Source organism: Microtus pennsylvanicus, chromosome 3 (assembly GCF_037038515.1).
Source record: "Microtus pennsylvanicus isolate mMicPen1 chromosome 3, mMicPen1.hap1, whole genome shotgun sequence".
Taxonomy (NCBI): Eukaryota; Metazoa; Chordata; class Mammalia; order Rodentia; family Cricetidae; genus Microtus; species Microtus pennsylvanicus.
The window spans coordinates 54,231,545-54,463,203 of NC_134581.1; the positions used below are offsets into that span (position 1 = coordinate 54,231,545).

The window sequence follows — 231,659 nt, forward strand, 5'->3', positions numbered from 1 at the left end:
ACATATGTATGTGCAGGCTAAAAGCTCAACAAGTAAGCTAGGCTGGCAGGCCAGCTAGCTCTAGGGGTCCCTGTCTCCACCACTTAGCCCTGGGGTTTGTATGTGTGCTACCCTACCTGGATTTTTTTCTTTACTTGAGTTCTGGGAATTGGACTCAGATCCCCAGCAAGCACTTTACCAACTCAGCTATGCCGCCAGCTCCAGATATTTAAAAATCTTGTCATTATCCTCTAAACAGAATGCCATAACAACTGCTTGCATAGCATTTGCATCTACATCGTATTAGGCATTGTAAGCGATCTAGAGCTGATGGAAGAATCCAGAAGGAGGCACAGAGGTTATATACAGATGTTGCACCGTTTTTAAAATAAGAGCCTTGCATATTGGAGAAGCTTGGAAAGTCCTTTCTGTGTCTTATATCCCTTCCCAGCTCCCTTACCTCTGGGTGCTTCATGGGTGTCTGTTCATTCCCTTGTGCCTCAGAGATTGTTCTTGGGAATGAACCCTCCTAAATGTTCTCCCATCTTACTCCCTGTAATGGAGACAACTTGTTTTAATGTTTAAGCTTTTAAGTCTTACATAATTTCCTGGCTCTGCCGTGCTATGGGATAATGCTCTCATACACTGTAAAGATTTGTCACTCATATTAGTTTAATAAAACACTGATTGGCCAGTAGCCAAGCAGGAAGTATAGGTGGGACAACCAGACTAGGAGAATTCTGGGAAGAGAAAAGGCAGAGAGGCAGTCACCTGCCAGATGCAGAAGAAGCAAGATGGGAATGACTTACTGAGAAAAGGTACAAAGTCACATGGCTAAACATAGATAAGAATTAAGGATTAATTTAAATTGCAAGAGCTAGTTAGTAATAAGCGTGGGCAATCAGTCAACCAGTTTATAATTAACATAAGCCTCTGTGTATTTACTTGGGACTGAATGGCTGTGAGACTGGGTGGGACAGAAACTTCCATTTACAAAACATCAAAGAGAATAATTTCTAACTCAGAATACAGATGTTACCAAACAGATGCAGGGCCGTTTAGGACAGACAGCATGTCTCTGAAACATTGAAGATTTCCCCACAGTATCTAGCCCTGTGTCAAAGAAAGAGTCCGTGAGCAGAAGAGTAAGTCATGTACTGAGAGATTCCTTAAGGAAAGGACCAGGTATGTGGGCATAAATAGACTGGCCTCACACCAGCTGGGCACAACCTTGGATCTAGGATCAAGTGGGATTGCCCCAGCTTGATCTTCAGCTAAATCACTCCTCTCTATGGCTACTTTCTGCATTTCTTCCAGAGCAGGGAAAGCAGTAGTGTTCAGAGCCCCTTGGCCTTCAGAAGGTAGTCAGGCATGCAAAGAATTCTCCCTTCAAAACAGGCAGGGTTGGTAGGGCCATCAAGATAACTGCTGCCCTCAACTGAGCATGTGCATATGCCAGGATTGCTCAGCATCTTCTTAGCTACTGGCCTGTTACATAATTGAGTTTAGGCAGTCTAGGCGGCATGAGACTCTGTCTCAAAAACAACACACACACACACACACACACAAGTAATTTGACTTTGAACAAACAATGCAAACATGCCAGCTATAGACCAGGCTGTTCAAGTGTGAAGCCTAGAAAAACTTTGGCCACCACTCTAGAGACAAACAACCCACAGCAACGACAAGATCAGCTTGCCGTCCTGAACCAGCACTTCAGCCTGTGCCTCCCACTCACATTGTACTTTCTCCCCGGGGACCCAGGTGCTATGATCTCAGGGAGTCTAGCGGTAGTTAAGGGGCCTGCGTGACTCTGTCCCCTCTTCACAGTTTGCAGGCCACCCAACTATATTCTCTACTCAGAAAAAATCATCTCATCCTGGCAGAACAGACATCCGTTGTCCTTGGGTTTCTTTAATTAATTAATTATGCTGTTGTTGTCATTGTTGAGACGGGGTCTCACAGAGCCTAGGCTGGCTTTAAACTTTTTAGCTGAGAACAGCGTGCCGAGGATAGAGGGATTGCGGGCATGGATCACCATGCCTGATTTATGTGGTGCTGAGGATGAAACCCGGGGCTTTGTGCTTGCTAAGCAAACATCCTACTCACTGAGCTACATCCCCAGCCTTCCTCCTTCCGTCTCCCCTTGCCCCTGCTCCCTGCTGTACTGAGTTTGAACCTAGACTTCACGCATAAGTATGTGTTCTATGCCCAGTTGCAGTTTTCTTTGTTTTCAATAAGACTTTTTCCTTTTAAAATAGAAATGAAAATCTTCATTGAAAAAAATAGTCACTTCTCTATGAGTTTGTAACTCCTGGACAATTTCATGTAGTTGGTTAATGCCATGCCTGACTCTCCCTCATCTGCTGGAGTAGAAACCTCTCAAGGGCCAGGAGTAGGGCCAGCTTGGCACTGAGTTTTCCCAGTGCTTGCTCCCAGCAGCTGCCCTGTAATGTTTATTGAATTGAATGGAAGTAGAAATGAAATTCCAGATGACGGCTCTGGGACCCCATTATATGGTAGAAAAGAAAAGTATTTTAAGTATGTAAGTATATAAATAATAGATGCACCAGTTTATTTGAGAGTGTCATGGCATACTCAATTTGTAAAGCTGGTTGAGAGAACAATTATGAATACCTAGTAAGTTGAAGATGTTCATACTTAGGAGCCTACAAACTCTGCTTCTTCTCTACCTCTAGAGGAATGTCCACGCTTGGGTGGGGTGGTGATGTTTATAACAAAAAAAAAATGTTCATCGATAGGGAAGAAGTCAAACTATAGTTCAGTTAACAGAATACTACACAGCCTAATAATAATAATAATAATAATAATATAAACAAAATAGAACCACATGTATCAATAGTTTTTGACTCAAAACTATACTGTTAAGTGAAAAATTATGTACCATGAAGCACAAGTAAAGCTTAGAAACTTGCAAAATGATACCGTCTAATCTTTATGGATGTAGAAGTACGTAAGCAAAGGTGCAAAACTATATATAATAAACATTGATGTCTGTAGATGGGTTTTCTGTGGGCCACCAGCTCACAAAAAATGACATGGAGACTTATTAGTAATTATGAAAGCTTGGCGTATAGCTTAGGCTTGTTCCTAACTTGTTCTTATAACTTAAATTCGCCCACATCTTTTAGTCTATGTTCTTTTACATGGCTTGGCTACCTTTACTCTGCACTGCCCATCCCACTTCCTCTCCATCTGGCTTGCGACTCTGCCTATCTTCTTCTGAGATCTCTCTGTTCCCAGAAGTCCCACCTAGTCCCACCGCCTAGCTAATGGCCATTCAGCTCTTTATAAAACTGATCACAGAGATCTTCACACAGTGTGAAGGAATATTCCACAACAAAAGTCATAGTACTGGTTCCTTTAAGAGGGTGGGAGAATGAGGAATGGGCTGTTGTTGAATCCACAAGAGGCCTAAACTGCATCTGTGCATTTCCTTTTGTTGTTTGTTTATTAAGATTAAATTTTAATTATATATATATATATCTTACATGTATGTCTGTGCACCATGTACGTGCATGTTACCCTGAGGAGGCCAAAAGAGGGCATCAGATGCCCTGGAGCTGGAGTTACAGGTAGCCTTGAGTTGCCATATGGGTGTGGGGAAGTCTTCTAGAGGAGCAGCAAGTACTCTGAACCACTAAGCTATTTATCTCCTCAGCTCCCAATCTTTAAAAAAATTAACTACGTATAAGCATGCATATGACTGTACACCTAAGCACGCGACTGCAGGTGCCTGCTGAGGTCAGAGGCATTGGCTTCCCTGGAGCTGAAGTTACAGGCGGTTGTGAGCCACTCAACATGGGTTCTGGGCACTGAACTAGGGTCTTCTACAAGAGTAGTACTCATCCCCTTTGATCTTTATTTAAGTAGAGAAGAATCTGAAGACAGTTTGGTATCCAGGGCTAGGGAGACAGCTCCGTCTCTGAAGTGGTTGCCATGTGAGAATGACGACTGGAGCTTAGGTCCCCAGCACTGACTTGAAAGACCCAACATGGTGCTTAGAGCTTGTACTCTTAAACTCCTGGGGCAGGGAATCTGTGAGAGGAGAACTTTGGGGCCTGCTAGGCATGATCAACCAGCTTCAGATTCAGGGAGTTACCTTGTCTCAAAACAATATAATGAAGCACTTGACACCGACCTCTGGCTTGCCTACGTGCATACATGCACGCACCACACACAGTTAGGTGTGGTTGTCACACACCTGTAATTCTTGAACTTCAGAGGTTAAGGCAAGAGGACTGTGAGTCCCAGGCCAACCGAGGGAAGACCTTGTCTCAAAAACAAAACAAAAAAACAAAATAAACCTTTTTATAAGAAAGAATGAGGTTGACATCATGGGTCGTGGAGAAGAACCTTTACTAAACCAGCATACTCTGAATATTTTCCCTATACTCACAGTGTTGCTCTCAGCCCTCATTAAGGCAACGTCCATTGCAGAAAACCACAACCAAGCACAATGCAGAGTTACGGTGCCCAGTCCCAACTGATACATCTACAGACAACTCCTGCACCTAAGGCTCAGGGATTATTGTGGAAGAGGGGCCGGAAAGACCATAAGAAGCAGAGGAACAGAGAGCTTGCTGTGTGATTGTGTCTCCTAGAAATGTCAGAAACTGCTGGGTGGTGGTGGCACACGCCTTTAATCCCAGCACTTTGGAGGCAGAGACAGGAGGATCTCTGTGAGTTCGAGGCCAGCCTGGTCTACAAAAGCTAGTTCCAGGACAGGCTCCAAAGCTACAGAGAAACCATGTCTCGAAGAAGAAGAAGAAGAAGAAGAAGAAGAAGAAGAAGAAGGAGGAGGAGGAGGAGGAGGAGGAGGAGGAGGAGGAGGAGGAGGACGACGACGACGACGACGACGACGAGGAGGAGGAGGACGAGGAGGAGGAGGACGAGGAGAAGGAGAAGAAGAAGAAGAAGAAGAAGAAGAAGAAGAAGAAGAAGAAGAAGAAGAAGAAGAAGAAGAAGGCATTTCAGAAACTATACCAATGATGTCTCCTCAACACGGCTGCCTCGATGTGACCTGAACAAGGACAGCTCCAAGAATCATGCTAAGGTGGGTGGGGAAAGCTTGTGAGGCCTCAACCCCAGACAAGGAACTACAGGCAACTAGGAGTGCTGTAAGAAATGCTGAGAGCGGGAGAAATAAACTACTTCCTTGAAATAAAACTACTTCTCCAGGGAGGAGCACAGCAATTGGTTATCCAATACCAAATGGTCAGCCTTGAAACTACACACACACACACACACACACACACACACACACACACACACATATACTTATGTGAACTGTGGAGGTTGTCTTTATGTATTTAGGAATATTTACACACATACGTACACACACATGCACACACACTACTGATGTGTGTGTACATGTGTGTATTAGAGGAAAAAAAATAAAAATAAAGAGGGGAATATTACAATTGTATTATAATCCCCCCAAAAGAATGAGGAGCTTTTCATAAACTGAGAAAATCTCTATTGTTCAGTGAAAAAAGCGAGGTTTGAGCCCGTGTATCCACTGTGTAGCACCGTATGTAAGAGGGGCAAACGGGCCTCTGAGATCTGGAGTTAAATCCTGCACGTCACTGTGGCTGGGACAGTAGCTGTCATGCCTGCACCCCAAGGGGATTAAAAAATGTGTAGCCATGATTTGGCCTCATCAAATAACAGGAGGTTATGGGTTCCGTTCCCAAAGTTCACCAAAGGCCAAAGTGCTGAGCAACATCTGGACAGAATCCACAACAATTATCACAAACATTGTGCAATTGTGGTTTCCGGAAAGTCACATGAGCAGCGCCACTTGAGAGTTGAGTGGGGACAGCACAATGACTGAAGGTTTTGGGTATCCCGTGCAAACGAGAATCAAGGATGCTATCCGAGGGCTCAGAGACTCAGTGACAGAGACTGTAAAACATTTCTAAAGCCACCATCTGAGATCAACCAATCAAAAAAAATCAAGCAAGGGCTGGCAAGACAGCAAAGCCTGAGTTCAGTTTCTATAACTGACTCCCGGAAGACGCCCTCTGGCCTTACCCATGCCCCACCCCACATTCCATGCCACACACAACAAGAAATACAATTTACAAATTTTAAATCTGGCAAGGTGGAATTAAAGCTCCGTTTGTAGAATGCATGGCCAGCTTGCACAGGCCCTGGATTGAGCCCCAGTACCTCATAAACTGGATGCAACAGCACACACCTTTAATCTCAGCTCTTAAACACTGGAGGCAGGAAGATCACAAGATCAGCCTTGGCTACGTACCATGTTCAAAGCCAGCCTAGGCTCCATGAGACCCTGTCTCAAAAATGAAAAATCAATTGAGTCTTAAAACAATGCAGTTCTATATAAAATCAACACCTATTGCTGGGTAATATTTTTACTTATTTTACCTTTGTTTTTGTTGGAAATTGTATATATTGTTCCTATTTTGTTATTTTGAAAGATGTTCATTTTGCTTCTTTTTTATTTTCTTTTGAGACAGTGTTTTTCTGTGAAACAGTCCTGGCTGTCCTGGAACTCACTCCGTAGACCAGGATGGCCTCGAACTCAGAGATCCACCTGCCTAAGTGTTGGGATCAAAGGCGTGCGCCACCACTGTCCCGCATTTTGCTTCTTTTTTTTTAATATTACTTTTCACATCTTATTTGTAAATTACCAAATAAAGTAAGGCTAAGATCACTTGCTTTCCTTCTTTAAATGGCAGGGGTCTTATTGTATGGATGACTATTAAGAATCTTTTCCTCCCTAGAAGGAAGGAAACATGCGTGTACACACATGTGCCTTGCAGCATGTGTGGAGATCAGAAGCCAGTTGTCTCCTTTCACCATTGTGGGTTGCTGTTTTTGAGACAGGTGGTCTTACTATGGAGGCTTGATTGACAGTAACTCACTCTCCCGAGTGTTAGAATAAAGGCATATTCTACCATGCCTCACTTCCTCGTATCACGTGTATCCTGAAGATAGAACTCAGGTCATCGGACTTGGAAGCAAGCAAGTAAGTGTCTTTTCCATATGAGCCATTTTAATGGTCCCCCAAAGCAGGTTTTTTTTTTTAAGCAACCATCTGTTTAAAAAGAAGGAAGGAAAAAAGTAATATATTCATACACACACACACACACACATATATATATACATCCCTGTGTAAAATATGTATTCATATATAATCTTATACAGAGATGATTTTATTATATATATAATATCTAGACTTATTCACAAATAACTAATAGCAGTATAGTTACAGGTGTAGACTTTTTCTATATACTTTTTATATGGTGTGTATGTGTGTGTGTGTGTGTGTGTGTGCATGTGTGTGTGTGTGTGCATGTGTGTACTGGAGACTAAATCCAGAGTCATGTGCATGCAACAGCAGACGCAGCAGTTATTCTAGCACTGAACTGCACCCCCAGGTCTCTTTTTATCCTTGAAAATAATTGAATCACATAGATGAAATGTTTCTGTTCCTGAAAATTAAAACATTAAAAAAGTGGCAGATTCCCACAAAGCCTATGGAGTACTAACCCAGACTCTCGGGGGTGTGGCCTGGGTTATTTATTTTTAATTTTTCCTGGAGCCTGTTTTAGGAGGAACCTAATGTATTCTCGCTGTCAAGGAAGAACTTGGTGGATTTTAGCTGTAGACGTAAATGTCTCAGCTCTTGCAATGCCACCTGGTGGCCATGTCTGGTAAGGATCCAGGCTTTCCTCTGAATAATCTTTGAGAGTGCCCATGACCTTGACCGTGCCCATAAACTGGCTGAGGTTGGTCCAGCTGACACATGATGGACATCCGGGACTTCCTTGTGTGGGTAGGATGTCATACAACCACTCAAGTTTCATGACCTCCATCCCAAGGAGCCCCTCAAAGGCAGCCTATAGTAACAGCTCACGGACTTCAAAATCCAGAGCAAAACCCTGGCTCCACTTCACTAGTGTAAGTCTGTGGTTTGTTTGGCTTTTTTACTCGGAGACAGGATTTCTCTTTGTAGCATGGCTGTCCTGGAACTCACTCTGCAGACCAGGCTGGCCTCCAACTGAGAGATCTGCCTGCCTCTAAGGTGTGTGACCCCAGCTGGCTTTCATCTTATGCAATACAATTTCTAGGGTCCTCCACTTCCTCATCTGTAACGGTGGTAGACAGAAGTCAGGAAAGCTACACACACGAGGTCAGAACAATGCCTACGCATAGCCGGGTCTTGATAAACACAAATTATCTTCTTTGTATTACTTAGTGACAACTTAGTTCTTTATCAATAAGCTTCCCCTGGCAACTTGAGAAGGAATCTTGCTTCCTAGGTAGACTCAAGCCTCGGAAGTGTTGAGGAAGAAGAATTCTGTATGCTTCTGATGTTTCTAAATCCTTCCTACCTTCTGCCTTCTTGGATTTGTAAAAATTACATTATTTATATTTGATTTAGTGGTGGGAACAGGGGGTCATATGGCAATTTGCGAAAGCTAGTTTCTCCTTCCACCATTTGGATCTTGGGGATGAAACTAAGGACCTTTAGCTGCCGAATTCAAGCCATGGAGGTGGGAAGAGGGAGCTCAAAGAGCAGCTGCCGCTCCACAAGGAGGGTCGAACAGGCCCTCGTGCTGCAGCTGCAGGTCCAGGTGTTCCGTCAGGCAAGCCTTCCAGCTGGGAAGCAAAGCCACTGCCGGGAGGAGAGTCAAATAGATAAGAAAGCACAAGGATTAGGCCAGAAGTTGGGGGGACTCAGAAAAACAAGTGAGCTTGGCCATCTGTTCTTGAAAAAGCATAGCTGTGAGCCTATTCTCTTACCCACAGCATCTGAGTACCCTCTTAACTTCCCTCTTAAATCTTCTCCAAGAACCCAGGTTAGAAAGATGGCTCAGTGGTTAAGAGAACTGACAGGTTTTCCAAAGGACAAGGGTTCAATTTCCAGCATCCTCACAACTGTCTGTAACTTCAGTTCTAGGTTATCTGGCTCCCTCTTCTGGACTTTTTGGGAACTGCATACACATGACAGACATAATACAGGCAAAGTACTCATAAACATTTTGAAAAACAAAACAACAACAAAATGATGCAGAACTCTAGGGAGATGTGTTAGTTTGTTCTGTTTTAAGACAGGACGTAATGTAGCTCAGGCTGGCCTTAAACTCACTATGTAGCAAAAGATAACCTTGAATTCCTGGCCCTCTTGCTTCTGCCTCCAGAGTGCCTGGACTGCAGGGCGTGCACCAACATATATGGTTGATGCAGTGCTGGGACCTAAGCCCTCAGACTGCTAGGCAGCTTTCCATTTCTGGGATAGAGTAGTTAAGACAATCAACACAATAGGAAGGCAGGCTTACTTGGGCTCCTGGTTTGGGAAGTTTGGGTCCATGGTTGTTTGTTTGCCTCTGATGCTTTGGGGTCTGCGGTGAGACCTCATGGCAGAAGCTGCTCACCACATGACATCTGAGAAGCAAAAAGACTGTAAGAGCTGGGCATGGTACACACTCAGGATCCCAGCATGGAAGGCTGAGGCTTGCAAGCCTGGGCTACGTAGCCTTGTCTCAGAAAAGCAAACAAAACAAAACAAACGCCATTCCCTTCCACACCTCAGACTCCTGGCCTGTAAGACAGAGAACAGCTCTGAGAGTTAAAGGCAATAAAGACCTGGTGTGTGACAAACCACAGGGGCCACGGGTAGGTGGGCAGGACAGCAGCTGCTGCCCTCAAGCCTGCTCCTTTGCATTGGGCGGTGGGCAGCTGAAGGGGCCAGACAGGTGCTAAGCGAAGACACTTTGTAGCTGGGCAGTGAGGTTTCTGAACCAACCACAGCTCACAGAGTCTGCAGGATGTGGGGCCGCTTCCAGCACGCGGTGCGGAAAGGCAGAAAGAGGCATGTCACGTCAAGGGCCTTGCTCATACATTTTGCAGTCACCAGAGTGGCTGGCAGAGGCAGAAGCACGGGAGAATTCCATCTCTTCTCCCATGTGCTCCAGCTGACTCACTCACACATGTATGATTTACTGTCGCCCATAATGCACCGCTGTTAGGGCAGAAGCCACTTTCTGAATGCAACATACCAAGCCTTGGGATGCATTAGCTAACTTAGTTGAATAGTCATAGGAGTCCTGCAGGGAAGATGCCCATTTTACAAGTGGGAACACTGAGGTCCAATGCCCTGTTAAAAATCACCCAGCCAAGGAGATTCCAGAACTGTCATTCACTTTGAGACCTAGCTGAACTCCCAACCAGTGTTTCCAGATCAGTACCTCAAGTTCAGGCTGGAAGACATTTTCTGATTTTCTCTTATTTATTTATTTATTTATTTATTTATTTATTTATTTATCTCTATCTTTCTTTCTTTTCTGGTCTAAACCAATCTCTCTTATCTATGCCCTGGTCCCTCCACTCTTGGTCTAGGGTTGAACATGTAGACCATGAAGGGCTTTGCTATGGTTTCATAATATCTATGCTCACTTCCTGCAAGGGCATGTAAGTTACTATTCTTATTGCTGTGACCCAACACCTGACCAGATGCAACCAGAAGCTGGGCAGTGGTGGTGCACGCCTTTAATCCCAGCACTCAGGAGGCAGAAGCAGGCAGAGCTCTGTGACTTCCAGGCCAGCCTGGTCTACAGAGTACATTCTGAGCCTGCCTGCCAGGGCTGCCGATCGAGACTGTTTCTTACGACTTACAGTTTGAGGGGATACAGTCCAGCATGGCAAAGGCAGGAGAGTGAAGTGACTGGTCCCATTGTGTCTGCTGGAGGCAGAGACAGACAAATACTGGGGGTCCAGCTAGATTTCTCTTTGTTATGGAGTCCAGAACCCCATCCCCCAGAGTAGGATCGTCCACAGCTATGGTGGGATTTTCCATCTCAGAAACCTAATCTAGAATCTCCCTGACAGACCAGAGCTTTGTCTGTTAAGTGACTGTGGATCCTGTCAACTTGGCGATTATAACTATTGCAGTACCCATAACCTTTCTGTTCAGTAAACATGGTAAACTCACTCTGCCTCCCCCTGGCATGTATTGGAATAAAGGAAAAAAAATCTGGTCTGTTTAAAATACTCAACCTGTTGGAAAGGTGAGAGGTGTAGACCCTGTCATCCCCTACCCCCACCTTCCAAAGGCCTGGGCTGGTATCAAAAGCCCTATGGAGATGTCACAGCTACTCTGTGATTCCTGGCCCAGAGGAGCCACCCAGGCGTCAGGCCAGGGCCCTGGGTATTTTCAGCTTCCAACAGCATCAGCAAGGTCTGAGAGACATGAACCTTATTGTATTTCAGGTGACCCAGGCACCGGGCCAGTAGCACAACCGGAGGTGCTGTCTTTATGCCCTTGTCTAGGTCTTGACACTTTCGCTGGTCTGCAGGGCCAGGTAACAAGGAAAGACATGGGAGGAGCATCCCCTGAGCTCAACAGGCACCAGAAATGGGTGGCGAGAGAGACAGGCAAGTTCAGATGCCACTAAAATGCTTGAAAATCAACTTGGGAGCACCCTTCACCAGGTCCCTCCCTACATACCCTAACCAATGCTTCTTTCTGAACATCATGTCACAGAGTAAGGCAGCCAAATGTCCAGCTGTACACTGGACATCCCTAGATTGGCCACTGTTGAGAGAATTTCTTCTCTGGGGACATACAGACATCTGTTCCCTCTTCATAAGGTTCCAATGACAAACCAAAGCATATTTCCATCCTTGCTCACTCAGGGAAGCAGAGCATATGGGCTTCTTACAGAGCATGGCTGAGGGTTGCTGGCAGAATCGTGGGAGATCCCGAAGCAGGTAGAGTGGAAAGCTCCACCAAGCTTAGATGCTGGCTTCCCATAGTTATAAATATGAAAACTCTTCCGGTCAACCCTCCTTAGCCTACATGCTCCAATGCTTACGGAGAGCCCCAGCCCTCGTGTAATTAGAGTAGAATTGCGTACAGCTAGCTTGGAGTGTGGCTGGAGTCTCAGGTGATAGTCCAATGAGCCAGCCAGTCTACCCCTGCCTCTATGAGAAAACATCAACAGTCAACAAACCTGATCTTGGGGGAGGGGAGCATGTCTTCCCACAGGTACGGCTGACCTGATGAAGATAACCATGGTTTCGCTTGGAGGACTGTCTTCTACTCCAGCTCTGTCCCGTGCAATCTCTCAGGCTCAGGCAAACTTGGAGAGTTGGGTGCTCTACTTGAGAGCACCGCTGGTGTCATCTCCTGCCCGTTCTTATATCCGACCTCCGGGCCTGATTTCCTCTTTGAAGGCTGTCAACTCAGGCTCATCTGCCTTGCCTAAGCCTGTAGTTAATAGGCAGAGAGACTGATGCAGGAACCCAAATCTACCTGGCTCTCCTGCACCCTCAGACCTAAACGGAACTGCTGAACTGTCCCCTCCAGAGGTCAGCCTTGGGTGTCATTCTTCAGGAGCCTTTTTTTAGAGTTAGGGTCTCTCACTGGTACCTGGTGCTCACTAATTGGACTACGCTGGCTGGCCAGCGAGCCTCAGAGATCCTCGTGTCTCTGCCTCCCCAGTGCTGGGGTAAATAAATACACACGTGTTACCTCACCTGTGTTTTTCTGTGGACTCTAGAAACTGAACTTGGGTTCTTGTGTTTGTGTGGTGAGAACTTTACAAACAGCTATGACCCCAGTCATAGCTTCCTGAGGCTGTAGCCCTTCAATAAAATTCCTCATGCTGTGGTGACCCCAACCATAAAACTCTCTTCATTGCTACTCATACTCCATAACTAATTTTACACCTGTTATGAATCATAACGTAAACATCTGACAAGCAGGAAATCTGATATGAAATTCCTGTGAAAGGGTCATTCAACACTCCTCCCCGCCGGGTGGTGACCCATGCGTCAAGAGAATGACCCGTCTGGCCTCGCAGGGCGGCTTTTCTAAAGCATCACAGTGGAATCTAAACAGTTTGTTGAGCACCGCCCCCCCCCCCCCCCCAGCACAACTAGTATAGGAAAGGTGGGCAGGGATAGAAAATAGCACCTCTAGCGAGTTTCCAGTCGCTGGCCAGGGACCACACTAAGAAATGCTGATCGAAACCACAGCCCTGAAGAAGAGCCACCTCACATCGTCCAGGAGGCTCAAACCTGTATTCCAAGTCTTTTCCTTGCCCGGCCCATCAGCTCCACTGTGCTCCCTACCTGAGTCTTACCTTCTCAGTCCTCCCCACATCCTTGGGAGATATAAGCTCTTCCCAGCTCAGGGTCTCTGCCCAGGCTGGTCCTGGCTTACTATCTGTTGACCCTCTTATCTTTTAGGCTCATCTCAAAAGCTCCCCAGGACCTTATCTGTCCAAACAAACCCCAGATCCTCCTGGCTTAGTTCCTATTTCATCTTGAAGCCACTAAGCTGTGGCTTCCTGGAGGACTGTCATGGTCCCATTGTTGCCTGCATTTGTTAAGTGCATGTGCCTGCAGAAGACAGATCAGGGGTGATAGATGGATCTTCGGGGAGATGGATTTGGGCCCAGCCAGAGAAAAACCCTATCAAATGTGAATAATTTGATGCCAGTTCCTTAGGGTCCTGTCACTCCCAGCACCTTCAGTGACACTGCATAAGCCCCCTACCAATTCTGCAAAGCCCTTGGGCACAGTGCCCATCTCATCCTCCCTGTCAGGTCCCAATGTCCACTGGAGAACTTGACCCCTGACTAAGCTCATTGCCCTGCGTTTCAGAACCACAAGGCTGGATTTTACTAGGCAAGCATGGTGCTTTGGCAGCAGCGCTCACTGAACACAGGGAACGTCACCTTCCTATTCAAGGCAGTCTCCTTCCCCTCCTCTCTGCTCACCAGGTCCCCAGAAGGCCAAGTTCCACCTTTACACACTCACAGCACTCTCCCACACTTGCCTTATGAGATTGGAGCGAGTAGTTTATTTACCATGAAGCCAGAGATCTACAGCTATCTCCAGCCCAGGCTCCTGGGAAAGCAGACTATTATTTCCAGCAGGGTGTCCAATATTTTGACATGATGACATGACATTGTGATCTCCACGTGTGTTGGGCCACATGCATAGCTATCCTGGGACATGTGTAGTCCATCTGCTACAGTTCAGACATGTTACAACAGTATATATACAAAATGTGCTATGGATGTTTTACTGCTTATTTATTTATTCCATTGTGTGTGTGTGCGTGCGTGTGCATGTGTGTGTGTGCGCGTGTATGTGCCATTATGCATGCACAGAGGTCACAAGTTGCTTCCTTCCTTCTACCATGAGGGTCCCAGGGATCAAACTCAGGTTATCAGCCTTGATGATGAGCACGCTCATCTGCTGAGCCATCTCAGTGGCCCTGGGGATGTGTTTAACCTCCTACAAGCTGCTCGAAGCTTGTCTTATCTATGTACCTTCCCAGGTGCACAGAAGCACGTAAAAGCTTTGTCCTTTCCCATCTGCAGTGGGAAGGAACCAGTAAAATCCATCCCAACCTTGAAGTCTATGACCCAGGCTTTCTGCCCATCCTCCCTGAGTTAATCTCACTATTTAAGGCAAGTTTGCAAGCTGCGGTTGGTTACACTGTGGCTGTAAGAGAAGGGAGAAATTTCCAGAATATGATCTCTTACAGCTTGGTGGGGCTTTCCAGCGTCAGGCTGAGCGAGCGTGTGGTGAGGTCTGCAGGTTATACCATTCAGGAAGGACTGCCCTGCTTCCTCCCCCACCAGGAAATGCACCCTGAGTTTCAAAGCCCGCAGTTTTTATTGCGAAGGTCTGAGAAAGCCATGACCCAGGATCCAGCTGAGGAACACTGACTTCTGTCAGCCTGTAGGTCTCAGGAGCTTTCCTGTTTCCACTCCTTCCCGGGCTAGCTAAGGTCACAACCTTCTGGAAGAACGCAGGGTCAGCCAGCTCGTCTGCAATTTCCTCTCCCTGTGTGTGAAAGGAGATATGTCCAACTGTGACTACACAGAGCGCACATCCTTGTGACTCAGCAGATGCCAGTGTCCTCCGTCTCCTCCCGGAACATCAAGCCGACAGCTGAGGTTTAATGCCGTAGCTACCCAAGCTGTGAGCCTGGACTCAGGTATTTCTCCCTGGCTCTTCCAGGCTAGTACTCAAGTCAGCAGTACCTATACCTATCTGTCCCAGTCCTGGGAGGTTGAACATGCTGGAAGAGCAGTCTGCCATTGAACTATGTCCCCAGCCCATGTCTAAGGTATTTTTTATGAACTGAACTATGTTAACTTCCTCCAAACTCATATCTAGAACTCTTAGTCATCTGTACTTCAGAAAGTGACTATATTTAAAGGTAGGGCCTTATCGGGATAAACAGACAAGCTGAAGATATATCATGGGCGCTAATCCAGCATGACCTTGTTTTAAAAAAAAAAAAAGAAAAGAAAAGCAGACATCTACAGAAAGAAGACTGGGAAACAGTGACAAATTAAACAGAGATGCCTCCGATGAAGCCAACGCTCGAAAGCTGAGGAAATAAATGTCGACTTGCACCTCACCCAGACTGAGGTATTTTGTTATGACACTTCTTACTAATGCAACAGCAGCAGCAAAACAAGGAAATAGAGAGGGGGAATTGAAGGAGCCCTGACAACAGGGGTTCAGTGGCTGGGTGCTTGTCTAGCACATTCAAGGACCTACCTGGGCTTAATCCTCAGTTCTGCAAAACCAAACCCCAAAAAAGCAGAACACAGAACCACAGCGGGCGTCCACTTTGCCCTCCCCCACCAAAGCTGCTGTGAAGTAGTTTCACCTTGGATTTTTACTGAGGTCGTCTGATTCCAAAACACAATGTTCTTATGTATAGATTTGCCCTTTAAAACAAACAGTACCATACTGTATGTGGGTCTCCAGGATTTTTTTTTTTCATTTACCACTTTTTTTTTTCCAGGAAAAGTATTAAAGAATGTGAAAGCAGGGTAGGCAAATCTGGGCTGGAATCCAGATCCCAAGTGCTCCAGCTGGGAGAAGGAGGCACCGTTCTCGACTCGGAAGAGGCTTGCTTCACCATCCTTATAAGCGGAGCTCATTTCCCTTACAAGGTTGTGAACAGGATTGCAGAAGAAGCCTCTGCTGAAGCCCAGGTCCCTCGGAATCATTGCCAGATTTTTTGTTGTTGTTGTTGTTGTTTGTTTTTTCTTTAACCGAGGATCGAATAAAAGATCTCACAATATCACTTTGTCCCTAGATAACATAATCAACTATTTTCTGGATGAAGAGACATCAAACTGGGGGTGGAGAGGCCTGGGCAGATGGAAAGAAAATTCTCCAAGCCTGAGATAGATGGTGTCCCTTCCAACAGTCCAGGTTTCACGTGTACTTACTTTGATGGCCCATGGAGCACGGGGCTTGGATTTCCTTTCTAGGGAGGGGCCTCATGGTTCACTTGTTTATTGAGATGTGACCTTCTTTTGCTTCCAGAATATGCTGGGTGATGTTTGGTTTGTTTTGTTGGCAAATAAAATGAGTGGGAAAGGGAAGTGGACTCAATCCGGAGTCAGGGGAGATAGTGAGGCTGACATTAAAACACAGTGCATGCTAAAATATTTATATTGTGTTTGTGGGATGTTAATGTGGCATCTAGCAAGCACACAGGCAGCCACTGTAGGGCAGGCACCTCAGCTTTTCAAAGAACTTCTCTCATTGAATGTGGTTTTCACCTGGTTGTCTTCCACTTTCTTCAGGGCACACTGTGGCCTTTCTCACCTTGAGGTGTTGATTCTCCTCTCAGAGCCAACACACCTGGTTCTGCTGGGCTTGTTCCATTCATGCTGCCCTCTGCTCGCAGGAAGAGGCCACAGGGACTCGGCAGTGTGTGGCTTCCATTTGCTGCGAGCTTCTCTGGAACTAGAGTCTTTCTGTTCTTGGTGCAGGGGTCGGGGAGGGGCATTTTGCTCTGGGTTCATCTGTAGCATGAAGGAAGCTTGGGTGATTCTCACAAAGTATGACTGAAATACTCACATACTCACTGTTGCCCTCGAGCATATTACTGGTGCACGCCTGTAAGGCCCTTCAGGAGATGGAGGTAGGAGGATCAAGAGTTCAAGGGCAGCCTGGGCCGTGGCTGGTTGGAGCGCTGAGCGGATAATGGCGCTTGCTGACAAAGCCCCACAGGTTGAGATCACCTGAAACCAAACTCAAGACTCACGGGACTCAGAAGAGAACTGATTCTTCCAAGTTGTCCTCTGAGCTCCACATGTGTTCTGTGGCATGTACACACCTCCAGACACACGATCATCAGTCAATCAGTAAATAAATGTAAAAAAATTATACAAACAACAAACCCCTCACTGCTAACAAAGGGAATTAATGATACACCTGGGCTCTTTCTATCCTACACACACACACACACACACACACACACACACACACACACACACACACCACACACTTCCTGACTCATTTCCTGAGCTCCACTTTGTCTCTCACTTCCTTCCAGACTTCCTTCCCCTTGGGCTTCCACGAGTCTTCCTTGACTCTGGTAAACAAAGCCATTCTTATGGCCAGGAAAACACAGCCTGGGTTTGGATGCAGTAGAAATCTCCTTACTTTTTCATCTTTCTCCTTTTCCCCTGGGGGTCCTTCTCTGCCCTTCTCTGTCTAGAATGTTAACATCCCCCGTCTCTCTCGTCTGTGACTGACAGGTAAGTAGTTTGCTATCACCGTCACAACACAGTACCAGACTAGATAAACAACCGAAATTCATTTTCTCACCAGAGAAGCCGGATATCTGAGATTCAGGATGGGCTGGTTTCAGTCCCCTCTCCCCTCAAGCCTCCACCGTTTGACTTCTTGAGACAGAGTCTTGCTTTGTCACCCTGCTATCCTGGAACTCAATGTGTAGACCAGGGTGGCTGCAAATCTGTAGCATGATCCGCCTGTGTTGGGATGACAGGCATACAGCACCACATCTACCAGCTAGCTTCCTTTGAGGCCTCTTTCCTTAGCTTGGAGATGCCATTTCCCCGTGTTCTTTGGGCCTTAATTTCCTCCTCTTTCTCCTGTTCTTCCTTGTTGCCCAGGCTGTCTCTAACTCCTGGGCTCAAGTTATCCTGCCTCAATGTCCCAAGTAGTTAGGACTTAAAGGTATACAGCACCACATATGGTAAATTGCTACCATATCCCAGTCTGGATTTGAACTCATGGCAATCCTCCTGCCTTAGCCTTCCGAGCACTAGGATTACAGACCTGAGCTACCATGCCCAAAGGAAATTTCTTATTATATTTTATGCGCATGTATGAGTGCCTGCGTCTACATACAGGTACCATGTCCCTTGTGCCTGTGGAGACCAGAACGCATCAGATGCCCTGGAATTGGAGTCACTGGTAAGCTGCCTCTTGTGGGTGCTGGGACTGGAGCCTGGGTCCTCTGCAGAAGCAGAAATTGCTCTTAATCAGTGAGCCTTCTCTCCAGCCCCAATCCTCCCCTTCTTATAAGGTTTTAGTCATATCATATCAGGGTTTACTTTGATGACCTCGTTTTATTTTCATGAGCTGTTTTATCACTCTTATCTCCAGGGACAGTGACAGTCTGTGACACTGAGGGCCAGGACTTCAACTTATGACTTAGAAGAGCTGCAAGTCATCCCCTAAGAGGAGGGCTGCCAGCAGTGGTGGTGGAAGGGTCATGGCCTTCTGTGAGGAGGAAAGGGCTGGACACTTTCAAGAGAGGATGAAAGGGCCCGCATCTTGTCAGCAAAAGATTGCTCAGAAGCTCCTGAGCTGCAGTCAACCCTAGTGTTCCCTAAGTACAGGGTTTTGGGCTAAAGGGAACCAGATGGAGATAGCTCCTAAAACAGCCAAACATTAGATAAACAAGAAGTTTAATAATAAAAATGAGGAAAAAATCACAACACAGTAGGCTGACAAGAGGCTGCTGTACAGTCTGACGTTGGACATCCTGACTCCTGTGAATTCTGGGAGGTCACAAGATTGGTCCCTCACTCTCTAGAAATTCTCTTCACGCATGTGTCCTGATAGAGTCGGCTTCTGTCTTTCTGCTATGATGGCTGCCGAGGCTGGTTCCGAACGATGTCACCGAGTAAGGAAAGCTGCCTAAACCTGACTTTAACCTGTGGTGAAGATGAAACTCCTTTATAGCCATTTCCTCAGTCCACACCCCATCCCAGCTTTCAAAGTTAGCAGACAGATGACTGCCAGTTTTCTGGAGAATGCTGGAGACTCCTCAGCAGGAGACAGCCACGGCTCCCAGGGTCTCCTGAAAGTTCTGAGTCCTGCAGACTCCTCTCTCTTGTGCTCAGGAACAGAGAAGGTCTGGGTACCGGTGACAAGCAGGGCCCAAGAACTTGCATAGAAGGAACATAAGGAACGTGGACTTCCCTGGCAGCCACTGAAAACCAGGCAAGTTAGGAGGTACTGCTCCTCCTCCGGGGGTGAAGGGCTTTCCTCCTGGCGATGTCCTCCTCTGTGTCACTCTCGCAGTTCCTCTGGGGAGGAGAAGAAGAGACCCAGGGTGGGCGTCACAGGATGCTGTGAACAGAGCAACACCCAGCAGCCCAAGTCCATATACTCTATAAGCTGGGGGAAGTGGAGGTGATGTCAAAGGGAAGCCCTTAGCGCCACCCAGAGACCTCTGGCAGACAGCAATATGAAATGAGGCCAAACTAATTGTATTGAGGCCTCCTTCTCAGGGGGCAGGGAAGCAGGTAGGGCATCCATGGGAAAACAGGTGCCAGGAGGAGCCCAATTACAGCAGTGAAAATGTCATTTAACGCCATTTGTGCCTGTCACTAATCAAGGCCACTTGGAAAGGTGGTTTGTGGGGCACTGGGTCTCCTGAGCTCAGTCTGTGGGGAAGAAGTTGATTTTTCTGTAAGATCTTCCGGCCATCGCTCCAGACCCTCGGCCTCACCTGGCTTCCACCATGCCTTCGGCAAGCTTTACTGCAAAGCCTTTCAAAGGGAATGACTTCTGAGTTCCACTTTCACAAAAGTACAACCTGGCAGTTGAAGCAGAGCTAGAACAACCACCTGGAGGTTACAATGTCTTTCCTGTCGGGTCCCACCAATCTAAGTGTTAAAATCGTGATTATTATTGTAAGGGGTTTTGTTTGCTCAGACTACAAGGTTTTACTTTGTCTTGGTACCTGAGTAAATGTATGTGGACCATATACATGCAGATGCCCATGGAGGCCAGAAGAGGGAGTTAGAGCCCTTGGAATTGGAGCTAGGGGTGGTTATGAGTCACCAAATAGGCACTAGGAACCAGACCTGGGTTTCTGGAAGAGGAAAAAGTATTCATAATAGCTGAGTCATCTTTCCAGCTCCAGTTAATTCCAATTATTAAAAGAATAATTCAGATTTAAATGAGGCCCCAAAGTGTTTAATTTCTATGCTTCCTAAACAAAAGTCCCTGTTATTATCTTTCTAAAGAAATGTTTAAGGAAAGTCCAATAGGAAAAACCATACAACATGTATATAGGACCCAGCCTTTTCTTCCGGTAGAAAAGTCATTGAGCAAGTGACCCAAATATCTGAGTTAAGAAAAAAAAAATAGACTACATTTTGCACTAGGAAAAAGAAAGAAATTTAAATTCTTTACAGCCCACCCTGCAGCTATATCATGACAAGAAGTCCAGGGCTTAGTGGGAAAGGCATGACTGATGTCCCATCATACACCCCTCCAGGCAAGCTCAGCCAGCTGGAAAGCTGAAGTCAAGAAAGCTGAGGCTAAACACCCCGTGGACCACGTCTGAGTAGGACAACAAAAAGAACCAAGCTTTGCTGAATGACAACTTTTTAGTATGAGCCAGAGTCAAACAATACAAAAGTAAGCTGGGCAAAATTGCCCCTGACGAGCAGGGATTCTCAGAGGGAGCAAAGTTGGCTCCTCTACTGTCAATGAGGCTGGTGGCCAGAAGAGGGGCTCAGTGTCGGAGAGCCACACAGGCCCCTGGAGCTACCAATTCTCAAGTCCTGGCAAGAGTAGGAACAAGCAGGAGCTCATCCTAAAGAAAGAGGACCCCTCACGGCATGTTGGGGTCATGGGGAGTCCAGGAATGAGCTGGCAGCTGGGGTGCAGGCCTCATGCTAAGTGTCTTCAGTTCACACAGGATGACTGCCAGGCAGTCCCTTGCTAAGGGTCACCTTTTATCATAAGGTCCAGACACTCCTGGCTCTCTCTACTCGACAAGGAGGGAGGGGTGATCCCAGGGAGCCCCTCCCAACTGAAACACGAACACTGAGGCCCATTTCAAGAACTAGAGAAGGCTTGAAGCAGCGCTAATAATTGCTAACACACACTGAGCACTTACCCACCTGGCCTTAAGGAAAGGGCATCAAGCGAGCCCACTCACTGTCCAACAATGTAGCAACTGTCATTATCCCCATTTTACAAATGATGACATTTTGGAACTGAGAAATGAAGTAACCTCTTGGAGGCCACACAGCAGGTAAGTGGCAGATCTGGAAGACTAGCTCTAGAAATCACCCCCCGCCCCATGAGTATATTCCATTATAAGCCTCTTGTTTAAACATACACTAAAGGGCCAAGGATGTAGCTCAATGGTATAGCATTTACCTAGCATATCAAAAGGTCTGGGTATTCAAGTCTTAGTACTACAAAAAAGGAAATAAATAAACAAAAATATATAACAAGAAGACATATTATCAAATGTTATTGATACAGGCAGTCTGAAAAGCAAGTGTAGAAGGCATCTAGCACCCATGCTAAAGAAGAACTGGGGTTGTCAGAAATGAATTTCTTAAGGTGGGGTGGTTTGAAATAGAGTCTCATGTCACCTAAGCTGGCCTGGACCCTCTTGCCTCCACCTCTCAAGTGCCTGGATTATAGATGTGCACCATCATACTTGGCCAGAATAAATTTCGGATGGTCTAATGGGACTCACTTCCATAGTTCCCAGAGGGCGGGGGGGTGGGGGTGGGTGGGGGTGGAATGACAGCAGCCGTCCCTTAGACAGCCCCTAGAAAAGGATGCCTGGCGTTCCCTCAAACACATCCCTCTGCTGGTCACACTGCAGCCTCCAGGGCAGAAGTGGCTGAAAATAGTTAATACCCTCCTCCATCCACTCCCAGAGTCTAGGAGCTGTGCCCAGCAAAGGGCTCTGCACGGACTCACCAGGTCCTCGCTTGTCCTCAAGTGTACCTTCTTCATCAGGGAGCGGGTGAGGTGGTTACACAAGGAGACGATGCTGAAGGAGAGCTGAGGGAAGGGAGAAGAGAGACGCCAGGTAAAAAGTGCACAGAGATCCGGAGAGACGCGGGGAGCCCCACTAGGCTCCTGCCCTTCACCCCAAGCCCTGCCGTACCTTCCACCGCCTGCGGACATACTGCTTCTTAAAGTTCTCCAGGTTGACCACGGACTCCCTGCGCACCATGGCTTGCTGGTTGTCCACCGGCTGAGAGATAAAACAGCGTGACGGTGTCAACTGAGTTTCAGATGGCAGCTACACACATCCCCAAAGATCCTGGACTCCACACTGCCCTCAGCCTGCCTCTGGAACCTCCTTCCCCAGCAAGGTATGCAGGGGGAATGTCAAATGCCGCAGGAAGGGTGATATTACAAATGTCTCACTGCCCAGAAGATCTCCTGGGTGCCCCTGAGCTATTATTACCACAGTGTAGTGCATGCATATACGGGAGGAGGGGGGAGAAACTGAGACAGAGACATAGAGACAGATACACAGAGAGAAACAGACAGACACACACATACACACACAAACACACACACACACAGACCGACAGAAGACATGATTGCCATTTCTAAGTGAGAAAAGCTGGAAGCAGGAGCCAGCAATATCACTTAGAGAGGATCATTCTATGGCAAGGAGCACTGGACTGACTGGTTTTGGCGAAATGCGTGCCTATTGGTAGGTACGGCACTCCTCTAGTACTAAGAAATGGAAGGAAATAGGGCTTTCGTGGGGTGTGGTGGGGGGTGGGGGTCAAATGAGGACAGATGCACAGTTGTCATTCACCAGCTGGCAGTTACAACACGGATTAAGTCCTTCACTGCAAAGCATCCACCACGACTTCTCTGGGCCTCAGTCACCTCACCTGTAATACTGAGATCCATTTGCCAGGGCTAGTGAGACTGAATGAGCCCATGGATCGGACATTCTTAATCCAGGACCACCCAGCAAGCAGCAATAAACCGGCTGCTGCTATTCTCCATTTCCTTTTAAATCCCCCCCCCCCCTTGTAAAATGGTAAATAAGGTTTTCCTAGCCAAAGAGATAGGTTTTGGGGAGTCTGTGAATATCCTAAAATGGTCTGTCGGTTTTAAGAGTATAATTTGTATATAACTGGTCAAAGTAGCCCCATTCTTTTGTTTAATGACAGTTACTTATTTACCAGCTGGGGGTGGGGCAGGTGTGTATGGAGGTCAGAGGGCAACTTGCAGGAGCCGGTCCTCTGCTTCTACCACGTGGGTCTCAGGAAGTGAACTCAGGTCGTCAGGCTTGGCATTGAGGGCCTTTGACCTGCTGAGCCATCTCTCTGGCTCCAGCACCATTCTTGAGAGTTTGTTTGGAGGTTCTAGCAGTAGAACAGAGATACTCATGTACCCTTGACAGGAGAACAGTCCTCTCTACAGGGAGAGCCATCTTTGGCCAAGTACCAAGCTTTGGCAGACATACACATGAAATACCGAGGGAGGAAAGAAACAGCCACCCAGTCAGCCAGATCAACTACAATGGAGGGGCAGACGCTGCAACCAGATCACCCTTATGTAGTATTCTTAAGATCCAAGGAAGTGGAAACAACCAAAAGCATATCAGCCGACGTATGGATAAACAAAACGTGGCCGAGCCATTCAATGGGATACTAATTAGGAGTGTTAATTATGAAAACTAGTGAACTTCTGAGACACGATAACCATGAATGAACTTGAAAAGAGGAAAAAGCCAGGCACAGAAGACCAACTATGTGTGATTGCATTTTATGAAATGGCCGGAAGAGGTAAATAATGAGGTTACTAGCTGGGGCCAGGAGAGATTGTGGACCGGCTATGAAAGAATGATCTTGGGCCTGGAGAGAAGGCTTAGCGGGTAAGAGTTCATTCTGTTCTTGCAAAGGACCTGACTTTGGTTCTCAGCACCCATGTCCAGCAGCACACAGCCACCTGTAGCTCCAGATACCAGGGATCCAATGCCTCAGGTCACCTCAGACACCTGACTCACGTGTACCTCCCCCATACACATAATTAGAATAAAACGAAGGTAACGCTGCTCTTCCAGAGGACCTGAGTTTCGTTCCCAGCACCCATGTTGAGCAGCTCACAACTGCCTGCAACTCTAGCTTCATGGGGAGCCAATGCCCTCTGTGGGTTCTGGGAATACAACGCAGGTCCTCAGGAAAAGTAGCAAGTACTCTCACCTCCTGAGTCACCTCTCCAGCCCTAAGAGCATGTTTGCCTTCTGGGTTAATAAAAATGTGGCAGTGGCTGTACAAGCTTGTAAAAATATTAAGAACCACTGAATCACACAGTTTATGATATATTATTTGTGGGAGTAAAGGTGTGTGTGTGTCTGTGTGTGTGTGTGTGTGTGTGTGCGCGCGCCTGTGTGTGTGTCCAGGCAAGCAATGGTTCCCAGGACAGTTGATAGCTTCTGTGGATTCTCAGAGGACCCTGCAGCCCCAGGACAACTGCCCAGGGTGATCCCCGAGGCCGACGCAGCTGTTTCTGTTCTGACAGCCTGTGATGCTGTCATACTGAGAGCTGCCGAAGGCAACCCGTAGGCTCTTCAGAGCTGGTCCTACCTAACCACATTCAGAGCCCAGCTCCACCCTCATCTACCCTCATGGCACCAGACACCATCTACACAGCTTTGGGCTGGCATCTGGCATGAGGTCCATGCCAAGACTACCTCACCCCATGCTCCCAAATATGTCACATGTAACTCAAACGTCTTCTAACAGATACTGTCAACTCTGACATCACTAGAGCCTTGCGTGATCTTATGTATGGAGCTCAATGATGCCAGGTTGGCAGTGGGGGAAGCAACCTGAAGACACTGGGATTTGCTAGTGTCCTTGTCTATACTTCCAGGCCATTCCTCCTTCCTCCCCAAGTCAATAATGCTCCCTCTTACTAGCTGCGCTGTTGCACTGATTCCCTGAGCTCCTGACAAACAGACTGGAATGAAACCCCAGATCCAGGCCAACAAGATGACTCAGTGGGTAAGGGTGCTTGCTGCCAAGCCTGATGACCTGAGTTCAATCCCAGATTTCATGTGACAAAAACACTGTCCTCTGATCTCCACACATGGGCCATGGGGCACTTGTATGCACACACACATCACACACACACACACACCACATAAATATAATAAAGAAATCCTAAATCTGAACCTGCTCACACCACCAATAAAGCACCCAGGGCACTTTAATCAGCATCATAATACCATTGAGAGGTGCAATTCACTCAGCCATGAATGACCTTTGAGCCTAATCCTGGTAGGGTGTATTTGTTTTTCATAAGGAAATTTGACCCCGTAGATCAGTAGACTCAGGAAAAGAAAAGAGTTCTTATGCACTTACTGATGGGTTTCCTCACCTAGAAGAGAAATGTCTCATTGCCACCCCCTACTCCATCCCCATAGCTGGAGAGACAAGATGCAGGCCAGGGGAATTATACTAAAGACAGCTCCACTTCCTACTAGCTCAACAGTGTCACTCACTGAACAGATGAAATGTCATAGGGACCTACTCCCAGGTTATTAACAGGAGGTGACAATTCCTCCTAGGTCCATTCTATATGCTACACACAACCACATGAGTTCCAAGGAAGAGGCCATCTAAGCTATAAATCTGTCAGGCTGGCCTTTCCTCGTTAATGGCTCCTTGGTTGCTAAGAGTCTCTCAAAAGGCTGATGCTGTCATCTCTGCCTGGAAAGTCAGAGACATAAATTCTGCAGTGAGACCTGTCCCCAGAAATAATGTGGCATTATTCCTCTTGAACAGAGGCTGTGTCTGCCTCCCTTCCAACAGACAGTGAGTGCTCATCTTCCAATTATGGCCTATCACTGATACCAGGGAGCCTGGGCATTTCTGACCAACCTCCCAGGAACGTTCAGTGTCCGAGAAAAAAAGGTAAGAAAACAGAAGCTGTGGCTGGAGTCAGGTTTTGTTGACACAGACGCAAATGTCTTTGAAACAGCCCAGGGGTGTGTCCTAGGGTCTAAAACTACAGCCACAGAGCAGGGAGAGGAAGCACAGCAGCAGGAGCCACCCTCAAGAATGTGAGAAAGGAACTGTGGCGTCCCCTCCAGTGATTTTTCTCTAAATACCAGGCTTTCCACAGGGGCTGCAAATAGACTGTAGCTCTTCAAGTCTCCATCTGTGCCATCCTGGCGGTCCCACACGCCGCCACAGAAAGGCAGGGACAGCCACTTCTCTCTCCTGCCGTGGACTACCACTTTGGGTCTGGTAGACCTCCCTTCTCTCTGTTAAGTTTCTCTCCTGAAGACACCTCTTCCCCTCCCTTCGTAAATGAAAAATCTGTGGGTGTCTCTGCCTCCTCCTGCCTGGGTAGGGTGAGCAGAAAGGCTAGGTACCCCAGAGCTGGCCCTGCAGTGGTCAACCAATGGGAGGAGGTGAAAATGTTCCTTTCCGTGCTTGGTCTAGCCTCATTTTCCTGTGAGGTTTTAGCACAGATACACGGACATCTTTTTAATCCTCTTTACCAGACTTTCTGTTTGTTGAGCAACTTCCGTCTCTAAGAAAAAACTTTTCAAAACTTTCCCTCCTGTGCCCACAAGAGAATTTAAAGGTATCGCCTAAATGGCATGTGTGAGCTCTGCTTGCATCCTGATACGAACAAACCAACTGAATGCAGCAGATACCCTGGTCGTGTGAGGATGGTTTAAGTTTATGGAGAGATAGAGCCATGATGAAAACATGAGAATTTTACAAAAAAGACAACTCAGTCAGTAAAGATTTGCCTTGCAAGCATGAGGATTTGAGTTCACCCCCACCTCCGCCAGAACCCACATAATTCTGGGTACAGTGGCATGTGTTTGTAACTCTAGTAACAGAGAGACAGGAGGAGGAGACAGGTGGATTCCCGGAAGCCCAGAGGCCAGTTACCCCAGCCTTCTTGGTGAGGTTCCAGGAGAATGAGAGACTTTGTCTCAAACAAAAATTTGGAAGGCACCTGAGGAAGGTCCTGCCAGGCCTGGTGGCACACACCCATAACCACAGCGCTTGGTAGGCTGAGGCAGGAGGATTGTGAATTTGAGATCAGGCTGGATTATACAGCAAGATATCTCTAAAGGGGGAAGAAGGGCTTATGAGTTGAATACATTTAAAGTTCGCTTTAAAGTACTTGAAACACTTCAAAAGAAGCTAGAAAAGGAGAATTAAAGAAGTTGGAGTAGGGAATTAAAATGAAGCGGCTGCCCTCGGCTTGATCCCTGCAGAAGCAGGGTGTGACATATAGAGGTCCTCATTCTGTTCCTCCAGACTTCTGTGTCAGTTTTGAGAGTGTTCCCTTCATAAAGTTACAGACAAAAACCCCTGAACCTCTGTAACCTCCCCTTTCCAACTTTGACTCAACAATTCCAAGCTCCTGATCCAGTCTGCACTCAGTCCTCCAGATTCTGCCCAGAACCTTCTTCCTACCGACACAGGAGGAGGCAGGTATCTCCGTGATGGGGCAGCTGCTCAAGACCTCCGCAGCCTTCTGCTGTCCTTCCTGCCCTCTGCCTGAGCCAGAACTCATCTCTGCTATGTCTGATACCTCTACCTCAGCGGTTCTCATCCTATGAATTGTGACCTCTATGGGGGTCAAACGAACCCTTCATAGGGGTTGCCTAAGACCATCAGAAAACACAAATATTGACATTATGATTGATAACAGTAGCAAAATTACAGTTATGAAGTAGCAATGAAAATAATTTTATGGTTGGAGATCACCACAGCATGAGGAACTGTATGAAAGGGTCACAGTGTTAGGAAGGTTGAGAGCCTCTGCTCTAAAGGATTGCTTACCAAGTCTTTTCCACCTCCCAGTTGACTGAGCCCCATTGGCTTGATACTATATATTTTTTCCACTTTGAGTAACTTCTTAATGTTTTTATTAGCATATATTAATTATATTTAATATATGGTTTCATTATGACATTTTCATACATGTACATAATGTGTTTCAATCATATTCTCACACACATACACATATACACATGCATACCCCATTAATCCTTCCCATTTCTCCTCTACTCTTTTACTACTTCTCTTCCTAACTAGTGCCTCTTCTACTTTCAAGTCATGTGGGGGGGGGTGTCTGTGCGTGTCTATGTGTATCTGTGTTGTGGCTGTGCATGTCTGTGTGTGTGTCTGTCTCTGTGTGTCTGTGTATGTCTCTGTGTATCTGTGTGTTTCTCTGTGTGTCTATGTGTATCTGTGTGTGTGGCTGTGCATGTCTGTGTGTGTGTCTGTCTCTGTGTGTCTGTGTATGTCTCTGTGTGTTGTGTGTTTCTCTGTGTGTCTGTGTGTTTCTCTGTGTGTCTGTGTGTATCTGTATATGTCTGTGTGTATCTGTGTGTCTGTGTATGTCTCTGTGTGTCTGTGTGTTTCTCTGTGTGTCTATGTGTATCTGTGTGTCTGTGTCTGTCTCTGTGTGTCTGTGTATGTCTCTGTGTGTCTGTGTGTTTCTCTGTGTGTCTATGTGTATCTGTGTGTATCTGTGTGTGTCTGTGTCTGTGTCTGTGTATGTCTCTGTGTGTCTGTGTGTTTCTCTGTGTGTCTATGTGTATCTGTGTGTGTCTGTGTGTGTATCTGTGTGTCTGTGTGTCTATTTGTGTCTGCGTGTGTCTGTGTGTATCTGTGTGTGTCTGAGTATGTCTCTGTGTGTCTGTGCGTGTCTATGTGTGTCTGTGTGTATCTGTGTGTGTCTGTGTGTCTGTGTGTTTCTGTGTGTGTCTGTGTGTATCTGTATATGTCTGTGTGTATCTGTGTGTCTCTGTGTGTCTATGTGTGTCTGTGTGTATCTGTGTGTGACTGTGTGTGTTTATGTGTGTCTGATGAGATACATGACAGTTGTTTACAGGAGCCTGGGTGAGTTTACCAGTGACTACATCACTAAAGAACCTCTCCCTACCAACCATGAACTCAGTACACTGCACCTCTTATCCAAGGATTGCCCTGTCCTTATCTGTCACCTCCTCCAGAAACAGAATACAATAAGCATTTGTTCAACTGAACTGGCCCCTCTGCAACTCTAATACGCCCACTGCCATGCTCTCGGCCACCATGCTCCCCATGATGATAAGGAACTAAACCTCTGAAACTGTATACTGCCACCTCAATTAAATGTTTTTCTTTGTAAGAGTTGCTTTGGTCATGGCATCTCTTCACAGCAACAGAAACCCTAAGACTAAAACCAAGGAAGATCTCTCCAGAGGAATAACAAGGTTGACCACTGGGTTCCACGTGCACACACATATGTATAAACTGTACTGCACACATATATGCCTCCCCATATATAAATATATCCTCCCTAAATGCGAAAGCTTCCATGGTGGCGGTGGTTCATAGAGAAGTGTGCTGCTCCTGGGCTGCCTTCCTCTGGGTCCCAATGAAACATTTCACTCCCCACATCCCTTTCTGCCGCGATAGTCCTGTGCTCCAGGTGGCTATTAAAATACCAGCTGTGGGAAGTAGAAAAAGACAAGATCTCCTGAGTAAATTGGGAGCTTGGGAGAGGATTGAAGGGGAAAGGAGAGGCAGGGAAGGGAGCAGAGAAACATGTAGAGCTCAATAAAAATCAATAAAATAAAATAAAAATCCCTCAAGTCTTCAAAAGAAAAAAAAATACCAGCTGTGAGCCTGTAAGGGGCAAACAGGGCCACTGGCTGCATTTATTTCCTGGGCCTCCTCAGATACCCCTTTATCAGGTTCTGATACCTTAGGAGAAAGGAGTTTGTCTGGCAGGTGACATCGGAAGATCAGGTTGTGAAACATCTAGAGGAGACACTGTTACCAATGACCGGCCATGAACACAGAGGACAGTTTCACTGTGGCTTATGGCTTGTGGCTCTGAGTCAGCTCAAAGGCTGACAGCTATGTGACCTTGGAGAAGGATTGCCCCATAAGCTGCTATACGGAGAGAGTATTGGGTAATTTACCTCGGGGGACCCTCTCAGCATGAACAGAGTAGCCGATTCCGCCAACCCAAGTAAACCAGCTCTCCTCCCTTTCCCATCCTCCCTAAGTAAGTCAGCACCAACACTCAAATCTTCTTGCATTTACTTCAGCCTTCAAAGAAGGTTCATGAGCATCTTCCCATCCATGGCTTTCTTCTTCAAGGCAAACCAGAAGATCTAAAGATCAAGGTCTGTTGATGCAACCAAAAGGACCTTTAACATTTGTAGCGTCTTGTATCAAACAAGTATGCAACATGCCTTGACAGCTCATACAGGACTTTGGAGCAACTGTGGAGTCATCTGTCTTTAGGGTAAGGCACAGGGTTCTCAATCTTTCCTTGATTCCAGGATGTGCAATGTCAGACGTCAGACATCAGCAGCACCTCCCAAACAATGCGGCGTCTTATACTGTGGGCCTGGACTGAAGCAGGCCATCTGGAGAAAACACTGCACAGCTCTGGTGATCCAGGTCACCCTGCCTTCGACTCCGGGGCAGAGCAGTCCCTGATCGGGGTTCTTCTGATACACAATGACGTGGTCCAGTCCCAAAGAGTAATGCTGCAAAGGTAGCCAGGCCTCCCGCTCTGAGGTTCTCATCTCTACCCAGGGTCCGCGTTCAGCCAGGCGTGTTTTCTCTGCACGGTGGCGCTGTCTCTCGGTCGCCCTCACATTGTATAGTATTTCCTAGAAGACTGCCCATGATGGGATTTTTTTTTCTTTCTTAATTGTCTACAAAATAATCCTACATCTTAAAATTGTGGGGTTTTTATATTTGATTAAAATAGTTTCTGTTAGTGATTATATGTGATACTTTAAATGATCCAGCTTGCTAATTTTTTTTTTAAAAAAGATAGGATTCTAAAGAATTGCTTCATTAAATCAAAGTCTAGTCTGCGCTGCCCACTGAGAAATCCTCCTTCAGCATTGGCCAGGACCAGTGATCCTGGTGACCCTGGGAACAAAGGCGGACCTCCTCAACACGCCAAAGCCCCGCTGGACCTGCTCTTCCTCAGCCACCTCTACACAATACACGCTCCCATCTTCTCTCCTTTAGCTTTCCTCCCGTTCCTCTCTCGTCACAGAACACTGACATGATGACCTCTCTCCTTGGCTTGCTTAGCTGACCACAGTCCCAGGGTCTTCCATACATGGTTGCCTCCCCTGAGCAGATCCACCTCTCTCTCTCTCTCTCTCTCTCTCTCTCTCTCTCTCTCTCTCTCTCTCTCTCTCTCTAGGCCTTGCAGTGCTGCCTACCTCTCTTTCATAGCATAGGAACAAGCTGAGTTTTGCAGTTATATAATTCTTGATTAATGATAGAATCTATCACTTAATTGAGAACTCCGAGGAAGTAGAAAACCAATTTGATATTACTTAACACCACGTCCCCAGACTCAAGTCAATTATTTGGGAACTGGCAGATGCCTGCTAACTATGTCTGAATGGATGGATAAACTTGGGTAACACCCACTTCTCAAGCACGACATAAGTTCCTGGAATCCAAGCAGTTAAGAGAATCAGAAAGAGCTACAGACTCATCAGAAGGCTCCCACTTTTATCACTAACGTGGTGACCCGGGACAAGTCACATCCTTTCTTTGTCTTCTCACTAACCTGAGAATAATATTTAATACAATTGTGATGGATGTTCTGCGAGGCTGTGGAGGTACTTGAAACAATACAATTTGCCCCCAATCCCAAGCTCCTAGCACCACGTGGGTCCAGGGGCCGAATTCTATGTGCTGTCTGCATGAAAGTATTGATGGCCTTCCTCCTAGGAAAGGGAGGTGACATCACACAACCCTCATGATGCTCAAAGTTTTGGAGCTAGAAGAGCCCAGTGAGCACTATGCTTCCCAAAGCTCTCTGGGTTTCCAGACTTCAGGGCCTACTGGCCTAGAACATGAGTTAACACTTCCTAGTGAGCCTCCTGTCTTCATTCTTGATGCAAAATTGAACCTTAGCCTCTGAGATCAGAACTTTAGTAGTATGGTGGACATTACAGCTTAGCTTCGCTAGACTTCCTCCATACCTCACCTCAAACACGGGCACCCTGGGTTTCCAACAGACTATGAATGATCCTAACTCATTCCCCTCCTCTGAGTCAATTTCCTCATTGGTGACAGAAATGAATAGTAATAACACTGCCATTTGCCTTCTCAGCTCACAGAGCCCCTCCCCACCTTGAGACAGGGGCCTAAATAGCCCAGGCTGACCTTTAACTCAAAAGCACTGCATAGCCAGAGATGATTCTGAACTCCCAATCCGTTTGGCTCCTCCTCCTAAATACCAGATAGAGGTATGTACTACCAAGCTCAGTATATGCTGTGCTGGGGATTGAACCCAGAGCTCTGTGGCTGCTAGGCGAACCCTCTAAAAGCTGAGCTATATCCCAGCCTCTTATCTCAGAGAGTTCTTTAAGGATCCAATAAGGTCACAGACATCAAAACTTGATGAGTGAGAAGACAATTTAAAAGAAAGTTAGTATTTTCTCTGTATATTTTAGAACCCCAACTCTGTAACCAGAAAGCACCCTGCCAGCTAAGTTATTCCTAGTTATGTCAATCATTACCAAGATCTCCACAAAGGCACGCAGACGGAACATGAGAGGTGTGTCAATCAATCCTCATTACTCAGTTATCAAGAATCCCCTGGGGCCGGCAGATATCCCCCCCCCCGAGAAGAGCATGCTGAGGGGATACATTTTCTAATTATTTCCATGGCTCAGCTGCTTTGTCAGAACCCTCTCAGAAAGTCAGGCTGGTGAGGGGGGTGCAGAGTAAGCCACTAACTAGCACCCCAGTGGCTGAGGAGCTCTAGAGGGAGTAGAAGGGCTGAACACACACACTCTGCGGAATAAATCCGGTGGGATACCCCAGTAGAGTGGAAGACAGCGTGCTTCTGCAAAGCACTGGGAATGCACTATGATTAGACTCATGCTCAGAGCTTCAAGCCGGCCAGGATGTCCTCCACGTGTGATCTGTTGAGCAGCTCCGATAGGGACTCACTGGTGTTCTGGTGGAACATGGAGCCCACACTGTAGCCATCGGTGTTCCCGCTCTCCAGCTGAACACTGCCCAGCAGCTCCTGCATCCACTGGATGTCTGCTGAGAGCTGCTGCCTCAAAGCCTCAAACTGCCCCTGCAGATGGTCTAGCTTCCTGGCCACACCTCCAAGGCCGGCCCCTGTGCTCCGGATGTCCTCTCTCAGGAGCTTCTTCAGGGACTTCACCTTGCGGAACTCATACTTGAGCTGGGACAGGTTATGGCGGGCCTTCTCATTCTCTTCTCGGTACCAGGCATCCTTTTCGTTGTAGATAGCCAGCAAGGCCTCCACATCATCCTGCAGGGTGTCATGGGCTCCTGCTAGGGCCAGGCATCCCTTATCCACCTGAGCCACATCCTCTACCACACGGGCAAAGCGCTCGAAGTTGACATAAGTGTTGTTGGGGGGCATGCTTGAGTGGCATTTGAGGGTGTACTCTCTCAGGCGTTTGGTCTTCAGCTGGGCAGGTTGTGTCTTCCACTGTTCAGGGGCTCTGGCTTCTCCTTTTGACTAGTAAGTGTTCAGACAGAAGAACCAGAATATTAACATGATATGTGCTCCACAGGGCAGTCCAAGCTGCAGGCGGAAGGCACACGCATGGCTTCTTTGGCATTCACTGCTTATGTCAAGACACAGGAGAAAGGGCCAGGGTGAGGCTAGCACTGCCGCCCCCAACAAGGCCATAAGAAACGTTAAAGGAATGTGGGGGTGCTGCCTGCATGCTCACTGCAGGGCAAAGGGCTCCATGGCCATTAGAGAGGGTTACCACACACGTAGAATTTAATAGTAGCTCACACAGACAAGTAGGCTGCAACTAGGGCTCTGCGAACATCCATTCAAGGGCCGAAACATGCAGGCTATGGCAGGCAGAGGAAGGCTGCGGGTATCTGCCTTTCAGGACACGGCAGCCTTGGCAAAAGCCAGCATGCTCAGCAGCAAGGAGCCCAAGAGGCTCTCTAGCTTTGGACTCTGGGAACGTCCCAACTTGGAAGATTATTGGCCTTCTCCATCCTTTAGGGAGTAAAGGAATTTATTGTCTATAGGTCTCTATCCTTCTTCTACATCCACACTTAGCTCATTCCTATGGGCGTTCTCCGTGAACAGGGAAGGCAGTCTGCAGAGTGTTCAGCCCATAGAACCAGGGCTGGAGCCTTGCTCTGAGTGCCCCTATTACTCCCAATGTGCTTTTCATGCCAAACTGTGAAAACCAGTCAGCCCTCCACTGCAGGTGGATTGTGGGGATTTGTTTTCTGCCTTGACCCTCTACCAGGGAACAGAGCTGTCCTAATAGATCTGGCTTTTCTTCACCACCAGGTCTCTGTCTCAGGACTCAATCCCTGAGGCCACACAGAACCTAAAGAAGCTACATGACAGACTTGCATTAATCCCTTAATGAGAGCCCAGAAGGCAGAGAAGGAAAGGGACCTGATTACAGTCAAGGTTTTAGTGGCCATAGATCTGTTTGCAACATGATTTACAATAAAGAACATTTTGTGAGCTGGCCTCTGAAGGAAAAGTATCTTAGCTGAGGTCTATGATGGTTTCATTGGCTCTCTGAACCCATGAAATACAAACTTATGGTAGCATAACCCTATTTTATTTATTTATTTTTTTGTTTGGTTTTGCAATGCTTTGGATAGAACTCACAGCCTCATGCAAACGAGGCAAGTACTCTAGTACTGAGCCAGTATAACCCCATTTGAACAAGCATAGGCCTTTTGAGGACCCTTGACCAGCGCCCAAGATCAAGCAAAGGCCTCTTAACAGCCATTTGTATTTGACTGCCACAGCCAGCTCTGGTGGCAGAAGAGGAACCTCCTGCTCACTGGCATTCATTACCGTGCCCTTACCATGATCCAGGGATGTCTGAGAGCCTCTTGGATGGTAAGCCGTTTCCTGCAATGAGGATGAGGAGACAAAAGTTCCATGAGAACAAGTGATAGGAGCAGCGGCCTGCGTCTCACCTGTCTGACACTGGCTGGCTGTACCATCGCAGAGATGGCTGAAAACCACCTGCATTTCCTGTACTCCAGGAAAAGTGGTCCAGGCCCTAAGCAGAGGTAGGATTGGCATGTCTCATCTCTACTGCTATCCTGACCTCTCTGGGCCTGCCTGCCTCCGCTTTCAACTTGAACAGGCCTCAAAACGCTCACTGTCTACCTTTCAAACCAGAGTCCTGCATTCACCTATGGAAGACTGCACACAATCACCCCTGATTTTCAAATACACATGCGTGCAGGCACACAAATGTGTATGCTCCTGTAGGCAGAGTCATTTGTGTTTGGGCAGGAGGAGATGAGGGTAAAAATCAAAACAACAAGATGAATGGCAAGGCACGGCCAGCGACACTTCTCAGCACCTGGCCAGACTGGGCTACATGGCTTGGCGGCAAAGTGAGGGCAGACTGGCATGTCTGGGAACAGCGACGGGAAAGAGTGACTACCGGAGAAGCCACAGACTCTATCCATCTTACCGCGTCTCCTTCACAAGAAGCTTCCGAATGAAGTCCTTGGCCAGTTCACTTGTCTGGCTGAAGAATTCCTCATCAAAGTCATAACTCACAGCTGTGATGTTTGCCAGTGTTTCTTGCTTCGTGTCTCCCAGGAAGGGGGATGCTCCACTTAGTCTGAGCACAACAGAGAAAGACCCATGTAACGGAGGGAAGGAAGACAGACATAGGAGTAATGGACTCAGGGAAGCCTAGTCTCTTCTCTCCAGGCAACCAAACAATAGACTTTTCAGTGCGGCTCAATTCAAATCACTTTCTGAACCTCCAACTAAATCCCTAATCCAGGAAGACTGTGTTTAATAGACTCAGAAGCTAAAAGAAGAGACACGGTTCCTGGCAGAACAAAGTAAAATACAATAAGGGGCCAGACAAAGAAATGGGGGGCACAGGGTAGTGGGGGGCGGTACAGCATCATAGGGTGGTTGATCCTTGCACTGACTCTATCTAATGAATGATCAGACTCTCAACAGTCAGAGAAGCTCTAGAAAGAACTTCCTAACGGAGGAACAACTGGAACAAAGCTTGAGAGGCACAGAAGGTGTACAAGATTTCGTCCCCACCGGGCATGGCAAGGTTGTATCATACAGTGACCCCTGAAGCACCCAGGCATGCTCTTGCTATGCACAGACCCATCCTTGCACTGCCTATCTCGATTAACCACGCCATCTCACCACTTAGCCATGCTAGAGAGGGCAGTCACTTTGGTCCTCCTTTCTACCCCGTTGCCACATCTCACTTGGCTGACACTCTTGCTGTTTCTACTCACCAAATACCTCTTGGCAGTCATGCCCATTCCTATTGCTGCTTTCTTAGCGTGGGGAATAGCAAGACCAGCCTGAGCTATACAGAGAAAGACTGTCTACAAAGAGCAAAGGAAGGCTAATCCCTTTAACCCCAGCACTTGGAAGGCAGAGGCAGAGGAAGGATTTCTCTGTGGTCTACATAGAGAGTGCTAGGCCAGCCAGAGTTACATAGTGAGACTCCCCAATCTCAAAAACATTAATAAATGTGAATGGATCACTTACCCAGCATATACAAGGTCTTTAGGGTCAAACTGAAGCACCACAAGAAATAGATAAAATGCCTTGTGTAGCCCTGATCCATACTAGTGGCTCTAGAATTATTGGTCATTATTCCTGTCATTGATAAAACACAAATAACCCTGTTTAAGTCCTAGGTCCTCGGTTTCCATAAGGCCAGAAATGGGTCTGTGTCCTTACCCACCTCTTTACTATCTGGGGAGTTGATTTGATTCTATATCTCCTAGTTCAAATCTATCTATCCATCATCTAACTAACTGTCTGTCTGTCTGTCTGTCTATCTATCTATCTATCTATCTATCTATCTATCTATCTACCTACCTATCTTTCAAAATTCCAGCCTCCCCCCCTGGATTTCACAGATGTAACCATGCTCCCACAGGGTGACACCAGCTGCATGATTTATCTCCACAGACACAGAGCCCAGGACAAGCAAATCTGACTCTCCCCCATGTCAGGATCCTAAGTTCCTGACACAGGTCTTCTGATAAAACAGGGTTTAAATGAAGCAGTGTCAGCCAGGCCGGGTCACACTGAGCCTATAATCCCAGCTCCTGGGGGAGCTGATGCAGGAATTACACAGTTCAAGGCCTGTCTGGTCAATTTGGTGAGTCTCTATCTCAAAACAAGAAAAAAAAATCTAAAAAGTTCCAGGATCTAATTCAGTGGTAGCACATTTGCCTAGCTACGTTCAGTTACTCTAGGTTCAGTTCCTAGTATCACAAAACTAAGTAAAGTCAGAGCTCCACGGTAAAACAAAACTAAGAAAAAGCTGTGGAACACTGGCCCTCGCTATGGGCTTTTACTCTGAAAATGCCATGAAGTAGTGTTTTCCATGGGTGCTATACGAGGGTGACCACTGGGAACCACTGGGGCTGAGTGTCTACTAGCCTGCCCTGTGTGCCAAAGCAAGGCCTATGAAACTTGTACAAGATAGCTTATTTCCACCCGCGCCACTTCCTGTGGCGGGAAGTCTGTGATTCCTATTTCTCTGATAAGAAAAACAGGTCCAAAGGTTAAGTACCTGTCCATGGCCACACAAACTGAAAGAGACAGTGTTAGTATCCTGTCCCAGATGAGGCCTAGTCTGCAAAAACTAAACAAAACAAAACAAAAAAAATCACCTATGCGGGAAATCTTGATTTAAGCCACTAGACTCAAGGGAACAATAAAGAGAGAAAGGAAGGAGAAGGAAGGAGAGTGTGAAAGGGAGGAAAAGGGGACCTGGGGATGAGAAGAGAGAAAAGAGGAGGCAGATGGGGCAGGTGCAGATGGGGCAGGTGCAGATGGGGCAGGTGCAGATGGGGCAGGTGCAGATGGGGCAGGTGCAGATGGGGCAGGTGCAGGCGCCGTCAGGGCTGTCACCAGTGGAGCTCAGAACTTGGCCTCTGGTGCTGTGTGGACCTCTCATACCTCCTGAGGTAAGCAGGCATGCACCCAAGGCTGGAGATACTCACAGGATGTAGGTGATGACGCCGATGCTCCTGCAAAGGACAGTCATGTCAGAGCTGTGTGGTTCCACCCTCAAACCACACAGGGACAAGAAGTCACTTCCCTGAATGACATATGAAGCCCCACTCCTCCCTACCCCACTCTGATACAGACCCAGATGTATTTAGAATCTTTGCTTTCTGCACACTGAATCAAGGACCCAAATTCAAAGTCCGACTTCTGTTTGCTAACTCTGTCTTCAGAGCACGTCCCTTTCTCTCTGAGGCCACATCACTTATCAAATGAGGACAATAAATAATAAGAACAGCCTCACAGGTGGCAGGGTCTTAGAAAGACAAGTCACGAGCTGGGCCAACTGTAAAGCAGTGTTCAAATAAAATGTGTAAAGAATTGATCACAGGATCATTGTTAGGAAAACACGGGATACTTTGGTGGAACACTTGACGGACTGACCAATGAAGCTCACTGTTCTCTAGACCCCAGATGAGACTGGCCCAGAATGGGTCTGCACTTGCTTAGCCTCTTGCCTGATGACCATGGATCCAAGCCTCATTGCCTCCTGACTGCATGTCTACTGCTCCTGGAGCCTTGCAGACTAGGAGCGTAAGGAAGGGGTCTGAACACTCGGGGACCTGTCAGCTATACCAGGGGCTGAGGCCTCTGAACCCGGAAGGATCCCAGGCCACCACTTACCACATGTCAGCCTCCAGTCCCAGGGGCTCATAGTTCACGATTTCTGGAGCTGAAAGAAGTCATGTCAAGGAGTCAAGAGGGGGTGGAGATAAGAGGAGATGGTTCTAGGAAACTCTAGAGTGTTTGGTGTCCAGTGTCTCCATCTTGAATCTCCGATAGGGAGGAGAGAATATTCAAACGGTAGGTGGAAATAACCAGAATGTAAGAGTGTTGAAGAAATGAGTTACTATGGACTGTGTGTGTTTCTACAGAATCTATGTGGACATCTAATTCTCAGGCAACAGTAGAAGATGATAGAGCCTTATAGATGCTTGGGTCATGAGAGAACCTTCAGGAATAAAGTTAGGCTCTTATAAAAGGCCCCAGGGAGATCGTTTCCTCCTTCCATGTGGGAATAGAGAAGGTCACTAGTATCCATGTGAAAAGCCCCTCACCGGACACCAGGCTCACTGGCACCATCTAGGACGCCCATCCACCAGAGCTGTGTTCAGCATGTTTCTGTTGCTTATAATCTATCCAGTCTAAGGCGTTTGGTTGCAGCAGACAGCCAAAGTGAGACAGACATGATTTCCTGTTAGATATGGAGAAATCAAACAGCCTTGATGAGGAGGGAAAGGAAGGCACAAAGGAAGATGAAGATGGGAAGAAGAAGGGTCAGGAAGAAGACTTGGAAGCTTGGTGATGAGGCCTGCTGTGGGGAAGGAACCCTGCTGGGCAGAGACTCCAAACAGGTCCACACTGGTTGGGTGATGGGGAAGAAGGCAGAGAGGGCCTTCGTCTTCCTCTGAGTCCTGCCCGACAGGTGACTTCATCCGAGGACATCTTTAGGGGGCACTGAGCTAAGGTGACAAGCCTGAGGAGACACCAAACATGCCAGGGGGCAGCTGACGGCAGGGGAGGAGCTTGGGCCAAGCATCAGATTTGAAGTCATTAATACGCTAGTGAAAGTAGGATCTGGGCCAAAGATATGGTGGGTGACCAAGAGAGGGTAGAGTGCAGGGGGAAGACTCTGCTAAAGACACAAGAGGATCACGTGTTGCCCAGAGAGCACTGAGGCCCCAGAAAGCCAGTGCTGAATGTCACACCCACTTTCTCCACGACTTTAAGAATATAGTATGAAGTAGATGGCAATAACGGGAGTACTTGATGAGGGAAGGGAGGTCCAGCTAACTGCTAAGGCAAGAGAGCATGGGAAAGATGAGATTATTTATCCAGAACACTATCTAAACCACTGCCTCTGTAGGGTATGTCAGCTGTCCTCTCCCCTCCATCTCCTCCTTCAACAGACAGGCACCCCTACACTGGCTTTGTTTCTCTAGCTTTATAAAAATAGTTCCAGGATGCATTCGAAATTCTTTGATTGTTTTCACATGTTTCATCCATGAACTGTTATTTTCAGAGCTGTGTAATATAGTTCATCTGCTTCCTGTCTCTCTGCGTCCCAGCATTCTCCGCTCAGAATCACTTGGATGGTTTTTGCTTCTCATTATTGATACTTTTTATTATTATTATTTCTGCTGATGGACACATGAAAGTATGTTATTCTTTAAAATGATATTCAAATTATGTGTGGACCTCAAGTAATCTATCAACTGGTCAACCAGTAAGATAGGTGCATAATTTGAGAGTCTATATTTAGAGATTTTTTTTTTTAAGTTTGAGAGCCGAGGTCTCACTGGACAGCCCATGCTGGACTCCATCTCATAATCCTCCTGTCTTACATTTCTGAGTTAGAGACATTTATTTTATTCCTCCCGCATCCCTCAGTGCTAGGATCAAAGGTGTGCGCCACCACCGCCCAGCCAGACAGGATCTTATACAGCACAGGCTAGTCTCAAACTCCCTGTGTAGCTTCCCATGGCCTTGAACTCCAAACCCTCTTGTCTCCACCTCCCAGTCACTAAGATTATAGGTGTGTACCAGCATGCCCAACTCCAGGTTACATAATCTCACACAGCAACTTGACATCACTTTGGTGATGATCATTTCTCTAGGAAACTGTTTTCATGTCTGTGTGTGTTGTGTGTTTATCCTGTGTATTCCAGCCTTGGCCCATCAGCTCCTGGGGACTCTTCTGTCTGCTTGTCATCTTGCGGTAGGAACTCAGAGAGTACAGACACGCATGACCTCACCTGGCTTTCAGAGGGTTCTCAGGATTCAAACTCAGGCCACGCAGTCACGGCAAGTGCTTTACTCAGCAATATCTCCTCCTCCCTGCATCTTACTAAGAGTGGTCTGTACCACATGACTACATACTGAATATTTTTTATGATTTGTCTTTAGCTCTAATTCTGTGCAGATGTGTGATTCTGAGTGTAGGTGTGTACATGTGAGTGCAGGTGCCAGAGAGACCAGAAGAAGGTTTTGGGTCCTCCGGAGCTGGAGTTAGAGATGATTGTGAGCTTTCCCATAGGACCTGAATTTGGGTCCTCAGCAAAGGTGGTCTGCACTTCTAACCACTGAGCCACCTCTCCAGCCCTAAAGTTCTATCTAGTGTTCTCAAATCGTGCCTGGTCTTTTCTTGTTTGTTTTGTTTTGTTTTGTTTGAGACCGGATCTGGCTTGGAACAAGGCACCTGATGGAGAAAATAAGCCAAGCTGCTTTTTGAGGAGGTCACTCCCTCCATCTCTGAAATACTTCAATTCCCCAAGAAGATAGATAAATGATGGTTTGGTTCTCAACTCTCATCCCTTTCCTCTCTGCAGAAGGATTTCCTTGTGATCCTCCAACCTCTGGACCAGGGCCCAGAGGGGAATTTTTAGGGTGTAGAACAGAACAGGCTGGAGTACAGGGTGAAACAGACAGAGGGGAAACAGTAAGGCCAGGGCCTCATGGGAGCTGGCCACTCCGATGTCTGAGTGAGGTTCTTGGGAGAGGCAGGTGGTGGATCTGGCACTTGGCAGATCCTTTACAGGGAATCAAAAGCTACTTTAGAGAGAGGAATTCCTGTGGGAACCAAGGCAGGGGAGTGATTTTAAATCTGCACAATAAACTCCTTCAAGAGTAAACGGTGGGGCCAACTCTAGGAAGTTTAACTCTACAAAGGCCTCTAAGCCCACCTGGCTACTCTCTGTCCCAGTGGGCACTTGAAGCCTATGTTTGTCTCCTCACCTAGGGCCTAGTAAGACAATCCCTTCTCAACCTCTTTGGTTTCCAGCAGGTTTCCCAAGGCATCATTCTCAGCCCAGACATGAGGATTGTTCCTGGGATTCCCTTCCCTTCTCTCTCTCTCTCTCTCTCTCTCTCTCTCTCTCTCTCTCTCTCTCTCTCTCTGAATGCAAGCCAGAAGACAAACAACCCTGGCTATTACTCTTTCAGTATAACCCACTTTAATTTTTGAGGCAGGATCTTTCACTGGCCTGGAACCTGTCAAGTAGTTAGGCCAACTAGCCAGTGAGCTCTAGCTCTGGTATTACAAGTGTAAACAACTAGCCTTGGCTTTCTTAAATGGATTCTGGGGCTTGAACTCAGGTTTGAACGCTCTCCAGAACTTACCAACAAATTCCGGTGTTCCGAAAATGTTTTTAAATTCAACTCCATCTTCTATTTCATGAGCCAGGCCAAAGTCAATCAGTTTGATGTGTGGAATGGGGATTGTCTTGTCTAACAACATAATGTTTTCTGGCTGGAGGACAAAAAAGAAAGAAGGGAAGATAGTAATTAGAGTGTTGTTTTGTGTTTTCCTTTTGGGTTAGGGTGGGGTTTTGTGTTCTTTTGGGTGGAGGGATAAAACAGCAGAGTTCTTGCTTTTTTTGTCCTAGGTCTTCTGTGAGCTCAAATCCAGCACCAAGGGTCAAAGGTCAGTTTTTACTAACCCTGTACTGACCACAAAACTAGAGAACTGGGCTCTAATGTCCTATCTATCTCTGACTGGAAGATCCCTTCAATGTGGTTCCCTGCTTCCTCATCTGCCAGACGGGACCGATCAGATACCTGTAGCCTCACCTATAAGCAAAGCCACCTCTCTACGCAAGACACACAAGCTTCCCCAGGTCTACACACAGCGTGCCGGCCTTGACTGACTGTATAACCTCCCTCTTTCCTCTGGTCAGTCAGCTTCCTGTTGACTTTCTTTCAGACGAACTAACTTCTCTCTGTGTGTTTAACTAACTTTGGCTTTTGGCAGGACACAGAAACAAAATGCACCTGATCCCCAGGGAAAATACCAGCTGCCCAAACTATTTCCGGTCCTGAAACAGCTGCTGGCCCTGACACAACAATGCAGGCCCAGCGGTAAGAGAGGAGATGCTGACTAGACCCTCACAGTCCTTCCCACCATCCACTTCTCAGCTCTCAGGGAAGCTGGGACAGGGTCCTGAGGTCTGGCCTCTTCATTGTCATCTAAGCCCTCAGACTAGACAGGAAATGGGCAGGTCCACCTGCTTAGCCACTTTCCTCTACTCCTCCAACGACGGATTGTTCACAGCAGCATCGCCACAAGAGCCCTAAGGTAGAAAATGCCCATCAGCTGATGAACAGACAAAGGTGACAGACCCATACCACATATAATAGCTACACAGGAAGGCTTACTGTTTTTTTTTCAGGCTGAGGCAGAATCCAGGATCTTACTTATTGAGAAAAGTAATCTTACCAGGCCTAAGAATACTATTTGATGATAAAAAGGAATAAAATAAAATAAAAAGTAAAAGGGAATTAAGTACTGATCTATGTTACAATGTAGAGAAGACTTGAAAGTGTTACACTAACCAGGTGTCAGGTTGCATGTCTGAACCCCTAGCACCTAAGATACTAAGGAGGAAAACTGAAGTGAATTTGAGGTCAGCCTGGGCTACATCTTAAGTCTCCTCCAAAAGAAGGAGGAGGAGGAAAGGGAGGAGAAAGAGAAAGAAAACATGCTAAAAGAGAGAAACATACACAAAAGGGCACACAACACAAAACTCTGCTTATGAAAATGCACACAGGGTAGGTAAACACATATGGACAGAAAGTATACTAGCAATTGAGTAAGACCTGGGGAATAGGGTCAGTGAGGTGGCTCACCATGCAACCTTCATAATGCTGCGACCCTTTAGCACAGTTCTGTTGGGGACTGTGGACTCCCAGACCCTGAATTTCCTGTAAACAACTCGTTTTCCTGTGTTTGCAGCTGCTCTGAGCACGAAACAGGGGAGTGGTTTCTGGTGGGCTTGCAGCTGAGCGCTAGGGCATGGCCATTGGTCAAGGAGACACTATATAAGCTGCCCTGGAACACAATAAAGCTGACATTCTTGATTCAAGGGGGCATTCTTGGTGTTCTTGTTTCAAGGATGGCCCGTGTCTCTCTCTCTCTCTCTCTCTCTCTCTCTCTCTCTCTCTCTCTCTCTCTCTCTCTCTCTGTGTGTGTGTGTGTGTGTGTGTTTCAATCTCTAGCCCCTTGCTGGACTGACTTGTGAACTGTACTGTAGCATGTAGTACATACAGAAGGTGTGGCGCTATACAGTTCCTCATGTTCCAACCATAAAATTATTTTCATTGCTACTTCATAACTATAATTTTACTACTGTTAGAAATTATAATATAAATATCTAATATTCAGGATATTTGATGTCACCCCCCCCCCAAAGGGATCGTGACCCCACGTGGTGAGAACCACTGATGTGAAGGAATTTGCTGTAAGTCTGATGGTGTAAGTTCCATCCTTGGGACCCATGTGGTAGAAAGGAGAGACTCGACAACTCCAAGTTGACCTCTGACCTCCATATGTGCACTGTTGCACATGCATGTGCACAAATACACACATAAAAATATAATAAAAATCATTTTTAAAAGACTGGGGAATAGGTAGAGACTGCTAATAAGTGTATGGTTTCTTTGAGGGTGATAAATATATTCTGAAATCAATTCTAAGACTACATTGCAAGTGATTGTGCTTTGGATTATAAAATCTGTAATTTACACACAGCCTGTGAGGGACTGTCATATGTGAACTACAGCTCAGAAAAGCTACTGACCAAATAAACAGACGTTAGACAGGCTTGGAAGTCACCATTCTCAAAAGAGCCAAGGATTCCCACCCTGTGCCTTTGCTTACAGCACTGGTTCTGCCTGGGGGCGTCTCTGGTCCTCCAGCTTCCAGTATAATCCTGGCAGGACTTGCTCAAACCCTCTCTCCCCAGAAGACATTCCTTATGGCTCCAGGCCCTAGCTGACTGTGAGCAGACCTTGGTCACCCCTAGGCCTCTGCTTGTTCAGACTTTTTTCTTAGGCCATCTGGCTGCTGTCTCTAATCCAGCAGGCCCTCCTTCCTGACTCTTGCAGAGCTATCCCCAACTTGGGGGAGAACTCAGACCTTGCAATGCCCTCCCATCCCAAATGCTGTGTGGACCCCTCATGGTGACACACAGAGCATGATCCTAATTCTTAGCTAAATTTACACTTAATCTGGGTTGGTCACCTCCTCCCCAACAGATGCACCATGTGTCTCCGGTTCCCTGAGGTCTCTGTAACCTCCTGCCACCGCAGCTGGAGACTCCAGGGAGTTGAGGTCCTCCCTCATAATTTTTCCACTTTCTTTCTTTTTTTGGTTTGTTTAAATAACACATTTCCTTTTGCATTTTTAAAGCTTGTTTATTTATTCTTCTTCCTCTCTGGACAGTACTCCCAACTTTATTTTGAAAATGTGTCCAAGTCCTTTCCCAAGGCAGATCAGATTTTTAGCCCCTGCTGAAGGAGTGTGAGGGCAGGAGAGGTCAGGAGACAAGACCTATGCAGGTAGCCCATTCGGTGTCCCTGGCCCGGCACTCTGGTGTTTGCCACAGGAATACTATGCTACTCTCTGCACCGAGATACATCCTCCATACTAGCCACTACCTCCCTACCAGGCAGCTTCTCTTCTACCTACATCATTGGCCATGTTGTTAGGAACTTCTCCAGCGCCTGAGCCACTCTTGGGCTGAGAGGCCATGCCCCAACAGAACCCAGTAAGGGACCACAATGAACGCAATGGGCCACAGAGATGGACACCCCAGACCTGGAGATCTTCAGGACTATAGAGCAGCAGAGATGAGGCAGAAAAGAATTGAGGCTGAACTCTCTAGGGCAGTGCCACCCTGAGAGAAAAGGCAGCCACGGGTCTTGTTATCTACTCACGGCTGTAGCTCACAGTGCAAAGGAAATGGTCTGTCCCCTGGCTTGGAAGAATTGCAGAAGCCTACATTTTCTTACCCATCGGTTTCCAGCCCTGCCTGGAGAAGGGCTGCTTAGAGCACTTCCCCTGCCCTGCCCCCTCCCCAAAGCTGGTGCTGCCCATTCACATTTCAGTTAAGACAGCCAGTCTCCTGATGGCCTCTCCCTCCCCAGATCCCCAACACCCGCACTTCCCCGTTACAGCACTTCCTTCACTCCTTCATTCCAAACCGGAGCTCCTCTGTTGCTTATCTGCTGCCCTCCAACGGGCTTCAAGCTTCTAGCATCTCTCCCGAGCTTAAGATAGAGCCTGGCAGCCACCGAGTGCTCAGTAAGTGTTCCCTGAGAGAAGACAAGTGCCATTTAGTAAGCCCATGCCATATGCAGGACCAAGTGCTAACCAAACACACGGTATAGTTTACACCTCACTCAACTGCCTCAAGCAGTGGATGTCATCCTTCCTTTCTTGCTGAAAAAGAAGCCACGCCGTCAGCCAAGGGACAGGAGGATTTAAGCACTTATCTGTCAGACCTAAAGCTCTTGTTCCCACCCTCTAGACTAAATATCCCTCTCACTGCTTGAGCTGGGGAATCCAGGCGGCTTAGTGTCTGGAGCAGGCACCTGCCTTCCACCAAAGGATGCCAGTTCTTCTGTGAATGCTTTGATGTGGATGAGCATCATCCAAACTGTGTCCCCAGCCTGGCTGTGCCCTCATCTCAGACCAGAAAACAAAACAGAGGGAGGAGTGCTTGGAGAGAGGGCTCAGCACTGGAATTCTTTTTTGTTTGCTTGTTGTCCTGGAACTCCCTCTGTAGACCAGGCTGGGCTCAAACTCACAGAGATCCACCTGCCTCTGCCTTCCAAGAGCTGGGGTTAAAGGTGTGCACCACTACTGCCTGGCTAGGACTGGGATTCTTGTTCCCAGCTCACCAGCTATTCAATGAGCTACGTGAATTACATGGCCCTACATACCCGGACCTGCCCTGACTGGGTGCAGACAGGCCATTGGCTCCCTGCCACCAAATGATATTGCTGCTTCCAGGCCACCAAGGGAGTCTAGGCTGGCCAGGGAACACAGGCCCTCTTATCTGGAGTTTTTACAGGGCTTCCTTCTGCTGCTCCAGCCTCCAGTAACAACTTGACCATTTCCAGGAGCCAGAGACTCGTCTTGGTGAGAATAAGATCTTTGTACTCGGTGAGTATCCTCAGAAGTAGGTGCCACTAGCAGCCTCATTTCACAGATGCAGGAAGCCGAGGCCCAGAGAACTAAAGGACTTGTCTAAGGCCTGTGGGCTCATAATGGCGAGAACTTCCCTGGCAGTCCAGCTTCTGATCATATCTTCACTGGTCCCAGTGACTATAAAAAGCTCATTCTGACGACTGAGACACTCGCATCCCTGCACCAGACCTCACCCCAGTTACCTTTCCAAACTTGCATCCCACGCCTGGACCTGTTATCATTCCCCACGGGGTGGGTACCACCATCTCAGGGACCTTAGTTCACCTCTGGTCCATTTTCAGATGCAGCTCTATTCTTTTTCAATATTTTATTTAATATGAATACATGTATACAATGTTTTGGTCAAATCCACCCCACCCTCATCTTCACTGAGTCCATTTATTGCTGCTGTGCTGTGTGTGCATAGGTGTGAAACCAGTTACTGGAGCCCGAGCAGCCTCCCCGGAGAGCATCCCTGAATAAAACACTCCTGAGCTGTAAGCGCTACTTCTGCCTGAAAGCCTCTGCTATTCTTCTCCATGCCCCATGACCCTGTTCCTTTCACTCCCTTCAAGGCTCTAACCTTCCAGAGCCAACCAAGCTTACCAGCAGGCTCCACTGTAGGCTGTCCCTCATTGGTAATGACACTTCCCTAGGTAGGTGGCCTTTTCCCTAGGGAAAGCCGATTAATCCAAGGTTCCTGGCATGGCCTCTGCTCCCTTGCCTGCTGTACATTCCATTAATATCCACACAAATGCAGTGAAAGAATTCCAGCCAGGGTTTCCAGCCTTCTCTGCCTACTGTTAGCCCTTCTGCCACCTCTAGGAGTGCCAGAGAGCCCTCCTGCCCAGAGAGCTGTTAACAGGGTTAAGGTAAGGTCTGACAGGTAGCCCAGGATCTGGCAAACCTGCAAACCCGGCAGTTCTCCAGGTTGAGATCCCTGATTTCACCTCCCTGAACAGAACTCAGTGGTAGAAGAGAGCCCAGGCCTGGGGCTGGGAAATAGTTTCAGGTTCACAAGCCAAGGTGTTGAGCTTAATAAACAGGCCACTTCCCGACTCTAAGTGAGGCATCGATGTCATCCAGAGGCCCTTGGAGACACAGGTTTAGCAGTTCTGATGTGACACAAATGTCCAAGCTAGCCGGGCAAATTTCTGCTGCTCTGAGCCCCAGGGCTGGACATGAAAAGGATCCTGTCTCTCTGCCTCAGGTCAGGAAGGAAGAACAGTCGGCAGTAGACTCAGCAGGTTGGGCCCCAGCCAGACTACCCTGTGGGCAGCACAATCTTACCTATCCTCCTGACCCCGTCACCCTCCTCCAACGGTATTCACCTTAGCCAGGCACTTAACCCACGCACCTGACATCACCTCCCAAGTACGGCTGGGGGAAGGCTCCACATTCTTTAGGTGCTGCTGCCCAGCCCGGAATCCAGAGAGCTGCTGCTGGGGGGTGGGGTGGGGTGGAATTGCCCCCACCTGTCAAAACAAACATGCCCAACTTGGCCTGCCACACAGGCAGGTATCCCAGAAAAGCCAACAAGTCCCTTTATGTCCTAGTAGATCCTGCTGCATGGTACCTATTGTGGAACCGACTGGAAGCTAGCTGGTCCTCCAAGGAGGACCCATGTTTCATGGGACCAGCACACCATGCCCAGTGGTTGAGACAGGATGAATGTAACCTCGGGAACTATGTGGTAAAGAGCAAAACACAAGGGCATGGTGCCAGGCAGGTCTGGGTTCACCTCTGCCGATGAAAATATGAGACATGGGCACAGCACTGGTCCTTCTGGGTGCCTCTCTTTCTTATCTATAAAGTGGGTACATGCGTAGCAGGTCATAGCATTGTTCTGTGAATTGAGAGGGGCAGTCCATGCATGGGGGTACAGGGCCCCGAGAGGCTGCCACATGTTGGCTCTTCTCACTCTGTTCTTAGATGGTAGCTCTAAGCCCTCTCTGGGCGTTCAGCCTGACTCTCTCTCCCTCTCTCTCTGTTCAGTCACCTGAGTTCACGAAGAGCACACACTACACAAACCATCACCCCCATCTCTCATCTCCTTTCCCTACCCTGTTTTATCTCCCGGCCTCACAATGTTGGAGTCACAAGGGATCTCAGAGGTCATTTAGCCAATCATGTTGCAGGGAAGCCCAGAGAGGTCAAGAAGCTGCCAGAGTCACAGAACAAGGGGCAGAGCTCAAGTATAGTGACACACAGCTTGGTGTCCTCCCCAGGTGCCTCATGTGGCCTGCCTGCTGCTGGGTCAGGCTGAGGCCCAGCTGGGTTTGTGCTATGTGGACAAGAAAACTTTACAGGCAATCCAAGCCCAAGCCCAGACTGATCAGGGACCTCTGGGCAACCTGAGAAAGTAAGACTAATCATAGGCAACCCTGACCCACAGGCCTCCAGTGCGGCCAATGCCCGATGTCCCATTCTGTCTGCCATTCAAAGACCCCCCGACCCCACCGCCAGCTCAGCATCTACTTCACCCCACTACGTCCTCCGCCCCAAGCGGCAGTCTATTCTGCCAGACACCCCCATCCTAATAGCTCCTCTTTTGCCTCACTGCCCAAACTCAACACCCACACAGGAATGTCTGGGACCCATCCCTTCAACACACCACCAGTTCCCACCCAAGGGCCTGTGTGATCCCTACACAGGCCTCTGGCAGAGCATCTCCGGGGCAATGATAATTACTTCCTTCCTTCCATGTGCTGCCCACGCTGCCCCGGGAGGGAAGGCAGGGGCTTTGCCTCTTACAGCCATCTCTAGCATCCGAGAGAGGCCGGCCTCGTCATGGCTGTTTAGTTACTGGTTACAAGTAAGTGAACGAATAAACCCACAGTCACATAGCACGTCTCACACTCCCCGTTTCAGAGAGTCAGCGCAGATAACAGCAAACAGCACAGGCCTTGGAGTCTGGGCTCACACGCCATCCTGTCACCAATAGCTGCCTGACACCGGGCAAGCGACCTAACTTATCTCACCTACCAGTTGGGGATAATAACGAAAGCTACCTCTACAGCAGTGTTTGGTCAGCCTTCCTAATGCTGCAACCCTCTAAGACAGTTTCTCATGCCGTGGTGACCCCAACCATAAAAATTATTTTTGTTGCTACTTGGAAACTGTAATTTCGCTACCATTATGAATCATAATATAGGTATTTTTTTTCCGGGTGGTCTTAGGAGACCCCTGTGGAAGGACTGTTCCACCCCCAAAGGAGTCGTGACCCACAAAGTGAGAACAGCTGCTCTAGAGGTTTACTAGGAGGGTCAGCACAAAGTGACCCACGGACATTCTCCTCAGTGCTGTGACCATCTGGTTGATTCTTTCCCTCTCAGAATAAGGACATGCTCATCAACCAAGCTTCCCAGCACCACCCAAAGCCTGTGTCTCCCAGGAGGCATCACCTGAATCTGCAGGCCAGGTTCTTCCTTCCCCTGACAACCATCTCCACCCAAAGTGCCACTGTGCCTGAGCATTCTGGGAGTAAGTCTTTGTTATTGTTATTGTTGTTGTTATTGTTGGGTCTTGCTTTCTGAGACAGGATCTCACTCCATAGTCCAGGCTAGCCTGGAATATACGGTGATCCTGCCTCAGCCTGCTGGGCACTAGAAGTGACAGTGATGAGCCACCATGCAAGGCTTCCCAGAAACGAGTCTTGCTTCCCCCACTGCATTAATAAGGAAATAGCATACCTTCCCAATGTTCCTCACGGCATCTTGCGAGCAAGCCAAGTAGTATGTGGAGGAAAACTCAGAGCACTTAACAGTTTACAAAGCCATCACACTCCTCTCACTTGGTCTCCAGAGTTTGAGGCTGGTCCTGTCAGGATTCCAGCCAGAGAGACGAGGAAACCAAGGCAAGGGATCAAGGGTTCGCCCAAGGAGTCTCAGCCAACAGTGGGGCCTGCAGCTGAGCCTTCATCCTATACCCCCAAGGTGCCTCTCTTCCTCTATCTGATGCAATCGTGTCCTTGGGATTGCCCGGCCTGTTGGCACCGTGGGCATTTCACATCGGCTCTGGGGTCTCAGTGTGCCACCTCAGCTCCCTACTTCTCCAGAAGAGCCACAGCTATGACTTAGGGAAGGGCTTACCTAACTCAGCTTAGATTTGCCAGGCCACAGCCCCCAGGCACTAGCCAGCAGAGGGGCCACTGTGTGGCCCTGACCTCTTGCCCTCTGTTGAGAAAGACAGGCAAGAAGATCACTGACTATTCTGTCTCTGCTCAGTGAGGAGGAAGAGAAGTAAAGATGCGCTTTGTTTAGTTTTTGTTCTGAGAAAGGGCCATTCCCTTATGTGAGTTTTAGCTGGTTTATCTGCCAAATGGGAAAATGAATACGGTTAGGTTAGGTTGGGTCTTTTTGTTTTTTGTTTTGTTTTGTTTTAAAAAAAAATCCAGACAGGGTTCCTCTCTGTAGCCCTAGCTATCCTGGAACTCTCTCTGTAGACCAGACTGGCCTCAAACTCAGAGATCTGCCTACCTCTGCCTTCTGAGTGCTGGGATTAAAGGTGTACACACCCCTATGGTATTTAAGGAGGCACAATGAAGTTCTGGGAGCTTCCTAGTGACCTTTCTCCCCTATGGTACAGCCTTAGAGTTTCCTCTCAGCGCTGCTGCAGGGATGACATGAGTTAACACATGTAGAGCACCAGCAAACCTCATATGGTACCAACTGTACCTGGTGTCAAGCCTGGGAACGCATACATGCCCAGCAAGTGTCCCCCAGTGAACCCCACATCTCCAGTCCTATTACTATAGGCATGGCACTGTCCTTTTTATTTTTGGCCATCACATAGTAAGTGCTCGGTGAACATCAGCTGCCATTATGATTCCATCACTGCTACCACCATATCACTGAAGTCAACACTATCTTGCTTATGAGAACCTTTGTTTACCGGGTCTCAGAGAACCAGGGAGCAACTGGTTCATGGGAGTGGGTCATCAAGTTGATAGGAATTTTGTGATTGTTAAACAGGGCTATTTATCAAAAATTAAAACTTAAATAGATTGAGCTTAAAACTAGAAATACTTAAGACTCATAATTTATCTTTTATAGAACTCTATTTGAGTATTTTTTTTAGTCTATTTTGGCTACCCCCCTTTTGTATCTGTCTGCCCATGGCAGTAAGAGACAAGGGTATGCTGCCGAAATCGGCCACAGTGCACATATTGACCACAAAACTGAAACTACAAGTCAGCACTCAAGTTAGCTGCTGCTGCTTCTCCTTCTCCTTCTATGCTTGTCTTTGTACCATGGGCTTGCAGTGCCCAATGTGGCCAGAAGAGGGCAGTGGATTCCCTGGGACTGGAGTTAAAGATGGTTATGAATCACTATGTGGGTGCTGGGAAGCAAAACCAGGTCCTCTAGAAGAGTAATCCATGTTCTCAGCTGCTAAGCCGTTTCTCCATCCCAATCTGTTGTCTTTTCTATTGGAGGCATTAAAAGTTCTGAAAATTGCTTGATAATGCAAATTAAACATAAGAGGGTACCATTTCTATAGGAATTGCTTTGTGAACAGTACAAAAATGTAACTATGCTTCTGATAGCCAAAAATCAGTGTCCAAATCCAGTAGAAAAATTTCTCATGTCATTTCCTAAATAAGTAAATTTCTCTATGATTTGTCTCATTTTCATATCATTTAATATAGATAGTATCAACTTATACTCCTAACAAACTATATCCATTTGTTGGCTCCAGCCATGTACAAGAGTCTAGCAAGAACCAAGGGAAATGCCTTTCATATATTATATGAAGATCGATCTGCTATATAGGATTTACAGTAAAAATTGTATATTACTTCACTTATTAAACTATGTGTCATAAACCTTCATATCAATAAAATTTATAGTAAACATGTAAATTGTAATATGTGTATATGTATGGTAATTGTGTAAATACACGCATTTTCCCAGAGAATTCAATGTTATAAAAATACCCTTGCGGCCTGGAGGGATGGCTCAGCCGTTAAAGGCTAGGCTCACAACCAAAAATATAAAAATAAAAATACCCTTGCACAGGGTCTAGTGTTGGTGGCTCATCTGTATAATCCTAGCCCTAGAAGCAGAGGCAGAAAAATTGCTGTAAGTTTAAGGCCATCTAATATGATACCCTGTCCTAGAGAGAGAGAGACAGACAGACGGGGGGGGGGGGGGGAGAGGAAGAAGAAGGAAGATGAGGAGGAGGAAAAGAAGGGAAGGGAATGAAGGAAAGAAAGAAAACACCTAAAACCAAACCAAAACACACGAAAGCAACACTGCAAAATCTCAGAACAGCCTACTGTTGGAGCTTTCCAGACAAGGCAACGGAGGTATAATTAAGTTATTCAAGGCCACAAGACTGATAAGCAGAGCAGCCAGGCTTAGTCTGGGTCTCCCCGCTTCTTCTACTCTCCTTAGCTGCTTCCAGAACTAAGAGTCTCCATTCCTACTGAGATCTGCTGCAGTACCAGCATTCCTGGTGGGCTGTGCTGGGACTTCACAGAAGCCATGTGAGGTCGCGTTCAGGTAGAGGGCAGCATACAGTTGTGGGCAGCCAGACACCCCTGAGGCCCCCAACACGACAGGAAAGGAAATGGGCACAGGAAAGGAGACAACATTTTTTGTTTAGTTTGTTCAACAGAAAAATGGGAATGTTGGCCCTAACAGACTGAAGAGTACAGTTCTTTTCTCTCTCTACATTCCTGTCCCCACCCACGACAAGTGACTCACTCTCCAGTGCATGCACGCTCTATACTAAGTAGTAATGTACAGTTTTAAAGGAGACTAAACTCTTAAGAAAACCATGTAACCAGGTGGGAAATCAATGTTGTAAAGAATAAAATTAGAAGCCAGGTATGGTGGCACACGCTTGTCACCTGGGAGGAATAAGCAGGAGGTTATACGGCAAGTTTAAAACCAGCCTGGCCTACATGAGACCCTGTCTCAGAAAAACAAAACAAAATGTATAGCCCAGCCCAGAACTTGGATTAAGGGCATGAATAGCAAGTGCCACTCTGTCACCTGATACTTGTGTGATCTTGGGCATGTTACTTAATCTCTCTGAATCTCAACTGTTTGGTGTGAAAATATGACATCACCCTCTGCTGCCATGAGGGTCAAATGAGGGAAAAGGTGCAAGCATGCTGCATTCCGGAAAGTACTATGTCTTTAAAGGGTTACCACTGTCACCCTAGCGAAAGCTTGACCAGAAGTCTATGGCACCATGATCATAAAAACAGCACTAAGGGTGATTCTGGGAGCTTGGGCTTTGGGTGAGTCCCTGCCTGCTCCGGAATTTACCCTCTTTTTTTTTTTTTTTTTTTTTTTGGTTTTTGAGACAGCCATAGCTGTCCTGGAACTAGCTCTTGTAGATCAGGCTGGACTCGAACTCACAGAGATCCGCCTGCCTCTGCCTCCCGAGTGCTGGGATTACAGGTGTGCGCCACCACTGACTGGTGGGATTTACCCTCTTATTAGTGTTTATAATAATTAAAAACCTCCTCAGAGTTTTGAGCTTCTGGATTACATACAATTTTAGTCATTTCTCATGATTTATTATTTCTGCTTAATATACCATTAGTCCCAAGGCCCACCTTCTATTTCAGGGTTCTCAGGATGAATTTGGTTGGTGAAGAGAGAAAAGAATACACCCAGGCTCAGAGGAGAAGCCGCACCAAAACCTCATACAGACACCCTCTCCAGGGCTGTTATTTGTACAAAGGTGAGGTTTCTGAGGCCTATTTCCTGGTGAACTGCCCTATGGACAGCCTGGCTGACGGTCCCTGATACCAATAGGCCATCAGCCATGTCCCTCCCAACAGGGTAGCGACCCTGATTCTTCCACTCTAACCTGCCCAAATGTGTGTCCAGTTAACAACACACACGGAAGTGGTCTCCACTCTGAGGCAGAGAGCTCACTCCTTGAATGTGGGCATGGTTAGTAAGGACCTGTTAGGTTTTATTTCAGGTGGCCTCATCACCAAGCTTCACTGTGTCCAATCCCCAAAAACATTTGTGTCCTGGAAGGCTGCCTCACAGTGTTTAATTGCTTTTCCCCTGGATGGCAGTGGGCCCTCGATAAACGTGCACACTGGTGAACTAACTGCGCTCTGCCTATAACACTTTCACGAAAGGGTGCTGCACTTTCATGAGTACATCTGCCTGTCACTAAGCTATCTGTTCATTCGCTCATTCATTCGCTCAGCACTGAGCGACTTGTCCTATGTCAGCCACAGAAAGTGACTCAAAAATCAGTGCTCCCAGAGGGCCCTGCACCTTCCCTGGGCAGAACAGTAGAGCTGGCCCTGGTGATGTGAGCGTGGATGACCTGGATCTGAGAACCTGAGAACAGGAGAACTGGTCCCTGCTCCTTGCTCCAGGCTGCACTGGGTGAGCTGGCTGAGGCAGTGCTGGAGAGCTCTCCTGGGTAGTGACCAGGAGGGAAAGCTGGGGGGCTGACCAACCCAGCTACCACCCAGGCCCAGAAGCAGGGCTGCAAGTTGGCCCACCTTGAATTCACCTCATCTATGAACTGCTGGAGCTTGTGAAGGGGAGGAACCTACAGATCCAAAACAGCAGGATCTCCATGACACAGGGCAACAGGAGATCCATGAGGAGCCCCATGAGAGCCCATTATTGGTGCTGTAGCAGAAACCAGAGGCCTGGAGCCAGACCTTGACTCCAGGCAATGGACACTTGCAAGCAAAGATGAGGGGAAACTGTGTGACTCAATGGGCCACACTACAGCTTCTATGACAAGATTCTTTGTTTGTTTGCTTGTTTAGTTGGTTGGTTGGTTGGTTGGTTGGTTTGGGGGTTTTCTTTTAAATTTGGTTTTCATTTGGGGCGGGGAGGTTACAAGGGTAGAGAGTGGATGCGAGGGGATGGGAAGATAAGTGGGACTTGAATGCATGATGTGAAATCCACGGAGAATCAATACAAAGCTTATTAGAAAAAAAAGACCAATGCTCCTAGCAGAAGTTTGCACAGAGGGCAATAGAAGCAAAGGGGCTGGTTAATTCTTAGTTAGATTTTTGGCAAATAGCCGAGGCTTTCTAAAGGAAAGAAAGTTTCTGCTGGGTCTTCTAGGATGAGCAGGAAGGCCTTGGAAAGGGAAAAGGAAGAGTAGGGAGGTCGCAACTTACACTCACGGTCTCTAGAATGACCTGGACGGGCCTCTGGGCACGACGCATGTGGAAAGTTACCTTCACATTAACGAATGTGAACAGACCTATATTTATTGTGGGTAGGACCCCTTCTGAAAAGGGGATCCAAGACTCTATAAAATGGAGAAAGCTGGCTAAACATGAGCATATATTCATTTCCTCTCTGGTTCTTGACTTAGGAAGGCCCGGCTGCTTCAAGCTCTGTAGCCCCAACTTCACGGTGGACTGTCCCCTTAACTGTAGGCTGAAAGAAACCCTTCTCTTGAGGTACTGTTGTATTTTATCACAGCAACAAGCAAAGAAACCAAGGCAGCTTCCCAGGAGACCATTCATCTCACAAAGGCAGGCCAGACAGCTGACCTCAGCCACGGCTCCTTCAGGCTGCAAAGAGGTAACGGATGGAGCACGGAGATGACTTGGTGGCTGTGTCCGAGGGAAGCCAGGCTTTCTTGTCGAGGGGTAAAAGAATACAAAGCAAGTCGGAGGAAACAGAAGCTCATCACAGAAAAGGGAAACTAAGGAATATGCAAATGTTAGAGGGTAGGAAGCAACATGGAACCAGGAAACCTCTTCTAGGGTACCAGCTGCTGTATCCTCCAAAGCTATCGGGAGCTTCCAGTCCAATGGCACACAGAGCTACACTCTGGGTATGGGAGGTGTCTCCCAACCACGAGGAAAATCTGTGGTCCAGCTGCTCATCATTCCCCCGAATGTATACCCTGAGGATGAACGACCATGGGTGGGCTTAGCAGCATCCTTACCAGGCATGTACCAGGGTAAACTCAGACTGTCTCTAGGCCATGGAAAATGCCCAGACCGAGAGCTAGAAATAGCCCCATCCGTCACCCCACAACGGCGAGTCTCAGCTCTCTCAGGGCAGCACAAGAACCACATTGGCAGAGTTTGTTTTCCTGGTCTATCAGGGCCCAAAACATTGTAATAAGAGTTGTGTTTTCTTTTCCACTCTCTGGGAAGGGAGAGAACAATAACAGCATGCAACACACATTCTGCATGCACCACTTAACAGCTTCCCTCCGATGTCAGCTCTGCCAGGTAGGTGGTGCTATCTGCAACAGGGCTGACAAACCAAGATTCGGGTGCCGTAGGGTGTATAGAGGAATGAAGCATAAATTCCAGCACAGCTGACTCCAACCCAGGCTCCCCTTCACCACAGCAACCCCCCCCCCTTTTCTACTAGCCCCCGGAGAAAAGACAAAAGGAGCCCGTTCTGAGGCAGTCTCCAGGAGCCACTAAAGACCCAAGAAAATAAGCTTTAATTACCTATGGTGTTACCAGGAAGGAAACACAGGTGCAATCCAGGTAGACCATTGTCACCTCCCTAGTATGTCACCCCCATGGTGTGTCACCATCCGCTATCCAAAAGCTTGCCCAGTCCCACCCTCCACTGGGCCTCCAACTTTTATTTTGTGACGACTGAGGGGACTCAGTAAGACATTTTCAGTAGAAGTAATTCAAAATACTGTGACAACTGGCGCCAGGAGGAGACCACGATAGGATAAGAGCTGGGACAGGGATCCATGCATGGGAACTAAGTCCAGCAATGTCATATTCTCTCTGGATCCTGGTGTCATTGTGGACACTGTCTCCCCTCCACCATCACACAGAGTCAGGCACCTAGGCAATTGTGAGGTTGACCTCTGAGTTACCGAACACCTCATCTAAATCACTGCTGGGCCCTCAGCTGCTCTGCTGGCCCCATTCCGTCCATCTTCCCAGCCAGAGGGAATCAAGCTGAAACATATGCCTGCTAACCTGTCCCTCATATCTCTCAAGGTAAAGGGCAAGGGGTAAAGGGTAAAGGGCATCTCCTTGACTCTGCTTTAGCATCTCTTACCTGCCTCCTGCCCTCTTCCTGGCCTCTTCCCCAGTCAGGGACACACTCCCTCTTCTGCACTCCACTGAGTGAATTGTGTGGTCACTGTGATACACACGTACACACCCCCTCTTCTGTACTCCAGAGAATGAATTGTGCAGTCACTGTGATACACACGTACACACCCCCTCTTCTGTACTCCAGAGAATGAACTGTGTGGTCACTGTGATACACACGTACACACCCCCTCTTCTGTACTCCAGAGAATGAACTGTGTGGTCACTGTGATACACACGTACACACTCCCTCTTCTGTACTCCAGAGAATGAATTGTGTGGTCACTGTGATACACACATACACACTTCCTCTTCTGTACTCCAGAGAATGAACTGTGTGGTCACTGTGATACACACGTACACACTCCCTCTTCTGTACTCCAGAGAATGAACTGTGTGGTCACTGTGATACACACGTACACACCCCCTCTTCTGTACTCCAGAGAATGAACTGTGTGGTCACTGTGATACACACGTACACACTCCCTCTTCTGCACTCCACTGAGTGAATTGTGCAGTCACTGTGATAACACACGTACACACCCCCTCTTCTGTACTCCAGAGAATGAACTGTGTGGTCACTGTGATAACACACGTACACACTCCCTCTTCTGTACTCCAGAGAATGAACTGTGTGGTCACTGTGATACACACGTACACACTCCCTCTTCTGTACTCCAGAGAATGAACTGTGTGGTCACTGTGATACACACGTACACACCCCCTCTTCTGTACTCCAGAGAATGAACTGTGTGGTCATTGTGATAACACACGTACACACCCCCTCTTCTGTACTCCAGAGAATGAACTGTGTGGTCACTGTGATGTACACAGTCCATCCCTCTGCAAACCCGTCAATTCTTTAGAACTGCTTTTCCATGCAGCCTCTCTGGTAACTTCAGGATGTGTTGGAGGTCTGCTCTTCAGGCTCCCCAGCCTCCCCAGAGCTTCCCTCTGTCACAACTGATTGATCTCCTTACGAAAGAGGAGAGAAGCCCAGGACACAAAAGAGCACAGGGCTTTCTGCAGAGAACACTGGATAGACAGCCAGGTGTGGCGATACATTCGTGTAAGCCCAGCACGTGGGAAGCAGAGGCAGGGGACTCATGAGTTCAAAGCCAGCCTAGGCTACAAAAGACCATGACTCAAAAGCAAATAAGGAAATAATGACTAACAGCGGGTAGGTGTCCTCCCATAAGCAGGAGTCTGCACATGCGTGGAAGGGACCTCCATGAGTCAGCTACCTGCAGAGACCATCAGTGCATGTGCCTGAGCTCAGTTACTCAGGAAGCCAATCCTGCCTTGACCACAGTCATACTCTATGCAGTTACATGTGGTCTTGATGAACTTTCTTGACCCTGAACAGCTGTAACCACAAATGATCGGTGGGCCCTGGAAGCCGTCTTACGGCTCTGGTTTGGGGTGAGGTAGGAGCAGGCAGCCAATGGCCCTGGTGAGGAGACAGAAGGCCACACTGTGCAATTCTGCAAACCCTGTTGGTTCTGCCCACTCATGACTTAGCTCTTCCTTGTCAGTCAATTTCCTCTTGTGAAATGGGTTTTGTTTCAAGTTTCTTGTTGCTGGTTTTGTTTTGTTTCGAATCATGCCTCATCTATTCCCTGGAAGAGATCGTGTTTCTAGTTGATCAAAGAGCATCTTATGTCAGCTCCCATGGGCAGAAGACCTGAGAGGAGAAGTGAAACAGGTGGATACTTGCAACAGGCCATACTGCACCCAAGGTCAGGGTTTTAGGTTGACCATTACAAGAGGGGGCCTCTGAGAACTGGACCCTTGCTATGGATGACAAGGGGACAGAGTCCCTTCTTCTTAGAAACGTCTTTTGCTTTATTCCCCTTACTGACCTTGAGATCAAAGTGGGCAATTTTCTTTGTGTGAAGGTAGTTCACCCCATCCAGAATCTGCTTAATGAAGCTGGTGGCCTCCTCCTCACTCAACGACTCCTTCTGGGCCAGGAAATCGAACAGTTCTCCTCCGGACACTCTGGAAGACACCAGTGGGGAGGGCCAGGCCCAGTTAGTTTTGTATGCCGAGGGGCCTGGTTGATGGGTGCAGGTCCTACACCTAACCTAGATTCTCTGGAAAACAGAATCCCCCTTGCCCTGCATGGAACTAACCTTGGTCTAATCATCACTGAATACTGGCTTTGTCTCTGTATTCTTTCTGTTGAACCTCGCAGTCAAGAATCACTATGAGCATGTTCCCAGAAAGACCTCTGTTAGTGCTCTAGGCCCAGGTCAGTCATTAACTCCAGGTATTAAACTTTCCCCACAAAGAGCAGGCTGTGCCCTGTACTGAATTACATTTTCCACAGAGCCCAGTTCATCCTCAGTTACTCCATTTTGGGCATAAATGCTGAGGTAGAATGACCCGGCATCTAGTTAATTGGTGAGGGTGGGGAACACATGCCATGGCCCACAGGCAGAAGTCAGAGGACATCTTGCTGGAGTCAGTTCTCTCCTTCCGATTGTGTTTGTTCCCGGGACTGAACTTGGGCTGTCAGGCTTGGCAGCCAGCACCTTTACCTGCTGAACCATCTTCCCAGCCCCCGACTTGCTAACTTGTTTGTCCATGTGAACCAGTGCCCTCTCCCCGCACACCCAGAAGGCAGAGAGTGATGAGTGGCTTCTCTGTGTTAATAAAAATTATCTCCTGGGAATTCATTTCCCTCGCCAGACCAATGAATGACACACTCCCCTCTAGATTTATGAAAGGAGAAACCAGACTACAGCATGGCACACCATCCCATCACTCTCATGGGCACCAATGTGCCTTTGCCCTGAAGATCACCAAGTAACAAATTCCTAACTGTCCTGAATCAGGGAAGCGTGATTTCCCCTGCTCTTGGTACTGCCACGTGGAAGATAACCAGGCCCAGCGTCTGATCTCTTAGAGTATTCTGCGTTCGTACTGACCCTTTACACACTGCGCTGAATGTGTGTACGTTTGTGGACGCACGCACGTAGGAGCAAGAGGTTGAACTCATGCTGCTGATAGCCTTCGGGCATCAGCTATGTGACAACTGATAAACTTGAGGGGGGGCCTTTGTCTCTTGCTCAGAGCAAGAGGCTTATTGTCTGTGCTCTTCCCCCCCTGGGCAGAATAACTGTATAATAAACTGTCATGTACCAGTGAGTGTTGGCCCCTATTATATATCTAAATAAATTCTTTTGAACCTCTCCCAGACTCTGGTGGATTCTTGCTACAGAGCTATGTAGAAGGATGCTATATACCATGTTTTCTTTACTTAGCTCTTCTGTAACTTACAAATATTGTGTGAAGTGTGGTGTGTGCAATAATTAAAATTACACACCCATAGTTTCAAACACTTGAGGAACAAAAGCTGGAGGAGTGTCACAAACTTGAAGCCAGTCCAGTCTATAGAGTCACTTCCAGACCAGCCAGGAATAAAGAGTAAGACTCTAACTCAAAAAAGACAAAGACAAAATGAAGCAAAAGTAAGTTGGAATGAAATAAAGAACCTGCCGTTGCTGAGGTCATAACTGGTAGTTTTGGGCAGCAGCCACTGAGGCTTCTTTCTGTCTCTACCCTCGCAGCTGCCATAAAAGAAACAACAGGTGCCCCACCGTGGCTGCCTGTGTGTCTATAATCCTCACTTCCCCGAGAGAAGCTTTATAAGTTCCCGAAGCAATCAGAAGCTTCAGGCACCACACCCCGTATGCTGGACACACAAAATAATTAAAGGACCGAACCTTTCCCCTTCCCCTATCACCAAGGAATCAGAGATAGCAAGCATATACTATGGGCACTTATGTCAACTACATAGTATGGGTTCACCCTGTCCCCTCTGAAACCTACAAAAGAGATTACTTAGCATTTACGGGCCTAAACTCTTTTCAAAACTCTTAGCATGTCTACCTGTCGATCTATGGCCCTAATCATTCTTCTACTAAATCTCCTACCCAAAAGGACAACCTGCCCCAGTGTTTTCTATGAACCCATAAACCTTTCAGTTACCCAGGAAGTCCACTGTCTAAGAAACAAGTTCTCCCAGACAAGTCTCCAGCTGCCTTGATCTTGAATTTCCCAGCCTCGAGAAGTGTATGAAATAAATTTGTTTTGATAAAGCCACCAGTGGTATTTTACTATATAGCTGCTCGAAGAACCTAATTTAGGACGTTTGTATTGAGTGGGGTGATATTATGACCAAACAAACACTAAAAACATGGAAGTGGCCTCAGAAGTAAGCAGGAGGCAGCTGAGGCCCAGGAGTTGTGGAACGCACGCTGGACTACAGCTTCAATGTCATCAATGAACTGCAGAGAGAAGATCTGGGGAGGGGAAGGCTGAGAATGGGAGGAGGGGAGCCTCAGCGTCCTAGAAGTGTCAGAGTGGTTCTGAACGGGATGTTGATGTATGCAGAAGGCACCGTCATTCTGAGGATTGCGGCTGAATGGAGGAATGTGCCACCAGTCAATGGAAGAGAGACCGACCATTCTTGTAATAAAACAGCAGAGAAATTTCATTGACTTTTTGTTGTTTTAGCTTTGGCACAGTGGCGGTGCCTTAATCTACTGTTGTCTCAGGCAGCAATCGCAACTCCACAGTTACCCACCTGCTTCTCTAACCTGGCCACTCAGGCTGCAGCCTGCGGGAATTCTGTTCCTGCAGGCACTGGCCCTGTCACTGCACTAAAGGTAGCCTTAATTAAATCTCTATCGCTCTAATTATGAATAAGATTTGAGATTGAAAGGCTGGGGTGAAAACCTGCTAGCTCAAAGAGGCTGGGTCACAACTAGCTAGCTTTCTTTCCTTGCTGGTGTCTCCGAAACACGCATGCTTCTGCTTCGCTAAACCAGAAAGAGCTGCGCCACTCCGAATCCCTCCCTACTACTTCCTGTGTCTCTCTCCCTGATGCCCCTGATGCTCCATGATTATTTCTGTCAGCTAGCTGCTAACTCAGCCTCCTGACCCAAGGTTACTTTTATTTAACACAAATGCAAACTCGGGGTTCACAGTGTGATTGAGTATCCCCTGACAAATTTTGTTCATGTGCTAGTGTCTAATAGAAGGTGGAACTTGTGAGTGATGAGACTGGATATCTGGCTAAGAACATGTCTAGTCACAGTGCTGCTGAGGCTGTCCGGTTTCTCTTAACACATTGAAATGTAAAAGAAGAGGACGAATGTTAAAAATGTAGTGTGTATTTCTGTGTGTCTGTCTCAGTGTGTCTACGCATGTGGTATGTGTGTGTGCATGTGTGTGCATACATGCGTGTGTGTGTGCGTGTGTGTGCGTACATGCATGTGTGTATGTACATGCGTGTGTGTGTGTGCATGTATGTGTGTGTACAAGTTGCAGGAGGTGGTTCTCCCCTCCCACCATATGGGACCCAGGGATCAAACTCGGGTCATCAGACTTGGTGGCAAGCACCCTTATTCACAGAGCAATCTCACTGGCCCAAAGAGAAGTATTTTTAAACAGATTTGCTAGATAAAATAAATAAGGAAAACACAAAAGTTTGAAATTTTTCAGCCTATTCCTACTGGGAAGAAAACAAAGGAGAAAACTCTGTGGAGGGGAGAACACAGGTGTGGCCCAGGACGGCTAGATAAGGAGATTTGTGTGGCTAGGGAGCCCAAAGGAGGCTGGCCAGGTGTTATTCATCAAGACAATGAGGGCGATTAGTCAGCTGTACAAAGGGCCTATTGTCCAAGGCAAAGAGATAATGATTTCCAGCCATCTTAGACTTCATATAGGGAAAGAGCTCCACTCCCATCAAGGCCACATTCAGAGCAGGGAGGACAGAACCCTATCAAAGGAAGAGCCCTGCCGCTACCCAGCACTGGTTCCTGTGGAGGCCTCTGTTTCCTGGGCTCTCACGCCATGCTCACCAGTCACACCAGGTGTGGCTCCCACTGGCCCCTGAAGAGATTGCTGGGTGCCAAGCAAAGCTGTGAGGGGTGTGGCTACTTCCACCTGGATTTCAAAGGCTGCCTCAGTGTTTGGTGGAAAAGGGAACTGTGGTGTGGGTGGAGGCGAAAGCACAGAGCACCCACTACAGTAATACCCAGCAGGCCATGGGAATGGGGTTGCCCTGAGACCCACAGGTGCATGTACCATCCATGCAGCTCCAACCTGTGAGGGCTATGGTGTGGGCTGCTCCCAGCAAAAACAAGGGCAGGGTTACCCAAAGCTGTTATGCGGAATCTGTGTGTCCTGGCGCCTGAAGGGCAAAATATTATGCCAAGGTGATTCTGAAGCTTCGGGGTCTTAGACTGACTCGAGGCTTGTCACTCATTTTCCCCCTGAATTTGCTCTTTTGGGATAGAAATGTCTGTACTATGCCTACCACACACCGACTTTTAAACCACGGTGCTTGTGTGACGTTCCTGTTTAACTAAAGTGGAATTCGCCCCAGAATGAATCACCTTGAACCCCTCCCGTGACTGACTTAGGTGTTCTCTCCTAAGACACTGGCTTCTGTTTGCTTGTTTTGTTTTGTTTTTTTAAGACTGGGTCTTGGTTTGTAGCTCAGACTGGCCTAGAACTCGCTCTGTAGACTACGCTGTTTTCAGACTCAGAGATCCGCCTGCCTCTGCTGTTCACATTAATCAGTACAAGCAGATGTGTGCTCTAAGTGTCAAATCCACTTCAGCTTATGCAGACTAGGAATTAATATATGTTAATATGTATATTAATATATATTACTCATTATATATATATGTAATATATAATACTCATTAATAACTCACACTGGCTACATATTAAAGTCAGTATGTATTGGGGTGAATAAAAAATATAATTAAAATTAGTTCACCTATTAGTTTTTACTTAATGTGACTACTAAAACATTTAGAATTACATGTGGTCAATATTCAGTTCTCTTGGACTGAATGAAAAAGAGAAGCAAGCTCCGCGCCATTCTCTGATCTGTGACAGTGGCTGTGATGTGACCAGCATGCCTTTCCAGCCAGGATGGACTGCACCCTCAAAATAAGAGCCAGAGTTAACCCGTCCTCCGTCAGGTTGCTTTTGTGGGGGTATTTTTTACCACAGAAACAGGGCTTGTGTTTAAGTCAAGGAGAGGGGGACACAAATACTCATGAAGCAAACATGCTGTCCAAGTCGCAGGAACTCCCTGCTCAGCGTGAGGGGCGCGAGTGGTTGCTAGGGAGGAGTCTAGCATAGCATTTTCTGTGTCTCATGGCAACATCATCCAGCATCCTGTCCTCACTCTGATTTGGGGAAGGCAACCTCACAGTTGCTGCAAGGGTGACTTGAGGGCCACTTTCCCCAGGCTAAGGTGGGGGTCCAGTCCTTTCACAAACTTAACCTTGGGGAGGGCAGTGCGCAAGTTCCCGGACACCAGCTTTTTTTCTTGAAACAAGAATGAGAAAAGATGTCTCCGAGCACCTCAGGCTGGGAGGACTCCCGACACAAGGCTGAATCAATACTGGGAGGCCCTTGAGAAGTCCTTGAAGTAAACACTAGGTGCAGTCTCACTACAGAGTGGCAGCGCTGAAGGAGGTCTCAAAACAATTTAAAGTTCACCATTCCTACCTTACGCTTTCCCGAATATTCTCTCACTTGGCCCTCACACCCACCTGGAGGGATGCAGATTACTGAAGGCCAAAGAGAGCAGGTGACTTGTCCCAGGTCACATAGCTAATAATTGACAGAACCAGGATTCAAGGCCAGATCACACGAGATCAAGGGCACCACAGGTCCCCTTCACCTGGCTTTCGCCTCAGCATGAAGCCCAAGTTACTCGGGACACATCAAAGTCACTACAAACCTGGCAACATAGTTTTTATCTAAAAGTCTCTCGGGTCTGAGACCTTTGTCCTGGGTCATTTCCCACCTCTTTTCAAGATGCTGCTGCTGCTGCTGCTGCTTCCTCCTCCTCTTCTTCTTTGACAGGGGCTGGCCTCAAACTCACAGAGATCTGCCTGTCCCTGCCTCCCCAGTGCTGGGATTAAAGGCCTGCACCACCCTCGCCGGACTCCTTTCAAGATTCTTTCAGTTCACACCCCAAACCAAATCTCTCCAGCTTTAATATGAAAAGCGAAGGCTAAGGGTCTGGTTGTTCTCTGCTACAGTGTTCTCGGGGTCGACCCCTTCTCCCCTGCAGTTGGTACACCTGGTGAATGCTGTCCAGAGCACTCTGGTGACGTGTATATAAATGACCTGCACAAGCAATGACGGGCAAACAATGTTGCCACAGCTGCTGGGCCTAGGAAACTAGGAAGCATCAGCACCGCTTAGGACACTTGGCAGAGCATCATCTGCTGCCATCCTGGAGTCCAGGAGGACCCAGGGCATTTAGAGCTGTAAAGGAGCATTCTCTACACAGGACATGAGTTCATACTGAGATTCTGGATATAGTCTTGGCGCTATGCAGAAGTCAACTTTACAAACACAAATCCTTCCTAATCCTCCCTTCAACTGCTATGACCAGAAGCAGGTGCTTCTGCAGCCACAGATGGGATAAAGACAGCTGAAAGGAGCGGGGGTCAGGGCTCCGCATGTCTTCTAGCACTGGCTCCTTCAGCAGAAATGAAAGGAAGCACCATACCAGACAACAGCTGCTAAAGAGGGCACGGGAAACAGTACCCATTAAAACTGCAAGTGAGGGGCTGGGGAGATGGCTCAGTGGGTAAGAGCAATTGTTCTGCAAACATGAGGACCTGAGTGCAAATCCTCAGCACCCATGTAAAAATCTGGGTAGTCATGCACACCTGTAAACCTAGCAGTGTGGGAGGCAGGAACAGGAGATTCAGTGGGGTCTGCTGATGGCCAGCCCAGTTCCAGTTTCAGGGAGGGACCCCGTTTCAAGGAAATAAGGCAGAGAATGGTACTGCAGGACACTGGATGTCCTCCTCTGGCCGCCACACACAGAGGTGCACGCACACACATGTATACATATACTGAACACATGCATGTACACACACATTATACACATCTGGCCACACACATCTGTCAACTCATACGTCTGTCAACCCAGCACTTGATAGGCTGAGCCAGGAGTGTCATGAGGTCTAGAGCAGCCTGAACTATATTAGCGAGATGCCGTGTGAGAAAATCACCGCTGAATAAACAAGCCAGTTCTGAAAGTGAACAGGTGGACAATAACACTTATGTCCAGCCACTGGGCAAACCTACTGTCCAGTGAGGACCCGAATGCCAAAAACTTCTGCACTGCCCAACAAGAGTCACCAAGTCCAAACAAAAACTTTTAGAATTCCTCCCCTAGGAAGTCAGTTCCTCCTCCCCTAGGAAGTCCTCCCCCTCCCAGAAGTCCTCCTCCCTTAAGAATCCTCCTTGGAGCCCAACAAGCATGGTCTAACCCTTAGTTTTCCTCAGTCAGACATCACAAGCACAACAAGGCAGCCTAGAAGTAAAGGAGGAGACAGAAGCTGTGGACAGCCAGAACTCAACCAGCATAGCAAGTGGGGGAGCATCTATGTGGGAACTGACATTACCCATGGTTCACCTGCACTCACAAGATGACTGTATATCAGTACTGGCTGATCGTGAGCCCTGGCTGGGAGAACTAGAGATAGGGCAGAAACATCTTATAGACCAAATGCTGAGGTTCCACAAACAGAGGGAGACCATCTTCCCAGCAGTTAAAGAAACACCGATTAAAATGACAAGATACTGATCTATAACTATAAAGATGAATAATGAAAGAGACGTATTTTTGAACAAATGACCCATAGTCACTAAGGCTGAAGACAAACAGAAACACTGCCCCATCCCTGCATCCTTTGGGAGTGAAGTCACCAAGAGCCTATACCTGCCCACCGTTAACTTAATCCTCCAGGCCTGGAGAGTCAGCTGAAATGACTAATTCAAAAGAAAAGGGGAATGGGTAACAGCTGGAAAATTATAGCAAATGTCCAGCAACAGAGAAACACTGGTGTGTAATTTAATGAAACGTGACACAGCTATTTAAATGGGGAAAAGCTATATATGGGATTTTGTTAGTTGGAGAGAAAAAGTAGAACAGGAAATTGTAAAATTATATACAAAGTGATAAAGATTGGGAGGAACCACAGAGAAACACAAGTAGCTGTGTTTGGACTGGAGGATTATAGATGCGTTTCCTTGCAGTTCCTGTGGAGTTTGGGGTAGGGGTGGAGGATAATAAACAGCCCTTTAAAGAAGAGACTCCGGCCTTCCCAGGAAGATGGGCTTGTCACTATCTGCTGGGACTCAGGATGCTAACCAGAGACACTTAGCCTTAGTGCATGCCATGTGGAGTGTCCCTGTGACTGAACATCCTGGGGGCGGAGGAAGGTATCATCAGGCTCCTGTCAGGGTCAGGGAGGCACAGACAGTAACTATTTCATTTTGCAGAGGGGTCCATGGCTGAAACACAGAGGACCCCGGGCCCTAGAGAAGGCGAAAGCACGGGCAGTTCTATGCAGTTAGACGCTGAGGTCGATGATGCGAGAATCCAAAGTGGGAGGATGCGAATTCCCTTCTGCTAGATAAATTTATATCTTGCCAACATGCAGGTAAGTCTCGAATTAGAGCAATCTGAATGTCAGGCGGTCCACTCTATCTGGAACAGGTTAAGGAGACTTCCTGGTTCACAAAATCAAGAATTTCTGGGACAAACACTCCACTGTTGTGCTGATTGACAGAAGTGTACTACATGCTTTTGAGGCTCAGAATCCTCTTACCATGGGTCTTGCTAACTGGCTGGATAAGGCTATTGTTACTTGTGCCATAGCCTGACTCAGACTCTACTACCCTCCAAGCTCCACTCAGGAGGACATCAGAGTAGACAACCAAGCTGGAGTCTTGGTGTCACCTAACTAAAGTCCACCAGCCACTGTGAAGTCCTTCCCAGCAAGGCCATCACAAGGCTGTACCACCTCATGTGCACGGCTGCCTACATAAGCCATTTGGATGGAAGTCTCAGCCTTGCTCTTCCCAGCTATAGGATGCTGACTTCTTGGTGCTCTGGTCTGTAAAATGGGTATACTAAGAGCTTCTGTGGTTGTGTCACTATGAGGGTGAGATAAGGTAAGCAGAGTGAATATAGAATAACCTTTCTGAGTTTAGAGGACTCACTAAAGCCAGGACTGAGCAATACAAGACACCTTGCGAATGCAGGGTTTAGCTGAGCTCTTTAAACAGTAGCTACTGACCAGTGAGGTGGGTTACTGGGTAAATAATAGCGATCCCTATAATAGTGCAAGAACTGAACAGAGTGCCAGTGTAGTTGATTTTCCCAGGGAAGGGCTAGAGAAGGGTTTCGGGAGAGTTGAAAGGATGCTCATCTTCTCTTTCAGACAGATGCTCTGACAGTATCTGCTACCCAAGTACCCTCTGTTCCTTCTCACCCTCATAAATGCTCCTCTGGCCAAGAAATAAGCCAGAATCACTGGTTTCTGTGACCTTCAAGACCCAATGAAAATAAGAGTCAGGCCATTACTCGCTATCCTTACCACTTGGCAAGCTCACCCCCTCCTTTGGCCCCATTTTAGGAGGAGGATGGGACAACTGAAGCAGAGGGAAACTGCCTACCACTAACTGTATCTTCTCTGGGCTGAGGTTTGGTCTGGTTGCAGTTAGTCCTGGGGCCTGTGGCCGGAGCTTCCACCACCCTGACCTATCTCGGCTGCCCACCCTACATCCCCCCGCGACCATGGGTCCTGGTGCCCCACTCACAGCTCGAGGATGAGCACCACGTCGGTGCGGTTCTCATAGACGTCGTGCAGCGTGATGATGTTGGGGTGCAGCACCTGCCGCAGGATGCTCACCTCCCTCTCGATTTCCTCCCGGCACACGCCCCGACGGCTAGCCCGGCTCTGCCTCTTCTTGATGAACTTGGCCGCATACTCCAGCCCTGTGCTCTTCTCCCGGCACTTCTTCACGATGGCAAACTGGCCGCTGTGGGGACACGGACCCACACAATTAAGGTGCAGCCCCTGGAGAAGTGACCCTCATGCTGACTACCAAACAATCACCAGATTCTTTTACCAAGACAGAAAGGCATATCACTGGCCAGTGTCCCTGCCTGACCAACATGCAGTGACTGAGACAGGGCAGCGATTGGGATTCCCCTTCCATTGCTACGAGACCTTGACATTGTATTAGGAAGGGATGTTACCCTTGCTGCTGGTATACAAAGGTGATCACCAAGACCCTGGAAAGCACCGACTTGGTTAACCTTGCCCTTATGAAGCCTCAGCTAGAAGCCAAGTCTAAACTGCCACCTAAAGTCACTACGTCCATAAACAGGCTGGGTTGGTAAGAATCCTGACTGGGATGGGGGTTGGGGTGAAGACCACTTGGCAGAGTTAATCATCATCACAGTGTGAACAGGGAGTGGTAAAATTTGGAAACTGGGGCGTAAGGAGAGGTCAAGCGATTCATGACAGAATGAATAACAAAACCAGACATCAAAGCCAGCTGCTCACAAAGCTTCTCAGGAGATAGGACCCTGCTCAGGCTCTTTAAGATGGAGACCATGAAATGGTGTCTATGCCAGAGAGCCAAGGCGCCCTGAGCCAGCCTCCCTGAGTGCTCTGAAGGCAGTCCATGCTTCTTCGTCTCAATTCAGCCATGAGCTGGGACAGATCTAAATCCGTGGGGATTGCTAGTATCTCCTCCTTACCCTCCGAGGTCCTCCTTCTCACCTTCCACATTGCTCTATGTTCCCCCACCTCCCCTCAAGTACACATGTTATACCCAGATCACGGAGTCCCCCCGAAACCAAGCTTGGACTCTGCTCTCAACCGCTGCGTCAGACAGACCGAGAGTCCAAGCTTAAGCTTGAATAAAGGCTCTTTGCTTTAACATATAGGACTCGGTCTCCTAGTTGGTTTGGGGGAACTCTGTGATTTGGGTATAACACACACTGCCTAGGTAACTCAGAAAGGTTTATTATGCTGCTTATTGTCTTCGTAAGGGGCCCACTGGATCCAGAGCCCAGATGCACTCTCTGAGTGGAGCTGGTGCAAAAGTTACAGTTGTGAGAAACCGGGTATTTGTCCCAGCCTCGGAAAATGACATTGCATCTACAGTATTCTGCTGTTAGAATAATCTTTAAAGAGATGGTCTTCTAAATAAACTGGCCGAGCAAGCAAGCAGACAGCCAACAGCTAAACAGCCTCCTACGACCAGCACTTAAGAGACATCATCAAAAGCAAAACTCGTTCATCTCTCCACCTTCGCCCTTCACTCAACGCTGTGAGCATGTGTCCTGTGCTGGTTGGTAAATAACAGGGAACAAAGGCAGAGACAACAGGTGCAGAGGAGCCCTGGAAGAGAAGAGGACCATAGGAACTAGGCTTGGGGCCAATTCACCTTACACCATCCACTAACTAATGTTTCAGCTCTCCAGCTCCAAGTATTGACTCTGAGCTGTCCACACACGAGGGGCTCATGCAGGTGGAGGAAGGCCAGGGTGTACATATTCAATGTGATTTCTAACACAGATGGCCACGCGGAGCCACTCTGGGTCTTGGGGACAGAAGGTTCCTGAGTGGGTGCCAGCAAACACTTAACAAAGCTTTAGGTCAGCACTGGGGCAGCATATTCTTCTCCTTCTGATGCTGCAAGAGGCTGCTGACAGGCCTGGCATTTCAGAGTTCCTGTGGGTGTCCCCCACAATCCTGAGTGAGTTGACTGATGGAGAAAGTGGAACTCAAGGATTTTAAGTTGTATGCATGCTGGTGGTACAGGGTTCGGTTTGACACCCGAATCCCCCAGTTCCCAGCTTCAGGCTGCACTGACTATGTCATGAACTGGGAAGGTACAAACGTGATGTAGGAAAGTAGAGCTAAAGGTTCCAGGTCACCTTGATGTAGCATCTCTTTGGTCTTATGAAGGAAATGGACATGGCTTTCTGTCACATGACCGAAAAATTCCTCAAGTTCTCAAAAAGTGAGTATTTGCTTTTGGCTCTCGGTTTCTTCAGGATAAGAGTGAGAAGAAGGAGCAGGGCAGACCCATTCTTCCTCCCTCCAAAGGGAGGCACCCCGAGAGTGGGTAACTAGGATGGAACCAAACGCTGGCAACCCCAGGCATCCTGAAGCCTCTCTTCTCTCCGGAAGGGCCCCCTTGCCTTTGACTGTTTTAGGAAGAGGAGAAAAACTTTCCACTAGGCCCATGCTGCAATGGGTGGGGTCTGGGCAACTGGGACAGGTCTCAAGGTTAGACAGACCTGCTTCAGGGCCTCCTTTATGCGGTCATATGGGTCAGTCAGGTCACTACCAGCTCTGAGCATCCGTTTCCTGACCTGTGAAAGGGGAGTCATGATTCACTGTGAGGCGGCTGTAAAGGAAACATTTGTACGCTGGCTCACCACCAGCAGGAACAGCTGGTGTGGACAAGGACGGAAGCCACTGCTTCAGATAGTCTGGAATGTATGGCCAGGGGATTGGTGTCATTTTAAAAGTGCCCTTTGCCCTGATTCCAGTGCACACCTCCCAGATGTGCAAATACTTCTATTCTAAACAATGAGTTGACTCTTTCAGAGCAGTAGGTGTCAACCCTGGCAGCATTCTAGAACACTCTGGGGAATTTTTAGAACGAAGGAGATCGAGATTTCAAGTCTAGAGTCTCTGAGTTAGCTCTGGGCTATGGCCTGGAGAGGAAGATATTTAACTTTTTGTCTCATTCTGGTTTTGCTTCTATGATATAGAGCCTTACCATGTAATTCAGGCAGGCCTTGAACTCAAGGTGGTCCTGCCCTAGCCTCCCCATCGCTGGGATTACAAGCATGCACTCCTGTCCCCTGCCCCTGTGTAACTTTCTTATGTAGCTGTGCTGGGAACCAGGGCTTAGAACAGCTCTCCCTTGCAGATAAAGAACCCCACTAGGGTCACTGCTATCACTGGCCAGCCTTCTTGATGTCACGTTCCCTGGGAGGCCTTCTTTAACCCTGTACTATTCAAGAAGACAGGGAAAATGAGATGGAAAAGGGCCATCAGGTTCTGATTGAGGGGGACATGGACATAACTCTGTGATAGGAAATCTACAAAGCAAGACAATTATGTTGGTTTTCAGGAGCCCCCGGGAAAGGTTTGTTTCTACCGCCTTTGTTGGCATCAGCAAAGTCAAAGTGCTGTAGAAGAGGTTAACAGCCGCTTTCATGTCTTCTGGCTTTATGCAAACTGTGGTCAATATGTTGACGAACAGTATGTGTTTAAAGAATTAGAGACCATAAATCTGAAAGGGAGTCTGGGGAATGGGAGGAGTTAGAGGGAAAAGAAAGGGAGAATACATATATGAAATTTTTTTCTTTGGTTTTTTGAGTCAGGGTTTATCTATGTAGCCTTGGCTGTTCCAGAACTTGCTCTGTAAACCAGGCTGACCTTGAACTCACAGAGATCTGCCTGCCTCTACCTTCTGAGTGCTGGGATTTAAAGGTGTGTGCCACCAAACCTGGCTAAAGAGTGGAGATGTTGGGGATTGAATCCACATACTCATACATGCAAAGCATACACTCTACCACTGAGCAATATCCTGGCCATTGAAATTCTTAAAAAACAATATACCTCTGTGTGTGTGTGTGTGTGTGTGTGTGTGTGTGTGTAGAGTGGGGATGGAGTGAGACAGACAGACAGACAACTGTCCTAGGTTTAACATGCACAGTGGACTACTCCATGGCCACTGCACATGCACAGAAGCAGAATCTGCGGTGGTAGCACGATGCCCATCAGAAGGCACCTGTAGACTCAAAAGCAGGTGAAGACAGTGACAACCGCAGGCCTTTGCCCCCCAAGAAGCCTCTGCAGCCAGAAGCTGAGGTCCCCACATAAGCAACCAAGTTAGGTTTATGGGGGTAAAGGACAAATGGCAAGGGCTCCCCTGCCTTAGGACAGCCGCTCAGGGTAAGATGCAGGAGCGAGCAGACTCCCAAGCCTTGGATTATGCTGATACTAACTCAGAGACCCAAGAATACCTCCTGTCAGAAAGCTCACTGTGGACAGAATCAAAGGCTTCCCCTCAGATTCTCTGAGCTGGCGCTGCGAGTCCTGGGTTCTAGTCAGGGCCTCTCCGTTAACTGATCATGACTCCAAGCAGCCTATTTAACTCCTTTGTCCTCAGTTTCTTCCCTTTTTGAGGTGGGGTGTGTGTGATACGGCCTGCTCCACGCAACTTCGAGGAGTGTTTGGAAAACCACAATATCTGTGAAAGGTCATGACCATCCAGGGGAAAGGACCATGGTGTTGGCAGGGGAACTTGGTGCCTAAAGCTGGTATGAGACATGTAGGAGGCTTTATCAAGGGACAGTAACCACAAGACACAGGGCACGGTCCATGCTCTGCCAACACAGTCTCCTGAAGACCCCTCTTCCTGGGCAGAGGGCTCAGCTCCCCAAACACTCAGCACCTGTTAGGATCACTAGCAGATAGGCCTGGTTCCAGAACTTGCCTAGGCCTGGTTGCACCTCACAAGGGCTCCCCTGTTATCTGCCTAGGAACCCCATGATATATTTTTAGATAGTGGTTCAGGGTTTGGTAATGTCCCAACCCCAAAACCCAACACTGCATGGAAAAGGCTGACTCAACCCTCTCAAACTCTTCGCTGCCAAGAGAGAATAATCCCCAAATGACCCAAATATCATACCATGAGATAGAGTAATAAAGCCATGTGGATACTGTTACACATGCAGCCATTCTCTTTAAAGGTGAATTCTACAGCCATTTACACACACACACACAATAATAATAATATATATACACAATATACATACATACATATATAAGCACACACACACACACGAAGACACAATCTTGGTTCCATTTTCTAGAGCTGGCAAGATGGTTCAATGGATAAAGTGTTTGCTGTGCAGGCCGAATGACCCTTCAGGATTCCTCTGCCTATCCTCTCCCTCTTATCTACAGTAAACCTTCTCAGCTACACCTTGGAGCAGTCATGTCCTCATCTTTCATTCATTTGCCACCAAGCCTGATGAGCTGAGCTGGATCCCTAAGATCCAAATGATGGAAAGAACCAATTCCTGTAGGCTGTCTCTCCATGAATGCAGTACTATTGTACACACACACACACACACACACACACACACACACACACACGTCCAGCAATACAAAAATAAATATAATTTCTAAAGAATACTAAGGATAAGAAAAGGTAAGCAACTTGACAGTTGGGTAAAGTAGTATAAACACAAGTCCTAGTCTTCTGATTCCTGCATCAGGGTTCTCAAGGTAACTTCCCTGCAATGGAATGCCCAGCAGTCGGGAGAGGGCCCATCCCAGGAGAAAGGTTTGTTCTGCAGTACACAGGATCAAAACCAGGGCCTCACTCATGCTAAGCACACACTCTGTCGTTGAACAAGGCGTGTGCCACCATCGCCCAGCCTTGTGGAGCAGCATTTTAACTCTGATTTGTCTAATACGGCCAGCACTTGGAGAAAATAAAACACAGGTGATTTTAAAAATAATTTAAATAAACCACAGGAGGGCCGGACGGTGGTGGCACACGCCTTTAATCCCAGCACTCAGGAGGCAGAAGCAGGCAGATCTCTATGAGTTTGAGGCCAGCCTGGTCTACGAGAGTTAGTTCCAGAACAGGCTCCAAAGCTACAGAGAAACCCTGTCTTGAAAAGCCAAAAGACAAACAAACAAACAAAAAACAAAAACAAAAACTAGGTTTTATTGCTGATGTTAAATTCTCAAAAAGCAACTGGCCCCTTAAGTTATGCCCACATCAAGGCTAACTGCCCACCCACCCCCTTCTCTCTGCCAGCCAGACTGCTCTGTCAACTCCCAGGGGCCAGGTGCTGAGGTGCTGGAGGGGTTTTTTTGTTTGTTTGTTTGTTTTTTGGTTTGTTTGTTTGTTTGTTTTTTTGGTTTTTTGAGACAGGGTTTCTCTGTGGTTTTGGAGCCTGTCCTGGAACTAGCTCTTGTAGACCAGGCTGGTCTCGAACTCACAAAGATCTGCCTGCCTCTGCCTCCCAAGTGCTGGTTAAAGGCGTGTGCCACCATCGCCCAGCTTCTGCTGGAGGTTTTGTAAATCCTACAAATGAATTTTGGTCTAACTAATTCCCTTTCTAAGCCAACTCTCAGGTGTCCATGAAGTGAGTTCAAGAAGTTTGTCAAGATGGAGAGGAGGCAGAGCAGCAGAGAATAACAGGTCTGAGCCAGAGAGAGAAGATTAGGAAGAGCTCCCAGGCTCAGGGTTCCTCTGCCTGCTTCCCCAGAGTCACCGATGTAGTTCCTTTTCCCACCCAGAGAACAATGAACCACAGTTCCTCTGGAATTACCCTGCAGGTTTTCAGGGCCATAGGGCAAGGATAATGCTTAGAAACGCAAGTTGCAGCTCAACAGAGGGAAAAGAACCTTCAGTCAAAGGCAGGAGCAGGTCAAATCCACAGAACTCAGGAACTGGATTAGCCTAATTCTCATGGGTTCACAGCCACTTTGGGGATGGTGTCTCTGAGGCCTCTCTACACTCTACATGGCTAGGTTCTGATGCTGGGCCTCTGTGGCTGCCCCAACTGCCCTTTTTTATCTCCCAACTGTTTCCAGCATAACCATCCTCCAGCCAAGCTACTCCCAACTCTTTAGGCTGAGGCTCTCTATGAGTCAGTGGGAGACTGCTTATCTGGCATGCACAAGGCCCAGGGTTCAATGACCAGGACTGCAAAAATTGTGTGCGGTGTGTGTGTGTGTGTGTGTGTGTGTGTGTGTGTGTGTGTGTGTGTGTGTATTCCCCCATTGTCTTAGCCACCAACCTGTTTCTAATCTCATACATGCAAATTCATAAATTACAATCACCCAAATCCAGAAGAGTCAAAAGAGTCAGGGTATAGTTCTGGTTTTATTGTCTTTAGCAAATCATACAAGTCTCAACCTCAGATTCTTTGTATGTAACACAGGCAGGAATATTCTAGTTTTACCACACTGTAACGTGAATGAAAGGAATCTGAAAGCACATGTAAGCCAGGGTTCCATGTGTGCGAACCCTGTCTCCTGCTCACTGGATCACCGCACCTCCATTTCCCAATCCCAGTGGGTTCAAAAACCTCATTTACCCCTGATGCATCCCAACCTGAGCTTCAAAGTAAATAGTGCTGTAAGGACTGCTATGGTCATTGAAGAGCAGCGTCTCCTGGTAGGATCTGGGTCCAGGAAGACAGAAAACGCTTCAGGACACTGGTCTCCAAGGCAGGAAGAGTAGGGGAGTAAAGAAACACAGTGTTGTCAGAAGTCAGAGCAGGAAGCAGGTGAGGGGGGCGGGGAGCAGCACTTTGCCCAAAGCCGGGTGGGCCCTGAGTCAGGAACAAGACAAGAAGCGGGAAGCACCCACAGCAGGTAGAGGATCAGGAGCAACAGAAATAGCAGCCAAGAAGGAACCTACAGGTAGAAGAGGGCCTGTAGTCATTCAAAGAGTCTTTCTGCTATCTGAGGAATGTTTTCCCCTCCCTGGCACATGACTTTGGCATTTCTAGGCTCTTGACCATGACTTTCACATTTGTTTGGGGGTGGAGATGCCTCTCTCAGGAAAAAAAACCTCATAGAAGCCCAATAGGTAAACAAGATAAGAGGCCATGTTTCTTTGGTAGGAGAAACACTCTGAGCCCACCTATCTACCACTCCCATACCTCTGAAGACCAGCCTTTAAGGGTTCTGTGGAGGAGCTGGAGAGATGGCTCCGTGGTTAAGAGCACTGACTGCTTTTCCAGGGGTCTTAAGTTCAATTCCCAACAAGTACATGGTAGCTCACAACATCTATAATGAGATCTGGTACCCTCTTCTGGTATGTAAGCACACATGAAGATAGAACACTATATACATAAAGGTTTTGTGAAGCCCCCAAAGCTCCAGGGAACCCAGTTTGAGAAGTACTTCTTAAAACACGGAAGTATGAATTTAGATGATCCCAAGGGTGTTTCAAGATGCAAATGAAAATAAAACAGAAGTAGAACACACGAATGCTCTGCAAAACCATCTTGTCTTTTAAGAACCATACTCATCAGGGCAGACTTAGGGTGGAGAGTAAGAAACGTGGGGCTGGAGAAAGAGCATAGCTTAGCCGTTAAAAGGAAATACTGCTCTCCTAGTAGACCCAAATTTGGTTCCTGCCATCCACACTGGGCAGGTTCCAGCTACCTGTAATTTGAGGTCCAGGGGGAAACTAATGCCTTCTTCTGGCCTGTGTGGACATATACTCACATGTTCATACACGGAAATAAGTTTTTTTTTAAAAAAAAATCTTTTTGAAGAAAAATAAGAAATATGTAAGATAAGGATCAGGAATTAGGAGTTTCCAGAGAACTGAAGCCTGACCCACAAATGTCCCAGTCCCCAGTCCCAGGTGCTGTTCTGTGCTGGTCTGTGGCAGCTGTTTTCAGAGGTTAGCTCATTTAATTCTCTGGCCCTGAAGACTGACTTCCTTCCTCTGTCTTTTTTTCTTTTTCCTGTGAGGAAAAAAAAAGTTCCTAAAGCACAAAAAGGAAGGAATTGTTGAGCAGAGCCAAGGGGAGCTGAGGGATGGGACCGATCTTGAGACATAAGCAAGATCTCACGTTGTTGTCAAATGCACAGGGTGCACAAACACCTCCTAAAATAAAGTTGGTTCAGTCCAAGTTAGATTGAACTACACAGGGAAGTGTTCCCATTGAAAACGCAGCTCAGCACTCGTTCAAACTTCCCTTAGCGTTTAGAGACTAGTCCATACAGAACAGAGCTTGGGCTGCAAAGCAGAGAAGGACTGCAGGTCGACAAGATGGCTCGGTGGGCTAAAGCGCCAAACCCGATGATCTGAGTTTCATCTCCAGAGGGGACCTCCTTGATGGAAGGAGAACCAACTTCTGCCAAGTTGTCTACTGAGATCCACACGTGTGCCGCGGCATGCTGCCCACACCATAAGTAAGTGAATAATAATAAAAAGAAAGAAACATTTACAGAAAGGAAAAGACTGCAAAGATGGAAAATCCAGGATGCTTCTCCTGTTGCTGTTAGCCTATATCCCTCATTAATGGGCTGAAATGGTTCATCTTCTCGAATACCTCCATCCCAACCTGCAGACCCTCCCACCGCATGTAGGCAACTCTGGTGAATCTTTCAGTTCCTTTTCATAATTCATACAAGGTGACAAGGGACTCCAAAGCTAACCCAACCTCTTTGCTGAGTAACATGTTCGCATTTTAATGACTTTAAAAAAAATTAGTAACAAGCCTAGGCAAACACTGGTCAAGTAGAGAAACTACTTAGATACACATCTTTCTGCTTTCCCCAAACTCACACTGGATAGGTGTGAATATGTGTGTCAGTGTGCACAGAGCATTCCCACCTTCTGCTGGAGCTTTTGTGTGTTTAGTTGGTTTTGGCTTTTGTTGTTGTTGCTAGCACATCCCTCTATATCCCCAGCCCAGCACACTGAATGTTAAGGCCCAGGGGATTCTTGTTATGTAACACAGGCTACCTGGAACTTATCACTCTTTTTTGCCTCCACTTCCCTTATGCTGGGGTTATAGGCTGAGGGATTCTGGTTGTAACTGTATTCTGGTATACTCAACTGTTAGCAACTTAAAGGCGGGTGCTGTTTCCCAGAATTTCTGAGAACTTTTTATTCACAATTTGCTTCCTGACCATCGTTTGGCCGCCATCTCTTCTCAACATCAAGGACTGTGAATGGCGAAGGCCACGTGTGAACAAAACGCAGGGTTAGGGGTCCTGGTCCTACCACCCGATTCCAAACTGTGTTATCTCTTGGGGCTTTAGATTTGTCATCAGAAGATAAAGCACTGGACCAAAAATCTCTCTTTCAGGTCTCTATCCTATCCCATCTTCTCTTGTTAAGATTCTCTGATGCATGTCAATAATATATCACATGTATGTATCAGTGAGAAACACAACCCAAAGACTGCATCTAGGTTTTAATCATGAATCTGATCATATTTGCCACTTCAATTTCAAGACCAGAGCTTCAGGCTGGCAGAGCAGATCTCAGGCACTCCGAGACACCCATGTGCCATCTATGAAGATAAGTCCAGGAAAACAAGGAACATTCTAACCACAGAAAAACTTCTCAAACAAATGACCTGGAAATTCATCCCAGCCCTCGGCTCTCAATAAGCCCTGAAGAGCCAAGAGAGTACAGACTGCCATTTCATAGGGTCTAAGCCAGCACAAGGTACAACATGAGTATGTAGCCAGCAAATGTAGAAATGCTTAATAGAGGGGCTTGAGAGGTGGCTCAGTGGTTAAGAGCACTGACTGCTCTTCCAGAGGACCTGAGTTCAATTCCGAGCACCTACCTGGCAGCTAACAATCTGTAACTCTAAGATCTGACCCTCACACAGATGTACATGCAGGTAAAACACCAATGCAAACAAAATAAAAGTAAATAAATTATTATTGTAAAATTCCTTAATGAAAAAAGAAAGAAGGAAGGAATAGAAAGAAGAAAGAAAGAAAGAAGGAAGGAAGGAAGGAAGGAAGGAAGGAAGGAAGGAAGGAAGGAAGGAAGGAAGGAAGGAAAGACAGAAGAAATGCTTACTATAAACTGGAGAGGCAGGCAGTGTGGTGAAGGGCCTTGTTTCCCCATTCAGCCCACAATGTTGCATGGCACTTCACTGTCAAAATTATTTAAAAAAAGAAAACATTTAGCCAGGCAGCGGTGGCACATGCCTTTAATCCTAGCACTCAGGAGGCAGAGGCAGGAAGATTTCTGTGAGTTCGAGGCCAGCCTGGTATACAAGAGCTAGTTCTAGGACAGGCTCCATAGCGACTGAGAATCCTGTCTCGAAAAACAAACACACACACACCAAAAAAATAAAAAGAAAATATTTGTGGCTGGAGAGATGGCTCAATGGTTAAGAGCACTGACTTCTCTTCCAGAGGACCCAGGTTCAATTCCCAGCACCCACATGGCAGCTCACAACTGTCTGTAACTCCAAGATCTGACACTCTCACACAGACATACATGTAGATAAAACACCAATGCACATAAAATAAGAATAATTATTTTTTAACAAAGAAAACCTTCTTGATTTTTCAAGTTCATAAAAGAGGCATGCTCATTATCTCTTATTTAGTATTACACTTATTTAGTATATCTGTGTATATGTGGAGTCAGAGGCCAGTTTGTAGCTGGCAGCTTTCTCCTTGTGGGCTCCAGGGATCAAACTAAAGTCACCAAGCTTGGTGCACCAAGCAAGTGCATCTATCTGCTGAGCCAACTTACTGGCCCACATGTCCATTATTTTAAAAAGGAGGAGGCAGAAGAGGAAGAAGCCCAGTCTTTCCCTTCGTCTTATCTTCCTGAGATGAGATGGTGTCATTTGGGGATCTGCTCTGTTGAAATTTCAGTTTTTGGTCCATATTCTTTTTTATTCCATTCTTTCCTTTCTCTTGCTACTCAACTTTACAGCCCAGCAGGCCTTGTACTTGCAATCCCCCTCCTGAGCAGCTAAAGCTACAGGTCTGCCCCACCAAGCCGGCTCTTGGTAGAGGGGAGATGATGCTGTGTATACAATCTCATAGTCGTGTGTGCGTGTGTGTGTGTGTGTGTGTGTTGTTGCCGGCGACAGAAGCTGGCTATTCAGTCAACGTTGTTCTCTTAACTCTTCCTTCCTCAGCCTTTCAAGTGCTGAGATTCCAGGTATGTGCCATCAAGCTTAGCCTTATTGTCTATTAACAATAGACTGTGAACATTTCCCTACTATAACTGATAGCAGCTCATATAGCTAAGGTTGAATTCCCAATGTCTCCTGTGAGTACAGACAGGAACCTCTTTACCCTACTTCCTATTTCAATTTGAATATTATTAATAACACCATTATAATTACCCCTGTACACAAATCTCAACATACATTTTTTTCTATTTTAATATTTTTACTGGGGGACAGCTTCTACATAAACTTTTTTTTTAAGGTAAGGTCTCATTTTGTGGCCTGAAAAACTCACTATGTGGATATTAAATGTAAAAAAAAAAAAACAACAAAACTAGAATGAACACATTTTCCTTTATTGCTAATTTGAACTGTTTCTCTAATTATTCTATTGGACTTTTCTATTATTTGTAAAGAGCTCTTTACATATTTGTGAAACTAGATCTATCAAATATGCTCAAATAGTTCCCTTTCTTCCTTATGGCAGAGTCACTGCAGGCTTAACGTCTGTAAACCGTTAGGTCTTTGGAGCACTTTACCCCTCTCTTCTCTAGCCTGTCACTTCAATCACCCTCTAGTTCCAGGACAGGCACCAAAAAGCTACAGAGAAACCCTGTCTCGAAAAAAATAAAATAAAATAAATCACCCTCGCGCTGTCCCTGAGGGACACTCTGAGGGAGTCGCTGCCCCTGGTAAAACTCTTGACTCTGTTATTCACCTAGGCTCTCCATCCTTGGTGCCTCTTCAGACCTACTTCATAGGCACACGGCTTCCACCAACCCTCACCTCACACCGGGTCCTTCTCTCAAAGCCACTGCACTCTTGCTCCTGGCCATGTCCCCCATCCTGGCCATATGAAGGAGGGGTGGCATCTGCAGATGGGCGGGTCTTCTGCAAAAGCCAGTGGCCTAAGGGTGGGCTGCTGTGGGACCAACAAGACTCCCTTTAGACAAAGCACCTCCCATCCCTAAATTACCCACCAGACTGCAATGTCCTTTGCGCTTTTTCTTTGTTTCAGTAATTTTGTTTGTTTAGTTTTTTTTAAAACAGGTCATTCCATGTAGCCCAGGCTAGTCTCAAACCATGGCAATCTTTCTGTCTCAGCCTCCACAGGGCTAGTTTTACATGTGTGTGCCACCTTTCCTGCCTTGTAATATGTACTTGAAAGGGAAAAAAATGTTTCTTTTCCAGGCTGGCCTCGAACTCACAGAGATCTGCCTGCCGCTGCCTCCCGAGTGCTGGGATTAATGGTTGCCTCTGAATGAGCAAAACTGCCTCTCTCACACCCACACCCACCCACACATCCAGCTGTGCCTGGAAAGGCTTGGTCTGACATCCATCCTAACCTCAGCTCCATCTTGCTTAGAGAATTACTGGGTTGGAGAGGAAAGGAATTTTGACTGATGTACTTTGATTCCTGCTGGTATCTGAGATCCACGGGGAAATCTCTTCCAAAGCAACCAGTAGCCTCAGAGAAATGGGGTGGGTGTCTGGCAGAGTGTCGGGACCATGCACCTGCGCTGAGCTTTGTGTGTAGAGTACCCACTGTGCATCTGGGCTGGGAAAAGGTTTACACAGCAGTCCTGCCCTCAAGGAGTGTTAAGACAAATGACATTAAGTTCAGCACAGGAAGGCTTTCTGAGGGAAAGGGCAGGCAAACGCCCTCTTTCAATATTTGCTGGCTCCCGGTGGAAAAGGAAGAGGCCCTTGTTCATCTTTGTGTCCTGTACCCACTCTCAAATCTAATCCAGTCATCTGATGAACAAGATATCCATATTGGTCCATATTGGTCATGCAGGATCTGACAGCCACAGCAGGAACACAGGGGTCATCAGATGGCTCCAGAGAGGCAAAGGCTGCTATGCGGAAGATGCCAAGCTAATAGAGAGGGCACCTGTTGTCGTTGTGGTCACAGTAATCTTGGCTACATCTGGCTGGCTTTCAGACAATGTCCCTGGGTCTCCACTAAGACGGGGCCACCAAGCAGAGGCCTTGGGTCCCAGGCAGAGCCCTGCTTGGTATTAGAGCAATGCCAGTCAGGCCCAGCCCCTGGCAGAGACTCAGAATTGGGAAAACAGGGTGGTAGCAGGTGGCCCGAGGGAGACAGTCTGTCCTTTGGCTATCCTGTGTCCCGACATGTTGGGACAAAAGCAGGTTTCTCCCTCTGCTTCTGAGGGAAGCCTAGACCTGCTAATGCTCAAGATAAGGCTGGAATGTGCCTGTCTGGCCAGCCTGGGCTTGTGCGACAGCCAGGAACTGACTGTGCTTGGGTCTGCTGCACTGAGGGTAGAGACGATTCTCTTGCATACTGATGCCTACAACCAGGACCAGAGATGTCTGCTCTGAGTCCTGAAACTCATTGTCTGAGTAATTTATCTTCACCAATCAGAACTATTCCCAGAGCATCATGGGTCTTCCAGGTTCCAGGATTAGTATACATACACATATGTTTATTTATATATTTATTTACTTCCTTTTTTTCCGAGACAGGATCTCATGAAGTCCAGGTTAGCCTCAAACTCACCTGTGTATTTGAGGATGACCTTGGCCTCCTGATCCTCCTATCTCCTCCCAAATGCTGGGGTTATAGACACGAGCGGCTGTGCCCTACTTCGTGTTCATATAATTCTAGCATCGAGTCTCCTCAGCTCTCCTACAAGGCAAGCGTGTTATTTTCACCACACAGGGAAAGAAACTGAAGCCAGAGGACTTGGTGGTTGTTAATGTTACCCTGTGCCAGGTGCTGCCCTGGGCACTGACAGAGAGCAGCACATTTAATCTTCATTACAGCCTGAAAGGGTGTCGTCATCCCCACCAAAGGACCAAAAATCTCATCCAGCACCCCACTAGCAGCTAAGAAACACAAATATCATGCAGTTTTCCTGAGGTCCACTCCATATCTGAGCCCCCCTCCCCGATACCCTGAGAGGACTGCTTATTAACCTCTCTGATTAGCAATGTGGGCCACCTCAGCAAAGACTAAACCACCTGAAAGCAACTGTGGCAAGGCGGGGTGGAGGTGGTGGTGGTGGCGGGACTCGGCAGGCGGTGAGAGACAGCGTTAAAGATTAGGGTCCATTAAGGTCTCAGTTTAGGGAGAGAGGGAAAATCTTACTGGGTGTGACATGTACCCTTCCTGTGCCCTGACAGTCTTGAAGGCAGTGCCAACGCTCAGAACAGCTCAGAGCACACTTAGAGGAGCCAGGTGGGAGTGGCAGCCCCAGAGGCGCCGCTAATTGGCGGTGGCGATGACAGAGGAGATGGCTCGGCTGCTCTGAGCTGCCTGCCCAGAAGAGGCTCTGGCTGCTGCTGGGAATCGGGGCTGGGTGGGAGGGGGTGGAGGGACATTTGCAGGCTTCTAAGAGGACTGGGGCCAGCTCCTCTACCTCCATCTTGCCCTCTAGGCTTGTGGCACGGGGTGTCTGGGTGTGGATCTACACAGTCCATGCAAGGGTGGAGATGAGGGATGGCCACCCACAAGCCTGGGATTCCTGTGGGACATTTCCTCCACTCTGCAGTCAGTCGGCATGGCCACTGACATAACTGTGACGGGTTGTTTGAATCATGTTGCTGTCATTCAGAGAGATGGCATCTCATGTAGACCAGGCTGGCCTCCAGCTTGCTCCTCACCTGAGAATGACCTGGCAGTTCTGATCTCCCTGCCCCCACCTCCCAAATGCTAGGATTACAGGCATGCACCACCATCCCCAGTGTACTGGGGAGTAAGAATCTAACTTGGGTTTCTTTCATGCAAGGCAAGTATTCTATCAGCTACATCATCAGCCCGCTTAGTGATCTGGCTGTGCAGTGCCTTTGGTACTGCACTGCTGACTTGAGCCACGTGTGCTCCCCACTGCCTCTCCCCATGCTTACTTCCTGAGCCAGTAGATCCCGTGGAGACTGCAGCACAAATCACTTAAAGTTCCTCCTGCTCATGTATGCTCAGGATGTAGGGCAATATACAACAGGAAGCACACGGTCAAATTCAAATTGGAACAGAAAAGTAAAGATAAAAAAAAACCAGAAACCAAGTGTGGTAGCATGCACATGTATTCCTTAACTTGAGAGGCTAAGGCAGAATAATTTTGAGTTCAAGGCAAGCTTGGGCTGTATGAGACCCTATATTCCTTTTTTAAAAAAATAAAAAGTGATAAGCCCTCTATAGATTATGATTTGGCAAACTGTGATAAGGCCTGGACACCTGAATATGAACACATTACTTAGGTGAGTCTGAGAAACACCAGTATAACAGGAGTAGAAAATCTCCCCAAGATCTAAGCCACCAAGACATCAGGGAATTAAAGAGTTAAGAGAGATTGTTTTTCTCTCTCTCTCTGAGACAAGGAAGAATGCCAGCTTTTCCGAGTAAGCAAACATGTCATAGTCATAATTTCTGAAAGAAAGCCATTCTATGTGACAATGTGTACTGAAGGCTGGGGATGGTGAAACCTGCCTATAATCTCAGCACTTGGGAGGGCGATGCAGGAGGATCAGAAGTTAAAACCAAACTTTGTCTATATCGTGAGTTCAAAGCCGGCCTGTGCTATATGAGATCCTGGCAAGCAGGCAAATAAACATCTGTTCCAAACGAAGCATGGGAGATTACTATGAATTTGAACCCATCCTGAGCTACATAGTGAGACCCTATCTGAATTTAAACAAACAAAGTCAGGCATGGTGGTGCATGCCTATCATCCCAACGTGGAGCCTCGAGTGGGATATACAAAACAGGTCAAAGCAAAGATGCTTTGGGTGAAAGGGAAAAACACAAAGCAGCCACCTGACACATGTGCATGTGCACATATATATATAATATATATATCCTGCATCCATCCATATACACACGCATATGCACAGAATAGCCCCTAAATCTCCACCATAACACAGTACGGAAATCACAATACTACCGTACTCTCCCTTATGTCCCAGCCTCCTGGCTTCAGTGGAGGCTACAACAGAGGGGAAGGAATTTCCCCCCAGTTCCCAGAGAGACACAGCTGTTGTACGGAGACATGAGCACTGACCACCAAAGCTCTTTCTACACCTGGACTTCTGGGATATCAATATCTACAAAATGGGACTCTAGAGGGTCTCTAGAACCTCTAGATGCTGGAGGCTATTGTTTATGGGAGATAACAAACCACGTGCTCTACTCCCCTAAACAAGTTTGTGTGACCCGTCTGCATAGGATATGCTAGATCACATATGGGCAGGAGGTTCACAGGCAGGAAACATGTCAGGATGTATGCTTGCCCCTGATTGGACCTGATGGAAAATACTTAAGCGGCTGCAAACTGTGACTAGGGGCCATTTTCTGGAAACACGGAGATGAATCTGGCCAGAGCCCACCCACTTGCTTTAAAATGTGGTCGTGGTCTTATTCTCGACCAGTGGGATTAACAGCATCACCCGCACCCGGCATGTTAAAGGACACTTTTATGAGGGAGGAAGGAGGAATAATGGTGGGGGAATATGGCACAGGGGAAGAGGGAAGGCTGTCCACACACCAAAAGCCTCCCGAGTGACAGGAACATGGGTGCTTTGAGTCTTTCTCTTTCGCCCAAAGCATCTTGGCTTTGATTTTTTTTTAATATATCCCATGTTAGGTTTCAGGTTCTGAGATGACAGGCATGCACCACTATGCCTAGCTTTTATATTATTATTTGGATAGAGGCTCGCTATGTAGCTCAAGAGAGGCCCAAATTCATTGTGATCATCCCTGTTCCATGTGGGTCTCTGGGGTGCTAGAGCGCAGCATGTGCATATCCAGAAAGCAGCACGCTGGACATAAGTGAAGACAAAACATGTTTTAAAAAATGTAGCAAGAAGAGGCTGAGATTGCATGTCTGAGTTCTCTTCAAAAGTGGTTAAGTTAGGCCTGGAGAGATAGTTTAGAGGTTATAGCACTGGCTGCTCTTCCAGAGGACCCGGGTTCAATTCCTAGGACCCACATGGCAGCTCAAGACTGTAACTCCAGTTCCAGGGGATCTGACACCCTCACACAGACATACATGCAGGCAAGATACCAGAGCACATAAAAAAATACATTAAGTAAATAAAGTATTAAAAATTTTAAAAAAAAGTAAGTCAACATACTTCAGTTCCAAGAAAACAAACAAACAAAAAGCACCTAAACCCCAAAACTGTCCAGTCCGCCCTGGATTCTGCCGCCCTGCACGAACAGATACTGATAGGAGGAACTGGCCTGTTTTGTTATCTCTAGGTCACTGAGCGGCCGTGGGGAAATACTGCAGGCCCCTCCCTCCAGAGGACAGTTACAATATTGATGGTGTAACCTCCTTCCTTCCTCCTCCCAATCCAGATGGGGCTCACACACTCAAACGTGTATCGTCACTGTGCAAAATGCAGAGCAAATACCCAGGTGGGGAAGATCTCAGCCTCCTCCCTCCAGATGTGGATGGGGGCATGACCTTTCTGAAAAACTCATGTCAGGGCTCCAACAGTTCAGTGCTGTGCTTGGCCCTGCGGTTCCTCGCCTCGCCCACCAGTGTACTTTGGCATCCTGAGAACACTGCCGTTCTTGGATGTGCAGCAGCACAGTGCTCACCTGAAATCTGCGTAGAAAGGTGGAGCCTGATACCTCACCCCATCCCTGCTGAATCAGAATCTATACAGACCTCCACAGTTTGCATGCACATTAAATCATGAGAGGAAATTTTTAACGAACAGTGAGGCCTGTACCCACTGCCTGGTAGAAACCTGGGTACACTCAAATTCACTCCTAATCCCCTCCAGTTTGGACTCTCTTGCTGATAATCCGTTTTCCTGCCTCAGTAAAGCCAGTATCATGCACAGAGAGATTAATACATAGCTGTCGAATGACTCCGGTGAGTAAGGAAGCCGGGGACAGTGAGCGTCACCCGGACGTGGGCAGTGAACGTCATCCAGACGTGAACAGTGAGCGACATCCGGATGCTGGCTTCGCGGGTGCTCTCTCAATGCACACTCACACGGTCCTGAAAGGCCACTGAAGACAGAGCTTCTGAGTCTTGGTCCAGAGGAGGTGCCAAGTTCGTGAGCCTTAGAGTGTCGTGGTCAGGCCCCACACGGTCATTTCAAGTCACAGAATGGAAATAGCACAGCTCAGCCGGGGTTAGCTGGTGTTTGCAGGAAAGGATGGGAAGTGTTTAAAGGTTTTCTCGTAGCAAAGTTCATTGGGAATGTCTTTATTGGGCTTCCATGCTCTCTCAGGGAGCAGTATCTTCCTGGCACGTGTGCTTGGACTACATGCTTTTGAAGGTAGCCAGTCTTGAAAGGTCTCACTGTGTCTCCTACACCACTTGTCTTCTATAACATTTACCACAGTAATTCACACGTCATAATCAGTAAATGTGTTACAATTAATTAATTAATTAATGGATGAACAGATAGATGAGCAATGAGAAACGTGATCAGAACATATCCTAAGCTCCCAGCCTCAGTTTCCTCTTTTGTAAAATGAGGGTAATGCCTGCCTATGTAAGTCTGATGTGAGGCCAACATGACAGTAAAAGGGACGATATTTTGTAAACAATAATAGTCCCAACATGAAACGGCATTCACAGACAGGTAGCCAACTGGAAGAGTGCCAGCGAGATGGCTCAGTGGATAAAGAAGCTAGCTGCCAAGTCTGATAACTTGAGTTCAATCTCCAGGACCCAAATGATGTAAGGAGAAAACAGACTCCAATAAATTGTCCTCTGACCTCTCTATGTGACAAATCTTCTGTCCCTCAAATAAATCCATGCCTGTCATTTCATCTCTAAAAGTGTAATTCCTGCTGAACATGACGACATACTGTGGTGATACTTTGTTTATGAATTAACAAATAAAGCTCGTCTGAAGATCAGAGTGCAGAGCGAAGCCACTAGAGGCCAGGGAGTGGTGGCACACACCTTTAATCCAGGATTTGGGAGACAGAGGTACAGGGATTTCTGTTAGTTCAAGGATACCCTGGTCTACACAAGACTGAATCTGTTTAAAAGAGAAACAGAGCTCACACAAAGGTGAACCCAGCACTTGGGATCCTCTGCCTTTAATCCCAGCAGGAGACAGGAGTGATATGGCTGGATGGAGAGAGAAATAGAAGGTGGAAGGAGACAGGAGCTCAGGGCAGTCTGAGGTTTGGTAGAGACAGATGGAGTCTGGAGATGCAGTCTGAGAACAGGATCACCCCTTATGTCTGAGAATTTATAGAAGTAAAAAAACTTTCTAGTGGCTGACCTCTCTGCTTCTCTTATCTTCAGCATTAGTCCCTATTTCTGACTCTGGGCTTTTATTATTAATACCTAGAATTGAGCAATAACATACACCTTTAGTCCCAGCACTCAGGAGTCAGGAGCAGGCAGATCTCTGTGAGCTCAAGCCCAGACTGGTCTACACAGTGACTTTCAGGCTGGCCGGGCTATGTAGTAAATCTCTGCCTCAAACCTAAATAAATATAGCTAGTAAATAAGCTAAGTAAGTGTCATTTCTTCTGGGCATAGTGCAAACTTGTACTCCCATCATGGGAAGGTAGAAGCAGTAGGAGCAGGAATATAAGGTCATCGTCAACTCCATGATGAGCTTGAGGCTAGCCTGGGCTTAATGAGACCCTGCCTCAAAAACAATGAAAACAAAAAAACCGTTTTCCCAGAGAATTAGCCAATGGATGAAACCGGGGCAGAGAGAGTATTGTAGATGGGGTGAATTATAGCTGAGTCCCCCAACAAGAATGAGCAGGAGTGAGATCTGGAGGCTGAGCAGGGAGGGGTAGACGACAGGAAGTGGGGAGCAACTACCCCCAGAAGAACAGTTTTCAGGTGAGAGGAAAGGACCCCTTTCCCCCAGCTCTCCTCTTTTACTCCTAAAGGCCAACTCAGGTCTAGGTCTCTGTCTCTCCAGCAACTGAGCAAACCCAGCAACACTTCAAAGGTGTGAAATCAATCTCCATCCACCGGAAGGTTTAGTAGCAATGTGTTCCAGCACAGCCACTGTGAAGTCTTGGCAGAGGCCTTTGGAGACTGCAAGATAAGGCCCTGCAAAGCCTCTGGTGCCTCCAGATCACCAAGATGAACCTGCTTCTCCGCCGACAGAGTGGAGTTCAAAACTTGGATTTAGCCAGTAGAGAAAGCAAGAGCCAATCGGTCATTCTCTCCAGGTCTTAACCTCCTCGATATAAAGATGACGAGGACCTGGGGAGATGGCTGTCAGTGAAGTGTGCATGCGTGAAGAGGACCTGCGTTTGGACAGCTAGCACTGATGTAAAGAGCAGGCACAGCAGTGTATACGCGTAAGCAGAGATAGAAAGATTGATGGGGCTCGCTAGTCTTTCAGTCCAGCAGAGTCAGCAAGTTCCAGGTTCAATAAGAGATCTTGTCTCAAACACTAAGATAGTCACTTAGAAAGACATCCGATGGATGGACAGATGGCTCGGAGGTTAAGAGAATCCAAGTTCTGTTCCCAATACCATGTCTAGTGGCTTGCAACTTCATGCAACACCAGCTCCAAGGGAACCAACCCCCTCTTCTGGCCTCCAAGGGCACCCAAAAACATGCATACTCATACACAGCTACATATACATAAATAAAATATAAATAGAAGACACCCAACACTGACATACCCTGGCCTCCACATGAATGTAGGTATACACACACACACACACACACACACACACAATGATAAAACTAGACTCCATTCACAGACTTTATACTTCTCAATTGGGGAGAGCTAACATTTTTTTTAAAGGAATAGAATAAGGGTAAGAAAGCCAGTTGACCCACTTCCTGCCCCTCTAGGTTCTAAGAAACATGGCTTGAAAATCAAATTCTCAAACCTGGAGGTGGTGGCGCACACCTTTAATCCCAGCACTCAGGAGGCAGAGGCAGGAGGATCTCTGTGAATTCCAGGCCAGCCTGGTCTACGAAGTGAGTTCCAGGACAGGCTCTAAAGCTACAGAGAAACCCTGTCTCGAAAAACCAAAACAGAAAGAAAGAGAAAGATAGAGAGGGAGAGAGAGAGAGAGAAACAGTTTTTTTAGTTTAGTTTAGCTTGGCTTAACATGACTTCATTTATGAGGCAAACGCTTGCCATGGCCTTGGACTTTGAATTCACTTGTCCCAAATGCTAGGATTACAATCATGTGCCACTAAACCCTGACAAAAAACAGATTTTCTTTGAAGTTTTCTTTCTTCTTTCTTTCTTTCTTTCTTTTTTTTTTTACTTATTTATTTATTTTAAATTTTGAGACAGGGTCTCTTGATGTAGCCCTGGTTGTCCTGGAACTCACTCTGTAGACCAGGCTGGCCTTGATTTAGGTTCCCCTTCTTCTGCCTCCTCAGTGCTGGGAATAAAGATGTGCGAAATCATTCCAAATTTTATGTGCATGTGACTTTTTTCTATATGTATGCATGTGCACTGCATGTGTGTGGCACCCACGGAGGACAAAAGGTGTCATTTGTCCTGAAACTGGAGTTATAGATAGTGTGAGCTGCCACGTGAGGCCTGAGACTCAAACCCGGGTCCGCTAGGAGAGCAGCCAGCACTCTTAACCACTGAGATTTTTCTCCAGCCCTATAGTTTTTTTAATTTGCACAATCATCAACTCATAACCATCACATTTCCTCTAAATTCCTAGGTTCTCCCCACCATTTCATTAGTTTGAAGCAAATCTGAGATGTTAGGATATTTTTAGACAGAGTCTTACATATGCCAGCTTGCCTTGAACTCAACGTTAGTCAAAAGTGATCCTGAATTTATTTTTAATCTTTTTTATTGTTGTGTGCATTTATATGTGGCTGGGGAAGAGCACAGATGCTACAGCGTGAGTGTGGAGGCCAGAGGAGAACTTCAGTTACTTCTCTCCTTCCGCTTCTACATGGGTTCCAGGAATTGAACTCAGGTTGCCAGACAGCAAGTGTTTTAATCCCCAAAGCCATTTCGTGTTCTAATCTTGAACTCCTGATCTTCCTGAATGCACTCTCCTCCCCACTGCTGGGACTGCACCACTGATTTATGCTGGGAATGGAACCCAGGGCTTTGTGCACGCTAAGCGAGCACTCTACTAACTGAGCCTCATTCCAGCCCCAGATACCATATTACTTCACCAATAAACATTGCAAAATATACCTCTGAAAGATAAGGACTCCTTTAAAAAAATCTATAGCCACAATACTTTTCAAAAGTGATCGATAATTCTTTCACATCATCAGTATCCAGTTGGTAATCATACTGCTCCGATCATGTCTAAACAGGATTTTTGTTTTACCGTTTGTGTGGTGAAACCAAGATCCAGACGCACTGCAGTCACTGAAAGTCTCTTAAGTCTCCTTTTAGTCCACACGTTCCTCTTTCTCCTTCCTACCACCCCTTAGCCCTTCCCCATCCTCCCTTCTCTCTCTAGCCTTTCATTTGTTAAACAAACAAACAGGTTTTTCTGAACTGTACAGTTTTCGGTCTGGATTTGTGGATCACTTTTCCATAGTGTCTGCAAGCTCTTTTCCCACCATGTATTTCAAATTCAGGGTTGAGTTTCTGGACAAACTTCATAGGTGGCATCCTGTGTACCCACTAAAAGATGTATAATGTCACTGTCTCTCTGATACTAGCATCCAGGTCTAGACTCATTCATTCAAAGGGAGTGGGTAATGTTGGGTAATCTTAAAACATCATCGCACTGGTTGAGGATTTGCCTCATGATATCTTCACACAGATGGGACAGCTCTCCTTAAAGAAGAGTGTTCTGAGAGTTCAGGCTCTTAGGGGGACTCAGACTTTCAAGGACGCCCCCCATTTGCAATAGGTGGAGGTGGGGGGTCTCTGCTAGGCCTTTACAGACTCTGATAGATGGCTGAGTAGGGGTCTTTCATCACATCTACTCACTGGGCTGTTTGGATTGGAAGCGGGCTCTTTCGCGCAGGCTCTGGGAGATACACACAAACACACTGGACACATGCGGACCTGCACGCAGAACCTAGGACACAGTCCAAGGGTCCAGCAACTCTGAAAGACACACCCTCCCTTTCAGCAGCCAGGATTTGTTCTTTGACCTCAGATCCTCGGCTTCGGTGCCAAAAGCAACGTGATCTTGTCTTTCTTCCCTTTAAAACATTAACTTCTCCAACTGCCAGAGCCCCTTGAGGTGAGAGTTTTCGGGACCTTTCAAAGCATTCTCACCCCATCCTCCTAGCACTCAAGTGAGGAAGTGGCTACTTCCCAGACGGGGAAACTGATCCCAAAGCTTTGGCCTCGGGTCTGCCCTTAGGAGCACAAGAACATATGTGTGACAGGACAGAGACACGCTGCCACAGAACCCAGTACCCGTCCCATAGGGGCCTTCTACTGTGTGGTCTCAGAAAAGCCACGAAGCTCTCCTCAGGAGGAGTACAGTCTTTTCGTGGCAAACCATCCGACTCAGATTTTCAGGCTCCATGTGTAAAGCCACGTGGTTTGGTCAGGGAAGTAAACAGACACAAGAAACCAGAGTAGGAACTTACCCTTCCTTGACCTAAATGCCACCTGCCAGCCCAGGAATGCCTGTGCATTCAGGAAATAAGTGCAGGTGCTGGAGAAGGTGTGGAAAGGGCCGCCTAAAGCAACTCAGAAGGTGGGAGGGTGGCCATGTGACCTTCCAAGACAGGCGTGACTCTGTAACAGTCCCTCCTGCCTGAGGCCACCAGCAAACACCAGGAGACACATGGTCAGGTTGGAGGTGGAAAAGGAAAAACTTAGAAACTCTCTTGCTGACAGAGGAAGGGAAATGAATTGCTAGCATTTGATCCAGAAGTGGAACCAGTTCCCACAATAAAACTCGGAGGGAGCAGGACATGGTGGTATATACGTTTAATCCCAATACGATCTCTGTGAATTTGAGACCGTCCTGGTCTACATTGTCCATTCTAGACCAGCCAGAGACACATGCTGAGAACCCCCTACCCATCTCAAAAACAAAACAACCAAAAAACCCTCAGAGCCATGGGCAGAAGCAGCAGCCTGCGGGCATGGCTCTCCCGTGCCTGCGCTAACTCTATCACTCCGGAGGCTTTGGTACAGCATGCTACTCTAATGTACACAGTTTTCCCAGACCAGCTAGACTTGAGCCTCAACAGCAGCTCCTGCCACTGCTCTGTGTGCCCATGCCACACGTAACTTTTGTCAGTTTATCAAAACGTAGACGGTCCGGAGAGATGGCTCATCTGTTAAAAGCACTCACTGTTCTTCCAGAGGGCTGAAGTTTAATTCCCAGCACCCATACGAGGCAGCTCATAACCTGTAACTCCAGCTCCAAGAGATCTAACCCCCTCTTCTGGCCTCCATGGATACCAACACACACGCCTACATACACTCATACACATACACATAAATACATTTTTTCCAAGTCAGGAACCAAAGAATCAGCACCAACTACTGGGCCCTCAGGCTTCCAAACAGACCAGTCGGGAATCAGAAGCCAAAGAGGTCTTTCTCTCCTCCCATCATGTCCTGGTCTTATGGTATATAACAGTTCTTGGCAACTGTTAGAGTTTAAATGAGACATCTCCAGCAAAGACTCATGCGTTGACATCTTGATCCCTGAGCAGTGGATCGAGACATTAAAAAGGTGGCTGGATCATGGTGGCTCTGACCTAATCAATGCATCCATCCATTGGTGGATTCATTATTTGGTGGAATTACTGAAGGTGGTAGAAACTTTTGGAAATAAGGCCTCGATGCAAGAAACAGGCCACTGGGGATATGTTCCTGAGGTTTGTATCTTGCTCCAGCCCTCCCTGGCCTTCCTGGCTGCCAATGAGAAGCTCCTTGGCCACATGCCCCTGGTGCCATGACGCTATGTCCAAATCCTTCCCCCTTCAGATTGTTTCTCTCAGGCATTTGTCTCAGCCATAAAGAGCTAATATTTGTCTCCAGCTAAGGAAGATGGCCTCAGTATCTCCACTAAGATCCTCAAGGAGGAGTTGGAGAGATGGCTCAGTAGTTAACAGCACTGGCTGCTGTTCCAGAGGACCAAGATTCAGTTCCCAGAACTCACATGGCAGCTCACAACTGTACAGAACTCCAGTTCCAAGGGATCCAACAACCTCACACAGACATATATGCTGGCTAAACACCAATGCACATGAAACTGAGAGAGAGAGAGACTCAGTAGAAACAACCAGTTCCTGCAGTTCTATTCATGTCCACAGAGCCCGGCAGAGCCAACCAATCAGTGTTGTCTGTGATTCCCCCGAGACACAGAGCTGAATAAGCTACAGAAATAAAGAGAACTCTTCATCGCCATCATCACCCTCTGACCAGAGGTGGGGAAACTGAGGTCCGGTCAAAGTGAAGAATTTGCACTTGCCCAGGAGGCAGCCTATCCCGGACCAAGAAGCCTCCTGTCAGGCAGCCCAGCTCACTTTCCTTTCCACCCAGCCTCACGTTTCGCTCAACTCTGACTTGGCGCCTACACGGGGAAGGGCTGGCAGCTAGGACAGGAGAAGGCCAAGTACACATTACATCACTGAAGCAGGTAGCCAAGAAGGAAGTAGAGACTATTCCTCCCTCCCACCCACAGGTAGAGTCCCATTCCAGGAAACCAAATGAATAGAGAGAGGCCCAAATCTCACTCAGAAAAGCCTACATGGGCAGGGACAGCTACGAGGCAGAGGTCCCATCCTTACGTCACCATGCTCAGCACCCGCCCCCCCCCCCCCCGGGCCTTTGCTTGTTCTTACCCAGATGACTGGGAGGTTGATTCTGCCCGGCTTCTATCTCTACCTTTGCACAGTCATTGTTACCGGCATTGCCCAGACCAAAAACCCGGGGCTTAGAGAATTACGTTGACCAAGACAGTCTACCACATCTGGAATTAAAATCAGGTTATCTAACTGCAATGTTCATTGGGAATTTAGCCTATGAAGAGCATTCAGAAGGACCCAGTCCCATAGACAATGGGGAACTAGAAATAAGCCAGGCATCTTCTAACAAGAACCAACTATGACCACCAGATGGTCTAGATGCAATGGACAAGTACGTGGACATTCAAATGATGAGCACTAGGAAGGGCGGATCTGTGCTGGGACAGCTCAAGGGCTAAAGGCTTGCTACCAAGCCTGATGACCCGAGTTTGGTCTCTAGGACCCGGCCTGGGGAGAACTGAGAAGTTGTCCTCAAATGTCCACAAGGGCCAGTGTGTGAGCACACACAAATAAATGTAATTCTTTTTTAAAATAACATTTATTTTTATTTAAGTGCATTGTTGTATGTCTGTGTGAGGTTGTCAGATCTTGAAGTTACAGACATTTGTAAGCTGTCATGTGGGTGCTGGGAATTGAACCCATGTCTACTGGGAGAATAGCCAGTGCTTCTAAGCACTGAGTCATCTCTCTAGCTCCCAAATGTAATTATTATTTTTAAGATAAATATGTTATGGTTGGAGGGATGGCTCAGTGAATAAGCGTACTTGTTGCTCTAAAGGAGGACCTGGGTTTGTCTTCCAGCACCTATATGGTATCTCACAGTCATTGGTAACTCCAGTTCCGGGGGATCTGATGCTCCTCTTCCAACCTCTGATGTCACCAAGCACACAGGTAGTACATGTACATACCAGCAGGCAAAATACACACATTAAAAAAAATCTAAAATAAATTTAAAGGAGACATGTTTATGAAACAATAATAATCATTTGTAAATGATATGTAGGATTTGATTCAATTTTTAAAAGTACTCTTGGATATAGCAAAAGAAAACACAGAATGCAGGAGCAAAAGAGTGTGAGGGTGGTGAATAATACAAGGAAACTTTCATATTTTATTTTAAAATTTCCTGTTCTGTCAATCATGGATCAGGGAGGGACTCATGGGCCCCACCCCTCCCTGCTGAACTATTGGCTACTAATGGATTCTGGAGAAGAGACAGGCATTGCCTTCAGCTGTGTACCAAACGGTGAGCCCACCAGGCTCCAGTGGGCAGTGCAAAGCTGTAGTCACAGAACAAAAAGACAAGCATGTGGGAATGAAATCACGGGGAGATACAGACAACACGTGTGGACAGGAGATGACAGAGGACTGTGGGGAGAACAACGGGAATACATTATACACACACGTATGAAACTGTCAGCAAACAAAATTAATTTAAAAAAAGACAACAGGTAAAATAAATGAAGCTTTCTGTGTTGTTTCAACAGTGAGGAAACGAGAACAGGAATAGTGGCATGGTCACATGCCCCAACAAACATGGCAGTGCACGATCACTATCCAGTCAAGGGTGAGCCGGAGGACAGGACTCACCATGGACAGGGAAAGAAAGGGCCAGCCCCCACTTCCTTGTCTACAGGAAGCGCTGGGCAGCATTTTGCAGTCACCACTGATGTGTTTTTGATACAAGGTTCTCCTTCTATGTCTGTCTCCTCGGGACACCGCCAAGCTCTCTGGTGACTCTGGTCCTCTCCTCAGTGGACTTTGAGCACCTGGGACAGAGCCCATAAGTGGCCCTCCTTGGACTCCTGGCACCTAAGTGTCTGATGCACAGTAGGTTTGTAGTGTGTGAATTTTATTTGTTTGTTTGTTTTTTCGAGACAGGGTTTCTCTGTAGCTTTGGAGCCTGTCCTGGAACTAGCTCTTGTAGACCAGGCTGGCCTCAAACTCAGAGATCCTCCTGCTTCTGCCTCTCGAGTGCACAAGGTATGCACCACCACCACCTAGCTGCGTTTTCTAAGTATAGTGTAGTGTGTGTGTGTGTGTGTGTGTGTGTGTGTGTTAAAGTTTATGTGCAGGTGCCCATATTGTCCAGAAGAGGGCAGAGTGCGCCCTGGGACTGGAGTTCATACAGTTATCAGCTGCCTGGTGCAGGTGCTGGGAACTCACTTGAGTCCTCTGTAAGAGCAGTGAGTGCCCTTACCCATTGAGCCGGCTCTTCAGTGTTGTTGTCTCCTAATGTGTATTGTTTCTGGAATGGAGCTATGCTAGATTCTCTCTTTCCTCCTTCTTGAGCATTACTCATAAACCAAATCACTTGGCACAACCTCCTAGATCCGCATTCCTGTCTCCCACCCACTCCCCAGCCCACTCCCACATTCCCCAGCCCACTTTCCTAGAGCACTGATATCATCAGTCTTCTCTACTCCATCCCATGCTCCCCTTCCCACCAGCCTGAGCCTCTTGGCTGGGCCCGGGCAGTCTTTCATCACCTGGCTCCAATCCCCTTGCCCAGTTGCACTCTGGCTTCCCACTGGGTACAGCACAGCATACTCGTTTCCACCTCAGGGCTTCTGCTAGTCCTGATTGCCTATCCTGGAAGAGCTTCTGCTTATCCCAGTCCTCCTCCTGCTTCAAGTTCCAACTCCTCCTGAAAGCCACCGTGCCAGCAACTCCCAGGGATCGTCACCTCTGAAAATGCAACAGCTCCTACCGTTGAGTACACCTAATTATCTTTTCATGCCCTTTTCTTTCTTGTGTACGTTGCTGATTATCTGTCCCTCACCCTCAAACTAGATTAATCTTCTTAAGGGAAGGGCAATGCCTAACCCTTCATTTATGATCTACCACACCCGCTTTAAGAAGGCACACTGAAAAGCTCCAGACTTCGTAACGGTTAGGACTGAAAACTATCTGAAACAGTTATGGTGAGAATTGAATTAGGGCTGGAGAAATAGCTCAGTGGTTAAGAACGTACACTGCTCTTCCAGATGACCTGACCTCAGTTCCCAGCACCCACATCAGGTGACTCGCAACTGTCTGTAACACCAGCTCCGAGAGCACCTGCGCTCATGTGTAAACACACACACCTAAAAATAAATCTTTAAAGGAGATAGTAAGGGGTCTGGAGGGTGGCTCAGTGGTTAAGAACACTGGCTGCTCTTCCAAAGGACCTGAGTTCAATTCCCAGCAACCACATGGATGCTCACAACTGTCTGTAACTCCAGTTCCTGGGGGGATCCTATACCCTCACACAGATATACATGCAGGCAAAACACCAATACATTTAAAAAGAAAGAGAGAGAGAAAGCAAAGGAAAGGAAAGGAAAGGAAAGGAAAGGAAAGGAAAGGAAAGGAAAGGAAAGGAAAGGAAAGAAAGGGACTTTTAGAAAGTGGCAAAAGTGTCTTCTCAAGGTCAGAGGTAGCCCACATATATAAGCGGCAAGGTTTGGACAGAACTTATGTCACTGGAACCTGAAATGAGTTCTCCCTAGCACCGGATGGTAGAAATCAGTAGCTCTCAAAGTGTGGCCCCCAGCCCAGTGCCAATATTTGTTAGAAATAAAAAGCATTGGCCTATTAAATCAGAAACTTGTGTCCACTCAAGTTTGAGAACCACTCAACCGGACTCTCTTGAGACAGTGGAAGAAGGGGTTTCTTCAGCTCCACAGACTGTCTGTGGGTGGGATTTCTAATGCACGCCTTTCTGCTTATCACAATTCCTAGTGCCGAGGAAACAGTAATAATCATGAGATACGGATGACCCAGTGCTCTGACAATTTTGCTAATGACAGCTTTCAGGAACACGAGGAAACTAAATCTTTGAGACATGAGCACAGCCTTTCTTGCTTCTTTCTGTGTGATGAGGCTCCCCCATCTGTCTCAGACCGAAATGATTGTTATCACTCATCGGCCCCAAAAGAACACTCTGGGCAGCGACGCTGCTCTTGATTTCAGGGCTTACACTTTAATTGCTGAGTCCCCACAGACTTTTAATCTCTAATTTGTCTGTCTACCTCCACTTGTGAAAACACTGGGCCAGTCTGCCGGCATCTCATCAGTCCCCAGGCCCTGCCCCGGGGCCACAGACTGGCAGGGTGGGTTGCAGACAGTAACAGCCCAGTTTCCCATAAGCTTACAGGTGAACTGTCGATGCATGTCCTGACTACATCAGAAAAGAGTTCAAAGAGAGGCTGACGGTCCCTGGGGAGAGTCTGTGGGGCACAGCATCCTCATATGGAGGCGAACAACTCACAGTACAGTCTCTTGGTCTTGGCGTACAAAGGCCGGGAGCTACCTGACAGAGGGTTCTGCTTGTAGCAGGCACTGAATCTACATCCTCTCGATGAGCCAGTGGGCAGAGTAAGGTAACAGATGCCATCATGTATAAAAGCATTGTCGGGATAAATGGGGCAGATGGCGGTGGAGAAAACACAGGCAGAGGACTGGCTTTAATTGGGGCTTGCACTCCCAGATGCTTAACTGCAGACAAGCCACCTACCCTGCCTGTGATCCTCACCTCCCCCACAAATTAGAAAGCAAAGATGACCTTCTAAGCTGGGCACGGCAGTACATGTTGATAGTCCCAGCATTTGGGAGGCCTGCCTGGGCTACATAGCAAGATACTACCCAGCAAGAAGCAAAATAAAATAAAACATAAAGTTAAGACGTAAACATTAGAGTGTTTAGGAGAAAAACAACCCTGGACCCCTGCAGACACTCAAATCGATACTGTTGATGGAGATACTCTGCCCAAGGCAGCAGCGGCCAGCCAACAGGTGTCAACTGCACGCTTGGCATGGAGATGGCATGAATGAAGAACTAATCTAACTTCTAATTGTTTAATCATTCTACTATTAATTTTAAATCTCTGTGGGCAGTCTCAGCTACCACACTGCAGAGCAGAATTCTAAATGAATTCATGGGATAGTAATAAGATGTCCTGGAGGGCTCACTCTCTAGCCATGCAGCAAGGGACAAAGATAAAACTAATGCTCTTCCCAACTGAATATGCATGGCAGAAACTCTGGGGGCTCTGAATTAGTCCCAGGAAAGACAGCCTTTCTGTTTTGCTTTGATTTTGGAGGCAGGTTTTTCTGGGTAGCCCTGGCTGTCCTAAAACTCACTCTGTAGAAGAGGCTGGCCTCAAACTCAGAGATCTGCCTGCCTCTACCTAGGATTAAAGGCATCCGCCACCACCCAGAGAAAGCCCTTTGTGTTGGGTGCTCAGCCTAGGTTTTCCATCAACCACGTCTGTGAGGAACTAGGTGTCTGTCTTCTCTAGCCACAATGACCTTGGCCTCTCAGTGGTCCAGTTCCTCTTACAAATTGCAAACCAGCCACTGTGACTTCCTCACACAGCTACAAGGACAAACTGCAAAGCTGTACCATGAGGAGCTTCATAAACACCCTCAAACACCACCGTGGAAGCCATGGCCGAAGCCTCTGGACGATGACCTTTAAGCACTGCAGGGGTGGGAAAGGATAATCATACTGTGGCTGGGGCCAACAGAAAGGGAGATTAATCCAAACATCCACTCATTAATCATACATTCAGTTAAATGTTCTAGGTCCTTTTTCTGTCTGAATAATTCAGTAGATGAGATAGAGTTCACTTTCCAGGGTTTTTTTGACAAGTATGCTGACCAAAAGGGTGATATGGTGGCGTTTGTCTTGTTTACTGTTGATTCCTCACTGTCTAGAACCATACGTGGTGGATAATAGTTGAGGTACGAGTCATACAAAGACGCTCATTTCCATAACAACCTAAACGTCTGTCCCACACAGCTGTTAAAAATAATGCAATACACATATATTATACACAAATGTATACTGATCCTGAAAGTGTGTTATCAAAAGGTCAAAGCTTTTGGGGTGCATGCCTTTAATCCCTGTACTTGGGGAACAGAGTCAAGTGGATCTCTGTGAATTTGAGGCTAGCCTGGTCTACAGAGTAAGTTCCAGGATAGCCAGAACTAAATAGTTGGACCCTGTCTCAGATATAGATAGATAGATAGATAGATAGATAGATAGATAGATAGATAGATAGATGGATGGATGGATGGATGGATGGATGGATGGATGGATGGATGGACGGACGGACAGATAGATTGATGGATCAAGTTGTTGGACTGGAGAGATGGTTCTGAAGGTAAAAGCCCATCATACTCTTGCAGGGGACCCAGGTTCAGTTCCCACCACCTACATATAGGTCACAACAACTTACAACTCCAGTCCCAGGACACCTAATACCCTCTTCCTGCATCCATGGGCAACAGGTACACACATGGTACACATAAATACATACAGGCAAACACACAGAGAAAATAAAAATAAATCAATCTTCTTTGAAGACAGGCTCTCACTGTGTAGCCCTAGCTAGTGGCCTTGACCTTGCTACACAGAACAGGCTGGCCTCAAATCCAACCTCTGTCTCCCGAGTACTGAGATAAAAAATATGTGTCATCATGCCTCACCAGTGAACAAACCTTTTTAAAAAATAAAATAAAATTGTGAAACAATATTCTGATACCATCTGTGTGTAGTCTGGTCCCATCTGTGTTTTTTAAATACAGACTATGCATATGTATGGTTACATAAGCATGGGCGATTTGTGATAGGCTATTGAAGAAGTCATGATACTTCTGAGTACCCTAGAAGTATACTAGAGAGCTGCAGGAGGACAATGAGATGAAACTTCTAAATGAACTATTGTTCCATTAACTAGTTCCCAACTATATAAAACTTAAGCATAGCCAGGCATGGCGGTTCCTGCACTCAGGAGTCTGAAGCGAGGATCAGTGTGAGTTTGATATCAGTCGGGGCTACAGAATTAAAGCCTCTCTCAAACAAAGGAGTTAAAAATGAACTGTTAAAAATTCTCAGCCAGGTAGTGGTGATGCATGCCTTTAATCCCAGCCCTTCAAAGACAGAGGCAGGTGAAGCTCAATGAGTTCGAGGCCAGCCTAGTCTACAGAGCTAGTTCCAGGACAGTCAGAGTTATACAGAGAAACCCTATCTCAACAAAACAAAACATACAAAAAAAATCTTTCTGTAACACTGCACTATAATAAATATATTTTTAGAAGAAATAACAGAGAAAAATATACTCTACCTGAAAAAAATGGATATAAAGTTTGTCTTCAATATGATCTTAATATCTGATAAAAGACTATACAGAAACAATTGGAGATGAGAGACATGGCTCAGCAGCTAAGGTGCCTGCAGTTCCAGCATGAGGACCTTGACCCAGGTCCCCAGCACCCACATAAAAAGCCATCATGATGGCCCCTTATATAAGCCCAGCACTGGGAGGCAAAGACAGGAGGGTCCCAGAGGCTCACTAGCCAGCCAGTTTGCTAACTGGTAAGCTCCAGGTACAATCAGAGACCCTGTCTCAAAAATTAGATTAAGGGCTGGAGAGATGGCTCAGTGGTTAAGAGCATTGCCTGCTCTTCCAAAGGTCCTGAGTTCAATTCCCGGCAACCACATGGTGGCTCACAACCATCTGTAATGAGGTCTGATGCCCTCTTCTGGCCTGCAGACATACACACAGACAGAATATTGTATATATAATAAATAAATAAATATTTTAAAAAATTAGATTAAAAAGCAATAAAGGTACTTCAATGTCAATCTTGCCTCTGCACATGCACACATGGGCATAAGCACCTCTGTACATGTCAACACACTCAAATCACATATATGTGCTCACATGTGCACACAGACAGATAGAGAGAGAAACAGACAGACACACACACACAGAGGGAGAGACAGACAGACAGACAGACAGACAGGGGAAGAGAGACAGACAGACACACAGAGAGGGAGAGACAGACACACAGACAGACACACAAAGAGAGGGAGAGACAGACACACAGAGCGGGAGAGAGAGAGAGAGAGAGAGAGAGAGAGAGAGAGAGAGAGAGAGAGAGAGAGAGAGAGAGAGACTAGAACTGTCCCTGTCAGTCTGGTCCCTGTGCATAAGGAGGCTGAGATCCCTACCACACCTGGCCTCCAGACAATCCACAAGGTGGCAACCAAGTCATTAAGAGCTGACTCATTCTGCAGCCAGAGTGCAGCCGCTGTCACAATCACATCTCAAATGTGCTGTCAAGTGACAGGCTCCAGTTTTCTCCTCCTGCTGGGGCTGGGGTGGAGGAGGTGGACCCTGCTTATACCTTTCCAGCAAGCCTAAGGCTTGGCCCTTTGTGGTTGAGATGTAAGGCTGGGAGGCTGAAGAAGCCAGAAGACAGAGAATCTGGGTTATCTGAGGAGCCCAAAAGCTAACCACTTAAACTACACAGGGCGCCTTAAAGATTTAGTAATTGGGCAGAAAAGGGAAACCAGACGAAAGGCTTCCAAGCAACTGAGATGTTTCTGATTACATTCTGGGCCATCCTATGGAAGGAAAAGCCACAGGAAAACAGGAAGACTAAATCTAAGTAACAGCGAGATGCCTCAAAAGAAGAAAGCAGGGGCTGAGGGGATGCTGGTGGGTAAAATGCTTGTCCAAGCATAACGACCTGGTTTGGATCCACAGGACCCATATTAAAAGCCAGGCATGGCGCCACCGTGCCTCTGTAACACTAGCGTGGGGTTTGGGGGCTGGAGCCAGGCAGATCCCAGGAGCTCACCAGCCAGCCAATCTGGCCAAAACTGTAAGCTCCAGATTCAGTAAAGTGCCTTGCCTCGGAAACTAAAATGGAGATGGCTCCGTGGTTAGCAGAACTTACTGCTCTTGCAGAGGACCAGGGTTCGGTTCCCAGCACCCACATGGTAGGTCACAACTGTCTGTAACTCCACTTCCTGAGGATCTGATGTCTCTTTGGGCCTCTATGGGAATGTGGTGCACATACAGACATGCAAGCAAAACATTCATATATATATATATATATAAAGAAAAACAAAATAGCCGGGTGGTGGTGGTGCATGCCCTTAAAGCCAGCACTCAGGAGGCAGAGGCAGACCAGCCTGGTCTACAGAGCTAGCTCTAGGACAGCTACAGTTATCACAGAGAGAAACCCTGTCTCGAAAACCAAAAGAAATCGAAAGAAAGAAAGAAAGAAAGAAAGAAAGAAAGAAAGAAAGAAAGAGAAAAGTGAAAGAGGAAGACATTTGACTCCTAGCCTCCACGATCTGCACACTGTGGGTAGGTATTACTCAAACAACGATCTCTATAACCACATGCCACACAAACAAAAATAAATCATAATGATTATCATCATTTAAAGGTAGGAAGGGACCTGGAGAAGTGGTGAAAGTGCTTACCTAGCACTCACAAGGACCTAGGTTCAACCCTCACTATTGCAATACACTAAAGGGGGGAAGTCCTAGGTGAACACAAAACAAAACACTTAAATGCAAAGAACCTTAAGGCCCACTCAACAGGAGTGAGTGGGGGCGGGGATCGTGCCTGGTACTAGAAACCTAGCCAACTACTAGTGAGACCATAGATCTTACAGCACAACCTACTGGATCACCACTTTACTAGACCAGCGTAACTCCTAACTGCATCCTAAATTTACCCTTATACCCACAGGTAAGTGTAGCTCTCCCTGCATAAGAATGTTCCCTCGCTACAGCAAATGAAGACCATCACAGAAACCGCAACTGGTCATAATGCAGGGGTCAACTGACCGCGGGGTACCCAGCTCCAGTGGATACATCCATGACATCACTCCTGCACCTAAGGCTCAGGGAACATTGCAGAAGACTGCAAGGGCCAGAGAACCAGGGAGTCTGCTGTGAAACTATGTCTCCTAGAAATGACAGGAGGCCTCAGCCACGATACCTCAACAACATGTCTGCCTAAACAAGACCTGAACACTGACGACTCTAACACACGTGCTCACAAGGAAGAGGGGAAGCTAACAGAATCCCAGCCCTACAACTACATGCAACTAATGGCTGGTAAGAGATGAAATATAGTCTCTCTTCTAGGGATGAACCCTTAATCGGCTATCCAACACGAAATAATCAGCTATGAAACACACACACACATGTGCACGTGTGCACACACACACACACCAATAATAAGCTAAGAGGCCATCAGTTTGAAAGGGAATAGGAGGGCACAGGAGGGGCTAGAAGGAAGAAAGGGAAGGGGTATGATGTAATTATATTTTAATTTTAAAAATAAGTAAACAACATGGGACTAATGCCCAGCATCAGATATGCCCACCCAGTTCTGCAAGACACACATACACAATAAAATTTATTGACAAAGAACAAAAAAAAAAAAGCTAAGGGCTAGAAAATCTGAGACGGCATCTAGCCCAGCTCTCACACTGCCAGAGAAAACACAGAGGCCCAGATAAGAACATCTTTCTTCAAAATGACCACAAACCCAAGAAGAGGGTATTATTAAGTGACCAGAGTTATAGGTTTCCTGGCAGTGACTGGGAAAGCAAGCTGGATTTAAGAAATTATGGATTCTGGGAAAACACAGCTGGCTGCACATGAAAGCCACGGGAAACAAGGGCTCAATCCTCAAAGTGGTCCATCCTCGCATGAAAAAATCATGAAGCCATTGTAAGCGGACTGACATCTTCTGCTTCGGGACAAATTAGTTGGTTCACTGAGCCCATGAGGGAGGCACCGACCTCTGGGTGTGGCTGAGGGGCCAGGTCAGGATGCATAGCCATGCAGTCCCTGTGGAGTTTCTTTTTTTAAACTTGGTTTTGGTCTCCAGCCTCCAGGATGGCCTTAATGTGCCCCAGAGAACCTGATCCATGGGAGATGGGGCTGGCACGAACACTGCTCTAACAGAAAAACGGGCCCTTCCTGCATTTGCTTTTTAGGAATACTACTTGTGGAGAGAGTATTGCCCTTAGGGTCTGTCTTTGTTAGGGTTTCTACTGCTGTGGTGAAACACCATGACCACAAGCAACTTGGGGAGGAAAGAGTTTGTTTCATTTATATTTCCATATAGCAATCCATCATGGACAGCAGTTGGGACAGAAACCTGGAGGCAGGGGCTGATGCAGATGCAGCCTGTGGAGGAGGATGCTTCCCAGCTTGCTCCTCATGGCTTGTTCAACCTACTTTCTTATAGAACCCAAAACCATCAGCCCAGGGATGGCTCCACTCACAACAGGCTGGGCCCTCTCCCATAAATCACTAAGAAAACACACTTCAGACTTATCGACAGTCTGACCTTATAGAGGCATTTTCTCAACTGAGGGTCCCTCCTGTCAGATAACTATACCTTGTGTCAAGCTGACATGAAACGAGTCAACACAGGGCCAGAGTTGGGGAGCCACTCTCTGTGACTCTCCAGTGGTCCAGGCCTTGACATTCTGACATGAGTATTCAGAGAACTGAAGGCTGTCAGGATGGACACAGAATGATCTGGCTGAAAGGGGCCTTCAGGGACATCTCACAGTCCAGTGCTCCAGACTGTCAAAGAAAGAATCAGAAACTAAGGAAACTGGTGACACATTCAAAGTCACCAGAAAATTTAGGAACAGAGATGAGATGAGATAAAATATCCTCTTAGATAAATAAATAAGCAGGGTATGTTGGCCTTCAACTCTCGCATCCAGGAGGCAGAGGTAGGCAGATCTCTGTGAGTTCAAGGCCATCCTGGTCTACGCAGAAAGTTCTAGGTCAATTAGAGTTACATAATGAGAACTTGTCTCAAAACAAATGCATACATACATATATAAATACATACATATATTCTTTTTTAAAGTAGAAGAGGGATGAGATGTGAAGAGGAAGGAATCAGAAGATGTGAAAGGGAACAGGACAGGTTAATTAAAGATAAATATGAGACAAATACATTACATATACATGTATGACTGACACAATGAAACCTACTGTTATATGTGAGTAACATATGCTAATAAAAATACTAACAAATAGCCGGGCAGTGGTGGTGCACGCCTTTAATCCCAGCACTCGGGAGGCAGAGGCAGGCGGATCTCTGTGAGTTCGGGGCCAGCCTGGTCTACCAGAGCTAGTTCCGGGACAGGCACCAAAGCTACAGAGAAACCCTATCTCAAAAAGAAAAAATAGTAACAAATAAATAAATGTTCCCTATGCTAGATTAGCACCCAAGGAGGCAACAGCTATTTCTCAAAAGCTATGTCCAAGATGTCACAGGGAAGCTTACATCTCAGCAGAGAAACAGGAACTGGGCCCTCAGGTAAGCTAATACCATGAAATAAAAATAACATATGACCCAGTTCAGGGAAGAGAGATAAATTACCAAGCACAGAGAGTAGGCACACAGTGTGTTTCAACTCTAAGAGGCTGGGAATAGGGAAAGAGCAGGGACCTGACATAAGAACAGATTTTGCAGAATGACACACAGGTAAAGCAGCAGGATTGGGGGTAGGGCTTGGTGGTCAGAGATATGTGCCAGCATCAATCTGGCAGGACAATAAACTGCCCAGCTGACCTGGAACTCTGCCAGGCCAACGATATGTTCTTGCCTGCCAGTACCACAAAGTAAAGAGGCAGCATGTTCAAGGTAGGAATTACCACCTAGAAGTACAAGAGTAGATAATCCCTGGGCTCTGTGGTCCTTTCCACAAGGCCCACCATGGGTGAGCAACAGGTAGCTGATGTGGGATGTCCCTCTGTATGCTGTGAATGCTTTATTACCACTGGTTATGAAGCTGATTTGGCCAATAGCCAGGCAGAATAGAGTCAGGTGGGAAATCCAAGCAAAGATAGAAAGAAGGGAGAGTCTGGAAGACACCAGCAGCTGGTGAAGTAAGATGTGAGGTAACAAGCCATGAGCCTCGTGGTAAAATACAGAATAACAGAAATGGGTCAATTTAAGTTGTAAGAGCTAGCCAAGAATAAGCCTGAGCTAACAGGCCAAACAGTTTGCAATTAAATTAAGCCTTAGAATAGTTGTTCTGGAACTGGCAGGCGGGAGAGAAACTTCCAGTTACAGGGAGCCAAGACCTCCATGACCATGAGGCCTGGGAGGGTGCAGGAGGCAGAGCAGCTGATATGAGTGTGGGGAGGTCTTTAGTAAGTGTACTGACTCTGAAGGTCTTGGACCTGATGAGGGAACGGGTAGACAAACGTAGTGTGCTGGACTCCTAAGAGATACTTCCAATGTCCTATCTCTAGAAAATGTGAATGTGGCCATATTTGGTAAGTCTTCTTAGATGGAATTAGCGTGAGGATCTTGAGATGAAGACAATCCTGAATATCCTAGGCGAGGCCAATGACAGTGAAGCCAGTGGAATGGGGTTGACCAGACAGCAGGACTCTCAGACACACAGGTAGGAAGTGGTGGGAAAACACTGAAGACTAGCATCAGGCTCCATGAGTCAGGAGGGTAAGAAATGGGCTCCCATTGAGGAGAACCAACCCTGGCTGCACCTTGATTTCAGCTTTCTGCCCTTTATAACCATGAGGAATAGATTCCCGCGACTTTAAACCACCCAGCTGATGATCATTTGTTATAGCAACCTTGGGAAACTAATACAGCACAGAAAAGGGGCTCTGGGATCCGTCAGGGTTCACAGTGCCCAGAGAATCTGGCTGCTGAGGACGTTAGGCCAACTACACACAAATGCCGTAACTGGATGATCCCCTCAACCTCACACACACTCCTCTCTCTCAGGCATTGGCTGCCAAAGGCAGGGTAATAAAAACCTCTCCCAGATTCTCTGCCAGAGTCACAGTCCAGTTCACATACCCAAGCCCCTGCCAAACCTGACCCTTTACAATATGAGCTTCTAGAAGCCACTGACACCATCCTTCTCTATCGTGTAACTTAAAGTGTTCTGGATTCGTAGTCAGCAGCACCCAGTTTTACCCCTGGAGTGACTCAGGGTATGAGCTGCATCTCTTCTCTCAAGCGAGGTCAACAACTGTGACCTCACAGCACATCTGACATCAGACAAGCACAAGTCAAATGCCCGGTGTATGTCTTCTATACAGCAGGCATGTAGTATGTGCTGGTAATTATTATTGTCGTTGTTTACATCACAGCAGAAGTATTCTGCAGCAATGGCTTAGTCCGCTTGTTCTCAATGCTATGGCGAACATTAAGAGCTGCAGAGACCGGCTCACCATCAGGAGACTCGCGCACTAGGCAAAGAACACTGTTCTAATTTACTTCATGTTGGTGGGATAAACGCCATGACTGAAAGCACCTTGGCAGAGGAAAGGGCCCACTTCCGCTCACGTTTCCAGGCTTCAGTCCATCACTGAGGGAAGTCAGGGCAGGAACCTGAAGCAGAAACCATGGAGGAATGCTGCTTGCTGGCTCACTCACTGGCTCAGGATGGTTTTCACAAACAACTGAGATCCACCTGCCTAGAGAACGGTGCTGCCCACTATGGACGGGACCTTCCCACATTACTCATCAAGTCAGTCACTTACAGATAGGGCCATGGGCCAATCAGATGGAGGCATTTCCTCAGATAAGGCTCCCTCTTCCCAGGTGACTCTAGGCTGTGCCAAGACGGCAATAAAAACAAGCCAAGACAGTGACTACTGTGTTGACTCTTGTTTGCCTTCATCCCCAGTCACTAGCTGTGACCTCAGTTCCTAGTGCCTCCAAGAGGTGTCCAATACATATTTGTTCTGTGAATGATGAATGAATAATATTGAATCACTCTGAGACAGTACTTCCCCCCACAACCCTGAGCTAATGCTTATCTCTCCACCTCCCTGCTTCATGGGGCAAGGGAACACCAAGCAGCAGCAGCATCCGCCACAGAAGGTTTGGGAGGACAAAGCACCACACTGGTCCACACTGTTGGTCCTCCTGTCGGTGACCTATCACACCTGCCTGCGTACAGAAAGCTCACATCACAGAACCTGAGCAGGCCAACACCTTACAAAGAACATAAAGCTTCCCACCTCACTTCTGATCCCGGCAGAAAACATGGCTCGACTGTGACACTGATCTTCCCTAGGGGTGCGGCAGGGTCCCTTAACCTCTCTGAGCCTTTCCAGAATGCAGAAGACCTGTCTGAATGAGGCGGAATTTATCCACACGTTCTGTCAGCTTCACAGCTCTAGCCAAAGGCAGGCCACCCCTCCCAACAACCACCAGCAGGTGAAAGCCAGAACCGAGGTGTGCCCCTCAAAGAGAATTCAGAGACAACTCCTTTCCATTTTTTGCAACTTTGAAACCCTCCCAACATCAAATTACAAACTTCTATGTGGCTTTGCCAGGAAACCCAAAACATTCTAGCCACAGTTCAAAATATCCTGACCATGGGATAAACCATTTTTATGAGTGCTGGTGGGTTCTAATCAACTGAGCCATGTAGGTTAAAACAAACAAACAAACAAACATGCCAGCCCTTCCCCCAAACACAAATCCTTCCTCCTAAGAAAATGAATTAAGTGGAAACTGACTTCAAGTGATAAGAGCAGGTTCTGAGGCACCCTGGGAAGACAGGCCCTTATCTGGGAACAAGCACTTTCCACTTAAAGTGTGCAGACGGGAGATTTCTCAGGGTAAGTCCCCCACTCTGAGACGGGTCCTGTGGAACCAGAGTCAGTGACTTCCTCAGACTCAGACACAAGTTCCGCTAATGCAGCTGAAAAGCTGCAAATCTTAAGACCCCTTTGCTGGTTTATTCAACCAGGAACAAGGAAGGCCAACAAAGCAGCTTCTCCTCACCTCAGAGCATTGAGGAAGCTCCCTACACTCTGGCTCCATGCCCAAACAGAGGGCCTCCCCATCCTACAAGCAGGCAGCAAATGAAGGACCTCTAGACTAGCCAAAAGGTACCTCAAAGGAGGCCATGTCCCATGGTTCTTAAAGCCCCACAGTCTGGACCAACCCACCTACTAGGGCTGTCCCACAACTGAGGGCTCACACACCCAGCCCTGGGTTCAGATGCCACACATCGGCAGCCCATCCTGTGCTACAGTTGAGGCTGCCTCTTCCTCCACCGTCCTCAATCCAGATGGGGTCTGTACACATTTATCTGCTAGCTCAGGCTCCCTTTCGGCTTCTGTTGTAGTGCAAAACGGTGAACCACACAAGAGGCAGCCTGGCCTGATAGAAGGTGCAAAGGCTATGTGGTCTGTTGACCGGTTCTGAGCAGAACCAACTGCCCAAGGTCTCCTCCTCCCTAGAAGTCAGCTACCCTTTAAGGTTTTAATTATTGTGCCTTAGAGATCCATGAAACAAAAATGTTTCTGATCCACAAGCCCATGTTCCAGCACAGATAGTTCCTGAACTGCTGAACGCAATTGTCGATGGGAGACGACAAGCCACATGTTCTGCTCCCCTAAACAAGTCTGTTTGACCCATCTGCACCAAACATGCTTGATCACACATGGGCAGGAGGGTCACAGGCAGAAAATATGTCAGGATGTATTGACTCTGATTAGATGTAGGCTGGGATGTATGCTTGCCCCTGATTGGGTGTAGGCTGGAGGTATATCAGGATGTATGCTTGCCCCTGGTTGGGTGTAGGCTGGAGGTACATCAAGATGTATGCTTGCCCCTGATTGGGTGTAGGCTGGAGGTAAATCAGGATGTATGCTTGCCCCTGGTTGGGTGTAGGCTGGAGGTACATCAAGATGTATGCTTGCCCCTGGTTGGGTGTAGGCTGGAGGTACATCAGGATGTATGCTTGCCCTTGATTGGGTGTAGGCTGGAGGTACATCAGGATGTATGCTTGCCCCTGGTTGGGTGTAGGGTGGAGGTACATCAGGATGTATGCTTGCCCCTGGTTGGGTGTAGGCTGGAGGTACATCAGGATGTATGCTTGCCCCTGGTTGGGTGTAGGCTGGAGGTACATCAGGATGTATGCTTGCCCTTGATTGGACCTGGTGGGAAGTACTTAAACTGCTGCAAACTAACTCCAGGCCATTTCCTGGAAACACAAAGACGAACCTGGCCAGAGTCCATTCACCTGGCCAGTGTTTAATTAAAGCTTGCTTCAATTTTGGCTTTAAATTGTGGTAGTGGTCTTATTCTCGACCTGCGGGATTAACACCTATCTAACAAATTTTCTATAACAGCACAGAAAGCTCCTGGAATAATGCTAGAGCGTAACCCACAGTGGTTATTCTAATGTTACCGCAGCCCTAACCTCACCCGGTGCATCTACGTCCTGGGCCCTCCTCCAAACCTGGTTCCTCCCCACTCCTGTGCCCAGTCCTGCCCAGCCCATGCTCTGATGGAGGACAGGCCTGGCAACCAGGAAGTTCTCAAAACAACTGAATGACTATTGACATAGAAAGGGCAACACTGAAAGCTTACATGATTGGAATTCTTCTCCCTACCACATTCCACTCTACAGTTACAGAGTGGCAGGTAAACACACTGAAATCGGGTTCTGTTACACAGACCTTGTTTTTAACAGCCACGGTGCCACAGTGCAAGATGCAAAGGGACCTGGATGATCCTGAAAGTTCCTTCAGACTCTTCGGGAGAAAAAGTGTTTTATTTTTCGTTGTTGTTTTTCAAGGCAGATTTTCTCTGTGTAACATCTCTGGCTGTCCTGGAACTTGCTCTGTAGACCAGTCTGGCCTTGAACTTACAGAGATCTGTCTGTCTCTGCTGCGTGCTAGGATTAAAGGCAGGCACAACCAACACCCAGTAAAAAATAGTATTTCTAATACGCTGTCCTTTTCCAATTATAAATGATTTTATGTAAGCCAGGTGTGGTGGTGCACGCCTCTAATCCAGCACTTGGGAGGCAGAGGCAGGCAAATCTCTGAGTTCAATGCCAGCCTGGTCTACAGAGTGAGTTCCTGGCTAGTCAGAGCTATACAGAGAAACCCTGTCTTGAAAAGGCAAATTATTTAATTAAAATATTAAAAGAAGGGTGGTCCTTGGACTTCCCACTGGGCAGGGAACCCTGATAGCTCTCTGGGCTGACAAGGGAGGGGAACTTGATTGGGGGAGGGGGAGGGAAATGGGAGGAGGTGGCGGGGAAGAGACAGAAATCTTTAATAAATAAACAGAAAAAAATATTAAAAGAAGATACTTTGTAAACACTGTAGACAGCATAAAAACCTGGAAAACAGGCTGGTAAGATGGCTCTTCCGGAAAGGTGCTTGTGGGTAAAGGTGCTCTTGGCATGAGTTCGATCCCAGGAACCCACATGGCAAAAGGAGAGAACTGACTCCCACAACTTGCCCTTTGACCTCCACATGCACTAGGGCGTGTGTATGTGTGCAGATAAATAAACAGATAGATAAAGAAATGTAATTTTTTTAGAGGAAATGGGGAAAACATATGATTTTTTCCTATATGCTTATAATATTGCTTTTCTTTTCTTTTCTTTTTACTTTTGTTTTTCTTTGTTTTCCACGACAGAGTTTCTCTGTGCAGCCCTGGCTGTCCTAGAACTCTCTCGGTAGACCAGGCTGTCCTTGAACTCAGAAATCCACCTGTCTTTGCCTCTCAAGTGCTGGGATTAAAGGCATGTGCCACCACTGCCTGACTTGTATATTACTTTTCTATGTGATATTCACTTTAGAACTAACAAATGGATCAGAGAGCCACCCAGCCATTGACTGCGCAAGGATGGCTTTCTTGTTCTGTTCCATTCTCTCCACGCCTAAACAGCGTGTTTGTGGGGGATGGGCACCTTCCCCGTTGCATGACTCCAGCTTACGTTATCAGGGTGGGTGAGCGTCACCTCTCAGAATGAGTTAACGCCGTCATCTGCCCTTTCCACGTTCACACCACAGAGTCAATATTTACTATGTTGCTAAAACAGGCACTGGTCACAGACACGGTGCCAAGTCACCTTGTCTAATCACAACAGCCGCGGCAGTCTCGGTGGCACCCGCTGGCTTTACTGTACCACAGGCCACTGCACCAGTGAATCAGGCCCTCTCTGAGCAGGCGGCTGCTGGTCAGCAAGGATGCTTCCCATAGGCACAGTATGAGAGGAGTGGTGGGGGAGCACTTCAAAGAGGGGGAGAATAATCAGGCTTGATGGTGCACTCAGGAGGTAGGGGAAGGTGGGCTGGTGTGAGTTCAAGGCCACTCTGGTCTACAGAGTAAGATCCTGAACAGAAAGAGAGACGGACAGACAGAAAGACAGAGAGAGAGACAGAGACTCCTTGAAGGGAAAGGGCCCACCTAAGCACATGCAGCCCAGAACCAAAGCCAGGGCTCTTCTGCACCTATGTTAAGGCTCTCTATTGTCTTGTCTCATTGAGCCCATCAACATGGAGAGATAGCTGAGAAGGCAAAGGAATATAACTCTTGGAGCTAGAAATTAGGCCAAGTTCTCACAGGGGTCTTCCCAGAGGGGCCTGGTCTCTTGCGATACTGATTAAGGTGATACCATGGCACCCTCAGGTCTCCTGCTGACATTAAATCATCACTTTTGAGCTTTTTACATTTACTACTTATTTATTGTGTGGCTTTACACATGTCACAGCACAGATGTCGAGGTCAGAGGATACCTTTCAGGAGTTCGGTCCCTCCTTCCACCACAGGGGTCCTAAGGATTGAGCTCAGGTTGTCAGGCTCAATGGTAAGCGCCTTGATCCACTGTGCTATCTAGCCAGTCCCTCCACTCATATTTTCATGATGCACCTGTGATGGAAAGACGCCTCCCCAAGGCAACACCAGTCTGTCCATCTCTCCTGGAAGGCGGTCAGGAGCTACATCCACTGGATAATCCAAGGCAGTGCACAGACTAGAGGGAAATGCCTATAGAAAGGAAAGGCAGAAGGACGGTTTGGGGGAGTCCCCCAACAAGTGGACTCTGGAACAGAACCCTTTTCTCAGGGGCACCTTGGGAAGCAAAAGTAACAAGTTCAAAAGGAAAGGAAAGGCGGCTTTTTGTGAAACCAAATACACATGATGTTTCCGTGAAGTGGCGAAGCAGGGAAACACGAAGGAACCTAAAGTTAGGACTTCTGTTCAGATCCTGCCTCTGCCACCGAAATGACTTATGACCCAAAGAAGAAGTGCCTGACTCAAAGACACACAACATATTGGCTGGTAACCTGGTACCTGAACCGAGATCTTCATTCCAAGTCTATGGCTGATGATGGCCCAGAGGCCACAGCTGACTTTCTCTATTCTTCTAATCTTTGTATAGTCCCAAGAAAGCCACAGCCCTGATCTGCAGTTTCTATAGCAACAGGATTTCTCTTCATTGTCCTGCTCAGATGAGAGAGAAAGCAGGCCCTGCCTACAAGGGGAGGCCCTAGCACCCTCCCTGAGAGAAGGCGCTTACAGCTGGGTCCAAAGAACCTGGCTCCCCCTAGGGTTAAAGAAACAAGCCAGGACAAGGGTCACCAGGCCCACACCAGTGCAAAAAGATGTTGCAATGTGGGATGACCCTGGGACACTACAAAGTGCACAAGTAAATATTCTAAGCAGCCACTGGGATGTCAAACAGTCTCACATGCTGTTCCTTGGCTCTGTCCCCTCCAGACAAGAAAATAATAAAGGCTGTGGAACAAGGCTTGACGGAATACCACCCAGGATACATATCTACTTTTTCCTTAGTAAAGACACAAATTCATAGCCCTCAGGAGCTCAGCAATGACTAGATCCAGCCTGTGGCTGCGCCCATCCATGTGCACTGAACACCCACTGTAGACAGACCCAGCTCCTACCAGAAGTGCCCAGGACACTAAGGAAACTAACACTTGGCCTGTCTTCACAGGCTCACAGTCTGGCTTGGAATGCAGACTGCATGTTGGAAAACATGCTGCTTACAACAGTGATGTATGAAACACAGGCTCTAAGGGCTGGGAATGGGGCTGGGAAGGGGAAGCCATGGATGGTCTCGGAGGAAAAGGATGTATTTATACAGGATCTGAGGGCTGCGGGGAACTAGGAAGACACGGAACTAGAGCAGAGGGTCAGGAGAAGAAGCCTCGGATGGAGCAGCTAGAGGGAAAGGAACTATGAGATCTGGATGGTGAGGGGGTGAGGTGATGGGAGCGGTGTTAACTCTTTCTCCTGGCTCCATTCCAGATGTTGTACAAGAAAATATGACCAGGACACCTGCCCCGCAAAGAGGAAACCGAACCGACAACTGAAAGAGGTAAACTTATCAGAGACACGGGCCTTAGGGCTAGCTGAAGCAGTTTTACGAGGATAACTATCAACACCCTAGTCAAAATCAGCATGGGTCGGCAAGTCTTGATGGTGTTAGGCATTAGGCAATCTCACAGAGACCTGAAGGAGCAGCCCTGCAATTGTGGACAATTAGACAAAGTTCTCCCTCCAGTCCATGGCTACTTTTGTCAAAACATTAGGTTAGGCTGGGGAAATGGCTCTCCTAGTAAAAGCACTTCTAACCAAGGCGAGACCACCAGAACCTATACAGTAGGGCCTGTCTGCAACCCTACAGCCAGATGGATGCGGAGACAGGAGAATGCCCAGAGGCTCCTGCATCAGCTAGATTAGTGAGCACAGCAGCAAACAGCAGCGCCTCCCAGACGAGGTGGAGGGTGAGAACCAACATGAGAGGTTTTCCTCTGACCTCCACACGTTCACACATGCGTGCACACATACACACAACCATACACACACACATACATATACACATGCATGCACACATGTACATATACACACACACAGTAGGACATAAGAGTGCCCAGGAGGTGTCCCTTGTGAGTAAATTAACATAGCCAAGACAGATGACAAAGAAAGGAATAAACCAGCTGGGCGACGGTAGTACATGCCTTTAATCCCAGCACTCAGAGGCAGAGGCAGGTGGATCTCTGAGTTCGAGGCCAGCCTGGCCTACAGAGCAAGTTCCAGGACAGTCAGAACTACACAGAGAAACTCAGTCTCAGAGCGAGGGGATAAACAGGAAAAAAGAAAAGAGTAACTCAGCATCCCAGAGAGCCTACTATGTGTCTCAAGGACCATCTGGAGAAGAGATTTTGGATCCAGCTGTATAATCTGCACAGGGGTGGACACTGTACTAGACTTCTGAAGCTGAACCCCTGAATGTTCGAAATCTCTGTGGTTCAGCTATGTGGCCACAGATGACAACCACCATACTACATGTTTCAGCCATAACCTCACTTAGTCCTCAGGAGAGCTCTGGGTTCAAATCTTGATCTGATAAAGTATATAGTACATATTGCCTTTCTTGTCTCACACATGATAAGAAAGAACAGAGGGTCTGAGGGTTGAAGCAACTTGCCCAAACTCACACAGGCCACCAGGAGTAATGCAACCCTTGACCTTAAAGGACCAGTTCTTGGCCTTATGCTACAGACGGTAATTCAGCTGCCCCATGGACAAGCCTAGCACATAAACTTCCTAGAGGGAAGAGACACTGGGTACTATGGAAGACGGTGGTAGATCCAGAATCTCTTGCCTGGAGTCCTTCCTAACCAGCAAGAAGTCTTCTAGGGGCATGCAGAGACTCCAGAAGAGCCGTATGTCAGGGCTCATAGCTCCATACTCAAGAATGACCATACACATCTGGCTTTGGGGTGCATTTTAAAGATGTATTTATTTCTATTTTATGTATATGAACACTCTGTCTACATGTATGTATGTGTACTAACTATAGTGCCTTTGGCGTCCAGAAGAGGGTATCAGATCCCCTGGAACTGGATTATAGACAGTCGAGATCCACTCACTGCCAGAGAAGGAAGTGCTCTTACCTGCTGAGCCAGCTCCAGCCTGAGATGAAACCTCTTTGTCCCAGGAATCATTTCAAGAATGCTGCTCAGATTTGCCTTCTGGAGCTTCTGGTGACATGTGTATCTCTGCTCTCCAGGGCAGAGACTGGCTCTTTGTACCTCTGCTTCCTTATCTGCAAGATGGGCACAATGACTTCCCACTGTCCACTAGCCCCACGTAGGGACACTCAAGATCATGGGCAGCAACAGAGGGAAACGATGCTCAGTACAGCTCTTCAAAATAGCGTGGGTACCTTTACAGGATAAAGGTGCTCTCTGTGGCCACTTGCTGGGCACTTCACACCTACCAAGCTGTGCCTTTTAAATCTGAGGCAAGAACAGAAAAAAGTGTGGCTCTGAAAGCTTTCAAAGCAGCCACGGAGCACCTGCTGATGGAGGCATGGGGTGACAGTTTGGGGAGCAGAGTCAGATGATCTGTTTGGTTTGTTGTGGTTGTTATTGGTGGTGGTGATTGTGTGTGTGTGTGTGTGTGTGTGTGTGTGTGTGTGTGTGTGTGTGTAGGTCAGAGGTCAATACTGAGTCCTGTTCCTTAGGGGCCACCCACTTCGCATGGCAACTATTTTACTGACTGAGTTATCTCCCTAGCCTGAGAACTCGCTTTCTAGTAAAGAAAAATTTCCAAGTACCTTTGAAGCTACAAAAAAAAAAAAAGAAGTTACTGGGTGTGGTGGCACATGCTTGTAAATCTTAGTATTCAGGAGACAGAGGCAGGAGAATCACGAATTTCCTGGCCTTAAATACTCTGAGACCCTTCCCCATATATAAAAGATCCAGCTAGGTGATGGTGGCACAAACCTTTAATCCCAGCACTCAGAAGGCAGAATCAGACAGATCTCTTGAGTTCGAGGTCAGCCTAGTCTACAGATCAAGTTCCAAGACAGTCAAGACTACACAGAGAAATACTGTCTCAGGGGGAAAAAAATCCAGTATCCACTTAGGAAAAGGTTGTAACAGCAGAGTTCAGGTGCCTGGTTGTGAAGGGAAGGACCATCTGTTTCCCTTGAGGGCTAAGTACAAGAGATGCCAGCAGCAGCATGGCAGAGGGCAAGTCACGTGAGCAGAGGTGTCTGCTACCCACCTGGAAGCCATTCCCTCTCTCTGCAGAAATTTCTCTCGGCACCTCCAGTCACGGCACGAAACTCAGCTGACAATGCAGCCATCTCAAAGGTGAAGGGCAGATTCAAATTGAGCCTTGGTCCCTGCCTGAGTTAGGTCACAGAGAAGGGGGTCCCTCCAGCTCTGAGAGCCTGACTGTGGAGAAAGAAGCACTCCCTGGAGGCCTTGGAAGGGCTTCATCAGGCAACAGAACTTCCTGGTACCGTGGAATGGAATGCTCTTTAAAAAATAAAAAAAAAATTATTTTTATTTCATGTGTATATATGAATGCCTGCATGCACATGTGGACACCATGCGCATGCCTGGTCCATGTGGAAGCCAGAAGAGGATGTCTGATCCCCTGGGACTGGAGTTAAAGGCAGTTGTAAGTCACTATGTGGGCCCTGGAAACCAAATCCAGGCTCTCTTCAAGAGCAACCGTACTCTTTACCGCTGAGCCATCTCCTCAGAACACACACCCAGCACCGCCACCATCACCTTTATTTATGAGGGTCTCACTATGTAGCTCTGGATGGCTTGAAACTCACTTGAAATTCAAATTCAAGAGAATTGCCCGCCTCTGCCCCCCAACTGCTGAGATTAAAGGCATGTGCCAGGGGGCCAGGAATGTTCATTTTTATTTGGGCACTGGATGTGAAAGAATGGGGATTCCAAAAAGATGGAAAACATGGAGGACTTGCATTGCACATGTGGCGTTTTAACAGCCCTGTGAATTAATGGTCATCTCAGGACAAATAAACACAGCCTATCAGAGGACCAAACTGTTCCCATCAAACATTTCACAATGGCTGAGCGAGGATGGGAAGTGGACTTGGTGACTCTGGAGCTCAAGAGCAGTGCTGCTAGGATGGGCCCTTCGGACTCTGGCCCTGGGCTGTCCTCCTGCCTGGGTCTCAGCTCCAGGCCCCAATTCTTCTCTCAGCCCAGGCATCTACAAGACACAGAGTGGCAGGAACGCCACGCCACCCAGCAAAGCACACATTGATCACGGTCTCCTCTCTGCTTGCAGCCTCCCCCTGAAGTGCCAAGCATAAATGACCCTGTGCCCAGCCTACTGGAGTCCAGCAACTCAGAACTCCAGATCAGGGTACCAGAGTTAGTTGCTGTCATAGGGGTATGACAGGAAGCTATCCCAGCCATGGAGGATTGGACCAGGACAAGGGGACTCTCAGCAGAAACCCAGTAACCTACCAAAGGCACTGATCATTCTTCTTCCCTGCTCTCTGGAGGAACCTGAGAGTCACAGGCAGAAAGAAAATGCTAGGCAACTTGGAACCTTAAAGGGAGCGCTGGACCAGAGCCAGGGGTCAGTGGCAAACACCAGCTCTGACTCATGGTGGCTATTTGGTTAAGTTCTCTAAGCCTCTGTTTCTCAACTACAAAAAAGGAAGAATTCACAGCATCCCAGAGAGCTGCAAGGATTAAGGCAGGCCATGGAGCCCTGTGCCTAATGCAGAATGGGGTCTAGAGAGGACAGTCCCTGGTGCCCAAATCTCCTTCCCTTCTTCCCGTCTCAGCCACTCTCTGAGAATAGCAGAGTTCACCTGGGCAGTTCTGAAACGAGGCTTCTATGAGTGCTGAATGCCTGGGGACCTGTATGGGCAGTGAGAGCGACAGAACAGGGGACCCAGGGGCCTCTGCTCACCCCTCTTCCCCTTTCACTGGGACCTGTTTATACCCTGGTTCCTTCCCCTCCTTAGCTGTCCACTTTCAATGAGTTCTGCTGTGTAAACAGCCAGTGCTCTTGAAGGGGAACAAGAGCACGCATATTTTTCTCAGCAAAGGGCCAAATGGTAAATATTTGAGACACTGGGGACCAGAAGGCAAGATCCACATGATTATCTGGGTATTGTATAAGATGGGAGAAAGCAAAATTTCTGTAAGTTTCTAAGTGATGTAATTCGACATATACTAAGTAATTGGGGATTTTTTTAAAAAAATACTATTGGTTCCCAGATGGAAATGGGATGCAGGTAACATTTGCTTCCCTAAGGTTCTAAGTTCCCGACCATTAAATCCACTGGAAAAGTTCACTTGTAAAAACTATGCTAGCTGGGCATGGTGGGTCATACCTTTAATCCCAGTGCACAAGAGGCAGAGGCGGATAGATCTCTGTGAGTTCTAGACTGGCCTGGTCTACATACTGAGTTCCAGGCCAGCCTGAGTTACAAAGTAAAAGACTTTGTCACGCACAAAAATAATTAAATTAAAATTTAAAACAGAACAAAAATATCCTAATAAGCTTCAAGACCTGTCACACAAATTTTTCATGTAGGGCTGTAGTTTTCTGTCCCCTGGACTAGACAATGTGGAATAAAGTTCTCAGGCTTGAGAAGTTATCCAAGTCCACACTGGGACTGGGCAATGTGAAGAGGCTGAAGGCTGTGGCTGTCCTGTAGGAGGCCCTGGTGCTGCAGAGCCTGGCAAGGCCTCCCACCTGCACCGCTTGTACTTTAGAGCCCTGGGTGATGTTGGGGGAGCCTGCAGGTGAGTTGATGGGGAGACCCAGAGCCCTCACTCTGTTTTCCCCAGCAAGGGGGAGACTCACCCTGGTTTCCTTTCAAAGGCACCCCTATCTCCAGCACCCACTTTCCCAATGGCACTCTGTCTTATGCTTCCAAGCAGAACTGCCCTAGTTGCTCAGACAAGCAGAGACAAAGAAGCAGACCCAGGACTAGCACCCTGGGCTAGCACGCATCTCTTCTACAGCAGGGAGAGGTGGGTAGCACCTCCACCGATGTCAGGAGCTCTACCCCTAGTCCTCACCAGTCTTTGTCAATGGAGTGCCTTCTTTCATCATATGTGAAGCAAGGATGATTGTATGTGCCCTACCTACCTTGCTATGGCTAGAATTTCACATTATCCATGCAAGTTTAGCGAAATGAATCAGAAATACTAAGGGGAAAAAAGTAAAGAAACAAAGACAATAAAGTTTAAGGTTAAGAAGAAAGTAAACAAGATTTTAACTACTTGAAATTCCCAATGGAAAAATCTTAACATACCTTCACAAAACTCTTTAGTTATTACAAACACACACACACACACACACCAATGAGTGAGGGCTGGCAAAGCCACAAGAAGATGTGAAACACTGCACACTCCTTAGTGTTTCTCCTTTTAACCTTTAAGCAAATCAGACATACCTCTTGCCTTGGGATGCCACCTCTGGGAAATAATGCCAGGAGAAGATACTGAAGAAAAGAGTTCACAGACACACCCTCATTTAGCATTAAAAAGAAAAAACAGAAATATTTAGAACAAAATGAAGTTAACTGATCGATCTATACTTAATTTTTTAAAGGCCAGTATTAAAAATTACCAGTGTCACACAAAGCGAAAAGCAAACTTGGAAGTGTTCAAGAGTCAAGATGACCAGAGAGCTGTGACAATGAAATGCCACACACAATCCTGTACTGGGTCTTGTAAAGTAGGAAGAAAAACGACAAGGAGCAGTAATGGGGGTGGCAGGCCGCTCAGCTGGTAGCGTGCTTGCTAGCATGCACAAAGCCCTAGGTCCCATCCTCTGTACAACATAAGCCAGGCATCCTGTAGTCCCACCACTTAGGAAGCAATAGAGGCAGAAAGATCAGAAAGCCAGTCATCCTCAGCTACCATAGCAAGTTCAAGGCTAGCCTGGGATATATGAGATTCTATATCAAGGGGGAAAAAAGACAAAAGCCCACTAATGGGAGAGAGTCAGGCATAGTGACATGTGCCTGTAATCCCAGCACCCAGAAGACAGAGGCAGAAGGATTGCCAGTTTGAAACCAACCTGAGTTATACAGCAAGTTCCAGGCTAGCCTAGGCTACATAATGAGAGACTATCAATATCCCCACAAAAACAAAAAAGCACAGATAGAAATGTTGACATAATTAGGATAAAAGCAACTGCTTATTGTATTAAATCCTGGTGAGGAAGAGACTGTCAGTGTCCTTAGGAAACACATGAAGTATCCTGGGGTGAGAGGCATTAAGTCTGCAACTTCTCTCAAATGGCTCAAAACCAAAGATGCACAAAAATGTAGATAACCATAGACTCAGGAAAAAAAGAAAGAAGGCTCTCTGTGAGTTAAGGCCAGCCTTGTCTACAAGAGCTAGTTCCAGGATAGCTAGGGCTGTTACACGGAGAAACCCTGTCTTGAAAAACCAAAAGAAAGAAAGAAAAAGAAAGAAGGCAGGGAGAGAAGGAGAAAAAGGGGGGTAAAAATATATTAAAAGTTAGGATGTCTACAGCCAGCAAAATTGCTCAGCAAGTAAAGGTGTTTATTGCCTGGTCAGCCCTGATTGAGCAGAGCTTAATCCCTGAGACCTGCATGGTGGATGGAGAGAACCAACTTCTTCACGTTGACCTCTGACCTCCACCCATGCACACATTGAGGTATAAGCACACCCTCCTCTCCCGTATGTACATGCATAAATAAATCCAAAAAGGAAAGCTTTTAAAAATTGAGATAGGAGTTGGGGAGATATCTCAGCAGTTAAAAGCACTTACTGTTCTTGCAGAAGACCAGAGCTTGATACCCAGGACAGGACCTACAACAGACAGCAAGCTCACAATGTCTGTAACTTCATTTCCAAGAGATCTGATTCCCTCTCTGTCTACACACACACACACACACACACACACACACACAGAGAGAGAGAGAGAGAGAGAGAGAGAGAGAGAGAGAGAGAGAGAGAGAAAGAGAGAGAGAGAGAGAGAGATGAGTCTTTTAATTTTGGGGGCTATCTAGATGAAAGTTCACAGAAGCCCATTATTCTTACAGTTTCTTTTCTATTTTATTTGAAAATTTAGTATATGAACTCTGTGTACACAGAAAGGTATATTTTTTTAATGAGTAAAAGATACACACACTCTATAAATGAATAGAAAACAAAGTACATAAACCCTGGGTAGATGAGGAGGGCATCAATGGCCCTCAGAAGAAGCTCTTAAGTTTGTGCAATGCAAACTGGGCTCCATGAGACCCGCCCATCAGGGTGGACAATTTGCATGTATGCAGAGCTTCCCACTGACTGAAGCCAGCTCCTCCGTGCAACCACTTTGTTTGAGTGGCTTTGTGCTTTGTTTTCCTCACAATGGGTGATGAACAGGCCTCCCCTGCCCCTCGCCATGACTTCTGTCACCCAGGGCTCTCTGCAGGCAGCTCTGGTCCTTCCCAGGTCCTGACACAGTCCTCACTTTAAGATCCCATCCCTTACCACCAGCTCTGGGACTCGATCACGAAAGGGTGCTCTCTCCTCTGAACTCCAGGTACATGATCTAATCGTGTGCTCATTTCATTTGCTTTTGAGAGTTGAGCTGGACCCAAGTTGAGCTTGAAGCTCTACGGGAAAGAACTGAGCCCCAGCTCTCCTGTGCTATGACAATACCCAATAGAAAACAGGTACCTGAGATGTCACCTAAAGTACAGGTAGGAGCTCATAAACCTACACACACACACACACCTTATAGAAGTCAGACTTATAGTCGAGGGCACAGCTATAGCCCAGAAGATTTCCTTGATGCTAACACCAAGCACATCTATTCTACGCTAGGTCCAGGAAGCTCAGACCCACAACATGGGTGACAAGAAGCTACTGCACTCTACTGTGCCATTTCACATCTAGCTGGCTCACAATGACCTCCAACCTTCAGAAGGGCTGACCTTGAACCATAGGCCAAGAGCTCCAAGAGACCCCTGGCACAGGCAAGCCCATAGTCTCCTATAGTGATGTCAGGACCAGAGACAGATGGAAGTATGTCATGCTCCCCCTCGGTATCCAGGAGCTGCTGCTGGCTCCCTTCACCCACCTGTCCTGCTTCTGATCACTTTTCCATCCTAAGTAGGGCCATAGTTGTGTGGCTAACAGACTCACACGTTTAAAACAAGCACCATGAAAGCTGCAGAATAAGACTCCCACCAAGGGAACCTATGGCCTGGTGGGCTTCTCGCTCCTGCCTTACACAGTGGGTGGATACATTTGCTCTGCCATTTGGCCCTTCTTGGGCCTCAGCAAATCACAACCTTTACCCCCACCACCCTGAGCCCTGGCCTCCACTAGAATAGATGACCTCTAAGAACATCCCTGACTAATTCTGATTAAAGTATGGAATCGGGGAGCTGGAGACAGAACTCGGCAGTTTGGAACACCTTTTATCTCTTGCAGAGGTCCCAGGTTCAGTTCCCAACACCCACACGGTAGCTCACAACCATCCATAACTCCAGTTACAGGGGGAAATGACCCCCTCTTCTGACCTCCAGGGGGTACCAGGCACAGCATGGCGCACGTAGATACACACAGGTGTACACATAAATAAAACACATAAATCTAAAGAGAACATGAGCTTTCCAATGTGACAGTCCTAGAACAGAGTCCTGGCTAGCCTCAGACGACGTGACCAGGAACATATGACTTCGCGTCTCTTGTTCTCCTCACTGTTAAATGAGAATGTTGAGTCCACCTCCACTTGCATTGTCCTGCAAGGACGAGGTGGACTTTGAGCAGGCTGACAAGGACAGGAGATCCCTGACGTGCAGCCAGTCACATTCTCAGAGGCAGGAAATACCAGCCAAAAAGTGGCAGAGCCGAAGGGGGGACAGGGCTCTGCCTAGGGAGAGTCCCTGGTTCTCAGGCCTGACTTTCTCTGAGGCTTGCTGCGTCACTTGACTTCTTGGTCCCACAGTTCTGTTCCCTGTGGTAGTTACTCAACGCTGTGGAGGCTGAGCTTCTTCATCTGCAGGATGGGGATAGTATCTGCATCACGTGGTGGCGTAAGAGGTAAATACAGGAGCTGCCAAGATGGCTCAGGGGATAAAGCAACCTGCTGCCTTGGCTGATGACCTAAGTTCAAACTCCAGGACCCACATAATGGAAGGAGAAAACCAACTCCAGCTGACCGCATATGTATGTATGCATACACAGAAAAAAATGTAAGCAAATAATTAAAAGAATTACATACAATGGGGCTGGAGAGGAGGCTAAAGGACCTGAGTTCAGTACCCATCACTCATGTTGATCAGCTCACAACCTCTTGTAATTCCAGCTCTCGGCATCTGGTCTCCAGCGCAGCCACACTCATGTACACACACAAAAAATTAATAGGTCATTTTTTTTAGCCAAAGAATTAGTGCGAGTGCCCTGTGGAGGGAATTGCTTCTGTGTTCTGTATTCCACTCTACCTGAGTTCCAGGCTTCTGAGACAAGGGTGTGACGGAGGCTGGCCACATCATATTTGTCGTGTTTAACTCAAAGCAGCTTCCAGATAGCCTTGTGTTTAATTACAGGTGTCTGTGGGTGCTGAGAACTTATCAGGTGTAGAAGGACGGGGTAGGGGGTGACACACACCACAGCTCAGGGCAGAGACCAGAGGATAAAAGCTGAAGTACACAGAAGCCCAGGTGATGGGTGCAGGACCTCAGTCCCACAGGGAAACACTTCTGTGTAATATGAAGTTGGATGTTATAGATGTGGGGGTGCAGGATAAAAGCTAGCTGATTCTTCAGGAAGAGTATGGGATGGAAGTGGGTGGGTCACAGTAGGCTGTTGGGGAGACAGCAACTGAATTGATCTTAAAGAAAAAGTAGCCAGGTGTGGTGGCACCTTTAATCCCAGCACTCCAGAGGCAGAGGCAGTCAGATCTCTGTGGCCTTTGGGAGACCAGCCTGATCTACAAACCACGTTCCAGAACAGTTAGGGCTCTTACACATAGAAACCCTGTCTCAGGAAAAAGAAAAAAAGTAAATATATATATATTTTTTCATGTATGTGGGTATTTTGTCTGCATGTATATCTGTGGACCAAATGCAAACCTGGTGCTATGGAAACCAGAAGAGGATATCAAATCCCCTGGAACTGAAGTTACAGACAGTTGTGGATTGCCATGTGGGTTCTAGGCATTAAACTCAGCTCTTCCGGAAGAGTAGCCAGTGCTTTTAACCTCTGAGCCATCTCTCCAGCCCCTTAAAAGTGTAATTATTAAGAGTGAGGGAACCAGTAAGGGCAAGAACAGGTCACAGAAGTTTGGGGGACCTCTGGCCTTAGCTCCAGTGTGGTCTGATGCCTGAGATAAGAAACTAGATGTGGACCTGACATCAAAGAGCCCAGCACAAACAAAGGGGAGATAGGCCTAATCTCATGCCTGGCCTCTCCCTGAGCTGCCGGCTTCTCTGCCTTGTAGGCCTCCTTAGCACTTGGAGGAATGCGAACCCCATGCACAAGTGGACACAAAGGAGGAGGGGTGTGAACAAGTGTGAGAAACACCCTTGGCAAGATGAGAGGAGAGACTCAGAAATAAAAATAGCTGATGATTTAATGCGGATTTTTTTTTTCTGAGACAGGGTCTTACCAGGTAACTGACCAACAGGCTTCCAACACACAGAGATCCTGCCACTGCCCCCCAAGCACCGAGACTGGGGTGTGCATCATACACCTTGCTCTTAGTTTTCAGACACAGGGGACTTACTATGTTGCTAACATTGGCCTCAAACACCTAGTCTCAAAGGGAAATAGAAAAAGGAAAAAAAAAAAACCACCGTACTGATAGTCTCTCCCACTCCCTGGAGGCATTTAGATAAAGGAAGATGATTTGCTGTTTGTGGGTCTTCACCAGTTCATCCCAGCACACACTCACTCTGTGACCTTGGACGAGCCACCCATCCTAGCCTCCCCTATAAAACAATGGGTTAAACGGGATTCTCTTTAGGAGGCCTGCCTCAGTCCCCTGCTCTGCCCCACTGGTAGCTACGAAGGCTGGGAGAGGTCGGACGATAGAAGCTAGCATTTCTCTAAACACTAGGGACAGCAGACCACCTCCAGCACCGTGAGCAGGCTGGAGCCAAAGCTGTGTGTACAGACAATGATCTGTCCTCAGCACGGGGGCCAGAGCCCCGGAGCGGCCTTTCTCACCGGCCTCTTTTAAACACGTCTCCCATTACTTTCCCTCGGAGCACTCTGTCCTCTCCCTTCATATGTGACCTGACCATGACTCATCCTTTGTAATCCACTTGCTGAGTGCCTCTCTACATCTATAAATCACAGGCTGCAAGGAGCAGCACACGTGATGATTTACTTCCCACTGCATTAGGCAAGGCCGGGCACACAGTAGGTCCTCAGTGTGTTACACGCAGAGAATCATGGGGAGAGAATAGGATTAACCTTTTTAACAAGCAGAGTGGTTGCGGGCTAAGCATGTCACTCAGTAGCCAGAGCACCCTGGGCTGGGTCCTCCAGCACCTCCCACCCCCAAAGTAACTGTGTGGTCACCTGAAGGCAGTACAAATTCCAACCCATTCTATAACTCCCTACAGGACCCATCTCCACCTTGAACCTTAGTTCCAACTGCTAAACGGGGATCCTGGAAGGAAGGCCTTTTCATGGCCTTCTAGCTCACCTGAGCTCCAGCCAAGCCTTAGCGTGTCTGAGCACGGGTCCCAAGTCTCTGATGACTCTTATCAACCTTTTGTCTAGCCAGCACTTTGGGGAGGGAGGATGCCAGGCTGAGCGCGTGCAGCCTTTACACTTGCAGCAAGGGAGGGGCTGCAAACACGATTGTCTCCCAGTTCTTACAGCTCAGGTCCAAAGTGGCAGAGGGGCAAGGCAAGGAGGGGATGGCACAAACATTCTCCAGGAACAACCTCTGCATTCTTCCCCAGGACCCTCGCCCAGCCAACTTCTCAGTTTCTCTGCCCCTCGGGCACCAGTCCAGTCCCACCAAGGCCTTGTTATCAAGCACATCTCTAGCCAGGCTGGAGTTCGAGGAGGGGCACATAATACCTTGCTCATCATTGTACCCATGGCACAGAACACAGGCTAAGGCAAGGATACCAACTCAAAGAGCTTGGCCAGGAGGTGCTGTTTCCCAGGTCAGGGGTGGGGGTCGAAGTGCAAAGGGGCCTGCAGCAAAGAGACCCTGGTTTTCCATCCAGAACCCCTTTTCTAGGCCCAAGATTAGTAACAGAAGGCTGAGGAGTCCTTGAAGTCCGCAGACCAGTCTGCAAGGTCAGCCACCCCCTGACCTGTGCCCCAACCCCTCCCTGCTACCTCCCTTCCTGGAAGAAGGCTCCCTGGCTTTGTTCTGTTTGCCTTTAAAACAAAGGATATAAGAATTTATGCTAATTCGACAGTTTTAAAGAAGGAGAAAGGCTTCCTGTTTTACCTGTCTGGTTCCACGGGCACCCTGCTCTGCTGGGTGTGTGAGGGGCTGGAACACTTTTGAGCGGGCAAGCACCTTGCTCACAGGAGGGAGCCGGACAAGTGTGCAGGGACAAACTAGGCAGCTCAGAACCTTAGCTTTGTTGCTCAGCAACTTTGAGAAACTCACTTCAACCCTGCCCCGCAGTCTACCTGTGTCAGGAACAAAGGGGACTGCCATTCCCTGCGTGGTCTAAGACCAGGGCTTTGGGACTGGTGTCTTATAGTCACTAAACATCAGCCATTTTTAAAAATGGGAAGTTTCGGGGGGAGGTCTCCAGAAAATCTCATTTCTAACTTCACAAAATAGTGACTTTGAAATGAGAAGAACGTTTAGTTAAGCCCTACTCTCGGCTGAGGCAACAACTCAGATCCCAGAACCTTCCTGCCGAGGCTGGCAAGGCTGTTACTCAATACAAATCCCTTTTCAGGAGGATTACTTCACCTCCCATTCAGGCTCCAGTTTAAAAAAGAAAATCCTGGGGAACCATGGAGAACCCCAACAGGACACCAGGAACAAAAACCAGCCGACCTGGAGAGAGGGCTTTATGGGGGGAAAGAGGACAGATTTCATGAGGTTGTCCCATAGCTGTCAGACTATACAGAACACACAGACCCCGGCTGTGCAGCTCTTCGGACGTCGGTTATAGAGAGCGACAGATCTGCAGCATCACCCAAGAGGACGGATAAACCCCGGGCTTGTTTGGGAAGCTTCCCAACAGCCCTGTGACAAACCAGCTTTATAACCCCAACCAGGCAACAGAAAAGTGAGTCGGCCCATGGGACACCCCTCCACCTCTCAACGCAATCTCTTACCTCCCCAGCTCCTCTCCAATGTCATAAAAATCCTCCACCTTCTGCTGCTTGAACGTCTCCATGTTTGGGCTCCTCATCGAGGCCTGGACCATACAATCCTGAAATGGAAAGAAACCTAAGCTTAGGACGGCCATGCAAATTAGCACAAGCCGAAGAGTCTAGGTCTGAAAAGCAACCAACTGCAGGGAGAAAAGAGGTTCAGTCACCCACAGCCTTATTCTCTAAGGACGGGTCTGTGTGAGCGGCCCACCTGTGGTGATGATGTCGAGTGTCCTGGCTACTTTGATGTCAATGGCACAAGCTAGAGTCATCTGAAAGGAGGGCATCTCAATTGAGAAAATGCCTCACTAAGATCCGGATGTAGGACATTTTTCTTAATTAGTGATTGATAGGGGACGGCCCAGCCCATTGCGTGTGCATCCATCCCTGGACTGGTGGTCCTGGGTTCTATAAGAAAGCAGGCTGAGCAAGCCATGATGGGCAAGCCACTAAGCAGCACCCGTTCGTGGCCTCTGCATCAGCTCCTGCCTCCAGGCTCCTGCCATATTTGAGCTCCTGCCCTGATTTTCTTCAGTGATGTGGAAGTGTCCGCCAAATAAACCCTTCCCTCCCCAAGTTGCGTTGGTCATGGTATTCCATCACAGCAGTAGTGATGCTAAGACATAGATTTCATTCCTCTCGTAAAGTTCATTTTATTTTTATGTGTGTGGATGTGGATGTGTCTATATGTGGATATGTGCACACAAGTGCAGGTGCCAAGCGGGCCAGGAGAGGGCATCAGATGCCCTAAAGCTGGACTGACAGGCAGCTGTGAGCCCTTCCATGTGTTCTGGGAACTCAGGTCCTCTGGAAGAGCAGGAGCAAGAGCTCTTAGTTACCAGCAGGAGAGGAAGCAGGATGGGAAAAACAGAGTAAAGTTAACCAAGCCATATAAATGAACATAGATTTAAAAATATGGGTTAATTTAAGTTATAAGAACTAGTTAAGTACAAGCCTAAACTAAGGCCAAGCTTTAATAATAATAAATCTCCATGTCATCTTTTGTGAGATGGCAGCCCAAAGAAAAATCCGTTTACACATGTGATATTCAAATAAGCATGCAGGCAGAACACCTTCATACATAAAATAATACTTTTAAAAGCTAAAATATAGGGCTGCAGAATATTTGCCCAGTATGTAAGACCCAGTTTTACCTGGGCAAATAATCATTTACGTGACCAGACATACAGCTTTCCCATCTGTAAAATGGGATCAATACCATAAAAATCAATTTCGAGTCATGAAATTGTTTCGTGAGCCATTAAGTACTGTGGAAAGACAAGGGATTTATTATGACTTCAGCTCCCTTGGGGGCTGTGCCATCCGACAGCGAGTCTGAACGGATTGGTAAGTGCTCACTCATCACCTCACAGGGAACATGGGTGGGGACGGTATGACAAATTAAAACAGCACCAGGAGCCAGGAGCCTGAGGTGCTGGTTCCAGTACTACCCGCATCTAGCTCTGTGACCTCATCACTTGGCAGAGGAACCCAGTTTCTTCATCTGTGGCACACAGCTACCTCCGCCTGCGCGGGACACCTCAGCAAAAGACACAGAGCTGTTCGAGCCCCAGGGAGCCCTCACTGTAGGGCTTGTATCTTCCCTTGCAATCCCCTTACCCAAAAAGTTCACCTGAAGACAGCGCCCTTTTGTGAGATATGACCAGCTGCCTATGGAATCACTCAAGGGTCCTTAGCAAAGGTATCACAGCCCATTTTGGCCAGCATGGGCAGCTTTTCTCCTGCCTGCCAATCAAATGCCAACTATACTCAGGCTGTGACCCTGAGAGCCTGTGCTTTCCAGGTTGAGTAGAAGGACCATCACATAGGACAGGCCTCACCAACATCAAGAAATTGGGGCATGTCGTTCTCACAAACCAGAGCCCCATTACCAAAGTGTCCCATCCTTCATCCATTCTGCCAAAGCTCACAGACCCCTGAGACCCCCAGACAGAGCTGGCCTGTCTCCCAGATCTTGCTTTCAGGGCCACCTTCCTGTGGACACCCATGACCCTTCATGCCCACTGTGCAGCTGGGGCGGGCCTGAGTGTGCACAGACACTAAAAAGGCCACTATCCCTGTCACCCACAGCAGGCTGGCTCCCTTTCTCATCCTCAGCCCCCCATCTGTAAATGGAGACACCCCTATGGAGCCTAGCATCTGCTTCACATACCAGTGTAGGGATGTAAGATACCGTGCAGAGGAGGATGGTTTTATTGTCACGACTTGTCCCAGGCCACTGTGTTCCTGTTTTCTATGGCATGAAGTCAATCAGTTCAACTCCCTTCTCAGGAAGAGGTTTTGGGGTCCTCTTAGCAAGTTTGACTCAACCGGAATCAGAAACTGAACCTGTCTTTACTCTCACTACCCCTGCAAGATGCCCGAAACCAGTACTCCTTCCAAATAAACCATTTATCCAGCTCTCAGGGGAGAGCACCAAGCTCCCCCCCTCAAAATCCTCTCGGCAGGAACATGAAGAGTGGTCCCAGCAGCTATGAGCTTCCCTTTGGTGAGAGGCCAGCTCCATCTGCCATCAGGAACTGAGGTAGATTCCGAGAAGCCCCGATTTCCCCCAGAAAAATGAACCAGGGTGAAGTGGAGGGCAAGCGAACTCAGACACAGGTCACCGCCCTATTCCACATACCCTGAGTTACAGTCACAGTGGACTTTTCCTGTCCTCGTGGGTTCACCCTGCCATGCCACACCGCTAGGAGGGCTCTTTCCATGGGAGCCCACCTGAGAGCTGCTCCGTTCCCTCAGGGTCTAGTCACCTTCTCTGCAAGGCTACATGGCTCTGTTCTTCCCTTCTTCACATTCTAGAAAAGTCCTCCTAATAGGATTAGGTTATAATTTTCTCATTCTAGACCATAATCTATGCCTGTCTCAAAAAGAAAAGCAAAGGGATTGGAGACATGTCTCAGTGGTTAAGAGCCCCGACTGCTCTTGCAGAGGACCTGGGTTCAAGTCCCAGCACTCACATGGTGGCTCACAACGATCTGTAACTGCACTTTGAGGCAGAGCTGGCATCCTCTTCTGGCCTCTGTGGGCACCAGACACAAATGTGGTGCACAGACACACACGCAGGCAAAGCACTCATACACGTGAATATAAGTTTGGGAAAGAGACAAAACCTATACTTTGACGTGGCAAATCCCAGCTCTGCTGCTCACAGCCACATTGCCCTTCACTGAACACAAGATAGCTCTTCTGAGCTTCAAATTAACTTCCATGGAAAACAGGCCTAGTCAACCCTGATGCTGTTGAGTGTGCGGAACACCCAGACACTGCCAGGGGAGAGACACACTGGGAAAAATCACTCTGAGTCCCGTGGAAACATTTCTGTGAACGTACTGTAGGAAACCTGGATGGCTGATTTCTAGAATGGCTCATTTAGCAACAAGTAAACTTCTAGTAACAACTAAAAACTGGAACTGTCTAGAAAACAATGGGTAGACCCACTGAATATACATACATAATGGAGTCACTATACAACCCTGCGAATTAGGGAAGTGCCGCTAAGTGCTGTGACGTGGGCAAATCTCACAAGTGTGAAGAACAAAAGAAACCAGATCCCGAGAAAAGATTATGTACTGTCTGATTCAACTTGGAGACAGCTTCTCCACAGAGCTGAGGATATGCCTCAGTTATCAGGGTATGTATGTAGCATGTACAAAGCCCTGGCTTCCATCCCCGGCACCAAATGCACTGGATATGGCTGGCACACACCTGTAATCCCAGGACTCAGGAGGTATCCTGAAGTTTCAGGCCAGTGTGGGCTCTAAGGCAAGATCCTATCTCCAAAAAGAAAAAAAATGGAAAAATAAAAGTGCTGGGATATAGTTCAATTGGTCGAGTGTCTGCCTAGTGCACAAAGCAGCTATAGCTTCGATCCTCAGCACTCCATAAACCAGGCGTGGTGGCTCATACTTAAAATCTCTGCACTACAGAGGTCGAGGTTCAAGGTCAACCTCAGCTACGTGATGAGTTCAAGGCCAGCCTTGGCTATATGAGATCCTGAGGGGGGGGACATAAATTACTATCTATTTATTAAACTTATTTTTAAGATGTAGTTATCTGTATGTGTACAGTTGCTTTGCCTACATGTATGTGTGCAGTGCCCAAAGAGGCCAGAAAGGGGCATCAGACCCTCTGAACTGAAGTTAAAGATGGTTGAAAACCATCCTGTGGGAGCTGGTAACGGAACCCAGGTCCTCTGGGGAAGCAGCCAGTGTGCTTAGCCACTGAGCCATCTCTCCGGGCTCCTCATAAATATCTACTTTACAAGTGAGGTGATACGTGTGGAACGCTCTTGGAGCCCCAAAAGGGCAAAGGATGTAACAGTCTCACCTCTGTCCCTTTGCAGCGGCTACGGTAGGCACGTTCTCTAGAAATGGTTGATTTGCTGTTAGTGCCCAGCCTCCTTTCTCGAGACCACAGCTCAGACACCTAGTGGCGCTGTCGTTCTTCCCTAACACCTCCACAGATCAGTCTGCATCTTACTTACCTTGGTAAACTGTCAGAGTCATGTACAGCGACTCCAAGGTAGAATTATCACCAAGTTTGAAAGGCTGAAACCACATATCAGAGGCAAGAGATGCGACTATAATTTTTTGATCAGAGACTCAGGCTACCAGCTCCAGACAGTTCAAAGATGATACCCATCTGGGTGTTCACTTTCTCCCAAGGAACCCTGGGAATTCACCTTCTTGTCCATGGCCCTAACACCAAGCAACAGTCTAGGAGGAAACACAGACTTCTTAGGACCCCACAGAAAGGAATCTCACAAATAACTTTCCAGTTTAATCTCCTCTTCAGAAGTCACGGGGTGAGGAAGTGGGCCAGCGCACTCCCACACCTTGCTGTGGACTGGGGTTTTGGGGTAAAAACTCACCTCAAAACAAAAGTCTGAACCCCCTGGGGTCTGGTCTCACTCACTTGTTTGACAACAGGAGGACTCTGAGGTCCAGACAGGGGAAGGGACTTACCCACCATCACACACCTACGCCATCAAGTTTCCCAGGGCTTCTCTTGAGAGCCACCCAACTCCTTCAAGGGTGGCTCATGATTGGAAAGTCTGTGGCCTTCTGGTGGACAGCTTCAAGAAGGGAGCAGATGCCCAGGTCTGAAACACCACCCCAATATTTGCTGTCTTCCCTCATTCTATGAAATCTCACTCTGATGTTAACTCTCTGAGCGTCTCCAAATCCAGTAAGGGAAACCAGGCTATGACACGGGCAGGCAGTGGTTTGAAACACCACACACACCTATGAAGAATCCTCAAACTCAGGCTCTGGGGAAGCTGCCAGCAGAAGGGAGGGGACCTGAGCATCACAGAACCCCTTTGGACAATCCCTGATAAGGAAGCTTAGGGCTCAAAGAAGGTCGGAGAAGCTGCCTTCCTGAGTTGACATGAGAAAAACTCCATGTTTTGATGAAGGTTCAGCTTCTCTGGGCAGCTGGATTATTTGCTCCCCCTGCCCACCATCTGACAGGATGGAAGGCTCTAGAGAGGTGGTCAGGGTCAGCTGGCTTTTATTCCTGCCAGCAAGAAGCTTGCCCCTGGGGTAGCAGATAACCCACCCATTCCTGACCCCTCCTCAAGCCTCCCAGGAAGCTACTGGGCTATCAATGCCATCACTTTAGATGCCAAAAACTTAACAGAGGCTAGGTAGGGAGGAAAACAGGGCTTTAAGCTTAACTCCGAAGCAGTTAAGGTGCCAGGGTCTCTTTGTCAACAAAAATTCCCCTAGGATGCTAACGTACTGGGAACCAATGTCAGAAACCAAAAGAGCGCCCAGCTGCCTTCAGATTCAAGAGGACAGGGAGCCAGGGAGTGTCCCTCCACCTGCCCACAACTCATTAGGCCACATTGGAGGTTCATTTCACAGGAAGTAACCTCCTGGGCCGAGGTGGGTGGAGGAGGTGTGAGCCCCCACAGAGACTGGGCTTGTCTCCCTCCTACAGAAACTGGTCCCCTTTGAGGGAGCCAACTTGATGTAGCGCCCTTTCCCTTCTACACAGATGTCAGACACTGTCCGTCTCCCTACCGCGTCTCCAGGATCAGAGTGTCAAGCAGAGGAGGCACCCCGAGGTAAGCAGCGTGCAGACTGGCCTCCGGGTGGTGCCACAACGAACAAACCGCAGAAGGGCCATATCCTAGACAGGCAATGACCCGCCACCCCAGCCCCGGCTGCCGTCGAGTCCCGCGTCCCGGGCGCTACTCACGGCGAGAGGCTGCGCTGCTTGTGCGGCGGGCAGGACGGGTACCGGGACACGGCGGGGTGCGCGGCGCTCGCTCTGCTCAGCTCTGCCTCCTGCGCCAGGCGTCCTCCCTCAGAGCCGCCGGGGAGTCGAGGGGGCGGAGCGGCCAGCCCCGTCCCAGGCGCCGGCTGGAGGCGCGCCCGGACACTCGGCCCGGGGCTCGGGGCGCCCCCTGCTGGAACCCCCGAGGGACCGCCCCGAGGTGAGGGCTCGACCGCTCAAGAGACCAGCAGGTTCCCTCCCTGCAGCCTTTCCTGCCCTCCCAGTCACCCACATGCTGGGTGAAATCAATGAGTTCCATGACTATACAGCCCGGTCCAACTCCCCAGAAAATAGTATTTCTCTGCCCTTCCTCACCCACCTACGCACACCCTGAGGATGTCCCCCTACCCAACTTCCAACAGTCCAGTATCCTTGGACTGCACGGATTCTAGAGGGACCTCACCTCCTTTGTCTCATACAAGAAAGGCAGGAAACTCATGTCCCCCACTCACCCCCTTGCCCAGCTTGGGGTCTGCCCGCGTTTGCCATTCCCACGCCAGCCCGGGCACCAGTCCCTGTATCACCATCAAGCCTGTCTTAATGAAGGACTTGGGAATGAATTCTTCCTCTTTTCCTTCTGCCAGAAAATATCAAAGGAGAAGAGAGATCGTGTGGTAGCGCTGGTGGATGGAAACAAAACTGAAGCCAAGTTCAGTGGTCTCAGTCTAAGACCAGAGAGGCCCATCAAGGAGGGAAATAAGGAATGTTGCCTAGAACGCCCAGCCCTAAACCACTGAGCCAGTTAATGCTGTGAGTTTGGCTGGATGTCCAGTCCCTTAGGAGATAAACTTCTGGGCATGCCTATAGGAATTCCTAGATTGAGTTACCTGAGCTTTGGGGAAGCCCACTTTAGATGTGGACAGCAATATTCCATGGGCTAGAGTCCAGGACTTCAAAAGGGGGAGGCGAGGGGAGAAACAGAGGACAGTGAGTGCTATCCTACTCTGGTTATTGCTCCAGTGTCTGGGACAGCCTCGGGGAAGATCCCAGATCTTCATGTATGACCTTTCAGGTTTGTGAAGGTTCTAGGGTTCTCCTCAGTTAGCTGAGTACCAGCATTCGGCTTCCCGCGCTTGCTCTCTGCTTTCTCCCTCCCTCCCTCCCCGCTCTCTCTCTCCCTCCCTCCCTCCTGATGTGGAGTACAAGGTAACCACTGCCTCACACTCCTGCTGCCCTGATGGACTACACCCTAGAACTGTGAGCCACAATAACCCCTCTCTTGATGACTCACACCACCACCACCACCCCTTGGGTATCTTCTCACAGTAACAAGCAAAGTAACACAGTTACCCATAGGGATCCTTCTGAGAGCTGAGGATGTTAGGTTCTGAGTCATGGGCATGATCCAAAGTCCTGGTCCGCCATTCTTTGTGAGGTCACCAGAACGTGGAAACAATTTTTTTTCTCAAATATTTATTTATTTGTTATGTATACAATATTCTATCTGTGTGTATGCCTGCAGGCCAGAAGAGGGCACCAGACCTTATTACAGATGGTTGTGAGCCACCATGTGGTTGCTGGGAATTGAACTCAGGACCTTTGGAAGAGCAGGCAATGCTCTTAACCACTGAGCCATCTCTCCAGCCCCGGAAACAATTTTTTTTAAATAGATGGTTGTGAGTCACCATGTGGTTGCTGGGAATTGAACTCAGGACTTCTGGAAGAGCAGTCAGTGCTTTTCACCTCTGAGACATCTTTCCAACCCTGGCATGAATTCTTTTAGTGGCTTCCAGCGTGGCCATGAGTGACTGGAGAATGGAAACAGGTAAACTGCACCTGAGGAGCACACTGTCCCTCAGCCTTTTCAATCCCGGGACACCGACAGTTGGCCCCACCCAACTCCGTCTCAGGGCAGATCCCAGACCTTCACATTTGACCAGACAGGCTTGCAGCTTCCGGGGTTCTGGGGGCTTCTGTCGTCAGTGGGCAGAGAGAAGGACATGCCCTGGTGGTGAGATGTCACCACACTAGGGAGGTCCCTCATCCTCCAACCAGCTCCAAAACCTCCCTTCCTGTGCTTTCTTCTGTTGCTGTGTAACAAACCGTCCTAGCCTTGCTGACACAAACCAAGTCTCTCATGCTCCTGCACTCCTGGGGTCCACCCTCTAAAAGTCACTCACGTGTGAACCCTGCCACTCTTAGTTCTTTCTTGCCATTTCCTTATGACTAATCTCCACTTTCAACCAGAGCAAAAACAATGTTTTGTCCATCTTGAACTAGCAGATTGCATGCTATCCAAACCTAGTAAAAGCATGTCACGTTGAACACACAGCTGTCTCATTCTCTCTCGCTCCCTGCAGTAGTGACTTTTTGGAAACAAAACATGGCAAAAGCAACTTAAGAAAGGAGAATGCTGTGGGATATTATTTTAAGATGTATTACAGGCCAAGTAGATTATTGAATCTACTTTTAAACCAGAAAAGGAACTACTAGTTTAAAATATGTAATTTTGATACAGATTTTTTAGATTGATACAAATTTCGGGTTATTTTGGTTAGAACATACTATGCATACATTTCTATTCTTGTTCAAGCTATCGTACAGCTCATCTAACAATGTAATACAAATTCCTAGTCCTTGAAAGTTATTATTACCAGCTATTTAGGATAATAAAGAAATGCAGGTTAGTAGTTAGTCACCTATTACAATTGAACTTGTAGTCATATTAGGTATATCTTCATGGTCAAACAGATTTTAGATAGACAGATCATATTCAAACACTTCAGAGATCTGCAGAATATGGCATTTAAGATGTTTTAATAACAGCCTTTTTTATGACAATGAGACATGTTTGCCCATGGCATCACCAATCTACTTCAGAGAAGATGATGGGCATCTAAGAAACTCCATATCAAGTTTACTTTCTTTGTGGCAAAAGTAAGCCACTTGGCAAGAAAGTGCCCTTGCCTCAACTGCAGACAGTATGCAGTCCAATTTGAACAAGCAGGACACAAAAAGGTGACTGCTTAACTTTGCCAAGACAAGGTAGGACAATCCTTCAGAGTATCCTGCTTCACAGAAAAGTCTATCATATAGTCTAGGCCTGTAGGTCAAAGATGGATGCCCCAAAATTACAGAGGAAACTTGGGTGACTATCCAGGAAGTCAGTTGTTCTATCATTTCTTACATATTTTGGAAGTTGCTTGCCTGTACTTCCTGCTTACTCAGGTAATATTATTTCCTTCTCAGGTCTCTGAAAGAGTTGAAATTGTCCTTGTTATCAGATTCAGAAAAGAAATTAACTGGGTGGTGATGGCACACTCCTTTAATCCCAGCACTTGGTGGTAGAGGCAGGTCTGAATTTGAGGCCAGCCTAGTCTACAGAACAAGTTCCAGGACAGCCAAAGCTAACAGAGAAACCCTGTATCAAAAGCCAAGAAAAAAAAAGAAAGAAAGAAAGAAAAAGAAAAAAGAAAAAAAGAAATATATTTATCTTTAAGTGAGGCAGTGGTGACACACGCCTTAAATGCCAGTACTAGGAGGCAGAGGCAGGTGGATCTCTGTGAATTCAAGGCCAGCCTGAGCTACAGAGTGAGTACCAAAACAGGCTCCAAAGTAACACAGAGAAACTCTGTCTTGAGAGAGACAGAGAGACAGAGATAGAGATGGAGACAGACAGACAGAGACAGAGAGACAGAGACAGAGAGAGAAAGAAAGAAGAGAAATTCTCTAAAGAAATATAAAGTGTATATGGTTCAAAGACACAAAAAGATAGCTTTGGCTTAGTAATATAAGTTGGGATAGAGGGAATTAGATACAATCTTTTGAAATCACCAAGATAGGATAGATATGAAGTATTTTCTCAAAATTTGTCAGTTGATAATGGACTAGATGTTGATGTATTTATTGCTGGTATATATTGCATATAGTTATTGTACTTATGATATATGGTTTTGGTTTGGTTTTGGTTTGGTTTTTTCAAGACAGGGTTTCTCTGTGGTTTTTGGAGCCTGTCCTGGAACTAGCTCTTGTAGACCAGGCTGGTCTCGAACTCACAAGATCCACTTGCCTCTGCCTCCCGAGTGCTGGGATTAAAGGCGTGCGCCACCATCGCCCGGCTTTATAGTTTTTATTATATTAGTTATAACCTTTTTAATTTTTATTTTATTTTTTTAAAGATTTATTTATTTATTATTCAGTCAGTCAGTCAGTCAAGTATCCTGCCTGTAGGCCAGAAGAGGGCACCAGATCTCATTATAGGTGGTTGTGAGCCACCATGTGGTTGCTGGGAATTGAACTCAGGACCTCTGGAAGAGCAGTCAGTGCTTTTAACCGCTGAGCCATCTCTCCAGCCCTTAATTTTTATTTTAGACAAAATAGGGGAAATGTGGAAATACTTTGTTTGTGATCTAAAAATAAAGTTTGCCTGGAGATCAGAGCTAGCCACTAGTTAAACATAGAGTCCAGGGAGTGGTGGCACACACCTTTAATCTCAGCACTTAGGAGGAGGAAAGAGGAAGCGATATGGCTGGACAGAGAGAGGAAGTGATAAGACAGGATGAAGATAGGAGCTTGGCCCCCTTTTTAGCTGAGGAGTTAGCAAAGTAAAAGTTGGCTGTGGCTTGCTCCTTTGTCTCTCTGATCTTTCAGTCATTTACCCTGATATCTGACTCTAAGTTTTTATTATTAAGACCAACTAGAAGGGAGGGGAGCAGAGAAAAATATATAGCTCAATAAAAACAACTTTTGAAAAAAGACCAACTAGAATTTGCGATACACAAGAGAGAAAAATAGGCAGGGCTGGCAGGCAGAGAGAATAAATAGAAAGAGAAACCTGGGGAAAAAGAAGCAAGAAAAAGAAGAGAGGAGGACTCCAAGGGTCAGCCACCCAGCTACACAACAAGTCGTGGAGTAAGAAGTAAAGAAAGTTACATAGAAATAGAGAAGATAAAAGCCCTGAGGCAGAAAATATATAGAATAATTTAAGCTAAGAAAAACTGGCAAGAAACAAGTCAAGTTAAGGCCAGCCATTCATGTAATAATAAGACTCCATGTGTATTCATTTGGGAACTGGGTAGCAAGAACCCAAAGAGCCAAAGAGTAAAACAACCAACTACAGGTAAGGTTTGTTTTCAGCTCACAGTTCAAGGGCATACAGGAATGTGAGGCAGCCCACCGTGGAAGCAGGAATGTGAGACAGTCCACCGTGGCTGCAGGAATGTGAGACAGTCCACCGTGGCTGCAGGAATGTGAGACAGTCCACCGTGGCTGCAGGAACGTGAGACAGTCCACCGTGGCTGCAGGAATGTGAGACAGTCCACCGTGGCTGCAGGAATGTGAGACAGTCCACCGTGGCTGCAGGAATGTGAGACAGTCCACCGTGGCTGCAGGAACGTGAGACAGTCCACCGTGGCTGCAGGAACGTGAGGCAGCCCACCGTGGCTGCAGGAACGTGAGACAGTCCACCGTGGCTGCAGGAATGTGAGACAGTCCACCGTGGCTGCAGGAACGTGAGACAGTCCACCGTGGCTGCAGGAATGTGAGGCAGCCCACCGTGGCTGCAGGAACGTGAGACAGTCCACCGTGGCTGCAGGAATGTGAGGCAGTCCACCGTGGCTGCAGGAATGTGAGGCAGCCCACCGTGGCTGCAGGAACGTGAGACAGTCCACCGTGGCTGCAGGAATGTGAGGCAGTCCACCGTGGCTGCAGGAATGTGAGGCAGCCCACCGTGGCTGCAGGAACGTGAGACAGTCCACCGTGGCTGCAGGAATGTGAGGCAGCCCACCGTGGCTGCAGGAACGTGAGACAGTCCACCGTGGCTGCAGGAACGTGAGACAGTCCACCGTGGCTGCAGGAATGTGAGGCAGCCCACCGTGGCTGCAGGAACGTGAGACAGTCCACCATGGCTGCAGGAACATGAGACAGTCCACCGTGGCTGCAGGAATGTGAGGCAGCCCACCGTGGCTGCAGGAACATGAGACAGCCCACCGTGGCAGCAGGAACATGAGACAGTCCACCGTGGCTGCAGGAACGTGAGACAGTCCACCGTGGCTGCAGGAATGTGAGGCAGCCCACCGTGGCTGCAGGAACGTGAGGCAGTCCACCGTGGCTGCAGGAATGTGAGGCAGTCCACCATGGCTGCAGGAATGTGAGACAGTCCACCGTGGCTGCGGGAACGTGAGGCAGCCCACCGTGGCTGCGGGAACGTGAGACAGTCCACCGTGGCTGCAGGAACATGAGACAGCCCACCGTGGCTGCGGGAACGTGAGGCAGCCCACCGTGGCTGCGGGAACGTGAGGCAGTCCATCATGGTTGCAGGAACATGAGGCAGCTGATCATGTTGTATTCCCAGTCAGAAAGCAGAGAAAGACAAATGCTTGCTCAGCTGTCCTTCTCCTTATTCAGTTCAAAGCCCGACCCATGGACTAGAACCATTCACATATGGAGTGGGTCTTGCCCCACAGTTAACTCAACCTAGAAACTCTCTCTTGGACATGCCTAGAGGTGTGTGTCCTAGATGACTCTGTCTTGCCAAAAGACAATGGATATTAGCATCACACCCAGGAGAAGATGCTAGATAATCACATGCTGATAACCTGCAAGGTGACATGCACCTATAATCCCAGCACTCAAAAGACCCACATAGAAGGGTTGTCTGATCAAAATAGTTGAAGACCATCCTAGGCAACAGAGCAGGAGACCATCTTTAAAACAAAAGAAAGGAAGGGAGGGAAGAAGGGAGGAGGAGGGAGGGAGGGAGGGAGGGAGGGAGGGAGCGAGCGAGGAAAGAAGAGAAGAGAAGGGAAGGGAAGGGAAGGGAAGGGAAGGGAAGGGAAGGGAAGGGAAGGGAAGGGAAGGGAAGGGAAGAGAAGAGAAGAGAAGAGAAGAGAAGAGAAGAGAAGAGAAGAGAAGAGAAGAGAAGAGAAGAGAAGAGAAGAGAAGAGAAGAGTCAGGCAGTGTTGGCATATGATTTTAATTCCAGTACTCAGGAGACAGAGGCAGGCGCATCTCTGTGAGTTGTGAGTTCAAGGCCAGTCTGGTCTACAGATCAAGTTCCAGGACAGCCAGGGCTACACAGAGAAACCCAGTGTCAAAAACAAACAAACAAACCAGAGGGGCTAAAAAGCTGACTCAGCAACTAAGCCCATAAAGTTACTGCAGAGGCTTAGAGCTCAGTCCCTGGTACCCATGTTGGAGAGCCCACAGGCCCTGTACTTCAGCTTTAGGGGCTTGGGCATCTGCACTCACATGTGCGCATGCCAACACAGACATAAACATATACACATAATTAAAATAAAATAAATCTTTTAAAAAATAAGCATTGAATAGACAAATACGCAATGGATTTTAACAACCACTACACATTACACATCTTCTAATATGTACCTTCCCAGGCCTTTACTTGGAGTACTCTACTTCAACGTGGTTGTTATTCTCCCATCTTACAGATAAGGTAACTGAGGCATGTGGAAGTGAATTTTTCCCAGACTCACACAACATGAGGGCTCAGCTGTGATGTGAATCTTGCCTGCCCACCTCCACAGCACAAGCTTTTCCTTCTTCTCCAAATGTCTGACTTCAACTGAAACATCCACATTTCTTTGCTGTTGCTTTTGAGACAGGGTTTCTCTGTAGCCCTGGCTGTCCTGGTACTCACTCTGTAGACCTAACTATCCTCAAACACCGAGATTCACCCTCCTCTGCCTCCAAAGTGCTGGGACTGAATATGTGCACCACAACACCTAACCCCACATTTCTTTTTATTTATTTAAATTTGGGGGTTTGGGGGGTTGTTTTGTTTTAGTTTAACATTATTGTTCAAGACAAGATTATTCTGTTTGTAACCCTGGCCCTCCTGGAACGCTCTTTGTAGACCAGGCTGGCCTTGAATTCACCTGCCTCTGCCTCCTGAGTGCTGGGATTAAAGGTGTGCGCCACCATGCTTTGCCCAACATCTCTAAAATGTGGTTACTTCCGGCCGCGTGCTCAAAAGTCCCCATACATCCTGCTTCATTTACATTAAGATATCTGACAGGTTCTGCACACCAGGCATTGTGGAACCCTCAGGTGATTCCACAGCACAGGCTGAGGCCCACTGCACCCGTGTTTCAGAGACCTGGGGAAACGAATGCATCTTCCACCATCTACCAAACTGCAAACACAACCAAGTGCTTGCTTTGTGCCAGATGCTCGGGGAGCTCGAATGAGAGTGTTGGAAGAACTCGAAGTTGCTGTAGGATGGCAACACAAGTCCAGGGTAAAGAGGTCCCAGGGGCAGGCAGCAAAGGGCAGGCAACATGGGGCTGTGCCAAAGCACACCCGGTGCCCGATGAGTTGACAGGACCTAATAAACTCCGGACAAAGAGACAATGTAGGAATGAAGCTGGTGTACGGGTTGGCCATGCCAGATGACACTGGGGTTGGCTTCTATGACGCAAGGCGTGAGGACTAAGAAGGGCTGTCCAAGTGTAGACACAAGTTGATGTTTTCTTGCTGTGACCTCAGACCGTGACTTGACTGCCCTGGGTCTCACCCCCGGAAGTCAAATAGAGCTAAAAATAGCATATTCAGTTAGTTTTCAACACCTTTGAAAGTCTGAGGTCAGTGCCTGGCCCTCCACTAAGGGTTCAGTAAGTGTTCACTACTTCTCTTAGTCTATAAATGTCTGGGTGTGAGCTCCCTTGGGGAGAAGGTACGTCTTAATCACCTTTGCACCCACTCTGCCCCAACCCTTCCTAGAGCAGATTCTAAGACCCAATAAAGTCTGCGGTGTAGACGTCTTGGCAATGGATCCAGGTACGACACCTCTCCTATGGTCAGATCAGGTGATTCTCCACAGCTGGTCCACTGCTAGGGTGCCAGAGACAGGAAGCCCCCTCTTCCCAAAGGTGGCCTAGTGACCTAGCTTTCTAGCCCTGCCCACCCAGCCCCATGCCCTCTGCTCTTCTACACCCAGCCATACAGAACTCGCGAGCAAACTTTGACGGAGTTCTTCCTGCTTCCTCGGTGGGGAGATCCAGTGGCTTCTGTAACTGCAACTTTGCTGGACTCAGCAAGGTCTCAAGCCCACCGCTGGAAGGGCAAGAGAGAGGAGGGGAAGGAGCTGGCCGCTGAGCGGCTTGGAGGATGGAGATTTACCTTACCTGCATTGCACCTTACCTGCATTGCACTGCACTTGCAGGGTACTGACTGGGGAAGGGGCGGAGGCCCAGTGCCAGCAAGGGTCAGGTCTGTGCCCTGAGGGGCCTGGAGAGAAAGGGAAACCTGGAGACCAGCTTGAAAAAAGAGCTGTGTTGGTAGGGAGGACCAGAAGAGAACAAGAGGGTGTGGAAAACGGGAACCTCTGTATGCGTCTAAAGGGCTGTGGGTATGAAGCCGCCCGGCATGGCCTGCCTGGGTTTCCTGACCAGCAGAGGGGTCCCAGTGAGGGATCTTGACCCACGTATTTGCCTTCTACCTAGGGCAGAGTCTGGTGATATGGTACTCGGCCAAGGCCCCAACCTATGGCTACCCACCGATGAGTTTAGGCTGGGATACCACACAGACCTCTTTGTATTCTGCCACTTCCCCCTTTTAAGACTTGGTTGCCTCAGCTGTGAAATGAGAATAACTACACCTTCAGGGCTCTCTCTCTCTCTCTCTCTCTCTCTCTCTCTCTCTCTCTCTCTCCCTCTCCCTCTCCCTCTCCCTCTCCCTCTCCCTCTCCCTCTCCCTCTCCCTCTCAGAGCCAAACACTTGAGAAAGCAGTAACACAGATGTCAGCTTCCCTTCCCTGACCCAAGGTCCCCCACCTTGACAGTCTGAGTCTGTGCCTCTGTCTCTGGCCATGCTCCTTCCCCTACCTCAGAAATATTTATTTTCACCTTCATCTATCCAGGTCTCAGCTGAGATCTGAGTCCACCTCATGCATTCAGACCTTTCTTGGTGCCCACCCCTGGTAGCCTGAGCTGTTCCCATAGAGAAATGAGGCACTAATATGGGGTCTTGGAGACAAGCAGAGGGGATAGCCTAGGAAAAGATGCAGGAATTCTGCATTCTGAGCCTGCATGCCAGGCCAGGGTCGGGGCAGAGTCCAGCTGGAACCCAGAGATCAGAGAGAAGGGCTCTGGGCACCTGGGAGGGAACAGTAGGGATGCTCCCCCCTCCTCCAAGGACGGGAACTCTTCCCTGAGTTCAGTCATATCTGCAAAGCTGAAAAGACAGCTTCACCTTCCTGTATTTGCTGACAGGTCCTTGACTCCTGTCACCTCTCCACACACTGTGGGGTCCACCCAAGGCCCATTCCAGATCCACATGGGAAGGCCAGGAAGGACAGCATTTCCTTCCCAGCCTTACCTGATGAGGGCTAATGGCTTTAGGATGGCTCCTTCCACACCCTTGGCTGACTCTTGATCCCTGTGTGTCCTGGCTCTCCCTCTCAGAGCCCCTGTTCTGCCCTCCTGAGTCTGCATGGTGACACCGTCTCAACCCAGTCCCTGTGCTGACCCCATTCAGTACAGCTGCATCCTGGAAAATGATGTCCACCCATTTGCAGTGGCCTCTGTCCCAAACAGGAGTGGGCCTCTGCTCTCCTCCCTTCAGACCTGCTCTCTCAAGGCTAAGGGACCCAGGCTCCCCCAGCCCTTTCCTCTGTGGGAGCTGCCTGGCCTCTCATCTCCACAGGGCATTCTCATCCTTTAACCCGGATCATACCGACAGACGGAGAGTTCATGGAACCAGCTTCCAATGATCTCCTTGACCCCATGCTGAATACTTTTCAGGGCAAAATTCTTATGCTTTTTTATTATATAGCAGGGAAATAGAGAATTGAAGAACATGGCAAATATTCGCATGTCTTGGAGCTGTCCAGTTGCCAATCCCCCTTCCTGTGTGGGGGTTTCACAGGCCAGCTAGGATTATGAGACCCAATCTCAGGGCAGAGGGATGTGGGGAGACACACCCCAAGTGACAAGTAGAACAAAACTTGAAAATGCTGTCAAATGACATCACTGTGAAATATTCGAACCCTAAGGATAGCGGAAACATTTTAAATGAATAAAGAAGGGAAGAATGTCTTATCTTAAAAATACAAACCAGACCACCAGCTAACATTTAATCCTTAGAATCACCCTATGGACAAGTTATTAAATGGTTTAACTATAGGCACAGGTCCAAATGTCATACAATTTTTTGAGAATGAGTCTCATGTAGACTAGGCTAGCCTCAAACTTGAAATCCCTAGGACCGCCATGCCCAGTTTATATGGTGCTGGGGGTCAAACCCAGAGTTTTGTATATGCTAGGCAAGCAACCTAACAACTCAGTCACATCCCCAGCCCAAAACACCATAATAAAAACCTTAACAATGAAAAAAAAACCGCATGAAGCCCTAGGTTCAATCCTCTGTACTCACAAACTAGGCATGGCGGTGCATACATAATCTCACCACTCTGGAGGTGGAGGCAGGAGGATCAGAAGTTCAAGCTGATCCTAGGAATATCAAGTTTGAGGTTAGCTTGGGCTACATGAGACCCTATATGAAAAGGAAAAGAAAAACAAAAAAAATCTAGTTTAATTCTTGGAACATCTCTGTAAGTTTGAAATCTTTTTAAAGTCAAGAGAAAAAAATTAGAAACTACAAGAAAAAACAAGGTTAAAAATTGTTGAAGGTGGTTGATTTAGGAAATGTCTTGGACTGTTTGGGTTGCTTCAACAGAATGCTTTAAACTTAGTAGTTTCTAAACAGTAGAAGTGTTTCTTAACAGTCCAGGAGGAGGGCAGCGCCAAGCTGCAGGTCCTGGCAGATTTTGTGTCTGGGGAGAGCACACTTTCTTGTTCATACATGGTGCCTTCTTACCAGCGTTGGAAAGGACAATGGAGCTCTCTGGAACCTTTGTAAGACATATTCTTTAATTTCATCTTTGACAGTTTCTTTTTGATCATTTATTTCATGTGTATGGGTGTATTACCTACAGGTATGGCTGTGCACCACATGTGTGCCTGTCGCCCTCAGAGGCCAGAAGAGGGTGCCAGATCCCCTGGAACTGGAGTTTCAGGCATTTGTGGGCCACCATGTGGATGCTGGGAATCAAGCCCAGGCCCTCTGGAACTGGACAGTCAATGATCCCTACACTGAGCCACCTCTTCAGCCTGTCCTTTACAATTTCATAAATGTATATAATGTATACATTATATTTGTGCATATATTTTATTTTATCTATCCTCTACTCTCCCTTCCCTCTCCCCTGGATATCCCCCAATGAATCTCCCTCTCTCCTCCTCCTTTTCCTCTTCTTTGATTATAAATGAGTCCTCTTGGTGTTGTCTCTGCATGTACATGAGTGTAGGGCCATCCACCGGCCATGGGTAACCTACTAGTGGTCTCCCCTCTTCCCAGCAGACCCTCAACTAGGGGTAATGCCTTGTGGAACCCCGCTCCTTCTGGAGCCTTCTGAAATGAGAGCACTAATCTTTTATAAGGACATGCTCTGCCTTCATGACCTATTTACCTCCTACAGTCCCCCTGCTCACTGACACTTTGGGGGTTCAGCTTGTGAGAGAAGCAAACAGTCTGGCCACATCAGTGAATAATACAAGCATGGGCACAAGGGAAGACTTTTTCCAGTTTGCATTTCCTACTGTGAAAGCTTTTCATTTTTTCCCATGTTTCTATGTTACACCTATAACTAAAGAAAATAAGGTTAATCAACCAAACAAATTATTCACATTAAGGCTGGGCTAAAAAGAGTAAGCTTGTACTCATGGAGACCTCCTCATTCCAGAAAATAACTATGAAATAACGTGCTTGATGCTCATAGTGATCGTGTGTGTGTGTGGTGTGTGTGTGGTGTGTGTTTGTGTGTGTGTGGTGTGGTGTGTGTGGTGTGTGTTTGTGTGTGGTGTGTGTGTTTGTGTGTGGTGTGTGTGTTTGTGTGTGTGGTGTGGTGTGGTATGTGTTTGTGTGTGTTTGGTGTGTGTGTGTCAGCTTCAGGGATCTTCCTCTATGATGCTCTCTCTTACTTTTTTGAGGCATGGTCTCTCCCCGAACCTGGTGTTCATCATTTTAGCTGACCACTGAGCTCTAGAACCTCCCTGTCTCTGCCCTCACCCTGGCTCTACAGTTACAAGCATGTGCTGCGATATCTAGATTTTTTTCTTTTCTTTTGAGACAGGGTCTCACTATGTTGTCCTAGCTAGCCTAGAACTTGCTATATAGACCAGCTGGCTGTGAACTCAGAGATTTGTTTGCCTTTCCCTCCTGAGTGCCAGGATTAAAGGTGTGCACCATCGTGCCCAGCCTACACACCTAGCTTTATGGGGTGTGGGGATCTGAATTCAGCAAACATGGTTGCCCTCTGATCTCTCCATAAAATCATTAAGTTTTAGCTGAATTAATGAATGGGGCAGCTTGTTTGCTTTAACACTCTCCCATACAGCTCTTACAACTGTGTTACATTCTGTTCATTTACTTTTAGAGTACTGGGGGTGGAATCTGGGGTCTCACTCATGTAGACAGTGCTCAACTACTAAACTACTTTTTCAACCCAACCCTGCGTTAATTATTATTATTATTATTATTTTGAGACCTAGTTTCACTAAATTACAACATTCACCTCCTGGTAGACCAGGAGGGTCTTGAACTCCTGATCTCTACGCCCTGGCATTCCTAGTAGCTGGGCTGACAACTAGACTTAGTTCAGGACATTGCATTCTTTTTCTAGATGTATTTCTTTCATGTGGATTTATTTGTTTTATAAGTGTTTTACCCAAATGTAGGGATGGATGTCACATGAGTGTCTGTTGCCCAAGGAGGTCAGAAAAGAGCATCAGAACCCTTGGAACTGGACTTTCAGGTAGTTGTGAGCCACCATGTGGGTTCTGGGAACCAGACTGGGTCTTCTGCAACAGCAGTAAGTACTCTTAACCACTGAGAGTCCTCTCCAGGCCCAGTATTTTTTTTCTAAATATTTCTAAGAGAAAAATAATCAAGAACATAAAATTCACCAATGCGTGGACGCATATGCTGCAAATGTCCTTCAGAAATGGTCACAAACAAAGTGAACAGGACCCACCAAACCTTCACCTTCCTGCCCAACTGCACCTTGTTTGTATCAGGATATTCTGTGCCTACCAATCTACCTAGTGATGTGGGATTCCCCTCTGTATACGATGAATATGTTTAATTACTATTGGTTAATAAAAGAAGCTGCTTCAGCCTATAGATGGATAGAATATAGCCAGGCTGAAAGATATATATTGAGAGAGAGAGAGGAGTCAGAGAGAGAGAGAGAGAGGAGTCAGAGAGACGTTTTGGGAGAAAGACATGAGCCGCCAGCCGGAACCTTATCAGTAAACCACGAATCTTGCAGTAAAATACAAAATAATAGCAATGGGTTAATATAAAATGTAAGAATTTGCTGGAAATATGCTTAAGCTATTTGTCAAACAATATTACAATTAACATAGTTTCTGTGTGGTTATTTTGGGTCTGGGTGGCCAGGAAATGAACAAACAACCTCTTTCTACAACCTAGTCCCCGTTTTCAATAAAAAATAAATAAATAAAGGACATAAAAGTCATACATGTTTTCTTATTTACATGTTTCTGGTGCTTGAAATAGAAGAATCCAGGGATTACAAGGAACATATGTATCCTAACCCCACCCTGTTAATCTCTCCTCTCCCTCCCTCTTCCTCTCTCTCTCAAGTGTGTGTGTGTGTGTGTGTAGTGTCTCTTTTCTTGGTTATTTTCTGGTGTATTGGGCAGGCTAGCTTCCAGGAGATTCTCCTGTCTATGTTTCCCAGGATTCCCATAGAAGTATTGAGATTATAGATTACACCACAGCACTTAGACTTTTATGTATGTTCTGAGGATTCAAACTCAGGTCCTTACATTTAATCAGCAAGCACTTTACCCACCAAGTCATCTCCCCAGCCCCTATTCTACCTTTTTTTTTTCTGGTTTTTCGAGACAGGGTTTCTCTGTGTTGCTTTGGTGCCTGTCCTGGAACTAGCACTTGTAGACCAGGCTGGCTTCGAACTCCCAGAGATCCGCCTGCCTCTGCCTCCCGAGTGCTGGGATTAAAGGCGTGCGCCACCACCGCCCGGCTCCTATTCTACCTTTGATTTCATTTTAGTAATAGAGAGATATGATTTGCCTAACTCATGCTGATGATTCTCAAATATGCAACTGGGAACTTTCCATATAGCTTAGCTCCACAATCTGATTCTCAGTGGTATGTGGTGTAGACAGCTCATTCACCATCTCTTGACTTATTTGTTTACTTAAAAACTGGGTAGTAGGGACCTGGAGAGCTGGCTTGGTGACTAAAAGTTCTTGCTCTCACAGAGGACCCTGGGTCAGTTCCAAAACCCACATGGCAGCTTACAGCTGACGGCAACTCTAGTTCCAGAAGATCCAAAACCCTCGTCTAGCTTTCCAATACCCTGTTCTGGCACATACATGGTGCACATATGTACATGGAGACAAACATTCACATGCATAGAATAAAAATAAACTTAAAAAAATGGACATTGGGATTAGGTTGGTGTCCAGTCCGCAGATTTCCTTGTGGAGGTCTAACAAAACGGTGATCCCCTAAGGTCTCCCAGCCAGGCGGCCTAGAGCCCTGCACACATTCTCACGGGCACTTACTCACCTGAGAGTCTTTGTCTCAAAGTAGCTGGAGAATACCGATGGAAAACCTCTGGGCTCCAGCAATGAGGATGCTCTGCTGCTATGACCCACGACAGCTTAGCGAGCCCAGCCATAACAGCAGCAGCAGCAACAAAGCCCCAAGAAACAAACCGTTCTTCAAAATTTATAAGGGGGGCTGGCAAAATGGCCCAGCAGGTAAACTCACTTGCTGCCAAACCTAAAGACCTGAGTTTAATCCCTGAGACCCACAAGATGGAATGGAGACACACTATTCCTAAAAATTGTCCTGACTTCCACAGGCATACATAGAAATCAATCAGTCAATCAATCGATCAAAAACTTTTAAAAACATGAAAAAAAAACAGATAGTTCACAGGAAAAAAACACAAATGCCTCTAATTCATATATAAAAGATGTTCAATATAAGCCTTAAGAGAAATACCAGAACTTTACCGATGTAGATCTCTTTGCCTATCGCTTGAACAAAATCTAAGTCTGATAATGTCCTACCTGTGTGAGCATATTCAAGCACCAATGGTAGCAGTATGAACTGGTACAATTTCTGTAGAGGACAATCTGCCATTGTCTCCCTAAATAATAACTGTACAGTCTTTACCTAATAATCCCATTTTCAGACATTTCCCTTAGAGATCACTTATACATGACAAATACGAGAAGTGTCTAGGGTTGCCTACTATCATTTTGTTTATAGCGGTAACATGATGGGAATAACCTAAATGCCCATCAGTAGGATACATACAATGAAACTCTATGAGGCTATAAGGAAACTCTATGAGGAAGCGCTTTGTAAATGGATAGGGGGTATACAAAAGATACATTGTCAATGTAAAAGAATAAAGGAAAGCACAGAGCAGAGTGGCCCTACATGACCTATGCTAAAGAGGCATGCATACTGGAATTGGTGTTTACCAAAGAAAAAACACTCGAGAATAAGTAAGAAATGATTAACCAGAGAGGAAGAGAGCTGGTTTGGGATGAGGGCTTCTCACCTACACGGTTCTGTGCACTTTGCTGTTGCATCACGGTGAGGCGCTGCTCATTCAAACTGAGAGTAAGCAATGTTAAAGAGGTTTACTTGTTTGTTTGTTTTTTAGGATTTATTATGTAGCTGTATGTGCCTTCATGAGTTTGTGACACGTGCATGCAAGGTGACTACAGAGGCCAAAAGATGACATCAGGTCTGAAGCTGGAGTTACATGAGTTACTTAACCACTGAGCATCACTTAAGCCCAACCGTGGAAAATGAGCAAAAAGCTGTGGGGGTCTCTGCAAACACCAGGGTTCACAGACTAGCAATCCTTGTTAGGAAGAAGGACTACAGTTCAGCACAACTCGTGGCTGGTGGCTGGTTCAAATTTCTGGACTCTGCCCCCTGAGTGATTTATTTTAAGCATATTTAAGCACAGCACATTTTGGGGGAAAAAGTTTCCTGATGGCAATTAACTCAATCCTGTGTGTACAACAAAGCTTGACACATTTACATTGAAACTTTACAAAGTACATATGGCCTCTTCCACCAAGATGGATACTGTTGACTCAGAAACAGTGTCCAAGATAAGGGTCTAGGGAGAATGACTGACATAAACATAAAAGGTTGGGGAACCAGGAGTGGCCTGACCCTTCAGGTAGCTCAGAGATCACCTAGGCTGTTACAAAGTACAAGTGACATCTCCCCTAAGGATGGGTTTTATTGACTGGGAAACAACGCTCAAGATTAAGGTCTAGTGAGGAAGATCTGGAATAAACAAACATAATATCCTGGGAGATTCAGGTGTGGCCAGACCCTACAGACATCACAAACACCAGGCTACTAACTACACCCATTGCCATCTTTCCAGGTAGAAAACAGATATACATCTCCTTCACTGAGCAGACAATCTTGTGTGTTTACTTTTTTGCTCAGGAAAATGTCTTACTATGTAGCTCTGACTGATCTGAAACTCACTTTATATACCAGGACGCCCTCAAGCTCCGAGCTCTGCCTGCCTCTGAATACACTGCCACTGGACTTCATTTGATTTCTAAGTCCCCCACCCCATGTGTGTAGACAGAGTTTTCCTATCCTGACTGCCTGCTCCCAAATAACCTGCAGCTGCTTCCCAAATAATTGACTTGGAGACTTAATATAAATTATAAATATTTGGTCAATAGCTCAGGCTTATTACTAACTAGCTCTTACAACTTAACCCATTTCTATTAATCTATGTGTTGCCATGAGGTTTGTGGCTTTTACCTCTATCAAATTTTGTGTGTCTGATTTGTTCTCTGGCTGGATGCTGACTCCTCTGATTCCAGCCTTCTTCATCCCATCATTCTTGGTTTGACTTTCTCACCTAACTTTATCCTGTTCAGCTATTGGTCAATCAGCTTGTTTATTAAACCAATCATAGTAACATATATTCACAGTGTACACAAGGATTATTCTCCAGCATTTCCCCCATTTGTCTAATTAAAAAGGAAGGTTTAACTTTAGCATAGTAAAATTAGATACAACAAAACAGTTATCAAGTAAGAATTATAATTACAATATCCAGTCCATTTGTATTTGACAAAATTAGAGAAAATATTATCTGTTTTATCTTAGTGAGTCTAATGTTTCATAGCTAATTTGTTTTATATCATAACTAAGGAAAATTATAAGTTTAACTATTTAGTCTTTAATTCAATCAAAACCCCAGAAGGATGAAATATTACCTAATGACAGGGACATCAGACTGCCTAGACAGTCACCTAAAGTTCCTCTATAATGTTGGGGTATCCAGCTCTGGTCTATAGGCCTAGCATATCTGATAGACTTTCCTGTGAAGAGGGAATTTTGAAGGATTGTCCTACAAGGTCTTGGCAAAGTTGGGCAGTCACCTTTCTTGCATCCTGCTGGTCCAGTTTGGACAGTATCTGTCAGCAATTGAGGCAAGAGGAGTTTCTTTGCTCACATGGCTAGCTTTTGCCATAAAGAGAACAAACACCATACAGAGTTTCTTTGATGCCCATCATCTTCTCTGGAGTACATTGGTGCTGCCAGGAGCAGACATGTCCCACTGTGATGAAAACCTTAGGTTATTAAACATATTAAATGTCATATTCTATAGGTCTTTGAAGTGTTTGAAGACCACCTATCTATCTAAATATATCAGTATATGACCTTGAAAACATACCTAACATGACTGTAAGTTTGACCATTATAGGGGACTATTAATCCATATTTTTTAATTATACATTATATTTTAAATGAGCTGCATAAACACAATACCTTAAACAAGAGTAGAAATATACATACAGCATAACAAAATTAACTTTACATTTGTATCAGTAAACCAAAATCCATTCCAATGTAAAATATTTAAGATTAATAGTTGGTTTTGGATTAAAGTAGATTCAATAATCTACCCTTTTATCCTATCATTTCTATATCCCCTCTTTCTTTTTAGGACAAGATCCCTGAATCTAATCTCCTTTGTTCAGCTTTTTTCTTGATCATTACCAATAACAACCTGTAATGAACCCCCTTAAATGATAATAAACATACATAATTCATATTTTGGAAATGTGGACATAGTTCTCTAGACTACTTCCTATTTTACTGGGGGTGCTGGTAATCTTTGTGGGACCCTGAGAAAATTTAGGATTATGGTCAAGTCCTAGTTGGAGATTCTGTGAGGCTGGATCATCTCAGCCAACAGCCCTGAAACTGCTCTGGATACACAATTCTGAGGAGACTGTAACAGAGGCATTTTGAAATACTGGACCACCTGGGCCACTGGTTTTTATTAGTATTTGGTCTCCTTGTTCTGAGAAACTTTTAAAGGTAATATGCAGGCGGGGAAGAGACAGAAATCTTTAATAAATAAATAAAAAGGTAATATGCATATCTATATTCATACAAGAATAGACTGCATTGTACACATGTCAGTCAAAAGATGATTTTTTTGTTCTAGATAGGTTGGTTGATTCTAGTTTTTATAATCCAGTGTCTCTTAGCAGCCCAAAAAATTCAAAAACAACACAATAACATGCAGGATCCAGACTCTATGTGCATTTTTCATCTTTATGTGGCTTTTTATAATTTTTATGACTTTATTCCTTTTTTTTTAATATTTTATTTATTTATTTACTTATTATGTATACAATGTTCTGTCTGTGTGTATGTCTGCAGGCCAGAAGAGGGCACCAGACCTCACAGATGGTTGTGAGCCACCATGTGGTTGCTGGGAATTGAACTCAGGACCTTTGGAAGAGCAAGCAATGCTCTTAACCACTGAGCCATCTCTCCAGCCCCCGACTTTATTCCTTTTTAAGAACATTTTCTACCATTTTTCTTTTCTCTCCCAAGCCTATGTATGTTTTTTAAAAATTGTAAACCACTTAGAATTTTTTTCCCCCTGAACCTGTCTTTACTGCACATCTGTAACCTTTTCTGTCTGTATGAGCAAACTCCCAAACCCACCATGTTGGCAGAGCTTGCATTGACAGTTTAGGCCTGCAAGCACTGGCTGAGAGATGCCTCTCTGTACTGTGTGAGAGACGGTGGGAACCTGCTCATGGCTCATTGGCAGCTGCCAGGAGATGCATCTCTGTACTGTGGCTGGCATGAGAGACACTAGACTAAGAAGCCGAAATTAATTTCATATTTGTGTGTTTAGGACCATTTTTTTGGACCATTTTTAAAGCTTTTCAAATTTTATGCGGATCTATGCTCACATGTGGACACCATTTGTAGGCAGAGATTTTCTGTTTCGGCAGCCACTTCCCAAACAACTGGCACACAGGCTTAGTATTAATTATAAATGCTTGACCAATAGTTCAGGCATTATTGCCTAATTCTTACATTAAATTAACCCATATTCTAATCTATGTTCAGCCACATGGCTTGGTACCTTCTCACAGCATGAATGCCGATCTTGCTTCTCTTGGGTCTGCTGGTAACTACTGACTCTGCCCTCTTTCCCAGCATCCTCCTAGACTGGCTGTCCTGCATAATCTCTTCCTGCCCAGTTACAGGTCAGTCAGCTTGTTAATTAAACTAATCATAGCAGCACGTACAGTGTAAATGAATATTCCACAGATCCACAGAGTGTGTGTGTGTGTGTGTGTGTTTGCGTGTCTGCTCACGGGTGGGTGGACTCCTATTTGCTCAAGTGCTCATGCGTGTGTGTGCACATGTGTGTGGAAACCCGATGCTGATGCCAGATGTTTTCTTCAATCTCTCTCAGTATTGGAACAGGCTATCTCTCTTAAGCCTAGAGCATGCCAGTCTGACTAAGGCAGCCAGCCAGCTTGTTCTGGGCTCCCCTGTCTTCGGCTACCAAAAGCTAGGGTGACAGACAGGCTACTACCACCTCCACCCTGCATCTATTTCCATGTTTCTGGGGGTCTGACCTCCTGGTCTTCATGTTTACATAGCAAGCACTTTACCCGCTGATACATTTCCCCAGACCCTGCTTTTTAGTTGTTTGTTTGTTTCTGTTTTGTGAGACATGTCTCCCTATGTAGTCCAGATTGGCTTTGGCTCATACAACCCTTCTTCCGGGTGCCAGGATTACAAACAAGCATATAGCTGGTTCAATGGTTTTGTTTGTGTATGGATGTGTGCACTGGGGTAAGATGTACACATGTGTGTGCTTGCCTGTGCATGCAAGCATAGAGGCCATAGGTTGACATCACGTGTCTTCCTCTACTGCTCTCCAACATTTATTTTATTTTTAAAAATGATAATATATCATTTTCCCTTCCTTTCCTCTCTCCAATCCCCCATGCCCTCCCCTTGCTCTCTCAAAGTCATGACTTTTTAGTTATTCTGTCTCTGTCTGTCTCTCCGTCTCTCTCTCTCTCTCTCTCTCTCTCTCTCTCTCTCTCTCTCTCTCTCTCTCACACACACACACACACACACACACACACACACACATGCAGCCTGCTCAGTCCACACGTTTCCTCTGTGTATCTCATCTCAAAGCTAACTGCTTGGTACTGGACAACAAACTGGGGGACTCTTTCCCAGGGAAGACCGTTTCTCCCCCTCTCAGCATGCCCCAGATGCCCAGAGCTCTTTGTCTGGAGTCATTCAGGTCTTTGAAGTGTCCATGTTAATGAGACTTTATGAGTGTAGTCTCGCGGACATTTTTAGGACACACAATCTCACAGCAAATGTCCCGATCCTCTGGTTCTTATCATCTTTCTGCCCCCCCCCCCCCCACGGAAATGAGCCTTAGGTGCAGGAATTGTGTTATAGATGGAGGCAGACTGGACTCTGCATGAACTCTCATTCTCTGAATTGTAACGGGTGTGGTTTTAAGACAAGGTCTGTCTATGAACTTTAAAGTCACCATTTTGGCCAGGCTGGCTGGTTAGCAAGCCCCAGGGATCCTCCTGCCTCCACTGTCCAGTACTGAAATGACAAGTGCAGGCCACCATGCCAGCTTTTCCATGGGTGCTGGAACTAGGTCCTCATGCCGGCCTAGCAAGCATTTTATTCACTGAGCCATCTCTCCAGTCCCTACAGTTAGGTTTGAAAACTGAAATATCAATAGAAAAGTAGACAATATCACATATCCTTTGAGATCGATATATCCTCCAGTGGGACTTTTATAACATTTTACCTTAGCAAACAAATGCAAACAGAAGAAGACATTTGTTTTCATCCTTTACCCTGGTCATTTTTTTTTGAAAAATGTAATAACCTCCGATGTTAATGCAGGGCAGGGACACACCAACCACATTCTTTGTATCTGTAGCTTCTTCAGAATGATGTTCAGCAACCATGATCTGGCTCGAGAGATGGCTCAACAGTTAAGAGCAGTGGCTACTCTTCTCAAGGACTTGGGTTCGAATCCCAGCACCCACACAGTGTGCAGACAATATATGCAGGCACAACACCCAAATGCATAAAATAAAATAGATGATAAAAAGAATCAGACCTTTGCCAAAGAAATTCCACGCCTAAGAAAGTTTCCAGTTATAATCATCACAATCAGAACAAAGGAGCAAAAGTGCAGAGCTCACGGCAGTGGGGTCCAATCTGATGTCTCCTGCCTGAATGGAAGCGGCCTTCGCCTCGAAGCGCAATGCTGTCAAAGTTGCGCTTTGCTGCCATCTAGTGTTCTCTTCAAGTAATCGCGCCTAGCGAAGAGAACCCAGTTAACGCCAATGAACATCTGTCTCTTCTATTTGCTTGTTTTGTTTTGCAAGGTTTCTTTGGATAGCCTGGCCTTCCTGGAACTCACTCTGTAGACCAGGCTGGCTCGAACTCAGAGATCCGCCTGCTTCTGCCTCCCAAGTGCTGGGATTAAAGGTGTGTGCCACCACCACCCAGCTCCTCTCTGCTATTTTTTTTTTTTGCAAACCTAGGTTTCCAGCATAGCACTCAGCTTTCTTTCTTTTAATCTTCACATCATCCTTATAACATAGGCAATGTTTTCGACATGTGCAGACAAGGGGATGGAAAAGTACACAGAAGTTGGGTAACTCGCCCATACGTAGCTAGCTCAGAGTTCAGGATTAGAACAAGGTGCACGCCGGGCGGTGGTGGCGCACGCCTTTAATCCCAGCACTTGGGAGGCAGAGGCAGGTGGATCTCTGTGAGTTCGAGACCAGCCTGGTCTACAAGAGCTAGTTCCAGGACAGGCTCCAAAACCACAGAGAAACCCTGTCTCAAAAAACCAAAATAAATAAATAAAAATAAAATAGAACAAGGTGCACTTTATCCTGAGGTCTGCGATCTTGGTCACATGAGCTGAGTCAAGGGTCTTTGTGGAAGCAACAGCACTTGGAGAAAGCCTTACACAGCAATGTGCCCACCCCCAGCACAACTATCCCAAATAAGATCACGCTAGGACCAAGGTCCTTGTCATGCGGATGGTCTGACTTGCACAAAAACATACAAGGCATGGCAAGTGTCTTCAGCAGCAACAGCACGTCAGGGATGAATTCGAAGCCCTAGGGTTCCCTAGCTTGTTTTCGGCCATATTATTAGTACAGGAGGACACCAGCTGGGCTGGCTGTGGAAACCCTGGGACTTTTGTAGCAAGCCCCCATGACTTCACTGTCTCCTGCTGGAAGCATCCACCGTTTGGGTAACAAAGCACTTCAACTTGCTTCCCACGTGGTTGAGAAGGCGTCCAACAAGGTGCCAGTCTGAAAGGCTGTGAAGGACCAGCAAGCAATGCTCAGCTCCAGTTATTTGTCTAATTTGGTTGCTTTTTTGGTTTTGTGAGCCAATGGCTCACTCTGTAGTCCGGGCTCAAGCTTGGGTGGGGGGATTCCTTCTGCCTCAGCCTCCTGAGTGCTTACGTTACAGATGTGAGCCTCCACTCCCAGCTTCAGTCCAGTTATTTACAGCCCAGAGCTGTTAACGTGGGGCCGATTCCAGATGTCCTAGAGGCAGATACTGTTTCTGTGAGTGCCCTTTTATCCCTTAGGGAGAGGGGAAATTTTATACATTTCGATTCATTCTCAAATTGACTTGAGACCTTCCAATGGGTCAAATGTTGTCCAGTGCTTGCTTTTATACAATCCTCAAGCTAAAGTGGGTTTCAATATTCTTAACTGGTTGAGACTGGGGGAGGAGAGAGTTCAGGACAAAGAAAAATAACATGAAATTAAATTTTACACTAGGTACGGTATCTTGTGCACTTAGAAGGCAAAGATAGGTGAAGTGCTGAGTTCGAGGCTGGCCAGAGATATATAGCGTGACCCTGCCTAACATCATAATAATTATAATAATTAATAATGATGATGATTTAGGTTATGTTCATGAATAAACTTTTGTTTTGTTTTGAAGCAAGATCTCAAACTTAAGACGTATCCTAAGATGACTGAACGTCCAATCCCCTTGCTTCCACTTCTTGAAGCTGGGATTACAGCTGTGTCCCTCCAGTCCTGGGCGGTATGGTCCTGGGGATGAAACCCAGGGTTTTGTTCATGTGCACTAAGAAAGCACACTGCCAGCTGAGCCACACCCCCAGGCCCCACGCATAAATGCTATTGGAACTTGGGCGCTCCTTGTTCACCTGCTATCCTGGTTGCTCTTACTCTACTAGTGTGGAGTTAGACGGCTCTAACAGAGCGTATGCTTTTAAAAGTCTCAAGCGTTCTCGTTCTCTCTCAAGTTTTATCCTGTTGAGATGGGGGTGATGCTGGATAGTTTTATGTCAACTTGACACCAGCTAAAGATATCTGAGAGGAGGAAACCTCAATTAAGAAAATGCCTTCGTAAGATCAAGCTGTAGGCAGGCCTAGAGAACGTTTGCTGATTTAGTGATAATGTGGGAGGGCCCAGCCCCTTGTGGGTGGTGCCACCCCTTGGTTGGTGGTCCTGGTGTGGCCTTACTGAAAGAGGTGTGCCACCAGGCCCAGTGTCTCTCTCTATCTCTGCCTGTAGATCAGCATGTAAGCTCTTAGCTGCATGCCTGTCTGACTTCTGTAATGTTCCCTGCCAAGGTGGTGACTAGCCCTCTGAAACCGCAAGCAAGCCCCCAGTTAAGCGCTGTATTTTATAAACATTGCCTTGGCCATTGTGTCTCCTCACAGCAACAGAACAGCGACTAAGTCTGGATCCTGATAGCTCAGTCTCTCAAGTATGATACGCCAGCACTACTTATCCTGCAGAGTTGGGGACTGAACTCAGGCCTTGTGTATATAAGTTAAGTGCTCTACCACAGTGCTAGACCCTCAGCTGCCCTAAAATGTCTCCTAACTCATTCTGTTTCAAAGAAATTTCTCTGCCACGGAAGAGTATGAGGTAATGAGCATGCAGGGAAATAGCAGGGTCTGTCTGTCTGTCCAGACTTCTCTTAGCTTCTCTGCAGCCATTCTTCCTTCAGGGAACGGGATAGGGCCTTCTGAGCAAGGATCTTATTGTCAGACCAAGGAGAAGTTTCTTTACACCCCACTCCAAAGCATGAAGAGGGGCTGTCCCCAGACCTGCCCTGGTGAAGAAAATTTTTGGTTTCTATGACTCCAAGGGAGAGAGGGACAGAGGCACAGGACACAGGAGGGCAGAACAGAGACACTTTGCTTTTGAGGCTTTGTCCTAATTATTTTGGGGGCTAAGACAGGGTCTCACTCCTTAGCCCAGGTTGGTCTTGAACTCACGGCAATCCTCTTGCCTTAGTCTCCAGACCATTGGAATTATATGCATGAGTCATCATGTCTGACCTCAGTTTCCCTAGTTCATGGTACTCAGCCAAAACACATTCGAGGGGTGGTTTCCTGAGTCCCAATATCACAAGTCCCAGAGACCCTCTCAGACAATGACTGTCCTGTCTTCTAGAACAGTGGTTCTCAGCCTTCCTAATGCCATGGCCCTTTAACACAGTTCCTCATGCTGTGGTGATCCCCAACCATAAAATTATTTTGGCTGCTATTTCATAATTGTAATATTACTATGGTGATGAATCACAATATAAATATTTGTGTTTTCTGATGGTCGTAGATGACCCCTAGGATAGGGTCATTCGACCCCCAGCAAGGGGTTGTGACCCACAGGCTGAGAACCATTGTTCTAGACATAAGCAATGGTTACGTGGCATGTGTGTGCACACACATGTGCATTAGGTGGGAGAAACAGAACAGGGCAGACATCAGGTACACCTGCCCCGGCCTTGCTCCACAGGAAGACACTTACTCTCGGTTCCAAACACCACTTTGTAGTGAACTGTAATTTAGGAAGAGGTATTGTCTTAGGGTTTCTGTTGCTGTGAAGGGACACCATGTCCATGACAACAGTCATAAAGTAAATCATTTAATTAGGGTGACTGACTCACTTACAATTTCGAGGTTCAGTCTATTATCATCACAGTGGGACATGGTGGCATGCAGGCAGATGTGGTGCTGGAGAAGCAGCTGAGAGTCCTGCATCTTGCAGGCAACAGGAAGTGAACTGAGATGCTGAGGAAAGCTTAAGCAAGAGAGCTCAAAGCCCGCCCCCAACAGTGACACACTTCCTCCAGCAAAGCCACACCTCCCAACAGTGCCACTCCCTTTGGGGGGCATTTTCTTTCAAACCACCACAGATGTTTAGTGATGACTGAGAAAAGGGGATATGTGCTGGGTACAACAGCAGACACTGGAAGTCCCAGGCTTCACAGGAGGCTGGGACAGGAGGATCTCTTGAGTCCAGTTTGAGGCCAACCTGCGCTATATAGTGAGACTTTATCTCAAAATAAACATGTAATAAAATAAGCCATAGCCTAACAAAATATTAGGAGCATTTCTTTAAAAAAAAAAAGTCAAAGTGTTGGAGAGATGGCTCTCAGCAGTTAAGAGTACTTGCTGCTCTTGCAGGGGACCCAGGTTCAGTTCCCAGCACACATAGAGCAGCTTAACAATGGTCCATGGCTCCAGTTCCAGGAACCCGCTTCTGGCCTCTGTGTGCACCCAGTATGCACACAGTACATATACATACATGTAAGGCAAGAAACTCACATATATATAAAGTAAATCTTTAAAAAAATTTTAATGTCGCTAGACAGCGGTGGTGCACACCTTTATTCCCAGCACTTGGGAGGCAGACAGGCAGATCTCTGTGAGTTCAGAGTTCAAGGCCAGCCTGGTCTACAGAGTGAGTTCCAGGATAGCCAGAGCTGTTAGACAGAGAAACCTTGTCTCGAAAAACAAAACAAAATAATTTTGTCAAAAAAAAAAAAAACTAACCCAGAAATACTTCACTATTTACATATGCTAGGTAACAGATTTTTGTTTGGTTGGGCTTTTAGGGACCATGTCTCATAGTCCAGGCCAGTCTTAAACTCCCTCTGTAGCTAAGGCTGACCTTGAACTCTGGATCCTCCTACCTCTACCTTCTGAGAACTGGGTTACAGGCATGCTCACCACTCCTGGTTCTGGTAATATATGTTTTAACTGGAAGAGAAAGAGCAGTCAATGGAAACTTACAGCAAATGACAGGGAAGAAACCACAGTGTTCCCACAAAGCTAATGATTCAATGGTCTCAACAGGAAGGAGGGACACAGGGAGAGCTGTGTGCTAAGGCAGCATCTCAGAGGAAGCCAGGGGGTTTTAAAGAAGTTTCTACAACCCGTGTGCTGTGCAGGAATCAGCTGCAGGTTTGACCTTTCCCATCCCCCAGTATCCTGAAGCTCTGTTGGGAGAGCATTGATCTGTCCATGGGTGATTGCAAACACACATGACTTTTGTTGGATCGTCTGTTTCTGTTTGGTAGTGGTGCTGGGGACTGACCCTTACACGTGCTAGGGCTCGCTGTATCGCTGAGCCACTTCCTAAGCTCCTTCCTGTCACTTTTATTTCTTACATTTTATTATTTTATTGTCTTTGTGTGTGTATCTGTGTGGTGCTTGTATCGTGGTACTTATGTGGAGTTCAGAGGACAATATGTGGGAATCAGTTCTCGCCTTCCACCATCTGGGTCCCTGGAATGAACTCAGGCTGTCGGCCTTGGCAGCAGGAGCCCCTGCCAGCTGAGCTATCCAGCCTTGGGAGCCCAGTGAGGACTGCTGAACACATGGCCAGTTCTTCCTCTGCCGGTTGGCTTCATGCTTTCTCTTACCTGAGTCGCTGATCCTATCAGAGGCCTCTCCTTCCTGACAACCCACTTGCTGTCCTTCACTCGAACCCTGGGCATCTGGCAGCACGTGTCCAGACCCTTTCTGCTGAGGCTTCCCTGACCCTGCTGATAACCTGTGGGACAAGGTCAATTATGACCCCACAGCAAAACTCATGAGATACCCAAGCACAGCTTTACCTTCACAGTAGTTAGCCATGGGGCCAGAGACGGCTCGGTTAAGAGCACTTGCTGCTCTTGCAGGACCCAGGTTCAAGTCCAAGTATCCACACAGCAGCTCACAACCACTTGTAACTCCTATTTCAAGGGATCTGATGCCCTCTTCTGGCATCTTCAGGCACCAGGCACACGTGTGGTACATACATGCCAGCAAAACATACATACACTTAAAATTAAAAAGAAAATAGCATTAAAAAAAAAAGTAGTTCAAAATTTCCAAGGCTGGAGTTGCTCCCAACCTTTAGGCCTCTTCCACTTTGTCCCTTAGGCCTGCCACAGGAACTGATGAGTCTCTCACCGGCAGACAGCACAAACTCTGAGTTAGCTTCTTAAAATTCCCCTCAACAGAGTGCCAAGTGTCACACCCTACCCTTCTGCCAAAATGGGTACTGGCACCCAGCACTCTGTGACTTAGTGTTTCAAAGCAAACTAAGCCTCCCCTCCCCACGAAAGAAATCTTAGTGAAATAAGCAATAAACGTGCAGTCTCTTGCGCAGGCCTTCCGGGTCAGAAACTGGTGAGTGGCTTATCTGGGCAGTCCTAGCTCAGGTCTCTCAGGAGGCTCTTAGCCACTTCCCACAGTGACGAGGATGGAAGATGCCTTCCATGGAGGTTCACTCAGGTTGCAAATCAGTGCTCGGTGATTTTAGGAGGTCCTGGGGCGGCCTCTACCTGTGAAAATCTCCACTGGGATGCCTGAACATTCTAAGAGCCCGGCAGAGGAAGGCAAAAGCAGCCCCTCCACCATTTCTAACTGGGTCTGCCCACCAGCTCTGACTCAGTGTGGAGGAACTGCACATGAGCACTAATGCCAGGTAGTGGGGAACACTAGGGGCTGCTGACAGCTGCCTGCCATACCCTTTACACTTCAAATCAACCTGAACCAAACATAGAGAACAGAACAAGCATTCAGATTGATTCAGTAAAAACAAAACCTTTGGGACAACTACTTCACTGTACATTTTTTGGAGGGGCATTGAATCCAGGTACCTGAACTTGCAAAGCACAACACTCTCACTGCGCTACATCCCCAGTTCTTCTTAGGGAGACACGGGGCTGGAGGGGGGTTCAGTGTTTAAGGGCACCCACCTGCATTGCTCTTCCACAGGACCTAGGTTCAATCCCCATACGCTCATGGCAGCTAATAAATGTCTGCAACTCCAGTTCCAGGGGTTTTGACCCCTTCTTCTGAACTTGTTAGACACCAAGCAAGCATGTGGTGAACATATATACATGCAAGTAAAATCATCATACACATAAAATAAAATATTTTAAATTGTATAAAACTGACCACATTATGCTCCTCAGCTCTAAGTGGATCTAGGGCTCCCCACAGCGGAAGGCAGGATCTCCCCTTAAGAATTCCTATTCATTTTCGGACTTCACTCTGCATAATAATCAGTGAGCACAGCTTTGGAGATGTCTGTTAGAAGCTCACGCTGACATTAGAATTTACAATTCTGGCACATGCTTTTAAACCCAGCACTTGGGAGAAAGAGGCAGGTGAATCCCTGTGAGTTTGAGGCCAGCCTGGTCTACAGAGCTAGTTCCCGGACAGTCAGGGTTACACAGAAAAACCCTGTCTTGAAAACAAAACAAACAAAAAAAGAATTCACAGTTCAGTAGAAACCTAAGGTGAGTCATTATAAGAATCATCTGTTGTATTTATTAGGATGATGATTTAAATCAAATAATTTGGGCACAGTAGATATTTAACATGAAAAGCAGTTGTATCAGAATGGTTATCAGAAAAATAGTAACAATTTTACACATAGTAACTAGAAAATATTTTTCTGTCTGATCACTTAGGTTAGAAATCCTGAGAATGTTACTCTCTGAACAATTAGGTTCTACCTGGTAACTGAAGCCTACTGGAAAGAATTCTTGAAAAAAGCCGGGACGCGGTGCACGCCTTTAATCCCAGTACTCAGGAGGCAGAGGCTGGCAGATCTCTGTGAGTTCCAAGACAGCCTGGTCTACAGAGTGAGTTCCAGGACAGCCAAGGCTGTTACACAGAGAAACTCTGTCTCAAAATAACCACAAAAAAAAAAAAAAAGACTTTAAAAAATGCTTTGAGGTACAAATCACCTACATACTCAACAAAGATTTAAACAAATAGCTCAAACAGTTATAGGTCACTGGCTCTTAAGACGGTCTCAGTCAGGCTCAAGGACGCACTGTTCCACGATTTCCCGCAGGTTGGGGTTCTCCATCGCAGCTGCCACACGCTCTTTGTCATTTATCTGCTTGTTGACTGCAAAACACGTGGACAAAAGTTAACAGAATGGTGTCAACAGAGACCAGGCAGCATTTGCACTAGCTGCCAAAACAAAGAATTTAACTCTTTGAGAACTTGCAACTAGTTACTGAGAACTTTAATTACTCATCAGTTTTTTTAAGATTTTTTTTCTTTTTTGTGTGTGTGTGCTCACAAGTGCCGATGGAAGCCAGAATGGGGCACTGCATCTCCTGGGGCTGAAGCTCTAAGTGTGTGTGAACTGCCTGGTGTAAGCACTAGAAAGTGAAGCCCAGTCCTCTGGAAGAGAGCAACAAGCACTCTCAGGCTCGGAGCAGGCTCCCTAGCCCCTCCTAATGTCATGTCTAAGGTCGGGAAGCAGTCTCGTGAGAAAACACTGTCCACTGCTCTACAACCAACTGCTATTCTTCCTTCTTTCTTTCTCGGCCTCATCCAAACACATATTTCTATATTCAAAGTGAAATTCTCAGCTGCTGCTTTCCCCACTTAAGCCTGGTTTTTAAACTACAGTTCTGTTTACAAGGCAAAAGCTCTAAGTGTTTTGGCCAAGTAGGCATGGTGATGCCTACCTCAGCACTCAGGGGTCAGAGGCAGGAGGATCTCTGTGAATTTGAGGCCAGCCTGGTCTGTGAAGTGAGTCCGAGTCTAATAAATGAATAAATGAACAAATAAACATAGTGGACTAAGAATACAGCTCAACTGTATAGCCCTTCCGCTGCGTATATAAGGCCCTGGGTTCAGTCCCCAGCACTACAAAGAATAAATAATTAAAATAAATAAAGCGAGGACTGAAGAGATGGCTCAGATAATAAGAGAACTGGCTGCTTTTCCAGAGGACCTGGCTTTGATTCCCAGAACCCATATGGTAGCTAATAACTGTCTGTAAGTCCAGGGAGTCTGATGCCCCTTCTGGCCTCTGCAGGCACTGGAGACACAGACATGCATACAGGTAAAAATATCTACCCATATAAAATAAAAATAAATAAAGTCAGACAAAACTCCTGAGTTTATGGGGTTTGGTGCATTTATCCCCAGGGAACTGTCAAACTAGGCCATGGTACCCGACAGTCCCTAACGGGATCCGGGACAGGCAGGAGGGCTGTCCTCTGAAGCAGCCCTGAGTGGACCTTTGCTCATGATCTTCCATCTCACTCTTACCCATCACCACCCTGTTCTCCCTCTCCTCTTCTTCACACTGTCTATCAAGCTATCTGGTGATGACAGCTAAACAAACAAGCATCTGTATTGTGTACTTGAGACAGAGTCTTATTATGTAGTCCTGACTGGCCTGGAACTCACTTTGTAAACCATGCTGGCTTCAAACTCAGCTCTGCCTGCCTCTACATCCCAAGTGCTGACACTGGAGGCGCACCCCACCACATCTGGCAGAAAACAAGCATTTCCAATGCTCTTCTTCCTACTTGGTCTCATCATCTGGATAAAATTCTGCTTCCCTTGTGCCACATGATAATAGGAAACATTTTCTCTTCCGCTGTTTTCCGTCCCACCTCTACAGTTTTCAAATGACCAGTGGTTGAGTCCTCTCTACACACCAGGAGTCCTCGATAAACAGTCACCCCACTACCATCCCAGCGCATGAACTCTAACAGATAGCCTGAGATTCCCGAAGGCTTGACTTGTGAAACCCTGGTTTCAACTTTCCATACAGCTAAGGGACTGTCAGAGCGGAACCAAACGTTTGGCGCTCAAGGTCCCTAGGGCTGGATATGTTCACAGATCTGTTTGTAGCCTGCGGCCTGAACGAGCTGCTATTCACTGGCTCTACTTTATCAGAAAGTCAGCGGAAAATGACTTCCTTTGAATGTCTGTGCTTCCCACCTGTGAAGGAAAAGCATAACTGATGCTGTCCCCTCTCTTTGCAGGCACCCCAATAATAGATAACCTAGGACCCAGGACAAAGGATGAGCCGCTGCTGTTTGAAGTAGCATTTGGCATCACTTACTGTCTTCTTCTGTAGAGTGAGTTCCTTCAGAAATGTAGATTTCCAGCTGGAAAGAAAGGAGACAGACAGACACAAAACATCAGAGCATTCTACAAGTTCAGGATGAGGGGTGTGTAGGGCAGAATCAGAGCATTGTACGAGCTCAGGATGAGGGTGTGTAGGGCAGAACCTAGAGATGAAAGCCCAACGCTTCTTTTTAATACCAGAGACCTAAACAGGATGGAACAGAAAGTGGTGTTTCCACAACCGACCTGCAGGGGGCGTGTCCACAGATTTCCGTATGAATACACACAGTTTTGTACAAAGAGATCTCACAATATCTTTGCCCTACCTGCATCCTCTTCCCAAACCTGTATCTAACTCGCCCTTTGTCCCTCCTCACAGGGGTGTCAGCACCCTCCTCTCTACACTCACACTCTTACACTTTCTCTTACGCATATTTTATTTGCATACAGTTACCGTTTTACAAAAATGAGACAAATTAGTTTTCTTACATCCTCCTTATCTGCTATTATTTTGCTAAACTTATTCTCAAGTGTAATAGCAGTAAATCTATCCCATCTAGACTGCTAGCCCGACAAATTAGTCAGATCCTAAGCATAAGAGCTTTTGATACAACCACAAAACTGCTACAAATCCTGGGGCTGAGGCAAGCCCGTGCAGTGCCCAGAGGCAGCCTCACCACGGGATCAATGCTTTGTGAGTGGAAACCACTCAGAACGCATTACAGTTAACAGGGACCTTAGAGACTGTAGAGTTCAGTCTCTTAAAAACACACAACACAGGCTGGCGAGATGGCTCAGTATGGAGAAGTGCTTGCCATAGACTCCAGATAGCCTGAATTCAACACCTGCAAGCCGCAATGGGGGAGAAGAACCAACTCCTGAAAGTTATCTCTGACCTTCACATGTGCCAGGGAACACACGCATCATCGCTCACACACACACACACACACACACACACACACACACACACACACACACACTAGAAAGACCCCATCCAGATCCCCTGTGGCACAACATACTTACTGAACCCATGAGGATCACTCTCCACTCCTTCACTTGGGTTAAAAATCGCACATGACTCATTATTCTGAAATAGCCATAGGCTGGGTATAGCGGCAGACGCCTTTAATCCCAGTCTTTGAGAGACAGCAGCAGGTGGATCCCTGTGAGTTTGAGGTCAGACTGGTCTACAAAGTGAGTTCCAGGACAGCTAGAGCTACATAGTGAGACCCTGTCTCAAAAATAGGCCAACAAACGGTTGAAAAGTCCAGCGTTCTCCTCCCTATTCCTATGTGAATTATTAATATACCTCAGTGCAACCAAACAGTTACTGAGGCAACTGCCATCAATAACGGGACAAACTAAAACTATAGCCTTTTGATGTCATGTGATGAGAGCATGTTTATTGTTCTTTTCTTTTTTTTTTTTTTTTTTTTTTTTTTGAGACAGGGTTTCTCTGTGGTTTTGGAACCTGTCCTGGAACTAGCTCTTGTAGACCAGGCTGGTCTCGAACTCACAGAGATCCGCCTGCCTCTGCCTCCCGAGTGCTGGGATGTTTATTGTTTTCTTACCAGAAATGAATAACAATCTAATCATGACATATCTGAAAACCCACTGTGAGAGACAATCTATGAAATGTCTACTCTGCACTCCTCAAGTGCCGAGATCACTGGATGTGCTAATGGCACTTACATCCGAGCCCTTGGGAGCTGCTGAAATGGATCTAACTAATGAGAATGTGTGAGGGGAAGGGAGGGGAGGGGAGGGGAGAGATAGTGAGGGCAGGGGAGGGGTAGTGAGAGAGGGGAGGCACAGTGAGGAGAGAGGAGGGGTAGTGAGGGGAGGGGTAGTGAGGGGAGGGGAGGGGTAGTGAGGGGAGGGGTAGTGATAGGAGGGGTAGTGAGGGGAGGGGAGGGGTAGTGAGGGGAGGGTATTGTTCCAGTACTGAGAAAGGGGTGGTGTAAGAGTAGAGGGACTGCTAGTAAGTATAGGCAGACTGACTGGCTGATTCCCGACTTCCTCCCTGCCTTTCTCCCTCCCTCCCTCCCTCCCTTCCTCCCTCCCTCCCTTCCTCTCTCCCTCCTTCCCTCCTTCCCTCCCTCCCTCCCTCCTTCCTTTCCTTTCCATTTTTGCTACAGGATCCCAACATTCACACACACCCATACTAGACTGGATAAAGGATTTCCTTTGCAGGCGATGCAGATGTCCTAAAAGTGGCCCAGAGGCTGCTGCAGAGCTCTGTAGGAGTTATCAGTAAACTGCCCGTGGCTTGTACAATGTGTGAATTATATCTTGACAAGTGTCATAAAAGACAATCTGGAGTAGGGACATGGTTCAGAGGCAGGGCATTGGCCTAGCTCATGTGAGACTTTGGGATTAAGATAACAACAAGCTTTCTTACCTTGTGTTTGAACGGCAGACACCGCTGAAGTTTTACTCTTAAGCACAGTCCTGTGATGGGGAAAAAATTTTCCATTATCACTTTATTTCTCTCTCTCTCTCTCTCTCTCTCTTCTCTTTTTGTTTTTTCAAGACAGGGTTTCCCTGTGCAGCCCTGGCTGTCCTGGAACTCACTCTGTAGAACAGACTGGTCTTGAACTCTGAGATCCTCCTGCCTCTGCCTCCCTAGTGTTGGGCTTCAAGGTGTACGCTACCACCACTTGGTCTCTTTATCTCTTCTTACTGGTTCTAGAAAAAGCATAAAGCTCAGACTGCATCCACATACAGTATGACAACTCAGACTGCGTCCACATACTGTGTGACGGCTCAGACTGCGTCCACATACTGTGTGACGGCTCAGACTGCGTCCACATACTGTGTGACGGCTCAGACTGCGTCCACATACTGTGTGACGGCTCAGACTGCGTCCACATACTGTGTGATGGCTCAGACTGCATCTGCACACTATATGACAGCTCAGACTGCGTCCACATACTGTGTGACAGCTCAGACTGCGTCCACATACTGTGTGACGGCTCAGACTGCATCTGCACACTATATGACAGCTCAGACTGCGTTCACATACTGTGTGACGGCTCAGACTGCGTCCACATACTGTGTGACGGCTCAGACTGCATCTGCACACTATATGACAACTGAAAACAGTTCTGCTCATCCTAGTGTGGGTCTCCCATGTGCCTGGTACCATGCCAGGAAATTTAAAATAGAGTTTCATGTTTCCCTCAGCAAATTCAGGGAGCAGGGTCCAGTCTACACATGGTGAACCAAGGTCACAGTGTAGTCTGCCCAAGAGAGCTGGAGGCAGTAACATAGCAGAGCTGGAACTGACCAGAAAAAAGGAACACCACACAACCCAGACCTTTTCTGCTGTACTAACTATCACTCAAGGAAAATAATACTATTAAGTTATTAGACTTTACTAAATGCCACTGGGAGGCCAAGATAAGCAAAAATATAAAACCAAGTATATTTAAGAGCATTTAACAGCCACTGATGGCTTAGCAAGTAAAGGCAATTGCCAGTGAGGTAGAGACTTGAGTTCAGTCCCCAGAACCCTCAAAGCCAATGGAGATCTGACTCTTGCAAGCTGAATCCTGACTTCCACCCTGACTTCTACACAGGAGTCACGGCACAGGCATGCCCACACATACACACACCTAAATCATTAGTAAATTACAGGCTCGAGAGTTGGCCCAGTGGTTAAGGGCACTTGCTGCTCTAACAGAGGACTTGTGTTGGGGTCCCAGCACCTACATGATGGCTTACAACCATCTGTAACTCCAGTTCCAGGAGATCAGATGTTCTCTTCTGGTCTCCTCAGGCACCAGGTGTGCCCGTGTACTTATACATATACAGAGGTTAAAGCCGAGCAGTGGTGGCGCACGCCCTTAATCCCAGCACTTGGGTGGCAGAGGCAGGAGGATCTCTGTGAGTTTGAGACCAGCCTGATCTACAAGAGCTAGTTCCAGGACAGGCTCCAAAGCTACAGAGAAACCCTGTCTTGAAAAACCAATATGCTAAATATATATTTCTATATATTATATTATACATATATTGGCTAAACACTCTCATACATATAAAATAAAATTTAAAAAGTTTCTAAAATATATAATAATTAATTGTTAATTGGCTGGGAGGTAGTGGTGAAAACTTTTAATCCCAGCAGAAACTTTGAGTTCAAGGTTGCCGGAAGCAAAGATCTGTATTTTGAGATCTGCATTTTGGTTACAGCCATCTTAAGCTGACAAGTTAAGAAAAATATTTACCTCTATCCTCTCTGCAGGGTCTAGGAAATCAACCTGGCATCTTATCTCCTAGCAGAGACCTGCAGGCACCAAGCTCCGGAATCAGTTAGCATTTTCCTTGGTTAGTCAACAATCACAGACCCTCAGTATTTACTTATCAGCTAGAGATGTCTCCGGACCTGAATTCCAGCAGACGGGAGTTTCCTGACACCCTTCCCTTCTCCCTGACATCTCTCCCTTCCCCTCTTTGTCCATTTGCTATATAACAGCCTCTGAGAAAGAATAAACGAGATGGCTTGATCAGAAATCCTGTCTTGCCGTCATTTCTTGTGTCTCTTGCCCCTTCATTCCTCTCCTCGAGGTTTATCAGGACCACAGTTCGCATCCCGCTGGCCGGGATACAAGGTAAGCCTGGTCTACAGAGTGAGTTCTAAGACAGCCATGGCTATACAGAGAAGCCCTACTCTGAAAAACCAATATATATTTAATAGATATATTACATTTTAAAAAAAGAATTCATACACGCTGGATATAGATGATGCACATTTTTAATCCCAGCTCCTGGCAAGCAAAGGCAGGAAGATCCCTGAGTTTGAGGCCAGCCTGGTCTATAGCACATAGTAAGTTCCAGTACAGCCAGGGCTTCAGTGAGACCCTGTCACCAAAAAAGAGAGAGAGAGAGAGAGAGAGAGAGAGAGAGAGAGAGAGAGAGAGAGAGAGAGAAAGGAAAGGAAGGAAAAAGGAGGGAGGGAAAAGGAGGGAGAGAGGGGGGAGGGAGGGAAGGAAGGAAGGAAGGAAGGAAGGAAGGAAGGAAGGAAGGAAGGAAGGAAGGAAGGAAATATAATTCACATGAGATGGCTCAGAGATTAAAAGCACTGGAGGGTCTTACAGAGGACCTGGATTAGATTCCCAGCACCCACATGGCAGCTCACAACTGTCTATGACTCCATTAGAAGGGGTCTAATACCCACTTCTGGTCTCTGTGGGCACTGCACGCACAGACATATATACAGATAAAACACCCATACACATAAAAATAAATATTAAAAAAATTCATGTACACACACACACACCCTTACCTCCATGTACATGTACACACACACACACTTACCAATAAGAGTTGCCAAAGAGCAATGAGGTGCTGTTGGTGTGAACTTGATAATAACCAAACAGTCTTCTTCATTTATTTCCTGAACCTCCACACAACTCTCGGTCACCACTTCCAGTTCTTCTAAAGTATTGGGCTTTTCTGGGTCCCGGATAGTTCGAATCAAATCTAGGGGCATCAGAGACAAGGTATTAAATTAAAATATGAGTATCCTAAGTGAGGACAATTCTTCTCACATCAAAGACCAATTTTCTTTTTTTTCTTTTTTTCTTTTTTAATTTATTTTTTTATTAAAGATTTCTGTCTCTTCCCCGCCACAAAGACCAATTTTCTATGCATGTTTTACCCTTATAAACATCTGTGAGTATGTCATGCAGTGCCCACAGAAGCAGAAGAGGACCTCAGCCCATGGAATGGGTGCTGGGAACAGAACCAGGTCCTCCACAAGAGCAGCCCCTGTTCTGAACTGCTGAGCCATCATCTCTCCAGCCCCACCATCCCACCCTAACTTTCTTTTAAACAAATGGTTGCGCAACTCCCAATTTTCTGTCAGGAATTTCCACTACTTTTGAGAAAACTATTTTCTTGGATCATTATTAGTCCATATCCAGTTTCTTAATTCAAAACCATAGGGAATACGAAAGGGGAAAATGTCAAGGAAGCACAGAGGGACTCTGGCTGAAGAGACGGACGGTCGGATCAAGTCTTTCAGTATTGCACACTTAAACTGAAAGGCCAGAACCACCAGGCATTTCCTTAGTTTGTAACTTGCTGTAAGGAAAAAGAAAAGGGTGGGGACGCTCACCAGGGTCTTTCACAACTAGCCACAGGCAAGAGGGATTCCTCCAGGGACTCAGAACAAGGAAGTGGAAAGGACAGTGCTGCACCCTCAGCTGCTAATTCACTCACACCAGCTGCAAGGCCCAGAAGCAAAGAGCAGAGCTAAAGACAGTCACTACAAAGCTAGGCCAGAAATCAGCACACAGCACACGACAAAAGGGACAGAGATGGGACATGCCACGACGTCATTTTAGAGGAACCGATGTGTGGAGACTTGTTACAGCTGGAAGAAGAGGAGATTACTCAGATTTTAAGTTAAAGTATTTGGGAGAATGTTAAGGTAAAAAAAAAAAAATGGTCATCAGGGATTAGCTGGGGAAAATATAGCGTTTGCAGCCGAGCCTGAGGCCCTGAATTCGAGCTCTCAGACCCATGTGGGGGAAAGACTGACAGTAAACTCGTTCAATAATTTCATATGCAGTGATTTTGGAGGTGCTTCAGGCACAGGTCAACGAAATAAATGTTCCAGCAAAGACTGTAGTATAGTGCTAAGGCACACCAAGGCTAGAGCGGTTGTTGAACAGAATCCATCAAGAATGAGAAGCATTTTGGCTGGATATTGCACTTACCAGGAACGAAACAAAAAACTGTTGTCTGGGCCCGCCCCCTCGGCATCCTGACTGAACTAGCTTAAAGCATGGCCTCAACAGCTAGAGCTTCTTAAATTTCTCAGATTATTTTCTTCAGATTTTGCGTTGTTGCTTTTATGAATGTTTTCCCCACAGGTATACGTGTGCATGGGAGAATGCCTGGTGCTCGCAGGCGCCTGAGGAAGGCTTTGGATGCCCTGGACCAGGAAGTTAGGACAGTTGTGAGCCACCAAGTGGGTTCTCTGCAAAAGCAACAAGTGCTTTTAACCACTGAGCCATCTCTCCAGCCCTCTCCAGACTTTCTTATGTGCAGCCTAGTTTGGTATAAAGGGAAAGAAACTCACAGACAGAGGCTTAAAAAGGTGGCTGTGGCACATGCCTATAATCCTGGCACTGTCGAGGCTGAAGTCGGACGACCTTAAATTCTAGGACCTCCCAGGCTACACGAGACCCTGTCTCAAAAAGAAAAGGAACCAAATGGAAAAGTAAAGAACAGAGAGAGGAAGAAAGAAGTGTTTAACATCAAATGCCACAGAAAAAGGTAAGGTGGGAGAATTCAAATTCAAGGCCATCCTGGGCTACAGTGACATTTTCAAAAAGAAAAAAGGACCAGAATAAAAGAAAAGGCGAAAAGAATCAGAGAAGAGAAGACAGAGTTGTCAACATTAAACACTACGGGAAAACTCGGGCTAAAGCAGTCTTTGATTCAACAAGTCACTAGTAAGAAAGCAGTTTGGTAGAAAAGTAGTGTACAAAGGCCAACAGAACTGAAAATGCCTTCCTAAGGCCTTGGCGGAAGGGCAGGGCAGCTTTACATGGAGGCTAGAATCTTGACAAATTGGAGTAAGATTTTTAGCTCAAAGGGAAGGATGGAAAAAAAGGAGATGGACACTATTCTAGGAGACTGAGAAAAGAAAGAAGCAGGGAAGGGGAGCGGAGAGGAGGAGGAAGACTAGACCCTGCACTGACCAGGGCCAGGACAAGAGCTCCATCTGACCTTGAGGCTACAGAAAATTAAAGAGAAGACTGACAAAGACAAAGTGAGGGCCGAGGAGGGAAGAAGGATTTTAGTTGAGATGGGTTTGATGCTCTCAGGAGCCTGGGTCTGTCTTATTACACACATATCCCCAGTGACCACGTGAGCAGCCGGAAAATCTGCCAATTCAACTTCCCTTCCCCCAGGCTACCTTCTGGCCTTACCAATAGGATAGAAAGTGGATTTGAAAAGGCAGGAAAGAGGATAAAATTTCCCTGCAGCGAGCAGGTTATTGTGGGATTTGGGAAGGTAGAGCTTTCCTTAGCCTATCCTAGGTTTCTCCTTGTAAACTTGATTTGTAAAAAGCTGTATTCTGTTCTTTGAACACTACTAAATCCTGAAGTTAAACCTTAACCCCTTACTCAACACCTCTATCTACCTTTCTAGTGATTTGAGAACTCTGATTTCTCTATCTAGCTTTCTAGTGATCTGAGAACTCTGATTCTTTACAAAGGTATCAAGCTTGTTCTCCCACTCCTCTCCCATCCCCCCCCCCATCCCCACTAACAGTTTTGCTGCTGGGTGCTGACATGAAGGCCTGCTCTCGCAGAGGACCTAATTCAGGTCTCAGCACCCACATCTGACAGTGCAGAACCTCCTGTAACTTCAGGGAAAGTCAACACTTCTGGCCTTCGTGGACACGGACACATGGAAATTTTTTAAAATTAATATTTAAATCAGCCAGGTAGTGGTGGCACACACCTTGAATCCCAGCACTTGGGAGGCGGAGGCAGGCAGGTCTCAATGAATTCGAGGTCAGCCTGGTCTACAGAGTTCCAGGACAGCCAGAGCTATTACACAGAGAAACCCTGTTTCGAACAAAATAAAAATAATAATAATATTTAAGGAGAAAATGCTTCATTTAAATTTAAAAGTTTCAATGGGGGAGGGTGTTGCTGAGATGGCTCATCAGGTAAAGGTGCCTGTCACCAAATAAGCCTAACCTTCAGGGTTCCATTCCCAGGACCCACTTGGTACAAGTAAAATAAATAAATAAATAAATAAATAAATAAATAAATAAATAAATAAATAAATAAAAAACTGACTCCAGCAAGTTGTCCTCTGACCTCTGAATTTGCACTGTGATATGTGTGCATATGTGCAAACATGCACATAGTAAATAATCGTAACAAAAGTAATTGAAAACTTCAGTATTCAATTCCAATCTAGGATCTAAAGCAGCAGCTAATCACATCTCCACCTGCAAATTCCGGTACCTCCTTCTGGACTGCTAATTCCCTGTGTCTTCTCACCTCCACATTGTTCTCTAGATCCTTCAAGCGTATACAGCCTCTGACATAACCAGGTCCAGATTACTCCTCAAGGCCCAACTCAAGTAAATCTCTTATACCTTTCCAGATGTTTCTAGTAAGTTTACTCTTTCCCAATGTCCGTACCTCCTATTTAAGTACATGACCTTCTACTGCATACTCTATTTTTGCCTATGTGGGTTTCATTCACTATAAACTCAAGGACTGAAATCATCTCTCTTGCAGAGTTGCAGACTCCAGATGCTATAGATAGAGGGAAGGTAGGACAGGAATGTTTTGTGGAGATAGCACACTCATAATTATCTTCATCCTGGGGTTGTCAGCCTGGCCTCTACAGTGAGAAGTAAACCTGATTAGCTCTGGGGCTCTTTCCATCCTTGGAATCATTCTTCCTGCCAAGAATCGTATTTGTAGGATCAAATCTCTTAGTGCTACTTCTAGGCTAGGGGTGGGGCACTCCTAGCTTGCATGAGACCCTGGATTTTCTGGATCCAGAAAAAGAATACTATAAGTTTGTGGGGAGAGGAATAGGGAGGGGTTGGGGTGAGAGGGTCAAGGACAGAGGAGGAGGTGGAGCGAGAACAAACACTACATTTGGATTTACGCGTTTGTTTTCTCTGGTCCTGATAGACTATGTGACCTGGGGTACTTGTTAAACCACACCTCCTGGTGGTTTTTTTCTAGAAAACGAAGACAGTCACTCAAAGTGGAGCATATACATATATATATAGAGAGACTGTGCAAGAGAATTGTAAATTTTAAGCCTCACTCTGAGGTGTCTATTTCAACCCCTTCACTTCCTACTGACTGTCACGGAAGAGAGTGGTTGTGACCTTGGGCCAGTCCCCAGCTCAGCCTGTACCCAACAGTGACCTCAGCTCTGGCGGGAGGAGCACGTGTCCAGTAACTAAAGAAATAAAGACTCTCCAGTCGTGCAATCAGGCCAGCTTTGCTCCCTGACCACTGAAAACTCATTCTGCCCACACGTCTTGACATGGTGCCTAGAACAGTGGGCAGAGCAGGGGAATGAAGCGTTTATGAGTTCCAGACTCAATTTCGCACCAGGTTTAAGGATAGCCCGGGTCCTAGAATGACCGAAATTCTGCATGACTTGGGACCCGGAAGAACACGCTTCCTTCTAGGTCTGGCAAAAGCCCAAGTGTCCACTACAGCTCAAAGGTGAGCCCCTCCTCCACCCTCTCTCCTCTGCCGCCTCTCCAAACAACACCAAATGCTGTTCTGGGTAAAGTTATTACCATAAACCTCTAGCGCTTTCTCTTCCATGGTCCGGGGCTGCCGGGCAGCTCCCTGCTCAGAAAAGCCTGAGAGCCATAGGACCCTGCTCAGCGTCCAGGAGAGCAGCCCGGACACTCGCTCCATCCTCACGTTCCGCCATCCCTGGCGACTGTCCCAACCGAGCCACCGTCTTTCTGCAGCCGGCCTCAGGAGCTATCAACTTCCTGGTCTTCAAATAAACCAAGACACATATAAAGGTTTAGGAGAGCAGAGAATAGGCGGGACTCAAAACAGTAACGCGAAGGACCTCGGGAAATAAACGGCAAAGACTACATGTCCCGGCATGCTTTGCTCGGTTTCGATGCCCGTTAGGAACGTTGCATGCTGGGATGTCTGGGTTAGTTGACTGGCGGTAAACTGCATTCTGTGACTTGTAGTCTCATCCAGAGGATCATGTACCGGACTATTACGAGTCACCAAGTGCCCCACTCAGCTCCTAGGAATAACTAAAGATGAATCGTGAGGAGGTAGGGAAAAGGAGATCAAGGTTACTACTGTTGGATGAAGTCCTCGAACGGAGACTCTTCACAGCTATTTCTCGGAGGAAGCTCCTTTCTATCAAATCTTACTTCCTGATCAGGCCGGAAATGGACTTCCTTTGCTACGGAAAGGAATATTGGGGGAGACCAAGCATTGATAGTTAGGTGTGACGAAGGGCCAGGGAAAACTTGGTTTTCTTGTCTGCTAGAGATTTAGTCCAGCTCAACTTCCCTCCAAGGGGAATATTTCTACCAACCACCTTACAGCGAGAGACTTTCTCTGTGTTCACTGTGCGTAGTGATGATATTGGAGGTCATCGTTCTGAAAAGGCATCCCTTCAACTTTCTTGTGTTCGTGGCTGTGATGGGTGCCGGTTACATGGTTGATTGTGTTTCCAGCCTCAAATATTTATTAGACACTTAATTTGCAGGAATAAAAGTTACAAGCTAAGGCACTCTGCCAACCCTCAAGCAGCTAACCGTCCGTGAAGGAATCCACCGCTGACGTGGAGTTTGCAGTTAAAGACAATCAACTTTGCCGGGCATGGTGGCTTTGCGCCTGTAATTCCAGCACTTGGGAGGCTGAGTAACGAGCATTGCCATGAGTTTGTGGCCAACTTTGGTTACAGTATTTCAGGCCTGTCGAAGTGAGACCTTGTTTCAACCAGAAGAGCAAGTCACTTTTATTGATGGTACTTGACAAGTTTCGTCTCTTTGAAAAGAAAGAATCATCGTGTAGAATTAATCCATGATAACATACTACATTATCCTTAAACTCTACTTGGCTTCGGCGCACCAGACGATGGTTAGATCCCATGAAATTCTGGTTCAGTCCCAACTATTGTCATCTCTTCTACTTCTGACATGTCTTCCGTTTCACTTCATAGTCATTGAAGAGATAACCCCAAACCTAACGAGTTTAATACACTAAGCTCTCCCCTTTGTTTGAAGCCTGACTTCTCCCAAAAGAATAACCTCTTTTATTGTTGCACACTGTAACACTAAGTGTGTTTAAATTGCTGATTTACAAGACTGCCTCCCGCATTAAAGTGTAAACACTTAGTGAGCCAGGAGCTTTTGTATTTGTATTTGAAACGCACAGTAAGGTGCCAAGCTCACAGTGAATGCTCAGTATATATTGAATGAATTAATGTCCAAAAAAATAGCAAAACTTCCCGCAGTCTTTTCAGACCTCAATTAAAAACATTGAATTTCTGTGAGAGCGCTGTGCTCGGCATGAGCAGGTGGCATGCAGAGACTTTCAAACGTTTTTTCAAACGTATTACAACAAAACCTTAGAAACGTGACAGATAAAGCTACGCAGGGCACAAAGGCCTAGAGGAACGGGGCAGCCTCTAGCTCCTCCTCTGTTGCTTTGGCCCGCCCGAGTGCGGCGTTGCGGTTCGGGGCTCGGATTGGCTGGGCAACAGTCCAGGCCCCGCCCCAAGTTCCTGCCCCCCGAAGCCCCGCCCCTCTGGTCCCTCGGGGTCCGTAACGGCCCTCGCGCACCTCTCACAGCTGGAGCGCTTTGCTCGCGGCACTGTCTATAAAGTTGTTGTTGCTGCTTCCGCCACCGGTGGAGGAAGATGGCGTCGGGAGGTGGTGGCTGTAGCGCTTCGGAGCGACTCCCTCCGCCCTTCCCTGGCATGGATCCGGAGTCCGAAGGGGCTGCCGGGGGGTCAGAACCCGAGGCTGGGGACAGCGACACCGAGGGGGAGGATATTTTCACTGGCGCTGCAGCAGCTGTGAGTTCCCACCCTTGGGGCAGCAAACAGGAAAGCTCCCCTCAAAAGAGAAGCAAAGCTCATCAAGGGTTCGAGGGCTCTGAGGATGGTGGGCCTGGTGGGCAGTCCTCGTCCGGCGTCAGCGGTCAGGACTCCAGGGCCCTAAAAGAGAAACGGACCCTAGAGCCGGGCTGTCCATGCAGGGGCGGGAAGAGAGGATGAGGGGTGTGGTGACTTCCCGGCGGATCCTTAAAAGCCGAGAGCAACCTAGGCCGTCCCCTGGCCCCGTGATGTGGTTACTTCATGGATCCACCTGGCAGCTCTGCTGGTTTTGCCCTGGGCAGACTGACTTAATTTAACAGACAAGAGAATGGGGGTGCAGACCCTTAGTTCCCCGGCCTTACTGCTCCGAAAGTGGAAACCTGATGTAGGGTAGTCTAGGATCATGACCCGCCCACTGATCTTCTGTACTCAGCACTTCCTGGTCATTACCAAAAGCCCATTCTGGATCCTCGTTTAGGAAAGTTAGGTTGTGACTCCTTTGATCTCTCGAAGAATCGAAGAATCGGGCCAAACGCCGGTTGAGACTGCCAGATAAATTTCTCTGCGCAGACCAGAAATCTTTGTTTCTGGTAATAAAAAAAAAAAAAGGATGCGTTAAAGTGCTTTGAAACAGATCTGTGCATGTGACGGGGGAGAACGTCTCCCATAATAAACATCCAGGTCTCAAATGGGAGCTAGCTGCTGGCAAAACAAACAAAACTCCCTAACCTTTCTATGTGGAATGTCATGAGTTAACAGTATTGGGAGAGATGTTTTGGGCTATTTTATGAGAACACTGACTCATACCACTTGGTACAGTTAGTTCCAGCTTATAATCGTCTTCAGTACTGAGTCTATGCATTTATCTTTCTGTTTTGGTTTTTGTTTCTCAGTATCTGAGTTAAACAACTTTAAATTCTGTATACAGCCTGTATCTGAAAACTTTGAGGTGCTCCTTATGTCAGAAAAAGTTTAGATTTTGGAGGCATTTCTTCCATGACCATAGCTAGAATTTTACTGTGCTGAGAAATTGAGGGCCTTAATCCCGACTCATAAAGTGCTTTCTAGTGCTAACATAACAGCAAATTGTCTAATGATGCCTGATACTCTGAGGAAGAATAACTTGCTGCTAATGTAGTCTTTGTTTCTGTTTTCAGTATCTTTACATAGTTAATCTCTCATGAATCTTGGAGAACAACTACTGGGCTGAAACTGAAACAGGTGCTAAGCAGCTATTTCTAGAGTTTTCTAGGGCTCTCAAGTGAAGTTCAGGAGACTGTGGTTTCATTGAGCTCATCCAGGTAGTTGATAGAGGCGTAATACCTCTTTTCTAAAGACTAGAAATCTCTTGCCCCCCCCAAAAAAAAATGAGAGAAGGAAGGTCAGATTGACTTTGCTCTACCACCAAAGCAGGTGCTGGGGTCAAACCTAAGTCTTTCAAATGCTGGACAAACATTCTACCTCTGAACTATGTCCTCATTATCTTTAGATTTGACTCAGAATACTAATCTTCAGGAAACTAAGGCTTCACTAAACTATTTTATTAAGCAGCCATTTATTATAAATTATATTTTAATAAATGCTTTAGTTGTGAGCCAAAGGATGTAGACATAACAGCACTTCTGCACAGTTATAGTTAAGGAAAAACACTGAAAAATAAGGAAACTAAGTTGGACCTATTGACACAAGCCAATAATCTCAGCTACTCTGGAGCTAAGGCAGGGGCCTGTCACAAATTCAAGGTCAGCCTGGGTACAGAGAAGATAAAAAGGCTTTGAAGTCTGACATTAATCTAGGCTGTGCTTCTTACTGTTTTAACTTTGGTTTTCATTTGTTGTTATTTGAGGCAGGTTCTTATGCAGCCAAGGCTGTTGTGAACTCTCAATCAAACCTCTTGCCTCCACCTCTGCATGGTATGATAGGAGTGCTCCGCCAAGCTCAGTGTTGCTAGCTTAACTTTGGACAAAGTGTGCTGTAAACTACATTTCTTCAATTCCTAACAAAAAGGAAACGTAAGTGTCTGGGTATGGTGAAATCGCAACACTTGGGAGACTGAGGCAGGAAGACCAAGAGGCCACCTTGTACTTTATGGGACATTGTCTCAGGAGACTAAATAAATAAATAGGAGTCTGCGCATCCTGAGGAATGGACAGGGTAAGAGGGATGTAGTAGAATCACACACACACACACACTCACACACACACACACACACACACACACACACACACACACACACTCATGCACATGTCAACAGGAAGGTGCTGTAGTTACTAGTAGTGTTATGATGTGAAATACCCGGAACAGTTGTTTCTACACAATAAATATTTAAAGAACCTTAACTATTTTAGAGTGCTTGGGCTGTATTAGTTAATCTTAAAATGATTAACAGTTTATCAGAATCAAAGCTAACTAATAAGATTGATTTGATCAGTTAAAAGTCATCAGCATAGGCCCTTGACGACTTCAGTTGCTTCCTAGTGTTTTAAGTTAATCTGTGTGTGTGCCTGTATGTGTGTTTGTGTGTGTGTGTGTGTGTGTGTGAGAGAGAGAGAGAGAGAGAGAGAGAGAGAGAGAGAGAGAGAGAGAGAAGAGAGGAGGCTTGCTTGAACCTGGTGTCTTAAGCATTCTACCATCTAGTTACATTCCCCAGCCCCCAGCCCAAGTTAATCTCCCTATTATGATTTGTTAACATTTTAGAGGCAAAGAATAGGCATTAAATAATTGGGAAGCTGAGGATGTAACAGTTAAAACTCATTCATGGTATGCATGTAATTTTCTGGACAGCTGTAGTTGCTAATCATCCCATCTGCTCTCTGTTACACCCAGGAAGTCATGTCACTACAGTAATAAAAATGGGATTTTTAATCAAAAGATAGGTCCACGAGGTACATCTCAAAATATATAAAAGCCATTCATTTGAGTAGGAAAGCCTGAAATCAAAAGAATCATGGAAACAAATCTAAATTTAAATATAATTAAAAGCCTGAAATTATATCCAAATCTTTGATGTGAAATTGAATCAGAATAATTATTTAGTTGAAGTTTTCTTCTAGAATAGGGTTTCTATCTCAGTAAAGCAAAGGACTGAATTAGAGCCATTGGCATTTCTAAGTTCTTGACATTGTGTTCAAAAGATGTAAAGTGCACACAGGTTTTTACAATGCCTCACGTGACTTACTGCACACTGTAAGTAAAGGTTCCACAGAACCAGACCCCTTTGTCCTCCCAAGTCCTATCTGCTTGTGTCCTCAGCAGCATGTCAGGGCCACAGTAGATTACTCCAGGCATAAAGGGGAGAACTATGGTGGTTTTTCTTATGCTGAGAGGAAGGAAGAAAATAAAGAGACAATCACTGCCTCCGATTTTGGCCAAAACTGGCAACTGTCTTATTTTGTGATATGTCAATCCAAACTGGGAATTTTTTCCTCTTTGCTCTCATTTGTGAACTATACCCTTTCAATTAGAGAAAAGTATGAGAAAATAACATGGATAAAGAAGGAATACAAGGGACCAGAAAAGTCATATGCTGAATAATTTGTCTTTGATTAGTCTAATATTACTTACAGAGCCGTGTGAAAATGCTACATGCCTATAGTCCCAGATCTTGGGAGGCTAAGGCCAGACTATGCTACATAGCAGACCCTATCTTAAAACAAAAACATTAAGACTTCTGGTATTTAAGATTAACGAGAGAATATAATTTACCTTTATTGGTGTTTAAAAGTCTTGGATAGTAGACCAGCGAGATAAAGGTGCTTGCTGTCAGCCCTGTCAACCTGAGTTTGATCCTTGACACCTGAAAGTTGTCCTCTGACCTCCTCCACATTTTGTGTTGTGATGCATGTTTGTGTGTGCACACACACAAATTAATGTCATTTAATTTTTTTAATTAAAAAAAAAAACTGTATAGTAGTGTCTCCTGGTTGACAGAATTAACATTTAAACAAGAAAGGACATGGACTTCTTAGAATCCAGCCCTAAATCTGTGATTAGTTCATATATTCTAGGGTGTGGATATATGCTTAACAAAGATTGTAGTAAAAGCTAATGAAGTTTATCTTTTTTTTTTTTTTTTTTTTTTTTTGGTTTTTTGAGACAGGGTTTCTCTGTAGCTTTGGAGCCTGTCCTAGAAATTGCTCTATTAACCAGGCTAGCCTTGAACTCACAGAGATCCTTCTGTCTCTTCCAAGTGCTGGGATTAAAGGCATGTGCCACCACCACCTGGCAGTCTATCATATTTTTAATTTGGTTTAAGTATATTCACTTAGGTGCCAAACAGATCTTCATGTTTTCATTGGGCAAATCCATAGCCATCCAACAATACCCACTCCCCTTTCTTTTCTCATCTTGTTTCTATGAGCATCATTCTAACTATGTAAGGCTGTCCCCTGTTGAGCCAGGGTCTCACTGTACTACTTGGGCTAGTCCATACTGGTAAGCTCATCTGACCAGGCTGATCCTGTGCTTCAGCCTCTTCAGTAACTGAAACTGCAGGCATGCGTTACTGTGACTAGCACAGTTTTTATGAACTTGGTGGCTACTTTTTTTATTTTTGAGAAAGGTCCCGTGTAGTAGCCCAGACTGACCTCCTGTAGTTGAGAATAACCTTGAACTTCTGATCCTTCTGTCTCCACCTCTGACTGTTGTGGATGCCTCACATGAGTATAATCCTAGTAGTTTGTTTGGTTTGGGGGCCAGGGTCCATGACATCCAGGGTGTCCTCACATCTGCCTGCTGTGGCCTCCTAGTTCTGGGATTACAGGCGTGCACCACTGTGCTCAACAGTATGCGTCTTTTTGTGCAGGCTCATTTTGCTAAGTAGAATATCCTCAAGGTTTACCCGTGCTGTGGCCTATATCAGGACTTCATCTTAAGGGTAAATAATATTCCATTGTATATCTTTTCTTTCCACTCATTCGTATGCCATTAGCCACTGGCTTACTTTTACATTTCGGCTATCATGAAATGTACTTCTGAACAAGAGTGTGCAAACATAAAGCTCCTCTCTTAGTTCCTTTAGATCTATTCCTAGTAGTGGGGTTGCTAGATCATATGATGACTCTATTTTTACTTATACCATTTAACAATCCCATCTCATCTCTTTTTCAACCCTGAGTGCATGTAGAATATCTTCATTCTGTCTGGACAGAATTTGGTAATTTTATTTTTTAAAAAATGAAAAGAGTGGTGATTTACCTGGTCAGTGTTTTAATTCTGTATTCTGTGAAACATGCATAATGGTTGTTCCCAGAGGTTTAGCCTGTCTTCAGTAAGATTCAATAAATTTTGAGTATGTATGAGTGAGTTCCTGTGGTGGAGAGATGCATGTGTATGCATGCGCATGTGTGCTGTGTGTGTGAGGCCAGAGGTCAAAATCATGCATTGATCCTCAGGAGTCATCCATCTTGTATTTTGAAACAGAGTTCTCATGGCTGGAGAGATGGTTCAACAGTTAAGAGCACTGGCTGCTCTTCCAAAGAACCCCAGTTCAATTCCCAGCACCCACTTGGGACTTCACAACCATCTGTAACTCCAGTTCCAGGGGATCTGGCACCCTCACACAGACATATATGCAGGCAAAATCCCAATATACTTAAAAAGTAAATAAATCTTAAAAATAAAAACAGTTTCTCACTGGGACATGGGATTTGCTGGCTAGACTAGTGATCCTAGGGATCTACCTGCCTCCCCTGCACGGCACTGGGAATACCGTCGTGCGGCCATGCCCAGCTCTTGGGGGGACGGCATAGGACTATGCTTACCTAGTAGTAACTAACTTATCTCCTTAGTTACTACCTACTGTAACTACTGTAACTACAGTAAGTTACTGACTAATTTATCTCCTTAGTCCCTTCAGTCAATTTCTTTTATTTTTAAAGGGGTTCCTTACTTTCTGTGTGTATGTATGTCTCAGTGTGCGTGTGTGTGGTGGGAGGTTCTTGACATGCCTGACTTTTACATGGGTGTGGCAATTGAACCTGGTTCTCGTGTTTCAGTGATAGACACTTTACCAACTGAGTCACCTCTTCAGCTCTTCAGTAGATTTCTTGACACAAACCCTACTCTGGTTTTTCTTTAAAATGGTTGTAATGGGGGGTCAGATGGCAGCTTTCTAGTTAATTCCCTTCTTGCACCATGTGGGTTCAGGGGATCAGACTTGGGTTTGTGAGATTTGTGTGACTAGTGCTTTTACTCACTGAGCAGTACCCCCACCCCTCTTTGCTAGTTTTAACAAGATTTCTGATTGTGAATCCTTGTATTTTTTAGGCAGGATAATGACCCTGCCACTGCTATGTGAACCAGGCTAGCTTCTAACTCGTGGAGGTCCACATGCCTGCCTCCCTAAGGCTGCTCCCTGAGACTAAAGGCTAGCACCACACCCTGCAATAAGTACTTTTTTTTTTTTTTTGGTTTTTCGAGACAGGGTTTCTCTGTGGCTTTGGAGCCTGTCCTGGAACTAGCTCTGTAGACCAGGCTGGTCTCGAACTCACAGAGATCTGCCTACCTCTGCCTCCCGAGTGCTGGGATTAAAGGCGTGTGCCACCATCGCCCGGCTTAATAAGTATTTTTAAACAAAGGTGTATTGTTTTGTTTAGTTAAGTGGAACTCCTACTAGTAAATAGTTAAAGGTGGACATGCTGGCCCGCTTACTCAGGGGTTAGAGATAGGAGGATAAAAACTTCAAGGCCAGCAGGACTGTGTGAGACCCCGTCTCAGAAACCAAAAGAAAAATTTCTTTTAGGGAGTAGAATCTTGTACAGACACATTGCTTCAAACTATATGGTTAGATCTGGTTTGAAGTTCAGAAGTTGAAGGTCAGGCACGGTGTCCCACGTCTTTAGTCTCAACACTTGGGAGGCAGAGGCAGGCAGATCTTGAGGCCAGCCTGATCTACAGAGTCAAGACAACCAGGGCTACACAGTGAAACCCTGTCTTGAAAAAAAAAAGTGTATGTCATTGGATTGTTCTGGCAGTTTACCTAGTTTTCAACATTGTAGAGGAAGTAGAAAGTACTCGAGGGGGAAGAGAGAAGATTTCTCAAAATAACTAACAAGAACCCAACCTATGCTGGGAGGTGATGACGTGTGCCTTAAATTCCAGCTTTGGGGTTGCAGAAGCAGGCAGATCTCTGAGTTCAAGGCCAGCCTGGTCTACACAGCGAATTCCAGGACAAACCAGGGCTTCATAGAGTAACCCTGCTTGGGGGTGGAGGGAGCGGTGGAGAACCCAACCTAAATTTTATTTAAAATTGCCACCAGACTTCTGGTTTCTGAAAGAGCCTGCCTGTCTCCTTACTTGGTGTCAGACTGGCTCTAATAACTCGGCTATTGGCAGTTGGTAAGGGTTGGGAGTGGAGAAAGGGAAAAAGAAGAACTCTCTAATTTCCCTCAGAGCTTGGTCCTCAGAACCTCAGCACTTTCACGTAACTTGTGGCATGAGTAGATCGTGAGTAGTTGCTGCAGAGAGTAGCCACAAGCACCTCATCTCCAGAAAAATCCTGTTGCTCAACTGTTTTCTGCCTCAGGCTGTGCTGAGTCAGTTGACCAGCTGGACATCTTCACTGGCTTCAGGACAGATTAATCTGGGTTTGCCTTTTCCATGGCGGAGCTAATCCACTCTTTAGTGTTCTGTCCTCCTGGAGTTTTCCCCACCAAAAGTGAGGAAAAGGAGTTAGGGCAGGAGTGGAGCCATGTCTTGAGCTCTGTTTGAGCTGACAACAGACAGTGTGCCAACTGCCTTGCTGGAGCTCTTCCTTGAATAGCAAAGTGGTCAGCTTTGGGCTTTCCCCTTCATTTGATCTTCCCTCTACCTCACAAGTCCTTCACTTTTTTGTATGGTATGGACTCATTGTGTAGACCCGCTCTCAAAACAAAATATTTTAATACATAAAATAAAATATGTAAGTTTACAAAGGAAACCACTTGTATTAGTAGCATGCACTGCTTTGTTTTTGAAACAGGATCTCACTAAATAGCTCACACTGGTCTTGAACTCAAGGCAGTCCTCCTGCCTCAGCCCCTCCAATGCTGAGTGTGTAATCATGAAACACCATACCTAGCTTAGACTATCCTTTTTCAAGTGATGGGGGTGTTGAGACAGGGTTACCTTTTGTTTCTTTGTCTGTTTTTCTAGACAGGGTTTTTCTGTAGCTTTGGAGCCTGTCCTGAAACTAGCTCTTGTAGACCAGGCTGGCCTTGAACTCACAGAGATCCAAGTGCCTATGCCTCATGAGTGCTAGGATTAAAAGCAAGCATATCATTTTTTATAATAAAATCTAGAAATATATATAACTATCACAATTTTTAAATAAAGATAAGCACAAGTGATACTTCGGCATTTGTAGTGGTTACATCAAACAGATACCTACTATTGGGTTGTGATTCACTGGTGACGTGCTTGCCCAGCACAGGTAAGATTCTGAGTTCTATTTCTACCACTTCAAAACAGAGCATAAATACCTAATGTCTATTAGTTATTGTCTCAAGTGCTGTCGTTACAATATGCCTTCCTTTATGATCAAAGAAAATGGTGCTTGTTGGCCAGAGTTAAGGGAAAATGAAATTGTAATTTTCCTCTCCAAATTCAGAGACCAGCCCTTGAATTCTGTGGCTCATGAGGTTCAAGGTGTATGGGGAGGGGGGGTTGCCAAAGCTATGAGAGAAAGTAATACTGTGAAATATTTAAATTAACCATTTATTTACCCAGTTTGTAGAGTAAGATGCACACAGAATCCAACCGATGCAGAATGTTCATTTTCCCAAGTACAAATATTAAATGTTGAACATGATTCTGGGAGAAGAGTCATCTGCAGATATTTACCTTCTAAAATTGTCCCCTAATACCTTCAGAAAGGGAAGCAGCCCCACTGACATCTTGATTTTTGCCTGACGTATGATATGTGGACTTTGGGAGGACTAGAGAATGATGAGATTGTACCATTACACTGTTGGATTTGTGATAGTTTACTACTAGCGAGCAGCTAATATACTAACACCGCCGCATTTGTTTCTCCTTAATAGAGGTGGCAAAGGGGGCAGTATTATTTCATGCCAGGGACTTCTAGAGTTGCTGGTAAAGACTCCCCTACCTGCTGTGTAGGTGTGGCTCCTGGAACTGACTCTTCCCTCGTTTGCCTTATTAAAGCAGCGTGGTTGCGGTTTCCTTAACTCCTTAGCCTTACTCAGTTATACTCGTTTTCTCTTTAAAAAAATACTCAGCCTGGCGTGATAGTGCATGTCTTAAATCTCAGGAGGCAGAGACAGGAGGATCTCTGTGAGTTCGAGGCCAATCTGATCTACAAAGTAAATTCCAGGACAGTCAGGGCTGTTACGCAGAGAAACCCTGCCTCAAAAAAAAGAAAAGAAAAGAAAAGAAACAAATGTTAAAAATAAGTACTCTAGGGGCTGGAGAGATGGCTCAGTGGTTAAGAGCATTGCCTGCTCTTCCAAAGGTTCTGAGTTCAATTCCCAGCAACCACATGGTGGCTCACAACCATCTGTAATGGGGTTTGGTGCCCTCTTCTGGGCAGCAGGCATACACACAGACAGAATATTGTATACATAATAAATAAATAAATATTTAAAAAAAATAAGTACTCTAACCATTCAAAAGCCATGTTACCATAGCATTTACTTTGGAGTAGGCCTTTTAGTACAATTCTGGTTTTTTTAATGCAGTTACTTATAATATTTATTTATGTGTATGTGCACACATGTGTATTCATACCACTGTCATAGGACAACTTTCAGGAATCAAGTGTCTCCTTCCACCATGTAAGTCTCAGGGATTGAACTTGTGTTGTCGGCTTAGTGGCAGCACCTTTACCTGCTGAGCCTCTTTCCAGCCCCAGTTGAGAGTTTTGACAGACCCTATTGGGATCTCTTAAATGTAATTTTTGTCCTATGTGGAGCAAAGAGCAGTTAGGCAACAAGGGGAAGAATCACAACTTCAAGGGAAGTTGCCCAGAATCCCGGCAGTGGTTTCAGTGCAGACTGGTGGCCTCAGCTCTGAGGAGCCCACACCTGCCTTCTATACTAAGAAAATCACGCTTGGGACTGGAGAGATGGCTGCACAGTTAAGAGCACTAGTTGCTCTTCCAGAGGACCTGAGTTCACTTCCCAGCACCCACAAGGCAGCTCTCAACTGCCTGTAAGTCTAGTTCCAGTGGATCCAACTCCCTCAAACACAAATGTATATAAATTTAAAAAAAAGAGAAACAAAAAATAAAGTTTATGCACTGAAAATTAAAGTTTATAAAGAAAAGAAAACCCCACTGATGGCCTGTGCCTAAGAGTTTGAGGTGGATAATTGTTAGAGATTACCCATTGGTCTTAACAAGCGTGCCCTCTTCCTGCACAATCTTTCTAGCACAGTTTAGATAGGCTAGCCCACCATGCTCTTAAAGCAGAAGCTTTCCGACAGACTGATCAGTGGAGCCACCTGCTATAATTAACAGCCAAAAGGAGTCAGCAGGTGTGGATGTCTGAGCTAGGAATCCTCTCTGCTAACAAAAGAGAATGCTGCTTTCATGTAAAAAGGACAAGGGGAGATAGGCAGGATAGTTTCTTGACTCTATTTACTACAAGACACTATTTTCATTGGCTGCCTTGAAATGCTTCCTCTTTCAAACTGATAGGTAGCTGTAACGTGTTAACAAGGAGCTAGAGTGTTTTTGAAACAGGCTCTGAGTAGTTCAGTGTGGCCTTGAACTTGCTGCCCTGCGTTATCATGACTGCTTACTAAAAAGTCTTACAAGTATGCTTTATAAAGCATTAGAATTGGCTCTGCATTCAGTGTACTGTGTGTGTCTCTTCATTCTCCAAAAAATGAATTTATATTGGAATTTTACTTGTTCAAAACTAGCTTTCTTAAAACATGCAAAAAAACTTTTTTTTTCTTTTCTTTTGGTTTTTCAATACAAGGTTTCGCTGTAGCTTTGGAGTCTGTCCTGGAACTAGCTCTGTAGACCAGGCTGGCCTCGAAATCATGGAGATCTGCCTGCCTCTACCTCCTGAGTACTGGGATTAAAGGCGTGTGCACCACCACTGCCTGGCTCTCCAGGCTTTCTATCTGAAGACGCTGGTCCCAGTGGGAAAGAAGTGGAATCAGGTGGCTTCTGAGATCATGGGGAGTGAAAGTGTAGGAAGGAAGTGGTTGTATAGGGAGGGTGGCCAAGCGGTGTTTGAGGCAGGAAGTGCTAATTTTGTTTTCATTTTGCTTCTTTGTCTTCTCAGAAGTAATTCAGTTTTGTTCGCTAGATTTGGGAGCAGCTAGAGGAGGGACCACTGTCTCTGACAGATGAGGATACTGTCTGAGCATCTACCGCTGAACCTCATTAACACAGCAGCCCCCATAAAAGCATTATTAGCTAATACAAATCAAATGCAACTAAAATTTTCTGTTCTGGAAAGGGAAATGCCCAATATGAAGAGGAAGCTGTTTGCATGACAAACTCAGGGAGTATTCCAAAAGAGCTGTCATTTTACTTTGTTCTGTGGGTCTAAAAAAGGCCTGTCCAAGGGACAGACTCCCTCAGATTCGTTAAGGGAATGCTTTAGGGAAGGTTCCTTTCGTCAGGTCTTTTAACTGACTTGGCCTTAGGGCCTGACTTCAAAGCCCTGCAGTAGCACAAGCTGTGTGCTTCTGTGCTGTACAATCCAGCTTTGTTCCTGCTGGTACCGGCCTGGGGATCCTCCCTACCCTTGTTTGTGACTCTGCACTGACCAACTGTGTTTTCACTGTGTGACCATTAGGCCAAGCATGACTAGTCTTATTTTTCAGCCTACCATGGAATATGGCTAAAATTTCTGTCCATGTGAGTTCCAGATTTAAACAACAACAACAACAAAACCTGAACTGTATTTCTGAGCAGCATTAGATAGAAAGTGTTATGTCTTCCTGGGTCTGTCAGGTGGGTTGGGAATGTCTAAGCTTCAGTTAACAATTTAGTCAATACCTCAAAGGAAGCCTAGAACCAGAGCTTGGATTTGGAGTTCCAATGTGGTGTGCTGGTCACTAGAATATACCCTGTCAGCATTTGAAATGAAAAGTCATCAGCTGAGAAACAGACATGCATTGGGGCAGATTTAAGAAATTATCTGTGTGTATCCATATCTATGTTGGTATCTTGTGGCTTGGGTATCATATTCCAGCAAGATTACAGTTATAAAAATTAATCCTAAACCGTGTGAACTTAGCCCTGAGGCCACCTGAGCAGCAGCAGTCTCAACTCTAGCAATGATTTGCCGATTACTGAGCTGGCTAACTAGCCAGCCTGTCTTCTTAACACCTGTGGAAGCAGAGGGACACCACATTCACTCTCTAGGTATGCTGAGTTGGATTTTAATGGTTCTATCTTATTCGGCGTATCTCTTTGTTTTCAGAGTCGGCCCCAGTCTCCAAAGAAAACCACATCCCTTTTTCCTATCAAAAATGGTTCCAAAGAAAATGGGATCCATGAAGAACAAGACCAAGAGCCACAGGATCTCTTTGCAGGCAAGTAGAGACTCAGAGTTTAAATACCTTCTAGTCACCTTTATTAAATTATAAATTATTAAAGTCAAAACCACCATACATATGCATAAGTTGTAAAGCTTCAGCCCAGCCCAGTACAATGGAGGTCTATGTCTGTGATCCCAACTCTTGGAAACTGAAGGCAGGAAGATCAGGAGTCCGAGGTCATCCAAAAAACTACAACAAAATTTCTAAAGAAACAAAACAAATCCTTTAAAAAAAAAAAAGCCAGGCAGTGGTAGTGTGCACATTTAATGTCAGCACTTGGGAGGCAGAGATAGGTGGTTCTCAGTGAGTTCAAGGCCAGCCTAGTCTACAGAGCAAGTTCCAGGACTGTTACACAGAGAAACCCTGTCTTGAAAAACCAAAATAAATAAATAAATAAAAAAGAAAGAAAGAACATGAGCTAAATTATTAAATGTTAGAAATGTGGTCAGGGGAATTATAGAAATACTGTATCAGCTGGGCAGTAGTGGCACACACCTTTAATATCAGCGCTTGGGAGGCAGAGGCAGGTGGGTCTCTTTGAGTTCAAGCCCAGCCTGGTCTACAGAGTGAGTTCTAGGACAGTCTCCAAAGCTACAGAAAAATCCTGTCTTGAAAAATCAAAAAGCAAATTAAAGATTTCTCTCCCTTTTCTCTCTCTTCTCCCTTTCCCTCATCACTCTGTGACCCAAGCTAGCTTCAAACTCATGGCATTCCTTCTGCCTCAGCATCCCAAGTCTAAGGTTATAAGCATGAAGCTTAGATTACATTGTACCCATATGATGCAGCATCCTTTTATATAGCTCAAGATGGCCTCAAACTCCCTATCATTCTGTTTTCCTACTTCAACGTCTTTCTTTTGTTTTTCTTTTTTTTAAAAATATTTATTTATTATGTGTACAATATTCTGTCTGTGTGTATGCCTGCAGGCCAGAAGAGGGCACCAGACCCCATACAGATGGTTGTGAGCCACCATGTGGTTGCTGGGAATTGAACTCAGGACCTTTGGAAGAACAGGCAATGCTCTTAACCTCTGAGCCATCTCTCCAGCCCTGTTTTTTGTTTTTCGAGACAGGGTTTCTCTGTGGTTTTGATTTTTTTTTTTTTTTTTTTTTTTGGTTTTTCGAGACAGGGTTTCTCTGTGGTTTTGGAGCCTGTCCTGGAACTAGCTCTGTAGACCAGGCTGGTCTCGAACTCACAGAAATCCGCCTGCCTCTGCCTCCCAAGTGCTGGGATTAAAGGCGTGTGCCACCACCGCCCGGCAAACGTTTTTGTTGTTGTTTGTCGTTTGTTTTTCGAGACAGGGTTTCTCTGTGTTGCTTTGGAGCCTGTCCTGGAACTAGCACTTGTAGACCAGGCTGGCCTCGAACTCACAGAGATCCGCCTGCCTCTGCCTTCCAAGTGCTGGGATTAAAGGCGTGCGCCACCATTGCCCCCTACTTCAACTTCTTAAGAATTTTTTTTTTTCATTCATGGTACTGGGAATTGATCCTGGTCCTCACATATATTAGGCAAGTGTCCTTTTGCTGAATTAGATCCCTAGCTATCTTAGTAAGGGTTTCTATTACTGTGGTGAGACAACACAACCAAAATCAACTGGGAAGGGAAGGATTTATTTTGATGACACTTCCATCCCACAGTCCATAATCACAGAGGGCAGAACCTGGAGGCAGGAGCTGATGCAGAGGCCGTGGAGAGTGCTGCTTACTGACTTCCTTCTCATGGCTTACTCAGCCTGCTTTCTTACAGAACCTAGGACCAGCCCAGGGATGACCCCATCCACAATGGATTGGGCCCACATCAAATACTAATTAAGATACCCTACAGTGTCTACACCCCAATCTTACAGAAGCATTATTCAGCTGAGGCTCCCTTCCCTAGGATGACCTTGCTCGTGTCAAGTCAGCATAAAAGCTAGACAGGACACCAGTCAGTTTTTGTTTGCTTATTTGGTTGAGAAAAGGGCTCACTAAATTGCTCAGGTGGACCTTAAATTGTCAGTCCTCCTGCCTCAGCCTCATGAGTAGCTAGATTTTAGGTCTGTGCTCTAGGCCTGGCTGGAGTGCTGGGGTCACAGGTACAACCTATGACACCCAGTTTTACCCAAAGGTTTTCAGTGAACAGTACACGCTTCACTTACTAACTTCATCTGTTGTGTGGGATCTCAGGTGGTGAACCTCCAATACAAGCTTGAGCTGGCTGTTTGTTCCAAAGACCTCACAACCTAACACACTCATTCGTTCCGTGTGCTGCTTCCTCTTTTATGTCCCCATGGCATGGTCTTTTACAGAAATGACTCGCTTTCAGTTGTCAGCACAGTAATCTAAACTCCTATGGTTCTGCCTAGCTCCCCTTTCAAGTCTAGAAAGAAAAGGAAGCAGCTTTCTCTGTAGTCCCCAAAACTAAACTGAACACGTAACAACAGTCAGACCCACAAGTGGATATTTATGTTTTTCTTTACTAAAAAGAAAAGCAATGAACTGGTTGGGGTTAGACCTTCTAGCTTTGTTGCTCCACATTGGAAGTGCATTTGCATAAGAAATTTTAATGTCTAAAAATGGTACAGAATGCTATTTTAGAAGTCATTTCTCCGGAACACTTAGAGAACGAGTTGTTCTGCTCACCTGCATTTTCAGAGAGGCGGCTCTTAAAAAGCAAATCTTCAGTTCTTACAGAGCAGATCTGGTGGCGCACGCCTTTAATCCCAGCACTCAGGAGGCAGAGGCAGGCGGATCTCTGTGAGTTCGAGACCAGCCTGGTCTACAAGAGCTAGTTCCAGGACAGGCTCCAAAACCACAGAGAAACCCTGTCTCGAAAAATCAAAAATAAATAAATATATAAAATCAGATCTTCATTCTGAAAACTGTTCTGATCAGAAGTGTTTTGAGGGGCTGTTACGCCCCTCCCCATTCTAACAGCATTTACAAACTATAGCTTAATCTGTTGGGATATAGCTAAACTGTCTTGTGATGAGTTCTTTTTGTTTGTTTTTGGTTTTTTGGGTTTTTTTTCTTTTTTTCTTTTTTTTTTTTTCGAGACAGGGTTTCTCTGTGGCTTTGGAGCCTGTCCTGGAACTAGCTCTGTAGACCAGGCTGGTCTCGAACTCACAGAGATCCGCCTGACTCTGCCTCCCGAGTGCTGGGATTAAAGGTGTGCGCCACCATCGCCCAGCTTGTTTTTGTTTTGTTTTGGTGTTTTGGTTTGGTTTTTCATGACAGGGTTTCTCTGTGCAGCCCTGAGTGTCCTGGAGCTTGCTCTGTGGTTAAGGCTGGCCTTGAACTCACAGAGATTCCCCTGCCTCTGCCTGCCAAGTGCTGGGATTAAAGGGATGGGCTACCAGTGCAGGCTGTGAATAGTTCTTGAACTGTCAGTGTAACTCATGTGTACCAAACTACCCTTCCCCAAGTGTTACTGTGTATTTTCTAATTGATACTTTTCCTGAGGCTTCCTCTGATGTGTGATTGCCGGTTCTGTCATGCTGTTTATAAAGCAGATAACCAAAGGTGCTGTCTTGTACAAACAACTAAAAACAAGAATAAATGAGTTTCAGGTAAGGTTTTAAGTGACCACTTCCAAGAGTAAAATTATTTAAGCATTTATTTTGGCTGTGGAGTCTTTTTGCTAGATCATTGTTTCTTTGACATAAGGTAGCCAGACAGTTGTGTCTGGGCAGAAGAGGGAGAGCTTGATCTACCAAACCCATGTTAATAACAGTCCCTTGGTGTTGTCTCTTTCGAGTCGTGTCAAAATTCCATGGCTCTTGTTTCTGTTGTGTTGGTGCTTGCCATTTTTCTTGTGGAAAACCCATTATTGACACTCATTTTAAAATATCAACTGTTCTCAGATGCCACAGTGGAGCTCTCCCTGGATAGTACACAGAATAACCAGAAAATGATGCCAGCCAAAACCCTTAGTTCTCATTCTCTGCAAGGAGCCACAAATTCTCCGAAACCGCAGCCAAGCTACGAGGAGGTGAGACTATGCACTGTTGGTCATCTTGCTTTTGTGTCTTAGGACTATGTGCTGCCAGTCTGGAGTTCATTTGGATTTGAACCTGAGTAAAGATTTACAGCTCCTGACGACCTCTGCTCCATGCACAGCCAGAATCCAAACAGGAACTCTTTCTTAGACAGCATAAAGGCTTTGCTGTCACTGGTGCTATTTACTGTCAGAAGCTCCCATAAACCTTGTTCTATTCCCTCTTTGCCCAAAAAAGGCCAAGTCTGCCAAAATCCTATAATTATTATCATGAAAGTAAGATTTTAAGGAATCGATGTGAAAGTGACCTGTGAACTGGTTCACATCTTAAACTGTGAGTATTGGTTCACTGGAGCTCCTGGAAATGGACAGATTGAACACTGAAAAGTACATCTTGACTTTGTTATACTGGCAGGTATTGAATGCTGTGTAATGTCTAGCCTTCTTTGTGTCAACTCTCTGCATTTTTCTTTAAAAGCTAGAGGAAGAAGAACAGGAGGACCAGTTTGATCTGACAGTCGGTATTACTGATCCTGAGAAGATCGGTAAGGTCCTTGGACTCTTGTGATGCTATAAGGGATCCTAACTAGCTAGTTTGGGAGGAGTAGCTTCTCCAGAGCTGAACCAGCAAAAGTGAAGTGCTTCATCAGTGTCTTTCCTGGAACTAAGCTTTTTAATCACATTACTTGGGGCCGGGCGATGGTGGCGCACGCCTTTAATCCCAGCACTCGGGAGGCAGAGGCAGGCGGATCTCTGTGAGTTCGAGACCAGCCTGGTCTACAGAGCTAGTTCCAGGACAGGCTCCAAAGCCACAGAGAAACCCTGTCTCGAAAAACCCAAAAAAAAAAAAAAAAAAAAAAACCCACATTACTTGGGATTTTTTTTTCTTATCTTTAGGAAGAAAAAAAAAATAGAGACATAAAATATAGTTATAATTTTTAAAAACTCAGACGGGGAGAGGTGGCTGGAGAGATGGCTCAACATTACGAGCACTTGACAGCTCTTCCAGAGGTCCTGAGTTCAATTCCCAGCAACCACATGATGTCTCACAACCATTTGTGATGGGACCAGATAGATTTCTTCCTTTGGTTTCTGGTGTGTGTGAAGACAGAGCACTCACATTCATAAATAAATAAATCTTAGAAAAACAAACAATTAAAACAGAGGTCCAGAAGATGACAGAAGGTCTAAGGACACCTGCAGCCAAGTCTGGCCCCTGAGTTTGATTCCCCAGGGCGCACATGTAGGAGAGAACCCACTCTGAGAGTTGTTTCTGACCTCTACATGTGTATCATGGGTGTGACCATGCCCACACTCATACCTATAAACACAAAATTAATTAATAATAAAAAAAAATAAGAAACCTCAAACAGGGGCTGGAGAGATGGCTCAGTAGTTAAGAGCACCCAGTTAAGAGTGCTTTTGTAGAGGACCCAGTGCCTAAAGTGGGGGACTCACAATGCCAGCTTCACCAGCAGGGTGTTTATGGGCATCTTGTTCAGTTCCTTCACCTCCCAGAAGAGGGAAGAGAAGACCAAAAAGAAAGTAGTGTTCCTGTTAAGGCACAGTGTAGTATAGGTAAAAGAAGGACCAGGGCTTTGGGTACATATCTAGGAATCTCTTGCCTGATAGTCTAGAGCTATGAATATTGTGTAACACATTAATTTTAAGCTTAGTTGCTAAAATCCTTAATAGAAATTACAAATGGGGCTGGGCGGTGGTGGCACATGCCTTTAATCCCAGCACTCGGGAGGCAGAGGCAGGTGGATCTTTGTGAGTTCGAGGCCAACCTGGTCTACATAGAGCTAGTCCCAGGACAGGCTCCAAAGCTTCAGAGAAACCCTGTCTTGAAAAGCAGGGGAAAAAATTTACAAATGGTACTAATTGTTTGAACAATTACTGCTATGATTTCGAACCAGGAGAGCAAATGTATTAGTTACCTAGATCTGCTGTAGTAAAGAACTTGAAGACTTAAAATGATAGAAGTAAGCTAAGGATGGTGGGTCACAACAGTATCAACCACACTCAAGTGCCTAGGTGGGAGTTTGAGACTAACCTGGGCTACAGAGTGAAAACCTGTCTCAAAACTTAGCAGTAGTGGTGCATGTCTTTAATCCCAACACTCAGAAGGCAGAAGCAGGTGGGATCTCTGAGTTTGAGGCCAGCATGGTCTACAGAATGAGTTCCAGGACAGCCAGGGCTACACAGAGAAAAGGAAAAGAAAACCTATCTCAAAAACAAAAACAAGAGATTTTCACACAGTTCTGAGGCAAGAAGCCCCCAAAATCAAGGTGTGGGAAGGCCACGCTCCTCTGACATCATGCTGTGGGCATGGCCATGCTTCTCTGAAACTGGAAGGGAAGGTAGGCCCTTGCCTGTGCTCTGCTTTCGAGTAGTTTGAGGTGTGCTTTGGCTTGAAGATGCATCATTACATTATCTTTATCCTCCCGCGTCATCCTGAGTTCCTGAGTGTCCCCACAGCATCAGTCCTCTAGGAATGTCTGTCTGAGTTGCCCTGTTTTTTTAAGGACACCCCTCATGTTGGACTTGATTCACCCTAATGGCCTCGTTTTAACTTCATTATATCTGTGAAGACAGTGTTTTCAATAAAGTCATGTTATGAAGTACTGACCCCACACTACAGATTAATTTAAACAGCTCATCAATCTCCAGGTGCTTTCATCCCCTTCTGTGTTGTCTGAATTCTTGGTTGTGTTGATTCCAAGAAACCAGCTAATTAAAACATCTTTCTATCCAGGACCCGATCTACCTTCCTTCCTTCTTTCCTTCCTTCCTTCCTTCCTTTTCTTTCTTTTGTTCTTTCTTATTTATTGTTTTTTTGAGACAGGGTTTCTCTGTAGCTTTCGAACCTGTCCTGGAACTAGCTCTTGTAGACCAGGCTGGCCTCGAAATCACAGAGATTTACCTATTCTGACTCTTGAGTGCTAAGATTAAAGGTGTGTGCCACCACCGCCCGGCCAGGGCCTATCTTTATAAACAGGTTCTGTTTGTGTGGGCTGTTTAGTCAACAGGCACGTCTCATTCCAGTACACATCTAAATAAATTAGAATTGTACACTTACCAGGATATCCTTTTTAGAGGCTTGGCAATTTGCATATGCTATTCCAACTTGGAAGTATTTTAGGAACTCTGTGTGCATTGTCAGACTGTCATGTGACCCGGGCACTTTCAGGGCTTGTGTACCTCTCTTCACACATGCTGCCATGGCTGCAGCAGTGTCTGGAGGCCCTGCAGGGTACCTAGAGGTCATGCTTGGCTAATGTCCTCTGTGGACATGCGCACTTAGACCCTTCCTTGTGGCTACTAAATTATGGAACTGGACGTGACTATTCTACAGTGGGTGGATTTTTGATTAAACTTAAGGTTTTTGTTGTTTTTCAAGGCAGGTTTCTCTATTTAACAGCCCTGGCTCTCCTGGAACTTGCTTTGTGGACCAGGCTGGCCTCAAATTTACAGAGATCTGCCTGCCTCTATCTGCTGAGTTCTGGGATTAAAGGTGTATTCCCCCAAGCCCAGTGCAAGAATTTTTTTTTTTAAGTGAGTGGTAAACAGTCTGAGTATCAGGCCATGTATTGTAAAGGTGGTCATCAATGTAAGGTAATTCCTTTAGTTTAGTTTCTAAACCCTGTTTTGCAACACCCCTTTTGGTAGGTATTGGTGAGATAAGACATGTATGTCTCCTATCTCTATATAATTTGCAGCTTCTATAATTTGCACCCAACACAGTGAAATGATGTTGCGGTGTGTGAACTCCGCTGGTCCAGTTCTACCTCTTCTTCCTGGCCCTCACTCCAGAATCAGATAAGAAGCAAAGGCAATGGGAATTGTTGACCAAGGCTTTCCTGGTTCATCAGAGAAAAGGAAAAAGAAAAAACAAAACAAAAAACCCTAAACCCCATGGTCCAGTGCTGGGGTTTTATCTGGATTCCAATATATGTCTTTTGGGGGCTTAGGAAGTCAATAGTGCCTTTATCTCCCTAAGTGGTCTAGGTCAGGACACTGCCACAGAGAAAAACAGTTGCTTGAATCCCGGATTATTTAACAGTCAAAGGCCTTTTCATAAAAATAACTCCTCCAGGAAAGGAAGATTTTTGTGACATCAGGCAGCCCAAGTGTCTTCCTGCCAGGCTCTTCGCTCTGAGTGAACGCGCTGGATCAGAGAGATCAGTGTCTCCAGCAGCAGTGGTAGGATCTCTGAAAGAGCAGAGCAAGCCTGGAGCTAGCTTAGGGCAGAACTGCTTGTTTCCTTTTACAGCAGTTGTTTCTTTCTCTTGCTTTATACAGCAAGAGAATTGTTTGGTTTTGGACAGATGTGTATAACCAGCCCAAATACTGGCATGGTAACAACTGATGAATTGTCAGTAGCCGGTGCTGCTTTATGGAGGGTATAAATGGAGCCTAGCTTTGGAAGAGGGGACTGACTCTCTTTCTAACTCATACTGGGGCCCAGCCAGCATCCGTGGGGGCATGTGTGCCACACAAGCCCCGAGACACAGGAAAAACTGAATTTTAGGATTACATATAAAGCCTGGAAATGAAACAAGCCTGTTTAATAGAGGGTTCCTGTAGCTATGGTCTAATAGAGGCTCTGTAGCTGTGGTCTACTTAAATGTTACTGGATCAGCTTTCCTTTCTTTAGTTAAAAGAATAATTCTCTCCTTTCTTATTCTCCCACAGGGGACGGTATGAATGCCTATGTAGCCTACAAAGTCACTACACAGGTGAGTTTCAGTGACATTGCTGATGCACCTCAGTAGACCTGGTTGTTCATACATAGGTTAACATTTAGATTATTCCTGGGCATCTTTTTGTTTGGTTGGGTTTTTTTTTTTCAATGAACTTTTCCTATTTACGCAAGCCATAGCAAGTCTACAGTGCCTTGGTAATCTTTTTTTATTTTATGTGCATGAGTGTTTTGCCTGCATGTATGCATGTGCATGCCTGGTGCCCACAGAGGCCAGAGAGAGTGTTAAATTAAAGCCCCTTGGAACTGGAGTTACAGATGGTTGTAACCTGCCATTTGAGTACTGGGAACTGAACTCAACCCAGATCCTCTGGAAGAGCAGCCTCCTAACCTCTTAACCTCTGAGCCATTTCTCTAGCCCCCTTGATAATCTTAACTAGGTACACCACAGTAGGCTAGTATTTCTTTTTTATTTCTTTTTGCTTTTCTTTCTTTTTTTTTTTTTTTTGAGATAGGGTTTCTCCGTAGCTTTGGAGTCTGTCCTGGAACTTCTCTGTAGACCAGGAGGCTGGCCTTGAACTCACTGAGATCCCCCTGTCTGCCTCCCAAGTGCTGGAAAAGCCAGAAAACTAATATCTCAATATGAAACTTTGCAAGGTTTAAAATGTGCATCATATCTGACTTTTACCCCATCACAGGAACTATGTGACTGGAGCTAGTTTAGTGGATTGCCTCAGATGAAAAAACTTTTCAGTTCTTGGACCAGGCAAGGTGAACCACATCTATAACCCCAGCACTAGGGAGGCAGAAGCATGAGGGTCAGGAGTTTGAGAACAGTCTGAGGTACTTAAAATGAGACCCTTTTTCAAAGAAACAAAAACTATGTATATGCAGCTGGGCAGTGCATATACACTCAGGAGGCAGAGGTAACTGGTGGACCCAATCCCTGTAAATTTTGCCCATCTGGTGAATATAGTTATGTCTCCGAATGTATTCCCTAGCTTTCCTGCCCCACCCCTTTTTTTGGAGACAGTGTTTCTCTGTGTAACATCCCTAATTGTCCTGGAACTAGCTCTATAGACCAGGCCGGCCTCAAACTCACAGAGATCCACCTACCTCTGCCTCCAGAGTGCTGGGATTAAAGGCGTGTGCCACCATTGCCCAGTTTACAGACATCTTTTTGTTTAATATTTACTTATTTTTTTTATTTTTTATTTTTATTTTTTTTGGTTTTTCGAGACAGGATTTCTCTGTGGTTTTGGAGCCTGTCCTGGAACTAGCTCTTGTAGGCCAGGCTGGTCTCGAACTCACAGAGATCCGCCTGCCTCTGCCTCCCAAGTGCTGGGATTAAAGGTGTGCGCCACCACCGCCAGGCTAATATTTACTTATTGTGTATACAGTGTTCTGCTTGCATATATCCTGCACACCAGGAGAGGGCACCAGATCTCATAGATGGCTAGGAATTGAACTCAGGACCTCTAGAAGAACTGCCAGTGCTCTTAACTGCTGAGCTGTCTTTCCACCCCTATCTATAGACATCTTATCTGATTTCTTCCTAGAAGCATTTCTCAGTGTGTCTTGTTTTGTTTGTCTACTTTGATTTTAGTAGCTGATACCCTTAATTAAGTCAATAAAGGCCAAGTTGGTTGCAGATGACCATTAGAATTCTTTTAACTAGAATTCAATGTTTCTTTGATTAGAGCAAGTGCTCTTTTTGTTTTTGAGACAGTGTCTCTCTACCTACCCCTAGCTGCCCTGGAATTTGCACTGTAGATCAGGCTGGCCTTGAACTCACAGATCCACCGACCTCTGCCTCCTGAGTGTTGGTACTAAAGGTGTGCGCCACTACCGCCTGGCTAGAGCAAGTGTTTTTAACCTAGGAATGAAGCTATATTTGAGTTTTATTGGTTGCCTTTATAGCCTCATCTACACCTGAGTATCCAAGTGTGCATATTCATGTGTATTCATATGGAAGTACAATAACATGTTGGGTGTGAGCCAGGCGGTGGAGGGTGGAGGCGCAAAAACTTTTATCCCAGGCAGAGGCAGGTGGATCTCTGTGAGTTTGAGGCCAGCCTGGTCTACAGAGCGAGTTCAATGACAGGCACCAAAGCCACAGAGAAACCCTGTCTTGAAAAAAAAAAAAAAAAGATGCTGGGTGTCTTGGTCTATTGCTCTGTCTTAACTGCCTTAGACAGGGTCTCTCACTGGCCTAAAACCTTGCCTTTTAGCAGAGTTAGTTGGCGAGAAGGCACCTGTCTCCATTCCCACCTCCCCAGTGCTGAGGTACAGCCAGGCACAACTTTTGTGTTTTGTTTTGTTGTTGTTCTTTGGTTTGGCTTGGTTTGTTTTGGTTTGGTTTTTTGGGGGCAGAGTTTCTCTGTCAGTCCTGGCTATCCTGGAGCTGGGTGTGTAGACCAGAATGGCTTTGAACTGAGGAAATCCTTCTGCCTCTGCCTCTTGTGAGCTGAGATTAAAGGCACACACCACCACACTCAGCCATGCCCAACTTTTTTGTGGACACTGAGGATTCAAACTGTTCCCTGTGCTTATCCATTGAGCCACCCCCACCAAGTCTCAATCCTATATTTTCTTATTTTTATTCACTTCAAATCATTACTCTAAGTAGGGTTTCTTTTCTTTTTCTTTTTCTCGAGATGGGGTTTCTCTGTAACTTTGGAGCCTGTCCTGGAACTCACATGCTGGCCTTGAATTCAGAGATCCGTCTGCCTCTGCCTCTTGAGTGCTGGGATTAAAGGCATGCACTACCACTGCCCGACCTAAGTAGGGTTTCTTAGATTCTCAGACTGAAAAAAAAAAAAAAGACTATAGCTTGGTGTTTAAGAGCCTGTCTATTTTCTAGGTGTCTAAAAGTCAGGGATCTGGGAAATCTGTTACCTTTGATGTTAGCGGGATAGATATTCACTCCTGGATTTGGAATGAAATTGCCATGTGATTTTTTTTTTTCCATCTCCCAAGACGAGCTTACCAATGTTCAGAAGTAAGCAGTTTGCAGTAAAAAGAAGATTCAGTGACTTTCTGGGTCTCTATGAGAAGCTTTCAGAGAAACACTCTCAGAATGGGTTCATCGTCCCACCTCCACCTGAGAAGAGCCTCATAGGTAAGCCTGTGGTTCTGAATCCACTTGAGTATTTTGGGGAATAGAGAAATGGGCGGCTATTTTTACATGTCCTCTAGTGTCAAGCCTTCAGCTTTGTAGCACTTTGTTCCCTTTTGAAACAGTCTTATTATCCCCCAGGCAGGCCTCAAACTCACTGTATAGACCCGGGAGGTCTTCATCCATCCCTTGATCTTTCTGCCTCAGACTCGTGAGTGCTAGAATTGCAGGCATGCATTAGGTAAACACTCTACCACTGAGTTACATCAGGACTGTTAACAATTGTTCTTCTCTCCAGATTGAAATTGCTTTGTAGACTAGGGGAGGAGCCTTCTTACTGCCATCAAGTGATTGTTGATCTATACTAAGAATCTCAGAACATTTTTTTCTATTATTTTTTGTTTGATTTTTGAGACGGGGTTTTATTTTATTTTTAATTTTATGTATATGGGGTTTTGCCTGCATACGTGTATGTATATGCACCAAGCATGTGAGTGCCTGAGTAGGACAGAAGAGGCTGTCAGATCCCTTGGAACTGGAGTTGTGAGCCATTCTGTGGGTGCTAGAACTCAGACCTGCATGCTTTGGAAGAGCAGACAGTACTCATAACCACTGAGCCATCACTCCAGACCCTCTCCCACTTTTTTTGAAAAAGGGTCTCACTATGTGGCCCTAGATGGCCTGGAACTCACAGAGGTCTCCTTGTACGTAACACCACACGTGCTTTTTTTTTTTCTTAAAAAAGGTGGGGGGCTGGATAGATGGTTGAGCGGTTAAGAGCACTGACTGCTCTTCCAGAGGACCCAGGTTCAATTCCCAGCACCCACATGGCAGCTTACAACTGTCTAAAGATCTAATTCCAGGGGATCTGACACCTTCACCCCAATGCACATTAAAAAAAAAGATAATAAACAATCTAAATCCCATAGTTATAGCCTCTAGAATGTGCAAAACTTAATTAGTAAAGAACTTTTGCTCCACCCCTGCTTTTAACCTAGAAATATCCTTAGATGGTGATGTGTTGAGTTGTCTTTGCTGCCTTCCTTCAAATGGAGCCTGTCCTGGAACTAGCTCTTGTAGACCAGGCTAGTCTCACACTCACAGAAATCCTCCTGCTTCTGCCTCCTGAGTGCTGGGATTAAAGGCATGTGCCCCCACCGCCTGGATCAAATGACTCTTTATAAGACATAGATTTGTCCTTTTACTGTTTCTGACTATTTTGTTTCTTAAATTCCATCCTAGGAATGACAAAAGTGAAAGTTGGGAAGGAAGATTCTTCCTCTGCAGAATTTCTTGAAAAAAGGAGGGCTGCTTTGGAAAGGTAAGTGCCTGCCAACCCAATGGTGGGTCACTGTAGAGTGGTGATTCACTGCATCAGTGGACATAGCTGAGGTGAATTACAGCCTCTCCTTCCTGTTCCTGATGGCTTTTCCCAAGTCCTACCTTCCCACCTCAGTCATAAGACATCTCTTTCCTCTCCCTCCTGACAGACAGTCACATTTCCTTCTGGCATCAGCCAGGGATGGTTCTGGAGTCTTTCTGATGAGTCAGTCAGCTACTTTTGGAAATGTGAAGAACGTGAAGTGTTTTGTTTGTTTTTAGTATTTATAATTTTTATGTGCACTGGTGTTTTGCCTATGTGTATGCTTGTGTAAGGGTATCCAGTCCTCTGGATCTGTAGTTACAGCCAGGTATGAGCCACCCAGTGGATGCTGGGAATTGAACTGGGGTCCTCTGGAAAAAAAAGTCAGTGCTCTTAACTACTGAACTATCTCTCCAGCCCCAAAATGAAGTTTTGAATAGTTACAAACAGGAATTTGCTTACGTGCCTTATCTGAGGACATTTTAAATAGTAAAAGACACAGGTCCAGACCAGCACTGTGTGACACCCCAAACCTAACCTGCTGGTGATTTTTACCCATCAGGTACCTTCAAAGAATTGTGAATCATCCTACCATGTTACAAGACCCAGACGTCAGGGAGTTTTTGGAAAAGGAAGAGGTTCGTATTATACAAAGTTCAACTTCATCATCCCTGTCTACCCTTAATAAAATGAAACAGGTTCATTTGACAAAGAAAACGCTGTAGCCAGTGAGTTTGTCCGCCAAAAGGGACAAGGATTTCCACTGCTCCAAAAGAAAAGAGCTCTACTGGTGTCAAACGGTGATCTCACTGAGTCTTGTAGAAAACAGTGCTGTGTGGCAGGGCCTTGGCTTGCACAAGTCACTGATGGGTTCACACTGAATGTGTCTGTGCTAGGAACCTGAGAGGCATTAGTTAGAATCCCGCCACCACAGACACAGAACTGCCGTATAGTGAAAGGGTTGATTGAAGTAGACAGGGTTGATTTGTTTTTTATAGACTATGCATAGACTATTCATGATTGTGAAAAATTGGAGACACTGCAGTCACAAATAACTGAAGAACTACATAAAATATATCCACACAGCAAACTCTTTTGACCACAAACAGAAAGTGTAAAGAAAAACGAGTATATGGAAACATCAAATAGCAAGCACACTCTAAAGCAGAAGTCACATGACCAGAGGAAAATAACATGATCTTAGAAAACTAAGATGACGAGACTGTCATTATGTTTTTGTTTTTAATTTAAAAAAAAATGTTACTATAATAAATGGGATTATTGTAATGAGATTTTTTTCCCCTTCAAAATGACTTTTTTGTTGTTGAAAATAATGTCAAAGCCTGAAGTCCTTTAATTCTACCTCTGGATAGTTCTTTTTTTTTCTTTAAGATTTATTTATTTATTTATTTACTATATATAGTATTCTACCTGCATGTATGCCTGCAAGCCAGAAGAGGGCACCAAGTCTCATTATAGATGATTGTGAGCCACCATGTGGTTGCTGGGAATTGAACTCAGGACCTCTGAGAGGGCAGCCTGTGCTCTTAACCACTGAGCCATCTCTCCAGACCCCCTCAGGATATTTCTAATCTATTCTTGCTCACTTGATAATCCCAGAGCAGCGACTGTCTTTGAAGACCTTTGAGCTGTCCTGTGCTGCAAAATGTTTATTACAATGAGGAACATGTAGCCGGGCGGTGGTGGCGCACGCCTTTAATCCCAGCACTTGGGAGGCAGAGGCAGGCGGATCTCTGTGAGTTCGAGACCAGCCTGGTCTACAAGAGCTAGTTCCAGGACAGGCTCCAAAACCACAGAGAAACCCTGTCTCGAAAAACCAAAAAAAAAAAAAAAATATGAGGAACATGTCTGCCCACTGGATGCCAGCAGCACTCTCTCCCCATCTGGAACAACCACACTCTCTTTCAGATACTGTCAAATGTGCTCTGGAGCAGAAGGCCTCAAGAAGTACTGAATGACATCCTGAACACCTAAGCCACCTAAGAAACTGATTTTGTAACACAGTTTTACTATGTAAAAGTGGCTCCATGTAGAATATGCCCACCAGGCAGGCGGTGTGGTGCATGCCTTTAATCCCAGCACTGGGGTGGCAGAGGCATCAGATCTCAATGAGTTTGAGGCCAGTCTGGTCTACCAAAGGAGTTCCAGGACAGCCTGGGCTGTTACAGAGAGAAACCTTGTTTCAAGAAAACAAAAAAAGAATATGCCCCTATCTTGTACTTTGCTTTACTGTGGAAACTCTCAAAGTTGTGAGTCCCCTTCTTGTAGAGTGTGCTAATCTAAAGGTTTCTCTACATGAGCATATGTCACCACGCCCTGCAGGAGCCTTTTACTTTAACAAAGGAATTCAGTGTTCTGCCAGGAAAAGTGCTTGCCCTGGATTCCTGAAGACCTGAGTTAGGTCTATGCAGAGGTGAAAGGAGAAAACTGACTCCACAGAGTTGCCCTTTGACCTCTGTAGGTGTGCTCTTGCACATGCATACACACACAAAATCATTTTAAAATGTTACAAAATAAAGGGCCTGGCAGTGGTGGCACACGCCTTTAATCCCAGCACTCAGGAAGCAGACACAGGTGGATCTCTGTATTTGAGGCCAGCCTGGTCTACAGAGCAAGTTCCAGGATAGCCAGGGATACACAGAGAAACCCTGTCTCAAAAACAAAAGACAAAACAAAGCAAAACAATAATAATAAAATAAAGTAATGCTTAGTATTTAAGTAGCTCACACCTGGATGGGCAGACAGTCCCGCTGTGAGGTTGCCTAGCCATACAACACTCTCCGTCTGCTTTCTTTCTACGAATAACATCAAAAGCTGAAATTCTTATTGATTTTTCTGCCATGGGGCTTTGATTTTTGTTTCTGCACATTAGATTGCTATAACTTCTTTAGAATACAAGACTACAGTTCGAATAACTTGTTTGACACGTTTTGGGCATGCCATCTGATGCATACTAATTCTTCTGAACCTAAAATAGGGGCAGCAGATAACTTGCCATCCCCGCCTTCTTGGTCTTGTAGCTGCCACGTGCCGTGGGTACACAGGCTTTGAGTGGTGCTGGTCTCCTTAAGATGTTCAACAAAGCTACAGACGCAGTCAGCAAGATGACCATCAAGATGAATGAGTCGGACATTGTGAGTAGCTGTGCCCCTCAGATGCCCTGAGAAGTCCTGATATTTCTGAGATGGTTTTCCTTTCAATTGAAAGAACAAAAACAAACAACAAAAACAGCCCCTGAAGAAAAGGTGCTCCCTGCACTGTATGAAACATTTTCAACCCAGCTCTGGGCTTGTGTGTTTTCAGTGGTTCGAGGAGAAGCTCCAGGAGGTGGAATGCGAGGAGCAGCGCCTACGGAAGCTGCATGCTGTGGTAGAGACTCTAGTCAACCACAGGAAAGGTAACCGCTGGCTCGGAAACCCCCTGGACAGGGGACAGCAGTGTCTGTAGTGGGCTGGAGATGAGAGGCATCATGTTCCCAACGCTCAGCCGTCCAAGGCGAAATTCTCAGCCCACCTGTTGCTTGATGTTCTGATAAACATGCTCTGCCCTGATCTCCTGGCAAGGAACATGACTCAAAGCACTATGGGCAGTGGGTGGAGGGAGCCTGCCTAGAGACATCTGCTCTTGTTGATGGGAGTTGGTGACTTGCATCTGAAATAATAGTGCTTTTGTTACATGGTCATGCTAGCAAGGTGTAAACACAGGGAGGCCATCTGTGTCTTCTTTCTTCCCTTCCTTTAGTGAGCTTTGCTTCACTGGGAACTACTTTCTTTCTGTGTCCTAAACATACTGGTAACAAGAAATCTAAAAGACCATTAGCATGAAGGCAGCGTAAGGGCTGACAAGCCATGACGTGGCTGAGAGGACAGATTTGGACCCTCCCGCCATGAGAAGAAAAAGAGTATGGCTACAGGGACTGTGAGACCTGCAGAGCCTGAGGTATTGACTGGCCCTGTACAGAAAGTTTGCTCTGCTCTAAAAAGTGAGAGTGCCGGGCGGTGGTGGCGCACACCTTTAATCCCAGCACTTGGGAGGCAGAGGCAGGTGGAGGTCAGCCTGGTCTACAAGAGCTAGTTCCAGGACAGCTAGGGCTGTTACGCAGAGAAACCCTGTCTTGAAAAAAGAAAAAAAAAAAAAAGCGAAAGGGTCTGGGTGTGTGTGTTTGTGTGTCTGTATGTATATCTGTGTATATGCGTGTGACTGTGTGTGTGTGTGTCTGTGTATGTATGTCTGTGTGTATGCGTGTGGCTGTGTGTGGGTGTGTGGAGCACATAGGCAGTTCATGAGCTTAAACCCCAGAGCCACTCCTTCCCTTGACCTCTTTCATGAACTGATAGCTGGCTCTCCAGGAATGCTGGAGCTGCAGCCTTTATTCAGGTGGCCAGACCTAGTCACACGTGGACAGCAGGAGCTTTCCCTCCCAGTCCTGTGACCAACTCAGGCCACTTTTCCTTCACTGAGTTGGGTGACTGGGCGCAGGACGCTCAGCTGTCAGACACACAGGGGCCAGAATTGCCAAGACATGCTTCACAGGGTCCTCTTGTCTCTTTCCTGAGATTCCAGAGGCCTCTGCTGTCTTTGCTTCCTTCCAGAGCTAGCTCTGAACACAGCCCAGTTTGCCAAGAGTCTTGCCATGCTCGGGAGCTCTGAGGACAACACGGCCCTGTCACGAGCTCTCTCCCAGCTGGCTGAGGTGGAAGAGAAGATCGAGCAGCTCCACCAGGAACAAGCCAACAATGACTTCTTCCTCCTTGCTGAGCTCCTCAGTGACTACATTCGCCTCCTGGCCACTGTCCGAGTAAGCTTCGCTTCCTTGCCCAGGTGTCACCTGCTCTCCACTTCCTAAGAAAAGTTTATCTCACTTTAGCTTAGGAGTGATTGTCACTTCTACTTTTGAAAGGACCCTGTAGACCCCAGCAATCACTTAAACTAGTCAGTTACCTCCTGATATTCTGAGGCCCATAGCAGCCCACTCTTAAATTTCCCTTAATGTTGAGGACAGGCAGTATTCTCCGCGCACCTTTCTCCAAGCAAGGCTTATTACAGACTGCTGCTTGGCCCCTGGAGCAGTGAGTGACTCTTCAGTCCTTTGGTCTTTGCCCTGATAAGAGCTCTTGCTGGCTTCCACTTGTCCTTCCAGTGTGACCAGTCAGGTAATGACACAGAACTGGCTTGGAGTTGCATGGAGGAGTGTGGCCCAGGTGCTGAGAGAGCTTGCCACCGGAGCCCTCCTTGTGCTGTGCTGGCCTCACTGGTGGCAACACTGCACGCTGCCCTTTGGGTCAAACACCTCACTTCTCTTGATGACCAGGGTGTCTGTTTCCAGAGCTCTCAGATCAGTTAAGGAAGCTTGACTGGGCAGTCTTAGCTCTTTGCATGGCCTCCCTGATGGAGGAAGAAACCTAGAGGAGCACTGTTAGGACCTGATTCTGCACGGTATCAGGTTGCATGAGCCGCAGCCTACTCCTCGCCCTCAGCACATCTCCCACTGTGGAGCTGCCCACTGGGTTCTCACTTCCTTGCGGTCACAGCTGCCAAATGTAGAAGCCTGTGACCTGCTCCTTGTCCTGCTCCTTGGTTGCTGCTAACTCCAGAGAGATAAGCTTGAAAAGGACCTGCTGTGGGATTCTTAAAACCAGTTAGACTACTCGGGCTGGAGAGCCATCCTGGGGAAGGGCTGTCTGAGCAAAGCTTTCTATGAGGAGGATTTTTTTAGGGCCAGGGATTCCCAAGAGAGCACAGCTTTTGGATATGACTCCAGGCAGGGTAAGCCGGTGTGAACAGGGTAGAGAAGACAAGCCTGGTTCTTGAGAATGTAGAACTAGGAGCAGGGCTTTTCTCAGAGCACCTGTGCACCCCCTCCTGTTGTGAGCTAACGGTGAGAATGGAGAAATGAGCAAAGGTTTCTTTTGTGTCCTTCCCTGAACCCCTCTTAGAGCCGTGGGATAGGCTTAAAGCCTTTCTCAGATATGGAGTCACCGTTTACCTGAACTTTCAACATTGATGTGCTAAGAGATTTCACAAGCCAGATGTGGGAACACATGCCTGTAATCCCAGCATTTGGGAGGCTGAGGCAAAAAGATCATGGTAAATTCCAGACCAGCCTGTGCTACATAGTGAGTTCACTGGATACAGAGTGAAGCCTGTCTTGAGAAACAAAAGAAACTGCAGCCGCAGCAGGGCTGGGGAAGGTGAATTTGGCGACACTGCACTCTACATTCACTAGGGCTGATGTTTTGGCCCAGGTGTGAGCTGAGGAAGCCTAGGAGACATGCAGGGAACCTTTGTAGGGAATGGTTATGTGGACTGTCTTTGGAAGCCCATAGCATATAGGTGGGATGGGAGATGGTTAGGCCAACAACTGAGCTTCTCTGAAAATGCTAATTCTGTTTAAAAGACTAGAAACAGGAAGCCAATCATGACTTTTGGAGAGCTTCTCACAGGCCTTGATAGCCTAGAGCAGGCAGGTGACTCGTGTGGATGGGAGGAAGGCCGTAGGTAGGTCATGTGACCATTTTAAGTGTTTATGTAAAGAATCCTTAAGCTGCCAGGATGGTGACTCATGCCAGCACTTGAGACTGAGGCACAAGGCTCAGGAGTTCAGTGTCTTCCTCAGCTATGTAATGAGACCAGGCCTGCCCTGCTACCTGAGACCTTGTCTCAAAAGGAAAAAAGTCCTTCTGTTACCAAGTGTGTCATTGGTGTCAGTTGAAAGGCTACTTCTTGACTCACAGCTCCAGAGCTGTGCAAGGTCCTCGCTTCAGGTTTCAGCACCTGCTTGTCTCCCCAGTACTCTGCCTTTGTGTGAACATCTGCTGTAATCCTAATACAATGATGGCTTTTCCAGAAGAAATGGTCCTTAAGAGCAGGACTGTGTGTTTCAGCTCCCGCTGTGTTCTTAGCTCCTCGCGTGTGGCAGACTTGGGGAAAGTGTATAGACTCATGGTCTGACTTGGTTGAGATAGGCAGTCTAGAAACTTCATTAGTGTCAGGTATAGACATCAGGCTGCCCACTGTGCCCCCAGCCATCCAGCCCCGAGTAGCATGGCACTGGCCCACTGGAAGCTTGAAAAGGGCCTGATCCAAGCTTGTGCTTTTAGACATTAAATGCCCCAGCTGGGCACCAACAGTGGCTGCAGAACCTACCTTTGCCAGTGCTTCCCTGGCACAACTGCTAGGAGAGCTTCCCTGTAAGGCAGAGTCAGCCAGGGCTACCAGAGAGCTGGCTGTGCTCCTCCCAACTGCCCTCCCCCATAGGCTGCCTTCGACCAGCGCATGAAGACATGGCAGCGCTGGCAGGATGCGCAAGCCACGCTGCAGAAGAAGCGGGAGTCTGAGGCGCGGCTGCTGTGGGCCAACAAGCCTGACAAACTGCAGCAAGCTAAGGATGAGATTACAGAGGTGAGCTCCCCATCTGAGTTACCCCAGGGTGCCTCCGTGAATACTGCTCCCATCCTGACCAGATGCTTGGGAGCCTACAGCAGGCAAGAGAGATAATTTAAAGAGCCAGGGCTCCTGGGCAGGTCTCTGAGACAACTTCAGAGCAGCCTTGAGGCCTGGCTCTCCACCACTCTGCTACCCTCCCATTATCTATCTCTCTGTCTCTCTCTGTCTCTCTCTCCCTATCTATCTATCTTTTTTAATTTGCGTGTTTCTGGGTGTTTTCCTGCATGTGTGTCTATGCACAGTTTACCTCCATAGTACCTGAAAAGGACAGAAGAGAGTGTTGGATACCTAGGGACTTGTGAGCCACCATGTGGGTGTTGGGATTTGGACCTGGATCCTCTGGAAGAGCAGCCAGTGCTCTTAAACCCTGAGATAGCCCTAGCTCCTTGCATGAATCTTTGAAAGGCCCCACACGTAAGGTGACTCAGATATGCCCCACACACCAGGCAAGAACTAAATTATGTTTTCTTGACTCTGCTTTTGAGTTCCTAAGTCAGAGGCTGCTGTGGTACTAGAGTTTTCCACAGACCATGCTTGGCTGAGGCACATGGCTCAGTCCAACCATCCCACAGTGGTCTCCTGGACTGTGCTATGCAGTGTACAATCTCTTGTATGTCTGTCTCACCCTTCCCAAAGGGACAGACAGATGGAAGGATCCACTAAGGTCTCCCGTAGAATTGCACCTGATATTAAATGATTCTGCATCACCAATTTCAGGTTTTTTTGTTTTGTTTTGCTTTGTTTTCAAGATAGGATTTCTCTGTGTAGCCTTGGCTGTCCTGGAACCCACTCTATAAACCATGCTGGCTTCGAACTCAGAGATCAGCTTGCCTCTGCCTCCCAAGTTCTGGTGTTAAAGGCTTGTGCCACCACCGCCCCGCCCTATTATCTTTACTTGTGGTAATGGATCTCGAACCCAGTCTCTCTCTCTCATACATACTAGCCAAGAATTCTGCTCCTGCAGCTGTATCCCAGACCGTAAGCAAACCTTTCTTTCCTCTTGCCAGTGGGAGTCTCGGGTGACTCAGTATGAAAGGGACTTTGAAAGGATCTCAACAGTTGTCCGGAAAGAAGTGATTCGATTTGAGGTGAGATAGAATCTGAGCGGCCTTCTCCGTGTCTGTTGTGTCTGCACTTGTATGCTAGTTCCTGAGGCATGGTGGCTGTCTTAACGTCTGCTGCTGGACCAGCGCAAAGCCAGTAGCTGCTGTGTGTTCTTTCGCTCCACCGCCCTCTCCCTGCCCTCTAAGAAAGCTTGCCGAGCTGTGGCAGAGGCCATTTGGCTGGAAACCCCAGCTGTTTGAAGCTGCTGGCTCTACTTTCCAAGGCTGTGCTTGACCTTGGCCAGCAGTAAACCCCACCACCCCACCAAAATGGAAAGGAACACCTGTCTGGGGGGTCAGTGTAGAATCCTGTTTCCTATAGAAAGAGAAATCCAAGGACTTCAAAAACCACGTGATCAAGTACCTGGAGACACTCCTGCATTCCCAGCAGCAGGTACGTGTGTATGTAATTATGCACAGCCCTCCCCGTCGCCTGCCCCAATGACAGCTGTCTCCACGGCTTTGGTGACTAGATGTGGGGTCATGCTTCTGAGGGAGGAGGCTCTGCTGCAGTTGACTTTTGCAAACAGGCCCTTTCTCAGTCAGGGCCCTTTGCTAAGCATGACGGTACATCTCCATTGCCCTCTTTACCCATGGGCCATCTCTTCTCTCACCGCAACTATAGTTCCTATGCCCACCCTGTGGCACTATCTGAGACTAATCCCTCTGTGGAACAGTGGTACCATCGTGAGGTGCAAACAGAGCTGCGGTCTTCAGAGATTGCCTTTGGACTTGGGACAGAAACTGATGCCTTCTTAAGTCTAGAGGAAGGAGGCACAGTGTAGCTGTATCTGCCCCACAGGCCTTCCTTCTGGGTGGCTGGTGCATGGGGCATGCCATTGCTCTGAACTGGTATCCTCCTAGGCTAGCTCAGGCTCTGCCACTAGACGGGGGAACTTGCTTACTGTCTCCCCACTTTTTTGCAGCTGGCAAAATACTGGGAAGCCTTCCTTCCTGAGGCGAAGGCCATCTCCTGAGGGACCACGGATACCAGAGCCCACCTGTGTGACGCTGCCTTTTTATACTCTGTCCTCCTCCCCCTCCATGGACCCCAACTGATGCACCCTGCCTTGGCTGGACTTAACTCTTCCACTCTGCCCCACAAACGAACTCTTCCCAGTTACTCTAACCAATATTTCATTTAGCTTCCACATATATTTTCTTACCTAAGAGAATAGTTTCCTGCTTTAAGCAAAAGACCTACAATAGGTGGTGGATATAGGTTAGGGGTGGAGTGTTGATATAAATATATAAATACAAATGTATATTTTTCAGGCTGTGGTTTAGGAACTGGGAATAACGTTTTCTGTTACTCCTGATGGTGCCATGAAAGATTATGTAATAAAATATTTGAAAATGAGGTCACAGGACTCAGTGTGGTTGCACTTTTTCCTTTCTGCTGGGAAGCAGTCAGAAGGAGGTCTAGAGCACTCCTAACCCAGTGTGGCTGGGTAGTAGGTTCGCTCACAGACACACAGACACTCACATGGCCTTTGCTGCCTTCCTGTGGGACTGGAGTTCCTTGCCTACTGGCCTCAACTCCCAGCTCAGAGTGTCTTAGTCCACTTGAGTCTTTTCCTAAGCTAAAGTCTGTTCTATGAGGGAGGCCCTTGGTCTTCTAACCCTGCCTCCCTAGGCCTGAAGCACTGTCTGGCCTATCCTATGTTCTTTTTTTTTTTTGTTCTTTTTTTTTTTGGTTTTTCGAGACAGGGTTTCTCTGTGGCTTTGGAGCCTGTCCTGGAACTAGCTCTTGTAGACCAGGTTGGCCTCGAACTCACAGAGATCCGCCTACCTCTGCCTCCCAAGTGCTGGGATTAAAGGCGTGCGCCACCATCACCCGGTTCCTATCCTATGTTCTAATCCTATCTAAACCTATCCTCATGCTGGGGGGAGAGGTGTGTTCAGCAGCTGCTGAGCCAGTACTTGTCAGTTTGTGGAGGGTGTGGGTCCAGTCCCCAGCACTACCCAAAAGAAAGCTGCGCCACCCTCAGGCTGAATAAGGTGATAAGGGCTGGCTGCTTTAACCCTGAAACTGGGTAATCCCAGAGCCTTTCAAAATTCAGAGAAGCTTTCCCCATGTTCCTGGGATCAGAGAAGCTTTCTCCATTTACCTGGGAGAGAGCCGTCCCCGACCCTCGTGTGTGAGGGTGCTTGCTCGCTCAGGTCTCAGACCAGTCATTGCCGGGGCCCTCCTGCAGCTGCCTCAGTGGCACCAGCTAGAAAGGAGTTGGAGGCCCCTCAGTGAGAAAAAAGAGCAGAGCGGCTGCTGTGGGAATCCTACTATCCAGCCTCCCAACCTCCACAGATGTCCCCCTCCCCAGAGGCTCCAGGACTTGCTGCTGGGACAAGGTGGGTGGCTAAGGCTCGGGAACACAGTGCTTTAACACTGGCACCAGGGGAGGTGCTAGTGCTGCAGCCGATGACTGTGCACCAAGTATTTTGTATCCTGCCTTTACCATTCAACATCAGGGATGTCACAAGCATTTTCCCTCCACCTCTTTATATAGCTTCACAAATTTCATTGGTAACTAATTAAGGCTTCCATGAAGACTGGGTGTGGTAAAGATATCTAACACTCTGAGTTCAAAACCAGCCTACTCTACACAGTGAGCCGAGACGCCGTCTGAAACAAACAAAACAAACAGACTTCCATGGAGTACTGCAACTCAGATTCAACACTCACTGCTGGGTCTTGGTTGAGGAAGGAAATATTGGGTAACTTAATATAATTTCAAAAAGAACTTGTATATTCTTTATGAAAATTCCCGTTGTTGACATTTTACCCCACTTGCTGGTTTGAGTGTTTTTGTTTGAGTCAGACTCTCATGCAGCCCAAGCTGGTTTTGAATTTGTTGGGTAGCCAAGCTTGCTCTTAGATACCTGATTCTCCTCCCTGAGCCTCCCACGTGCTAGGATACATGTTCACCAACATATCTGACCCATTTAATCTGAAGTATTTACATGTATTTTCTGAGTCATTTGAGAGTTGCTGCCATGAGCAGTTATCCCCAAATTTCAGTATGTGGTTCCATAAGAACAAGACTGTCCCATCATAATTTAAATAAAGTTATCAAAATCAGCCAGGCAATGGTGATACATGCCTTTAATCCCAGCACTTTGGAGGTAGAGCTAGGTGGATTTCTGTGAGTTGGAGGCCAGCCTGCTTTACAGAGTGAGTTTCAGGACAGCCACAGCTACACATAGAAACCCTGTCTCAAAAAACCATAAAAAAAAAAAAAAGTTTCAAAACCAAGAAGTTGGGGGCTGGAGAATGGCTCTTGCAGAAGCCTCAAGTTCAGTTCTAAGCCCCTATGTTGAGCAGCTCATAACTGCCAGTAATTCCAGCTCTAGGGACCCAGCTCTTCAGTGACCTCCAGGTACCTGCACTCACATGCATATACCCACACACACGCACATGCACATGCGTGCACATGCGCGCACATACATACACACACACATGCACACACACAAGGTCTAACATCCAATACTGTTTTTAATGCATGGCTTGTACTTAGATTTGTCTGTTGTTTCTAGTGTCCTTGTAGCAATTCTTTTTCCTTGTAAAGGATCAGGAGCTACACTAACTGCCACGTGATTACATGCTGGGTGACTACATGTATCTGTTAGACGGAATTCCTCATCCTGCCTTTAGCTCTCATTACCACGGCATTCTTGAAGGATGAAGGCCAGTTTTCTAGACTGGCTCTTGGACTTGTCTGACGGTTCCACCCGACCAGCCTGGGGTGTTGGGTGAGAATGCCATGGGAGTGTGGGAAGGTACTGGGAGAGCCTGTAACCATTGTCCATCAACTGTTACAGCGTAGCTGGTGGGCAGTCCTGCCTGAGTCACCACAGCAACTGAGCAGCATTCTGCCTTCTGTGCTCCTGGCGTCCACCTTCCCCGTGTGTTTAATCGTGCAGATGCGTTGATTTCTACTGTCGTCAGCTAAGTCCTGGCTTTGACTTTGATTCCCAAACTGTCTTATATTTATATTTATCCAGGTTTTTTTGTTTGTTTGTTTTTCAAAACAGGGTTTCTCTGTATAACAATCCTGGCTGTCATGGAATTTGCTTTGTAGACCAAGTTGGCCTTGAACTCAGAGATCTGCCTGCCTCTGCCTCCCAAATGCTGGGTTTAAAGGTGTGTGCCACCCATCTGGCTTGTGTCTTTAACCTGTTGCTTTTTTACCTTCTAGCATAACAAGAGAACCCAGGCAAGACAGGGTCTCACTATGTAGCCTGGCTGGCTTGGCACTCAGTGTGTAGATGACAGAGATCTGCCTGTCCCTACAGGCACTGGAATTGAAGGCGTGCTCCACCATGCCTGGCAGCCAGGCTTATTTTCCATCTTCCCCGGCCTAGGCCTAGAATAAATGCTTCTCTAAGGAGTCTTGATTCCTTAAATTTAGAATGGTACTGGAGACTAAGCTGAAGATGGCTCTCTGAGTTCAAGGCCAGCCTGGTCTATAGACCAAGTTCTAGAACAGCCAGAGCTACACAGAAACCCTGTCTCAAAAAGACAAAAGGAAAAAAATTTTAAAAAAAACCTAAGCTGCATGTGCTCATTGCTACTCGGAATGTCATGTTTCCTTCATTCTCCACAGACAAGAGAAGAACAAGCCGGGAGGCAGAGGCAGGCGGATCTCTGTGAGTTCGAGACCAGCCTGGTCTACAAGAGCTAGTTCCAGGACAGGCTCCAAAGCCACAGAGAAACTTGAAAAACCAAAAAAAAAGGGAGAGGAACAACACACACACACATACACGAGATTAAAAATGCCTGAACTGAAGAAGGGCTGACAAGATGGCTCAGTGGGTAATGGTGATAGCCACCAGGTCTGACAGCCTGAGTTCCATCCTTAGGACCCACATGGTAGAAGGACAGACCTGACAATATCTCCTGCAAGTGTCCTCTGACCTCCACTTGTGTGCCACACACACACAAATAAAGACAACACACAAGTGTAAAGAAACATCAAGAACGGTGGAGATCCATGACTTAAGTAGGTTTTCAGAACCAAGGAATTCAGTGTGTAGCTTAGCAACAGAGGCTTTCCAGCACGACATGGGCTCATCCCTGAGTCCTATCACAGCCTGAAATAAAGAACCCACATCAGTAGCTCAGGCTCAGCCGATGGCTTCCTCTAGTCTGCCTCCTCTTTTCATGTTTGTCGTGGTCTTGTTTTCCTACACATTAACTCTGTCCTATCCAGCGATCATCCCCATGTTGCCTCGTTTGCTGGGATGGAGGCTTCTTTGGCTTCACGGCTTCATGCCCGGCCTGCCATGTCCCAACATTAGCAGGGCCAGTTGTCCAGGGATTGTGCAGACAAGAAGTGAAGGCCAGTACCGGGAAAGTGGGGGGCTTGGTCACAAGTCCCTCAGAGAATAAGAGGCACAAATGGAAGTGTCTTTCCTCAGGAGATGGGAATGCTGGAGAGATGACTCAGTGGTTGGGGGCTGGCTGCTGTTCCAGAGGTTTGACTTACAGTGCTCACGTGGTGGCTCACAACTGTGGTGCCCATTCCAGGGGAGCTGATGCCCTCTTCTGACCTCTGGACACACATATGTAATATTTTTTAGGTAAAGCATCCAGGCTTGGTGGCACAAGGAGGCAGAGGCCAGAAGATCTCAGTGGGCTCCACGCTGCTCTCCCTGGTCTACATACCAAGTTCCAGACCAGGCAGGGCTGTGTAATGAGGCCCTGTCTCAAAAAAATATTGGGTGGGGCCATTATGTTCGCTGTGGAAGCACTAAGAGAGAAACCTTAGAAAAGTGTTCCATGCTTCTCTCAGGGAGGATCTTCCTTTTTGAGCCTTTAAGTTCCATGTTCCACTGAATGACCTAGCTGGGCACTGGGCACATTTGAACCTAGATAAAAGATAGGAGAAAGGCCTGCATGGCCCTTGAGTTCTCTCTCTCTCTCTCTCTCTCTCTCTCTCTCTCTCTCTCTCTCTCTCTCTCTCTCTCTCTCTCTCTCTCACACACACACACACACACACACACACACACACACACACTCACCAAATCTCTTGACATCATCTGAAGATGAGAGATTCTGATTTTTAGTTTAAGTGTTTGGTGACAAAGTCAGAGAGATAAAATAGTTTGAAAGTGACACACATAAATCCCAGTAATTTTGGGCTCTTCTTCTTCTTCTTCTTCTTCTTCTTCTTCTTCTTCTTCTTCTTCTTCTTCTTCTTCTTCCTCTTCCTCTTCCTCTTCCTCTTCCTCTTCTTCGTCTTCGTCTTCTTCTTGTTGTGTTTGTTTGTTTGTTTGTTTGTTTGTTTGTTTGTTTGTTTGTTTTGAGACAAGGCTTCTCTTTAGCTTTGGTGCCTGTCCTGGAACTAGCTACTGCAGACCAGGCTGGCCTCGAACTCACAGAGATCCGCCTGGCTCTGGGCTCTTCCTAAAAGAATTTCATTCTGAAGATTAATGCATTTTAGAAAGGATGTGCAGATGGAGATGTGCTCAGGATGGAGTCAGGATCTGGCAGAGCGGAGCAAGGTAATGGATTTTCCTGCCGAGCAAGCTCAGGGTGCAGAGGAGGTGAAGCCTATGGACATTGAGGGGACTGTAACCCCACGGTGCTGAGATTTCTCCCTCTAGCACTGGGAGGGAAGGTGAGAGAGATAATGAGTGGACCTTCTGGAGCAGAGAGGGGCATGCATGTCTTTGCTACAGTTTGCATTCTTGGGAACTTTGTCTCTGGAGACGCCGGCTAAGCCTCTCCGATAATTAGGCGGGTCAGGCCTGAGCTGAGTGCTAGATATGGATGAGAACAGTTAGTCCATCCTCCAAACGTTGGGATGTCACCTGTCAATGTCCTATCTTATCAGTTGTGTGAATTTATGTTGGTACTGTCCACCAAACTATAAACTCATGGGCCTTTGCAACTCCATGGTCGCTGGCTCAAAGGATAGTTCAGACTCACAACAGGTGCCAAACACTCAGGCTCTGCCACTGGTGCCCATACTGACTGTGAGGACCCTGGCTCACCCTGCCCTGTTTATCCCCTAGTCCTTTCCAGTGGTGTTAGCATCTGGTGGAAGGTGATTGCAAATCTGCCCTTCTTTTCCTTCCTCATTTCTCTTAGCTCTGGGCTTTGTGCTTGTAGCCTGCTTTCTACCCCCATTCTTTCTGTTGTTGTTGTTAATATGCATGTGTTCTTAAGTGTACATAAACGTACCAGGTGTGTTCAGGGCCCATGGAGGTAAGAAGACAGAGTTGGGTCCCCTGGAAATGGAGTTACAGATGGTTGTATGCTACCATGTGGGTGCTAGGAGTTGAACCCAAGTCCTCTGCAAGAGCAATAAGTGCTTTTAACTGCTTAGCCCCCTCTCAAGCCCCTTAGCTCCCACACTTGCCTTCTGTCTCAGAATTGCACCTTCCTGAAACAGTCATTCCCAACAGTGTGGACAGGTGTGGACAGGTATGGATGAGTGTGGACGGGTGTGGACAGGTATGGATGAGTGTGGACGGGTGTGGACGGGTATAGATGAGTGTGAACGGGCTGGATAGGTGTGGTTGGGTGTGGACGAGTATGGACAGGTATGGATGAGTGTGGACGGGTGTGGACAGGTATGGATGAGTGTGGACGGGTATGGATGGGTATAGATGAGTGTGAACGGGTTGGATAGGTGTGGTTGGGTGTGGACGGGTGTGGATGGACACGGGTAGGTTGTGTGAGAGTTATTAACTAAAGATTCTCATGGACATTTTTAGACACTAAGTACTAAAGACAATTGTCTGTCATGGCATTGTGGACAGTTGCAAAAACTGAAACCAATCTAAATGACCATCAGAAAGGTATTAAATAAGGTATGATACAATCATGCAATTAGATATTACATAGACATTACATAGACTAGTTGTATTCATTGACAAGGAAAACATTTTTGAGTGAAAAAATCAGGAAGTAGAATTACATGAACAATATGATCCACATTTAATAAAACTATAACTGGAAGGGCATTGATTGAACGGTTAGGTATAGTTTACCTCTCAAAATGGATTTTTTTTTTACTTTTTATGTAATTTTTTAAAATATTAATTTATTTATTATTTATGTATACAATATTCTGTCTGTGTGTATGCCTGCAGGCCAGAAGAGAGCACCAGACCTCATTACAGATGGTTGTGAGCCACCATGTGGTTTCTGGGAATTGAACTCAGGACCTTTGGAAGAGCAGGCAATGCTCTTAACCACTGAGCCATCTCTCCAGCCCCTTTTTATGTAATTTTATATTGCTTAAAATTCTGAATTTGTAACCAGAAAAATAAAGTGATTTTCACTATCGAGGAGTTGCAGACATCGTCAACATAGGTAAACTTTCTGATAGGAATGGGTCCCATCTCCCGCACACCTCTTATTGGCTGTGGTGTACATGTGTCCTCTTGGGCCTTGGGCTTTTCCGCCTTATGTCCTGTTATCCCCCAGATGACCTCTTCAGTGTCACCTGAAGTCCATGGCCTGCATGTACATTCACCAGGGCCTCTTTTTAAGAGAGCCAGAAATCTGTGCTAATTTAAGGTTTAATTGGCTTCACCATGGTTGGTAAGACCGGTGTTTGGCAACTTAGTTTGAGCCTTCAGTCACCTTATTGTAGCTGCCTGTCCCATGAGATTTGCCTTCTACAAGTCTTATCCCTCTGTTCCTGTTTGCTCTGTAAATGTCCCCGTGGTTGTGATGACCAGACCTGGACAGAACGTTCCACAGGCCTAAGGCAGCTCAGAGGCAGCCGGCAGGTATGTGGGTCCAGAAAAAAAGCCACAGAAAAACCTTGTTCAGTCTGAGACAGGACCTTTCCCTAAAGAGATCTGACAACTGTTTCCAAATGACTGTTAGCCCCTGAGCTTCAAAGCCCTCAGCTTCCCCTTGCGATATGAGTGGCTGCCATGAAGACCACAGGGGCCCAACCAGCTTGTCTGTCTTCTGGAGAACATCACCAGAACCATGATGAGGCACCAGACAGCCAGGGATACATGCAGGGTGAGTGTCATCTGAACACTACATGCCGGGCACTGTGCTCAGGCTGTAAGATGGCACTCTGCCAGTAAGAGCTGTGCCAAGTAGTTTGCCCAAGGAAACACCCCAGAATTAATTCTTAAACCTAGATTTTTCGACTCTGCTTGCCTGCTCCTTTACGCTCCACATGGGGTAGACAGGGATGGTCGGGACAAACCCACATAGTGAACTACTACTAACCTGTTTTATCAGTTTGTCTTTTGAGATGGTTTCATAAAACTCAGGCTGGCCCCAAATGTACTACTTATCAAAGGCTTGCCTTGAACACCTGATCTCTGACCTCCCAAGTACTGGGAAATGTGGGCCACCATGCCTAGCTAGGTTCCTTCCTTCCTTCTTGCCTTCTTTCTTTCCTACCTTCCTTTTGTTTTGTTTTGTTGTTCTATTTTTTTTGGGGGGAGGGGGAGTTTCGAAACAGGGTTTCTCTGTAGCTTTGGTGCCCGTCCCAGAACTAGCTCTTGTAGACCAGGCTGGCCTCGAACTCACAGAGATCCGCCTGCCTCTGCCTCCCGAGTGCTGGGATTAAAGGCGTGCACCACCACCGCCCGGCGTTTTGTTTTGTTTTTTTTTTAAGACAGGGTTTCTCTGTACAGCCCTGGTTATCCTGAAACTTATTCTGTAGACTAGGCTGGCCTTGAACTCACAGAGATCCACCTGCCTCTGCCTCCCAATTGCTCTGGGATTAAAGTGCTAAATTGTTTTCTTAAAGACTTAAATAAACCCACTCAATAGGGAAATTATGAACAAGTCTCACTTTGGTACCAACTTGTCCTTCTATTTGAGCACCCAAGACAGTCTTGTCCTGCCGGTATTGGGGGGAGCCATAACAGGGCAACTCTGAGTAACTGGGAACACTAACTACAGGTTTTTAAAACTACTCCTGTTGGGCCTTGTGTGGGTCCAAGCTACGTGGGAGGGAGCCCGAGGCAGGAGGATCATTTGAGCCTAAGAGTTAGAGGTCAGCTTGGGCAACCCAGGTGTCTCAAAGGGACATAAGTGGGGCTGAGGAATCTATATTAGGGGTAGAACCCATGACTGGCATTCATAAGACCCTTGGTTTTTGCGTAGCCCCAGATAACACCTTGGGGAATGCTGGGAGTGACCGAAGATCTGCTGCAGGCACGACCCTTCCTGGATTCCGCCTGTTGTCCTCAGTTCTCATGATAGCCATCTTCATGAAGTACAATTACGTGAGTGTCTTTGTTCTGTGAACCCCACGGTGAGCACACTGTGGGGACTTGAATTGCTTCACACACACACAAAAAAATCTATGCCAGGGAAAATGCCGCAAGCACCCTTGAGCCACGCACCCTCTCTCATACCTGGGCAGAGAAGTGGCCCCCAGGAGGAATACTGTTGGCTGCTGTCCTAGATTTTGCTTTTGGGTAACACAGGACATGCTCACCAAAGGTTCCACAGCCCTGTCTAAAACCCGCTCTCTTCCTTCCTCAAGCCTTGTTCCCACTTTGTAAAAATGGAAAGTTTAGACTAACTCTGTAGTTCAAATTTTAGTAAAACTTAAAAAGGTTTCCTACTTTAAAAGTCAACACTCATACATAAAAATGCTTTAAAATTTTTATTATTTTTTTCAAGATTTATTTATTTATTATGTATCAATGGTCTGCCGGCATGTGTCCCTGCAGATAGAAGTTGGCACCAGATCTTATTACAGGTGGTTGTGAGCCACCATGTGGTTGCTGGGAATTGAACTCAGGACCTCTGGAAGAGCAGGCAATGCTCTTAACCACTGAGCCATCTCTTCAGACCCTAAAATTTTTATTATTTTAAAATTTAGAATGTGTGGGTGTTATCTGGTACATAACTGTAATCCTAACACTTAGGAGACTGAGGCAGGAGGATTTCTGTGAGTTTGAAGCCAGCCTGGGGCTATCCATAGTGAGTTCAAGACCAGCCTGGGCTACATAGTAAAATCTTCTCTTGAAAGGAGGGGAATGAAAAGGAAATAGCCGAGTGAGCGAAAGAGCCACAAACTGACAACCTGAGTTTGATTGCCAAAACCCCCAGAAAAAAATATCCAGGGGGCTGGAAAGATGGTTCAGTGGTTAAGAATACCGACTATTCTACTAGAGGTTCTAGGTTCAATTCCCAGCACCACATGGCAGCTCACACCTATTTATTACTCCAGTTCCAGGGCTTCTGACACCACCCTCCCACAGACACAGACAGATATGAAGGAAAAACACCGGTGAAAATAAAAATAAACTATATATTTTAAAAAAATCCAGATGCAGTGATATGCATCTGTAATCCCAGCATTCCTGTAGCAAAATGGCAGGCTGAGAAAGGAGAACCGCCCAGAGGCCTGAGGTCCGACTGGCCTCCAGAGTATGGCCAGCAGCAGAAACAAGAGAGACCCTGTTCTACACGGTGGGAAACTAGCGCATGCTTGCACACGCACATGCTTGCACACGCACATGCTCGCACACGCACATGCTCGCACACGCACATGCAGGAGTTTTAAAATCAAGCTCGGGCTGCAGTTCAGCTGGTAGAGTGCTTGCTGGGCACACACAGGCCTGGGTTTGGTGCCTCGCACTGCCTGAAACCAGACAGGAACCCAGCGTCTCCCAAGAAGTGCAGTCGGGGGATTAGGAGTCCAGGGTTGGCTACACAGCTAGTTGGAGGCCAGGCAAGAGGGCCTGTTGCTAAGAAATTAAGCTAAAAATTATAAAATTTCTTTTAGCCAGGCATGGTGGAGCATGCATTTAATCCCAGCATTCAGGAGGCAGAAGTAGGTGGATCTCTATGAGTTGGAGGCCAACTAGCTGGTCAACATAGTTAGGACTACATAGTGAAAAGAAAAAAAAGTATATATATACTCTTCTATGTATGTGTGTGTGTGTATATTTGTAAAATAATATATAGTATATATTTATAATCACATATCTATTTTAAAATCTTTTAAAGTCAGTCAGTAGGAACAAAGTTCACCTGATGAACAGACATGCTAGTTCATGTCAGTCTTTGTTCCCAGCACTTCTGTGTACTATGGAGAAAACGAGGAACCCATGACAGCAGCATTTAGCTATTGAAATAGCTGTATCTCAAACTTTGAACCTCAATGTATTGAAAGAAATAAATCAGTCAGTAATAACATATTAAGATGAATCCTATGTAGTTACCAGTATCCCACTGGCTTATGGAGTACAAAAATAGTAATTTTGTATAAATAAAAAAATGCTAATGTTTATTCACTGTGTGCCAGGCCCATACTAAACACTTCAAAAGCATGCCATTTAACCCAAGTACAGATCTGCAGATTAGGATTCAGGATGGGAATGGGGGCAAAGATTACACAGACTAGCAAAGCTGGGATCTGCTGGAGCAGGTTAGACCCACCCGGACTCAGGCAATCCTGTTGAAGCCCTTTGGGCCAGCATGCCTACCCTCCCCAGGAAAGAAGGCAGTCTCTGTGCCCAGTGGCGCCCGCCGGCTGCAGCCCAGGAGCTATTTGTTTTCTTAACGGGGTTAACTAAGCGTCCTGAGCGCCTCTCAGCTGCAGAAACCCAGCTGGTGAAAAGGGGCTTTGTGTGATGGCAACGAAGGGAAGGGCGAGCCCCAGCCAAGGCGGGAGGAAAGCCAATGCAAGCAACAGCTCGTGGTGCCCCCCACCTCCCCTCAGCACAGGGCCGCTGCAGGAGCAGGCTCACACTGGGAAGACACGATCACTTCCAGTGTCTCCTATCTGCTGCGTAGTCCATGGTCCTGCCTTCGAGCTGAAAGCTGTGGGCTGCATCCATGTCTGCATGGTGTAACCAGTGTGAGGTGGTCCCAGGAGAGCTGGTGTGGGAGTCCAGGGACGGATAGGTGCCTGCCATTTGGGTTCCAACCACAGATTTTTTTTTAAAGTATGTTGAGGATCAGAACATGATCTGGAACTCATTGAAAATGCCACTGTCAGGTTCCTTCAAGCTCTAAGCAGTCAGAAAATCTGGGGGTGAAGTGTCGCTCTATGATAAGGGAGTACAAGATTCTAATGTAACCTAGAGAAGGAGTCTGTGAGATGCCTGAGCAGCGAAGGCACTCACCACTAAGCCTAATTCCCAGGGACCTGCTTGGTGGAAAGAGAGCCCAGAACTATTGCAAGTTGTCCTCTAACCTCACCACTAGAGCTGTGTATACACCAAGAAATAAAAGTGTCACAAAACGTTAAAAAGTAGCCAAGTGCTTTTAAGTGACGGCCACTCCACAGCTTGGAAATGAACTTCATGTACTAGATAGGGATGGAGAAAGACAAGATCTGCCCTTCAAACAGACTGTTTTGACAGAAGTCACTTTAGGGTTTGCATCACCTAAGTCTGGGACAGAGGAATCGTTCACTCACCACAATGGCCACCAACGTCCTTTGCAGGAACGGCTCTGGGGTTGACATTATGGCGTGCATTGTTCTTTGGAGGAAAAGAATCCACATAACTTGCAGTGTCTCCCCAAAGATACTGTGGTTCCTCTGGGTCAAAGAGATGTGTGTGGGGCGGGAGGGGGAGACGCTGTTGGTTGAGACTGGGTCTCACATAGTCAAGGGCTGGCTAGAACTCACTATGTAAGCAAGAATAACTCCTGCCTTTCCCCGCCAAGTGCTGGGATTTCAGACTTATGCCACCACACCGACCATAAGCCATTTGACTCTGCACTCTTGTTCTGTGGAATCCCGGGACCTAGGAGCAGAAATGTTACTACAGATGTGTTTACACCTCAGCTGCCCTGATCTTCTTTCTATAATTGGTGAGGAAAAGGCACGGGTTTGAAAATACCTACTGAATTGGTTCAGCAAAGGCGCTTGCTGCCAAACCTAGCGATCTGAGTTCAATCCCTGGGTCCCACATGGTGGAGGGAGAAAAATGACTTCCCTGAAACAGTCCTCTGAATGCCTGTGTCTCCCACAGTAAACCAATACAATTTTTAAAAAGAGGAAGAATACTTGAAAATTGAGTAAGGATAAAATGCCCAAGTCTACAGAGAGAGCAAGAGAAGCTCTGAAGTGAAGGGAGGAAGATGTGCTTTGTTCTCTGCCTGCTTCTTCAGCCTCCAACAATCCCTCATCAGTGTGTCCTCTCTCGGGTCTTCTCCTCCGACCCCCACAGCCTTCATCCAACAGCCCCATCCACCTGTTCATCACACAGCCTTTCAGGGAACTTGTTTCTCTGTGTTAGGGATCCTGCCAGTACAGAATACCCAAACCACAGTGCCTTAGCACACCCAGCTAAGGAGACTGGACGGTGGGTGGAACTCAGTGGCAAGATTTGTGTTTAGCATGGTCTGAACTCAACTGGGTGGGGGTGGGGGTACCGGAAGGGCCTTAGAAGTAAGGTCCCCCTCATCTTTGCTCTACTTACTCCCCTGAAGTGAGCCACGGAAACTAGAATTTCTCTTCTTCTGAGTTATTTATAAGTATAACATCGGAGTCCATGGGCACTGGGTGAAAGTGACACCTACCTGGCAACCTGAGCTCAGTCTCCTGAACCCAAGGAAAATATGGAAGAGGAGGACAGACTGTATGCTTTGTCGTCTGTCTTCCACCAAGCACAGTTAGCCCCCACACACATCACACACACACACACACATACACACACACACACACACACACACACACACACACATCACACACACACACACACACGAAAACTAAGCAACGACACAGACAACCCAGCCAATATGTGGTGGCAGGCGTCTGTATTAGGGAGTTCAAGGCCAGCCTAGGCTCCTCGCCCCTACAGCTAGTCAGCAAATCCAGAAAAGTCATTCTCATCAGGTCCAAAGGAAACTCCAGTTTCCCCAA

The 231,659-nt window shown here is 46.7% G+C and overlaps 3 protein-coding genes and 1 long non-coding RNA gene across 8 annotated transcripts; 2 read left to right on the top strand and 2 right to left on the bottom strand.

The window, feature by feature from the left end:
• The first annotated feature begins 14,711 nt into the window (after window positions 1-14,711).
• On the top strand, window positions 14,712-16,141 carry LOC142847015 (uncharacterized). Its single transcript, XR_012910115.1, has 3 exons — window positions 14,712-15,432; window positions 15,815-16,007; window positions 16,112-16,141. It is a non-coding gene; the product is annotated as an uncharacterized LOC142847015 (long non-coding RNA).
• A 2,584-nt stretch (window positions 16,142-18,725) lies between these two features.
• Dapk2 (death associated protein kinase 2) lies at window positions 18,726-137,499 on the bottom strand. Of its 5 annotated transcripts, XM_075965414.1 has the most exons (12): window positions 137,364-137,493; window positions 131,100-131,197; window positions 69,825-70,046; window positions 60,020-60,158; window positions 42,277-42,406; window positions 38,782-38,830; window positions 38,094-38,120; window positions 35,561-35,713; window positions 34,938-34,983; window positions 22,211-22,300; window positions 22,021-22,104; window positions 18,726-19,370 (listed from the first exon to the last, which is right to left on the bottom strand). In XM_075965414.1, the coding sequence occupies exons 2-12, from the start codon at window positions 131,189-131,191 to the stop codon at window positions 19,290-19,292; spliced, it is 1,113 nt and encodes a 370-aa protein (XP_075821529.1). In that variant the 5' UTR covers window positions 131,192-131,197; window positions 137,364-137,493; the 3' UTR covers window positions 18,726-19,289. The 5 variants fall into 5 exon arrangements, with proteins under 5 accessions (XP_075821529.1, XP_075821525.1, XP_075821526.1 ...); XM_075965410.1 differs by lacking the exons at window positions 18,726-19,370; window positions 22,021-22,104; window positions 22,211-22,300 and adding an exon at window positions 22,309-33,597 and having other exon boundaries at window positions 137,364-137,497; XM_075965411.1 differs by lacking the exons at window positions 18,726-19,370; window positions 22,021-22,104; window positions 22,211-22,300; window positions 137,364-137,493 and adding exons at window positions 22,309-33,597; window positions 137,186-137,353.
• Window positions 137,500-167,420: 29,921 nt separating this feature from the next.
• Ciao2a (cytosolic iron-sulfur assembly component 2A) lies at window positions 167,421-180,600 on the bottom strand. Its single transcript, XM_075965416.1, has 5 exons — window positions 180,321-180,600; window positions 175,331-175,495; window positions 172,416-172,465; window positions 170,010-170,055; window positions 167,421-168,043 (listed from the first exon to the last, which is right to left on the bottom strand). Exons 1-5 carry the CDS (start codon window positions 180,442-180,444, stop codon window positions 167,946-167,948), a joined length of 483 nt encoding a protein of 160 aa, XP_075821531.1. The 5' UTR covers window positions 180,445-180,600; the 3' UTR covers window positions 167,421-167,945.
• Window positions 180,601-182,284: 1,684 nt separating this feature from the next.
• Snx1 (sorting nexin 1) lies at window positions 182,285-218,197 on the top strand. The gene is made up of 15 exons (XM_075965435.1): window positions 182,285-182,584; window positions 194,989-195,100; window positions 198,948-199,075; window positions 199,560-199,626; window positions 203,780-203,823; window positions 206,766-206,907; window positions 208,147-208,225; window positions 208,830-208,905; window positions 211,309-211,422; window positions 211,592-211,685; window positions 212,881-213,086; window positions 215,546-215,689; window positions 216,742-216,822; window positions 217,160-217,231; window positions 217,764-218,197. Exons 1-15 carry the CDS (start codon window positions 182,426-182,428, stop codon window positions 217,812-217,814), a joined length of 1,569 nt encoding a protein of 522 aa, XP_075821550.1. The 5' UTR covers window positions 182,285-182,425; the 3' UTR covers window positions 217,815-218,197.
• The last annotated feature ends 13,462 nt before the right edge of the window (window positions 218,198-231,659 follow it).

Excerpts from the sequence above, each read along its gene's own strand:
- Ciao2a (XM_075965416.1), bottom strand. The coding sequence starts at position 180,444 with ATGGAGCGAGTGTCCGGGCTGCTCTCCTGGACGCTGAGCAGGGTCCTA. Across the intron at positions 172,466-175,330 it reads CTCTTTGGCAACTCTTATTG|GACTGTGCTTAAGAGTAAAA; the intron begins GTAAGTGTGTGT and ends TCCCCATCACAG. Across the intron at positions 170,056-172,415 it reads GTCTGCCGTTCAAACACAAG|CTGGAAATCTACATTTCTGA; the intron begins GTAAGAAAGCTT and ends CTTTCTTTCCAG.
- Snx1 (XM_075965435.1), top strand. The coding sequence starts at position 182,426 with ATGGCGTCGGGAGGTGGTGGCTGTAGCGCTTCGGAGCGACTCCCTCCG. Across the intron at positions 199,627-203,779 it reads TACTGATCCTGAGAAGATCG|GGGACGGTATGAATGCCTAT; the intron begins GTAAGGTCCTTG and ends ATTCTCCCACAG. Across the intron at positions 206,908-208,146 it reads ACCTGAGAAGAGCCTCATAG|GAATGACAAAAGTGAAAGTT; the intron begins GTAAGCCTGTGG and ends ATTCCATCCTAG.
- Dapk2 (XM_075965410.1), bottom strand. The coding sequence starts at position 131,191 with ATGGTCCAGGCCTCGATGAGGAGCCCAAACATGGAGACGTTCAAGCAG. Across the intron at positions 38,831-42,276 it reads CGGAACACCGGAATTTGTTG|CTCCAGAAATCGTGAACTAT; the intron begins GTAAGTTCTGGA and ends GACTTCTTTCAG. Across the intron at positions 35,714-38,093 it reads GGCGTCATCACCTACATCCT|ACTAAGTGGAGCATCCCCCT; the intron begins GTGAGTATCTCC and ends TGTTGTGCTCAG.